The sequence below is a fragment of the Cherax quadricarinatus genome, chromosome 8 (genome assembly GCF_038502225.1).
Source record: "Cherax quadricarinatus isolate ZL_2023a chromosome 8, ASM3850222v1, whole genome shotgun sequence".
NCBI classification, from domain to species: Eukaryota; Metazoa; Arthropoda; class Malacostraca; order Decapoda; family Parastacidae; genus Cherax; species Cherax quadricarinatus.
In genome coordinates this window covers 4,024,726-4,283,687 of record NC_091299.1, presented here as the reverse complement: position 1 = coordinate 4,283,687, position 258,962 = coordinate 4,024,726, and the positions used below count along the sequence as shown (strand labels likewise).

Below are 258,962 nucleotides of genomic sequence, written 5' to 3'. Positions count from 1 at the left end.
AGCTTCTTGGGAGGGACTTGTAGGTATGTGATATTAAATGAACACATCTTCCATGGAGGGGTGAAATGCTCTTGTTGTCTACAGTGATACAGTTCATGCAGGTTATAAAACTTAATGCAATTGCACGTTTTCACAATCCATTTTGATCTGTATGTATTTACTTCGAGACAGTAAGATTCATTATGGCAGTGTCTGGTTCATTTCTCAACATTCTAATACCGAGTATATTGTTAATCTCAACAATCCTATCACTGATACTAGAAATACCAAGCTCCTTCCTCATATTAAGAGCCTTTGTAGATTTGGGACAGCCAAGAATAATTCTGAGAGCTTCATTTTGCATTAACTCCAAGGGTTGGAGAGAACTTTCTTTAGGTAATATCAACATGGGAGCAGCATAAACAATTAAGGACTTAACATAAGCTATGTACATCATTCTCAAGATTCTCACTTTAGCACCATAGTTGGGGTTGTAGCCAGCAACAGCTTTGAGAGCATTTAGCCTATCTTTGCATTTCTTATTTAGTTGTAGTACAGTGGATTTGTTAAAGGGTACATCTACACCAAGATATCTGTAAGTTTTAACGTAGCTAATGTGCTCACCCTGTAAATAGACGGGTGAGGGATGCCATTTGCTTGTTAATATCTTTGTTTTAGAGGAAGATATTGTGAGGCCTAGTCGATTACAAATTGCTTGAACTTCATTAAGAATGGTGCTCATCTTCTTATGCCCTGTTGTATGTATCATGATGTCATCAGCATAGATCTATAACCCACTATGATAACATGAACGTAGATATGTTTATGGAGCAACGTGCAATGTGAACAGACTGACTGATGTTGTAGTGGCCAGGCTTAGGCTTGGCTACAAGTACTTCTGGCAGTTTGGGAGACACACAGATGATGATCAAACTAAATGTAAATTATGTGATTAGGCTCTTGAACACTATGTGCTTAATTGTCCACTTATTGAGGAATACAGAGACATGTCAAGATATCTTACTACTGAAAATAAGATACCAGATATACTAAGCAAATTTCCTAAATTTCCTAAATTTGCTTGTAACAGATAAGTGAACTATAGATATGTAGATATAAATCCATATGTATTCATGTTAACTCCTTGGGGCCTAGCTCTTGGGCCTTTTGTGTATCCATATGCTCTCGCGCTACCGTCCACAGGATGGATATGGGGTGCACAATAAACTAGCCACTTCGGTGGCAAAATCTAAAAAATCTAATCTCTTCAGAAGCACTCTCTACATTTGTTCTAATACGAGACGGAAGGTTTACATGCCTGGATGTTTTGGACCTGTCATTTATGAGGTCATTTGCTTTTTCGAGAGGAAAGGGATGAAGTCACATTGAGAAGCATAATTAGTCACTAGTGGTGTTCCACAAGGATCAGTTTTGGGCCCATTGTTTTTCATAATTTACATTAATGACCTTGATGAAGGAATTGCAAGTGACATGAGCAAATTTGCTGATGATACAAAAATAGGCCGTATGATTCATTCTGAGGAGGATACCAATGAACTCCAGGAGGATTTAGACAAATTAATGTCTTGGCCTGAAAAATGGCAGATGAAGTTCAATGTGGACAAGTGTAATGAAAATAACCCTCAAAGCTATAAACTAGGCGAAGTAGAACTTGATCATAAAGAATGTGAAAAAGACTTGGGAGTCATGGTAAGCAGAAATCTAAAGCCAAGACAGCAGTGCCTAAGTGTGCGCAATAAGGGTAACAGATTACTAGGATTTAGTTCAAGAAGTATAAGTAACAGAAGTCCAAAAGATATTTTACAGCTCTATACATCACTAGTGAGGCTTCATTTGGATTATGCCGCTCAGTTTTGGTCTCCTTACTACAGGATGGATATAGACTCACTGGAGAACATACAGAGAGGAATGACTAAAATGATTTACTGTATAAGGAATCTAGGAAGATAGACTTAGACCCTTGAATCTCCACTCTCTGGAGAGACGTAGAATGAAGGCAGATATCATCGAATTGTACAAGTGGATGATGGGCATAAACAAAGGGGTTATTAGTAAAGTACTGAGGGTGTCGAACCAGGTAAGAACCAGAAATAATGGATTTAAGTTGAATGAATTTAGATTTAGAAAGGACATAGGTAAGTATGGCAGTGACCTCCATCGAAGACACTGTGAGACTCCAAGCGGACATCAACCAAATCTTCGAATGGGTCACTCAAAACAATATGAAGTTCAACGAAGAGAAATTTCAACTACTCAGATATGGAAAACTTGAAGAAATTAAAAATGTGTCAAGGGTATACCGCAAATTCTAAACGTACAATAGAGCGAAAAAGTAATGTGAAGGACCTTGGAGTGATAATGTCAAAGAATCTCGCCTTCAAAGACCACAACAATGTATCTACCTCACCTGCTAGGAAAATGATAGGATGGATAATGAGAACCTTCAAAACTAGGGACGCCAAGCCCATGATGATTCTCTTCAAATCGCTTGTGCTCTCTAGGCTGTAATATTGCTGTACACTAACGGTCCCCTTCAAGGCTGGCGACATTGCAGACCTGGAGAGTGTACAAAGAACTTTCACGGCACACATAAGTATGATAAGGCACCTAAACTACTGGGAAAGGTCGAAGGTCCTTGATCTGTATTCCTTCGAACGTAGGCGAGAGAGATACATGATAATATACACTTGGAAGGTCCTGGAGGGATTAGTACCAAACCTGCACACGAAAATCACTTTCTATGAAAGCAAAAGACTCGGCAGGACATGCAACATTCCCCTGATAAAAAGCAGGGGCGCCACGAGTACAGAGAGACAACACAATAAATGTCCGGGGCCCAAGACTGTTCAATTGCCTCCCAGCATACATAAGGGGGATTACCAATAGATCCCTGGCTGTCTTCAAGAAGGCACTGGACAGGCACCTAAAGTTAGTACCTGGCCAACCGGGCTGTGGTTTGTACGTCAGCTTGCATGTGGCCAGCAGTAACAGCCTGGTTGATCAGACCCTGATCCACCATGAGGCCTGGTCTCAGACGGGGCCGCGGGGGTGTTGACCCCCGAAACCCTCTCTAGGTAAACTCCAGGTAAGTACTGGTTTTCTAGCAGAGTTGTGGATTCGTGGAACAATCTTCTGAGTAGGGTGATTGAGGCTAGGACCATGGGCAGCTTTGAAATGAGATTGGACAAATATATGAGTGGGAGGGACTGGGTTTGATTGTTGTCATTGGGTACGGGGGTAAATTCTTGGGTAGCTTTGGGTAAGGGTGGTTTTGATAAGGACCTGCCTTGTATGGGCCACTAGGCCTTCTGCAGTGTTCCTCCATTCTTATGTTCTTGTGTGTATATATATATATATATATATATATATATATATATATATATATATATATATATATATATATATATTTATTTATTTTTTTTATTATCACACCGGCCGATTCCCACCAAGGCAGGGTGGCCCGAAAAAGAAAAACTTTCACCATCATTCACTCCATCACTGTCTTGCCAGAAGGGTGCTTTACACTACAGTTTTTAAACTGCAACATTAACACCCCTCCTTCAGAGTGCAGGCACTGTACTTCCCATCTCCAGGACTCAAGTCCGGCCTGCCGGTTTCCCTGAATCCCTTCATAAATGTTACTTTGCTCACACTCCAACAGCACGTCAAGTATTAAAAACCATTTGTCTCCATTCACTCCTATCAAACACGCTCACGCATGCCTGCTGGAAGTCCAAGCCCCTCGCACACAAAACCTCCTTTACCCCCTCCCTCCAACCCTTCCTAGGCCGACCCCTACCCCGCCTTCCTTCCACTACATATATATATATATATATATATATATATATATATATATATATGTATATATATATATATATATATATATATATATATATATATATATATATAAATATTTGATATTTCGATTATATTTCCCTGTCGTCATCATCAGTATGATCGAGTGTTAGGAGGTATCAGCAGTTGCTGGGAGGTGAGTGTCAGCAGTTGGGCGATGACTGTCAGCAGGAGTTGGGAAAAACTGTAGGCAGGAGTTGGGAGAAGATTATCAAATTCAAATTCAAACTTTATTCTCTATAAGTATTACAATGCTGAGTTTACAGAATTTGGTTATTGTGTGGTTTACATGTAGTAAAATAATAATTACAGAGTGTACCACTAGAACGCCTAGCATGGCTAGGCATTTCGGGCAGACTTATATTAAATCTTAGGTTTAAAATGTTACAGAATTATGAGATAAGTTGGTATTATGGCTAAGTGACTAAATACTAGTTGTGAGTTTAGCAATGTGAATGCTTTTGTTTTGGCACTATATATAGTTTCAGTATTGGAGTATCACAGGCCAACTTTTGACTTGTTAAGATTCATTATTTTGAGATTGAGATTGATATTTCTGTTTATGGTACAATGGATGAGTGAGTGTAAGTGTGAACCACCAGGTGGTTTTCGTATTATTAGTTGACAGGGTGTATCAGGGAGATAAGATGTTTTCTGATGGTGGTTTTGAAGGTGATGAATGTGTCTGCAGTTTTGGAATTTTCAGGTAGGGTAGGGGAGTAAGGAGACTGTCAGCAAGCTGAGGTAGGTGAAAGCACCTGCTAACTGGGACAGTCATTTTATTGGATTATACACTAACGCGGCCATAAAAGCGATCAGATATGGTACCTCCCAGCTACTGTAAGTCTTCAGCGGGGAGCTGGGAGGGTAGAGGGAGCAAGGAAGGCGCCCTTACCAAACACCAAACAATTACTGCTAGCAGAGGTAAGATTGTCTCATATCAAACTACAGTATACATACCAATATAAATATATATATATATATATATATATATATATATATATATATATATATATATAATGCATACATTCAGCCTGTATGAATGTATTCTCCATACAGATGAATGCAATGAACTATTTTGAATTTGAATGCTCCTTGTGTTTTTCGGATTCTGTGGACTTTCAAGTCTAATAAGTAATTTCGCTGTACACAAATCTGTTTTGGGGTAATACCCCAAAAAGGCCCATAGTCTATGAAACTGCTGTCCTTACGCCCTCAGTCGTTTAACGTATACCAATTTGTCCTCACACATAAGAACATAAGAACATAAGAACGAAGGAACACTGCAGAAGGCCTACTGGCCCATGCAAGGCAGGTCCAAGTCTCCTACCGGCTTAAGCCAATGCACCCAACCTAGTCAGGTCAGGTCACATTGACTTAAGGGAGGAACACGGCAACCGACCTGGTAGCACAAGCTATCAGGTCTAACTCACACCCACCCACATCTACTCATGTATTTATCCAACCTATTTTTAAAGCTACACAACGTTCTGGCCTCTATAACGGTATTTGGGAGTTTGTTCCACTCATCCACAACTCTATTACCAAACCAGTACTTTCCTATATCCTTCCTGAATCTGAATTTTTCCAACTTAAAACCATTGCTGCGAGTCCTGTCTAGGCTAGATATTTTCAGCACACTATTTACATCCCCTTTATTTATTCCTGTCTTCCATTTATACACCTCAATCATATCCCCCCTAATTCTACGTCTTTCTAGAGAGTGCAGTTTCAGGGCCCTTAGTCTATCCTCATAGGGAAGGTTTCTGATACATGGGATCAACTTTGTCATCCTCCTTTGTACATTTTCCAGAGAATTTATATCCATTCTGTAATACGGTGACCAAAACTGTGCAGCATAATCTAAATGAGGCCTAACCAAGGATGTATAGAGTTGAAGAACAACCTGAGGACTCCTATTATTTATGCTTCTTGATATGAAGCCAAGGATTCTATTAGCTTTATTGCGAACACTTATGCACTGTTGTCTTGGTTTCAGATTACTGCTAACCAGAACTCCTAAATCTTTTTCGCAATCCGTAATATTAAGATCTACATTATTTAGTTTATATGTGGCATGGTTATTGTCCTGTCCAACATTTAGAACTTTGCATTTGTCTATATTAAACTGCATCTGCCACTTCTCCGACCACTGCATCAGTCTATTCAAATCTTCCTGGAGTGCTCGAATGTCCTCGTCAGAATGAATTCGACGGCCTATTTTGGTGTCATCGGCAAACTTGCCGATGTCGCTCTTTATGCCCTCATCTATGTCGTTTATGTAGATTGTGAACAGCAGGGGGCCCAACACTGACCCCTGTGGAACACCGCTCGTGACGCTTCCCCACTCTGATTTCTCCCCATTTATGCAAACTCTCTGCTGCCTATTTGTCAACCATGCCTCTATCCAGGAAAAAATTTCTCCTCCTATTCCATGTGCTTTAATTTTCCTCAATAGTCTCTGATGTGGGACCCTGTCAAAAGCCTTACTGAAGTCCATATACACAATATCATATTCATTACAATGATCTACCTCCTCAAATACCTTAGTGAAAAAAGTTAATAAATTCGTAAGGCAGGAACGCCCCTTTGTAAAACCATGCTGAGATTCGTTGATTAATTTATGCTTTTCAAGGTGGCTACGAACTGCCTCGGCAATTATTGATTCCATAAATTTTCCCACTATGGAGGTTAGGCTTATTGGTCTATAGTTCGAAGCTAAGGACCTGTCACCTGTTTTGAAAATAGGTATCACATTTGCCATTTTCCACTTATCTGGCACCATGCCAGTTTGTAGTGATATGTTGAAAAGATTAGCCAAAGGTGTGCTAAGCTCCTCTTTACATTCCTTTAGAACCCTTGCATACAGTTCATCAGGGCCTGGGGATTTGTTAGGTTTTAATTTATCTATTTGCCTAAGGACCATGTCACTTGTGACCCTAATAGTGCACAGTTTATTATCGTCCTGTTCTACATAATTTATCATTACTGGAATATCGCTGGTATCCTCCTGTGTAAAAACTGAGAGGAAGTATGTGTTAAAAATTCTACACATTTCCTTATCACTGTCAGTGAGCTGACCCGAGGAACTTTTGAGTGGGCCTATCTTGTCCCTGATCTTACTTCTGTATACCTGAAAGAATCCTTTTGGGTTAGTCTTCGATTCTCTTGCAACTTTAACCTCATAATCTCTTTTTGCTTTTCTAATTCCCTTTTTTATTTCTCTCTTTAACTGAATATATCGATTTCTCAATTGCCCCTCTCCTCTTTTGATTTGCCTATATATGCCTCTCTTTTGACCAATCAGATATTTTAATCTATTGTTCATCCATTTAGGATCATTTTTGTTTGATCTGATTTCCCTATTTGGAACATAATTTGACTGAGCAGCTAGAACTATGCCCTGGAAAGCATCATATCGGCAACCATCACCACCTACCTGACCCTTAGTCAGGTCATTCCAGTTCAGCCCACCTAAGTAATTTTTCAGTCCTATGAAATCAGCCAAGCGAAAGTCAGGGACGGAGACTTGATTGCCATTATTAGGGGAATTCCATGATATATTAAAACTGAGTGATTTGTGATCACTTTCCCCAAGCTCATCATTAACCTCAAGATTATTAATTAGTGTTTCCCTACTGGCAAGAACCAAGTCAAGGAGGTTATTTCCCCTAGTTGGCTCTGTCACAAACTGTTTTAAAAAACAATCCTGGATCGTATCAAGAAAGTCACCTGACTCTAAATTTCCTGTCAAATTGCTCCAGTCAATCTGTCTATAGTTGAAATCTCCCATTAGCACAACATTTTCGTATGTAGATGCCTTACGAATTTCGTCCCATAGAAGTTTACTGCACTCCCTATCAAGATTTGGGGCCCTGTAAATCACACCCAAAATTAGTTTTTCTCGGCCCTCGAGAAGCTGTAACCAAACAGATTCAGTGGCTGACGCTTCTAATTTAATATCTTGTCTAACGCACTAATTTAAATTGTCTCTGACATACATCGCTACTCCACCACCTTTCCTGTTGACCCTGTCAGTGTGGAATAATTTATAGCCTTGTATGTGACATTCAGAGGGCATCTCTCTATCTTTCAGATTAAGCCAGGTCTCTGTTATAGCAATAATATCTATGTTTCCTGCACTTGCAATTAATCTTAGCTCATCTATCTTATTTCTTACACTCCTGCTATTAGTATAGTAAACCTTAAGGGAGCTAGTCCCTTGCTGCCCTCTGCTGTCCCCCTTTGTTTGCTGACCTGATCTATTGTCTTTATTTATAACTTCATGCTGAATGCCTTTTATACATTTACTGTTTCCAACCCAAGTGTTGCAACCTGCTTGTTTCCCACACACACCCATACCTCTATTTTCCATCAGTTTAAACACACACACACACACACACACACACACACACACACACACACACACACACACACACACACACACACACACATATATATATATATATATATATATATATATATATATATATATATATATATATATATATATATATATATATATATATATATATATATATATAAAGAATGGGGTCCACCTCTGGTGTAAATTGTGGGACCCATAGCCTCGGAGAAGTGGATACCTATTGTACCTACGAACAAGTGGTATTGATCAATAACAACACTGCGACTAGCCAAGGAGTCGAACCCATTCTGCTTTTATCCTGCCTCATGGTGGGCGAAAACTCACGACGCCTTAATCCACGGGACCACACAATCCTTTTAGAGTAGCGCATCCAGCGGAACTGAATGTTGTACTACCTACCCAATGACATACAGTGGTGTGGATGACTCTAGGCTAATTTCATTCTACTCCCTGTTTGGTTTACTGGTACAATGAGCAGTATTTTATTGAGGCAGGCCAAAGCAGCATGGGTTCGACTCCTTGACTAGTCGCAGTGTTGTTATTGATATATATATATATATATATATATATATATATATATATATATATATATATATATATATATATACATATATATATATATATATATATATATATATATATATATATATATATATATATATATATATATATATATATATATATATATATATTGGCAAACACCTACTTGCCATACTCCGTAGTGGAAGGGGGTGGAGCGGCCAGCCACAGAGAGACCCTTGCTATAACTTCATTCATCCCAATAGGGTCGGAGACCCTTGGAGCATGGGGCAAGTGTGCTCTAAAGTTCCTCAAAGAGCTTGGTGAAAAGCTCATTATAGAAACTAAGGACCACAGGGCAATCAGCTTCCTCTTTCAGAGGCTCAGTGTCGCGATCCAGAGAGGAAATGCCTACAGCATTCTGGGCACGCGGCCCACCGCCAGGGAGCTGGACGAAGTATTCGAGATGTAGCTCTGAGTTGTCATCTATGTTGTTTTACTGTCTATTGTATTTTTGTAAATGTTTTGTCAATGTATTTTGTCTTTAAATAAAAAATATATATTAAATATATGGGGTGGTAGGAGAAAATTCTCAAACAGCTTCAGGGAGAACCTTGAGTTTTCCCTGAAGCAAGTTTATTCTTTTCTCTGAGGACGAGGGGTCCCCAGGACAGTTCTAGAGGTGGTACCTCCCCATACATATATATATATATATATATATATATATATATATATATATATATATATATATATATATATATATATATATATATATATATATATTCTTTTACATAATAAGCCTATCCTAGCCAGCCTAACCAGAAGAAGTGTTAAAGACAACTAAATACTTCTTGTAGTTATAGACTAGCTAGTTAGGAGAGTTATAATGTGTTGTCATTGACCACCACCATTATAATCTGTGTAATCTGCAGAAAGGGTAACAGACGAAGTCATGCCTGAATTGTACACAATCTCTGTGTTAAATGGTCCCATGGATCGTGGATGAGCTTTAAACAGCGACCACATGTGATATAAAATCAGTGAAATATTTTTGGGTCTGCCCAAATGAGATACACCTGTATGAGGACATTATATCTATATTAAAAGACAAGAACACCAATAAAATGGGTGGGTTAGATGAGGCTGTCGTGGAAGACAGTGCTCCAGAGGGTGCTAGTGTTCTTGGAGGACGGTGCACCAAAAGGAGATAGTGGCCCTAGTGATGAAACAGGTAAAGACAACGTTATTCAGTTTACAGAGGTACAAAGTAGCAATACCGCAGGAGATGGAACAAAAGGGGATGATGCCTCAGGGAATGGTGTTGACACATTACCACAAAAAAAACTGGTGGAAGCACGGATGTCCATACAGGGGCGGTAAGTAGAAAGGAAACAGAAAAAATGTACCAGCAGCGAACGCAGCCATACAAAATCCTCGCAAACAGATTTCCAGTCTATGCAGATTCTATGTCTTGGGTATCTGCAGGCATGGTATATCTGGTAAAACATGTGGGACATGCGCCTTTGACCATCCCAAAAAATGCCATGCCGCACCCACATCAAAATCAAAATCAAAATCAAAATCAAATCAAAATATTTATTTCTTTGTAAAGCTTACAATGTGTGGTTAACGTGTTGTAAAATATTAATTACAAAGGCAGCCACTAGCATGCCTAGGCATTTCGGGCAGACTAATACTAATTCTTACTCTATATTGATATAGGTTATGGAGCAGTACAATTGAACATACATTATTAGATACATACATAATTAGATACATACCTAGCTAGGTACATACATAATTAGATTTATAATAGTGAGGTAATACATATCACAATATAATATTACGAATGGTAAGTTCAGTAATGGGATTGGATTTGTCTTGGCATGATACACTGTTTCTATTAAAGCTCATATAATCGAAGAGTTTCTTAGGCAAACTTAGGACTAACTTAAGATTTAATAGGCAATAGCTATAGAAGGAATTTTATGTCATTTGGGTGAGTGTAAGTGTAAATTCGGGGGGCTTGGAGATAATAAAAGTAAGATTATATTGTTTTGGATGTGTTCATTTTACAAAAAAGAAAATTAGGTGGTTTTCATTTGGTTCGCTAATGATGGAGTGTGTTAGGGAGTTAAGACGTTTTTTAATGGTAGTTTTGATAATGGTGGCTGAGCCTGCGGTTCTAGAGTTTTCAGGCAATGAGTTCCAGATTTTAGACCCTTTTATGTACATTGAATTTTTGTAGAGGTTTAGCCGGACACGGGGAATGTCATAGAGATTTTTGTGTCTGGTATTATGTCTGTGGGTCCTGTTGCAACTATCAAGAAAGTGTTTTAGTTCAGGATTAATATTAGAATTTATGGTTCTATAGATGTAGGCTGCACAGTAGTAGGTGTAGATGTTCTGTACAGTAAGTTCAGGTCTTTGAAGTGGGGGGGACGGTGTTGCCTAGTATAGGATTGTGAGAAAATTCTTACTGCGGCATTTTGTTGGGTTATTATTGACTTCAGGTGTGTTGTTGCTGTTGATTCCCAGGCACAAATAGCATGGGTGAGGTGGGGATAGATGAGTGAATGGTATAGTGTGAGTAGGGCTGATTGTGGTACATAGTAACGTATCTTAGAGAGGATCCCAACTCTTTTGGATACTTTTTTTTGTTAGATGTTGGATATGGGTGCTGATTTTCAGGTTGCTGTCAAGGTGTAGACCCAGGAATTTGCCCTCATTATGTTTAGCAATAAGAGTGTTGTAGATCTTAATGTTCAGTTGTGCATCACCTGTTTTGTTACCAAACATAATATAGAAGGTTTTGCCAGTGTTAAGTGAAAGTTTATTGGCAGTCATCCAGGTTGATATTTTTAGTAGCTCTTCGTTAACAATGGTATTTAGTGTGGCAAGATTTGAGAGGGAAATGACGTAAGTCGTGTCGTTAGGAAAGAGAATTGGTTTCAGGTGTTGTGATACGTTGGGAAGATCATTCATGTATAAGAAGAAGAGCAGGGGACCAAGCACACTTCCCTTAGGCACTCTAGTATCAAGTGGTCGTGTAGATGAGGTTGTCCTTAATGGTGATATTGATACCTGTTAGTAAGGTAGGATTTGAAATATGTAAGTGCATGGCCTCTTATACCATAATGGTCAAGTTTGTGGAGTAGGATGCCGTGGTCTACTGTATCAAAAGCTTTCCTTGGGTGAATAAAGAGTCCTAATAGATATTCATTATTTTCCAGTGTTGTATAAAGCAGGTCTAGCATTTTTACTATTCCATCGTTTGTGTTGTTTTTTCTGAAGCCAAACTGGCAGGGGTTGAGTATGTTTTGTGCTGTTATAAATGAATATAATCTCTTGTGCACGAGTTTCTCGAAGATTTTGGATAGCAATGGTAAGCTTGATATTGGCCTATAGTTGTTTACATCTGTGGGGTCACCACCTTTATATTGGTGTAACCCTTGCTGTTTTGAGTAGCGTCGGGAAAGTGCTAGTTTCTAGTGACTTGTTAAAAAGTAATGAAATAACATGCGAAAGGACATGAGCTGCTCGCTTGTACAATAATGTTAGGACTTGAGACAGATTCCCTGGTTTATTTTTAAATGACTTGATAATCTCAGTGACTTCAGTGGGCTCAGTAGGTGCAAGATAGAAGGAGGTTGAGAAATTCCCATCTAAGTAATCACTTGCTCGGGCGTTGGTACCTTGGATTTTACTGGCGAGATTTGATCCTATGGTTAATTGTATCAATAGGCTGCAGTTGTGTTTCATTCGGTTTAGTTAATACAATATCTCTAGTTTTTTTTTTTTTTTAGTTTGTGGGTGCCCAGAATCTGAGAGTGTTTTCCAGGTCTTGTTTATATATCCTCTTGTTTCGGTGAATCTGCTGGAATAGTATAATTGCTTGGCCTTTCTTATTAGTTTGGAGAGAATTGATACATAGTGCTTAATAATTTCTTTGTGTATTAAGCCCTGTCTATATTGCTTTTCATATCGATGTTTCTTATTAATGGTATGTTTCTTATCAATAGTATGCTGTTAGTTAGTCATGACAACAGGAGGGTGCAATTCCCCTTCCTGTAACTTATTTCACCCCGAAATGTGTCACTCCTCACTCCATGAAGGAAAATGCTACAAAGTATACTGCAAGGCACATCAATTAAAGGGGACAACAAGACACGTACCAGCCAGACTTTGGGAAACAAAAGAGGAGAGCCAATACTTCTCCAGAGAAAGCTTTTTGCCAAGAAGGAAAAAAGACTGGCAAGAAATGACAGAAATCTTACACCAACTGAAAACACTTCTGGAGCAGAGGCACAGTCATTGGCCTCCACTCCAGAACAACAGATATTAGAGCCAGAAAATAAAACCCCCCTGAATTCCATCAATACAACGACATTTGTCTTTGCAAACATACAGGGTCTAAAGCCATCAACAAACAACAAAATTCCTTACATCAAGGGACTGCTCACGGAGTCAAATGCAATGTTTGCAGCTTTCCCAGAGACCCACATAAAGGATCATTTTGACAATGAAATATGGATCCCAGGTTATAACTTATTCAGATGTGACAGACTAAACAGACAACAAGGAGGGAGGGGGTTTGGCTTGTACGTCACAGAGTCGCTCATTTGCTCCATTTGCTCAGAACTACTAAACACCTCAAATGATGTAGCTGAAGTTTTGGCGGTAAAGACTGGAAACCAAAACATTGTCATTGTGGTTACATACAAACCTCTGGATGCAACTTTCCAGCAATTCCAGGAACAGCTTTTGAAAATTGACCACTGCCTGGAAAATCTCCCAACTCCTGCCCCAAACATCTTGCTACAGGGAAATTTTAACTTGAGACACCTAAAATGTCTACGTTAGAAAGAGGCGCTGGTCACTGAAATTACAAATATCGAACTTAAGCTGAGGGAATCTTACAGGAGACATGAATCGCAAGAAGAACTAAAAGCCATAAAGGAAACTGAAAAAAAATACTTCTTCTCTTATGCCAAATCTAAGGGAAAAACAACATCCAGTACTGGGCCCCTGCTTAGGCAGGATGGGACATACACAGATGATAGCCAAGTAATGAGTGAGATGCTCAAGTCCAAATCTGACTCAGTGCTCAGCGAGCCACTGCCCAGACTAAGGGTCGACAATCCAAATGAATTCTTTATGAACGAGGCCCAAAATTTGGTCATCTCAAATATCTCGGACATTATCCTAACACCACAAGACTTTGATAAGGCAATAAATGACATGCCCATGCACTCTGCCCCAGGCCCAGACTCATGGAACGCCGTGTTCATCAAGAACTGCAAGAAGCCCCTGTCATATGCCTTCAGCATTGTATGGAGAGGGAGCATGGACACAGGGGTCATCCCACAGTCGCTAAAATCAACAGACATAGCCCCACTCCACAAAGGTGGCAGTAAAGCAATTACAAAGAACTACAGACCGATAGCACTATCATCCCATATCATAAAAATCTTAGAAAGGGTTCTAAGAAACAAGATCGCCAACATATTGTCGGTAATTCTACCAACATTATTACAATATTGCTACTACTGACTGCTGCTCTTGCTGCTGCTGCCGGTGAGAGCTCTTGATCCAAAGAATTGGACATGATTTCTCCTTCTCTGTATCAAACCTGAATGATTTCCATTCCCCAGGCGCTGTATTACCCCCATGGGTTTAGCTTTCCCCATGATTGTAATAATAATGGTATGTTATTGTTACTACTGCTGTTAATTCTTCTGCTACTGTTGCTCCTGTTATTGTCATTCTTTATATTGTGGGTTTTGCTACTGATAGTGCTGATGTTCCTGTTGCTGTGTGTATTATGTGGGTGTGTGTGTGCGTGAGTGTATTCTTGACCTTTAATGTGATCAGGTCGGACTAGGGCGAACCCGTATAAATGTCGAGGTCGGAGGAGGTGGGGTCGTCTTGGTGGGGGTAGTGTGGAGTAAGGAGAGAGTCGGCTGGGGATGGAGGTAACGGTGTGAAGGCTCACATGAGCAGACGTTAAAGTGACGGTTGGTTATAATAGTGTGGTAATGCATAGCGACAGTGATCCGCTGGAGTCATCTGTAAACGCACTGCAGACGCACAAACGCATTTCACGCAGTCCTTGACTGCAGCCCGCTCATCAACCTGGATGGAAATTGATGAGGAAGTATGGAGGAACAGTAGCCAACATAGTAATAAGATAATAGGAGAAGAAGGGGAGTGCAAGTGTGAGAGACCAAATTAACATCGCTATCGCAGAGAAATACCTGAAGCAGCCTCTCTCAACTTTACTCAGCAGCGGCTGAGCATCACTGCCACGGAAATAGCCAGATCCTACAGGAAACATAGTATCCTAAGGCTGTTCAAGATGGGTGTGACAGAAGGACAGAGCGGTGATTACGGCAACAGACTGGAAGTGAGAGCCTCCTCGCCTGCCCGACCTGAGTCACCCAACATTGTGGTTAAGATTCAAGAGGATCTCGCTGATCTAGAAAAAGAAGACGTGGAACAGATCCTCACCGACGAGGAGAAGCGTTTCCTGCTCTACGTGGAGCGGGGAGACGTCCCCTCCGTCAAGCAGTGAGTTACAACACATTATGTTCATTGGGGAAGCGCTGAACCCGGAAGGTCGTAGAGTGCTGGGGAAATGGGAGGCAACCAGGTTTGATCTGAAGAAGGGAAGGTTGACTGTAATTCCATAGGTCAAGAGTTTTTAACTATAACCAAGACACTTTCCTTCAAGCCGCATGACCACACAAACTAACCGAGACAGCAAGTACTAAGCACTCACATAACCTTTCCCAACATATGAAGAAATAAGAAAGGCAAACAGCATGGTTTAACATAGCAAACAATAAGTAAGCAACACAAACTAACCAACACAACAAACAACACAGTATTCAACACAACCTGGCCAATATAGCAAGCAGGAAAAATTAGCATAACATGCAACATATGACCAAGACAACAAACATCTTACCCACAGCTTCAAGCATAGGTATAATATTTTCCAAAACTTCCAAACTTCTCATATTCCCCAGTATCCTCTACGAACCCTTCCCTAAAAGTTGCTGTGGCGTGGCAGCTACTGTGCTGCACTGTAGTCACCTGACCTAGTGTTTGCCACAGCCATGTTGGTATGAGATTCATGTGTAAAACCCCACAACATCTGTGATCACAGTGGGGCTCGTGGTAACATTTCTAGTGTAATGAAATATTCCTAGTTGGAAATGTTCATTATTTAATACCTGCATTGTACATGCTGCCTTAATAAGAACTGGATCGCCATGGGTCGGAATCCCACTCGATCAGTGAGGCACACGACTGTTTTCTTAATTTATTCAGCTTAACGACCATCGACCTTTTTAGAGGTCATTAGACCAGGTGGTCAACAGGCTGGGAGTATTACATAAAAATATTATTCATCTTCATTTCGTATTTTTTTTCTATATTGTTAGGAAAGAACATACAGTTCAACAAGTGTGAAGTTAATTACAAGTATATAACTGAATGTGTGAAAGTAGTTTGCTAGGTTTAAAGCCTATCTACTGTTCAAGGGTCATTAAGGCTGCAGTTCACCTGTACACCACCAATCAACAACACTTGAATACATAAATTAGGGACTAAAGTAACCCGTCAGTATATGCGTTTATATTTACCTGGAGAGAGTTCCGGGGGTCAACGCCCCCGCGGCCCGGTCTGTGACCAGGCCTCATGGTGGATCAGAGCTTGATCAACCAGGCTGTTCCTGCTGGCTGCACGCAAACCAACGTGCGAGCCACAGCCCGGCTGGTCAGGAACCGACTTTAGGTGCTTGTCCAGTGCCAGCTTGAAGACTGCCAGGGGTCTGTTGGTAATCCCCCTTATGTGTGCTGGGAGGCAGTTGAACAGTCTCGGGCCCCTGACACTTATTGTATGGTCTCTTAACGTGCTAGTGACACCCCTGCTTTTCATTGAGGAGATGTTGCATCGTCTGCCAAGTCTTTTGCTTTCGTAGTGAGTGATTTTCGTGTGCAAGTTCGGTACTAGTCCCTCTAGGATTTTCCAGGTGTATATAATCATGTATCTCTCCCGCCTGCGTTCCAGGGAATACAGTTTTAGGAACCTCAAGCGCTCCCAGTAATGATAAGTGTACATCACTCAGTTTATATACCTTGTGCGTTCAGAAATTTTGTAATGAATAAAAAGATACTTTCTTTTACACGGGGTTGTATAGGTTAGGTTAAGGTTTCTAACTTTATTTACAATCTAACAGCTGTTTAAAAACCACAGTAGACCACGACATCCTACTCCACAAACTTGATCACTACGGTATAAGAGGCCATGCGCTTGCTTATTTCAAATCTTACATTACTAATAGGTATCAGTACGTCACCATTAAAGACACAGCATCAGCAACACGGCCACTTGATACTGGAGTTCCGCAGGGAAGTGTCCTTGGTCCCCTGCTCTTCCTCATATACATCAATGACCTTCCAAACGTATCCCAACACCTGAAACCCATTCTCTTTGCTGATGACACGACTTATGTCATCTCTCACCCTAATCTTGCCACCCTCAACACCATTGTGAATGAGGAGCTGATTAAAATATCGACTTGGATGACAGCCAATAAACTTACGCTTAACACTGACAAAACCTACTATATTATGTTTGGTAGCAGAGCAGGAGATGCACAAATTAACATTAAGATTGACAACACCCTAATTACCAGAAATAATGGGGGAAAATTCCTAGGCTTATACCTTGACAACAACCTGAATTTCAGCACCCATATCCAGCATATAGCCAAAAAAGTATCCAAAATGGTTGGGATCCTCTCCAAGATACGATACTACGTGCCGCAAAATGCCCTTCTCACACTATACCACTCACTTATTTATCCATACCTCACCTATGCTATTTGTGCTTGGGGATCAACTGCAGCAACACACCTAAAGCCAATAATAACCCAACAAAAAGCTGCAGTAAGAATAATCACTAAATCCCATCCCTGGCAACACCCCCCCCCCCCACTCTTCATAGATCTAAACTTACTCCCAGTTCAGTACATCCACACTTACTACTGTGCAATCTACATCTACAGGGCCTTAAACTCTAATATCAACCTTGACCTAAAACGCTTTCTTGATAGTTGTGACAGAACCCACAGGCATAACACCAGACACAAACATCTCTACGACATTCTCCGTGTCCGACTAAACCTTTACAAAAATTCAATGTATGTCAAAGGCCCTAAAATCTGGAATACCCTACCTGAGAACTCTAGAACTGCAGACACATTCATCACCTTCAAAACTACCATTAGAAAACATCTTATCTCCCTGATACACCCCGTCAACTAACTACACGAATACCACCTGGTGGTTCACACTTACACTCATTCACTCATTTGACCATAAACAGAAATATTAATCTCAGTCTTAAAATAATGAATCCTGTGATACTCCAATACTGAAACTATGTACTGTGCCAAAACAAAAGCATTCACATTGCTAAACTCACAAACTAGTATTTAGTCACTTAGCCATAATACCAACTTACCTCATAATTTGTAATATTTTACAATTAAGAATAAAACTAAGTATGCCCGAAATGCCTAGCCATGCTAAGCGTTCTAGTGGTACACTCTGTAATCACAATTTTACTACATGTAAACCAAACAATAACCAAATTTCTGTAAACTCAGCATTGTAATCCTTATAGAGAATAAACTTTGAAATTTGAAATTTGAAATTGAAATGCTATAAAACCTATCCAAACTTCACCACAAGTAAGACACACCAATATTGAAAGTTGAAGTAGATAAGTTATCCCACGGAAATCGTTATTCCAAATTTCTCAATAAAATTAGCTAGTTGGCATCTACATAGCCGAGTAACAATACAAAATTTTCATATTGACAGCTCTCTTCGTTACCCCAGTCAACAGACGGTAAGTGTTCTCTAAGCCCATCGTAATCTGCTAAGCGAAAATCTGGGACTGTTACTGAGTTATCCCTACTATCGTACTTCCATTCAATGCTAAATGTAATTGATTTGTGGTCGCTAGCACCCAGTTCCTCTGAAATTTCTAAATTATTAACAAGGGATTCACTGTTTGCCAGAACTAAGTCAAACAGGTTATTTCCCCTTGTAGGTTCTGTCACAAACTGCTTCAAAAAACAATCCTGAACTACTTCTAAGAAGTCGTATGATTCTAAATTCCCAGTCAAGAAATTCTAATCAATATGACTAAAGTTAAAGTCTCCTAGAATTACTACATTATCGTGCCTTGTGGCCTTAACAATTTCCTCCCATAGTAGTCTCCCCTGGTCCCTATCTAAGTTTGGGGGATGGTATATCACACCTAAAATCAATTTTTCATGCCCCTCTGAAAATTCTATCCAAACAGACTCTGTATGTGTTACTTCACACTTAATACCCGTTTTAATGCAACAGTTCAAGCGATCACGGACATACAATGCCACCCCACCCCCCTTCCCAATACTTCTATCTACTTGGAACAATTTAAAACCCTTTTAAAACTCTATTCTTGGTCAGAAAAGTGGCAGATGCAGTTCAATGTAGATAAATGCAAGGTTCTGAAGCTCGGGAGCGTCCATAACCCTAGCGCTTATAAGTTAAATAATGTAGAACTTAGCCATACAGATTGCGAAAAGGACTTGGGGGTTATGGTGAGCAGCAACCTTAAACCAAGACAGCAATGCCTAAGCGTACGTAATAAGGCAAATAGATAATTGGGATTTATATCAAGAAGTGTAAGCAACAGAAGTCCAGAGATCATACTGCAGCTTTATACATCATTAGTAAGGCCTCACCTGGATTATGCAGCTCAATTCTGGTCTTCATATTACAGAATGAATATAAATTCGTTAGAAAACATTCAGCGTAGGATGACTAAATTAATACATAGCATTAGAAATCTTCCCTATGAAGAAAGATTGAAGACTCTAAAATTACATTCACTTGTTAGAAGAAGAATGAGTGTAATAAAGTTGGTAGAATTACCGACAATATGTAAAGTAAAAGGACAAGTGCAACTAATGTGACATTTTATTGTGGCAACGTTTCGCTCTCCAGGAGCTTTGTCAAGCCATTACAAACAATACATGGACACAGAGGGTATATATAGGCTCAGAGTGAGGTGCAATACTAGTGGTAGTAGTAGTAGTAGCAGTAGTAGAAGCAATACAATATGTAGAACAATTAACTTACACAAGAGTAATATCCTTTATATCGTGCAAGTTAATTGTTCTACATATTGTATTATTTCTACTACTACTACTACTACTACTACTACTACTACTACTACTACTACTACTACTACTACCACTAGTATTGCACCTCACTCTGAGCCTATATATACCCTCTGTGTCCATGTACTGTTTATAACGGCTTGATAAAGCTCCTGGTAGCCTGACTTAAGAAATCGTAATGACACGATTGCAAATAAACCATACCCCCGGCCGGGATTGAGACTCTATGACCGCGGGTTCAATCCCGGCCGGGGGTATGGTCCTGGTAGCCTTTCCTCCCACTGATACGAGGTTCTCTGGATTTAATGGCAATCTATCTCCCTCTTTACATACCCTGTAAAAGTGTTTTTCCAGGGTGGCCGAGTGTTCGTCACTCCCTACCTGGTTCAGCTTCCCTGGCGGTTCATCGTGTATACTGGTACTTATTATCACTACTCCCCCAGCTATCATGGGGACAGCTTCTTCTCTATCTGGCGTGGCAGGGAATTCAGGTGGAATCCTGCCGCCTATGATGTATCCTACTGGGGATCTGTATAAACCAATTCCTTCCCTAAACGTCGGTCGTGTAGACAGGAAGTCGTCTATCTGATTGGCTTCCACCAGGATACCTACATTTCTGTGTCATTGGTAATTCCCTGGTCTGCCAGCTTCACGTCAAGGTCTTTCAATCGCTGCTGCAGCAAGACCTCTAGCTGTAATTGCCGTGGGTAACGTCTCTACCACCAAGGCTGTAATGTCTCTGCGATGTCCACCTAATTTGACTGTGACATCCATCACATCATAAGATTTGGGTGGGGCCTGACTTATATCCCCTCCCAACATCATACTAACTTTCCTTGTGGCCTTCAACTTTAATTTAGCCACCAACTTCTTTGTTATCAAGGATACTTGTGCTCCTGAGTCAAAGAATAATCGGGTTGTTTCGGACCTGTGCCCATTCACAACCTTTGCCATGACTGTAGGTAGGGCAGCACCTCCGTGATTCTCACTCGGATTAGAGACTTCACTCCCACTAATCACGCTGGCTACCATTTAAGAACATAAGAACATAAGAACGAAGGAACACTGCAGAAGGCCTACTGGCCCATGCGAGGCAGGTCCAAGTCTCCTACCGGCTTAAGCCAATGCACCCAACCTAGTCAGGTCAGGTCACATTGACTTAAGGGAGGAACACGGCAACCGACCTGGTAGCACAAGCTATCAGGTCCAACTCACACCCACCCACATCCACTCATGTATTTATCCAACCTATTTTTAAAGCTACACAACGTTGTGGCCTCTATAACTGTACTCGGGAGTTTGTTCCACTCATCCACAACTCTATTACCAAACCAGTACTTTCCTATATCCTTCCTGAATCTGAATTTTTCCAACTTAAAACCATTGCTGCGAGTTCTGTCTAGGCTAGATATTTTCAGCACACTATTTACATCCCCTTTATTTATTCCTGTCTTCCATTTATACACCTCAATCATATCCCCCTTAATTCTACGTCTTTCTAGAGAGTGCAGATTCAGGGCCCTTAGTCTATCCTCATAGGGAAGGTTTCTGATACATGGGATCAACTTTGTCATCCTCCTTTGTACATTTTCCAGAGAATTTATATCCATCCTGTAATACGGTGACCAAAACTGTGCAGCATAATCTAAATGAGGCCTAACCAAGGATGTATAGAGTTGAAGAACAACCTGAGGACTCCTATTATTTATGCTTCTTGATATGAAGCCAAGGATTCTATTAGCTTTATTGCGAACACTTATGCACTGTTGTCTTGGTTTCAGATTACTGCTAACCAGAACTCCTAAATCTTTTTCGCAATCCGTAATATTAAGATCTACATTATTTAGTTTATATGTGGCATGGTTATTGTCCTGTCTAACATTTAGAACTTTGCATTTGTCTATATTAAACTGCATCTGCCACTTCTCCGACCACTGCATCAGTCTATTCAAATCTTCCTGGAGTGCTCGAATGTCCTCGTCAGAATGAATTCGACGGCCTATTTTGGTGTCATCGGCAAACTTGCCGATGTCGCTCTTTATGCCCTCATCTATGTCGTTTATGTAGATTGTGAACAGCAGGGGGCCCAACACTGACCCCTGTGGAACACCGCTCGTAACGCTTCCCCACTCTGATTTCTCCCCATTTATGCAAACTCTCTGCTGCCTATTTGTCAACCATGCCTCTATCCAGGAAAAAATTTCTCCTCCTATTCCATGTGCCTTAATTTTCCTCAATAGTCTCTGATGTGGGACCCTGTCAAAAGCCTTACTGAAGTCCATATACACAATATCATATTCATTACCATGATCTACCTCCTCAAATACCTTAGTGAAAAAAGTTAAGATAAGATAAGATAAGATTTCGTTCGGATTTTTAACCCCGGAGGGTTAGCCACCCAGGATAACCCAAGAAAGTCAGTGCGTCATCAAGGACTGTCTAACTTATTTCCATTGGGGTCCTTAATCTTGTCCCCCAGGATGCGATCCACACCAGTCGACTAACACCAGGTACCTATTTGCTGCTAGGTGAACAGGACAATAGGTGTAAGGAAACGTGTCGAAATGTTTCCACCCGCCGGGAATCGAACCCGGGCCCTCCGTGTGTGAAGCGGGAGCTTTAGCCACCAGGGGCAGGAACGCCCCTTTGTAAAACCATGCTGAGATTCGTTGATTAATTTATGCTTTTCAAGGTGGCTACGAACTGCCTCGGCAATTATTGATTCCATAAATTTTCCCACTATGGAGGTTAGGCTTATTGGTCTATAGTTCGAAGCTAAGGACCTGTCACCTGTTTTGAAAATAGGTATCACATTTGCCATTTTCCACTTATCTGGCACCATGCCAGTTTGTAGTGATATGTTGAAAAGATTAGCCAAAGGTGTGCTAAGCTCCTCTTTACATTCCTTTAGAACCCTTGCATACAGTTCATCAGGGCCTGGGGATTTGTTAGGTTTTAATTTATCTATTTGCCTAAGGACCATGTCACTTGTGACCCTAATCGTGCACAGTTTATTATCGTCCTGTTCTACATAATTTATCATTACTGAAATATCGCTGGTATCCTCTTGTGTAAAAACTGAGAGGAAGTATGTGTTAAAAATTCTACACATTTCCTTATCACTGTCAGTGAGCTGACCCGAGGAACTTTTGAGTGGGCCTATCTTGTCCCTGATCTTACTTCTGTATACCTGAAAGAATCCTTTTGGGTTAGTCTTCGATTCTCTTGCAACTTTAACCTCATAATCTCTTTTTGCTTTTCTAATTCCCTTTTTTATTTCTCTCTTTAACTGAATATATCGATTTCTTAATTGCCCCTCTCCTCTTTTGATTTGCCTATATATGCCTCTCTTTTGACCAATCAGATATTTTAATCTATTGTTCATCCATTTAGGATCATTTTTGTTTGATCTGATTTCCCTATTTGGAACATAATTTGACTGAGCAGCTAGAACTATGCCCTGGAAAGCATCATATCGGCAACCATCACCACCTACCTGACCCTTAGTCAGGTCATTCCAGTTCAGCCCACCTAAGTAATTTTTCAGTCCTATGAAATCAGCCAAGCGAAAGTCAGGGACGGAGACTTGATTGCCATTATTAGGGGAATTCCATGATATATTAAAACTGAGTGATTTGTGATCACTTTCCCCAAGCTCATCATTAACCTCAAGATTATTAATTAGTGTTTCCCTACTGGCAAGAACCAAGTCAAGGAGGTTATTTCCCCTAGTAGGCTCTGTCACAAACTGTTTTAAAAAACAATCCTGGATCGTATCAAGAAAGTCACCTGACTCTAAATTTCCTGTCAAATTGCTCCAGTCAATCTGTCTATAGTTGAAATCTCCCATTAGCACAACATTTTCGTATGTAGATGCCTTACGAATTTCGTCCCATAGAAGTTTACTGCACTCCCTATCAAGATTTGGGGCCCTGTAAATCACACCCAAAATTAGTTTTTCTCGGCCCTCGAGAAGCTGTAACCAAACAGATTCAGTGGCTGATGCTTCTAATTTAATATCTTGTCTAACACAACAATTTAAACTGTCTCTGACATACATTGCTACTCCACCACCTTTCCTGTTGACCCTGTCAGTGTGGAATAATTTATAGCCTTGTATGTGACATTCAGAGGGCATCTCTCTATCTTTCAGATTTCAGGCTGAGACTCACGCAGAGATCTTTGAGTAACTGTCTGAGTTTTTATGTGGTGATGGTGGTGACTCTTCTCTCACACCTATACTCAAATGAGAAACGAGATCTCCCAACCCCTCAACAATTTGTTGTATCGTGAACCTATTCGTCCGATATTTTAAGTGTAACTCATGCACTGTAGTGCTAGCCAGTTTCCTCTGAATCACCTGGCTAAGGACCCATTCTGAATCATCCTCATCATGCAAATCTCTGAAACTATTTGTCAAGCTCATAATTTCAATACGGAATTCTCTAGGCTTTGACGGTCATGTCGGCAAGCCTCTAGATCCAACAACCGATAAAGTATGGCCACTTTTATCTCTTCAGTGTTGCCAAACATGTCTTCTAATTGGTCTTTGGCATGTTGGTAATTAGTGTCAGTAATCTGGTAGTGCCAGACCAAGTCTAAGGCTTGAGCTGTGACCGCAAATACTGCAATTTGACGGCATCTGACAAATCGTTCCTGTCATCTATCTGGGCTTTAAACTGATCCCAGATTATTATTATTATAATCAAGGGGGAAGCGCTAAACCCGGAGGATTATACAGCGCCTGGGGGGGGGGGAATGTGGAAGGCATTCAGGCTTAATTCGGGGAACTGGAGCACAGATCCAATTCCCTAAATCAAGAGCCCCTCACCAACATCAAGGAACCTTCCTTGAGGGGAACTGATCCCAGAAAGCAATGTACTCAGTTAGGGTTCCGTCAAATGTCGGTAAATTCAACTGGGTCAACCTGGGCAACATATTGACAGGTGTGTGGCTGTTTGTGGTACCTGCGGTGTTCGACACCACCCTTGGAATACTAGCCTTTAATGTACTTAACTTATCTTTGCACGTATTCATCTCCTGTTGACAATCTACATCATCCTTAGTGAATTCATCCTGAGCCTGCCGAAGACTATCCTGGGGTTCACCATCCTCAATAGCCTGTAGCTCATGCTGAGAATGCTTGTTCGTAGGCTTCCCATTTTTCCCCCAAACGCTTCAAGCAGTCTTGCAAATCATCGCAGTCTACTTTACTGCGTTGGCAAGTAGCCTTGCACCTGTTGCGCATTCTGTTCACATGCCCTTTGTATGCCGCCACTGATCGTTTTAATTTTGCTAACACTGAACCAGACTCTTCTGAACTCCCATCTGCCATTGTCGAGGTTTAATTAGGAGTGTGACACTAATTGTACTTTACTCAGTCCACACCACAGCACAAACGGCGTTAGGCAAGAATGAACGAGTCTCAAGGCTCCTCAACAAGCTTAACAACTCCCTTTATTATATTGACTCCACTCTGAATCGAAATGTACACTGTTAGCTCTCAAATCCCAATCAAAATGTGTATCGATGTGAAAGCTTAACCTAGCAATTTCCTGTACAATGTCAGCAAATAATTACAGGACTTAACCTAGTCTGTGGTACAAGTCACAAATCCCACATTAAAAAATGAATCAAAGACAATGAAAATCACAGAATAAAATGCAGTATACAAATTAAAATCACTTGGTCAGCACAAATAAATTCAACAGTTCAACTTGTGAAACAGTAAATAAAAAATGTGTGTAAACAGCTTGGCCTAACTGTGCCCAGCTTACTCAGTCTAGCATGGATGGTTGGATAAGGTAAATCCTAACCTAACTAGTGTGCTATAGCTTAAACCTGGCTTTAGAACTCCCTGTAAATAATAACTAGGTTAAATCTGTCCTAGCTACTATAACTGTTGTAAATATTGCACAAGCCTAGCCTAACTGTGGCTACCTTGCAAATCTACTGTAATTAACACACAAGTCTCCTACTCTGGTTTACTTGTAATCACTGTAAATAATTAAATTCACAAGCTTCTCTAGCCTACCTGGCCTGCCTGTAAATTACTGCAAATAATAACTTCTGTGTATAGTCAGCTTGGCCTAGCCTCTGTGTTAACTCTGGGCCTGGGTGCTAACTTAACCTAACTCTGTTAAACTGGTTCCTAACTGTGGCCTAGCTATGTTAATTTTAACCTAGCTATTCCACATCACGGTTCAAAGGACCACTTGTGAAAATTTGTCTGGACTGCCTCCAAGTGAGTCCCCTACCCTGGCAAGCTCTGTTGACACCGAGCTCTGAGGTCGGTACCTCAGCCTCACAAGTGGCTTATAGGACAGATTTTCATAAATGACTGATGTTGCAAGAAATCTTGCCTGCATGCACATTTAAAGGATTAACTTACTTGGTGATGTAGAATCTATTCTGGTCTTCAACCTCTCTAAGCTTAGCCCCTTTGGACTTCCCCCTCAGAAACCACATGCAACCGGGAGCCTTAGTTCCTGCAATATTCAATCGTTATTAGTGACCTGCCTGCCCCTCAGAAATTCCTATTTCCAAGGGGGGTGAATCCCCTAGAATAACTATGCAGAAAGTGACACTAGCTTCTAGGCTGACAAGAGACAAATTCACGTACTGGTCATGAACTGCCGGCTGCACAAAGGCCTACAGCTCAACTCACTCGCAACTTTCCCCAGACACTGGCCAGGATCCTAAGAAAAAGTGGAGGTCTTGTCTTACTGTATGGGCCTGACGGAGGAGGTCATCTACAGTACATCAAGGTGCCTCCACCAGATTTCCCCAGGTCTCATATGTGAAGACACGTGGGGGCGCCGCCTGCTGATCATGGCACGTGTTGTTCAGATGGTGTCTGGTCTTAGAAGAAAGCTCTGGCGTCTTCGAGACCCGCGCTTCGTCGTTCAAACTTGGGCTGCCAGTTCTCCCTAGCTAACTTAACCTAGTGTTTGCCTACATTTGGCCTATTACTACCTATGTTAAGGTCTTAGGTCTACATTATTATTATCTACAGTTGCCTCAATAACCCTAATATTAGTGTACTAACAGTATAAACTACCTACTTCTTCCCTGAAGAGTAAATCTATCAATTAAGAAATACCTTCCAACCACCTTCGTCAACCCGGGTGAGTGTGTTTGTGTTTTGGGTGGGTGTAAGGGCCCTCGAACGGTGTGTTTTTCCCCGATGGGACTTCTCGGACCGAATAAGTTCCAACAATGGGTATGAGGAGCATAATAATCCCTGTCTCTGTCCCTCTCACTCATTCTTTCTCTTTCCGAGCAGCATCATCAAGAAGGGGATGAGAGAAAACGAGAAGAAGGAAGGAAGCTTCAACATTAATTGTCTGGACCCACTGGGACGCTCGGCTCTCATTATCTCCATCGAGAACGAGAACATGGATATGATAGAAATGTTACTGAAGGAGAACATAGAGTCCAGAGTATGGAAACACCACATGAGTTATGCTATTTAAATATGTGACTATATATCTCTTCAATACTATGTGATTATATATCTTCAATACTATGACCATATCTCTCCAATACTATGATTATATCTCTCCAATACTATGACTGTAGATGAATGGTTCGAAGAACCGACACGTTGTTAAATTAGGCACATGTGCAACTCTTGGGTATCTTTATTGAGGAAACGTTTTGCCACACGGTGGCTTCATCAGTCCATACAAAGGATAAACCTGAAGAACAGAAGGAGAACGAGGTAATCAGTCCCTCAACCTTGAGTCGATGTGGTCAGTCCATCAATCTAGAATAGACTGATGGACTGACCACATCGACTCAAGGTTGAGGGATGATTACCTCATTCTCCTCCTGTTTTTCAAGTTTATCCTTTGTATGGACTGGTGAAGCCACTGTGTGGCGAAACGTTTCCTCAATAAAGATACCCAAGAGTTGCACATGTGTCTAATTTAACAATACTATGACTATATCTCTCCAATACTATGTGAGTATATATCTTCAATACTATGATTATATCTTCTTGCTATTGGTCGTGTGGTACAAAGTGTCTCTGACTGAGTGCCGGTCGTGTACCACCCTAACAGATTGAAGATTGAGACACTTATGCAACATATGGGAATCTTTGTTGAGGAAACGTTTCGCCACACAGTGGCTTCATCAGTCCAATACAAAGCAGAAAGGTGTAAGGAGAGGAGGAGTTTGAGGTAATCAGTCCCTCAGCCTGGAGTCGATGTGTTCAGTCCATCAGTCTTGTGTCTCAATCTTCAACTTGTCGGTTTTTTAAACCATTAATCATACCACCCTAACAGGACGCTCTGCTCTTCGCCATCTCCGAGGAGTACGTGGAGGGCGTGGAGGCTCTGTTGGTTCACGAGGAGAACATACACAAGCCAGGGGACCTGTATGTAAGTACATTTCACCTCTCTGGGTTTCTAGCTGCTAGACTTAACGTGACACAATAGCATTTTTTTTATATTTTATTTAAAACAATACAATACATTAAATAGATAAAAGAACACATTATCAGGTCTTACACAGAATTATAAATTTCATTAACAAAGCACACAGACATTTAACTTTGTGCTAACACAAACTGTCCCTCATCCCCAATGCATTTTATTTTATTTAAAAGTACATCACAGCACATAATAAATAACAAACAGGCTTTATCTGCCAACAAATGTAATAAACTTTCCATGGCCATATAATATCACATACAGATATAATTATACATCATGTAACAAAAATTATCTAATGAAAACACCAACAGTAACCAAAGTAAGGAGAGAATTGATACCGTACTAACGACAACAAAAGTAAAACAAGATATTCTCTACTATGACTGAACGTCATAAAGTACAAACTCAAAAGGGCACAGTATGTTACATACCGTAGCCCTGCAAACTAAAACCCCCCCTTCCCTAGACAGAACCCCCCCTTCCCTAACACATCTATAATGCATATCCAAAAGTATGAATCTTATGACACTTAAGAATATGAAGCATAAAACACAATGATACATCTGTTTCCTAAACTTGTAATGGTAAAGGATATAACTGCCTCACGGCTTACAAAACAAACTGCAAGTGCAATAAATACATTATGTAAATATAGAACAGTTTGATTTCTAACATTGGATTAGAAAGTATTTCCTATAGTCAAATTACATTAACAAGATCCACGACAAAACGTTGCTGTACAATATAATGGTAATACACCTACACACAAAGTATTGACGATGGTTTTATACTCAGACACAACACATTATACATTATTAAAGAACATGTCTAACTTGGTGTATATACAAATGGCAAGCACACTTGGGTAAGTATATAGACTGCATAATAACGTGTTAAAAAACCAACACACACAATAACACACACACAAGCACACTCATACACGTCAACGTAGACATAGGTATTAATGGATCGACGACGAAAACATCCAATTACATGCAATATCATATATTACATGTAATAGGAAAACACGTCTATACAAATACCAATGATTGGTATACAAGAATAAAAAGGGCATCACATTGGTGACATACATACAACATTGGAGACATATATACAACATTGGAGACATATATACAACATTAGAGACATACATACAATTAAACGCAGCTGACCAGCCCGTAAGATTACCCACTGAACAAACACAAATTATCTCAAATCCTTTAACTCTAACGCTCTGTATGCAGACGGGAAATCTTTCTCCCATCTCCCCTCATATACTAACTGATTTCTACACTTAGTTCTAAGAATTGTTCCCGCTAAAACCCGGATTCTGCTATGACCTTCAACATGTCTCATAGCCCATGACACATATATATAATCGGCTACGACATACGACACTGCACGTTGTACACAGATGTCGACCCCACCCACATCAAAACTCAACGCCCTAATTACAGACAAACCTCCCCCCCCCTACCATTCGTAAAACCCTGCTTAACCACGCACGTACTATACCTAAATTTTCACAGAAATACACAACGTGAAACGCTGATTCGTCCTCCCCGCACACTGAACAACTCCGGTCCTCCTCTACACGCCGATTAGACAACACCACCTTGGACGGCAGAATCCCGTGCAAAAATTTAAAAACCACTTCGCGTACTCGAGGAAGGAGATGTAACTGATGAACTCGCTTCCATATATCACACCACGCGTACATGGGGAACATTCCTTGAACTCTCACCTCAACTTTCACCATACCCACTCTTTCCAAAGTACTCAATTTAACACTCCGCACGTCTCGCATGCACAGTAACACACGTAGCATCGTATCGCACTTGATTACATCTGCCCGTCTCCACCACCTGCGCAGGTCACGATACATTTCTGTTAAACCACCATGCCTGCCACCCAGTCGGAGAAAACGACGTTTCACGTAACAAGCAATGACTCGGTCTCTTAAAGGAACAAGACCTAACCCTCCTTGACACATTGGTGTCTCTACCACCGCTCTTGTGAGCCAGTCGCACCCTGAACCCCACAGAAATCTATAAACTCTATTTAAAAGATGTTTGATATCCCCCTTTATTAGTGGATACAGCGCAGCAACGTGCCAAACTTTACTATAAAGAAGAACATTAATTACTATCGCTCGCTGGTGTAGGGTTAAATGTCGTGGCCTTAGACTATTTAAACGCCTCAAAACATTATTTACCACCTGAGAACACTTCGACAGTGAGAAGCGATCAAGCGACTTAGCTCGAGTGGTGACGTGTGCTTACCTAACACATCGACGATCTCGCCTCTCTCGAAATTACCCCGTGTTGAGTAGTGCTTTGAGTAGTGCTTGCTGGACCTTCGTCTTCCTCTCCACCATCAGGATTGGTGCGTCGGTGGTTGCCGACCGAAGGGCAGGAAGCCTCTTGCTGCCTGAATTCTCTTCGCCTGTTGACTGCACGCCATACAGCCAGTCTCGCCACCACTCAGGATATACAGTGCTCCATCAAGCTACAGTTCACCTCCTCAGTGTCCTGCGCCAGGCAAGTACGTGTGTCTACTTACACGTACTTGCCTAGCTGAGTACTCTCACTGTTTGGCCGATTGTCACCTCCAATTACATCTTTTCGTAATTAGACGATGCCTTCGTTGCCTTCCACCTCCCACCCCCCTTCCACTCTCCCCCAACCTCCCACACCTGCCTCTGCTTCTACTAAATCCAATTCCTTCTCGCTAAACCTCAAATTTTCTAATCCTGATGCCACTATCTGTCCGGAAAATTTATTATATCAGATCACTGGTGCACCTCAACTTAAAGTCTTCAAAACCAACTCAGGCTTCAAACTCCTTCTTGACAAACATTCCTACGAAGCGTACACCTCAAGCGATACCAGACAAAAACTTCTCAACGCAGGCTTCACCATTATTTGGACTCCTGAGCACCGTGCCAAAAGCACAGTCATTGCTAAACACGTAGACTACTCTCTCCTGACAGCCTATGACACAGACAAAGAAGACTTAATAAAAGATATCAGTACTAAGAACAAAGTCTCTGTTGACGATATTTACAGACCAGAAAACTCTACCATTCTCAAAATACGCTGTTCTACTCCTGCTGACGCCTCTACACTCTTCAGTCAAGGAATCTTTGCCAAGACCATCCGCATTCCTCCAAACGCTCTCTTCACTCAGAACTTCCACCCAATCACACAATGTCTTAAATGCTACAAATTCGGCCACGACAAAAACACATGCACATCTACACAAGTCTGCTCCAGATGTTCAGCAACTGGCCACTTCTGGAATACTTGCAACCTCCCCCTTAAATGTTCTAACTGTGGCGGGTCACACACTGCAGTTGCAAATTCCTGCCCTTCTAGAAAGCACATTCTCTCCTCCCTCAGAGCAAACCAACCTCCCTCCCTACCCAACCCCTTCCCTGCCCCTCCCTCCCCTTCCTTACCTCCCTCCCCTTCCACACCTCCCTCCCCTACCCCCAATGCCTGGGCCTCCCCACGCACTTGGTCTACCTCTTCTACTCTACACACATCAAACACCAACACACAGACTACAAGCACTTCTCCTTCTACACCCACACTAGACTACAAAACTAACTGTCAACTTGCCACTGCTGCCCACTCTGCGATGGTAATCTCACAAGCTTACCAATCAGACTACTCACATGTCCTTAACCTAATCTTGTCTGCTAACAATCTTCCCTCTTTAATTATCCCTCCTTCCTGCTTCTCTTCCAAGCCTCCTACAACCTCTCCCTCCTTCCTCTCTCCCACCCCCCCACTTCCTACTCCCACCAGCTCTCCTCCTCCACTACCTCTCTTCACTACTTCTACACCTCCCACCAACACCCCTACTGCTACTGCTACGACCACCCCTCCCCCCACTTCCTTACCCACTTCATCCCCTTCCAAAGCTTCCACTTCCTCACAGCTTACCAAAACTTCCACTTCCTCTGCATCCACCTTCGCCCACTCCACCACAACCAAAACCTCATCCAGGTCCAACTCCACCTCCTCCAGACAAAATCCACTCAAACCTAAACCTACCCCAACTTCTAACGGACAGACCAAAGAACATAAAAACAGATCCATCTCTTCCTCCCCCTCCAGGAAACGGGTCCGTAGCACCTACAAACACACATCCACTGATGGCACCACTATCACGGGCTTTAATCCAAACTCCTCCCCCGACATTAACTTTGCTAAGACGAAACCATTAAATCACGTTTAAGGCGATTCAGTTCAACGTACGTTCTTACTTTACAATTAGACACCTACTGGCCGAGCTCCTTGAAGCAGAGAGGCCAGATATTGTTTTGCTAAACAGTACCTGCCTCAAAGCCCCTCAATGTATCCGCCATTATGGTTATACTGCACTACAGTCCCCCTATGATCCCCACGATGGGGTTGCCATCCTTGTCAATTCCAACATAAAACATGAATTTCTCCCAATCCCTTTTATTCACCAACACTGTCTTGCGGTCAGAATACACACCCACCTTGGCCCCTTTATCTTTTTCACCACCTATGCTCGCCCAAACACTACTCTCAACATACACGACCTCTCCTTAGTCTTCAACTACACCAACACACCAACTTACCTACTAGCTGACATGAATGCCAAACACACTGCCTTTCATCACACCAGTAACAACCAACTTGGTCACCAATTACTCAACTTCACAAACCATAAACACCTAATTCATCTTGGCCCAGACTTCAATACCTTCTTCAACCACACGGGCCAAGGCAATCCAGACATCATTCTGGCAAACCGAGCCAGTTCTCTATTTCAACACTACATCTCACCTGGCCCTATTACAGGCTCTGATCACATCCCAGTCATCTTACACATCTCCTCCAACCCTATCCTCATTCCAACCACACCTTCATTCTCCTACAAGAACGCTGACTGGGATACTTTCAAACAACACATAGACAATATTAACCTCACCTATGACTACAACAACAAACCTATCTCTGACATCGATACTCAACTTGATCTCATCCAGGACACCATTACACAAGCAGCCAACATCGCAATACCAAAGAAAACTCACACCACTCGTTATTCCTTCAAACCGTCACTCAGAACAAGAAGACTAATTATCTGCTACCACAACCGCTTCCTCTACAACACACATAGATTTAATCAAGTCCGATTAGATCTCACTTACCTTAGAAACAACATTTTACACAGCCTAGACCAAGACCACAACAATCACTGGTCACGACTAATACAACAAGCGGACAGGCAGCGTGTTAAAAACACTAAAGCCTTCTGGAACTTTATCAAAAAAATCAGAGGCACTACTCCCACCAACAAATTCAAACACATCACCCACAACAACACACACATCTCAGACCCACAGGCTGCTACCAACATCTTCAAACACATCTGGGAGAACATCTTCCACGCTCACCCACCCCACCCTAACGTTATTCAACACATTCAGAACATAGAACACTGGAACACTGCACACACACAAGAAACAACACCAGACAGCCACATACATCTAGACACTCTTACCTCCTCCCAAGAACTCGACACTCCTTTCACCAACACAGACATTAAAACTCTCCTCAGACACCTTCCTCCAAAGGCTCCTGGTGCCTCTGGCCTAAACCATATTATCCTGAAACACCTTCCTGACTCTATCATTACTGCCTACACAAACCTCCTCAATGCCTCCCTTGCCTCTGGATACTTCCCTTCCCTCTTCAAAGCTGCTACTGCTATCCTCCTTCCTAAACCCAATAAAGACCACTCTGACCCTAGAAACTATCGCCCTATCAGCCTCCTCGAAACTTTAGGAAAGCTCTTTGAAAAACTCATTAATCATCGCCTTCGCAGATACCTGGAACATAATTCTCTACTTTCAGATGGCCAGTTTGGCTTCAGAACACACAGATCCACACAGGATGCCATTAACATCATTCTCAACTACATCCACATAAACACAAAACAAAGAAACAGGACAGCCCTGGTTGCAAAAGACGTTGAAAAAGCTTTTGACACTGTGTGGCACGAGGGGCTCAAATACAAACTCTGCACTAACTTCAACCTGCCTCTCAATACTCGTAAACTCCTCTGCAACTTCCTAGACGGCCGTACCATGAGAATCAAATTCCAAGGCTGTTACTCTGACTACTTCACACTAAATGCTGGAGTACCCCAGGGATCTGTCCTTTCCCCTACCCTCTACATTTTATACACTAACGACATTCCAACACCTATATACCACAACTCCATCACACTAGCCTATGCAGACGACATTACACAACTTATCACTCATGCCAATATAGATACACTCACACACAAAACACAAAATGAGGTTGACAGGATAGCCATCTGGGAACAAAAATGGAGGATCAAAACCAATGCAGCAAAATCCAGCATTACGTATTTTAACTACAGGAAACGTGATCCTCCATTACCTGTCGAACTCAGAACAGCTGACACCCGCACTTACTTCCCTATCACACAATCTGTCACTGTCCTTGGCGTTAATCTTGACTACCTTCTTCGTTTACACGGACACATTCACTCAAGGCATGCAATAGCTAGTAAGGCCCTTGCGGGCCTCTACAAGCTGAAACATGCCTCTCAACGCACCAAACTACACCTCTACAAATCCCTAATACGTCCTCTAATAACTTACTCTCCTCTAGCCCTCTCTCTTGCAGCAAAAACAAACTTACTTAAACTGCAGCGTGTCCAGAACAAGGCGCTGCGCTGGGTGCTTGATGTCAGATGGGAGGACTTCGCCACAAGCGAGTCTCTCCATGCCCAGTTAGACGTCCCTGCGCTGAATGTGTACTGGAAGAATCTCAGTGACAGACAGATAGACAAACTTGAGACACGACATGACTACTGGACCTCTCTCCTTGACGAAGACATTCGCAGACCCACAAACCAACACAACCTTTTCTACTCCTTGCATGATCCTGCTCCTAACCCTACTTACAAATAACCTTGGATCCGCTGACAGGTACCTTCTAAGACAGGTACCATTCTCTGACCCACGTTCGCCTTAGCTTTTTTGGGTTAAGACATGACTCAGTTCTGCACTCCTCTCTAGCTCTAAAGGTCGCAAGTCCCTTACTCCCAGCTCACCCCACCGGAGTCCCAACAGAAGAACCGGAATTTCTCTTTTCAATATCTGTCCCACGATCGCCTTTGCTGCTGGGTTAAGCCCTGGCTCTATTTCTACGACTAAGAACACTCCTCTCCAGCACTATTCTTCGTCTGTCCCGTCTTCCCCGCTCATCCCATTTGGGATCTTACCTGAACTTTCGTTCGTTCGTTATTTACCACCCTCCCCGAATTACATGCCCTCGTCTCATCAACCTCTCTCATATACTGTATACCACATATAGTAACACAGTCAATCACCGTCCACGTCTCTACACCTACCTCCTCTCTCGCCCAATCTCCCAACTTCATAATCTTTGATTTTTCTTTATTAACTCGCATTCCTGTTGCTCTACCAAATATATCTACAAATCTTCCTACACGGCTCAACTGCTCCCTCGTACGTACTAGGACAGTTGTATCATCTACATAACCAACTATGGCAGGTCGATCACTACTCGAACCCCACGACGAATCTACACCCCGCCCACAAACTGTCCAATAAAAAGGGTCCTGCATGCAAGCAAAGAGCATTTGAGACATAGGGCATCCCTGTCGAATGCCTCTATTCAATTTGACTAAGTCTCCTAACTTCCCATTAATTTGTACTCTAAACCCAGCACCATTATACAAAGAGCGAGCCCACATGATGATCTCATTACCAAACCCCTGCCATCTCATAAACTTCCACAGCACATCCCTTTCTACACTATCAAAAGCAGCTTGCCAGTCTAAAGCCAAAACACCACCCCCGCCCCTCGTTCCGCATTCCTCGACAAACTCCCTGATATGCCCATGACCATCATACATTGTCCTACCTGGCACGCCGAACTGACCCTTATGTATTACCTTGTCAAACACTTTCTTAATCCTATTCATTAAAATTTTTGCATATAATTTATAATCACTACACATTAGTGATATTGGTCGGTAATCCTTGAGTGATACGGGTACGTCACATTTTTTAACTAACACCAAAACCGCCGTACTCTGAGACATACCTAAACGACCACCCTCCTTCATCGCATTGAGTAAACGTACCAGAAAAGTCCGTATGACCTCCCAATGTTGAATATAAAATTCACATGGAATGCCATCAATACCTGGCGCCTTACCCTTGCACATTCCCTGCAAAGCCACCCACACCTCAGCTTCAGTTATAGGCCCACCCATGAGAAAGCGATCATTATCATTCAACTCACATCGTACATTCTGCCCCAATTCCCGTATTGCATCCACGCTTACTTCTTTATTTAGCATTTTGATATTAAACCATTTATCAACGTAATAGCTTATTCCTTCAGTTGTTGTTACAACCTGACCCTCACTATACCCTTCAACGCCATCCTGAACCACTAAACTCACGATTTCGGTCGCCTTCCTCCTTTGTGTCTGACTACGTAAGACACAAGCGGACGGCTTATCACCCCACACAGCCTCCTCAGCTCCACTCGAAATACGCGCCCCATCAAAAACCGTATTTTTCAGCTTCTGGATGTGATCTTTTAGATTGTCAATCTCGTCCACAGGGTAAATTCCAGATACCTCCCCTTGCGCATAACAGTGCTGTAAAGAACCCTCCAGGTACCTCAAAAATCCATACTCCAATCGAGAGGCCTCCTTACCCCGATGTACATAAAAATCCTTAATACGAGGCTTCATAACCTCGTCCCATTGTCGCACTAAATCACTACCTTCCAAGGAGTCTACTCCCATAGACGTCCATAAGTGCGTGAAGAGTGTCTTATCTTCATCACTTTGAAGTAAACGAGTATTTAACTTCCAATATCCTTTAAAACGAGTCGGGAGACCTCTCCAGTCGAGCTCTACGAGAACACCGCGATGGTCGGAGAAATACACATCTAACACACGCACTTTGGTTACAACTACGCGCCGAGACACATATACCCTGTCTAAGCGCGCAGCATAGTCCTTACGCACGAAGGTGTGCTCAATCCCTAAGTCACTGCTTCCACTTACATCCACCAACCCCAGCCCAGACAACAAATCACCCAAAATAATCGAACAATAACCCGCCCCCCTCGGTTCTACGTCTTTACGGCGCACCACACAGTTCCAGTCGCCACCAACTACTGTTATATCAGGCAGAGATCTCAAATAGTACACAAGAACGTCGTTAACAAAAGTATTTTTAATATTAACATCATGTTCAGCTGGCCCATATACTCCTACAAAACCCACCCGTTGAGTACCCCACTCACCTATGACGCGTACCACGCGACCCCCCCCCCCTTCCTCCCAATGTTTCATCACGAACGGGCTGGTCGCTTTTATTAACACAGCTACACCACCTTTCAAACGACTCGAGTGAGCCATATAAACATCATAACCATCTATCGCAAACGAACTTCCAACTTTATGGTTATGTTCTTGCACGAAACATACATCTACTGCAAAGCGATGCAACCACTCATGTACCTGCACTTGCCTTCTGTTATTTTTCATACCATTAACATTTATGGTTATACACCTAACTTTGCTAACGGTGGCTTTCCTCGAGGGACCACCACACCCCTTTTCCCTTTATGTTGACTAACGCCAAAGGCGCCACCGTTACCTTGTACATTCTTTGTTATATTACTCGCTGTCCTGGAAACACGCGACGCCCCACCCGTGACTTCCGACCACGTCTTCTTCCCCGAGCGCTGTCCAGGGGTCAAGACATCGTCGGAGTCGGGCGGGGTAGCCGCACGCTTCCTAGAAACAGCATCCTCAACTTTATCAGGACCTGTAATGTTCTCCTTGTGAACTTCTACTTCAACAGTATGAACTCTCGGACCTTCTACCTCACTCACGTTAATTAACTGATCGACGTCCTTTAACTGTGGTCTCTCCTCATCTGAACACTCCAACGCAGGCACACACGGCACGGAATCATACTCCTGCGAAGCTAAAAGGTCGCTCAATGTCGATACAATGTTAGCGTCCATGTCAGCATCCTCTCTTGCTTGAGGGCTCTCACGTCCACCATATTCTACCACATCGTGGTTGACCGTACCAGGTAGAGTCACGCAGGATGACTCCACGGGCATGGCCCGATCCACCTCATCACTCCACGATTTCAGGCGCGGTAAGTCCTCGATTACTTCATCTGCCAAATTCCGTCGAGGAGCCTCACCATCCGGACGATGACCACTTCCTGAGGGCGGCTGGCGCTTGACGCATTGTGCAGCAATGTGGTCCAATGCTCCGCAAAGGCGACAAGTTCGTCTCTGACCAGGATACGTAACGTACACCTGGGTACGGAACTCCTCTAGGTTTATGTACGAAGGTATTGGTTGGCGCAGGGACATTTTTAACGTAAACGACCCTTCCTGTAAACCAGCAAAGCGGCCATCAGACCACCGACACATAGTAACCTGGTGGATCGTCCCATAGTATTTGAAGGCGTCACGTATGTCAACTTCGTTAGCCTCAAAAGGCACGTTTCGCACACGTACCCATGTATAGTAATGTGAAACGTCGTGCAACTTAACTGTGACTGCTGGGGTTACTTGCTTGCTAACATCCTGATACTGGTTGACAATCTGCTCGTAGGTCTTGGTATCGCAAAACTTGACGAAGATCCGTGATAGTCCATTTAAGGCAACGCCACACAGGGATTCACGCTGGATGCCATATACATCGCAGATGATCATCGGCACCAACACATTAATCGATGAGCTGGGGATCGTGCCCTTTATAAGGTCAATACACACAGTATTAACTCTTCTTCGATAACCCGTCGCCATTGTTGTTGTCGTCTCGACCAATAGCATTAGTAGATTTCACGACCCATATTGTTACTCGTTTGATGAAAGTTATTTGAGCCATCTGGCCGTGTGGTGAGAGCACTGGTTTGTGTGTTTTATTGAAATTGAAATGTTTATTTCTCTGTAAAGGTTGGTAGATAAAACACATAGGCAACATTTAGGCAATTTTATTCCGAAACGTTTCGCCTACACGGTAGGCTTCTTCAGTCGAGTACAGAAAGTAGGCGGGCGCAGTAAATCACCCCCTGTAAAGATTACAAGGGGTGATTTACACATTATAAAACAACAATTACAAAGACGGTCACTAGCATGCCTAGCAAGTTAGGCATTTCGGGCAGACTAATAATAATTCTTACTCTGTATTACAAATTACAAATGATTAAATGGATTTACGTACAATAGTGAGGTAGTTCAGAACATTTATGAATATTTGAGAATGGTTTTGTCTTGGCATGATACACAGTTTCTGTTAAAGCTCTTATATTGGAGTATCTCAGGTAAATTTATGACTAGCTTAAGATTTATTAGGATGTGTGTGTGCAGGAATGGGTGGATTTCGTGTAGTTAGTTGATGGTGGGGTGTGTTAGGGAGATAAGATGTTTTGAAAATGGTGGCTGAGTCGGCAGTTCTTGAGTTTTCAGGCAGGGAGTTCCAGATTTTAGGCCCTTTTATGTACATTGAACGTTTACATAGATTTAACCGGACACGGGGAATGTCATAGAGATGTTTGTGTCTGGTGTTGTGCCTGTGGGTCCCGTCACAACTATCAAGAAAGCGTACCATACCCCGGCCGGGATTGAACCCGCGGTCAGAGTCTCAAAACTCCAGCCCGTTTTAGTTCAGGGTTAATGTAGGACTCACTTGCCATGGGCTCAAATCCCATCCGTTCCCTGATTTATTAATAAAGTTTTTAATTATTAATAATGTCCCTATGTTATTAATTATGAATTATAGCCCGCATATCTTCAAGTGTATTTTTATAATGTGTGAACTCACATGCTGCTGCTGCTGCTGTTGTGTAATAGCACTAGGCAAGTGAGTAACTAAAGTGCAATGAACACCTATCAGTGCTCAAAATAACCCACATGGAGCCGGAAACACAGAATATTAATTGATCTGTATATTTCGACCCTCTTCTGGGATTCTCTTCAGCAGATCCTCTTCCGCTGAAGAGGATCCCAGAAGAGGGTCGAGATATACAGATCAATTAGTCTTCTGAGTTTCTGTCTTCATGTGGGTTATTACTGAGCATTTGGCAAATATTTAATAAGCAAGTCTCCCCGGTGGTTATGCAGAGAATGACGACTTAAATTCCTCCTATGGGCCATTCTCTCCTCAAGATGCAATGTTCTAAATGACTCTGAAGGCTGTTACAATGTTCTGGAGCTAGAACGAACTTACATGTGAGAAATTTTCAACATTGGCCGCTAACGTGCACATAAATACTTATAAATATACACACGAAATAACAGATACGATGACCAATCTATAAATCTCAAATTCACTCATGAAAAGTGGATACTGGGCAGAACTAATCAACCCGGAAATTATTAATTCCTACACGTAGCGAATCTAGAACAAAAATATAGATAGAACTGGTGACAGACAGATATTGACACAATAACAGTGACAGATAATAAAACTGATGGTGAAGCTTGTAGTAGTCTTTTAGTGTGAGTCTGAGAGATGCAATACTTCATCCATCACACACTGACCTGACAGCCTCGTCAGTAAAAGGTGATGTAACTACAAGTACATAATGGGTCCAGTCCCTGGACTCATTATGTACCTCTGTAAACTTTTAACTACCGCCCACAGGATGGGTATGGGGTGCATAATAAATATATTAAATTAACCAACTCTCTCTTGCCTGCGTTCCAGGGAATACAGATCAAGGACCTTCAACCGTCCCCAGTAGTTTAGGTGCCTTATCGCACTTATGTGTGCCGTGAAAGTTCTTTGTACACTCTCCAGATCTGGAATGTCGCCAGCTTTGAAGGGGGAAGTTAGTGTACAACAGTATTCCAGCCTAGAGAACACAAGCGATTTGAAGAGAATCATCATGGGCTTGGCGTCCCTAGTTTTGAAGGTTCTCATTATCCATCCTATCATTTTCCTAGCGGATGAGGTAGATACATTGTTGTGGTCTTTGAAGGCGAGATCCTCTGACATTATCACTCCCAGGTCCTTCACATTACTTTTTCTCTCTATTGTATGGTTAGAATTTGTCGCATACCCCGATACATTTTTAATCTCCTCAAGTTTTCCATATCTGAGTAGTTGAAATTTCTCCTCGTTGAACTTCATATTGTTTTGAGTGGCCCATTCGAAGATTTGGTTGAAGTTCGTTTGAAGTCTCGCAGTGTCTTCGATGGAGGTCACTGCCATGGTAATCCGGGTGTCATATGCAAAGGAAGACACGGACCTATGACTTACATCTCTGTCTATGTCAGAAATGAGGATGAGGAATAGAATGGGTGCGAGTACTGTGCCTTGTGGAACAGAGCTTTTCACTGTGGCTGCCTCACACTTTACTCTGTTTATTATTACTCTTTGTGTTCTATTTGTCAGGAAGTTACGTGGTGTAAGATACATGATGTAGATACATGGTGTGAGATACATAGTGTAAGATACATAGTGTAAAATACATGGTGTAAGATACATAGTGTAAGATACATGATGTGAGATGCATGGTGTAAGATACATAGTGTAAGATACATAGTGTAAGATACATAGTGTAAGATACATAGTGTAAGATACATAGTGTAAGATACATAGTGTAAGATACATGGTGTAAGATACATGGTGTAAGATACATAGTGTAAGATACATAGTGTAAGATACATAGTGTAAGATACATAGTGTAAGATACATGGTGTAAGATACATAGTGTAAGATACATAGTGTAAGATACATAGTGTAAGATACATAGTGTAAGATACATAGTGTAAGATACATAGTGTAAGATACATAGTGTAAGATACATAGTGTAAGATACATAGTGTAAGACACATAGTGTAAGATACATAGTGTAAGATACATGGTGTAAGATACATAGTGTAAGATACATGGTGTAAGATACATAGTGTAAGATACATGGTGTAAGATACATAGTGTAAGATACATGGTGTAAGATACATAGTGTAAGATACATGGTGTAAGATACATGGTGTAAGATACATAGTGTAAGATACATGGTGTAAGATACATGGTGTAAGATACATAGTGTAAGATACATGGTGTAAGATACATAGTGTAAGATACATGGTGTAAGATACATGGTGTAAGATACATAGTGTAAGATACATGGTGTAAGATACATGGTGTAAGATACATAGTGTAAGATACATGGTGTAAGATACATAGTGTAAGATACATGGTGTAAGATACATAGTGTAAGATACATGGTGTAAGATACATAGTGTAAGATACATGGTGTAAGATACATGGTGTAAGATACATAGTGTAAGATACATGGTGTAAGATACATAGTGTAAGATACATGGTGTAAGATACATAGTGTAAGATACATAGTGTAAGATACATGGTGTAAGATACATAGTGTAAGATACATAGTGTAAGATACATGGTGTAAGATACATAGTGTAAGATACATGGTGTAAGATACATGGTGTAAGATACATAGTGTAAGATACATGGTGTAAGATACATAGTGTAAGATACATGGTGTAAGATACATAGTGTAAGATACATAGTGTAAGATACATGGTGTAAGATACATAGTGTAAGATACATAGTGTAAGATACATGGTGTAAGATACATAGTGTAAGATACATGGTGTAAGATACATGGTGTAAGATACATAGTGTAAGATACATGGTGTAAGATACATGGTGTAAGATACATAGTGTAAGATACATAGTGTAAGATACATGGTGTAAGATACATAGTGTAAGATACATAGTGTAAGATACATAGTGTAAGATACATGGTGTAAGATACATGGTGTAAGATACATGGTGTAAGATACATGGTGTAAGATACATGGCGTAAGATACATAGTGTAAGATACATAGTGTAAGATACATAGTGTAAGATACATGGTGTAAGATACATAGTGTAAGATACATGGTGTAAGATACATGGTGTAAGATACATAGTGTAAGATACATAGTGTAAGATACATGGTGTAAGATACATAGTGTAAGATACATGGTGTAAGATACATGGTGTAAGATACATGGTGTAAGATACATGGTGTAAGATACATGGTGTAAGATACATAGTGTAAGATACATAGTGTAAGATACATGGTGTAAGATACATAGTGTAAGATACATGGTGTAAGATACATGGTGTAAGATACATAGTGTAAGATACATGGTGTAAGATACATGGTGTAAGATACATGGTGTAAGATACATAGTGTAAGATACATGGTGTAAGATACATAGTGTAAGATACATGGTGTAAGATACATAGTGTAAGATACATGGTGTAAGATACATGGTGTAAGATACATAGTGTAAGATACATGGTGTAAGATACATGGTGTTGTAGTCACATAATCGGTGTTGCTAGACAAAGACAAATGTTACAATCATCAGTGTTACAAAGCCGCTGTCTCATTCCCTTCCCTTCTTATATTCCTCCAGTCTTGGGAGAAGACCAACTTTGAGAGGACAACCTTCACTCCTGACATCACTCCGTTGATCCTGGCCGCTCATAGGAACAATTACGAAATCCTGAAGCTGCTGCTGGATCGAGGTGCCACGCTTCCCATGCCCCACGACGTGAAGTGTGCCTGTGATGAGTGCCTCGTCTCTAGTGCCGATGATTCACTCAGGTTGGTCTTGTGGATGAATTGGTGACTGTAAGAGTATATTGGTTTTGAGTTAGAGGGTGAGTGACGAGTTTGCTGGAAACAATCTCTTTCCCTGAGCTCTGCCTCTCGACCTTCTGTGGAAAGAAAGTTTATCTATGGAGGCAGAAAAGGGAATGTATCAGAGTAAAGTGGTACCATCACTTTTACATTGGTACAAGACACGGGCGCTTAAAGTTGTAGAGAGGAGAAGCTAGAGGTAGTGGAGATGTCATGTTTGAGAACAGCATGTGGTATAAATATTATGCACAGAAATCGGAGCGTAGAAATTAGAAGCCGGAGTGAGGTTCAAAAAGGTATTATTCAGAGTGCTGAGGATGGGTTACTGAGGAGGGTTGGGAATTTAGAGAGAATGGAGAAAAAAATAGGATGACCAAGAGGATTTATAAATCTGGGATGGAAGGAAGGGTAGGGGTCCTTTAATGAAGGACTGAATAGACGGGTTAAATGAGGCTTTGATTACTAAGGACTCGAGTATTCAACAGGTGTGTGTGACCGTGTTACACAGGAGTGGAAACACGTGGTTCTTATGGCTTGACGTGCTGTTGGAGTGTGAGCTAGGTAACATTTATGAAGGTTGGGAATTAAGAGGGAAGTATAGAACCTGTACTCTGAAGGAGGGGTGGGGATGTGACACTTCGAAGAGTTATTTGAATTGTAATGTTTGGGCCCCTCAGGGAAGGTTCCTTGATGTTGGTGAGGGGCTCTTGATTTAGGGAATTGGATCTGTGCTCCAGTTCCCCGAATTAAGCCTGAATGCCTTCCACATCCCCCCCCCAGGCGCTGTATAATCCTATGGGTTTAGCGCTTCCCCTTGATTATAATAATAATGTAATGTTTGGGCACTTGTGGCAAAACAGTTATTGAATTAATGATATTTAGTGTATTTCTTCTTCTTCACGAGTCACCCTTCCTTGGTGGGAGACGGCCAGTGTGTTAAATGTGTGTATGTGTGTGTGTGTGTGTGTGTGTGTGTGTGTGTGTGTGTGTGTGTGCATAGCCTCCTCTATACCTTGTAGTACCACTTCAAATAGATAACAACACACACGTTTTCATGTTAATACCTACGTACGTACGTACCAGCATAGAGTCACAATCACCACACCGCCCACATAACTGCTAACATGGCAGTAGCAGTAGTCAATAAGCTGGTATGTGTCGTGTCTGTCTCGCTATCAGAGGAGAGAGAGGATCGAGCCTCCATCAGTCATCACACTGAACAACCCACACCAGCTTAAAATTTCCCATGATAAACCACTCAATAAGTTCTTCACCAGACACTCACACTCGAGGATCAACGCCTACAAGGCCCTGTCTTCCCCGTCCCTCATCTGTCTCTCAAGTAAGGACCCGTTGGTCACCGCCTTTACCCTGAGTGAGGACTTGGAGAACCTAGCCGGCTTGGAAAACGAGTTTATGGACGACTACACGGTACGTGTACTTCAACCTGCTATACGGTACTCGTATCTCAACTCCCCCATCACGGAACTTTGTCACGTTCAGAGTAACTCAGTCTGGCAATCACTATACAAGTTCAGGCCCATACATTCCATTTCTTCTAGGTTATTACATTGCAATATTTTGAGTTCTCAGCTCACACACACACACACACACACACACACACACATACACATACACACGCCTTGATATAAACATAAGTGTAATAAACAGTGATCAATGGCACGAACGAACTCACATGGATAACATAAAACATTCTGGCTCCGTTTGTGCCATAAACTTCAATATGTCGAATTAACATTCGTTTGTGTGGTGGTTACAGTCCCTGAGGCAGCAGGTAGAGGAGTTCTCCATGGCTCTGGTGGAGGAAACTAGAACCATCACCGAGCTGGAGATAATGCTCAACTACGACCCCGAGGGCGTGCCCTACCAGCATGGTGATTTCATGCATCTCGCCCGGCTCAAGGACGCAGTCAATAACAACCAGAAGTCGGTAGGTGAATATTGTTTGCTGCTGGTTTGTTGGAGAGATGGATGCTGTTATTGGTGATGCTGCATCGATTGTTGGTGAGTGTTCCGGCTGTTGGTGGGCAAATAATGTTGCTGGAGAGACAAATGTAGTTGTTGGAGATACAGATGAGACTGGCTGAGAGAGGGTTGTGATTGGAAAAACCACGAGTAAGAAGAGTTGCCACAAGGAATGATAAAAGTATCGTGACAGATTTTCGACACACTGCAATCGTAGGAAACGGCTTAAACACTAATCATTATTGTTGTATTTTTAAAATTAGTATTTTGAACAGTCTTTCCAATACTTCGAGGAAATGAGAACTCTTCATTGTGGAAAGATTGACTATGTCAAATATATTTTGAGGTGTGATCTTGTTTCTTCTGAGTCAGTTTGTGGCCCACTCTAACGTGCAGCAGCTGCTGGCTCGGGTGTGGTATGACGGCATGCCTGGCTTTAAGCGTCGCAGCCTCCTGCACCAGGTCATAGATGTTGCTAAGATAGGCTGCATCTTCCCCATCTACTGCATCGCATTCGTCTTGTGCCCTAACTCTTCCTATGGCACCGCCATGAAGAAACCTTTCATCAAATTCATCGTTCACTCTTCCTGCTACTGCTTCTTCCTCTGTGAGTTGTGTTCACTCTTTCAGCTACTGCTTCTTCCTCTGTGAGTTGTGTTCACTCTTCCTGCTACTGCTTCTTCCTCTGTGAGTTGTGTTCACTCTTCCTGCTACTGCTTCTTCCTCTGTGAGTTGTGTTCACTCTTCCTGCTACTGCTTCTTCCTCTGTGAGTTGTGTTCACTCTTCCTGCTACTGCTTCTTCCTCTGTGAGTTGTGTTCACTCTTTCTGCTACTGCTTCTTCCTCTGTGAATTGTGTTCACTCTTTCTGCTACTGCTTCTTCCTCTGTGAGTTGTGTTCACTCTTTCTGCTACTGCTTCTTCCTCTGTGAGTTGTGTTCACTCTTTCTGCTACTGCTTCTTCCTCTGTGAATTGTGTTCACTCTTCCTGCTACTGCTTCTTCCTCTGTGAGTTGTGTTCACTCTTTCTGCTACTGCTTCTTCCTCTGTGAATTGTGTTCACTCTTTCTGCTACTGCTTCTTCCTCTGTGAGTTGTGTTCACTCTTTCTGCTACTGCTTCTTCCTCTGTGAGTTGTGTTCACTCTTTCTGCTACTGCTTCTTCCTCTGTAAGTTGTGTTCACTCTTTCTACTACTGCTTCGTTCTATGTGGGCTAAGTCCATTCTTCTTGCTAGTGTTTCTTCCTATATGAGTTTGGTTCACTCTTCTTGTGTGAGTAGCTGTTTATTCTTCTTGCTGATGCCTCTTTCTGTTCTTTCATCTTGCTCACTTGTCTCTAATATTTCTCAACGAACCGGTTCCTTCTTGCTTGCCTGCAACCTCTCTTCATGAGCTGGTTCTTTCTCTGTGAGTATTCCTTTTTGTTTTACCTCTGTGAGTTCCTTATCCTTGTACCCTGCAGGTAACTCACATCGGAAGCTTCGTACCTTATGTGACTGAGTTCAGCCCATAGACGTTCAAGGAGTTTAAATAAATGTAGTCATTTACATTCTGTTAGCCTTTCTTATTCCTTCTCTATCTGTATTTCTGTCTGTCTATTTGTCTTTCTTTCTCACGCACACCAAAACTTCTATTCTTATCCCTTCTGTCTCTCATGTTTACATTTCGTCATCAACACCATGAGTGAACACATCCCCAACACCTCTCACGCATCCCTTGTCTCCTTACTCACTCCATCATCCCATACAAGTTATTTTCAATAAAAATCAAGTAACTGAAAATCTTCCTCCCTTGTCACCTCCAGTGCTGCTGGTGGTGGTGTCGCTGAGGGTTGAGACACAGGTGATTGAGCTCTTCGGGAGCCAGTGGATGCTGGAGCTACTTCGTCAGTATCAGAGGGAGGCGAGGGGAGGCTTTCCTTCTATGGTAGAGATACTCATCGTCATCTTCATCTTCGGATTCATTTGGGGTGAGATGAGGAGCCTGTGGGAGGACGGACTGGCCGAGTACCTCAAGGATCTCTGGAACATCGTCGACTACATCACCAATTTCTTCTACATGAACTGGATTTTTCTCAGGTGACTAGACAAGTCGAAGTCAGACTATGTAAGCTTTATCTAGAGATGATTTCTTTTTCTTTAGTATATATTATCTCCTTTTTCCTTTCACTTCTATTTCTAATTCTGTTTAACTATCATTATGGCAATAATAATAATAATAATAACAATAATAATAATACAATAATAATAATAATAATAACAATAATAATAATACAATAATAATAATAATTATTATTATTAACGTTCACGAAGAAGCACTAAATCCATAGAGTTTATGCAGCACTTGGGGAATGGAAAGCAGTTCGATTTGATCCTAGGGAGAGAGAGTAGCTCTAACTCCTTGGCTCGAGTCCTTCATCAGCATCATGCAAGAAAATTACTAGAAGATGTACTTTTGTTCACACGTCTATCGGTGTTAGGTCCGCCAGCCATCTTTCTTTATATTCCCCAAGAAAGATTAGCTCTTCCAACAATGTACCTTCATATATATGAGATGTAAACCATTTTGTGAGTTTATTATAGCTGTGTGAAGCGTCAAATCCTTGTGTGTTTACTTAGCACAAAGAGTGATGGAAGTTCAGTCCTCCTCCGAGTGATTCCAGGGAGCTGGAAGCACCCAATAAGTTGTCCGGTAGTCAGCTGACCTACAGTGGAAGGTCGTGCATCTCAGATGTCAATGATGACGATCTGACGTCTTTGATACTGCCTGGTTGATGTTGCAAATTGATGTGTTGTTATATGTATGCGTTGCATGGAATCGGCTCCTTTACCATCAAATCAAATCAAATCAAGTTTATTCTCTATAAAGATTACAATGCGGAGTTTACATATTTTAGGATATTGTGTGGTTTACATGTTATAAAATACTAGTTACAGAGGGGGCCACTATCACACCTTAGCATGGCTAGGCATTTCGGGCAGACTAAGATTAATTCATATCTCTAAATTATTACAGATTATGGAGCAAGTTGGTATTAAGGCTAAGTAACTACATTACAGTTTGTAAATTTAGCAATGTGAATGCTTTTGTTTTGGTACAATACATAGTTTCTATATTGGAGTATCACAGGGAAACTTGTGACTAGTTAGGAGTCATTAATTTAAGATTCGTATTTCTGTGTTTATAGTCAATTGGGTGAGTGAGTGAGTATAAGTGTGAACCACGAGGTGGTTTTTCATGTAGTTAGCTGACGGTGGAGTGTATCAGGGAGATAAGATGTTTTCTAATGGTAGTTTTGAAAATGATGAGTGTGTCTGCAGTTCTAGAGTTTTCAGGTAGGGTGTTCCAGATTTTAGGTCCTCTGAAGTACATTGAATTTTTGTAAAAGTTTAGTTGGACACGAGGAATGTCAAGAGATGTTTGTGTCTGGTGTTATGCCTGTGGAAGAAAACTTTTTAGGTCAGGGTTAATGTTGGAATTTTAGGTCCTCTAGATGTAGATTGCACAGTAGTAAGTGTGGATGTACTGAACAGCGAGTAAGTTTAGATCTATGAAGAGTGGGGGGAGGGGGGTGCTGCCTGGGATGGGATTGCATGATTATTCTTACTGCAGGCTTTTGTTGGGTTATTATTGGTTTTAGGTGTGTTGTTGCAGTTGATCCCCAAACATAAATAGCATAGGTGACGTATGGATAAATGAGTGAATAGTATAGTGTGAGAAGGGCAGATTGTGACATATAGTATCGTATCTTGGAGAGGATCACAACCGTTTTGGATAATTTTTTTGTTATGTGTTGGATATGGGTGCTGAAATTCAGGTTGTTGTCGAGGTATAGGCCTAGGAATTTGCCCTTATTATGTCTGGCAGTTAGAGTGTTGTTGATCTTAATGTTAAGTTGCGCAACCCCTACTCTGCTACCAAACATAATATAGTAGGTTTTGTCAGTGTTAAGTGTAAGTTTATTGGCTGTCATCCAAGTAGATATTTTGAGCAGCTCCTCGTTAACAATGGTGCTGAGGGAGGCAAGATTTGGGTGGGAGATGTAAGTCATGTCGTCAGCAAAGAGAATGGGTTTCAGGTGTTGTGATATGTTTGAAAGATCATTGATGTAAATGAGGAAGAGCAGGGGACCAAGGATACTTCCCTGCGGAACTCCAGTATCAAGTGGCCGTGTTGATGAGGCTGTGTCTTTTAATGGTGACATACTGATACCTATTAGTAAGGTAGGATTTGAAATATGCAAGCGCATGGCCTCTTATACCATAATGGTCAAGTTTGTGGAGTAGGATGCCGTGGTCTACTGTGTCAATAGCTTTTCTTAGGTCAATAAAAAGTCCTAGCGGATATTCCTTATTTTCCAATGTTGTGTAAAGCAGATCTAGCATTTTTACAATTGCATCATTAGTGCTTTTATTTTTTTCTGAAGCCAAATTGGCAGGGGTTGAATATGTTTTGTGCTGTTATAAATGAATATAGTCTCCTGTGCACGAGTTTCTCGAAGATTTTGGATAGCAATGGTAAGTTTGATATTGGTCTGTAGTTGTTTACATCTGTAGGGTCACCACCTTTATAATGGTGTGACCCTTGTTGTCTTGAGTACTGTCGGGAAAGTGCTAGTTTCTAGTGACTTGTTAAAAAGTAATGTAATAGCATGTGAAAGGACATGGGCCGCTCGTAATTTTCATTGCCATCTTATGTTATTTTTAGAAAAATGAAATAACAAAAATAATGGAATCTTTGAGAATATTAGCTAACATATTGGCCTACAGTTTTATTCTACCCATGGTGTGGGCGGTAGTCAAAAGATTACAGAGGCATATAATGGGTCCAGGGACTGAGCCCCAAGGTATAGATAGCCGAGCAAGTTACTGTTATTGATCAGTGTGCCTTTGGGTGTTTCAGGTTGACCGCTTTTTTCCTGACACAGCGGGCAGTGTCTCAGGGGCAAGACCCTTACTTCCCGAGAGAGATGTGGCCTGATTTCGACCCCATGCTCATTTCTGAGGGAATGTTCGGCGCTGGCAACATCCTAAGGTGTGTTTTAAAGGCAGTGATTTTGATGCTGGAAGTGAGATTAGTATCTAGGAGAAAAAGATACAATCATATAAGCCTGTTTGGTGTTAGAAGGTAGAAGGTACCATCATGTCAGCTTATTTAGTGTTAGAAGGTACCATCATAACAGCTTATTTAGTGTTAGACGGTACCATCATAACAGCTTATTTAGTGTTAGAAGGTACCATCATAACAGCTTATTTAGTGTTAGAAGGTACCATCATATGGTGCGAAAAGTTTTTGCTTCTGGATGAGGAAAACATCTTCAAGATTATTAACCCAAGCTAACCCAAGAAAACCAAAATGTATAGATTATTTATATCCGAGTTCTCCTTTAGGATGTGACTAAGAACGTGGCCCGGTGGCCTGGTGGCTAAAGCTCCCGCTTCACACACGGAGGGCCCGGGTTCGATTCCCGGCGGGTGGAAACATTTCGACACGTTTCCTTACACCTGTTGTCCTGTTCACCTAGCAGCAAATAGGTACCTGGGTGTTAGTCGACTGGTGTGGGTCGCATCCTGGGGGACAAGATTAAGGACCCCAATGGAAATAAGTTAGACAGTCCTCGATGACGCACTGACTTTCTTGGGTTATCCTGGGTGGCTAATCCTCCGGGGTTAAAAATCCGAACGAAATCTTATCTTATCTTAACGTCCAGTTAATTTTTAAGAGCCTATTTATTGCTGGGTAAATATGGCCGGCATATATAACGAGACTTGCTCATACGACTCGCCCAGGAATCGAACTCGGATTCATTCAGACGCGAGCCTAGCTCACTATCTCACTTCCTAGCTGCAACTCTCAAACTTTACCTACCCACCTCACATCCTTGCTTCACCTCACGTCACACCTTTCCTTACATTTACTCTGAAGTAACATGAATACCTCCCACGGAAGTAGAAGAACGATGAAATCTCACAAACTGACCGGGAGATGAGATACATCACCTTTTGTTTTGTCTCTACAGTTTCCTGAAGCTGGTACACATCTTCAGCGTCAACCATCACATGGGTCCTCTACAGATAGCTCTCGGCAGGATGGTCATAGACATTATCAAGTTCTTTTTCATCTACACCCTCGTTCTTTTCGCTTTTGGCTGCGGTGAGTAGTGTGTGTGTGTGTGTGTGTGTGTGTGTGTGTGTGTGTGTGTGTGTGTGTGTGTGTGTGTGTGTGTGTGTGTGTGTGTGTGTTTGTGTTCACCTATTTGTAGTTGCAGGGGTCGAGTCACAGTTCTTGCCCCCCGCCTGTGTGTGTGTGTACCTATTTGCTTGTATGCAGTTACGAATTTGAGCTTGTGGGGACACAAGCACTTGTATTTAAGGGACTCGAGTTCCACCTCCTGGGCCAGACAACACTAATCAACATATAAAGCTGGTCACGGTCTTATCATAAAGCTGGTCACGGTCTTATCATAAAGCTGGTCACGGTCTTATCATAAAGCTGGTCACGGTCTTATCATAAAGCTGGTCACGGTCTTATCATAAAGCTGGTCACGGTCTTATCATAAAGCTGGTCACGGTCTTATCATAAAGCTGGTCACGGTCTTATCATAAAGCTGGTCACGGTCTTATCATAAAGCTAGTCACGGTCTTATCATAAAGCTGGTCACGGTCTTATCATAAAGCTGGTCACGGTCTTATAAGCCGCTCCTCTCATGTCACGTGACATAAAAAGATAAAGCTGAAGTTTTATTTCTTTGTAAAGGTTATAATACGTAATTAAAATTTTGGTTTGTTAAGTACAAAGAAAGTCACTAACATGCCTGGGTATTTCTGGCAGACTGATCCTAGTACATAATAACTACTTAAATCTAGACAGGATAAGAGTGGTTAACTTGTATTAAAATCTTAATTTAATCTTAACACTAATGTGAGGTAGTCAAGGTGGAAGTTTATAAATAATAATGTTGTCGTTGCACATAATAAAAAAAATATTACAATTAATGGTCACAAACATTAATATTTCATGGATTGGCAGATGTTTCTTAAACTAGAGTTTATATATTATGATAACTGATTAGAAGTTTTGGTTGGTTTAGTTAGTATTGAGAGATGAGATGATTTTTAAGCGAAGTCCTAAATTTATAAGTAGTCAGAGGAGCCTTTAACAGTTCAGGAAGTGAATTCCAGATCTTCGGTCCCTTTATGTGCACTGTATTTTTGCAGAGTGTGAGACTAAGACGAGGGATGTTGAAGAGAGACTTATGTCTTGTATTGTGACTGTTGTAGCTGTCAGGGAGGAGTTTAAGTGGAAGGTTTATATTGGAGTTTAATGTTCTGTATATATAGTAGGCACAATAATATGAATTTATATCTCGTATATTTAGCAAGTTCAGGTTTATGAAAAGTGGTGGGGTGTGCTGTCTAGCACACCCCACGCAAGAGTTGCACATGTGTCTAATTTATCAACGTGTCGGTTCTCTGAACCATTCATCTACAATACTGTTCCTCCTCCCCAGGTCTGAACCAGCTGCTGTGGTACTACGCTGACATGGACATGCGCAAGTGTTACTCTCTGCCCGGTGGCGCCAGGAACCCCACCCAGGAGAACTCCTGTGCTATCTGGCGGAGGTTCTCAAAGTGAGTAAATAACATTAGGCTCCTTCAGGAAGCCTAGTGAAGGTTCCTCAGGCTCTCCTGCACAGATATAGTGAGAGGAGGGATAATGATTTAGACAGATTAATAAATCAAAACATTTCATGCGCTCACAAATTGGCCTGATACACATTAACATCTTTCTTAATCCTATCTCGCCATTTCCTACAGCCTGTTCGAAACTTCCCAGTCGCTGTTCTGGGCATCGTTCGGCCTGGTGGACCTCAGGGTGTTTGAATTGACGGGGATCAAATCGTACACCAGGTTCTGGAGTATGCTTATATTTGGATCCTACAATGTAATTAATGTTATTGTCTTACTCAACCTCCTCATCGCCATGATGTCCAACTCGTACGCCTTCATTTGTGTGAGTCGTGGATGTTGTTGTTGATGTTAGTAGTTGTATTAGTAGTGGTGGTGGTGATGGTGGTGGTAGTAGTAGTAGTGGTGGCGATGATGGTAGTAGTAGTAGTAGTAGTGGTGGTGATGGTAGCAGTAGTAATAGTAGTAGTGGTGGTGGTGGTGATGGTAGTAGTAGTAGTGGTGGTGGTGATGGTAGTAGTAGTAGTAGTGGTGGTGATGGTAGCAGTAGTAATAGTAGTAGTGGTGGTGGTGATGGTAGTAGTAGTAGTAGTAGTGGTGGTGATGGTAGCAGTAGTAATAGTAGTAGTGGTGGTGGTGGTGATGGTAGTAGTAGTAGTGGTGGTGGTGATGGTAGTAGTAGTAGTGGTGGTGGTGATGGTAGCAGTAGTAATAGTAGTAGTGGTGGTGGTGATGGTAGTAGTAGTAGTAGTAGTGGTGGTGATGGTAGTAGTAGTAGTAGTGGTGGCGTTGATGGTAGTAGTAGTAGTAGTAGTGGTGGTGATGGTAGCAGTAGTAATAGTAGTAGTGGTGGTGGTGATGGTAGTAGTAGTAGTAGTAGTGGTGGTGGTAGTAATAGTGGTAGTAGTAGTGGTGGTGGTGATAGTAGTAGGTAGTAGTGGTGATGGTAGTAGAAGTAGTAGTGGTGGTGGTGATGGTAGAAGTAGTAGTAGTAGTGGTGGTGATGGTAGAAGTAGTAGTAGTAGTGGTGGTGATGGTAGTAGTAATGGTGGTGATGATGGTAGTAGTAGTAGTAGTAGTAGTAGTAGTAGTAGTAGTGGTGGTGATGGTAGTAGTAATGGTGGTGATGATGGTAGTAGTAGTAGTAGTGGTGGTGATGATGGTAGTAGTAGTAATAGTGGTGGTGATGGTAGTAGTAGTAGTAGTAGTGGTGATGGTAGTAGTAGTAGAAGTAGTAGTAGTGGTGGTGATGGTAGTAGTAGTAGTAGTGGAGGTGATGGTAGTAGTAGTAGTAGTGGTGGTGATGGTAGGAGTAGTAGTAGTGGTGATGGTAGTAGTAGTAGAAGTAGTAGTAGTGGTGGTGATAGTAGTAGTAGTAGTGGTGGTGGTGATGGTGGTGGTAGTAGTAGTAGTAGTAGTAGTGGAGGTGATGGTAGTAGTAGTAGTAGTGGTGATGGTAGTAGTAGGAGTAGTAGTAGTGGTGGTGTTGATGGTAGTAGTAGTAGTAGTAGTGGTGGTGGTGATGGTAATAGTAATAGTGGTGGTGATGATGGTAGTAGTATTAGTGGTGGTGATGATGGTAGTAGTAGTGGTGGTGATGGTAGTAGTAGTAGTAGTAGTGGTGATAGTAGTAGTAGTAGTAGTAGTGGTGGTAGTGATGGCAGTAGTAGTAGTAGTGGTGATGGTAGTAATAGTAGTAGTAGTGGTGGTGATGGTAGTAGTAGTAGTAGTAGTGGTGGTGATGGTGGTAGTAGTAGTAGTAGTAGTCGTGGTGGTGATGGTGGTAGTAGTAGTAGTAGTAGTAGTGGTGGTGATGGTAGTAATAGTAGTAGTAGTAGTGGTGGTGATGGTAGTAGTAGTAGTAGTGGTGATGGTAGTAGTAGTACTAGTAGTGGTGGTGATGGTAGTAGTAGTGATGGTGGTAGTAGTAGTAGTAGTGGTGGTGATGGTGGTAGTAGTAGTGGTGATGGTAGTAGTAGTAGTGGTGATGGTAGTAGTAGTAGTGGTGGTGATGGTAGTAGTAGTAGTAGTGGTGGTGATAGTAGTAGTAGTAGTGGTGGTGGTGATGGTAGTAGTAGTAGTAGTGGTGGTGATGGTAGTAGTAGTAGTGGTGATGGTAGCAGCAGTAGTAGTAGTAGTGGTGGTGGTGATGGTAGTAGTAGTGGTGGTGATGATGGTAGTAGTAGTAGTAGTAGTGGTGATGGTGGTAGTAGTAGTAGTAGTAGTGGTGATAGTAGTAGTAGTAGTGGTGGTGATGGTAGTAGTAGTAGTGGTGGTGGTGATGGTATTTGTGGAAATTATCTTAATCTTCCGAAGCTATAGTGCCTAATAGGTGTTTAATGTGTCGATATGGGTCAAAAATGTACTTGAAAATGGACTAGAACCAACAGAGAAGCTTTGCGCCTGCGCTGATGGGCAGGGAGACGGGGCATCAGGGAGCGGGAGTGTTTGGAATGGAGTTACCTGGAGAGAGTTCTGGGGGTCAACGCCCCTGCGGCCCGGTCTGTGACCAGACCTCCTAGTGGATCAGAGCCTGATCAACCAGGCTGTTACTGCTGGCTACACGCTAACCAACGTACGAGCCACACCCCGGCTGGTCAGGAACCGACTTTAGGTGCTTGTCCAGTGCCAGCTTTGCTTTCGTAGTGAGTGATTTTCGTGTGCAAGTTCGGTACTAGTCCCTATAGGATTTTCCAGGTGTATATAATCATGTATCTCTCCCGCCTGCGTTCCATGGAATACAGGTTTAGGAACCTCAAGCGCTCCCAGTAATTGAGGTGTTTTATCTCCGTTATGTGCGCCGTGAAGGTTCTCTGTACATTTTCTAGGTCAGCAATTTCACCTGCCTTGAAAGGTGCTGTTAGTGTGCAGCAATATTCCAGCCTAGATAGAACAAGTGACCTGAAGAGTGTCATCATGGGCTTGGCCTCCCTAGTTTTGAAGGTTCTCATTATCCATCCTGTCATTTTTCTAACAGATGCGATTGATACAATGTTATGGTCCTTGAAGATGAGATCCTCCGACATGATCACTCCCAGGTTTTGACGTTGGTGTTTCGCTCTATTTTGTGGCCAGAATTTGCTTTGTATTCTGATGAAGATTTAATTTCCTCGTGTTTACCATATCTGAGTAATTCAAATTTCTCATCGTTGAACTTCATATTGTTTTCTGCAGCCCACTGAAAGATTTGGTTGATGTCTGCCTGGAGCCTTGCAGTGTCTGCAATGGAAGACACTGTCATGCAGATTCGGGTGTCATCTGCAAAGGAAGACACGGTGCTGTTGCTGACATCCTTGTCCATGTCAGATATGAGGATGGGATATGAGATGGGAGCGAGTACTGTGCCTTGTGGAACAGAGCTTTTCACCGTAGCTGCCTCGGACTTTACTCTGTTGGCTACTACTCTCTGTGTTCTTTTAGTGAGGAAATTATAGATCCAACGACCGACTTTTCCTGTTATTCCTTTAGCACGCATTTTGTGCGCTATTACGCCATGGTCACACTTGTCGAAGGCTTTTGCAAAGTCTGTATATAATACATCTGCATTCTTTTTGTCTTCTAGTGCATCTAGGACCTTGTCGTAGTGATCCAATAGTTGAGACAGACAGGAGCGACCTGTTCTAAACCCATGTTGCCCTGGGTTGTGTAACTGATGGGTTTCTAGATGGGTGGTGATCTTGCTTCTTAGGACCCTTTCAAAGATTTTTATGATATGGGATGTTAGTGCTATCGGTCTGTAGTTCTCTGCTGTTGCTTTACTGCCCCCTTTGTGGAGTGGGGCTATGTCTGTTGTTTTTAGTAACTGTGGGACGACCCCCGTGTCCATGCTCCCTCTCCATAGGATGGTAAAGGCTCGTGATAGGGGCTTCTTGCAGTTCTTGATGAACACAGAGTTCCATGAGTCTGGCCCTGGGGCAAAGTGCACGGGCATGTCATTTATCGCCTGTTCAAAGTCATTTGGCGTCAGGATAACATCGGATAGGCTTGTGTTAACCAAATTCTGTGGCTCTCCCATAAAAAATTCTTTTTGATCTTCGACTCTCAGTCTGGTTAGCGGCTTGCTAAAAACTGAGTCATATTGGGACTTGAGTAGCTCACTCATTTCCTTGCTGTCATCTGTGTAGGATCCATCTTGTTTAAGTAGGGGCCCAATACTGGACTGGGAAAGCATGGGACCACGAAATTGGCGTTCACGGCGGCCTAAGGATTAATATAGGCCTCACTTCATAATAGGAAGTGAGAAGAGTGAAGTGGTGAAGAGTGAGGGAACATGATTTACGGGACCACCGTAATAAAGTGGCAAAATTAGTGAATAATGGTAGGACAGGTGGTGACTGGCGCATCGCCATGGAGTGTGTCCCAGGGAAAAATACCCATGATTTAATCATCACTCATCGGTCTCAGATCTTAATGGAGTGGCCTCCAATGTGTATAATAATTATGAGACATTAAACTGTATGGTGGGCTAAGAAGTAATCAGTGATAATAACACCAAGTTAAGAGAATATGTGAAGTGAAATGAGTCGCCGTTCTCAGTGAGCATCTGTTTACCTCGTGTTCCTGTCCCGAGGACAGTGAAGTTTTTATGGAGTCACGACTTTTAAACCGGGACAAACCAACGGATACCTCGTCCTGTTGGAATAAGAACCGTGTCGGTGTAGCAGGACATCGAAATGAGATGGTGAATGGAGGAAATAAGGAGCATTAGTCACCCACAGTTAAGTAACCCTTCTAGTTACAACAGACTGATACTGGCCAGTTAGGTATGTTGTAATTGGATAGGTTGTGGGTGATCCAGCTATATCAAGTGACTACCAGAGAATATCTGGTAAGTGGTGGAATTATATACAAGTGTTTTTCCTTGATGGATATATCCATGTGTAACCTACCCCCCTCCCCTTCATTCAGTTAAACTAATATAATCTATACAGTCCACAATTAATTAGTAGCGCCGTACTTGTGGGTGCTACCCAATTTATACTGGTCTCGGATAGATATGGATAAGATTATGAGGTCGAAGGGACCACCTGCAGTGACCAGGGGTGGCTAAGTTTTCTCACATGTCTACACGGGTGACTACGGTAAACAATATGGTTGTTGTCTCCCAATGAGATTACTCGTATGCATGTAATGTTGAGGTGCATACAGGTAACCCCCTATAAAATTTTCCATAGTATTAGTAGTAGTAGTAGTAGTAGTGGTGGTGATGGTAGTAGTAGTTGTAGCAGTAGTTTGGTTGAAGCAATAGTTGTAAAAATGACAATAACAGTGAAAGTAGCAGAAAGGGTAGTAATAATAGCCATAGTATAAATAATTATGGTGGTAGACATAGTGAGGGTAAGAAAGGTATCTATGGTAATAATTATAGCAGTTGGAAAAACAATGGAATAAAGATAATAAAAGTAAGTGTACATGTGACGAGTAGGTCTTGCAGACTTTGACTCAAAAACGAAAAGAGCCGAGTTCGATTCACAGGCGGTGTAAGACACACGGACAAATGTTCACTTACTTCTCCCTGTTCACCTTGCAGTAAACAGAAACTCGGGAGTTAGTTGATTGTAAATAGGTTTACTTTAGTGTTTTAGGAATATCCCGGGTGAGTAACAATCCGAGGTACCTACACATGTTTTCTTTAGCCCATCCAGCCCAAAATTCGAACTAAGGACCTTACAGTTGTGAGCCCATTGCACTAATAAATAAAGATATACAAGGCCAGGTACATACATCAGCCTCCACAGCTTCACTCTCACCTTCCGTTTCAGGCCAAGTGCGATACAGAGTGGAAGTTCGCGAGGTCCAGACTGTGGATGAGTTACTTCGAGGAGGGCAGAGAGCTGCCCTCACCTTTCAACCTGGTGCCAAATTTCGGTGCCCTGGTGGCCATGAGCAAGAAGGTACCCAGAGCCTCCTTCAAGCACCGCCAGGACACACTCAGGGAGTCCCAGTATCAGGTGAGAGAATATATATATATATATATATATATATATATATATATATATATATATATATATATATATATATATATATATATATATATATATATATATATATATGTGTGTGTGTGTGTGTGTGTGTGTGTGTGTGTGTAGCGGACCAACTGCAGTGTTCCTCTTCTTATGAGTCTGGTATTGTCCCGCGTCAGGTGTTTGTTGTGGGAGTTGACTGTGAGGTGTGGTCCTCGCCCTTTAATTGCCTTCCTATGATGTATTACTTTCATAGTTCCTTGACAATGTGAGTAGTCACGAAAGCGCTTGGAATTTCACTACTCTTTCACAGTGGTTGTTTTGTATATATATATATATATATATATATATATATATATATATATATATATATATATATATATATATATATATATATATATATATAATGTATATATATTGAGAGGGGGTTACCTGGAGTTTACCTGGAGAGGTTTTCGGAGGTCAACACCTGGCGGATCAGGGTCTGATCAACCAGGCTGTTACTGCTGGCCGCACGCAAACTGACGTACGAATCACATCCCGGTTGGTCAGGTACCGACTTTAGGTGCTTGTCCAGTGCCTGCTTGAAGACAGCCAGGGGTCTATTGGTAATCCCCCTTATGTATGCTGGGAGGCAGTTGAACAGTCTTGGGCCCCTGACACTTATAGTGTTGTCTCTCAATGTACTCGTGGTGCCCCTGCTTTTCATTGGAGGAATGTTGCATCTCCTGCCGAGTCTTTTGTTTTCATAGGGAGTGATTTTCGTGTGCAAGTTTGGTACTAACCACTCCTGGATTTTCCAAGTGTATAATGTCATGTATCTCTCTCGCCTGTGTTCGAGGGAATACAGATCAAGGGCCTTCAACCGTTCCCAGTAATTTAGGTGACTTATCGTACTTTTGTGTGCCTTGAAAGTTCTTTGTACACTCTCCAGGTCAGCAATGTCACCAGCCTTGAAGAGGGCAGTTAATGTAGAGCAGTATTCCAGCCAAGAGAGAACATGCAATTTGAAGAGAATCATCATGGGCTTGGTGTCCCTAGTTTTGAAGGTTCTCGTTATCAGTCCTATCATTTTCCTAACGGATGTGCTAGATATATTGTTGTTGTCTTTGCAGGCGAGATTCTCTGACATTATCACTCCCAGGTCCTTAACATTACTTTTCGCTCTGTTGTATGGTTAGAATTTGTTGTATACCCTGATTCAATTTTAATTTCCTCAAGGGGTAAAGGAGGTTTTGTGGGCGGAGGGCTTGGACTTCCAGCAAGCGTGCGTGAGCGTGTTAGATAGGAGTGAATGGACACGAAAGGTTTTTGGGACCTTACGAGCTGCTGGAGTGTGAGCAGGGTAATAGTTTGTGAAGGGATTCAGGGAAACCTGTTAGCCGGACTTGAGTCCTGGAAATGAGAAGTACAATGACTGCACTTTAAAGGAGGGGTTTGGGATATTGGCAGTTTGGAGGGATATCTAAACTGTCGTATCTGAGCGCCTTTGCAAAGACAGTGATTATGTATGGTGAAAGTTCTTTTTCTTCTTTTTGGGTTTTCCTTGTAGGGTCACCCTGCCTCAGTGGGATACTAAAGGAGGCACACTAGGGGTGATGAGGCTGTGTTCATGAGTCCGTTGATGTTCATTTCAGGGTGTGATGAGGAACCTGGTACGACGCTACGTAACAAAGGAACAGAGGCTGACGGACGATCGCTCCATCAACGAGGACGACATCAATGAGGTGAAGCAGGACATCAACTCCTTCAAGTACGAGATTGTCAACATTCTTAAGATTAACAACTGGGATACTGGCACTGCTCATCACAAGACTGAGAGTGAGTGCTAATGGTCAGCTAGGCTCTGATCAGGCTCTGATCCACCAGGAGGCCTGGTCACAGACCGGGCCGCGGGGGCGTTGACCCCCGGAACTCTCTCCAGGTAAACTCCAGGTAGGCCTGTTGCAGTGTTGCGGCGCTGGATCCTGTGTTCCTGTGTAATGTTGTGCACACTGTTGTGGTGAATACCACTAACTCTCTCTGGAGTTTACCTGGAGAGAGTTCCGGGGGTCAACGCCCCCGCGGCCCGGTCTGTGACCAGGCCTCATGGTGGATCAAGGCCTGATCAACCAGGCTGTTACTGCTGGCTGCACGCAATCCAACGTACAAACCACAGCCCAGGCTGGTCAGGTACCGACTTTAGGTGCTTGTCCAGTGCCTGCTTGAAGACAGCCAGGGGTCTATTGGTAATCCCCCTTATGTATGCTGGGAGGCAGTTGAACAGTCTTGGGCCCCTGACATTTATTGTGTTGTCTCTTAACGTGCTAGTGGCACCCCTGCTTTTCATTGGAGGGGATGTTGCATCGTCTGCCGAGTCTTTTGCTTTTCTCTCTCTCTCTCTCTCTCTCTCTCTCTCTCTCTCTCTCTCTCTCTCTCTCTCTCTCTCTCTCTCTCTCTCTCTCTCTCTCTCTTTCTCTTTCTCTCTCTCTTTTTTTACACAGGGTTTGACAGGTTAAGGATCCCTAGCTTTATTGACAAGCCATTTACAGGTTAAGGATTCTTAACTTTATTGGCAAGCTAAGAGCTGTTACCTACATCAGCTCATTTGAAAGCATTTTTATTGTTATGAGACATACAAGTAGGGAACAGAATGAAGTTGGAGCCATCTGTGGGCCAGCATTTTCATTTGATCAACTGACTTTATCTCGTTGACATCATTATGCTGTACGAATGTGTTCCATACTCGAGTCATCCTGGGTATATATGATCTCAGATGGAGTGATGTTTTGGAGAAGGGTACAACCAGAGTGAAGTTGCTGCTTTCTGCCCGTCTTGTGGCATAAAAGCTTGTTTCACGCTGTCCTCGAAGTGGATCCAAGTGTGGTACTTTGACAATATTGGCCTTGTACATAACAGTAAGGCCACCCACATCCCTCCTGTGTTGAAGGCTCTGCTGAAATGACAGATCTATCCAGGATGGGTCCAGGCGAGAGATGAGACGTCTTGCTCTGTTCTCCACTCTGTCAAGCAGTCGCAGATGAGAGGGGGGGCAGGCAAACCAAGAAAGTGGAGCATACTCAAGGTGTGAGCGTACTTGTGCCTCGTACAGAATCTTGCAACCCCTACTGTCAAGCAGATGCGAGATACGGCGAAGTGCTGTGAGCTTCCTGGCTGCCGTGTTTGCAAGATTTACAACATGGTTCTTCATGGTTAGTTTAGAGAACCATGTTGTAAATCTTGCAAGCAAGGCAGCCAGGAAGCTTACAGCACGTCGCCGTATCTCGCATCTGCTTGACAGTAGGAGTTGCAAGCTCCTGTACGAGGCACAAGTACGCTCACACTTTGAGTATGCTCCACTTTCTTGGTTTGCCTGCCCCCCCTCTCATCTGCGACTCTCTCTCTTTAATGTTTTAATGTGTGTATTAGTGTGTGTATTTAGTGTCCTTCATTGTATATTTCAGAATATATATATATATATATATATATATATATATATATATATATATATATATATATATATATATATATATATATATATATATATATATATATATATATATATATATATATATATATATATTTATATATATGAGTACTTCAGTGGGCATATTAGTGCTTCCCTGAATATTCGGTACTTCACTGCATATATTAAGGATACAGTGTTCATATTGAATATATTAGTGTTTTAGTGTATATATCGATGCATCATAGTGTATATTAATTCTTCATTGTGAATATTGCTGCTGCGGTGCATATATTATCGTCTACAATAAGTCGTAACGCATATAATACCAAATACAACAGTTGCTGTGCTTCATAATGGCAGTAAGATCCCATGCTGTGCCCACAGCTGCCCTGGGCAAGAAGCAGCAGACCAGGGAACGCCGGCTACTCAAGGGTTTCAACATTGGTCTGGTGGAGGGACTGGACGCTACTCTCCTGGCGGGTGTGGAGAAGTCCCTGAACGCCCTCACCAGTCTTCATCTCAAGGTGAGGACGGCGCAAGGGTGAGGGAGGGTGCCAGGGTGTGGGAGAGTGTGAGAGTGAAGGAGGGTGCCAGGGTGTGGGAGAGTGTGAGAGTGAAGGAGGGTGCCAGGGTGTGGGAGAGTGTGAGAGTGAAGGAGGGTGCCAGGGTGTGGGAGAGTGTGAGAGTGAAGGAGGGTGCCAGGGTGTGGGAGAGTGTGAGAGTGAAGGAGGGTGCCAGGGTGTGGGAGAGTGTGAGAGTGAAGGAGGGTGCCAGGGTGTGTGATAGTGTGAGAGTGAAGGAGGGTGCCAGGGTGTGTGATAGTGTGAGAGTGAAGGAGGGTGCCAGGGTGTGGGAGAGTGTGAGAGTGAAGGAGGGTGCCAGGGTGTGGGAGAGTGTGAGAGTGAAGGAGGGTGCCAGAGAGATAATGAAGGTAACTGGCACTAATATCACAGAATATACAAATTTTAACACTGAGGCTACATTATATGTACACCTTTCACACTGACGGGAAAATAAATGATAGAACCATTGTTATTACTGAAGCAGCAACAACACTGCGCCTGTGCAAGAAAGGTATAAAATGCCGACAATATGTAAGTTAAGACACATGTGCAACATCTGGATATCTTTAATGTAGACGTTTCGCCATCCAGTGGCTTTATCAATACAGATTCTAGGACATAATAGGAAGACAGTAAAACTATATACAGAAGATGAGGTAATCAGTCCCTCGGCCTTGGAGTTAGTGTTCACAGCATCGTGGTGGAGGAGAATCTGGAGCAAAGACAAGAAGACTGGCGGCTATATAGGCGTCAGTGGAAAGGGACGGGCAGCAGACGAGGGCAGTCACTGGTAGGCGGGATTCCCCAGTGGAAGTAGGTCCTTCCCAAAGAGATGGGTTAGTTGCAGCAGCCGGTCTTCTTGTCTTTGCTCCAGATTCTCCTCCACCACGATGCTGTGAACACTAACTCCAAGGCCGAGGGACTGATTACCTCATCTTTTGTATATAGTTTTACTGTCTTCCTATTATGTCCTAGAATCTGTATTGATAAAGCCACTGGATGGCGAAACGTCTACAATAAAGATATCCAGATGTTGCACATGTGTCTTAACCAACACTGCGCCTCGTGACACAGCACCTCACTAGGCTTGTTAATAATGTTTGTACATACAGAGCTAAATTAGCCAGATAGAGATAATTGCATAAATTCTGTGCTTGTTTATTTATTATGTCGTGTTCGTGTTAACAGTGAAGATGTAACAAGACAGTTGCAGGAAAGTTGTCACAAACCATACCACGGGCGGGCATAGAACCCGCGATCAGTCTCAAAACTCTAGACCGTCATGGGTTCTATCCCCGCCCGTGGTATGGTTTGTTTGCAAGCGTGTCATTACGATTTCGTGAGTCAAGTTGTCACAAACCTTTTCTCTGCACCTGTGTCTTTTATTATTTTTTTTTAAGATTCCGGTTGTCTCCCACTAAAGTAGGAGACCAAAGGAGAAAACCAAATTCATCATTCCTCATTCCCTGGCTGTCTTTCCACAAATGCAGAGGAATCACAGTTTCATTAATCCACTGTAACATAGCCTGTCCATCATGTCTTCACAGTATACTCACTACTTCCCATCCCTGTAACTCAGGTCCGACTAGCTATTTGCTTTGAATCCATCCATTAATACTTCCTCTCTCATACTCCAACAACAGGTCATTTACAACAAAACGTTTCTCTACATTGTCATCTAAAACCTCTCAAACTTGTCTGCTGGATATGCACGTTTTTAACTCTTAAAATATACACCTCCTTCCATCCACCCAACACCTTACATCCACCCAACACCTTCCATCCACCCAACACCTTCCATCCGCCCAACACCTTCCATCCGCCCAACACCTTCCATCCGCCCAACACCTTCCATCCACCCAACACCTTCCATCCGCTCAACACCTTCCATCCGCCCAACACCTTCCATACTCACAACTCCTTCAATCCTCCCAACACCTTCCATCCTCCCAACACCTTCCATCCACCCAACACCTTCCATCCGCCCAACACCTTCCATCCGCCCAACACCTTCCATCCGCCCAACACCTTCCATCCGCCCAACACCTTCCATCCGCCCAACACCTTCCATCCACCCAACACCTTCCATCCGCCCAACACCTTCCATCCGCCCAACATCTTCCATCCACCCAACACCTTCCATCCGCCCAACACCTTCCATCCGCCCAACACCTTCCATCCGCCCAACACCTTCCATCCGCCCACCACCTTCCATCCACCCAACACCTTACATCCGCCCAACACCTTCCATCCTCCCAACACCTTCCATCCGCCCAACACCTTCCATCCGCCCAACACCTTCCATCCGCCCAACACCTTACATCTGCCCAACACCTTCCATCCGCCCAACACCTTCCATCCGCCCAACACCTTCCATCCGCCCAACACCTTCCATCCGCCCAACACCTTCCATCCGCCCAACACCTTCCATCCGCCCAACACCTTCCATCCGCCCAACACCTTCCATCCGCCCAACACCTTCCATCCGCCCAACACCTTACATCCGCCCAACACCTTCCATCCGCCCAACACCTTCCATCCGCCCAACACCTTCCATCCGCCCAACACCTTCCATCCGCCCAACACCTTCCATCCGCCCAACACCTTCCATCCGCCCAACACCTTACATCTGCCCAACACCTTCCATCCGCCCAACACCTTCCATCCGCCCAACACCTTCCATCCGCCCAACACCTTCCATCCGCCCAACACCTTCCATCCGCCCAACACCTTCCATCCGCCCAACACCTTCCATCCGCCCAACACCTTCCATCCGCCCAACACCTTCCATCCGCCCAACACCTTCCATCCGCCCAACACCTTCCATCCGCCCAACACCTTCCATCCGCCCAACACCTTCCATCCGCCCAACACCTTCCATCCGCCCAACACCTTCCATCCGCCCAACACCTTCCATCCGCCCAACACCTTCCATCCGCCCAACACCTTCCATCCGCCCAACACCTTCCATCCGCCCAACACCTTACATCCACCCAACACCTTACATCCGCCCAACACCTTACATCCACCCAACACCTTCCATCCACCCAACACCTTCCATCCGCCCAACACCTTCCATCAGCCCAACACCTTCCATCCGCCCAACACCTTACATCCGCCCAACACCTTACATCCGCCCAACACCTTACATCCGCCCAACACCTTCCATCCACCCAACACCTTCCATCCGCCCAACACCTTACATCCACCCAACACCTTACATCCGCCCAACACCTTACATCCACCCAACACCTTCCATCCGCGCAACACCTTCCATCCGCCCAACATCTTCCATCCACCCAACACCTTCCATCCGCCCAACACCTTCCATCCGCCCAACACCTTCCATCCGCCCAACACCTTCCATCCGCCCAACACCTTCCATCCGCCCAACACCTTACATCTGCCCAACACCTTCCATCCGCCCAACACCTTCCATCCGCCCAACACCTTCCATCCGCCCAACACCTTCCATCCGCCCAACACCTTCCATCCGCCCAACACCTTCCATCCGCCCAACACCTTCCATCCGCCCAACACCTTCCATCCGCCCAACACCTTACATCCGCCCAACACCTTCCATCCACCCAACACCTTACATCCGCCCAACACCTTCCATCCGCCCAACACCTTCCATCCGCCCAACACCTTCCATCCGCCCAACACCTTCCATCCGCCCAACACCTTCCATCCGCCCAACACCTTCCATCCGCCCAACACCTTCCATCCGCCCAACACCTTCCATCCGCCCAACACCTTCCATCCGCCCAACACCTTCCATCCGCCCAACACCTTCCATCCGCCCAACACCTTCCATCCGCCCAATACCTTCCATCCGCCCAACACCTTACATCCGCCCAACACCTTACATCCGCCCAACACCTTACATCCGCCCAACACCTTCCATCCACCCAACACCTTACATCCACCCAACACCTTCCATCCGCCCAACACCTTACATCCGCCCAACACCTTACATCCGCCCAACACCTTCCATCCACCCAACACCTTCCATCCGCCCAACACCTTACATCCACCCAACACCTTCCATCCGCCCAACACCTTACATCCGCCCAACACCTTACATCCGCCCAACACCCTACATCCACCCAACACCTTCCATCCACCCAACACCTTCCATCCGCCCAACACCTTCCATCCGCCCAACACCTTCCATCCGCCCAACACCTTACATCCGCCCAACACCTTACATCCGCCCAACACCTTACATCCGCCCAACACCTTACATCCGCCCAACACCTTCCATCCACCCAACACCTTCCATCCGCGCAACACCTTCCATCCGCCCAACATCTTCCATCCACCCAACACCTTCCATCCGCCCAACACCTTCCATCCGCCCAACACCTTCCATCCGCCCAACACCTTCCATCCGCCCAACACCTTACATCTGCCCAACACCTTCCATCCACCCAACACCTTACATCCGCCCAACACCTTCCATCCGCCCAACACCTTCCATCCGCCCAACACCTTCCATCCGCCCAACACCTTCCATCCGCCCAACACCTTACATCTGCCCAATACCTTCCATCCACCCAACACCTTCCATCCGCCCAACACCTTCCATCCGCCCAACACCTTACATCTGCCCAACACCTTCCATCCACCCAACACCTTCCATCCGCCCAACACCTTCCATCCGCCCAACACCTTACATCTGCCCAACACCTTCCATCCACCCAACACCTTCCATCCGCCCAACACCTTCCATCCGCCCAACACCTTCTATCCGCCCAACACCTTCCATCCGCCCAACACCTTCCATCCACCCAACACCTTACATCCGCCCAACACCTTCCATCCGCCCAACACCTTCCATCCGCCCAACACCTTCCATCCGCCCAACACCTTACATCCACCCAACACCTTACATCCACCCAACACCTTCCATCCGCCCAACACCTTCCATCCGCCCAACACCTTACATCCACCCAACACCTTACATCCACCCAACACCTTACATCCACCCAACACCTTCCATCCACCCAACACCTTCCATCCGCCCAACACCTTCCATCCGCCCAACACCTTCCATCCGCCCAACACCTTCCATCCGCCCAACACCTTCCATCCGCCCAACACCTTCCATCCACCCAACACCTTCCATCCGCCCAACACCTTCCATCCGCCCAACACCTTCCATCCGCCCAACACCTTCCATCCACCCAACACCTTCCATCCGCCCAACACCTTCCATCCGCCCAACACCTTACATCTGCCCAACACCTTCCATCCACCCAACACCTTCCATCCGCCCAACACCTTCCATCCGCCCAACACCTTCTATCCGCCCAACACCTTCCATCCGCCCAACACCTTCCATCCACCCAACACCTTCCATCCGCCCAACACCTTCCATCCGCCCAACACCTTCCATCCGCCCAACACCTTCCATCCGCCCAACACCTTCCATCCGCCCAACACCTTCCATCCGCCCAACACCTTCCATCCGCCCAACACCTTCCATCCGCCCAACACCTTACATCCACCCAACACCTTCCATCCGCCCAACACCTTCCATCCACCCAACACCTTACATCCACCCAACACCTTCCATCCGCCCAACACCTTACATCCACCCAACACCTTACATCCACCCAACACCTTACATCCACCCAACACCTTACATCTGCCAACACCTTCCATCCACCAACACCTTCCATCCGCCCACCACCTTCCATCCACCAACACCTTTCATCCGCCCAACACCTTACATCCGCCTAACACCTTCCATCCACCCAACACCTTCCATCCGCCCAACACCTTCCATCCGCCTAACACCTTTCATCCGCCCAACACCTTACATCCGCCTAACACCTTCCATCCACCCAACACCTTCCATCCGCCTAACACCTTCCATCCGCCTCACACCTTCCATCCGCCTAACACCTTCCATCCGCCTAACACCTTCCATCCGCCTAACACCTTCCATCCGCCCAACACCTTCCATCCGCCTAACACCTTCCATCCGCCTAACACCTTCCATCTGCCTAACACCTTCCATCTGCCTAACACCTTCCATCTGCCTAACACCTTCCATCCGCCTAACACCTTCCATCTGCCTAACACCTTCCATCCGCCTAACACCTTCCATCTGCCTAACACCTTCCATCTGCCTAACACCTTCCATCTGCCTAACACCTTCCATCCGCCTAACACCTTCCATCTGCCTAACACCTTCCATCCGCCCAACACCTTCCATCCGCCCAACACCTTCCATCCGCCTAACACCTTCCATCCGCCTAACACCTCCCATCCGCCTAACACCTTCCATCCGCCCAACACCTTCCATCCGCCTAACACCTTCCATCCGCCTAACACCTTCCATCCGCCCAACACCTTCCATCCGCCCAACACCTTCCATCCGCCTAACACCTTCCATCCGCCTAACACCTTCCATCCGCCTAACACCTTCCATCCGCCTAACACCTTCCATCCGCCCAACACCTTCCATCCGCCGAACACCTTCCATCCGCCCAACACCTTCCATCCGCCTAACACCTTCCATCCGCCTAACACCTTCCATCCGCCTAACACCTTCCATCCGCCTAACACCTTCCATCCGCCTAACACCTTCCATCCGCCTAACACCTCCCATCCGCCTAACACCTTCCATCCGCCTAACACCTTCCATCCGCCTAACACCTTCCATCCGCCCAACACCTTCCATCCGCCTAACACCTTCCATCTGCCTAACACCTTCCATCCGCCTAACACCTCCCATTCGCCTAACACCTTCCATCCGCCCAACACCTTCCATCCGCCTAACACCTTCCATCCGCCCAACACCTTTCATCCGCCCAACACCTTCCATCCACCCAACACCTTCCATCCGCCTAACACCTTCCATCCGCCTAACACCTTCCATCCGCCCAACACCTTTCATCCGCCCAACACCTTCCATCCACCCAACACCTTCCATTCGCCTACCACCTTCCATCCACCCAACATCTTCCATCCGCCCTACACCTTCCATCCATCCAACACCTTCCATCCGCCTAACACCTTCCATCCACCCAACACCTTCCATCCGCCCAACACCTTCCATCCACCCAACACCTTCCATCCACCCAACACCTTCCATCCGCCCAACACCTTCCATCCACCCAACACCTTCCATCCACCCAACACCTTCCATCCACCCAACACCTTCCATCCGCCTAACACCTTCCATCCGCCTAACACCTTCCATCCACCCAACACCTTCCATCCACCCAACACCTTCCATCCTCCCAACACCTTCCATCCGCCCAACACCTTCCATCTGCCTAACACCTTCCATCCGCCCAACACCTTCCATCCACCCAACACCTTCCATCCGCCCAACACCTTCCATCCGCCTAACACCTTCCATCCGCCCAAGACCTTCCATCCGCCCAACACCTTCCATCCATCCAACACCTTCCATCCACCCAACTCCTTCCATCCACCCAACACCTTCCATCCATCCAACACCTTCCATCCACCCATCACCTTGCATCCACCCAACACCTTCCATCCATCCAACACCTTCCATCCACCCATCACCTTGCATCCACCCAACACCTTGCATCCGCCCAACACCTTCCATCCATCCAACACCTTCCATCCACCCAACTCCTTCCATCCACCCAACTCCTTCCATCCGCCCAACACCTTCCATCCACCCAACACCTTGCATCCACCCAACACCTTTCATCCACCCAACACCTTCCATCCACCCAACTCCTTCCATCCACCCAACTCCTTCCATCCACCCAACACCTTCCATCCACCCATCACCTTGCATCCGCCCAACACCTTCCATCCATCCAACACCTTCCATCCACCCAACTCCTTCCATCCACCCAACTCCTTCCATCCGCCCAACACCTTCCATCCACCCAACACCTTCCATCCACCCAACACCTTGCATCCACCCAACACCTTTCATCCACCCAACACCTTCCATCCACCCAACACCTTCCATCCACCCAACACCTTTCATCCACCCAACACCTTTCATCCACCCAACACCTTCCATCCACCCAACACCTTCCATCCACCCAACACCTTCCATCCACCCAACACCTTCCATCCACCCAACACCTTCCATCCACCCAACTCCTTCCATCCACCCAACACCTTTCATCCACCCAACACCTTTCATCCACCCAACACCTTACATCCGCCCAACACCTTCCATCCGCCCAACACCTTCCATCCGCCCAACACCTTCCATCCGCCCAACACCTTCCATCCGCCCTACACCTTCCATCCGCCCAACACCTTCCATCCGCCCTACACCTTCCATCCGCCCAACACCTTCCATCCGCCCAACACCTTCCATTCGCCCAACACCTTCCATCCGCCCAACACCTTTCATCCACCCAACACCTTCCATCCGCCCAACACCTTCCATCCGCCCTACACCTTCCATCCGCCCAACACCTTCCATCCGCCCAACACCTTCCATCCGCCCAACACCTTCCATCCGCCCTACACCTTCCATCCGCCCAACACCTTACATCCGCCCAACACCTTCCATCCGCCCAACACCTTCCATCCACCCAACACCTTCCATCCGCCCAACACCTTCCATCCGCCCAACACCTTCCATCCGCCCAACACCTTCCATCCGCCCAACACCTTCCATCCGCCCAACACCTTCCATCCGCCCAACACCTTCCATCCGCCCAACACCTTCCATCCGCCCAACACCTTCCATCCGCCCTACACCTTCCATCCGCCCAACACCTTACATCCGCCCAACTCCTACCATCCGCCCAACACCTTACATCCGCCCAACACCTTACATCCGCCCAACACCTTACATCCGCCCAACACCTTCCATCCGCCCAACACCTTCCATCCGCCCAACACCTTCCATCCGCCCAACACCTTCCATCCGCCCAACACCTTCCATCCGCCCTACACCTTCCATCCGCCCAACACCTTACATCCGCCCAACACCTTCCATCCACCCAACACCTTCCATCCGCCTAACACCTTCCATCCGCCCAACACCTTCCATCCGCCCAACACCTTCCATCCACCCAACACCTTCCATCCGCCCAACACCTTCCATCCGCCCAACACCTTACATCTGCCCAACACCTTCCATCCACCCAACACCTTCCATCCGCCCAACACCTTCCATCCGCCCAACACCTTCTATCCGCCCAACACCTTCCATCCGCCCATCACCTTCCATCCACCCAACACCTTCCATCCGCCCAACACCTTCCATCCGCCCAACACCTTCCATCCGCCCAACACCTTCCATCCGCCCAACACCTTCCATCCGCCCAACACCTTCCATCCGCCCAACACCTTCCATCCGCCCAACACCTTCCATCCGCCCAACACCTTACATCCACCCAACACCTTCCATCCGCCCAACACCTTCCATCCACCCAACACCTTACATCCACCCAACACCTTCCATCCGCCCAACACCTTACATCCACCCAACACCTTACATCCACCCAACACCTTACATCCACCCAACACCTTACATCTGCCAACACCTTCCATCCACCAACACCTTCCATCCGCCCACCACCTTCCATCCACCAACACCTTTCATCCGCCCAACACCTTACATCCGCCTAACACCTTCCATCCACCCAACACCTTCCATCCGCCCAACACCTTCCATCCGCCTAACACCTTTCATCCGCCCAACACCTTACATCCGCCTAACACCTTCCATCCACCCAACACCTTCCATCCGCCTAACACCTTCCATCCGCCTCACACCTTCCATCCGCCTAACACCTTCCATCCGCCTAACACCTTCCATCCGCCTAACACCTTCCATCCGCCCAACACCTTCCATCCGCCTAACACCTTCCATCCGCCTAACACCTTCCATCTGCCTAACACCTTCCATCTGCCTAACACCTTCCATCTGCCTAACACCTTCCATCCGCCTAACACCTTCCATCAGCCTAACACCTTCCATCCGCCGAACACCTTCCATCAGCCTAACACCGTCCATCTGCCTAACACCTTCCATCTGCCTAACACCTTCCATCCGCCTAACACCTTCCATCTGCCTAACACCTTCCATCCGCCCAACACCTTCCATCCGCCCAACACCTTCCATCCGCCTAACACCTTCCATCCGCCTAACACCTACCATCCGCCTAACACCTTCCATCCGCCCAACACCTTCCATCCGCCTAACACCTTCCATCCGCCTAACACCTTCCATCCGCCCAACACCTTCCATCCGCCCAACACCTTCCATCCGCCTAACACCTTCCATCCGCCTAACACCTTCCATCCGCCTAACACCTTCCATCCGCCTAACACCTTCCATCCGCCCAACACCTTCCATCCGCCTAACACCTTCCATCCGCCCAACACCTTCCATCCGCCTAACACCTTCCATCCGCCTAACACCTTCCATCCGCCTAACACCTTCCATCCGCCTAACACCTTCCATCCGCCTAACACCTTCCATCCGCCTAACACCTCCCATCCGCCTAACACCTTCCATCCGCCTAACACCTTCCATCCGCCTAACACCTTCCATCCGCCCAACACCTTCCATCCGCCCAACACCTTCCATCTGCCTAACACCTTCCATCCGCCTAACACCTCCCATTCGCCTAACACCTTCCATCCGCCCAACACCTTCCATCCGCCTAACACCTTCCATCCGCCCAACACCTTTCATCCGCCCAACACCTTCCATCCACCCAACACCTTCCATCCGCCTAACACCTTCCATCCGCCTAACACCTTCCATCCGCCCAACACCTTTCATCCGCCCAACACCTTCCATCCACCCAACACCTTCCATTCGCCTACCACCTTCCATCCACCCAACATCTTCCATCCGCCCTACACCTTCCATCCATCCAACACCTTCCATCCGCCTAACACCTTCCATCCACCCAACACCTTCCATCCGCCCAACACCTTCCATCCACCCAACACCTTCCATCCACCCAACACCTTCCATCCGCCCAACACCTTCCATCCACCCAACACCTTCCATCCACCCAACACCTTCCATCCACCCAACACCTTCCATCCGCCTAACACCTTCCATCCGCCTAACACCTTCCATCCACCCAACACCTTCCATCCACCCAACACCTTCCATCCTCCCAACACCTTCCATCCGCCCAACACCTTCCATCTGCCTAACACCTTCCATCCGCCCAACACCTTCCATCCACCCAACACCTTCCATCCGCCCAACACCTTCCATCCGCCTAACACCTTCCATCCGCCCAAGACCTTCCATCCGCCCAACACCTTCCATCCATCCAACACCTTCCATCCACCCAACTCCTTCCATCCACCCAACACCTTCCATCCATCCAACACCTTCCATCCACCCATCACCTTGCATCCACCCAACACCTTGCATCCGCCCAACACCTTCCATCCATCCAACACCTTCCATCCACCCAACTCCTTCCATCCACCCAACTCCTTCCATCCGCCCAACACCTTCCATCCACCCAACACCTTGCATCCACCCAACACCTTTCATCCACCCAACACCTTCCATCCACCCAACTCCTTCCATCCACCCAACTCCTTCCATCCACCCAACACCTTCCATCCACCCATCACCTTGCATCCGCCCAACACCTTCCATCCATCCAACACCTTCCATCCACCCAACTCCTTCCATCCACCCAACTCCTTCCATCCGCCCAACACCTTCCATCCACCCAACACCTTCCATCCACCCAACACCTTGCATCCACCCAACACCTTTCATCCACCCAACACCTTCCATCCACCCAACACCTTCCATCCACCCAACACCTTTCATCCACCCAACACCTTTCATCCACCCAACACCTTCCATCCACCCAACACCTTCCATCCACCCAACACCTTCCATCCACCCAACACCTTCCATCCACCCAACACCTTCCATCCACCCAACACCTTCCATCCACCCAACTCCTTCCATCCACCCAACACCTTTCATCCACCCAACACCTTTCATCCACCCAACACCTTACATCCACCCAACACCTTTCATCCACCCAGCACCTTACATCCACCCAACACCTTACATCCGCCCAACACCTTCCATCCGCCCAACACCTTCCATCCGCCCAACACCTTCCATCCGCCCAACACCTTCCATCCGCCCTACACCTTCCATCCGCCCAACACCTTCCATCCGCCCTACACCTTCCATCCGCCCAACACCTTCCATCCGCCCAACACCTTCCATTCGCCCAACACCTTACATCCGCCCAACACCTTCCATCCACCCAACACCTTCCATCCACCCAACACCTTCCATCCGCCCTACACCTTCCATCCACCCAACACCTTCCATCCGCCCAACACCTTCCATCCGCCCAACACCTTCCATCCGCCCAACACCTTCCATCCGCCCTACACCTTCCATCCGCCCAACACCTTACATCCGCCCAACACCTTCCATCCGCCCAACACCTTCCATCCACCCAACACCTTCCATCCGCCCAACACCTTCCATCCGCCCAACACCTTCCATCCGCCCAACACCTTCCATCCGCCCAACACCTTCCATCCGCCCAACACCTTCCATCCGCCCAACACCTTCCATCCGCCCAACACCTTCCATCCGCCCAACACCTTCCATCCGCCCTACACCTTCCATCCGCCCAACACCTTACATCCGCCCAACACCTTCCATCCGCCCAACACCTTACATCCGCCCAACACCTTACATCCGCCCAACACCTTACATCCGCCCAACACCTTCCATCCGCCCAACACCTTCCATCCGCCCAACACCTTCCATCCGCCCAACACCTTACATCCGCCCAACACCTTACATCCGCCCAACACCTTACATCCGCCCAACACCTTCCATCCGCCCAACACCTTCCATCCGCCCTACACCTTCCATCCGCCCAACACCTTACATCCGCCCAACACCTTCCATCCGCCCAAGACCTTACATCCGCCCAACACCTTACATCCGCCCAACACCTTCCATCCGCCCAACACCTTCCATCCGCCCAACACCTTCCATCCGCCCAACACCTTCCATCCGCCCAACACCTCTTTTGCAAACCCTTCCAAAGACCCCCACAAACTTTTGCCACTCCTCTGCCGAATCTCTCAAAAGCATTGTCATAGACAAAACACAACTGTGCCGTCTCCCCTTTTATATACCTTCCATTACCTTGTTATCCTGCATCTGTGGTTATCACTGCCAACACTGTAGTTATCACTGCCAACACTGTAGTTATCACTGCCTTTACAGCTCCAGTATAAATGTGTCAAATGAATGACATTATTGATCCCTAAGACTGTTTTTTTAATGGAAAGTATTGCCCTTTACTCCTTACTCTAAATTGAGCATCATTCTCCCCATAAAAAACGCTTTACTGTTTTATTATTTTTTATTATTTATAATATATGCTTGTAAATCTTCGAACATTTGAGGCTTTTTTTTATCCTAATGATTCACATTGTTGTATTCTGACTTACAAGGTTAATATATGAATTTGTAGCCTATTGTAGGATGGTTGTGATGATATATCTCTGGGTTCTAGTACTTGATCTTCTCACAGGGCAAGAAGAAGAAGGATTGGAACCAGATGGTTCGCAAGAGTGTCAAGAACCGCGACCACATCGGATCCACCACCACAAGCATCCAGCGGCAGAATCTTAGGGAGTTCACTCGCCAGGGCAGCAGCAAGAAGTGGAAGTCGGTGAGTCTTTTGATTTTTTAAGATAAGTAGGTACGTCCTCCTACAGGTTTACTGGTGAATAGTCTTTCTCCCACAAGGTTCACCAATAAGACATTGAAAGTGACTGGTGTTCCTCCCACAGGTTCAGTTCTACCAGAAGCGTGGGGTCTTCATGGGGGGCGAAATCAATAAAGTCATGCTGAATGAAGTATCCAAGTGCCGCAAGGCTCAGGTAAGTCCCAGTGACTATTTTGACTAAAGGCACTCTACTGTCTCCATCAACTGAGTGTGTCTCAGGTACTCCATTAACCTAGATAGTGACACTCTTTTAACTGGAATCAAGGTATTGCCATCAACCTAGCTCCCTCAATTGACTGCCAATGACTCCATCAGCTAAGGGATGCCAATAACATCAATTAATTTTGGATTTGGCATATTTTTTGAAAGATTAGGATAAGTTCTTTGGTAATAACTTAGATAATAAATTCAGTTCCAATGCTTACATTCAGCTCTAATAAAAAAATTATCCAAAACTGTTGGTATGCTCTGCAAAATTCACTATTATGTTCCCCGTCCTATAATAATAACACTGTCTCTCACTCATTTACCCATACTTCCCTTTGGAATTTGTGCTTGTCCACCTCAATAAAATCGTCAGACAACAACAGAAGTTATGAGTACCTAAACTACTGGGAAGGGTTGAAGTCCCTTGACCTGTACTCCTTGGAACGCAGGCGAGAAAGATATATCGTAATATATACTTGGAAAATCCTAGAGGGACTGGTCCCAAATCTGCACACGGAAATTGCACCCTACGGAAGCAAGAGGCTCGGCAGGCAGTGCAACATCCCTCCAATGAAAAGGAGAGGCGCCACGAGTATACTTAAGAGACAACACAGTAAGTATCAGGGCCTCCCAGCATACACAAGGGGGATTACCAGTAGACCCCTGACTGTCTTCAAGAAGGTGCTGGACAGACACCTAAAGTCAGTACCTGACCAGCCGGGATGTGGTTCATACGTCGGTTTGCCTGCTGTCAGAAGTAACAGCCTGGTTGATCAGGCCCTGATCCACCAGGAGGCCTGGTCATGGAGCGGGCTGCGGGGGCGTTGACCCCACCGAAACACCGTCCAGGCATCAGAATAATCACAAACTTAAATTACAGGCGACACATTATGTTTTTATTGGAATCCCTGAGGGTAGTTTATGCTGGTGAGAGGCTCTTGATCCGAGGAACTGGACCTATGCTTCTTTCTTAAATCGAACCTAAATGTCTTTCATTTCCCGAGACACTGAATAATCCCTGAATATAATAATAATAATAATAATAATAATAATAATAATAATAATAATAATAATAATAAATAAATGCTATAGATACACAATATTGTTGACTGTGTGTTTTGCAACAACTTGACCGTAAGTAAGTTTATTCAGGTATACACAAATACAGTTACATAGATCATCATACATAGCAGCATGTGTGTGTAGACAACCTGGGATAACACAAAAAACGTCAGTGACTTATTTCCATTGGGGTCCTTTCATTACATTATTATTATACAATAAGGTTGATAATATCTTATTATTATACTATAAAGGAGATATACTAGGAATAAGGTAAACCGAGTTATTTATATTTACATGTTTGTTAGCTAAAAATATGAAAAATCATTCCCCTTCCTTTCTGTAGCTACATTCATCAGACACCTTTTGGCAGTCTTCTTGAACTGGTTCATGCTATGACTGACTTTGACATGTGCAGGCAGTCTGTTCCATTCCTTTATTGTTGTGTTTGACGCCTGGCCACTGACTGTGGGTACTACAAAGTTGTGTTCGCTCCCCCTAGTACTATGATTGTTCCGGTTCCCAACCTTGACAAAATTGGCAGCAAGATATTCTGGACACTCTTTGTGAGCAATTTTATAAACATGATTTAGCTTCAGTTATTTTACTGTCTTCAACATTCAGCATATCCAACTGCTGTAATTCATCCTGGCCTACATGTTCTCTTGGTCCCAGGTCCAAGATGAATCTTACCATTTTGTTCTGGGTGATTTGCAGTCTATCTTTCAGTTATTTTGTCAAGGCAGAGTACCATGAAGAGCAAGCGTAATCCATATGACACTGTATAAGGGCTAGACATAGGGTCCTGCGAGCCTCAGTAGGTAGACACTGTGCTTGTCTGTAGAGGAATTTCAGTCTGGCATTCGCTTTCTTTACCACACTGTTCCCTATTAATTCTCCTGACATGTATGGGTCAAAGGGGATTCCCAGATATTTTACTGAGTAAACTGAAGTGATGGGCTCCCCATTACACTGGACATTAAAATTATTTACCCTCCTGGAAATAAGTCACTCTGACTTTCTTGGGTTATCCCAGGTTCTCTACACTTATAATAATAATATAATAATATCTTTATTTAGTACAAGTACATGTATATGGTATACAGTCCTAGCTGACAACAATGACATACTACTACACAGAAAGTCCCTTGTTATGCTCCGCATGTCGGGCAAATTTGGTCAGTGTCCCAGGATGCGACCCACACCAGTCCACTAACACCCAGGTACCCATTTTACTGATGGGGAACATAGACAACAGGTGGAAAGAAACACGCCCAATGTTTCTACTCTGATAATCTACTCTGATAATCTATGTAACTGTATTTGTGTATACCTGAATAAACTTACTTACTCTGTGTGTGTGCGTGTGTACTCACCTAGTTGTGGTTGAGGGGGTCGATTCACAGCTCCTGCTCTGGCGCGCGAGCGCGCGTGTGTGTGTGTGCGTGTGTGTGTGTGTGTGTGTGTGTGTGTGTGTGTGTGTGTGTGTGTTAGTTACCATTTTGTCCTAAGCACATGTCAATTAGACACTTGGCCTGTTGTATATAAGAGTGTGTGTGTGTGTGTGTGTGTGTGTGTGTGTGTGTGTGTGTGTGTGTGTGTGTGTGTGTGTGTGTGTGTGTGTGTGTGTGTGTGTGTGTTAGTTACCATTTTGTCCTAGGCACGTCGATTAGACACTTGGCCTGTTGTATATAAGAGTGAGTGAGTGTGAGTGAGTGTGAGTGAGTGTGAGTGAGTGTGAGTGAGTGTGAGTGTGAGTGAGTGTGTGTGTGTGTGTGTGTGTGTGTGTGTGTGTGTGTGTGTGTGTGTGTGTGTGTGTGTGTGTGTGTGTGTGTGTGTGTGTGTACGTACGTACTCGCCTAGTTGAGGTTGCAGGGGTCGTTAGTTAGTTAGTTAGTTACCATTTTGTCCTAGGCACATGTCAATTAGACACTTGGCCTGTTGTATATAAGAGTGAGTGAGTGAGTGAGTGTGTGTGTGTGTGTGTGTGTGTGTGTACTCACCTATTTTTGTACTCACCTATTTGTGGTTGCAGGGGTCGAGTCCTAGCTCCTGGCCCCGCCTCTTCACCGGTTGCTACTAGGCCCTCTCTCTCCCCGCTCCATGAGCTTTATCAAACCTCGTCTTAAAACTGTGTATGGTTCCTGCCTCCACTACGTCATTTTCTAGGCTATTCCACTGCCTTACAACTCTATGACTGAAGAAATACTTCCTACTATCTCTCTGACTCATTTGTGTCTTCAACTTCCAATTGTGGCCTCTTGTTTCTGTGTCCCCTCCCTGGAACATCCTGTCCTTGTCCACCTTGTCTATTCCACGCAGTATTTTATATGTCGTTATCATGTCTCCCCTGACCCTCCTGTCCTCCAGTGTCGTCAGGCCGATTTCCCTTAATCTTTCTTCATAGGACATTCCCCTTAGCTCTGGAACTAACCTTGTTGCAAACCTTTGTACTTTCTCTAGTTTCTTGACGTGCTTTATCAAGTGCGGGTTCCAAACAGGTGCTGCATACTCCAGTATGGGCCTGACATACACGGTGTACAGTGTCTTGAATGATTCCTTACTAAGGTGTCGGAATGCTGTTCTCAGGTTTGCCAGGCGCCCATATGCTGCAGCAGTTATCTGATTGATGTGTGCTTCCGGAGACATGCTCGGTGTTATACTCACCCCAAGATCTTTCTCCTTGAGTGAGGTTTGCAGTCTTTGGCCACCTAGCCTATACTCTGTCTGTGGTCTTCTGTGCCCTTCCCCTATCTTCATGACTTTGCATTTGGCAGGATTAAATTCGAGAAGCCATTTGCTGGACCAGGTGTCCAGTCTGTCCAGGTCTCTTTGAAGTCCTGCCTGGTCCTCATCAGATTTAATTCTCCTCATTAACTTCACATCATCTGCAAACAGGGACACTTCTGAGTCTAACCCTTCCGTCATGTCGTTCACATATACCAAAAATAGCACTGGTCCTAGGACCGACCCCTGTGGGACCCCGCTCGTCACAGGTGCCCACTGTGATACATCATTACGTACCATGACTCGTTGTTGCCTCCCTGTCAGGTATTCTCTGATCCATTGCAGTGCTCTTCCTGCCTCCACTACGTCATTTTCTAGGCTATTCCACTGCCTTACAACTCTATGACTGAAGAAATACTTCCTACTATCTCTCTGACTCATTTGTGTCTTCAACTTCCAATTGTGACCTCTTGTTTCTGTGTCCCCTCCCTGGAACAACCTGTCTTTGTCCACCTTGTCTATTCCTCGTAGTATTTTATATGTCGTTATCATGTCTCCCCTGACCCTCCTGTCCTCCAGTGTTGCCAGGCCAATTTCCTTTAACCTTTCTTCGTAGGACAATCCCCTTAGCTCTGGGACTAGTCTTGTTGCAAACCTTTGCACTTTCTCTAATTTCTTGACGTGCTTGACCAGATGTGGATTCCAAACTGGTGCTGCATACTCCAATATGGGCCTAACGTATATGGTGTACAGAGTCTTGAACGATTCCTTACTGAGGTATCGGAACACTATCCTTAGGCTATCCTTAGGTGTGTGTGTGTGTACAAGCTGGGAAGATATCCTAAACAACACGGATCCGAACCTTTGAGTAGAAAAAAATAACTCTGTGGCTCTTGAGGTCTACTCAAGACACATTCCATCGAGAAAAAGAAAGAGAAGATGTAAACTAGAAAGAGAGAGACGCTCCCTATTCAGATGAAGGCAAAGAATCAGAGCTACTGAGAGGAGCCAATATATCTGAAATATGAAGGGAGGCACTGGTCAGTGAAATAGAAAATATTGAACTTAAGCTTAAGAAATCTTACAGAAGACAAAATGCTCAGGAAGAACTAAAAGCCATAAAGGAAACTGAAAAAAAAAATTATGCCAAATCTAAGGGTAAAACAACATCCAGTATTGGGCTCCTGCTTAGTCGAGATGTGACATACTCAGATGACAGCTAAAAAAATGAGTGATATACTAAAGTCCCAATACGACTCAGTGTTCAGCGAGCCGCTGCCCAGACTAAGGGTCTGGGCAGATGACCCAAAATTTGTTCATCTCAAAAATCTCTGATAATATGCTAATACCACAAGCCTTTGAAAAGGCAATAAATGACATGCCCATGCACTCTGCCCCAGGCCCAGACTCATGGAACTCCGTGTTTATCAAGAACTGCAAGAAGTCCCTGTCACGTGCCTTCAGCATTCATTGGAGAGGGAGCACGGACACTAGGATTTAGATTTAGATTTTGCCACCGAAGTGGCTAGTTTATTGTGCACCCCATATCCATCCTGTGGACGGTGGCGCAAGAGCATAGAGATACATGATAATATACACTTTGAAAAACCTAAAGGGATTAGTAACAAACTTGCTCACTAAAATCACTCCCTACGAAAGCAAAAGACTCGGCAGGAGATGCAACATTCCCCCAATGAAAAGCACGGGCGCCACGAGTGCCTTGAGAGACAACATGGTAAGTGTCCGGGGCCCAAGACTGTTCAACTGCCTCCCAGCATACATAAGGGGGATTACCAATAGACCCCTGGCTGTCTTCAAGAGGACACTGGACAGGCACCTAAAGTCAGTACCTGACCAACCGAGCTGTGGTTCGTACGTCAGTTTGCGTGCGGCCAGCAGTAACAGCCTGGTTGATCAGACCCTGATCCACCACGAGACCTGGTCTCAGACCGAGCCGCGGGGGCGTTGACCCCCGAAACCCTCTCCAGGTAAACTCAGGTATAATTGGTACGACATATATATATGAACATAAAAAAGAAGGAACACTGCAGCAGGCCTACTGGCCCACGCGAGGCAGGTCCAAGTCACCTCCCGGCTTAAATCAATGACCCACCTAGCCAGGTCACGTCACATCCACTTAAGGAAGGAGCACGGCATAAAATCTATTAGCACAAGCTAGTCAGGTCCAACTCACCCACTCATGTATTTATCCAACCTATTTTTAAAACTACACTGCGTCATAGCTTCTACGACGGTACTCAAGAGTTTGTTCCATTCATCCACAACTCTATTACCAAACCAGTGCTTTCCTTTATCCTTCCTGAATTTGATTTTTTTCCAGCTTAAAACCAATGCACATGCATCCTTTATTTTTGTAATTTCTTACTGATATTCTTTTTTCCATTCCTCAGCTTGTTCCAAGGTACGGTCGAGGATGGCGGGCCTTGCAAAGCATTCAAGCAGATGGTAATCTGTCCAGAGACGGTCTTGAATCGAAAATTCGGAAAGTTTCTCTCTCCAGAGACACTTCTTCCATTGACACCTCTTCCTCGTGTCCCTCATTCAGCAGGCAGCCTCCTACACCTCCCCTCGATCGAGAAATTCCCGGGTCTCCCTCTGACACCAGTAAGCCTCAGACAGCTCCCTCTGACATCAGTAAGCTTCAGACGCCTTCCTCTGACGCCAGTACGCCCCAGACGGCTCCCTCTGACGCCAGTAAGCATCAGAAGCCTCCCTCTGGCGACAGTAAGCCTCAGACGCCTCCATCTGATGCCAGTAAGCCTCAGACGCCTCCCTTCCAAACAAGTAAACATCCCGAGGAAAACCAAAAACTAAGTGAAGCGCCGAAGAAATCGGTTCCCAATGGCTCGCTGGAAAAGCCTGCCAAGCCAAAGCCATACCAGGAAACAAAGTCATCCGCAGCAAGAACGTCTGAATTAGCGAAGACATCAGCACCAGAGGCAATGAAGCCAGCCGCAACGGAGCCATCAGAGCTTCCGCAGCCACTTGTGCCAAAGCCATCAGAGGCCCCGAAGCCAGCTGCAACAGAACAATCAAAGGTCTCTAAGCCAGCTGCACCAAAGCTACCAGAGGCCCTAAAGCCACCTGCAACAGAACAATCGGATGTCTCTAAGCCAGCTGCACCAAAGTCATCAGAAGTCCCAAAGTCGCAGACAGCTAAGCCCTCGCCACCAGCCAAGGAGGTGACCGGGGTGTCGCTGGTCAGCAAGCAGAAAAAAACTGGGTGGCTGTAATACCCCACACACTCACACATGCACGTCCACTGTGTGTGAGATACCACCCACTCTATGTTGACACACCAGCTTCTTGAAGTGTTACCATCCTTAGGAGTTAGTTAGTTTAATATCTTTATTATGCACCCCATACCCATCCTGTGGGCGGTAGTCAGAAGATTACAAAGGTACATAATGGGTCCAGGGACTGTACCCCAAAGTTATGATAGCTGAACTAGTTACAAAGGTAATGAACTCCAGGTAGATCTGGTCACAATCATGGCAAGTTACAGAGGTAATGAATCAGCTTCACTCCTATATATGGTTACAGTCATGAATAAATTACAAAGTAATGAACCACATACGTCCACACCTGGTCACAGTTGTAATGAGTTATAAATACAAATATTAAGTGGGTCATACACCCACACGAGCGCGCGCGCGCACATACATCCTTAGGAGCAGTGACGCTGAATCAACAGCAGCAGCAACAATAAACAACAACAACAAAAAACAAACAACAGCAAAGCAAAAACTGCAAACAACAACAAATAAACAATGCCAAGCAACAAATAATATGTTAGTAGAGTAGGTAAAGATAATTTACAACAGGTAAAACCCGGCTTGTTAAAACACAGATTAGTAAAACGTTTTATCACCTGAAGATTGGATCACCTCCCCAATAAAAACAGTTAGCTAAAGTTAAGTCAATTAAAACAAAATCACACACACACACACACACACACACACACACACACACACACACATATATATATATATATATATATATATATATATATATATATATATATATATATATATATATATAATATATAATATATATATATTGGGAGGGGGTTACCTGGAGAGGGTTTGGGGGTCAACGCCCCCACGGTCCGGTCTGAGACCAGGCCTCATGGTGGATCAGGGTCTGATCAACCAGGTTGTTACTGCTGGCCGCACGCACGCTGACGTACGAACCACAGCCCGGTTGGTCAGGTAGTGACTTCAGGCACCTATCTAGTGCCTTCTTGAAGACAACCAGGGGTCTATTGGTAATCCCTCTTATACAGTAGACCATCGATTAAGACGGTAGTTAGGTTCCTGAAAATGCAGTGTTAGACGAATCAGTGTTAAAGGAACTGAGGAACGTATGGGAAAAATAGAGTAACGTTTCTTAGACCCTCAAAAAAGCCAGGCAACTTTTTTTTTTTTTTTTTTTGTCTCCAAATCTTACAAAAATAAAAATGATAATGCAAATGTTGCTAAAAATGCAACAGAAATATTATTTCTTACCTTAAATTGTGATTTCTGATGTTTGTCGATGATTGTGAAGGAGGAAGTGGAGAGGCATGCTGAGGCCCATCTGGGCTGAGGTGGATGGTAGTCCAGTCAGTAAGTCAATCCAGCCAAGTGAGTCAGTAGGTCAGTCATTCAAGTCAGTACAGTCATTTAATTCAATAGGTCACTCATTCAAGTCAGTCAAGTCATCCAGTAAATCAGTTAAGTCAGTCAGTCAAGTTAGTAAGCCAACAGTCAGTAAATCAGTCAAGTGATAAGCAGTCAATACATCAGTCAAGTTATTCAGTAAATTGGTAAGTCAATCAGTAAAGTCATTCAGTAAATCAGTCAAGTTGGTCAGTCAAGTCAGTAAGTCAGTCAAGTTAGTAGGCCAGTCAGTCAAGTCAGTAAGCCAGTCAAGTCAGTAAGCTAGTCAAGTCAGTAAATCAGTCAAGTCACTAGGTTAGTCAGTCAAGTAAGTCATTCAACAAATAAGTCAAGTCATTCAGTAAATCAGCTAAATCATTCAGTAAATCAGTCAAGTCATTCAGTAAATCAGTATACCTGGAGAGGGTTCCGGGGGTCAACGCCCCCGCAGCCCAGTCTGTGACCAGGCCTCATGGTGGATCAGGGCCTGATCAACCAAGCTGTTATTGTTGGATGCATGCAACCTGATGTACGAACCACAGCGCGGCTGGTCAGGTACTGACTTTAGGTACCCGTTCAGTGTCTGCTTGAAGACAGCCAGGGGTCTATTGGTAATCCCCCCTTATGTATGCTGCGAGGCAGTTGAACAGTCTTGAGCCCCTGACACTTATTGTGTTGTCTCTTATCATGCTAGTGGCACCCCTGCTTTTCATTGGGGGGATGTTCCATCGTCTGCCGAGTCTTTTGCTTTCATAGGGAGTGATTTTCGTGTTCAAGTTTGGTACTAATCCCTCTAGGGGTCAGACCATTCAGTAAGTTAGTCAAGTCATTTAGGAAAGTGGCAAATAATGCTATAGCAGAGATAACCCCAGAAATAATCTCTGCAAGAAATTCACCTTAAGCCAGCAAATAGTGAAGCCAACAAGACTGGAAAATACACTTGACCTTATCTTCACTAATAATGATGATCTGGTAAGTAATATAACAGTATCAAAGACAATACACTCGGATCACAATATAATCGAAGTACAGATATATATGCGCAGGGCTCCTGACCAGCAAAATGAGATCAGTAATGAGGGTGTCTTCACCAAATTCAACTTCAGTAACAGAAACATCCAGTGGAATCAAATTAACCATATCTTAAATGAAACAAGCTGGGAAGGTATCCTAAACAACACTGATCTGAACCTTTGCCTAGAAAGAATTAACCTTGAGGCACTTGAGGTATGCTCAAGGCATATTTCCCTAAGAAAAACGAAGAGACGATGTAAACTACAGGCGAGGGCGAAGAATCACAGAGCTACTCAAAGGGGCCAGTATATCTCGTATACAGAAGAAGGCACTGGCCAGAGAAACAGAAGATATCGAGCTTAAAGCAATAAATGAAATTGAAAAAAAAAACAAAATATTTCTTTTTTATAGACAAGAGCATTTCACCCCTCCATGGAAGATGTGTTCATTTAATATCACATACCTGCAAGTCCCTCCCAAGAAGCTCATTGCTAGTAATCCCTTCCTTAATTAAATCACTTGTTAAAGCAACTGCTCAAGAAGAAATTTCTCGCCTAACTGGTAGTAATAAGTTATCACAAGTTATATACACTGATGGATCTAAACAGGAGTCTTCTGGCAGGGCTGCATCTGCTCTTGTTGCCACCTCCCTAGTTAAGAACGTATATTAAATTCGCCGGTATTCTCCCGGCCCGGGCCTTTTCCAAGTGGTGGCCCGGCCTTGGCTCCCTCTTTAGGGAGTGTCTGAGACCTAAGTCTCCCATGGGAGGAGGCACAAGTACCTCCTCATCATAAGAACGATAATAAATTTGTTGAGTTAGGCATAAGAATTAACAACTGGGCGTCCACACTGCAAACTGAATGGTCTGCAATCCTAATGGCGCTAAAGCAGCAGCAACAGCCTGGTTGATCAGGCGCTGATCCACCAGGAGGCCTGGTCACAGACCGGGCCGCGGGGGCGTTGACCCCCGAAACACTCTCCAGGTAAACTCCAGGTATGACACCGAGCTTGACTCTATCATCATTACTGATTCTATGTCATCACTGAATGCTCTTAACTTATATAATGACTCCAACGACATGCTCATTGGATAAGCCAGATATAGATACTCAAAAATCAAGGACATAGGAATTAATGTACAGTTGTTATGGATCCCATCACACATTGTATTACTCCTTCATGATAAAGTTGATATGTTAGCCAAGAAGAGTACCCAGAAGGAGAATGTAGAATACAACTTTGGTATATCTGTGTTTAGCATTAGGAATAATATTAGGATAGAAGTAAATAATGAAAATGATTGTTATAGGAATGCAGTTAGGAGCCTGAGTAGATCTATAACCCACTATGAACGTAGATAAGTATGTTTATGGAGCAACGTGCAATGTGAACAGACTGACTGATGTTGTAGTGGCCAGGCTTAGGCTTGGTTACAAGTACTGACTGATGTAGTGGCCAGGCTTAGGCTTGGTTACAAGTACTGACTGATGTAGTGGCCAGGCTTAGGCTTGGTTACAAGTACTTCTGGCAGTTTGGGAGACACACACATGATGATCAAACTAAATGTAAATTATGTGGTCAGGCATATGGTTACTGTCTTGAACACTATGTGCTTAATTGTCCACTTATCGAAGAATACAGAGACAGACAGTATAATAACCTATGTGACATATCAAGATATCTTATTAATGAAAATAAGATACCAGATATACTAAGCAAATTTCCTAAATTTGCTTGTAACAAATAAGTGAACTGTAGCTATGTAGATTTAAATCCATATGTATTCCTGTTAACCCTTTGGGACCTAGTTCCTAGGCCTTTTGTGTATCCATATGCTCTTGCGCTACCGTCTACAGGACGGGCTGAAACGAGATGGGACTTACATACCTGGAGTTTACCTGGAGAGAGTTCCGGGGGTCAACGCCCCCGCGGCCCGGTCTGTGACCAGGCCTCCTGGTGGATCAGAGCCTGATCAACCAAGCTGTAACTGCTGGCTGCACGCAAACCAATAAATCTCAAATTCACTCATGAAAAGTGGATACTGGGCAGAACTAATCAACCCGGAAATTATTAATTTCTACACGTAGCGAATCTAGAACGAAAATATAGATAGAACTGGTGACAGACAGATATTGACACAATAACAGTGACAGATAATAAAACTGATGGTGAAGCTTATAGTAGTCTTTTAGTGTGAGTCTGAGAGATGCAATACTTCATCCATCACACACTGACCTGACAGCCTCGTCAGTAAAAGGTGATGTAACTACAAGTACATAATGGGTCCAGTCCCTGGACCCATTGTGTACCTGGAGTTTACCTGGAGAGAGTTCCGGGGGTCAACGGCCCCGCGGCCCGGTCTGTGACCAGGCCTCCTGGTGGATCAGAGCCTGATCAACCAGGCTGTTACTGCTGGCTGCACGCAAACCAACGTATGACAACCCACTGGCTCGTTCTTGTGGCTGTAAATAATCTCTCCCGATGACAGGAAATCAGGTTTTGTACCGCTGCAATGATGAGGGGTTACGGCCTGATTCTTCATACATATGCACAGGCAAGTAAATACAACAGGGGACGTCTCCAGGACGTTAGTCCGTCTCCTTCAATTCTACTCGTTGATTGGCAGGTGACCCTCTCTGTCATCCAAGCTGGAAAGATAGGCAGGTTACCCACTACTTGAGAAATCACTCTCCATGATAAGTACAATACCTAAAAGACATGGTGATCATTACAACAGTCAACCTAGAGCAAGACTGAAAGGACTAAGTTTATTATTGGTCAAAAGTGAAGCTTTCAACCAATAAATCCACTAGAATACAAGGCAGGCATGTACTTACAGTAGTGCTGGGAGCTGTGAGTCTAGTGATTACTGTTTGGACCGGAGCCCCACACGTCACCTTTCAGGGGGGGAAGGAGGGGAAGGGATAGTGGGAGCTAGACTGACCCTACCTTAACAAGCAGCCGGCAATCAAACTATCACTTTAGGGGTGGGGGAAAAAAGGTGGGAATAGCAGGAGCTAGACTTACCTTACCTTAACAAGTAGCCGGCAAGCAAACTATCACTTTTGGGGATGGGGAAAAAGGGGGGGGGAATAGCGGGAGCTGGATTTACCCTACCTTAACAAGTAGCTGGCAATGAAACTATTGTTACTATATACCCCATCTCTACTTCTATCTATTGAACTTTTGGATATCACCACTTAAGAGCTCTACAATGAGAGCTGTGTGCCACTGTTTTTGTTTGGGTATGTGGTGTTGCCATACCTTGCGGTGATAGTGACATTTACTTTTCTGGTAGGATGGCAACTGTTGGGCTTTTACTGTCCAGGGCGCTGTTACTCCATTCACCTTTTCCAGCCCCCATGACTGATTTCTTTCTTCATGGAATTGAAGAAGAAAGATAAATATAATTATGGCAGCCTGTACCTGGAGTTTACCCCTAATGCCTGCCATTTTCACTCTTCGCTCTTTTACTCATAAACAATAATATTTATTTCTCTTTTCCAGTCACCTAGTACACTTAGTATCTGCTTTAGCAATCACCACTGAATTACTAGTAAATTTTCTTCTTAAAAAACCCTCTTCACTGCTCACTTTTCCCTTAACTTCACAAACCTCTTTCAGTTAACAGGTGCCCTGGTGGCTAAAGCTCCTGCTTCACACACGGAGGGCCCGGGTTCGATTCCCGGCGGGTGCAAACATTTCGACACGTTTCCTTACACCTATTGTCCTGTTCACCTAGCAGCAAATAGGTACCTGGGTGTTAGTCGACTGGTGTGGGTTGCATCCTGGGGGACAAGATTAAGGACCCCAATGGAAATAAGTTAGACAGTCCTCGATGACGCACTGACTTTCTTGGGTTATCCTGGGTGGCTAGCCCTCCGGGGTTAAAAATCCAAACGAAATCTTATCTTACACACTCCCCTTCCCACCTCACTTCACAGTCCGGCTTCACCTGTTAACTTCTAACTCCTTTCCATTCTAATAGACCAGAAAGGTTTAATCAATGGTTTTATCCTTCCAAATCCCCCCAATTCCATTTATCGAGGGTTGTGTCATGTTGTTGACTCCTGACCTGGTCTGCTGACTCGGCCATTTTTAAAACACTGAGGGAAGTAAACGCCACCTACAACCTGAAAGGTCTGCCCCTCTAGCACCCAGCCTGTTACTTGGTTTTTGCAACAAGTAGTCAGTATCCTGGTCCAATTATCCATTAGAATTTAATAGTAAGATTCAATAGTGCTTCAGAATTACAACTGGTAGGCTACTAACTATAGAAATTAAAATTTAAGAAGTTCATTGATAAAGATAAAGTTGTCTAGGTGGACAATATCAAAGTAAATCAAAGTAATCAATTTAATGTAATATAGGATACAAGTTCCTACTCTTCTCTCATGTACAGTAGTATTGTGCTGAAGGCACATATCATATCTTTATGGCTTTTAAGTACTGTCTGGTACATTGTCAGCATTTAAGAACATAATACTAATGTATACAAGTTAGTATGTGTGTATGTGTGTAAGTACTCTAAGTAGTTCGCTATGTCTCAAGATTCAGCTAGACTTAACCAGTGACTGACTAAAAGTCCTCACATAAACTAACTTCTTGACCAACCTGACAATCGGAACAGCTTGCTTGAACAGTAAAACGACTGATTCGCCGAACAGCAATATAACGAGCAGCAGCAACACAATTAGGAACAAGGAGATAACATAACAACCCTAAGTAGGGACCATCTGCAGATCCTCCACAAAAGTCACAAAACTCCCATACTACTGAATCCAAGTTCAGCATAAGAAAATCCCTGACTGTGACAATGCACAGATACCAGTACAAATTAGGTCAGAAGCTACAGCTCAGGACCTGAGTTTCTCAGTGTCAGTGTGACACACAACCTCAGTAAAACGTCTAGGCTTTGCTCTGCTAACAGAGTTACACAGAACTAACAACAAGAGAGAGCGACAGAGATGATCCAACAAGGGTCAGCAAGGGAGAGCTGGAGAGGGAGGTGTTGTTGGAATCATCGTCAGAGAGAGAGCTCCCCAGAGGCAAGGCAGTCCTATCACCCAGGTGAGGTGTGATCACCCCACCCTGATCACGTGACTCTCTGTGGACTGTTGCTGCCCAGCAACTACAGAGAAGCCAGCAGCAAAACAAGCGAGGCAGTAGTTACAGTAGTTAGACAATGTGGCAGCTACTTAATACTCTCGAGCAATGAGCACTGATAGTGTATAAATGTTACATCCTACCTAATAATATAACTAAATCAAATAATTATATAAAGCAATATATTTACGATTTAGCTAATATCGCAAATATCAACAATATAAAATTATATGAACAGGTAATATATATTATATACATTGTGACCCATTCAGGGGTCGCAATATAGCTGAACTATTCACAAAGGTAATGAACTCCAGGTAGATCTAGTCACAATCATGGCAAGTTACAAAGGTAATGAACTCCATGTAGATCTAGTCACAATCATGGCAAGTTACAAAAGTAATAAATCATCTACACTCCTATACATGGTTACAGTCATGAACAAATTACAAAGTAATGAGCCACTGACACGTCCACACCTGGTCACAATTGTAATGAGTTATAAATACAAATATTAAGTGGGTCATACACCCACACGAGCGCGCGCGCACACACATGACGGAAGGGTTAGACTCAGAAGTGTCCCTGTTTGCAGATGATGTGAAGTTAATGAGGAGAATTAAATCTGATGAGGACCAGGCAGGACTTCAAAGAGACCTGGACAGACTGGACACCTGGTCCAGCAAATGGCTTCTCGAATTTAATCCTGCCAAATGCAAAGTCATGAAGATAGGGGAAGGGCGCAGAAGACCACAGACAGAGTATAGGCTAGGTGGCCAAAGACTGCAAACCTCACTCAAGGAGAAAGATCTTGGGGTGAGTATAACACCGAGCATGTCTCCGGAAGCACACATCAATCAGATAACTGCTGCAGCATATGGGCGCCTGGCAAACCTGAGAACAGCATTCCGATACCTTAGTAAGGAATCATTCAAGACACTGTACACCGTGTATGTCAGGCCCATACTGGAGTATGAAGCACCTGTTTGGAACCCGCACTTGATAAAGCACGTCAAGAAACTAGAGAAAGTACAAAGGTTTGCGACGAGGTTAGTTCCAGAGCTAAGGGGAATGTCCTATGAAGAAAGATTAAGGGAAATCGGCCTGACGACACTGGAGGACAGGAGGGTCAGGGGAGACATGATAACGACATATAAAATACTGCGTGGAATAGACAAGGTGGACAAAGACAGGATGTTCCAGGGAGGGGACACAGAAACAAGAGGCCACAATTGGAAGTTGAAGACACAAATGAGTCAGAGAGATAGTAGGAAGTATTTCTTCAGTCATAGAGTTGTAAGGCCGTGGAATAGCCTAGAAAATGACGTAGTGGAGGCAGGAACCATACACAGTTTTAAGACGAGGTTTGATAAAGCTCATGGAGCGGGGAGAGAGAGGGCCTAGTAGCAACCGGTGAAGAGGCGGGGCCAGGAGCTAAGACTCGACCCCTGCAACCACAAATAGGTGAGTACAAATAGGTGAGTACGCCTGAGGGCGCACGCACAGACAGACACATGCATAGAAGTGTACAAACATATACACACACAGGCACGAACACACACACACACACACACACACACACACACACACACACACACACATACACACACACACACACGCACACACACACACACACACACACACACACACACACACACACACACACACACACACACACACACACGCAAAGTCATGAAGATTGGGGAAGGGCAAAGAAGACCGCAGACACAATATAGTTTAGATGGCCAAAGACTGCAAACCTCACTAAAGGAAAAAGATCTGGGGGTGAGTATAACACCGAGCATATCTCCTGAGGCGCACATCAATCAGATAACTGCTGCAGCATACGGGCGCCTGGCAAACCTACGGATAGCGTTCCGATACCTCAGTAAGGATTCGTTTAAGACTCTGTACATCATCTACGTCAGGCCCATACTGGAGTATGCAGCACCAGTTTGGAATCCACACCTAGTCAAGCACGTCAAGAAATTAGAGAAAGTGCAAAGGTTTGCAACAAGACTAGTCCCAGAGCTACGGGGATTGTCCTATGAAGAAAGGTTGAGGGAAATCGGCCTGACGACACTGGAGGCCAGGAGGGTCAGGGGAGACATGATAACGACATATAAAATACTGCGCGGAATAGACGAGGTGGACAAAGACGGGATGTTCCAGAGATGGGACACAGACACAAGAGGTCACAATTGGAAGTTGAAGACTCAGATGAATCAAAGGGATGTTAGGAAGTATTTCTTCAGTCATAGAGTAGTCAGGCCATGGAATAGCCTAGAAAGTGATGTGGTGGAGGCAGGAACCATACATAGTTTTAAGGCGAGGTATGATAGAGCTCATGGGGCAGGGAGAGAGAGGACCTAGTAGCAATCAGCGAAGAGGCGGGGCCAGGAGCTGTGACTCGACCCCTGCAACCACAAATAGGTGAGTACAAATAGGTGAGTACACACACACACACACACACACACACACAAATGCAGCCACAGAGTAGTCAGTAAGTGGAATAGTTTGGGAAGCGATGTAGTGGAGGCATGATCCATACATAGCTTTAAGCAGAGGTATGATAAAGTTCACGGCTCAGGGAGAGTGACCTAGTAGCGATCAGTGAAGAGGCGGGGCCAGGAGCTCGGACTCGACCCCAGCAACCTCAACTAGGTGAGTACAACTAGGTGAGTACACACACACACACACACACACACACACACAAGATTGGGGAAGGGCAAAGAAGACTGCAGACAGAGTACAGTCTAGGGGGCCAGAGACTACAAACCTCGCTTAAGGAAAAAGATCTTGGGGTGAGTATAACACCAGGCACATCTCCTGAAGTGCATATCAACCAAATAACTGCTGCAGCATATGGGCGCCTAGCAAACCTCAGAACAGCATTCCAACATTTTAATAATGAATCATTCAGGACCCTGTACACCGTGTACGTTACGCCCATATTGGAGTATGCGGCAGTATGTGGAGTATGTGGAGTCAGAGTGCACATGCTGTGGATTCCATCTCACATTGGTCTTCAGATGCATGATAGAACTGATAAATTGGCTAAGCTGTATGCTTTCAAAGAGGGGGTAGATTACAATCTTCAAATGAACTTTATTGACTTAAGACTTAGGGAGATTGACACAAGTCAGTCCATCTATCATCATTCCATCATGCAGGAGGAGCCACATGTCTATGGTGCATCCAACAAGATAAGCAGACTCTTGGATGTCACTACTGCCCGGCTCCGGCTGGGTTACAAGTATCTATGGCAGGTTAAATCACCACCACCAGATGTAGACCAAACGAAATGTAAACTTTGCCAGATGGACTATTGTCACACCTTGCGTCATTATGTACTGGAGTGTGATCAAATTAATGAATTTAGAAACAACTCACTCAGAAGTGTTCAAGAAATGGCTAAGTATTTTATCCACAGTGGTATATTACAGACCATTCTGGAGAAATACCCTGACTTTGCTAGCTGTAAATAATGCATTACCATGTGTGTGTGTGTGTGTGTGTGTGTGTGTGTGTGTGTGTGTGTGTGTGTGTGTGTGTGTGTGTGTGTGTGTGTGTGTGTGTGTGTGTGTGTGTGTGTGTGTGTGTGTGTGTGTGTGTGTGTGTGTGTGTGTGTGTGGGTGGGTGGGTGGGTGTGTGTGTGTGTGTGGGTGGGTGTGTGTGTGGGAGTGTGTGTGGGTGTGTGTGTGGGTGTGTGTGAGGGTGTGTGTGAGGGTGTGTGTGAGGGTGTGGGTGTGTGAGTGTGGGTGTGTGTGTGATTGTGACCAGGTGTGGACGTATCAGTGGTTCATTACTTTGTAATTTGTTCATGACTGTAACCATGTATAGGAGTGAGGCTGATTCATTACCTTTGTAAGTTGCCATGATTGTGATCAGATCTACCTGGAGTTCATTACCTTTGTAACTAGTTCAACTATCATAACTTTGGGGTCCAGTCACTGGACCCATTATATACCTTTGTAATCTTTTGACTACCGCCCACAGGATGGGTATGGGCTGCATAATAAAGATATTAAACTAAACTGTGTGTGTGTGTGTGTACTCACCTATTTGTACTCACCTATTTGTGGTTGCAGGGGTCGAGTCTTAGCTCCTGGCCCCGCCTCTTCACCGGTTGCTACTGGGCCCTCTCTCTCCCCGCTCCATGAGCTTTATCAAACCTCGTCTTAAAACTGTGTATGGTTCCTGCCTCCACTACGTCATTTTCTAGGCTATTCCACTGCCTGACAACTCTATGACTGAAGAAATACTTCCTAATATCTCTCTGACTCATTTGTGTCTTCAACTTCCAATTGTGGCCTCTTGTTTCTGTGTCCCCTCCCTGGAACATCCTGTCTTTGTCCACCTTGTCTATTCCACGCAGTATTTTATATGTCGTTATCATGTCTCCCCTGACCCTCCTGTCCTCCAGTGTCGTCAGGCCGATTTCCCTTAATCTTTCTTCATAGGACATTCCCCTTAGCTCTGGAACTAACCTTGTCGCAAACCTTTGTACTTTCTCTAGTTTCTTGACGTGCTTTATCAAGTGCGGGTTCCAAACAGGTGCTGCATACTCCAGTATGGGCCTGACATACACGGTGTACAGTGTCTTGAACGATTCCTTACTAAGGTATCGGAATGCTGTTCTCAGGTTTGCCAGGCGCCCATATGCTGCAGCAGTTATCTGATTGATGTGTGCTTCCGGAGACATGCTCGGTGTTATACTCACCCCAAGATCTTTCTCCTTAAGTGAGGTTTGCAGTCTTTGGCCACCTAGCCTATACTCTGTCTGTGGTCTTCTGTGGTTCAAGAAGCCATTTGCTGGACCAGGTGTCCAGTCTGTCCAGGTCTCTTTGAAGTCCTGCCTGGTCCTCATCAGGTTTAATTCTCCTCATTAACTTCACATCATCTGCAAACAGGGACACTTCTGAGTCTAACCCTTCCATCATGTCGTTCACATATACCAAAAATAGCACTGGTCCTAGGACCGACCCCTGTGGGACCCCGCTCGTCACAGGTGCCCACTGTGATACATCATTACGTACCATGACTCGTTGTTGCCTCCCTGTCAGGTATTCTCTGATCCATTGCAGTGCCCTTCCTGTTATATGCGCCTGATGCTCTAGCTTCTGCACTAATCTCTTGTGAGGAACTGTGTCAAAGGCCTTCTTGCAGTCCAAGAAGATGTGTGTGTACTCACCTATTTGTGGTTGCGTGTGTGTGTGTGTGTGTGTGTGTGTGTGTGTGTGTGTGTGTGTGTGTGTGTGTGTGTGTGTGTGTGTGTGTGTGTGTGTGTGAGTGTGAGTGTGTGTGTGTGTGTGTGTGTGTGTGTGTGTGTGTGTGTGTGTGTGTGTGTGTGTGTGTGTGTGTGTGTGTGTGTGTGTGTGTGCGTGCATGTGTGTGTGTGTGTGTACTCACCTATTTGTTTGTACTCACCTATTTGTGGTTGCAGGGGTCGAGTCATAGCTCCTGGCCCCGCCTCTTCATTGATTGCTACTAGGTCCTCTCTCTCCCTGCTCCATGAGCTTTTTATCTGTGTGTGTGTGTGTGTGTGTGTGTGTGTGTGTGTGTGTGTGTGTATACTTCATGACTGTAACCCTGATTCATTACCTTTGTAACTTGTGTGTGTGTGTGTGTGTGTGTGTGTGTGTGTGTGTGTGTGTGTGTGTGTGTGTGTGTGTGTGTGTGTGTGTGTGTGTGTATGTGACAATCAATATTTGCACCAATAACTCATTACAGTTGTGACCGGGTGTGGAAGTGTGAATTGCTCACTACACTATAATTTGTTCATGATTGTAGCCATGTATAAACGTAAGTAACCATTCTTAAGTAGGTTGTGTAGCGGGCTAGCTGCGGGATTTTCAAGGATAGCTCCTGGTCAAAGAGGCTGACCAGGTCCCTACTTAACAGAACTCAGTGTGAATGCTTTGAGAAGATACCAGAGCAGCGAACGGACATCCCAGTGCATCGTTTGAGTGTAAATAGTTGAAGTGTTGTGCAGTTTTAGAGGGTTTGGTGTTGTTGAGTCAGGACCAGTCAGCGCCTCCCCCCCCTCTCCGCTGGGGGGGAGGGGGAGGGCGTGTGACTCATTCACAACGCCTCACCCCTGCCCGTCTTTCCCGCCTCACCCACCCAACTACCAGCGCCACCCTATCTGTAGAGAGTACTTCTCCCCTAACCCACGATGTCAGCGATGGCACTGCAGGGAGTGCCGGGATCACAAGAACTTCTACTACAGGGACAGCATCGTGGAGTTCGACCGCGAGGCAGCTGTCAGGTGTGCCACAGGCAGTGTGTACTCAGTTCCTCAAGCTTCAACATCCGTGCACACGAGGGCCTGGGATCTTCAATCAACTTGGCGTCCACTAGGACACTGACATGTCCCTAGGGCAGCTCTCCATCGGGCTGCTAACGGAGTCACTGGCTTCTTGGACCTCTTGGGGAGGGTCGATGGTGCTCGTGCAAGCAGCAGATACCTGGGCAACTTGCTGCTGTTTGCAATGGCCGTCTGCCGAGGAGAGACAGGCACCTAGCAACATCTGTTGTTGGGCAATGGATGAATTCCCTACTATGTTTGTTAACTGCTCATTACTCTGTAATTTGTCTATTATTGTAATCATGTGATAACGTGTTTATCATTCATTACCTTTGAAACTTGTCATGATTGTGACCAGCTCTACCTGGAGCTCATTACCTTTGTAAATTCTCATGATTAATGTGTTTATGATTCATTACCTTTGCAATTATTCATGAGTGTGACCAGCTCTACCTGGAGCTCATTACCTTTGTAACTTGGTCATGATTATGACCAGATCTAGTTCATTACCTTTGTAACTTGCTCAGCTATCAAAACTTTGGAGTCCAGTCCCTTGACCAATTATGTACCTCTGTAATCTTTTGACTACCGCCCACAGGATGGGTATGGGGTGCATAATAAACATATTAAACTAACTAAAATTAAAGAATTCATTACCTTTGTAACTTGTGAGCTCATTACCTTTGTACCTAGTTCAGCTATCAAAACTTTGGGGGCCCAGTCCCTGGACCCATTACATACCTCTGTAATCTGTAAATACCTTTATAACTTGTCATGATTGTGACCAGACCTACCTGGAGTTCATTACCTTTGTAAATTGTGAGTTCATTACCTTTGTAAATTGTGAGTTCATTACCTCTGTAACTTGCTCAGCTATCAAAACTTTGGAGTCCAGTCCCTGGACCAATTATGTACCTCTGTAATCCTTTGACTACCGCCCACAGGATGGGTATGGGGTGCATAATAAACATATTAAACTAAAAAAAACACGAAACATCTAAGGTGGCAAATTGCTTTAATTCCTACTACACATCTGTTGCATCAACACTAGTAAGTAAATTACCAGCTGCATCAAATACCTTTAACACAGACTCTGATAAGTTTCAAACATACTATACCAATAGAGGGGTAAACCCAAACAGTTGTCAACTAGTAAGTGTATCTCATGACTTCATTCAAAAAGAACTAAGCAGGTTAAACCCAACTAAGAGCACAGGCCCTGATAACATCCCGTCTAAGTTCCTAAAAGATGGTGCTTCTGAACTGTCAATCCCTATTGCTCACATAATAAATCTATCAATCACCACTAATACCGTACCGGAGGGGTTCAAGGAGGCCAGAGTTACTCCTATCTTCAAGAAAAATAGTAGGTCTGATGTAAGCAACTATAGGCCTGTTAGTATACTCAGTATAATATCTAAAATTCTGGAGAGGGCGGTGTATTTTTATATTACTAGTTTATACCTAGTTGTACTTTAGTTCATTCCAGCACAACACATAGACAACATCAACTTCATTATGTGTAGTAGTGACTATACCCTACATGACCAAAATACTCTAGCTATATACTTGTCCAAACTTCCTACCACTACAGATATCAGTACTAGAACTCAACACACAACTCAGGATATAAATAACCATAATTTAAACCTAGAAGATGATTGATCACGTTGACCCTGATCTAAACCTCCATAATCTGACACCCAATCAAAACCTATTGGAAAGTAACTGCCTTTATTACACAGCATCACAAGCCACCACTATCCTAAACAATGCTAAAAGTCTATCAGTACTTAACTACAACATCAGGTCCTTAAGCAAACACTATGATGACCTCCTAGCACTCCTTGAATCACTAAAGACACCCTTCTCCTGCATTATTCTTACTGAGACCTGGCTTAAGCAGGACACAATAGATATCTACCCTCTACCAGGATACACAGCAATTCACAACTGCAGACCAAACCAAGTTGGGGGTGGTATTGCAATCTATTACTCTAACCAATTATCTTGTCTTAGCACCACTTGCTTTAGTGATGAATATGGGGAATACATTTTTGCTAATTTTACTGTAAAAAACCTTAAGACGCCTATAACAATCGGTGCCATTTACCGGATACCTCACACAAACATCCCAAATTTCAGTGAGAAATTAAAGTCACTAATAACAAACAGACAAATGAATAAGCACCACCTTCTCTTAGCTGGAGACTTCAACATCAACCTTGGCTTACTAGATGATCAGCCTGTAACTGATTTCATCAACAATATGAACAACACACTTCTCATACCAACAATAACTAAACCAACCAGGCTCACTGAGACAAGTGCAACCATAATAGACCACATATGGACCAATATACTAGCCCCCCTTAAATCAGGGATAATCACAGATAGCACTACAGACCACTACCCTACCTTCCTCCTGACAAACATTAGTAAACCACCACTTGAATACAACAAAGTCTCATTTAGACTCCATGACGAGGCCTCAGTAAGGAAGTTCACAGCTGACCTAGAGACTGTTGATTGGCCTACAGAATTCTCCAAGGCCAATGGTATTGATGACTGGACAGACATTTTTCTTAACAAATTACTTAGACTATACAACAAACATTGTCCTATAAAAACAAAACAGATCACAAACAAACGGCTTGGTTGCCCATGGCTAACCAGCACCATTCTGAAATCCATTGACAAGAAACACCAATATGAAAAGCAATATAGACAGGGCTTAATACACAAAGATACTCTTAAACACTATTCATCAGCTCTCACCAAAGTAATAAAAAAAGCCAAACAACTATACTACTCCAGTAGATTCACAGACACTAGAGGAGATATAAAAAAGACCTGGAAAACACTCTCTCAGATTCTAGGGACCCACAAACTGAGAAAAACCAAGAATATTGTCCTAACTAAACCTAATGAAACACCACTACATCCCACTGACACAGCTAACAAGATAAACGACTTCTTCTCAAACATAGGATCTAATCTCGCCAGTAAAATCCCACATACCAATGCCCATGCCGGGGACTACCTAGATGGGAATTTCCCTAATTCCTTCTATCTTGCACCAACTGAGCCCACGGAAGTCATTGAGATCATAAAGTCACTTAAAAATAACTCGGGGAATCTGTCTCATGTCCCATCATTACTGTACAAGCGAGCGGCCCATGTCCTTTCGCATGCTATTTCATTACTTTTTAACAAGTCACTAGAGACTAGCACCTTCCCGAAACTACTCAAGATGGCAAGGGTTACACCAATACATAAAGGTGGTGACCCTACAGACTAAACAACTATAGGCCAATATCTAACTTACCATTGCTATCCAAAATCTTTGAGAAACTCGTGCACAGGAGACTGTATTCATTTATAACGGCTCAAAACATACTCAACCCCTGCCAGTTTGGATTCAGGAAAAATAAAAGCACTAATGATGCAATCATAAAAATGCGAGATCTGCTTTACACAGCATTGGAAAATAAGGAATATCTACTAGGAATTTTTATTGACCTAAGAAAAGCTTTTGACACAGTAGACCACGACATCCTACTCCACAAACTTGATCACTACGGTATAAGAGGCCATGCGCTTGGTTATTTCAAATCTTACATTACTAATAGGTATCAGTACGTCACCATTAAAGACACAGCATCAGCAACACGGCCACTTGATACTGGAGTTCCGCAGGGAAGTGTCCTTAGTCCCCTGCTCTTCCTCATATACATCAATGACCTTCCAAACGTATCCCAACACCTGAAACCCATTCTCTTTGCTGATGACACGACTTATGTCATCTCTCACCCTAATCTTGCCACCCTCAACACCATTGTGAATGAGGAGCTGATTAAAATATCGACTTGGATGACAGCCAATAAACTTACGCTTAATTAACACTGACAAAACCTACTATATTATGTTTGGTAGCAGAGCAGGAGATGCACAAATTAACATTAAGATTGACAACACTCTAATTACCAGAAATAATGGGGGAAAATTCCTAGGCTTATACCTTGACAACAACCTGAATTTCAGCACCCATATCCAGCATATAGCCAAAAAAGTATCCAAAACGGTTGGGATCCTCTCCAAGATACGATACTACGTGCCGCAAAATGCCCTTCTCACACTATACCACTCACTTATTTATCCATACCTCACCTATGCTATTTGTGCTTGGGGATCAACTGCAGCAACACACCTAAAGCCAATAATAACCCAACAAAAAGCTGCAGTAAGAATAATCACTAAATCCCATCCCTGGCAACACACCCACCCACTCTTCATAGATCTAAACTTACTCCCAGTTCAGTACATCCACACTTACTACTGTGCAATCTATATCTACAGGGCCTTAAACTCTAATATCAACCTTGACCTAAAATGCTTTCTTGATAGTTGTGACAGAACCCACAGGCATAACACCAGACACAAACATCTCTACGACATTCCCCGTGTCCGACTAAACCTTTACAAAAATTCAATGTATGTCAAAGGCCCTAAAATCTGGAATACCCTACCTGAGAACTCTAGAACTGCAGACACATTCATCACCTTCAAAACTACCATTAGAAAACATCTTATCTCCCTGATACACCCCGTCAACTAACTACACGAATACCACCTGGTGGTTCACACTTACACTCACTCACTCATTTGACCATAAACAGAAATATTAATCTCAGTCTTAAAATAATGAATCCTGTGATACTCCAATACTGAAACTATATACTGTGCCAAAACAAAATCATTCACATTGCTAAACTCACAAACTAGTATTTAGTCACTTAGCCATAATACCAACTTACCTCATAATTTGTAATATTTTACAATTAAGAATAAAACTAAGTATGCCCGAAATGCCTAGCCATGCTAAGCGTTCTAGTGGTACACTCTGTAATCACAATTTTACTACCAAACAATAACCAAATTTCTGTAAACTCAGCATTGTAATCCTTATAGAGAATAAACTTTGAAGTAGTTAAGTACCTTAATGACAACAGCATTCTCCATAGCTATCAATCGGGCTTTAGAAGATCCTACTCAACCGACACCTCCCTTATTAATCTGATGGATTACCTGAGAACTGAAATGTCAAAGGGGAACCTCATAGGTATGTAACCTTAGACCTGCAAAAGGCCTTCGATACTGTCAACCACAATATAATATGTAAGAAACTTCAAGCTATCGGTATAGGTTCTGTAGACTGGTTTAAGTCCTACCTTAGCAACAGGAGACAAATAGTCAAAATCAACAAAACGGAATCAGAACCCCTGCCGATAACATGTGGAGTTCCCCAAGGTAGTATTCTGGGTCCCTTATTATTCTTATGTTATGTCAATGATATGCCTATCAGTGTCAAGTGCAAACTCCTACTGTATGCAGATGACAGTGCTCTGTTAGTGACAGGTAAAGACCCACAAGATATTGTTAATGCTTTAACACTGGAACTGGAGTCCTGCAGCAAATGGTTAGTAGACAACAAACTATCATTACACCTAGGGAAAACTGAAGCCATTCTCTTTGGCACGAAACATAAACTGAGAAGAGTAAATAATTTTAATGTTCAGTGTAATGGGGAGCCCATCACTTTGGTTTCATCAGTAAAATATCTGGGAATCCCCTTTGATCCATGCATGTCAGGAGAATTGATAGGGAACAGTGTAGTAAAGAAAGCGAATGCCAGACTGAAGTTCCTGTATAGACAAGCACAGTGTCTACCTACTGAGGCTCGCAGGACCCTATGTCTAGCCCTTATACAATGCCATATGGATTACGCTTGCTCTTCATGGTACTCTGCCTTGACAAAAAAACTGAAAGATAGACTGCAAATCACCCAGAACAAAATCGTAAGATTCAGATGGCCCGGTGGCCTGGTGGCTAAAGCTCCCGCTTCATACACGGAGGGCCCGGGTTCGATTCCCGGCGGGTGGAAACATTTCGACACGTTTCCTTACACCTGTTGTCCTGTTCACCTAGCAGCAAATAGGTACCTGGGTGTTAGTCGACTGGTGTGGGTCGCATCCTGGGGGACAAGATTAAGGACCCCAATGGAAATAAGTTAGACAGTCCTCGATGACGCACTGACTTTCTTGGGTTATCCTGGGTGGCTAACCCTCCGGGGTTAAAAATCCGAACGAAATCTTATCTTATCTTATCTTATCATCCTGGGGCTGGGACCAAGAGAACATGTAGGCCAGGATGAATTACAGCAGTTAGATGTGCTGAATGTTGAAGACAGAGTAAAACAACTGAAGCTAAATCATGTTTATAAAATTGCTCACAAACAGTGTCCAGAATATCTTGCTATCAATTTTGTTAAGGTTGGGAGCCAAAGCAATCATAGTACTAGGGGGAGAGAACACAACTTTGTAGTAGCCACAGTCAGTGGCCAGGCATCAAACACCTAATATTGTACAGCAATAAAGAAATGGAACAGACTACCCGCACATGTCAAAGCCAGTCATAGCATGAACCAGTTCAAGAAGAGTGCCAAAAGGTGTCTGATGAATGTAGCTACAGAAAGGGAGGGGAATGATTTTCTATTTTTTAGCTAACATACGTGTAAATTTTACCTTATTCCTAGTAATGACCCTCGTATTGTAGATAGTCTTAATGACCCTCGTGTAGTAGATAGTCTTTTTAGTATGACAATAAGATGTTATCTTCATTGTAGAATAATAAGAAAATATTATAACCTTTATATTACAATAATAAGGTAAAAGGACCCCAATGGAAATAAGTCACTCTGTCTGACTTTTTTGGGTTATCCTAGGTTATCTACACATATGCTGCTATGTATGATAATTCTATGTAACTGTATTTGTGTATACCTGAATAAACTTACTTAAGCCAGTTTTGTCTCTCCAGGATGCGACCCACACCAGTCGACTAACACCCAGGTACCTATTTTACTGATAAGAGAACAGGAGCAGCAGGTGTCTTTTGGAAACACATTCTAATGTTTTTCCAGCCGTACTGGATTGCTAGCCGAGTTCGCTAGCAATCGAGCTACGGGACACTCCAATAAACGAAAAATTGGAGGAAGAAGAAAAAGAAACACGCCCAACTACTGCAAGGTTTCCCTTCGGAGTCGCGTCCTGGGAGGAGGACCCATGGTCGTCCAATGATTTTGTTAGTTCATATTAGGTTAATAACTCTCCATGGTCAATAATCCATCGCGGTTAATGACACTCCGGGGTTATTAACCTGAAGAATGTTTCCTTCCTCCTCAAATATTCGAGACACTTTGATAATGGTAATTTCCACCATACCGGCGCCTCCACTTGCCAGACGCAAGATTATTACAGTTTTTTTCATACCTGGGATAATTTAAGTGCAATAATTTCTTCATAATCGCGTAGTTAATGATATTGTACATGTAACAGCAGCAAGAATTATCGCATTTTAGGTATATATGTCTATATATTAGTCAACAAGAGGAATCCTTAATCAGGGATAATACACGCTATCGGATTCCCATATAATAAATTTTGTGGCATGAATTAGATTGATTTTCATTTGTAATAATATAAAAAATAAAGTTTCAGAGCTGGATTCTGTAAATACATGCAATGTTTTATATTCGAGTTTATACGACAACTTGTTAGTGGCGTCGGCGTCACGGCGGTGGTGTAAACATTGAAGACGTCCAGGGGGCCAAGTAATATATGACTTATTTTAGTAATTAATAAATAGATTAGCGCTCTCGAATGTGCTGTATGGTCACAAAGTTTATGTGGAGGGATTCCGGTAGTTAAAAGGCGCCATGGAAAGGTTTGGAGTAGGGGAAATGTGAAAAAGGTTTGGCGCTGGGGGTGTTCTTGGCGTTGTTGTGGAGGAGCTCTGCCTGTGGCCAGTCTCTTAAATTTAAAACCACTTGTATAGTATCGTCCATGTGTATGATACCAGTTGTATAGTAACTGGCGGCTCATACTGAGTTGACCAGGTTACTCTGGCAGCTTGGCTGGGTTAGAGAGTAGCATCTGTGCCACCAAGTGTTAAATGTCTTCTCAACTGTCTGATAAGCTGGTTGTGGGTTTCCGCAGGTGGCCACGATGTGCCACTTGTGGCCTCTTGCAACTGGCCACCCCTCTATGGAGGTTCCTTGAAGCTGGTGAGGGGCTCTTGATCTAGGGAATTGGATCTGTGCTTCGGTTCCCTGAATTGACCCTGAATCCCTTCCATCCCCCCTACTTGCGTTGTATTAATCTACGGGTTTAGCGCTTCCCAAGATTATAATAACTGTAACTGGCCACACTTGTGATGTGCCACTTCTGGCCTCTTGCAACTGGCCACACTTGTGATGTGCCACTTTGGCTTCTTGTAGCTGACCACACTTTGTGATGCTTCACTTGTAGCCTCTTGCAGCTGGCCACACTTGTGATGCTCCACTTGAAGCCTATTACAGCTGGCCACACTTGTGATGCTCCACTTGAAGCCTATTACAGCTGGCCACACTTGTGATGCTCCACTTGAAGCCTATTACAGCTGGCCACACTTGTGATGTGCCATTTGTGGCCTCTTGTAGCTGGCCACATTTGTGATACTCCACTTGTAGCCTCTTACAGCTGGCTACACTTGTGATGTGCCATTTGTGGCCTCTTGTAGCTGGCCACATTTGTGATACTCCACTTGTAGCCTCTTGTAGCTGGCCACACTTGTGATGTGCCACTTATGGCCTCTTGTAGCTGGCCACACTTGTGATGCTCTACTTGTAGCTGGCCACACTTGATATGCACCATTTGTGACCTCTTTCAGCTGGCCATAATGTTGGTCCACTTGTGGCCTGCAACTGGTCACACTGCATGTGTTGATCCATTTGTGGCTTGCTACTGGCCAGTGTTGATCCATCTGTACCTTCCTGATATTCTACCTGTGTCTTCTTGCAGTTGGATGAATAAGACGCATGTGCAACTCTTGGGTATCTTTATTGCGGAGACTTTTCACAAATCAGTGACTCTTTTTCTGTATTCATTAGAAAGATTTATGGTATCCAGCAAAGTCAGATTTCAAATCACTGATGTCAGAAAGTTATCCAGGCAGCAGGTTTGGTGATGTTCAAATATAACCGCAGGTTATTCAGTAACATAATTTAGGTTCAGGCTAAATTAAATATTGCTTGCCAATAATTTTGCTAAATTTATATACAGCCTCTCCTCACTTAACGACGGAGTTCCGTTCCTGAGACCATGTTGTTAAACGAATTCATCGCTAAGTGAGGAGCATACTATAATGGTGGCGAGTTTGTGTCAGTCATCTTTGATGATTTTGCTTTAATGTCACTTTTGCACCATTTATAACATTTCTGGTATATTTTTAAATTCTTATACAGTAGTGTACTGTATATTGAAATAAACAGAATAGAGGAAATCAGCTCTAATATACATTACAGTGTTACCCCGAGTTTCGTACAGCTCCCAACTCAAACATTTATGTAAGTGTATTGTAAATGCTTTTGTAAGTGTAAGAAAGGCATATAAAAGGTTGAGACCACACCTCACCATCACACCCACAACAAAGCAACACTTGACATGCGACAACACCCGACTCATAAGAAAGGAACACTGCAGCAGGCCTGCTGGCCCCAACTAGTCAGGTCCTTCACGACATACCACTAACAAAATATTTGCCCAACCCAAGTACTCTACCCAAGAATTAAGATTTATTGTTTGTCCAATGTATTATTAACCCTTTGAGGGTTTCGGACGTACTAGTACGGCTTACGACCCAGGGTTTTTGACGTACTAGTACGCCTAAATTCTAGCGCCCTCAAATCTAGTGGGAGAAAGCTGGTAGGCCTTCATATGAAAGAATGGGTCTATGTGGTCAGTGTGCACAGTCTAAAAAAAATCCTGCAGCACACAGTGCATAATGAGAAAAAAAACCTTTGACCATTTTTTTGGAATAAAACAGCGACTTTGCACTGTATTTTCGTATGGTATTTATTGTTGTATTCTAGTTTTCTTGGTCTCATTTTATAGAATGGAAGACATATTACAGAAATTGAGATGATTTTGACTGGTTTTACAATGAAAGGTACCTTGAAATTGAGCTCAAAGTAGCAGAAATGTTCGATTTTTACCAAATTTCAAAAGTAAACAAATCGTGCCAAGCGTGCAATACACGTCAACTGGTGAGTCTAATATTCTTTCACAAGTGCACCAATAATATTTATACCATTTTTTACACTAATGCAGTAGTCTGCATAACAGTAAATCTTATATTTTTGTGAGAATAAAAATTCAAAGTGGAAAGCAAAAGAATATGAAGGGCCTTGAGACGTGACTAATGACCAGAGGAAATGCCATTTTAGTGCCAGGAATGTCTTTCTTGTTTATTCTGGACCCTATTCGGAAATTGGCATCTTTTGAAATTTGTGTGAAATTGGCAAAATTGCTAAATTCTGACCACTGTACTGGATAGTTGAATTTCATAAATGGGTGGTTTCTTGCACCCATTCGATAGAAAAAACGGAGTTCTAGCGAAATATTCATGTTTTTTGTCAACTAGTACAGCGGAATTGGCCGAAAATGGGGCTCAAAGTGGGCAAAATCGCCGGTGCGTAAACATCGCCGAGACAACTAACTTTGCGAGAGCATAATTCCGTAAGTTTTCCATCAAATTTCAAACTTTTGGTGTCCTTATGATCGGGAAAAGATTCTCTATCTTTTCATAAGAGAAAATAATTTTTTTTTTTTTTAAATTTGGCCGACCCTGAGAACGAGTTTCGGAGAGGGCCTGTCGACCCTCAAAGGGTTAAATTCTTCCCAAATTTTATTAATTATAAATGAATCTAATTTATATAAACCAAAGGAAATATTCATATTATTTTCAAAACTGCTTTTTATGAAAGATGACTCAATTTTCTTCTTGACCATGGACTTGCTTGATACAACTTTCTCGACTTTTTGAAAATCAGTTAGATGGTTAAAATCTCTCACATGAATAAATAGAGCATTAGAATCTTGTCCAGTTCTAATGCTATATTTATGCTGTTTTAATCTAAGTTCAAGACTTTCACCAGTTTGGCTGTAATAGACTTTATCGCAAATTTTACAGGGAATCTTATAGATACAGTGGACCCCCGGTTAACGATTTTAATCCGTGCAAGAGGGCTCATCGTTATGCGAAATAATCGTTATGCGAATCAATTTTCCCCATAAGAAATAATGGAAATAAAATTAATCCGTGCAAGACGCCCAAAAGTATGAAAAAAAATTTTTTTTACCACATGAAATGTTAATTTTAATACACACAAACTGAAAAAGGCATGCACAATTAAATGACACTTACTTTTATTGAAGATCTGGTGATGATTGATGGGATGGGAGGAGGGGAGAGAGTGTGTTAGTGTTTAGAAGGGGAATCCCCTTCCATTAGGACTTGAGGTAGTAAGTCCTTTTCTGGGGTTACTTCCCTTCTTCTTTTAATGCCACTAGGGCCAGCTTCAGAGTCACTGGACTTCTTTCGCACAAGATATCTGTCCATAGTGGCCTGTACCTCTCGTTCCTTTATGACTTGCCTAAAGTGTTTCACAACATTGTCAGTGTAATAATCACCAGCACGGCTTGCAATAGCTGTGTGAGGGTGATTTTCATCCATGAAGGTTTGCACTTCAAGCCACTTTGCACAGATTTCCTTAATCTTTGAAGTAGGCAACTTCTTCAATTTCTCTCTCCCCTCCTCCGAAGCAATTTCCTCAGGTGTGGCCTCTTGCTGTTGAAGTTGATCTAGCAGCTCATCAGTGGTTAGTTCTTCATTGTCCTCCTCCACCAACTCTTCCACATCCTCCCCACTAACCTCCAACCCCAAGGACTTTCCCAATGCCACAATGGATTCCTCAACTGGCACAGGATTCTCAGGGTTAGCCTCAAACCCTTCAAAATCCCTTTTGTCTACACATTCTGGCCACAGTTTCTTCCAAGCAGAGTTCAAGGTCCTCTTTGTCACTTCCTCCCAAGCCTTACCTATAAGGTTTACACAATTGAGGATATTAAAGTGATCTCTCCAAAACTCTCTTAGAGTCAGTTGAGTTTCTGAGGTCATTACAAAGCACCTTTCAAACAGAGCTTTTGTGTACAGTTTCTTGAAGTTGGAAATAACCTGCTGGTCCATGGGCTGCAGGAGAGGAGTGGTATTAGGAGGCAAAAACTTCACCTTAATGAAGCTCATGTCCCCATAAAGTCGCTCTGACACGTCTGTAGGATGACCAGGGGCATTGTCTAACACCAGGAGGCACTTAAGTTCTAATTTCTTTTCAGTTAGGTAATTTTTCACATTGGGGGCAAATGCATGGTGTAACCAGTTATAGAAAAATTCCCTAGTGACCCATGCCTTACTGTTTGCCCTCCACAGCACACACAAATTATCCTTGAGGACATTCTTTTGCCTGAACGCTCTGGGAGTTTCAGAGTGATACACTAATAAAGGCTTCACTTTGCAATCACCAGTAGCATTGGCACACATCAACAAAGTAAGCCTGTCTTTCATAGGCTTATGTCCTGGGAGTGCCTTTTCCTCCTGAGTAATGTAGGTCCTGCTTGGCATTTTCTTCCAGAACAGGCCTGTTTCATCACAATTAAACACTTGTTCAGGTTTCAGTCCTTCAGTTTCTATGTACTCCTTGAATTCCTGCACATATTTTTCAGCCGCTTTGTGGTCCGAACTGGCAGCCTCACCATGCCTTATCACACTATGGATGCCACTACGCTTCTTAAATCTCTCAAACCAACCTTTGCTGGCCTTAAATTCACTCACATCATCACTAGTTGCAGGCATTTTTTTAATTAAATCGTCATGCAACTTCCTAGCCTTTTCACATATGATCGCTTGAGAGACGCTATCTCCTGCTATCTGTTTTTCATTTATCCACACCAATAAGAGTCTCTCAACATCTTCCATCAATTGCGATCTTTGTTTCGAAAACACAGTTGAACCTTTGGCAAGAACAGCTTCCTTGATTGTCTTTCTGGTGCCCACAATAGTAGCGATGGTTGATTGGGGTTTCTTGTACAGCTTGACTAGGTCGGCTATACGCACTCCACTTTCATACTTATCAATTATCTCTTTCTTCATCTCTATAGTAATTCTTACCCTTTGAGGTGTAGGGTTGGCACTAGAAGCTTTCTTGGGGCCCATGGTCACTTATTTTCCAGAAACAGCACCGAAAATACTGTAATAATACGAAATATTCCGAGTGTATGCTTGGATGTTACCGCGGAGGCTGGCTGGTAAACAATGGGACGGAGCGGCACATGTGAGGCTGGCTGAGGGCACATTGGACGCGTCTCGGACGAAAATCGGTATGCGGGTTTTTAATCGGTATGCGGGGCAAAAATTTTGCGATAAAAGTAATCGTTATGCGGAAAAATCGCTATGCGATGCCATCGTTATGCGGGGGTCCACTGTACATCCGTCAGCATTTTGGGGGGAATTCTTTATTAAAAGTTTTTTTTTACTGTATCAAAATTTTTAAATACATGTATACAGTGGACCCTTGGTTATCAGCCATAATATGTTCCAGCTCAGCCTAAAACTGAAATGGCCAAAAACGAAATAATATTTCCCATGAGAATTAATGTAAATACAATTAATCCGTTCCCAACAAAAATATTAACAAAAAATAACTTTTTTAACAATTAAAATCAGTATTATATACCTTTATTGAAGACTAATGCTGGCTTCTGGAATGCCAGCTACACTTCCTGCATGTCTGCTACACTCCCTGTATGACTGTTACACTCCTTGCATGCCTGCTACACTTCTTGTATGTCTGCTACACTACCTGCATGCCTGCTACACTTCCTGCATGCTTGCTACACTCCCTGCATGTCTGCTACACTCCCTGCATGTCTGCTGCACTCCCTGCAGGCCTGCTGCACTTCCTGCATGTCTGCTACACTTCCTGCATGCCTGCTACACTTCCTGCATGCCTGCTACACTTCCTGCATGCCTGCTACACTTCCTGCATGTCTGCTACAGTCGCTGCATGCCTGCTACACTTCCTGCATGTCTGCTACAGTCGCTGCATGCCTGCTACACTTCCTGCATGTCTGCTACAGTTGCTGCATGCCTGCTACACTTCCTGCATGCCTGCTACACTTCCTGCATGTCTGCTACAGTCGCTGCATGCCTGCTACACTTCCTGCATGTCTGCTACAGTCGCTGCATGCCTGCTACACTTCCTGCATGCCCGCTACACTCCCTGCATGTCTGCTACACTGCCTGCATGTCTGCTACACTACCTGCGTGCCTGCTACACTTCCTGCATGCTTGCTACACTCCCTGCATGTCTGCTACACTCCCTGCATGTCTGCTACACTCCCTGCAGGCCTGCTGCACTTCCTGCATACCTGCTACACTTCCTGCTACACTTCCTGCTACACTTCCTGCATGCCTGCTACACTTCCTGCATGCCTGCTACACTCCCTGCATGCCTGCTACACTCCCTGTATGTCTGCTACACTCCCTGCATGCCTGCTATACTTCCTGCATTCCATGGTGTTTCTCACTTTCTTTACCACAGGAAATTTACTAGGAACTTTCTTTGGAACCATGGTTACTTATTTCACAGTTGCACTGCAAAAAACCCACTAAAAGCAATGGAAAACAAGCAAAATGTTTGGATGTATGAGTAGAAGCTTCCTCACACACTGAGAGAGACAGCCAAACTGATGTGCAAGTGACCCCAGCCGGTGGACAGGCGTGTCTGAAACAGCCGATCACCGGGAACCGAAAAGCCGGCTGATCACTGAGTTGGCCAATAACAGGAACAACCGATAACCGAGGGTCCACCATATATATTTATTTATTACACACAACTTGTATATACCTAGTATGTATGTGTGTATACGTACAATAAATGATGAATTATGCAATTAATTTTGATTTTTTCTTTTTTTTTGCAGGTCACGTTTACCAAGTTGCACAAGAGTTTAATAGATGTTACGAAAATGAGTTCCCAAGAATTGCAAGGCAAAGGTACACGTCAGTGAGCAACACTAGGCTACCTCACCTTTTTTTTGCAGCTTCGTGCCATCGTTGAAATAAGCTGTCAATCTCGTAAAAAAAATCACCCTTGCCCACAGAATCATTCAAAGTTATTTCCTGATGCTGCTTTGTGTAAGTGCCACATTGCAGGCGTGTGTTTATCATGCATGCTGTGGGGCATCAGCTTCGGATATTAGTGGCACGCAGCAATTAACTAAAAATGCTATAATAACACTTATTTTTATTTGTTTGTTTATACTGTACACATGTTTATGATTTTGCTTAATAAGCTTTACTGCTTTCGTTGCACTGAAGTGGTCTTGTAGTGTGTGGTAATAGTTTTAGTGCTGTATAGTACATGTATATACAGTACTCTTTTTTTTTTTTTTTTTTTTTTTTTTTTTTTTTTTTTTTTTTTTTTTTTTTTTTTTTTTTTTTTTTTATATGGGATATTTATTTTTCCTTTCATTGTAATATATTAATGCTCCGTTAATGCACATTAGGTGATGTTTTATCTGATTTGTTGTAATATAGTATGGCATGCAGAGTTATGTTTCGGTAAAAAACAATGCGAATAGTATTTTAATCATATTGTATAGTGCTTTGCATTAAACTTTAACTTAGTAAAGTACATATTAGGTATGTGTTTATATTTTTATGATAAACCATTAGTTTTCTGAGATTCATACAGTGTATTTAACATTTTGGTTTGTTTATGGAGTGTGTGTTTTGGATTTTTAACATCTTTGGTTAAGCAGTGAATATAAATCTTAAGCTAAATTGTAGTACAGTATTAACGTGTTTTTGGATTTGATTCCTACTTCATTTTGCCATGGAAATTTGTGATAGTTATCATCATTAAAGACTTGAATTTTAGCCGGCTGTAACACAGGTTGCTATAAAGTACCTCATGAATATGATAATACAGTGCATTTTATATTTTTTCTTTTTATAAAGTGTAACTTTCTGAAAATAATAAGTAGGCTTTCTGAAGTATACACCTTTTCCTACCACACTAGCAGTCTTTTTTTTTTTTAACCTTATTCATAATACATTATGTATGTTAAGCAGCCTTAGTGACATCGCTCAGTATTTTTTTATATTCTTTCTAAATCTGAATTTGTTCTAGATGTTTTTTGGTTAGATATGATCTAATGAGCTGTTGGAGTGTGAGCAGGGTAATATTTTGTTAAGGGATTCAGGGAAACCAGTTACCTGGACTTGAGTCCTGGAGGTGGGAAGTACAATGCCTGCACTTTAAAGGAGGGGTTTGGGATATTGGCTGTTTGGAGTGACATCTGAACTGTCATATCTGGTTGCCTCTGCAAAGACAGTGATTTTGTGTGAATGATGGCAAAAGTGTTGAATGATGGTGAAAGTGTTTCTTTTTTGGGTCACCCTGCCTCAGTGGGAGACAGCCAATGTGTTAAAGAAATAAAAAAGAATGATGAGGAGAGTAATAGAATATATGTGGGAAATAAAGTAGGTGGAATGTTTAATGTGAAAAAAATGCATATAAGTGCATGAAAAAATAGAAAAGGTACCAGAATACAACTATACCAACTTTTGCAAGGGTGTGAAGCATGTTTTTTTAATGTTGCAGTGAGGAGACTGGAGGCAGTGAACATGTCTATGTTGAAGATCAATGTGTGGTATGAGTATTAGGCAGAGAATAGTGAGTGAATGAATTGAAAGATGAGGTATGAATTAATTCAAGGCATGGTGGATGGTTGTTGAGAAAAGATGAGTAATATAGATTGACTAAAGGGTGTATTAATAAGGCATGAATGAAAATTGGTGTAGGGGGACACCCCAAAAAGGATTAGGAAGAGGGTATGAAGTTTTTGAGATCTTAGGCATATAAGATATGGAATATGAGCATAATAGCTTAATGATAAGATATGGAATATGAGCATAATAGCTTAATGTACCACATTTTTATAAATATACTCTATTGCATTAATACTGAATAGTAATACTAAATATATAACAAATGTTAATTGGGAAACTCATGGAGTCTTAGGAAATTATAATTCATTGTTTATGGGTGCTGTGTGCTCACTTGCCTCACCACTTAAGAGCAAAAATTCAAAACTAAAATTTTGAAAATCTCTAAATTTGGATTTTTTTTTTTTCAGAATAACATAGATATTTACTATTTCTGTTTGGAATTTTCTGTCCTTTGGACACCTGATTATGCATTAGGTCAGTTAGGAGAGAAATCATTTATGTAATATAAAATTTAGATTTTACCTATTTTTCGTATGCTATCCTGTCTTACATATTGTATTAACAAAATACAGTTATACTCTATATTTCAAATAACTGTGTACCCACATATAATAGAATGTATTAATAAGAGGCAGTTGCATTTTTCATCCTTATATGTTTAGTTCATGTAAATTTTAATAACTAGTTTTACCTAAGAGCATCTTAATGCCTAATATCCTCCTGCAAATTTGACACCTGGTTTGATTAGAAGTGTTAGCACCTTACTTTACATGATATTCTCTCAAAGGACAGAAAATCTAAGCATTTTATTTTTTTACTAACGTTTGCACCATGATTGTAAGTGCCTGTGGATATGAATTTTTCATACTGGTGTTAGTTTGTTTTTGTTAGCAGTTGCTTTGAAAATGTTGATTAAAATGCTGCCCACTGAAATGGTTTTAGAGCTTTTGAAGATGGAAACATTCATGAGCATACTATACAACTAAACATTTGTAATGGCTTCTGCTGCCTTGTCTTTTTTCCACTTTTTCTGCTGTGCATCAGAGTACAGTACTGCCTTAGCTTGACTTGAGTAGTAAAGGTGCATGTCATATTAGAGCAGTAGTGTATTTCCATTAAAACATTAAAGACGTGATATTCCTTCAAATAATTTAATTTCAATTAATTGTATATGTTGTTAGTAGATTCATGCTACACTGATTATTATATATTCATGAATTAAAATGTAGTTTTGGGGGGTTCTCCCTCTGTAACTAGGCCTAAGCCCAAATTTTACATGATGCTGGACAAGTGCCACCCAACAACTCTCTGCCAGATAGCATCCATGTTCAGGGGCTTCATGCTTACATTAGTCTTCCTCTTAAACCTTTTTAGTCTTGTTTGGTCCAGAGGGGTTATAACTTCGGCAAAAAACAGCTCAAAGTACCTGCCTCTTTTTGGTCCACTGAAGAAGCCTGTCCACAGGCAAAATATCACAGTAATGTTCCTCTCTGCAATTGTCTTATTCCAATGTATGATATAGTTAGATGTCCTGGCTTTCTAATTGTTGAATTACCAGGCCGTCAGGCTGGTGTTAAAACCTCATCTGAGTCTGATGCTGTTGCTGCTCGTTTCTGGGTGCATGTCCTTCACCATACACATCTCAGTCGATGCATCCCACTGCACATCTACATCTGCCACCAGGTCTCTCATCACATCCTTAGAGACTACTTGTCTTAGTTGGCTCAAGCTTCTTAAAACTTTACCCCAGATTTCTTGGAAAGCTGTAGGATAAAAGCAATGCCTGTGGCTTTTATTCTGTTTACTTTCATGACCCTCTCAATCCTCTTATATTCAGAATACAGTAATCACAGATATCAGTAAGATTAGTTGACTTAATTGTCAACTCATTTATTGTAGCCCTTTAATCTCTGTTCATACTCTTAAAATCCTCTCCTCCCTTTTGACATCTGCTTTATATGATACTTTTCCCTTCCTCTTTAGGATGTTCTGACAATTCAGGCTTGTTCCTCTGCCCTTCCATACCCAAAGGTGTGCATGTCTGCTATGAACTCTTTTTGCCTAGAACACTTTCAGTCACATTTCTGTGCCACTGCACTGTACACCAATCGTTCCAAATCCCCAGGTGAATTAAGGTATGCAGGTTATTTTTTTTTATGGTAATTCAAGGTCACTTACTGGAGTTAGCCAGCATTTTCACAGCAGTTATGTGTAATACTTGCCACTATCATACATACTGCATCATTGTTTCAGAATCCTAAAGTACATTAGAAGCTATCTAGAAATTTGACTCCCTATATCTCATTGTACATCACATATTTTACAGTAATGGTTATGTTGTATTTCTATCAAGCGCTTTTTTTGTGTGTGTGTGTTTGGACATGCTGATGTTCAGGGCAACAAACATGTGGACTTAACTTCTCAGTCTGCTCTTCATGACCTTTCAGTTTCCTGCCAGGAGGAGAGGGGGGGGGGGCACAGCTTTTGTTTTAACCACAGTATTTTCCAGTGCTTTCTCAGCATCTGAAGTTGCTGGTAACATCGTTGGTCTGAGTTAGAGCAAAACAGATTGTTTTCTGTCATACTCCAGCTGGGTTCCTGACTATTTTTCCATCATTGTTGTGTGTGGCAAACTACACTTGCACATTTACAAATCAGACATTCGTGACTCTCACAGATACTATGTGGAGAGAGACCCATTATCTTGCTGCAAGGACTGCCAGGCCAAGCTCAATTCACCATGTCTTAATAGATTGTCCTACTTGTGAGCGTGTTTCTCAAGGGAGGTGTCTTTATGCCAGTAACAGACTCTTGATACAAGGAATTGTACATATTCTCCCTTGGATTGAAACTGATTGCTTCTCATTTTCTCATTCTCTGTATGACTCCTAGTTTAGCTTTCCTCTTATATATGTAATATAATGATATAAGAGAGCACACAGAATTCACTTTCACCATCTGCAGCACCTTGACACTAATTGATCTCGCTTAAAGTCCCGCCTTCAACACAGACTTACCCTGACTTTTAAACACAAATATACTTAATACATCAACCTTGAGATAAATTTAATACCTGCATTATTCCCCAGCTTCTCGAACTGTGACCCCTTACACACCACATTGCAGTGGTGTATGATTCATATGGGTTTAGTGCTTATTTTTCAGTATAACAACAATTATACTGGAATGTATTTTTTGTATTCTTGAAATAATTTATTATGGAATTATGTATATGTACATGTATTTAAAAGCAGGTTTTTGTAGAGAGTACATAAACATATAAGAATACAAAAAATAATCAGGCTGAAATAAATAGCCAGGAAGACAAATTTATTGACAGTTCATGTGTGATTTTATTGTATTGTACATATTCCTAATTTTTCAGACTTTGAGTCAGTATTTTGGAAGTTAGAAATTTGGAAATTTGTATTTCTGTTTTTAAATACTTTTCCTGCTTTACCTAATCAGGAATATAGGAAGATTGTAGACACTAATTTCTGAAATACTGTAATTAAATTATAAATAATACCAATGCACAGTGGGGAATAGAGAATTATCTATATACACAGGAAGTGACTGATAAAAATTGGAGTATAAAGATTACAGTACATTACAAGGTTCTGATGAATGTCTCTTTGTAATATGATCCTATAAATTATTCTTGAGTTGTAGAACTAGGAGTATACACAGGAAATTTTGAAGACTGGAAGAGCATAGCTGAGAAGGTAGGTTAGGAGTGCTACCATTCCTTTGGACGAATAATATGTTAATTTGCTTATTGGATGTGCATCCAGCATGTAGGTAAAGAGGTGAGCATAAGCATTAAATATATATAAACAAGTACAATGATACACATCAGTATTGATAATTAATTTTATTATTTTAATTTTTTTTTCCAAAAATGTTTAGATATCACACCGTACTTCCCTGTTATCCAATTGTTGTTCCCAGGATCATGCACTCTTGTAATTGTTTTCCCAAACTTTAAGTGAAAAACTGCCAATTCTTACTCATTTATTGGTTTCCCTTATCTGCAGTACTCTTCCCTTATCTTGGTGAGGCTTTAATTTTCTTATAGCAGCATCTTAATTCCTTAATATGCCATCCATTTAACTTGCTCGTTTTCTTATCACCCAAATATCTGGAAGTAATCAGTAAACGTTTTCAAGAACGTTTAGCTTTCCATTGCTTGTAGGCATAGAGAGGAGCAGTGAATGTCATGCTTGAGGGAAGTGCATGTGTTGCCATGCTTTGAATGTGGGAAATGTGTTCATAATATAATAGACTGAAAATTCTTAATCAGTTTATAAAAGGGTTGAATCCATATTTTGCAGAAATATTTAGAGTTTTTCTTGAACTGCTAGGAAATGGGATACTCAGTAATATTGAAACTCATGAAGCTACTGTTAACATCTGCATATTTAGGTGAGAGTTTGGCTGGGGCATCCAGACGGATTGCTACCCTGTCTTCTTCTCAGATTAGACTGGTTGCACCATTGGATCTTCACTGCATCTTGGGAAAAGCTGCTCCCTTGGTGATCAACTGAGATTGGGTGGAGACGGCTCTACCTCTTTTTAACTCTAAGGAATATAGCTAAAATCTCAGTAAGTACAGTATCTTAATTGTTTGGGCATGAGGTAGTTTACATCAGCTTTTCAATACTTTCAGTGCATAGGGTTTACCATTGGAGTGCAGTATTTATCAGAATTAAATAGAGAAGGCTAGACTTCTTTATTTTATGGGTTAGGTCATCATACTATCGTCTTCTTTATCATTTTGTAATGAAATCGTGGATCTTAAATTTTTATTATGGAGTCCTACAACTTATTAGCCCAAACATTTATTAAAGTCACAAACTAAAAATGAGAAGCATACTGGATGAAACCATTCATACATGTTTCTGACTGCCTAACTCTACACTAATAGTTTCTCCAAGTTCTTGAAAGGTCCTAATAAACTTAGTATGTAAACTCTGGAAAACAAAAATTTTATGTAAGAATAATAATTCATTGTTACATACTTTAGGTTATAGTGTGGTGATAGTGTATTCAGATTAGTTAATACAGTAGCTGTTTTCATGTGTGTGCAGTGTAGTCTTGAGCAGGTTGTGTTTAGTAAATCAGCAGAATTATTAGCAAATCCCCCAAAAAATGTTAGTGTGTAAATTTTCTGAAACTGAGCTTGTAGCTAGTAAATATTGTATGGGATTAGCATTAGACAGAACTAAATTAGGTATCTAATTATGTAGTTACATCTGATTTAAAAGATGTTTCAATAACAATGATAGTGGTGGTGGTATATTACACTGGCAGTGATAACTTGATTGGATTACAGGAATATATGCAGTCTAGAAAATCTACACGTGGTAGTTGAACACATGACCAAATAATTGGACAAACTTCACAAAAAAATGAACTACAGTATTACATTCTGTGATGGGACTCTTTTCAAGGGAGGATCTCTGGTTGCAATGAAGGGCTCTTGATCTAATGAAATGGACCTTTTGTGTTTTCCTTGGATTGAATCTAAATAACCCCCACTCCTTCCCTCCTTTTTCCTTTTGGCCTCATTGTGTGGGGACATTTTACCTCCTAGACAGAGGGAAAAGGAATTGTTGTCCATCTCATTCCACTGAAGACCTTGACAGTGATGTTGTTTGCTGTGGGAATTGGATTATCTAGGGAGGTGCTGGGCCACCCTCCCGAGTGACCTCGGGTATCCTTGAATGATGGAGGTAATCCTGGAGGCTGCCTGTTAGTTCCAAGTGGCAACCAAAAGAATATGACTCTTGGTGTATTGCTGGCTGCCTGTCTCTCAAGTTAGCTGAGCCTAGCTTAGTTGATTTGAGTAGTGCATCCTGGAATGCTGGTTTACTGGCATGAATGGTAGGGTAGGGAGCAGTTTCCCTGTAGCACCAGCATTACTGGCTGTGCTGAGAGAACTCATCAGTGTTGCCCTCTCCAACCTCCTCTTTTTTTTTACAAAATAAGTAAATGAAAAACGAGAAACATGAATAGTCATATTTATACCTTATCTTCTTCCAGGCCATTTGTTGCAGCATAGTTACCTCCCATGCCATGGACCTCCCTACAAACCTGGTATTGCTATTGGGCAGTTCCTCATTGCTTACTCTGGTACCGGCATTAATGCTGATCCTTTTGATACCTCTAACCTTCACTCTACTTTGACTGTGCTCCTGGCTTCTTCCATGACAGTGCATCAATTTTTGGATTGTTTGCATGTCACAGGACAGGCTAGCTCTAAGTCATTGTCCAGACAGCCTCAACTTGTACTTGATGATCCTGACACTGGAAACCTCTTCTGCTACAGGCTGTATTCCAGTGAAAGTCTTGGAACATTCAGTTGAACATTCTTTTCTTTTCAGAAAAGTTGACAACCTCTACTGATTACCTTTTTTTAATATAATATCTTTATTTCTACAAGTACATGTACAAGGTATACAGGCCTAGCTGACATCAATGACATACTACTATATAGAAAGCTGCTTGTTATGCTTAGCATTTCGGGCAAATTAGGTCAGTTTTGTCCCAGGATGCGACCCACACCAATCGACTAACACCCAGGTACCCATTTTATATTGATGGGTGAACAGGGACAGCAGGTGTCTTATGGAAACACGTCCCTAATGTTTTCCAGCCATACCAGAGATTCAAACTCCGGACCTCAATGTGTGAGCTGAGTGCACTAGTGATCTAGCTAGCAAAGTCCTCATGAGACATGTTGGCCCAAATGTGCCCTTTTGTGCCCTCAGGAGTGGGATGCGTATTATCGCTGAAGGATGCTCGACATGCTGACAATCTTTCCCATGTCAGCTCTATTGACAACACCCTTGTCACAGTACACAAACATTCCTTCCCTTTTTTTAACTGTTGTACTGTCATCACTCCACACACTATAGTCCAACAAGACTACCTGTCAGTTACTTCATTCCATGACTCCTTTCCCTACAGACCTATTGCTTTTACTAGTGCAATTTGTAGTTGGTTCATTAATAAACATTTAGTATGATACTTGGAAACCCAAAATTCTCTCTACGCTCTCAATTTGGTTTTCTTAACCCTTTGACTGTTTCGGTCGTATATATACGTCTTAAGAGGTACAGTGTTTGACGTATATATACTCATAAATTCTAATGCTTCAAATCAAGCAGGAGAAAGTTGGTAGGCCCACATGTGAGAGAATGGGTCTGTGTGGTCAGTGTGCACCATATAAAAAAATCCTGGAGCACGCAGTATATAATGAGAAAAAAACTCCGACCGTTTTTTTAATTAAAATTCCAACTTTGTGGTCTATTTTCATATAGTATTTATGGTTGTATTCTCATTTTTTAGTCTCATTTGATAGAATGGGAAACATAGAAATAGAGGTGATTTTGATTGATTTTACTATAAAAAGGACCTGGAAATGGAGCTTAAATTAGAGGAAATGTTTTATTTTTGCCGATGTTCAAAAGTAAACAAATGATGTCATTGTCCAATAAATGTCCAACTAGCCATTCTAATATGCAGTCATGAATGGGTTGATGTTATTTAAACAGTTATTACAGTATTGCAGTAGTCTGCATAATAGTAAATCTTCTATTTTTTGTTTGAATAAAAATTCAAAATAGAAAGCAAGAGTAATATCAGAGGGGCCTGGAGACGTGACTGATGAACGAAGAAAATGTTATTTTAGAGCCAGGAATGTTTGCATTGTTCATTCTGGACCTTATTTTGAAATTGTCATATTTTTTAATTTTTTGTGAAATTGGCCAAATTGCAAATTTCTGACCACGTTATTGGGTAGCTGAAATCGGTAAATGGGGAGTTTCTTGTACTCAATCGATAGGAAAAATGTAGTTCTAAAGAAATAGCTATGACTTTGGTAGACTGGAACAATGGAATTTGCCGAAAATAGGGCTCAAATTGGGCGAAATCGCCGAATAGTAAATATCACTGAGGTCGCTAACTTCGTGAGAGCATAATTCCATCAGTTTTCCATCAAATTTTGTTTTTTTTTGGTGTCATTACAGTCGGGAAAAGATTATCATTTCATAAGAAAAAACAATTTTTTTTTTTTTAAATTTTGCGACACGAGGAGACACCTCAGGATTGGGGGTTGCGACAGTCAAGGGGTTAAGGGTCGTTCTACCATTGACCCCTTAATCCACTTAGATACATACGTTCGCAGTGCCTACACTAATAATATTGTAGGTTATAGCAGTTTTTTTTTTTTTTTTTTTTTTTTATCTTGTAAAAGTTTGACACTGTGATGTTACATTGTCTCAGCCCAAGCTCATTCCTTAGGCCTTTAAGGCAATTTACCACTTTTCCTTAAAAGATTACTTATTGGAGAGACACTTCCATGTGCAGGTATGTAAATAATAGCTTTTTCCCTGTCCAGGTTGTAGGTGTACCTCTGTGTTCTTAGTACTACCTTCTGCTTCTTGTGCCTTCCACTGTTTGATAGTGTTAACAGTTTTTCTATAGCTTATGCAAGTGCTGACTGTTGTCGCCTTGTAGTAGCCTCTCTACAATTTTTATTGATTGTGTCTTCAATTGGGCCACTACTTAGTGGTTAAAAATTTTTGTAGCTAAAATGTGCCAGATAATTTTCACAAGATACCTTATTATCCCTCATACTGCTCTATACCTGTAAGGCTCCTGTATCCTTGAACAGAATGCAGTTAAATTTCTCTGCCTTCTGTTGGTTCGCTTAGTGTCTTGGAAGCCTCTCGTAACTGTCCTGAGGGCCACTGGTCATAACTGCCTGAACATCTTTAAAACTAGCCCATCTTTTTTGGGGAACTGATTGATGAACTTTTCTTCATCTTTATTCACCCCTAATCTTATCTAAACTCTTTATACATTTGATTCCATTTATCATCAAGGGTTATGTTTATGTGTCGGGCTTTTAGATCTTCCTCAGTGACTCACAAAATCGTAATAACACGATTGCAAACAAACCATACCCCGGCCGGGATTGAACCCGCGGTCAGAGAGTCTCAAAACTCTAGCCCGTCGCGTTAGCCACTAGACCAGCTGGTCTAGTGGCTGGTCTAGTGGCTAACACGACGGGCTGGAGTTTTGAGACTCTCTGACCGCGGGTTCAATCCCGGCCGGGGTATGGTTTATCTTCCTCAGTCAATAACCTATATATAGAGGCAGCTGTCCCATCTTTACAAAAGTAAAGCAATGCCCATTGTCTCTGTTTTTTTTGCTTCCATGACTTCTATGATTCTTCCACATATAGAGTGCTAAATGATATCACTAGAACTAATTTGCAAATGATATTACTAGGACTAATTTGTTTAATTGTTGCCCTTATTTATTACACCCCTTTTCTCTTCATATTCATTTTCTCATGGCTTCCCTTAATTTACCTCCTTATGCTCACCCTAAATTTTACTTCACCCTTACTCCTCAGGAAGGTTTGGCAAGTCATGTTTACTCTTCCTCACTTCCATGAGCAAAAGCTTACTTGCCTCCTACTTTAAGTTCACTTTTTCTTGATCAGTTCTAAGCTCACTCTTATGCTATTGCACTGATGGTTCTAAGTTCTCTGATGGTGTCAGGTATACAGCTATTTTTCCTGACTGAATCATTAGTGGTCATTTATTAGAACTGGCTAATATTTACACAACATGAGTTATGTATATGTAGTTCTCACTTCTATCAACCACATTGTGACTGTGTCTGTCTTGTCATTTGTAGTTGTTTCGTACTCTCAAAGTGCATTATAGGCTCCAGAAATTCAACTCCCCTCATTCCATTATCCTTCACATATAGCTTAGGCTATGTTGCATTTCTAGCAAGCACAAAGAAGTCGTAATTTGCTGGGTCCCTCGACATATTGATATTCAGGGCAATGAATTCTGGCCATCTTCCCACTGTTGTCAGGTTTGGAAGACCACACACTCACATTAATGTATTGGACATGGGACTCACTCATGGGTGTCACATGGAGAAACAACCAGAACCATTCTTGGAGGGCTGTCAGGTCACATTATCCTGCCAACATTGATTAATAGATTGTCCTGCCTATCAGAGTGCATGCAGGATATGCTTCCAGTGTTTAAATCACTCAACACATTCACTCTCACTGGCCTCTTTGCTGAAAGTCCCATCTTTGATACATATTCTCTCTGACTTTTTAACTGAAACTAGCCTGTTGTACCAATTTTGATTTCAGTTTTGCTGGCATTAACCCCCACCCCTACTTGCTCCTACCTTTACAAACCCCTACATCTTGCTCATTTTTGACCTTTGTACATTTCTACTTTCGTACATTCCTCCCTGAAGAGCCGTGTTATCCTTATGGTTCTAGAACTTAATTTGATTATTATTATAATACGTGGTAGTGATAATAATAATGTGGGAGAATAGTATAGTACAGTGGACCCTCGACCAGCGATGTCATCGATTAACGATAAATCTGACTAGCGATACATTTTATCGCAAAAATTTTGCCTTGATTAGCGCTAAAAAACTCGACCAACACTATTCGTTCCGTCTGAGACGCGTCCACTTCTGGCCAGTGTTTACAAGCCAGCCAGCCACCGCGATCGCTTCCAAGCATACAATCGGAACATTTCATATTATCACAGCCTTTTTAGTGATTGCACCTGCAAAATAAGTCACCATGGGCCCCAAGAAAGCTTCTAGTGCCAACCCTACAGCAAAAAGGGTGAGAATTACTATGGATATGAAGAAAGAGATCATTGCTAAGTATGAAAGTGGAGTGCGTGTCTCCGAGCTGGCCAGGCTGTACACAAAACCCCAATCAACCATCGCTACTATTGTGGCCAAGAAAACGGCAGTCAAGGAAGCTGTTCTTGCCAAAGGTGCATCTATGTTTTTGAAACTGAGATCGCAAGTGATAGAAGATGTTGAGAGACTGTTATTGGTGTGGATAAACGAGAAACAGATAAGTCACTCTGTCTGACTTTTTTGGGTTATCCTAGGTTTTCTGCACATATGCTGCTATGTATGATAATTCTATGTAACTGTATTTGTGTATACCTGAATAAACTTACTTACTTACTTACTTAGCAGGAGACAGCATCTCTCAAGCGATCATTTGTGAAAAGGCTAGAAAGTTGCATGACGATTTAATTAAAAAAATGCCAGCAACTAGTGATGTGAGTGAATTTAAGGCCAGCAAAGGTTGGTTTGAGAGATTTAAGAAGCGTAGTGGCATTCATAGTGTGATAAGGCATGGTGAGGCTGCCAGTTCAGACCACAAAGCGGCTGAAAAATATGTGCAGGACTTCAAGGAGTACATAGACAGTGAAGGACTGAAACTTGAACAAGTGTTTAATTGTGACGAAACAGGCCTGTTTTGGAAGAAAATGCCAAGCAGGACGTACATTACTCAGGAGGAAAAGGCACTCCCAGGACATAAGCCTATGAAAGACAGGCTTACTCTGTTGATGTATGCCAATGCTAGTGGTGATTGCAAAGTGAAGCCTTTATTGGTGTATCACTCTGAAACTCCCAGAGTGTTCAGGAAAAACAATGTTGTCAAGGCTAATTTGTGTGTGCTGTGGAGGGCAAACAGTAAGGCATGGGTCACTAGGGACTTTTCTATGACTGGTTACACCATGCATTTGCCCCCAATGTGAAAAATTACCTATTTGAAAAGAAATTAGACCTTAAGTGCCTCCTGGTATTAGTGCTCCTGGTCATCCTTCAGACTTGGCAGAGCGACTTTCTAGGGACATGAGCTTCATTAAGGTGAAGTTTTTGCCTCCTAATACCACTCCTCTTCTAAACACTAAGAAGATCAATGCTCTCCCTTCCTCCCATCCCATCAGTCATCACCAGATCTTCAATAAAGGTAAGTGTCGTGTAACTGTGCATGTAATCTTCAGTTTGTGTGTATTAAAATTAATATTTCATGTGGTAAAATTTTTTTTTTCAATGCTTTTGGGTGTCTTGCACGGATTAATTTGATTTCCATTATTTCTTATGGGGAAAATTAACTTGACTAACAATGAGCTCTCAGGAACGGATTAATATCGTTGGTTGAGGGTCCACTCTATCTGTATTCTAAAGGAGGGGTTTCGGATATTTGCTGTTTAGAGCGACATCTGAATTGTCGTATCTGCATGCCTCAAGCAAGACAGTGATAGTATGAATGATGGTGAAAGTGTTTCTTTTTTGGGTCACCCTACCTTTGCAGGAGATGGCCAACATGTTAAAAAAAAAAAAAAGTGGGTCCTAGGAAAAAAAAAAAAGATATTGATATGTGACTGAGTGGATTGAATGGAAAGCTTAAGAAAATGAATGCACCCTCATGTAATGCGTGTTGTATGCAATGACAAAGTTGCACAGAATTATATTAAATCCATATAAGTTAGGTTGATGGGGTAGTTATTTACATAGTTGGACCTCCGATGGTTGTCTTTTGCAGTGGGGCATGGGTTGTATCTGTGACGTGGTAAACAATGTTGACATCAGTTGAACATTCGTTGCTGCGTTGGTTGTTGGCAGGGGTTAGACAAGCTGCACCACCAACATAGAACTTCATTAAGGGACATTGGCTCCAACCATTTTCCTAAATTTGTTTTACCTGAATTGTAGGAGAGTTTGTGGACTTCCTTTGTGACGACTTGTGTATTTTTTCAGATGGGCTTTTTGGTTGAAAATTATTTAGTGTGTGTGGTTTACATGGATACTATTCGTATTACTGTATTTCTTATCCAAAGAGGGCAATAACTGATAATGACACAAATGTTGACAGGATGAAGTTGGAGCTGTCTGTGGGCCAGCATTTTCATTTGATCAACTGACTTTATCTCATTGACATCATAATGCTGTATGGATGTGTTTCAGACTCGAGTCATCTTGGGGATAAATGATCTCAGATGAAGTGATGTTCTGGAGGAGGGTACAGCAAGAGTGAAGTTGCTGCTTTCTGCCCATCTTGTGGTATAGAAGCTTGCTTCTTACTGTCCTCGAAGTGGATCCAAGTGTGGTACTTTGACAGTTTTGACCTAGTACATAACAGTAAGGCCACCCACATCCCTCCTGTGTTGAAGGTTCTGCTGAAGTGACAGATCTATCCAGGATGGGTCCAGGCGAGAGATGAGACATCTTGCTCTGTTCTCTACTCTGTCAAGCAGTCACAGATGAGAGGGGGGCAGGCAAACCAAGAAAGTGGAACATACTAAAGGTGTGAGCATACTTGTGCCTCATACAGAATCTTGCAACCCCTACTGTCAAACAGATGCGAGATATGGAGAAGTGCTGTAAGCTTCCTGGTTGCCCTGTTTGCAAGATTTACAACGTGGTTCTTCATGGAGTCATATTTCACCCCAAGGATATCAACTTCTTCCCCAGGTACCAATACACTCCCATTCATACTTACTACTGCACCGGCATTACCATCATGGTGCCTAGAGACCATCATTTGTGTTTTCTCAGGTGCAAATGTTACTTGTCATCTGTTTCCCCAAGCTGATATAGCTCTTAGCTGGTGATTGATGTAGCTTAGAGCAGCTGGCATTTCTTCTCTTGTTCTCTTGGATAAGGGAATGTCAGTGTACAGTCGTCTACATATACATGGGATTCTGGGATGAGATGAAGGTCATTGAAGTAGACATTCCATAACAATGGTCCCAGCACGCTTCCTTGTGGAACACTTGCCACAATAGGATGTCTTGCTGATTCTGTTCCATTGAGAACTACCCTTAAAGATCTACCATGAAGGTAATCACTGAGGAGACATAGTGTAGAGCCTACAATTCTCAGTGCTTGCAGTTTTGCTAAGAGGCCCTGGTGCCACACCCGGTTGAAAGCACCAGCAATGTCCAGTGCTACCACACAGCTGACTTTGGATTCATCCAATGACTAGTGCCACTTAGTGGAGAGGTTTAACAACAGATCAGCAGCAGAGTAACCTTTCCTGAGTTTTTCAACCATTTTTAATCCTATCATGTATAGACTGTATATACATACAGTGGCACCCCGGTTTTCATCCTTAATCCATTCCTGAAGGTCGATCAAAATCTGAAATGGACGAAAACTGAAGTAATATTTCCCATAAGAAAATGTAAATCCAGTTAATCCATTCCAGACACCCAAAAATATTAACACAAAATACATTTTATAGAGAATAACTATAATTTACATACAGAAAACAATGATCAATAAATATAAAGCACTAATTTTAATGGATAAATGAATATTTAAATCACTATTACATACCTTTATTGAAGACTCTTGTTGGCATATGGAAGGGGAATCCCCCTCCATAAGGACTTCAGGTATCAAAGCCCTCTCTGGGGTTACTTCCCTTCTTTGTCTTTTACTGGCACTAGGGCCAGCTTGAGAGTCACTGCACCCCTGTCACATAAAAATCTGTCCAGAGAGGCCTGTTTCTGGTTTCTCTAAGATGCCTAAACTGGGACAAGACATTGTCATTGAACGTGTTGCAGACATTGCGTGCAACAGTTTTGTTAGGATGATAATTCTCCGCAAAACTTTGCAACTTGCTCCACTTTGCACACATATCCTTAATCACTGAAGAAGGCACATTCTCCCCACTCTCTTCCTCCTCCTCCTCTGAAGCAATTTTCTCAACTGCGATCTGTTGCTGTTCCAGTTGAAGGTCTTGCAGCTCTTCAGTGGTTAACTCTTCCCTCTGGTCCTCCACCAACTCTTCCACATCCTGGCCACTCACGTCCAACCCCATGGACTTCCCCAAAGACACAATAGATTCTACAGCAGGTGTAGGGTCGTCAGGGCCAGCTTCAAACCCTTCAAAATCCTTCTCTTGGACACATTCTGGCCACAATTTTCTCCAAGCAGAGTTCATCTTCCTGGAAGTTGCTTCCTGCCAAGTCTTATCTGTAAGGCTTATGCAATTGAGGATATTGAAGTGATTCCTCCAGAACTCTCTTAGGGTCACTTCAGTGTCCGAGGTCACTGCAAAGCACTTTTGAAACATTGCTTTGGTGTAGAGTTTTTTGAAGTTTGAAATGACCTGCTGGTCCATGGGCTGGATGGGAAGAGTAGTATTAGGGGGCAAGAACTTCACTGTGATAAAACTAAATTCCTCAAACAATTGGTCTTCCAAGTATGGAGGATGAGCAGGAGTATTGTCCATTACCAGGAGACACTTGAGTGGCAATTTCTTTTCCAGGAGGTATTTCTTCACACTCGGGCCAAACACTTCATTGACCCTCTCAATGAAAATTAGACTCGTGACCCATGCCTTATTGTTAGCCTTCCACAGCACACACAATTTACTCTGCATGACACTGTTTTTCTTGAACACTAGGGGATTTTCAGAGTGATACACCAGTAAAGGCTGCACTTTGAAATCCCCACTAGTGTTACCACAGAACAAAAGAGTTAGCCTATCCTTCATAGGTTTGTGTCCTGGCAGTGCCTTTTCCTCCTGCGTGATGTAGGCCCTCTTTGGCATTTTCTTTCAAAAGAGGCCTGTTTCATCACAATTGAACACTTGTTGGGGGAGGAATCCTTCAGCCTCTACGTACTTCTTGAATTCATCAACGAATTCTCCGGCTACACGTTTGTCTGAATTTGCAGCCTCACCATGCCTTACCACACTGTGTATGCCACTTCGTTTCTTGAATCTGTTGAACCAGCCTTTGCTGGTCTTAAATTCACTAACAGCAGCACTTGTTCCAGGCATTTTCTTTATGAGATCCTCATGCAACTGCCTTGCCTTTTTGCAAATTATCCCCTCCACAACACTATCTCCTGCTGACTGTTTTTTTTTTGATCTACACCAACAACAACTTCTCCACATCTTTGATTGTTTGTGATCTCTGTTTCCTTAGCATATTTACCCCTTTCACAACATCACCTTCCTTGATTTTTACTTTCTTCGCCAGGATGGAACTGATTGTTGATTTGGCCTTCCCATACATTCTGGCGAGCTCGGCCACACGTACACCACTTTTGTATATTGATACAAGCTCTTTCTTGAATACTATCGTGTTTCTCACCTTCTTTACCAAAGGGCTGGCGCTCTGAAGTTTCTTTGGCCCCATGGTGGCTTATTTCGCAGTCGCACTCAATAAATAAGCATCATAAACAATGGATAAACATGTGGAGTATTGTTCACTCAGCAAGTAACAAGTCAGGTGGTGGTGTACAATTTGAAATTTGAATTTTACAGTATTCGAACTTGACAAAAACCAGAATTTTACTCTATTAATTGAGAATCCTGAAGCATCTTGACTAGGTTTAATTCCTTGATTCAGAGTGGGAGAAAAGATGGTCAAATGAAGTTTATGATATGTTTGTTAGTACAGTTGTTCAAGTCTGAAAGATTGCAGAAATTCTTCTTAAACATCAGGAGGAGAAAGTACATATTATATAATGTATAGATTATCGAATTTGAAAAGAATTGAATTTTTTTTTTTTTGTAAGACAACGATAAATGCTTTGGTGTCAATACAAGTATGTACCTCACAAGAAAATGATGTGAGCTCTTATGTGTTATTCAAATAATGTATGTAAGAGAAAGTATTGTCTTTTGTAACATTTCAACTGCAAGGAAAAGGAACATTAAATCAGTATTGTAGGGTGGTGGATTTGAATTTGTGCATTGCATTGTATACTGTACCTCGCACATCACTATTTTATTAAAAGCTGTGAGTTGACATTGTATACTGTACCTCACATGTCAGTATTTTATTAAAGGCCTTGTGTTCACATTATGTAATTAGGAGTTGAATATGATAATTTGGTAGATACTGTATATGACAGACATAGCTTGATTAGCAGATATACTATAGATAAATTGCTATGTAGAGAGAAATTTAAATACAGTATAGGTATTTTGTTTTTATATCTCGAGAGTTACTAGTTATATGGAGGGAGTGTTGAGCCAAGAAAATTACGATGGACTTAGTTTATAGCACAGAGAAAGAGAGTGAAGTTATGGTAGAAATGTAGAAATTTAGATTTTTACAACTAAGTCACAATTTTGAGGGAAAATTTTGGACCACACTTTGGAGTGTCCTGGTCTGTTACTACATCAAGCCCAGGATGGACAAAATTGTCATCTAAAGTTTACTCCATAAATTGTGAGTTACTTGTGAGTGGTTCCAGCCATAATTGAAATTTTGCTTGAGGAGTCGTAATATAAATTAAATTATTCATGTTAAGCATTATGGGAAGATAGAGCATGCATTGTCTTGCTTTGTATGTTATGTGAGATTGCTTTCTTTGCTCAGCCATGTACCCTGCTTGGATCAACTCTGCTTTTATAGTCTTAAACTTGTTTTTTAGGTTTGATCTTCATTGTATTGTATGAATTTAGTTCTACCTCTTTCAAAAAGAAAGTCATTTTTATCTTGTTCTTGATCAGTCATTTAAAGAGTATGCCTTGGGACAGAGAAACACTTGTGTGTTGTATGAAAATTTATATTTACTCAAAAATTAGGTAAGTTTAGTATCAGTAATAATTATAACTTGTTCTTTAATCATTTTGTTTTCAGGTCCATCCTTGGGAAACCTTGGAAGAACTGGAGGTAGTAATCAGAAAGGAAACAATCCTCGCAGATATAGAGGCAAAAAAGGAAGGGGAAAAGACAGGTGAGGTCTTGATAAGTTATTAGAAGTAATACTCTGTCAGTTCAACTTTATTAACACCTCCCAAAAACATCCACATTTTCAGCACAGATTCACATCCTCCAGTATGGAACACCCATATCCTCCAGCCCTCTTTGAATATACACCCACAGCCTTCAAAACTCCTTGAATACACACCCAGGAGAAAGAGGCAGCAAGAAATTTATATGGCAGTGAAAGACCAAGGTAGTACCATAAATGATATGTTGGCTCTTGTGATGTTGCTGGCGACTCATTGTCAACATCAGTGTCCCAAGACTTTTCAACATAATAGTATCAGATATCAGAAATACTACTGGAATAAAAATACAAGTTTTCAAGTAGCTGAGCAGCTTCCTACTTCCTACTTCTGGGTTATAGTGGTTGTGTGGGCCTGACCTCAAACTGGGCTGTAGTAGTAGAAGTGCCCGTGAAACCAGTCACAGGTAAAGCTGTTTTATTTTTCCCTCAAACTTCAGTTGGGCTTCTGGCTGTCCTCCTCTCATTGCTGTTGGTTGTGAGAAATATTACTCTTACTCCTGCATGTTAGTCACACCAAACTCAAATTTTTCAATTTGCTTTATAATGTTCTTCAGGTAAATGGTTTCATGTAATTATTTATTTTTTATTATCACACTGGCCGATTCCCACCAAGGCAGGGTGGCCCAAAAAAGAAAAACTTTCACCATCATTCACTCCATCACTGTCTTGCCAGAAGGGTGCTTTACACTACAGTTTTTAAACTGCAACATTAACACCCCTCCTTCAGAGTGCAGGCACTGTACTTCCCATCTCCAGGACTCAAGTCCGACCTGCTGGTTTCCCTGAACCCCTTCATAAATGTTACTTTGCTCACACTCCAACAGCACGTCAAGTATTAAAAACCATTTGTCTCCATTCACTCCTATCAAACACGCTCACGCATGCCTGCTGGAAGTCCAAGCCCCTCGCACACAAAACCTCCTTTACCCCCTCCCTCCAACCTTTCCTAGGCCGACCCCTACCCTGCCTTCCTTCCACTACAGACTGATACACTCTTGAAGTCATTCTGTTTCACTCCATTCTCTCTACATGTCAGAACCACCTCAACAACCCTTCCTCAGCCCTCTGGACAACAGTTTTGGTAATCCCACACCTCCTCCTAACTTCCAAACTACGAATTCTCTGCATTATATTCACACCACACATTGCCCTCAGACATGACATCTCCACTGCCTCCAGCCTTCTCGCTGCAACATTCATCACCCATGCTTCACACCCATATAAGAGCGTTGGTAAAACTATACTCTCATACATTCCCCTCTTTGCCTCCAAGGACAAAGTTCTTTGTCTCCACAGACTCCTAAGTGCACCGCTCACCATTTTCCCCTCATCAATTCTATGATTCACCTCATCTTTCATAGACCCATCCGCTGATACGTCCACTCCCAAATATCTGAATACATTCACCTCCTCCATACTCTCTCCCTCCAATCTGATATCCAATCTTTCATCACCTAATCTTTTTGTTATCCTCATAACCTTACTCTTTCCTGTATTCACTTTTAATTTTCTTCTTTTGCACACCCTACCAAATTCATCCACCAATCTCTGCAACTTCTCTTCAGAATCTCCCAAGAGCACAGTGTCATCAGCAAAGAGCAACTGTGACAACTCCCACTTTATGTGTGATTCTTTATCTTTTAACTCCACGCCTCTTGCCAAGACCCTCGCATTTACTTCTCTTACAACCCCATCTATAAATATATTAAACAACCACGGTGACATCACACATCCTTGTCTAAGGCCTACTTTTACTGGGAAATAATTTCCCTCTTTCCTACATACTCTAACTTGAGCCTCACTATCCTCGTAAAAACTCTTCACTGCTTTCAGTAACCTACCTCCTACACCATACACCTGCAACATCTGCCACATTGCCCCCCAATCCACCCTGTCATACGCCTTTTCCAAATCCATAAATGCCACAAAGGCCTCTTTAGCCTTATCTAAATACTGTTCACTTATATGTTTCACTGTAAACACCTGGTCCACACACCCCCTACCTTTCCTAAAGCCTCCTTGTTCATCTGCTTTCCTATTCTCCGTTTTACTCTTAATTCTTTCAATAATAACTCTACCATACACTTTACCAGGTATACTCAACAGACTTATCCCCCTATAATTTTTGCACTCTCTTCTGTCCCCTTTGCCTTTATACAAAGGAACTATGCATGCTCTCTGCCAATCCCTAGGTACCTTACCTTCTTCCATGCTTTTATTAAATAATTGCACCAACCACTCCAAAACTATATCCCCACCTGCTTTTAACATTTCTATCTTTATCCCATCAATCCCGGCTGCCTTACCCCCTTTCATTTTACCTACTGCCTCACGAACTTCCCCCACACTCACAACTGGCTCTTCCTCTCTCCTACAAGATGTTATTCCTCCTTGCCCTATACACGAAATCACATGTAATATAATTTTATTTTCCTAAGTTCTTGAATTGTAGTGTAGGCACACCTCTGGCAAGACAGTGAGAGAGTGAGTGATGTTGAAAGTGTTTCTTGTTTTTTGGGGTACCTGCCATGGTGGGAAACAGCTGATGTGTTAATAAAAAAAATTAATAAAGTTGTACTGATTAAATATAAATGTCAAGGTACAGTATTTTTTTTTTTTTGACCAGATTATACAGTTTAAATTTTCCAGATTCTCATATATGTTGAGTAAAGGTTTTCTTTTTGTTTTAATACAGATGGATAAAGAAAAAAGCATTGCTGCATAAAGGAGGCTCTAGAAGTGGAGAGAAGAAATTGGGGAAGGACAAAAAACAAGGATTGAAAGTTACAAAAGTCAAAAAGAAATCTCAACAGGAAACTAAACTTCAGAAGGAGCAGAAAGTCTTTAATGATAATTTATTAAATGAGAAACAGTTTTTAAAAGATAAAGACAATACTCTACATGAAAATGTAGAAGGTAGCAAAATTAAGGACTCAAATAGTCTAAAGGAAGTCTCAGATATTTCTTCAAAAGAAGTTGTTAGTAAGGTAGATATAATGGAGTCTGTGCTTCAGAATGGAGATGAGAAAAATAAGTTATTAGAAGTAATGTCCCGTCACTTCAACTCAGCTAGCATTCCCGAGGGATCTGTGCCTCTGGATATAAAGAAAAATCCTCGGGTCTCCAGACTCACTCGAAAACGTAAGAGTGAAGTATTGGATGCTGTTGAGAAAACACCGGACATACCAGTTATCCAACAGACATCAACCCTGTCCTCACCTGTGGCCACTGTACCTCTTTCTACTAGTTCTCTAAAGAAAGTAAGGAAGGAATGTGTTGAGACTACTCCTTTGTCACGTACTACACCAAATACCACACCAAATGTTACTCCAAATACTATACCTAATGCCACTCCATCATCAGGAAGAAAGAGAAGGAGTGTGCAGGAGAAAAAGTCAGGTTGTGAAAAGGATTCTGGTGAAGAAGCTACGAGTGAAGCTGTAGAAATAGATTCCAAGACAGAAGAATCATCCAGTAATGAGAAAGGGATTCAGAGGTCACGAAGCACAAAAAGAGGTAAAGGAAAAGGCAAGTCTTTGGCAGAAGATGGTGAGGGGAATGATTCAGGAACCGAATCGCCCATTACTCCCACCAAAGGCCGAGGCAGAGCTCGTTCAAGCTCAGAGGAAGATTCACTAACCCTTGCAGAATTAGCTGCAGCCTATGGTTCCAGTCGGGGCCGTGGAAAAGGTAGAGGCATTGCTGAGAATGAGGTATCCATTTCTGTTGGGCGTGGGAAAGGAAAAGGAAAGGGTGCTATTAAAGATGATTTTGGCACGGATATCAAGGGACGTGGAAAACAGAAAGTTGAGGGGGAGAAAATGGATGATTCATTAAGTGTTACTCCCTCTCCAGGTTCGGGTCGAATTCGTGGGAAAGGAAAAATTGCAAATGAAGAGGGTGGTAATTCTGCTCCTAGTAGCTCACCAAGCATCATTTTTGGAAAAAGAAGCAGAGGAAAGGTTGAGGTAGATAAAGAAGGAACTTTAGAAATTGAAGCAGCTGGTCGACAGAGGCGAAGTATGACACCAATAACAGGAGATACAACACCACAGTCTGAACCAAAGCGATCTCAACGTCTCTCATTGTCTCGGGATAGTAGTCATGATTCTTCTATTCCCAATAAAAAGGGAAAACAGAAGACAACTTCAGAAATGTTGAAAAGGCAAGAAAATGTAATAATAACTAAAACCTCCACAATTAAAGGGAAAAAGGATGATGACTCACTCTTCACAAAGACAGGCAAGAAAAAGAAGAAGCATTTCAAAGGACTGAGCTACTCATTTAGCACAAAGAAAAAGAAAGGAAAGTGCAAGATAGGCCAAGGAAAATCAAGTTTTGACAATTCTCAAGAGACAGACTCAGTAGTATCTGAGGAAATTGACATAGAATCAGTAGATTCTTCATCACAAGATGTCCCTTCGGAGCAGCTTTCTTATCAAGAACAAGATGGAATGGATGATGGTTTTTCAGAAGCTGCAGACAATGAAGACATTGAAATGGACAATTTGGAAACTCAAGATGTAGATGTAGAGGGTGATGATGAGAATATGGAATATTCAAATCTTGGAGACTTAACAAAGCCTGTTAAAGACAAAACTAATATTGATGAAACAGATGCAGCAGACACCATCCCTGCAAAAGAAGAGCTGAGTAACAGAGACAAATTAAGTGGAGAAAAAAATGATATTGATGTAAGCGAAAGTGAAGCAGATGCAACTGTACAAAATGAGTATCATAAGCATATTAATAAAAGTTCTGATAGATATGAAGATACAGATGACAAGGCACTTGTAAAACATACTCCAGTTGACAAAGCAACAGTGCTTGCAATTTGTAAGAACTCTAACAAGCAGACAAGTGACACTGAAGAAGATATTGCTTCTAAAGATGCAGCTTTGAGTAAACTTGCAACCAACAAAACAATTTGTAATACATTCAGTGAAGATGATGCTAATGTAGACTCATTTGAAAGAGCTTCAGATAGTAAAGCATTGGCTTCATCTGAAATATCAGGCAAAGTCTTAAATAGCAAAACTGAAGTTGTAAATGTGACTGTAGAAGCTTCACAGTCTGTCAGCTCTGTTCATACAGAATTAGCTGGAGAAACTATACAAGAAATTAAAGATAAAGCAACAGAGAAAGATCTTTTATGCAGTTCCCAACTTTTTTCATGTGTGCTTAGTGATACTGCAAATTCTAGCTTAGAAATTGAAAAATCAGTCACTTCCCAACTTTCTAACAACAAAAATGATACTACTGATTTAGGGTTAGAGCTAGAAAAGTCAGCAATTTCAGAGTGTTCTAATATGCCTAGTGATAATGTTGATCCTGGTTTAGAATTAGTACAGTCGGCTACTATTTTGCTTAATGAAATTTCTGATTCACGTTCAGAATTAGAACAATTGGCCATTTCCCAGGTTTCTTCTAATGTTCTTAGTAATACTGCTGATTCAGTTTTAGAACTGGAAAATTCAGCTACTCCTGGAACCGAGGATGTGCTTCCTGAAGAAGGTGCTACATTAGTAGTTGAAGAGAAGGGATGTGAAAAAAAGTCTGAACAGCAATCTTTCAGTGATTACCAATTAACATCAGCAAAAAGTGTGAGTTCAGTAGATGATGAAGTAGAAAGTGCCACCAATCCACCTAGTCATAATGTGACATCTGAAATGGGAGTTAATTCATCTCAAGAGGACATAGGCAAAACTAATCTTTTAAAACATAACAAAGAACCAGTTTCCTCAAACGATCAAAGCCTTCATCACGTAGGGAAAAGGCGTTATAGTGTTAGCAAGCGAAAATTAGACGAAATTGGGGTGGAGGGTCATAATTCAGACTCCAGCGATTCTCTAGGTGAAGCCCGTCCAGCAGGAGAAGGCGTGAGGAAAAGCAAGAGGTTAAGTCGTAATGGCTCTCCCCATCCTCTTGCAGTTTCAGCTCCAAGATCTCCTGAGGGGGCAGGGACTGGCCAAAACCAGCTTAAGCCCATCGGTACACAGTCTGCTTATGTTGTAAGTAGTTTTCTATTGTACATATATTCATTGTCGTAAATAAAAGGCTTGTTAATAACCATAGTGTTTTTACATTGCCACTGTAGGTAATCTCTTGATAAGGTGATGTATGTAAACATACAGATTTGTGCATGTTTAAAACTGACCTTTCATGTGTGTGATGGACAGGTTATCACCTGTGTGCATTGTGCTAGATTATGCATTAATTTATGATTTTTTTATGGAGTCTAATGTATTTCAGGGCAAGTAGAAAATAGCATATATGTACTGTAGGCAGTGTTCTTCCTGGTGTTCAGGTATTTTATAATCTTTGGTCTATATTGTGCTAATGTAATTAGGTTGTTTTGTAGTTTACAGCTTTTCTAATGAATTTCTTAAAGCCATTATTGTATGTAACCAGGTTAGTTTTGTATGTTAAAGTTGCATGTTGCTTGCTAATTCAAGGCATTCCAAATTCTGAGTAACTTGGAGTCCATAGTTTTGTTGATGTTCTTCATCTTGTGTGGGCTTCACATAAAATATGAATGAATGAAAAATATTCTCTGTTGATCAGAGTTGTAATTGTTCACATAGAAATGGAAATAATTCTTTAGTATCTGTCTTCATACAAATTATGTGGTGTTATACCCAAATAATCACTCATAGGAGAGAGGAGCTTATGACGACATTTCAGTCCATCTTGGACCATTTACAAAGAGTGACTTTGTAAATGATCCAAGTTGGATTGAAACATCGTCGTAAGTCCTGTCTTCTATGTGCGGGTTATTTACGTATTGCTCCACTCGCGGTATTGTACCTTTTTGTTCTTTTTGTGGTGGTATACAGGCATACCTCGGTGTACATTGCAATCACCATCATGCATTCAATTTTCATATTTTTTTTTTTTTTTTTTATTATCACACCGGCCGATTCCCACCAAGGCAGGGTGGCCCGAAAAAGAAAAACTTTCACCATCATTCACTCCATCACTGTCTTGCCAGAAGGGTGCTTTACACTACAGTTTTTAAACTGCAACATTAACACCCCTCCTTCAGAGTGCAGGCACTGTACTTCCCATCTCCAGGACTCAAGTCCGGCATGCCGGTTTCCCTGAATCCCTTCATAAATGTTACTTTGCTCACACTCCAACAGCACGTCAAGTATTAAAAACCATTTGTCTCCATTCACTCCTATCAAACACGCTCACGCATGCCTGCTGGAAGTCCAAGCCCCTCGCACACAAAACCTCCTTTACCCCCTCCCTCCAACCCTTCCTAGGCCGACCCCTACCCCGCCTTCCTTCCACTACAGACTGATACACTCTTGAAGTCATTCTGTTTCGCTCCATTCTCTCTACATGTCCGAACCACCTCAACAACCCTTCCTCAGCCCTCTGGACAACAGTTTTGGTAATCCCGCACCTCCTCCTAACTTCCAAACTACGAATTCTCTGCATTATATTCACACCACACATTGCCCTCAGACATGACATCTCCACTGCCTCCAGCCTTCTCCTCGCTGCAAATTTTCATATCTGTGCTATAATTCAATAACCATGTGCACACCCCAGCATGGTATTAACGGTTTTATTGCTACAAATTTAGATTACAAAAATCCTGAATAAAATTTTTTTTAAACTATTTTTCATAATCTCTAATGTATAGAGACTCATCCATGCATTAGTTGGGCAGCCTTGGCCTAGTTAATGCCACATGTAGTACTGTAGTTGTTTTTTTCAACTTTAATTATTTTAAATGCTGGACTGTACAAGTAAATATATACAGCGATCATTAAATTAACAAATATTCTTTTATCTAAACTTATGCTCAGCCATATCCCTTGCCAGTTTGTATGTAAAACTGGTCAACTGTCCGGGTTCTGGTCAAAACAGGGCCAAAATTGTTGGAGTAAAAATAACCATTAACTGACTCCTTAGGCAAATGTGACAGTGAAGCATGAGTACTATTTATATATTCCACTTAGCTTCATTTTGGCAGTGAGAATTTACAGTCACACGAAAAATTACAGTACCATTTACATTATTCATTTTCTTAAATATCAACTAAAACAGGACATTATACTGTAGTGTTCTTTAATAAATGATAACTGATAGTTGTTAGAACAAACACAGAAGAATTTTTTACCAAAGTAGTGGGAAATAGATTGAAAATCCAGAGGCTGAGTGAGAGAAACTGAAGCTGAATTACAGCTTGAGCATGGTTTATAATCAGGATGTTAATCCTGTAAACTCTGGTGTTAAATTTATTCCTTTTATAACTATGTACTAGAAAGCTCAATTTGTGGTGTTCTGTCTTCATTATTTTATCATAAATTTTAAAGTTCCAATGGTTGCAGCACTTGCTTCCTCTGTCAACCATTCATTTGTTCTACCACAGTATGTGCAGACAATTTTCTAGTGTTTTTTGAATGCTCTTCTTCCTTAGTTTAAAGTTATTGCCTCTTATTCTGTCAGTTGATTGGGTTATGAAGTCTCTTCAGCTCTTTCTTATCGTTTTATAATCTTGTTTGCTGTTTTCATGTCCTCTTATCTTCTGATCAGCCAGAAATATCATATTTAATGCCTTAAGTTTTTCTTTGTTCAGTAATTTGTGTTGTTTTTGCTCCAGGAGCCATTTATAGCTTTTAGGGCCTTTGTCTACCACAGTTTTTTTTTTTTTAAGGTGAAGATACCACACTACTGGTCTATGCTATAATTTTGGTCTAACATATGTCGTGAACAACTTTTTCAGCATGTCCCTATCTTCATATCTAAATGGCATTTTAAAGAGTGACCATGTTTCCTTGCAGTTTTTCACTTTCATTACATTATGGAATTTCCTGGTGACAATCTTACATCACTGGTGATTTCTCGGTTCCTATTTTGGAACCTAGTGTATTCAGTGATGGGAGTCTGACATCTGTGGGGTCATTAAATTTATCCTTGGTATTCATTACACATATTTGTTATGTTCATTTTGGTGTGAAATTTCATTTTATGGAGAAATGTTTATCAACATTTACAAGAATTGGGATACAGTATATATTATATCAAAGTTCACCGTAGTGGTACTGACTTGTATTGTTATGAACGATGGTTTTTAAATGTTGCAGTAAAGAGATTGAAGGCCACAAAAACATCTTAGTGTGAGAAGCATGTGGGCTAATATACAGTGAAAGGAGAAGGAAGAAATTTGAAGGTAATACGGCAGTAATGAAAGCATTATTGAAAGAGAGGATACAAGATAGGTTGATTAAGAAGGTTTGAAATTCTGAGGTTGATAGAATGAGGTATAGGACATGTTGGAGGATGGGTTGGGAAAGTATGCTTGGAGGCAGAAACCCAAATATTCAGCAGGTACATGTGACTGTTTAAGATTGAAGTAAATAAGTGCAAGTGTTCTTTGAGGTGTGATATATTATTGAAGTGTAAGCATAGTAATGTCTACATGAATTATTTCAAACCAGTTAGCTAAATTTGAATTTTGGATGTGGGGGCTGTTCAGGCCTGTCATCTGCCCATCATAATTCCTCAGACAAGTTTCAAGGTGGCTGGACTTGTGCAAACATGGTCAAGCACTGAGGTATGCATCAATTATCTGATTTCTGCATGAAAAGGGCACAATGCTAGCTGAAATTCATTTCCATATTGTGGCAGTGTGCAATCAGTGTCACATCAAAACAACAGATTTTGTAAAGGAGTAATGCCTGCACTAGCAGTAGGACATACATTCAAAATGAGCAGTGACCCAGGTGTGAAAACACATCCTCATGGATGTTAGTCCTTGGGATCCATTGACTTTTATTTCTTATGACTTTTTGAGGACCACCTGGTTGGTAGGTGATTTAACACTAACGGCAACGAGAAGTGAAACATTACCTTTTCTGCATTAGTATTATAATAGAAATGCATTAATAGACCTGAAGGCCTATGTAAAAACTAGTGTTTTAGGTTATAGGCATAGCTACCTTGTATAGGAAAAAATGTATTTATATGGTAGTGTTTATTTTCAGGTTTACCTAAAGGCCTCATATTTAAAAAAGTCTGCATTGCATACTGTACTTGCATATGCTAAATGATTGCAACTATATTTACCAGTAATATACTGTTACATACCTAAAGATAGTGCATCATTCACAACTACTGTATTGCTATTTCGAAATATGCTTCTCATGTTCTTATACACTTAGAGTAGTATTTCAGAATTTTGTTTCTCCTATACATTAGTGATATTTTTCTTCTCTCTTGGGCCTTTTTTTTTTCGCTTCAAGGGAGGTTCCTTGATCCCAATGAATGAATCTTGATCTAAAGAATTGGAGCTACTGTTCCTGTCCTTGGATTGCCTCCCATTTCCCAAGGATATGTTTGACACAAGAGTTAGTGAAATCTGCCCCCCCCCCTCCCCTTTCATGAAACAAATGTACAGTAATAAAATATAGCCTTTTCCTATATTAATAGTACTTTCCTATTACTTTATATTTTGCCAGCGTTGCTCACAGGTGAAGTGTGAAATGTTTTCGTTCAGTCCAAGATCACCATACACCTTATCAACTTTGTTCAGTGGTAGGATGAGACAAGGTGCAGATCTAAACAGATGTTTATCAAGTATTGGCTTGATAAAACTCTGTTTAGAGAGAAACATATTGTATGAATAAAGATTTGCTCTGCACGTGGTTTCTTTCTGCCGTACTTGTCAGCAAGTTGCCTCTCAAATATTGCTCAAATTCAACTGTTTATTGTGCATTCATATTTTATAGCTTATTTAACATTGTTTAGTTATCCAATATTTACCTTCGCATTTGAAAATTTACTGCCAATATAATGTATGTAACATGAAAAGTACTGTACTACCTTCTGTTAAAGAGAAAGAAAAAGAAAACGTAATCGTGGGTTTTAAAATGTCAGCGTAAGTGCATTCTTCATTTATTATGTGACTTTTACATGCATTTGTGGTGAGGATTTGTCATATCCATGAATACTACATATGCTTTTATTCTTTTTTGTCATTGACTTGTCTTTTCAACTAGTGTTCTTGACCCTCAGACCCCGGTATCACCGGAAGAGCGCCAACGCTATATCCTGTCTCCACCACTGACCTTGACCCAGAGCTGTCACCAGCAGGGAATTGTACATTCTGTATGTTTGTTTTTAAATCAGTTTCATTTATTTTCTTTATTTTAGAAGACAAGCACCATTTAATTAACTCTAATCAAATTCACTTTTGTTGTACAGTATCTTAGTTTTCTTAATTTTGTATTCATCCTTTTTATTTGTCTGAATACATGTGAGTATTTGCTCAGCTTTAAACTTTTTTTTTATTGTCTTATATTTTTATACATAAATACAAATCCATATTTAAATGGAGGCAAGGTACCTGGTGTAATGATGTCCAGTCATGATTACAGATTTAATTCTGTTGATATCAACACAGTATTGCATTTGCTTCATTTAGAGATTTTGACTGTATATGTCTCTAAGGATAACCTCACTGTTATTTAATTTTTGAAAGTTAAGACACATGTGCAACATCTGGATATCTTTATTGTAGACGTTTCGCCATCCAGTGGCTTTATCAATACAGATTCTAGGACATAATAGGGAGACAGTAGAACTATATACAAAAGATGAGGTAATCAGTCCCTCTTGAAATTCATGTCCACATTTTGAACCGGTAAGATTACAAACTTGATGATTCGCTAATCAACTTCAGTATAACCCCTAGATTCGCGTGTTTCAATTTTATGTCAAACATTTTTACTGAAGGGTCTCCTGCAAGAAGGTTAGATTATTCACAATTTATTTTTTGCTGTACCCTTCATTTTTTCTGACTTAGTTCATGATCCTTAAATTAAAAATAGAACCTAGGATTTCATTAAAAATATACTCACTAGATATCAGCATTAATGAGACTAAAGCAGTGTTTAAAGGGAAATGACATATAAAATGAACTCATGTCTGAAATTTAAGTGATATTATGGGTAAAGTATAGCAGTATTCATGGCTTCTGAATTAGGAATCAAAGCACTGCAAATCTGAGGCTTTAAATCAACATTTATATGGTTTGTCCTTGTATCCTTAAATATGATAATTGGTGATTGCTTGCCATCAGCACAGCTAGCCTGCTCGCCTTTGCTTACACTTGACATATTATTATGATATTTTTATTAATTTTTATTATCCCATTCAAGAAACACACAAAGTTGAGGAAATGAGAGAGCCTGAAAGCTCTTATGTTCCTTGTTATTATATAGAACATTTGTTTACTAAACAACAATGCTTGCTAAAAACCTGTATCATTTGCCGTCACTCTTTTCCTCATTCATCTTGTCTAGGAAATGCAGTGAATTTTCTTTTAACCCTTTGACTGTCGCGGCTGTATATATACGTTTACGAGGTACCGTGTTTGACGTATATATACTCATAAATTCTAGCGGCTTCAAATCAGGCAGGAGAAAGCTGGTAGGCCCACATGTGAGAGAATGGGTCTGTGTGGTCAGTGTGCACCATATAAAAAAATCCTGGAGCACACAGTGCATAATGAGAAAAAAAAAACTCCGACCGTTTTTTTTAATTAAAATGCCAACTTTGTGGTCTATTTTCGTATAGTATTTGTGGTTGTTAACTTGTTTTCTTGGTCTCAATTGATAGAATGGAAACTATATTATAGAAATAGAGGTGATTTTGATTAATTTTACCATAAAAAGAACCTGGAAATGGAGCACAAAGTACGGGAAATGTTTGATTTTTGCCGATGTTCAAAAGTAAACAAATGATGTCATTGTCCAATAAATGTCCAAATAGCCATTCTAATACGCAGTCATGAATGGGTTGATGTAATTTTTACAATTATTACAGTATTGCAGTAGTCTGCATAACAGTAAATCTTCTATTTTTTGTTTGAGTAAAATTTCAAAATAAAAAGCAAGAGTAATATCACAGGGGCCTGGAGACATGACTGATGAACAAAGAAAATGTTATTTTAGAGCCAGGAATGTCTGCATTGTTCATTCTGGTCCTTATTTTGAAATTGTCATATTTTTTAATTTTCGTGAAATTGGCCAAATTGCAAATTTCTGACCATGTTATTGGGTAGTTGAAATCGGTAAATGGGCAGTTTCTTGTACTCAAGCGATGGAAAAAAATGGAGTTCTGAAGAAATAGCTATGAGTTTGGTTAACTGGAATAATGGAATTAGCCGAAAATAGGGCTCAAAGTGGGCGAAATCGCCGATTTGTAAATATCGCTGAGGTCGCTAACTTCGCGAGAGCGTAATTCCGTCAGTTTTCCATCAAATTTCGTTTTTTTGGTGTCTTTACAATCGGGAAAAGATTCTCTATCATTTCGTAAGAAAAAGTAATTTTTTTTTTTTTTTTTTTTTTTTTTTTTTTTTTTTTTTTTTTTTTTTTTTTTTTTTTTTTTTTTTTTTTTTTTTTGCGACACCAGGAGGCACCTCAGGATTGGGGGTTGCGACAGTCAAAGGGTTAAATATAACATTCATATGTAATTTAGGTTCTCATTGTATTATGCCTAAGCCTTGCTAATGACAGAAAAAATATTTACTCCTTGCCTTAAATTTCATTTTTGTACTCTGATGCCACCTCTTGAAAAGTAAAAAAAAAAAAAAAAGAAATTGAATAATTTCCTTTCTTTAGCTTGCTATGATAAAGCAGTTCAGTGCTTTGTTATTTGGCATTCAGTAAAATGTAGTAAGATTGATAGTGATTGTCTTATTAATCACTAGTAGAAAAGTGATTGTGAATATCACAGTTCTTACTAGTCGGAAAGAAGCATATAGAGAGATTGAATAGAAGAGGGGAGAATAGTCACTATCAGAACACCATAAATTAAGAAAATGTAGTTTTTCACCAGATAACACTTTATTGTAATCAATTGTAGCCAAGGAAGAAATCCACCAATGACAGAAATGATCCTTTTCTCCACAAAGAAGCATCACAAGTAATTTAAAAGCTGTCTTTAATTTTCTTTTAGTTTGTTTTACCCCCTCAGATGGGAAGTCACACGTATTATTTGAATGCATTTGTACATGTTTAGACATGAATGTGCAGTTAGGCTCGTAAATATGCACATTTACATGACCATAGCCATATAAGCACTGCACACTCCCCACTTTCCTCCAATACCTATATACATATACACTTATATCATTCATCCTAACTAATGGGGTATTCTGCTGTCCTTCTTTGAGACAGCATAAAGTACTGCAAATGTTTATCCCTCCTTCATTTGTGGCTTTATAGCAGTAAAAATCAAAATGTTGAAATTATGTGCATATGATTTTGGCAGATAATTGTTATGGTACGGTATTTGCATACCGACCGTAACAGGACTATACTTTGTACATAAAGTAGTATATTTATTTTATGCTTATTATTGAACTTGCTAATGCAGTGGACCCTCCCTTTTCATGATTAATCCATTCCAGAGAGTCTGACGAAATGTGAAATTGACGAAAACTGAAACCATTTTCCCCATAAAATATTGTAAATCCAATTAACTTGTTTCAGACACCCAAAAGTATAAACAAAAAATACATTTTATAGAGAATAACCATATTCCATGGCTTACTTATCTATCACAATTCACTTAATATGACATATATATATGTTCACTACCCCAGTGCTCCGAATATTTTGAAAGAGCACATTTTTCTAAGTGTTATAGGATAAAAAAAAGAATTAGGGCCAGTACTTACAGAGATATGAGGCCGAGAAGTTGGCACTGGATGCTCACGTGACAGCAACATGGAGTCCTGCCACTTGCAGAAGTGTTGCCGATATATCTTTTTTTCTATTTTCACTTTTTTTTTTTTTTTTTTTTTTTTTTTTTTAACAAGTCGGCCATCTCCCACCAAGGCAGGGTGACCCAAAAAGAAGGAAAATCCCCAAAAAGAAAATACTTTCATCATCATTCAACACTTTCACCTCACTCACACATAATCACTGTTTTTGCAGAGGTGCTCAGAACACAACAGTTTAGAAGCATATACGTATAAAGATACACAAAATATCCCTCCAAACTGCCAGTATCCCAAACCCCTCCTTTAGAGTGCAGGCATTGTACTTCCCATTTCCAGGACTCAAGTCCGGCTATATAAAAATAACCGGTTTCCCTGAATCCCTTCACTAAATATTACCCTGCTCACACTCAACAGATCGTCAGGTCCCAAATACCATTCACTCCTGTCGAACACTCCTGTCGAGTCCAAGCCCCTCGCCCACAAAACCTCCCTTACCCCTTCCTTCCAACCTTTTCGAGGACGACCCTTACCCCGCCTTCCTTCCCCTACAGATTTATACGCTCTCCATGTCATTCTACTTTGATCCATTCTCTCTAAATGACCAAACCACCTCAACAACCCCTCTTCAGCCCTCTGACTAATACTTTTATTAACTCCACACCTTCTCCCAATTTCCACACTCCGAATTTTCTGCATAATATTTACACCACACATTGCCCTTAGATAGGACATCTCCACTGCCTCCAACCGCCTCCTCGCTGCTGCATTCACAACCCAAGCTTCACACCCATGTAAGAGTGTTGGTACTACTATACTTTCGTACATTTCCTTCTTTGCCTCCATAGATAACGTTTTTTGTCTCCACATATACCTCAACGTACCACTCACCTTTTTTCCCTCATCAATTCTATGATTAACCTCATCCTTCATAAATCCATCCGCCAACATGTCAACTCCCAAGTATCTGAAAACATTCACTTCTTCCATACTCCTCCTCCCCAATTTGATATCCAATTTTTCTTTATCTAAATCATTTGATACCCTCATCACCTTACTCTTTTCTATGTTCACTTTCAACTTTCTACCTTTACACTCACTCCCAAACTCATCCACTAACCTTTGCTATTTTTCTTTAGAATCTCCCATAAGCACAGTATCATCAGCAAAAAGTAACTGTGTCAATTCCCATTTTGAATTTGATTCCCTATAATTTAATCCCACCCCTCTCCCGAACACCCTAGCATTTACTTCTTTTACAACCCCATCTATAAATATATTAAACAGCCATGGTGACATTACACATCCCTGTCTAAGACCTACTTTTACCAGGAAGTATTCTCCCTCTCTTCTACACACCCTAACCTGAGCCTCACTATCCTCATAAAAGCTCTTTACAGCATTTAGTAACTTACCACCTATTCCATATACTTGCAACATCTGCCACATTGCTCCTCTATCCACTCTATCATATGCCTTTTCTAAATCCGTAAATGCAATAAAAACTTCCCTACCTTTATCTAAATACTGTTCACATATATGCTTCAATGTAAACACTTGATCTACACATCCCCTACCCACTCTGAAACCTCCTTGCTCATCCGCAATCCTACATTCTGTCTTACCTCTTAATTCTTTCAATTATAACCCTACTGTACACTTTTCCTGGTATACTCGGTAAACTTATTCCTCTATAATTTCTACAATCTCTCTTGTCTCCCTTCCCTTTATATAAAGGGACTATACATGCTCTCTGCCAATCTCTAGGCACCTTCCCCTCTTTCATACATTTATTAAACAAAAATACCAACCACTCCAACACTATATCCCCCCCTGCTTTTAACATTTCTGTCATGATCCCGTCAGTTCCAGCTGCTTTACCCCCTTTCATTCTCCGTAATGCCTCACGTACCTCCCCCACACTTACATTCTGCTCTTCTACACTCCTAAAAGATGGTATACCTCCCTGGCCAGTGCATGAAATTACAGCTTCCCTTTCTTCGTCGACATTTAAAAGTTCCTCAAAATATTCTTGCCATCTACCCAAAACCTCCATCTCCCCATCTACTAACTCCCCTACTCTATTTTTAATTGACAAATTCATTCGTTCTCTAGGCTTTCTTAACTTGTTTAACTCCAAAATTTTTTCTTATTTTCCTTAAAATTTCTTGACAGTGCCTCTCCTACTCTATCATTTTCTCTCCTTTTGCACTCTCTCACCACTCTCTTCACCTTTCTTTTACTCTCCATATACTCTGCTCTTCTTATAACACTTCTGCTTTGTAAGAACCTCTCATAAGCTAACTTTTTCTCTTTTATCACACCCTTTACTTCATCATTCCACCAATCACTCCTCTTTCTTCCTGCACCCACCCTCGTATAACCACGAACTTCTGCCCCACATTCTAATACTGCATTTTTAAAACTATTCCAACCCTCTTCAACCCCCCTACTACTCATCTTTGCACTAGCCCACCTTTCTGCCAATAGTTGCTTATATCTCACCCGAACTTCCTCCTCCCTTAGTTTATACACTTTCACCTCCCTCTTGCTTGTTATTGCCATTTTCCTTTTTTCCCATCTACCTCTTACTCTAACCGTAGCTACAACTAAATAATGATCCGATATATCAGTTGCCTCTCTATAAACGTGTACATCCTGGAGCCTACCCATCAACCTTTTTGTCCACCAATACATAATCTAACAAACTACTTTCATTATGTGCTATATCATACCTTGTATATTTATTTATCCTCTTCTTCATAAAATATGTATTATTACCAAACCTCTTTCTATACATAGCTCAATTAAAAGGCTCCCCATTTTCATTTACCCCTGGCACCCCAAATTTACCTACTATCGTCTCCACCACATTTATGCCCACTTTAGCATTGAAATCGCCAACCACCATTTCTCTCACACTTGGTTCAAAACTCCCCATGCATTCACTCAACATTTCCCAAAATCTCTCTCTCTCCTCTACGCTTCTCTCTTCTCCAGGTGCATATACACTCACTATAACCCACTTTTCACATCCAACCTTTATTTTACTCCACATAATCCTTGAATTAATACATTTATAGTCCCTCTTTTCCTGCCATAATTTTTATGTTCTGATAATTACAATTTATAGTAATTCTTGTCATTTTATAACCAATCTTTGTTCTGACACTAGTATTACGTACTGAAATTGTACTCACATTGTCACAAACACATTGACAGGTGGACATTTACACCTGCCTTGGTCATTTACTATTGTCTTGGAATATATGCAAAGTATTTATAGATCCCAGCAATGTTTTGGATATGTGGAAGTATATAATAATGAGGAGGAGGAGGAAGAAGAAGAGAAGGAGAAAGAGAAGGAGGAGGAGGAGGAGGAGACGAAGGAGAAGGAGAAGGAGGAGGAGGAGACGAAGGAGAAGGAGAAGGAGGAGGAGGAGGAGGAGAAGAAGAATACGTATATAATAATAATATGTAATAATAAGTTCCCTTGAAGCATGAAAAACAAAGTCCACCCCTGACAGTGACATGATAAGATAACATCTGATAAGAGCTGACATTTGATGAGCATTCTGGAGGGTGCAGTGATAACACTTGTTAAGAAAAGATTAGAGGTGACATTTGATGAGCATTGGCCCTTGCTTTGTTTACACTGGTACACAAACATGTCTGTCTATTTGTCTGTCTGTCACGTTCCCTGTCTATCTGCCCATCTGTCTAGCTCTCTGTCTCAGAGTCACAAGACTGGGTCATCACCTTTACTCTTATCTTCAAGAAGAGTATAGCACTTTGTCTGGATTTTTTGGGTTATCCTAGGTAATTTACACTATGTATACTTGTATTTATGTGTACCTGTGAGACAGAGATTGCCAGACAGATAGAAAGAGACAGAGACAGAGATACACTTGCTCTTCATGGTACTCTGCCTTGACAAAAAAATGAAAGATAAGACTGCAAATCACCCAGAACAAAATCGTAAGATTCATCCTGGGGCTGGAACCAAGAGAGCATGTAGGCCAGAATGAATTACAGCAGTTGGATATGCTGAATGTTGAAGACAGAGTAAAACAACTGAAGCTCAATCATGTTTATAAAATTGCTCACAAACAGTGTACAGAATATCTTGCTGTCAATTTTGTCAAGGCTGGGAACCCTAGCAATCATACTACTAGGGGGAGAGAGCACAACTTTGTAGTACCCACAGTCATTGGCCAGGCTTCAAACACCTTTTATTGTACAGCAATAAAGGAATGGAACAGACTGCCCGCACTTGTTCAAGAAGAGTGCCAAAAGGTGTCTGATGAATGTAGCTACAGAAAGGGAGGGGAATGATTTTCTATTTTTTAGCTAGCATACGTGTAAATTTTACCTTATTCCTAGTAATGACCCTCGTATTGTAGTCTTAATGACTCTCGTGTAGTAGATAGTCTTTTTAGTATGATAATAAGATGTTATCTTCATTATAGAATAATAAGAAAATATTATAACCTGCCTCGGTGGGAGACGGCCGACTTGTTGAAAAAAAAAAAATTATAATAATAAGGTAAAAGGACCCCAATGGAAGTAAGTCACTCTGTCTGACTTTTTTGGGTTATCCCAGGTTCTCTACACTTATGCTGCTATGTATGATAATTCTATGTAACTGTATTTGTGTATACATGAATAAACTTTCTTACTTGCTTACTATAGACAGAGGCAAACAAAGATAGAGACAGACAGAGATAGAGACAGAGAGACAGACAGAGATAGACATAGATACAGACAGACAAACGGAGATAGAGCCAGGCCGCCAGCAGCCGGCCACCCAGCCTGCCAGAATTGTTTCTCTTTACTTAGGGCATAGGTTATAAGACATTCTGAAAGGGTGTTGCACAAATGTTGCACATGGGTTCTTATCGAGATTTTTTTTATTTTTCATTGACCACTTATGGCCACATCCACCTCAGAGCCACTAAACTCAGGGTCAAAATCACTTTCCTCTTAAAATGGAAGAGTTAATACTACATGAAATCAGTGAATCCCAGGTGTTTGCTGTGCTGTTTGCTCTAGCTGGGGCTCATTTGAACTGGTGCTCCCACAAGGTACTAAATGGTCCCAGATTTTTTAATACCGTGCACACTGAGTGTTAGGACCCATTCTTTGCTGACAAGGCATCTCAGGCCAATCGTGCCAAATTTGAAGGCAGGAAAAATAAAACGTATATACACATATATGTTTGGGGCACTAGAGGTAAAAACGTATATAGTATACGTTTGGACCATTTACGGGTTAATGACATAGAAACATGATATATACTCTAGAATGAATAAGATATGTCATTACGTATGTGAGGAGTAAGTGGTGGTGGTGGTGTTGGGTTTATAAGGGCCACAGAGAGCATAAGCCGTACATATTAGTGGTAGTGGAGGCGGCAGCAGAAGCCACCAACACTATTCACACAAACAGTGTATGTAATTTATAAATGAGAAGTTTTTACACTTTAATTTATAAATAAGAAATACAGTGGTACCCCGAGTTTCGAACCGCTCCCAACTCGAACAGTTATGTAAGTGTATTATTGTAAGTGCTTTTGTGTGTGTGTTTTTGGGGGTCTAAAATGGACTAACCTAATTTACATTATTTCCTATGGGAACAAATTCATCCAGTATTGGCACTTGAACAGCCTTCTGGAATGAAGAAAGAGATGCTGGCATTGGTTTAGGGTGGTGGAAGATAGGCAAGGCGGCGTATGTTTGTCAGTGGCCCTATATACCTCCAATAACATTGGAGGAGTTAGTTTCGTTGCATCCTTTTTCTATCGCTTAATCGCTTAACTTACTTGGTACATTGTTAATGCTACACTTTATCGCTGGCTAGCGCTATAGCCTTTATCGACTCCTGCTGCTTTAGTATCGTACATATCGTAGAATCACTGAAGCAGGCACATTCTCCCCTCTCTCTTCCTCCTCCACTTTGGTACTTTGCTACGAGTTTTTCTTGAATTCTATCCTGTTTCTCACCTTCTTTATCAACGGACTAGCACTAGCAGCTTTCTTTGGCCCATAGTAGCTTATTTAGCAGTCACACAGAATAAACAAGTGCAAAAAACAATGAATTATTATGAAATGTTTCCTATGACCTCGCAGGATAATGTTCACTCACCGAGAAACAAAGCGGCACTGCCTCAGAATGCGTGTGTGGGAGGCTTTGTGTGAGCGTGGCACTCGAACAGGTACCATACCGTGAAAAGGGAGGGTCCACTGTATGTAGCTGTGATGGGAATACTCCAAAGAAACTTTAAGGCAAAGGGTTTTAAAATAGTAATTACGTACCTGCTTGTTAAATTTAGCATGATAAATGTGTATGTACCTGGAGAAGAGAGGAGTGTAGAGGAGAGAGAGATTTTGGGAGAGGTTAAGTGAATGTGTAGAAACTTTTGAACCAAATAAAAGACTAATTGTGGTAGGGGACCTAAATGCTGAAGTAAGAGAAACATTTAAAGAGGGTGTGGTAGGTAAGTTTGGGGTGCCAAGTGTAAATGATGGGCAGGCCCTTTGATTGAACTTTGTATAGAAAGGGATTTAGTTATAGGTAATACATATTTTAAGAAAAAGAGGATAAATAAGTATACAAGACATGACATGACTTGTTTGTTGGACTATGTATGGGTAGATAAAAGACTGTTTGGTAGACTTCAAGTTGTACATATTTATAGAGGGGCCACAGATATATCAGATCACTTTTTAGCTGTAGCTACAGTGAGAGTAAAAGGCAGATGGGATACAAGGAAAATGGAAGCAGCAGGTAAGAGAGAGGTGAAAGTTTATAAACTAGAGGAGGAGGCAGTTAGGGTAAGATTTAAACAGCTGTTGGAGGATAGATGGGCTAGTGTAAGTATAGGCAATGGGGTTGAAGATGTATGGGGTAGGTTTGAGAATATAGTATTAGAGTGTTCAGCATAAGTTTGTGGTTACGGGAAAGTGAGTGCAGGAGGGAAGAAGAGTTGATTGGTGGAATGATGATGTAAGAGAGAAAAAGTTAGCATATGAGAGGATTTTACAAAGAAGTGATGCAAGGAGGGAGGAGTATATGGAGAGGAAAAGAGAGGTTAAGAGAGTGGTGAAGCAGTATAAAAACAGAGCTAATGAGAGAGTGAGTGAGATGTTATCAACAAATTTTGCTGAAAATAAGAAAAAGTTTTGGAGTGAGATTAATAAGCTGAGGAAGCCTAGGGAATGAATGGATTTGATAGTTAAAAATAGGAGAGGAGAGTTATTAAATGGAGAGTTAGAGGTATCGGGAAAATAGAGAGAATATATTGATTAATTGTTCAATGTTGATGAAGATAGGGAAGTTGTCATTTCGTTTATAGGGCAGTGAGGAGGAACGAGTTGTGAGTGTGGGGGAAGTTCGTGAGTCAGTGGGTAGAATGAAAGGGGGTAAGGCAGCTGGGATTGATGGGATAAAGATAGAAATGTTAAAAGCAGGAGGGGATATAGTTTTGGAGAGGTTAGTGTTGTTATTTAATAAATGTATGGAAGAGGGTAAGGTGCCTAGGGATTGGCAGAGAGCATGCATAGTTCCTTTGTATAAAGGCAAATGGGACAAAAGAGAGTGCAAAAGTTATATGGGAATAAGTCTGTTGTGTATACCTGGTAAAGTGTATAGTAGAGGTATTACTGAAAGAATTAAGAGTAAGATGGAGAGTAGGATAGCAGATGAACAAAGAGGTTTTATGAGAGGTAGGGGGTGCGTAGACCAGGTGTTTACAGTGAAACATATAGGTGAAGAGTATGTAGATAAGGGTAAAGAGGTTTTTATGCCATTTATGGATTTAGAAAAGGCATATGACAGAGTGGATTGGGGGCAGTGTGGCAGATGTTGCAAGTGTATGGAATAGGAGGTAGGTTATTGAAAGCAGTGAAAAGGTTTTATGAGGATAGCAAGGCTTAGGTTAGAGTATGCAGGGGGGAGGGAGATTATTTCCCAATAGAAGTAGGCCTTAGACAAGGATGTGTGATGTCACCATGGTTGTTCAATATATTTGTAGATGGAGTTGTAAGAGAAGTGAATGCTTGGGTGTTGGCAAGAGGTGTGGTGTTAAAAGATAAAGAATCTCACACAAAGTGGGAGTTGTCACAGTTGCTCTTTGCTGATGACACTGCTTTTGGGAGGTTCTGAAGAGAAGTTGCAAAGGTTGGTGAATGAGTTTGGTAGGGTATGTAAAAGAAGAAAATTAAAAGTGTGAGGTGAATGTATTCAGATATTTAGGAGTGGATGTGTCAGCAGATGGGCCTATGAAAGATGTGGTGAATCATAGAATTGATGAGGGGAAAAAAAGGTGAGTGGTGCACTGAGGAGTCTGTGGAGACAAAGAACTCTGTCCATGGAAGCAAAGAGGGGAATGTATGTGAGTATAGTTATACCAACGCTCTCCTATGGTGTGAAACATTGGTGAATGTTGCATTGGAAATATCATGTCTGAGGGCAATGTGGTGTGATATAATGCAGAGAATTTGTCGTTTGGAAATTAGGAGAAGGTGCAGGATTACCAAAACTATTATCCAGAGGGCTGAGGAGTTGTTGAGGTGGTTCGAACATGTAGAGAGGATGGAACAAGATAGAATGACTTTGAGTGTGTGTAAATCTGTAGTGGAAGGAAGGCAGGGTAGAGATTGGCCTAGGAAAGGTTGGAGGGAAGGGTAAAGGAAGTTTTGTGTGTGAGGGGCTTGGACTTCCAGCAAGCATATGCGAGCGTGTTAGATAGGAGCGAATGGAGACAAATGAACTTGACATGCTGTTGTAGTGCAAGCAGGGTAATATTTATGAAGGGATTCAGGGAAACTGGCAGGCCAGACTTGAGTCCTGGAGATGAGAAGTACAGTGCTTGCATTCTGAAGGAGGGATGTTAGTGTTTCAGTTTTATAACTGTAGTGTAAGTGTGCCTCTGGCAAGACAGTGATGGAGTCAATGATGGTGAAAGTTTTTCTTTTTTGGGCCACCCTGCCTTGGTAGGTAACAGCTGATGTGTTAATAAAAAAAAAATCCCTCCTGGAAAAAGAAAAAAATCCACTCAACAAAACCAAGCAGATTTTTCTTTTGTTACGTAAGGTTCCTATCAGATGTTTTCTAAGTGGCAGAGGTGGTCCAAGGGGGGATGGCACTTGCTGTCAAAAAACATAGTTGATACACATCTCATTCAGAGCTTGAAATGGCCAGCAGTTCTGGTGACATCTGTTGATATTTCTCCAGCTGCTTAATGCAGTGATTGGCAGTGCAGAAAAGCACAGCTCACTACATCTTTTTCAGCTCTCTATGTTCTTGTCATTATATGAAAATATACTGGTCACTTTCACACTACCACTACTTTTTGCCATTCAGAGCATAAATGGGTCTTATTTTGCTTCCATTGCAATTTCAGCAGTGTAATTTGTAGATATGTACACCCTTGATTTACAGGAAAAAAGAAAGATTATTGTCTTAATTTATCTACAAAAGGTAATGAGAACAAAAATGTAAAATTTGATGTTAAACTTAGAATTACTCAGGTGCAAAGTTGGAGGACAGGGAGCATTTTATGCTTTGTGACCAAGCCACCTTAACAGCAGCACTACTCTATTTTGATTTGTTTCTTGTTTTGCATCCAGCGACAGACTTCATTCTTTCCATAGATTCCTCGGCACACTTGCACATTTTTTTTTTTTAACCTGAAATATGCAGTGGAACCTCCACTTGCGAGTGCATTCATGTGCGAGTTTTTCCAAATACAAACAGTTGCTCTGTCGATTTTTTGCTTCCATACGAGAGCGAAATTTCCATGAGTGAGCGGGCCTCAAGGAAGGTCCCTTGAGGTGAGGAGCTCTTCCTCTTGATCTAGGGAATTGGATCTCATCTGTTTGTTGGACTATCATATTAAAACTTGGGTAATATATGTTGGAAAGATGCTTCTTAACGTACACCAAAAATGAAAGAAATTGGACCATAAATAATGGAGTTCACTTTTCAGCCATTAGCCACTCCTTAGCAGTATTTTCATATGGTTTTTATGGTTGTATTCTTGTTTTTTTGGTCTCATTGATAGAATGGAAGATATATTACAGAAATAGATATGATTTTAATTGGTTTCACAATGAAAAGTACTTGAAATTGAGCTCAAAGTAGCAGAAATGTTCGATTCTTCGGCGATGTTCAAGTATGCAGTCATGAATGGGTTGACATTATTTATACAATTATTACAATAATGCAGTAGTCTACATAACAGTAAATCTTCTATTTTTTGTGTGAATAAAAATTACAAATTATTTATGTGGTAATAATAATAATACATATAATGATAATAGTATAGTAATAATAATAATAATACATATAATAATACATGTATAATAATAATGTAACATGTAATAATAATTATAATAATAGATGGCTTCAAAAGGTCGTCACTAGATGGCAGTGATTACCACAACAATGCGGGAGCAGTTGTGGCTGCCTCCACCTGTCATATATTGACATATTTTATTTGTTCTAGAGTATATATTGGGTTTCTATGTTATTTATATTGTTTATTATGTACAGTAATTAGTTGAATTGTGATAGATAAATAAGCCGTAGAGTTGACATTAGCGAAATTATTCAAGGAGTATCTTGTCCTAAGTACGATAAGGCACCTGAACTACTGGGAACGGTGGAAGGTCCATATGGATCTGTATTCCCTTGAATGCAGGCGAGAGAGATACATGATAATACAGTGGACCCCTGGTTCGCGATATTAATCCGTTCCTGAGAGCTCATCGTAAACCAAAATTATCGGAAAGCGAATCAATTTTCCCCATAAGAAATAATGGAAATCAAATTAATCCATGCAAGACACCCAAAAGTATGAAAAAAAAACTTTTACCACATGAAATATTAAGTTTAATGCAATAAAGTAATTACAATAACAATAGAATAATTGACACTTACCTTTAATGAAGATCTGGTGATGATTGATGGGATGGGAGGAGGGAAGAGTGTTGAACCTATTGTTTAGAAGGGGAATCCCCCTCCATTAGGACTTGAGGTAGTAAGTCCTTTTCCAGGGTTACTTCCCTTCTTCTTTTAATGCCACTAGGACCTGCTTGGGAGTCACTGGACTTCTGTCGCACAACATATCTGTCCAAAGAGGCCTGTACCTCTCGTTCCTTTATGACTTTCCTAAAGTGGTTCAAAACAATGTCAGTGTAATAGTCACCAGCACGGCTTGCAATAGCTGTGTTAGGGTGATTTTCATCCATAAAGGTTTGCAGTTCAACCCACTGTGCACACATTTCCTTAATTTTTTAAGTAGGCACAATGGATTCTACAACTGGCATAGGCTTCTCAGGGTTAGCCCCAAACCCTTCAAAATCTTTCTTAATTTCCATACTAATTCTCACCCTTTTTACCACAGGGTTGGCAGTAGATGCTTTCTTGGGGCCCATGGTGACTTATTTTGCAGAAACAAGCACCAAAAACAGTGATAATATGGATAATGTGGAATGTACCGAATGTATCCTTAGATGCGCGCACACTGGCTGGCTTGTAAACACTGGCACACACGGGGCAGTTCAGGCCATACGTGGACACATCTCGTACGAATCGTATCGCATACCGGGTTTTGTAACGGGAACTGAGGCATATTTTTTGCGATATAATGCATCGGATACCGGATTTATTGGATACCAATAGCATCGCGAACCGGGGGTCCACTGTATACACTTGGAAGATCCTGGAGAGATTGGTACCAAACCTGCACATGAAAATCACTCCCTTTGAAAGCAAAAGACTCGGCAGGAGATGCAACATTCCCCCGCTGAAAAGCAGGGGCACTACGGGTACACTGACAGCAACACAATAAATGTCCTGGGCCCAAGACTGTTCAGTTGCCTCTCAGCATACATAAGGGGGATTACCAGAAGACCCCTGGCTGTCTTCAAGAAGGCACTGGACAGGCACCTAAAGCCAGTACCTAACCAACCAGGCTGTGGTTCGTATATCAACTTGCGTGCGGCCAGCAGTAACAGCCTGGTTGATCAGACCCTGATCCACCATGAGGCCTGGTCTCAGACTGGGCCACAGGGGCATTGACCCCCCCAAACCCTCTGCAGGTAAAGTCCAGGTAAACTCCTGTCTCCAGACAAACTCTCGTCTGTGTCCAACGCTGCCGATACTACTACACGAATGATATATTTTATTCATTCTAGAGCATATATCAGGTTTCTATGTTATTTATATTGTTTATTATGTCATTAGATGAAATTTGATAGATAAATAAGCCATAGAATTGATATTAGGGAAATGATTTAAGTATTTTTTTGTGCCTGGAATCCCTCGGGAACAGATCAATTCCATACCCCCGGCCGGGATTGAACCCGCGGTCATAGAGTCTCAAAACTCCAGCCCGTCGCGTTAGCCACTAGACCAGCTAGCCACAATAAGATTCATCCAACTAGGTATATTTCTACACCATAGGAAGGTTAGCACAGGCACCTCTGTGACCACAAATGCAAGTTTTTACAGACAAATCTCCAGCTAGCGTGGCCGTGACGAACTCTAGCTCAAGTCCCTTCACTGCCGTCAACATGACTTAAGAAATCGTAATGACACGATTGCAAACAAACCATACCCCCGGCCGGGATTGAACCCGCGGTCATAGAGTCTCAAAACTCCAGCCCGTCGCGTTAGCCACTAGACCAGCTAGCCACAATAAGATTCATCCAACTAGGTATATTTCTACACCATAGGAAGGTTAGCACAGGCACCTCTGTGACCACAAATGCAAGTTTTTACAGACGAATCTCCAGCTAGCGTGGCCGTGACGAACTCTAGCTCAAGTCCCTTCACTGCCGTCAACATGACTTAAGAAATCATAATGACACGATTGCAAACAAACCATACCCGCGGTCATAGAGTCTCAAAACTCCAGCCCGTCGCGTTAGCCACTAGACCAGCTAGCCACAATAAGATTCATCCAACTAGGTATATTTCTACACCATAGGAAGGTTAGCACAGGCACCTCTGTGACCACAAATGCAAGTTTTTACAGACAAATCTCCAGCTAGCGTGGCCGTGACGAACTCTAGCTCAAGTCCCTTCACTGCCGTCAACATGACTTAAGAAATCATAATGACACGATTGCAAACAAACCATACCCGCGGTCATAGAGTCTCAAAACTCCAGCCCGTCGCGTTAGCCACTAGACCAGCTAGCCACAATAAGATTCATCCAACTAGGTATATTTCTACACCATAGGAAGGTTAGCACAGGCACCTCTGTGACCACAAATGCAAGTTTTTACAGACGAATCTCCAGCTAGCGTGGCCGTGACGAACTCTAGCTCAAGTCCCTTCACTGCCGTCAACATGACTTAAGAAATCGTAATGACACGATTGCAAACAAACCATACCCGCGGCCGGGATTGAACCCGCGGTCATAGAGTCTCAAAACTCCAGCCCGTCACGTTAGCCACTCGACCAGCTAGCCACAATAAGATTCATCCAACTAGGTATATTTCTACACCATAGGAAGGTTAGCACAGGCACCTCTGTGACCACAAATGCAAGTTTTTACAGACGAATCTCCAGCTAGCGTGGCCGTGACGAACTCTAGCTCAAGTCCCTTCACTGCCGTCAACATGACTTAAGAAATCGTAATGACACGATTGCAATCGTGTCATTACGATTTCTTAAGTCAGATCAATTCCATGTCAGTTAATTTAAATGAGGAAAATTGACTCTGCAGATGAGTAAATCCAGATGCAAGCAAGGTCATGGAATGGATTAAACTCATCAGTAGAGGTTCCATTATATATCCATCTGCCATTGCATCTATACTCACATATGTAAATATACACACTTCCTGCACAGACCTCTCCAGTCTTTCATTTTTTGTATACTTATTTTCCTAACCTTGCTTTTTCTGTATTCACTTCAAATTTCCTTCCCTTACTCACCCTTTGAATCTCCTCTACCAATAAATATGCTATATTAAAATCTTGACTGAAAATCTTATTCTAAATGATGGTGATTGAGAAACAATGCGAAACAATACTTCCTGTATTTGCCATTCATTTAGCACAGTTAACTGGCATGAGATCTCTGATGAAACATAAATTGTTCTTTCAAAATACCTGTACTCTGTGCCAAAGAAACGGGCTCTGTAATTGTCACTTAATTATCTCTACAATGCATAGCTGCTATTATTACACTGATTCAGTGACATGGTGTTGAAGAGCAGGGAATATGAACCTACAAAAATAAATTCCATCTTTTGCTCTATTTTACAGTAGACATCAATTTAACAGATATGGTTTTAACAGATTTTGGATTTACCAGACAAAATCTGGAAGCAACAGACAAAATTGGATAAATACAGAATTGTCTGTTAATCTTACAATCTCCTGGGAAAATTCTTTTTAGATTTAATGGACTTTGTCTGCTAAATCAGAATTGTCCATTATTTTTACGGATGGTTCTAGGTTTAGTGGACAAAGTCCAATGAATCTAGAATTATTTGTTATTGCTGCAATATGTTGGGTAAATTATTTTTGGATTTAATGGACTCAGACTGTTAAATCCGAAATAAATTGTTACTGTTGCAATCATGGGAAAATATCTTCATAATTCAGATATAACAAATAACTGGCTTTAGTGGACACCCCCTCTCCCTATTAGTCCATTAAATTAAGGATTCACTATACAGCAGGTTTTTTTTTAGTGTGAGTTTGAATAATGCACATTTCACTTCAATGTGTAATTCATTAATAATGCTAGTTTTTCCCCAAACTCTTCAAAACATGTGCAAAAAATTACATATAATTTGAATGGTGCAAATTCAAATAGTGCGACCACTTCATGGGATTTATTATTCGCACTAGTCGAGACCTAGCTGTATATTTAGTATTTTTTAAGTTTTGACTCGTGTATTATTACATATCAGCCTCCTACATTGTTTTTTCAAATTCATAAGTATTGCAGGATGAGAGCTGGTGTGTTTGTTTGATGCTAAATATTGCCTTAAAAGTCTCTGCTGCTGAAAATACTAAGCTTGGAAGAGATTTTAAAATACAGTGGACCCCCGGGGGTCCACTGTAATGGGATTTTATTCGGCTTTCATATTTTTTTTTTTGGGTGGGGGGTGGGGGGGCACTGAATTGTTGTAGCTTGTTGCTTGCATGAGACTCTGCTTCACTTTGCTTGCTTAGAATAACATCATCGTAGTCATAGGCCACTAGAAACTAAAGTTATAAGACATTACAGGAAGATCATGATATTGATGAATGCTGTACTGTTAGGGTTCTCAGATCACCAGAAACTTGAGTTATCAAACTGTGTATAAAGACCAGCTCATGGTTCAGTCATGAGTTATTCAAAATTTTTCCATGAACACTGCGGTTAATTGATCAGTATCAGTTATATAAAACTATTTATACTGTACTTAAAAATATTACTGTATTCTTCATAATTATGAAATGTTTTACAAAATAATTTGACTACTGTAGTTTCAATAATAGAGCAATAACTAGTGCTTGATTTTTTCTCTTGTATTTATTGTTATTGTCTAACAATGCATCCATGTTTCAGCATTCTGATTTTGGCTGACATATCTTAAGCTTATTGTCTGCATTTTTATTTGAAGTTGCTTCAGTTATTTTGTGATACCATAATAGTTTTATAATGACTTACTAGTTCATTTCCATAGTAGCATGAAGAGGATAAGAGAATGTGATGGAGTTGATTGATAGAATTGGAAATTATTTAAATGTTACTAGAGACTCATAATTTTAATGATGTAGGTTTGGGACAAATAACATAGTTGAATTGTGTAGGAAAAAAGAAAAACAGGGTTTGGCCGCATTCTATTAAACATCCGTGTCTTTCCCAAGGACATGACACACAGTTCAGCCTCTCTAATTTGTGAAGAGGTAAGTAAGGTAAGTTGTTTATGTTGTTGCTGTTCCTAAACATAATTCAGATGCAAAGCATGAGAAGCTCCTCAATATTTTAATTTGTTATTTGGGTTAAATAATTCATATATTTTGTGTCTCATAATTACAGATGAATAAAGTTTCAGTTGTAATTTTTTTCATCCTCCATTGTAGGCTACACCAAGCCTGACTAATGTGCTGTGTAAGTGTCGTGTCAGAGAGAATCCCACTGCTGTTGGGATTACTGGGGACGTGTACTGCCAGGCAATTGACTCTTTTGACGGACGCATGATTGGCTGTTGCAATGTTGCTGCAACTCACAAGTAAGACATCATAAATACTGTACATTGAATTTTTAATGCATAATTTTTTTCCATCTTTTTAGAGTGCACTACTGTTTGTGCTTCATTGTCATGAAGCCATAGTGTTTACATTAATTTCTAAAATATTTGAGAATGCCTCCTAACTAATTTCACTAATGTGTCTAATGTGTGTTGGTACAATATAGAATAAATTGCAAGCAGTTGTTATGTACAGTGGACCCTCCCTTTTCATCATTAATCCGTTCCGAAGAGTCTGACAAATGTGAAATTGATGAAAACTGAAACCATTTTCCCCATAAGAAATAATGTAAATCCAATTAATCTGCTCCGGACTCTCCAAAATATTAACAAAAAATAATTTTTTTAGAGATTAAATATAGATTTACATACAGAAAAGAATGACAGATATATTATAAAGCACTAATAACATTTATTAATGAACATTTAGCATCACACTTACCTTTACTGAAGACTTGTTGGTGTATGGAAGACAGGGAAGAGGGGAGAGGGAGGACTGATTAGTGTTTGGGAGGGGAATCCTCTTCCATAAAGACTTCAGGTATCAAGTCCTTATCCTGGGTTACTTCCCTTCTTTGATTTTTAATGGCACTAGGACCAGCTTAAGAGTCGCTGGACCCCTGCCGCACAAAAAAACTGTCCAGAGAGCTCTTGCAGTTCTACCCTCTACCACAATCACTACCACCCTCTACCATCATCACTACCACCCTCTACCACCATCACAACCACTACCACCCTCTACCACCATCACTAACCACCATTGCAACTGCTACCATCCTCCAACACCACAACTGCTACCACTCCCTACCACCATCACTACCACCCTCTACCACCATCACAACCACTACCACTCTACTACCATCACTACCACCCTCTACCACCACCACTTTTGTATTTTTCTACAGTAATTTTCTTTACTTCTATCGTGTTTCTCACCTTCTTTACCAAAGGACTGGCACTAGCAGCTTTCTTTGGGCCCATGTGGCTTATTTAGCATTCACACAGAATAAACAACTGCAAAAACAATGAATTATTACAAAATGTTTCCTATTACCTCACAGGATAATGTTCACTCAACAAGAAACAAAGTGACACTGCCTCAAGATGTGCGTGTGGAAGGTTATGTGTGCACGGGCATACTCAGACATGTTTCATACCACCGACGAGAGTGGAGGAAAGTAACGAAAACTGAGCCAATATTTTTATGAAAAAAGTCGGCGATAACTGAAATTCGCGAAAACAGAGCCCAGTGAAAAGGGAGGATCCACTGTATATATTTCATTGATCATGAGTCACATTTTGGTTTAAAGTTATATTTTTCTTTAAATATCTCCTCCAAGAATTCAGAAATCAGAAGACATATGTATCATGTTTTTTTTATCTTTTCTTTCAACAAACTGGCTGTATCCTACCGAGGCAGGGTGGCCAAAAACGAAAAACGAAAGTTTCTCTTTTTAAATTTAGTAACTTATGCAAGAGAAGGGGTTACTAGCCCCTTGCCCCCGGCATTTTAGTCGCCTCTTACAACACGCACGACTTACAGAGGAAGAATTCTGTTCCATTTCCCCATGGAAATAAGAGGAAATAAACAAGAACAAGAACTAGAGAGAAAATAGCAGAAAACCCAGAGGGGTGTGTGTATATACTATATGCTTTTACATGTATGTGTAGTGTGACCTAAGTGTAAGTAGAAGTAGCAAGACGTACCTGTAATCTTGCATGTTTATGAGACAAAAAAGACACCAGCAATCCTACCATCATGTAAAACAATTACAGGTTTCCGTTTTACACTCACTTGGCAGGACGGTAGTACCTCCCTGGGCGGTTGCTGTCTACCAACCTACTACCTACAATGTTTTTTATATGTTGTTAAATTACATTCTGTAAACATTTACTTTTTTAAAAATTAAAAGTGAGTGTAATTATATACAGAATATGGAGCACATAGCACACACAGAATATATGGAAAAATTATTAAATTAATTGAAATTAAATTTCAAATTTTTATTTCTTATGAGCCATAGAACAGTAGTAGGAAAGGAGAAGAGGTAGAGAGTGGAGGAGAAAAAAAAGTCAGGTTAAATCATGTGTGTTCTGAAGTTTGGAGCATTTAACAATGTAATGGGAAAGGAAGGTGTCTACAGAGACAAAGCCAGGACTAAAATTCGTATAAGGAAAGTTGTGTATAAGGGATGATTCAACAAGTCAGTACAGCTTGAGCAGTTCATTATAGTCTAAATTTAAATTACCGTAAAGATGTGTCATTTAAAACAAAATATTTATGACTTGTTAAAAACCCAAGTATAAAATCTTATTGAAGACAGTAATCATCATTTGTATTACTGGATATAAATCTTTTACTGGCCATGATCATCAGTCAAAATGTTTTTGCACTGTATTATTTATATTTTATAAGAAAGAGCAACATTCTCTCCATCTTCCTTCCCTACCTGTCTCTGACTATCAGTGCATTAAAAACATTGATTTTACGGAATTGTTACTGCATACTGATAAATAAAAATAATTGTGTGAAGTCACGTGAATGAATATCTTTCCATAAGGTTCAGTTGAGTAAATGTCAGCCTTTATATTGCTATGAAACCTTTGTTTCTATTCTTAATGCATTCATTATTACATAATCTATGTTATCTGAAACATATACCACGGGCGGGGATAGAACCCGTGATCAGAGAGTCTCAAAGCTGAAACTTATCTTAAATTTGAAATTACTGTAGTTACCACATTCTTATCTTTTAGTTTGACTGGGTTTGGATAATAGTGGAACTTTTTAAAGAAAAAACATGATTAAATTCTAAAAGTAATATTGGTACTGTGCAGATACTTGCGAGTGAGTGGAAAAATTCCCTTTATGCTGCTCTGCGAGATTCACAGACAGCGTTTGAGGCGACACAATTGCTGCCCTTGCTGTGGCCTTTTCTGCACTCAGGTTAGTTATGTCATTTTATAGTATAAATTAAGTGAAGCATTTCAGATTATTGAGATAGGAGCATATTCTACCTTATTGCAATAATTGTCTATGTTGGTTATGGCATTAATGACAGTAAACCTGGTTGTGAGAGTACTGGCCTAAGTTTATTGTAATTTCTTATTTGACTTTGTGGTGGTGGTAGTGAGGCAAGCTTCAGCTGTTGATCCTTCTCACCTTAACTTTTGACCAACAGCCGTGCTAGATTCTTGTTATATCATATGTAAAGTAGTAAGGGAATAATTGTGAAATGCAGCAGGACTATGTGCACAATACAGAACTGTTTCACAAAATTATAACCAACTTCAGACAAATCACAGAACAGGTGGGGCTTGAACCTTTGGCAGGTGAGTCCTAAAACTCACAGGTCAATGCATTAGCCACTGGGCCAGCTGGCTCTAGTAAGATTCATCCAACTAGGTATATTTCTATATGCCATAAGAAGGTGGTCACAGTGGGGCCCATGCTATCCTCTCTCTGATATATAGAAATATACCCAGTTGGATCAGTCTTATTAGAGCCAGTTGACCCAGTGGTTAACACACTGGCCTCTGAGTGTTAGGACTCACCTGGCATGGGTTAAAGCCCCACCTGTTCTGTAATTTATTTACAGAATTACTATGAAAATGATTAATTGGTTTTATTAAAAAAAAAACATACAATTTGTAGGGGTTGATGACAGAATGAATGAATGCTATCTATACATAGCCACTTCTGTTTTCATGTAAAATATATGATTAATAAGTAAAATCTTTTATGATGCTCTTAGATAATTTTGACATTTGGAGAGAATGACTTAAGAATACTTTACTGGTGCGAATGGTAGTGTGGTAAATGCTCTCATAACACGGGAGTATTATTCCTGATAATCTGTACCTTATGAAAAATAGCTCAGTGGGAAATGACAATCATATGTGAAAATAAGATTATGTTCTTGACACCTTCAAATTTGTCAATCAGTTTTTTAACTTTTCTCTAAGGTAAGAATTACTGTATAATGTAGGTTACATTCTGTTAGTCATTACTTTAAGCAAGGTTGTATTGTAAGTGGGTTTATGGTATAGAAATACCTTCCCATTATAAGGTAAGACAAGGGCATACATGTGTGATATGCAAGTTATGTGAGCATAATTGTATTGATTACGTATTTGTGGGATATTCTTGCTTTGTAGATTGGAGATCATGTAAGATGTGATCTTGATTGGCTCTTTCATGGAAATGGAGAGAGATTTATTTATGCAGTGATTCAATTTAGCAAGCAAATAATGTATAATTTGAAGATTTGATCTTGAATATAGAGGTTTCTTAGTGACTAATTTAACCATACAATAGGGTGTGTTTTATGAATGCTCTTGGGACAAGTCTGGCCTGTATCACTACTACCACAAGCTGTGTGGTCTGATGTTGGCCGGGGCAACGCTCTGCCCACATTGTGGCTCAGAAGGACCACCTAGGGAGGTGCAGTTGGATCTGAAGCTCAACAGGAAACCTGTTGTCTACTTAAAGCAGCATCAAGAAAGGAAGGAGTAAGTATTGTTTTATGCAACAAAGCACACTTGTTGTGCTTTGTGGCATACATGTCAGTCATCCAATGAAGTAAAACAGTATGATTTATTTCCTTGTTTCAATGAGTATTATACCTTTAAGCAATTGTAATATCATAGGTTTTTGGTGTAAATGTGTTGTATAGTAGTCTAGAAGTCACACAGGTATCAGGAATGCAGAATTATTATATAACCCAGATTATACCTTGAACTTTTTTTTTATATACACACTGGCTGTCTCCTACTGAGGCAGGGTGACCTGGAAAAAAAAAGAAACAAAAATTTTTCTGCTTTTTACATTTAGTAATTTATACAGGAGAGAAGGGGTTACTAGCCCCATGCTCCCGGCATTCTAGTTGCCTCTTAGGACACACGGCTTACGGAGGAAGGGTTCTTCTCCACTTCCCCATAAGTATAATTGACCTAGGATAATCCAGTATAGTTAAATACTGTGATTTATTTTCATATTTTGAGGAGCACTACACTTTAAAACGTAGTAGTAAAAAAATAGAATACAAAACACTTATATATACATACAACCTCTCCTCACTTAACGATGGAGTTCTGTTCCTAATATTACATAGGTAAACGAATTCATCGCTAAGGAGCATACTATAATGGTTGTGTGTTTGTGTCATCCATGTTTGATATTGTTTTAATGTCACCTTTGCACCATTTATAACATTTTTAGTATATTTTTAAATGCTTGTACAGTAGTGTACTGTATATTGCAATAAACAGAATAAGAGGAAATCAGCTCTGATATATATTATTTAGTTCTGCATGCTGGTCAGAGAGTCTGTCATAAGTCCGAGTTGTTGGTAAACAAGTATGTCTCAAGTGAGGAGAGGCTGTACTATGGAGCAATGTTGGGCTAAACATTTCTCTCTGTTTAAATTCTAAAACATCTTTAAACACATCTAATGTCATAAAAAAAAGTGGTGTATGTAGTGCTAAACATTTAAAGCAATTAATAACACTGAAAAACAATCATAATTTGGTGCCAAATTGTAAAACATAAATATTACTGGCACATGTCTGCCACTGTTCCTGACGAGTGATAATTTTTTTTACCAATTTCAGCATGCCATAAAATCATAAGTTTTTATCAGATTCCACTCATTTCAGTCTTTCATTCTGTAAGAAAAAATTAAAATCTCTCACACAGGAATTTTTTTTCTGGGTATGTCATAGTTTAGGGGTTAAATGTTTATAATACAGAAAAAGAAAGGCCACATATCCTATCAGTGTATATATAAAACATTTCGTGGGTCACTATTGCACTCTTACAGAGTCTTGTATGTATATGACACTATAGGCATAAATTATACAGAAGAAAAAGGAGGCCACAATATTCCTTTGCCATTTGACTTATCCTTTGAACTGTCTTGTTTATATAAAATGTTGTATTGTGTCTACAAATAATTATTTGTAACTTGTATTGACAGAGCATCAGCCCGTATGACCTGGTCAAAGAGAATATCTCCTGAGACAGTGGTTCCTACAGAATCTATGCCAGAAAATGAACCAACTCTTGAACTTTGTAATGGACGAATGATCTCTTCGCACAGATTTCCTCTTGAGCTTGGACGAGAAAAGCTTCAGGAGGCCATCAAGTCTATTCATGGTGGCAAAAATATTAGTGCCAAGTAAGTTCTTTGGTTATTGTCATAAACTTTGTGAAGGTAAATGTAATGTCTTAGTCATATATAAGAAATATGACTGAAGTTACAAATAAGTATTAGAATGTGGGGCAGAAGTTTGTGGTTATAGGAGGGTGGGGGCAGGAGGAAAGAGGAGTGATTGGTGGAATGATGAAGTAAAGGGTGTGATAAAAGAGAAAAAGGTAGCTTATGAGAGGTTTTTACAAAGCAGAAGTGTTATAAGAAGAGCAGAGTATATGGAGAGTAAAAGAAAGGTAAAGAGAGTGGTGAGAGAGTGCAAAAGGAGAGCAGATGATAGAGTGGGAGAGGCACTGTCAAGAAATTTTAATGAAAATAAGAAAAAATTTTGGAGTGAGTTAAACAAGTTAAGAAAGCCTAGGGAAAATATGGATTTGTCAGTTAAAAACAGAGTAGGTGAGTTAGTAGATGGGGAGATGGAGGTATTGTGTAGATGGCGAGAATATTTTGAGGAACTTTTAAATGTTAAGGAAGAAACAGAGGCAGTAATTTCATGCACTGGTCAGGGAGGTATACCATCTTTTAGGAGTGAAGAAGAGCAGAATGTAAGTGTGGGGGGGGAGGTACGTGAGGCATTACGTAAAATGAAAGGGGGTAAAGCAGCTGGAACTGATGGGATCATGACAGAAATGTTAAAAGCAGGGGGGGATATAGTGTTGGAGTGGTTGGTACTTTTGTTTAATAAATGTATGAAAGAGGGGAAGGTACCTAGGGATTGGCAGAGAGCATGTATAGTCCCTTTATATAAAAGGAAAGGGGACAAAAGAGACTGTAAAAATTATAGAGGAATAAGCTTACTGAGTATACCAGGAAAAGTGTACGGTAGGGTTATAATTGAAAGAATTAGAGGTAAGACAGAATGTAGGATTGCGGATGAGCAAGGAGGTTTTAGAGTGGGTAGGGGATGTGTAGATCAGGTGTTTACATTGAAGCATATATGTGAACAGTATTTAGATAAAGATAGGGAAGTTTTTATTGCATTTATGGATTTAGAAAAGGCATATGATAGAGTGGATAGAGGAGCAATGTGGCAGATGTTGCAAGTATATGGAATAGGTGGTAAGTTATTAAATGCTGTAAAGAGTTTTTATGAGGATAGTGAGGCTCAGGTTAGGGTGTATAGAAGAGAGGGAGACTACTTCCCGGTAAAAGTAGGTCTTAGACAGGGATGTGTAATGTCACCATGGTTGTTTAATATATTTATAGATGGGGTTGTAAAGGAAGTAAATGCTAGGGTGTTTGGGAGAGGGGTGGGATTAAATTATGGGGAATCAAATTCAAAATGGGAATTGACACAGTTACTTTTTGCTGATGATACTGTGCTTATGGGAGATTCTAAAGAAAAATTGCAAAGGTTAGTGGATGAGTTTGGGAATGTGTGTAAAGGTAGAAAGTTGAAAGTGAACATAGAAAAGAGTAAGGTGATGAGGGTGTCAAATGATTTGGATAAAGAAAAATTGGATATCAAATTGGGGAGGAGGAGTATGGAAGAAGTGAATGTTTTCAGATACTTGGGAGTTGACGTGTCGGCGGATGGATTTATGAAGGATGAGGTTAATCATAGAATTGATGAGGGAAAAAAGGTGAGTGGTGCGTTGAGGTATATGTGGAGTCAAAAAACGTTATCTATGGAGGCAAAGAAGGGTATGTATGAAAGTATAGTAGTACCAACACTCTTATATGGGTGTGAAACTTGGGTGGTAAATGCAGCAGCGAGGAGACGGTTGGAGGCAGTGGAGATGTCCTGTTTAAGGGCAATGTGTGGTGTAAATATTATGCAGAAAATTCGGAGTGTGGAAATTAGGAGAAGGTGTGGAGTTAATAAAAGTATTAGTCAGAGGGCAGAGGAGGGGTTGTTGAGGTGGTTTGGTCATTTAGAGAGAATGGATCAAAGTAGAATGACATGGAAAGCATATAAATCTATAGGGGAAGGAAGGCGGGGTAGGGGTCGTCCTCGAAAGGGTTGGAGAGAGGGGGTAAAGGAGGTTTTGTGGGTAAGGGGCTTGGACTTCCAGCAAGCGTGCGTGAGCGTGTTAGATAGGAGTGAATGGAGACGAATGGTACTTGGGACCTGACGATCTGTTGGAGTGTGAGCAGGGTAATATTTAGTGAAGGGATTCAGGGAAACCGGTTATTTTCATATAGTCGGACTTGAGTCCTGGAAATGGGAAGTACAATGCCTGCACTTTAAAGGAGGGGTTTGGGATATTGGCAGTTTGGAGGGATATGTTGTGTATCTTTATATGTGTATGCTTCTAGACTGTTGTATTCTGAGCACCTCTGCAAAAACAGTGATAATGTGCGAGTGTGGTGAAAGTGTTGAATGATGATGAAAGTATTTTCTTTTTGGGGATTTTCTTTCTTTTTTGGGTCACCCTGCCTCGGTGGGAGACGGCCGACTTGTTGAAAAAAAAAAAAAAAAATGACTGAAATGTGTAAAAAGAAATTTAGGATTTACTTATAGCTACTTGTGTGTTTTTTGTACTCATTTTGGACTGAGACCAGGCTTCCTCATGACTGCCAAATCAGTCAGATTATTACTTCTTATTACCCTGCCTGCCTGCATGAACATCACCAGGTTGATCTGTCACACCCTGTAAAAAGCTGCCAAGCTCTTTCATAAAGACTTCTACTTTTGTGGTTAAGACTCATGAGTAAATACTTAGGATATTTTATTATGGAAATGTTTCAGTCCTGGGATTTTGTTCACTCTCTACACACCACATTAATTTAGTTAAGGAATGGTACATGTAATGTAAGCCAGAGTTTACTGAGATCAGGTAAGGTGAACAGTTGAGATCACCCAGTGAAGTCATTGGGTAGTTTCAAAACATAGTCAGATATCTGAGTAGGACCTGCCTTGCAATGGCCACTAGACTCACTTCAGTGCTCCTTCTTTCATCTGTTGTACAAAGGAGTACTGCAGTAGGTCTGCTGGCCAATGCTAGGCAGACCCTTTGCAAATACTTGACTAATATATTTAAAAGCTACCCAGTGGCTCCACTTGGTGATCTCACAGTTATTTGGCTCACCTGACTTTGCTAAACTCCAGCTTACCTCACATTTACCATTCCTGTGTTAACCTATATTTTCTCAGGAGTCATATATGGAGTGAACAAGGTCCCAGGGCTGAAATATTTCCATATTAAATTGTCTGAAGTGTTTGCTAATGTGTTTTTAACCATAACTTGTCAGTGTTGTATACCATGTTTTCACTACAATTCATTTGTTCCAGCAATATTTTTCCATCTGTTAGTGCTGTAAATGTTTGAAGCATTGATGTCGGATGTTTCTGCAGGCACAGAATGTTCATTGGGTTTATCTTTCATGTTATATCTCTTTCTTCAATAAAGTTTTCCTGTGTATGTCTAAATTAATTAGGTGAAGGCAGTATTAGTAGTTCAGATGTTTTACTGGCTTTGAGCAGTAAAAGATCTCTGTTTACTTTCTACTTGGATATCTTGCCTGCCTTACAAGGTGAGATGAGAAAAGAGAACAAAAAGGAACATTACTGTGACTGGAACAATACACAAATAACCTGCACATAGATAGAAGCTTATGATGATGTTTTGGTCTGACTTGGACCATAACTTGTAAATAATCCAAGTCTGAAATGTCATCACAAGCTTCTCTCTCCTATGTGTGAGTTGTTTGTGTAGTGATGAGAACATACAGTGTTCTTAACAGATAGTACTAGTGCCTTGAAATTTGTCATTAGAGTATCATCACTGATTTTGAATCTTCGTATAATAGTCCATATTATTTTGTATTCAAGCTATGTGTACTTTTTCTCTCTCTTTAAGCATGAATAGTTGGTAAATATCAAAGTTATGATGCTAGGCAATTGAAAGAAGAGGACATAGGTGGTGTAACCTCATTGACTTCATACTGCCTTAATATTTTACGTATACCTAATTCTTTCCACACTGAGCTAGTTGCCTTCAGTCTCAGTATTTTATATTCAGTGAACTGTATGTGACACTACCCATAAAGAGTTGTAAATTTCTTTTTGGTCTGAATTCAACTAGTCACTGAAAATATATATTTTTCAATAATTAATTATAAACTTAAATCAATGATTAAGTTTTTACTCTATGCTGTTCTCAGGCCTTCACCTAAAGGAATGTATTCATCATGCAAACAGAATGATTTAGAAAAATTGTTGCATGTTTTAGGTAAGTACTTTCTGCTGTTGTTTGCCTATTGTCTTTGCCTTGTTTTTGTCTGTAATCCATATACATGCTACTGTACAGAAAATATAAACTCCTGTTTTTTTAACACTGATTTTTTTAGTAAAAGGGAGCAAGGGGCTAGTAACCCCTTCTCCTGTATAAATTACTAAATTTAAAAAGAAAAACTTTAATTCTTCTTTTTAGGTCACCCTGCCTCGGTGGGATATGGCCGGTTTGTTAATAAAATAAAATAGTAAAAGTAATTTTTTGTGTATGTAAATCATATTTATTTTTCAGTGCACGGTGTGAATCCCAATGTTAAAGTAAAGGAATATGGAAATCAAACAGGAATGCACGTTGCAGCAGCCTATGGTAGTCTTGAGGCAATGCATGTGCTAGTCCTTGCAGGTGCTACTGTAGATATGACTGATACTCAGCTTATGACTCCACTGATGATCGCCATCACCAAAGACCAGAACAGTGTGGTGCATTATTTAATACAAGCAGGAGCATCACTAATGGCCAAGGTGAATTACTAGAATAAATGGAAGCGAGAGAAAAGAAATCTTGCGCTTCATTAATGTAATGAAATTACTTCTCTTTCCTGCAGTATAGTACTCTGCCAACCTGATGTTTCATCTCATATAGTGACTGCTTGTTTTCTGTTGTTTAAATTTTCCCCTATCCATATATTTTATTTTTCTTTTACTCCAGCTTGCTTCTCAGATTTGCTGAGTAGCCTTCTATATGGCACTGCATGAAAAGCCTTCTTAGTCATTGAATATGCAGCCTAGCCATCCCTCTTTTTACTGACTTACCTCTGTTTAATCCATCATGTCTCTACAAGGTTAGTAAGACATCACCTTTCATGTCTGAATCTATGCAAGGTAACCTCAGAAGTTCTCCTGTTTGTTGCATGTATTCACACATTAAAAGAACTTGAATGAAGCTTCAGAGATTTGAATAAGGGTGATGAGATGGCAGATTACAAATTTCATGGACCAGCACAACCAGCATAACCTGAACCAGCATGGTTTTAGAGCAGCATGATCATGCCTGTCACAGCTACTGAACCATTATGACAGAATTATGGAGGCGTTGGAAGACGACCAAAACACAGATGTGATTTACACAAATTTTGCAAAGGTGTTTGACAAATGCAATCATGGAGTGATAGTGCACAAAATGAGGGCCATGGGCATTACAGGGAAGGTAGGCAGATGAATTTTTGGGTTCCTAACAAACAGAACATAAAAAGTAGTAGTAAACAGAGCAAGATCCAGCATCAGCAAGGTAAAAAGCTCAGTGCCTAAAGGCACTGTCGTGGCACCTCTGCTGTTTCTCATCTTCATAGCAGACATAGATAAAAACACCCACCACATTTTTGTATCATCATTTGCAGGTGATACTAAAATAAGCATGAAAGTCACTATGGTAGAGGACACTGAAAAATTACAGGAAGATTTAAGCAGGGTTTTCCAGTGGGCAGTGGAGAACATGATCTTCAGTGGTGATAAGTTCCAGCTGCTTAGGCATGGAAAGAATGAGTAACTCAAAAGGAACGATGCCTACAAAACTTAAGAGGGCCACCAAATAGAACAAAAGGAACACATAAAAGATTTGGGAATAATTATGTAAGCCGACCTTTCTTTTAAAGACCATAGCAAGACAAAGATCATGACAGCCAGGAAGATGACAGGGTGGGTATTGAGAACTTTCAAAACAAGGAAATAATGCCAATGGTGACACTTCAAATCACTAGTGCTCCCTCATTTAGAATATTGCTCAATGCTGACAGCCCCTTTCAAAGCAGGAGAAATATCAGAGCTGGAACAAATACAGAGATCGTTTATGGCTCACATTGAGCCAGTAAAGCACCTAAATTACTGGGAGCACCTTCAAGTCTTGAACATGTACTTATCGGAACAGAGGAGAGAGAGAGAGAGAGAAAATGATAATGTATACTTGGAAAGTACTTGAGGGCCTGGTCCCAAATCTGCACACTGGCATAACATACTTGAGTGAGATATGGGAGGAAGTGGAAAATAAACCCAGTGAGGAGCAGGGGTGCAATGGAGACAGTAAGGGAACACTGCATCAACATCCGGGGTCCCAGACTATTCAGCATCTTACCAGACAATATCAGAAACATGGCTGGAATAAATGTAGAAGCCTTCAAGAGGAAACTGGACAAGTCTCTTTACCAGGTGCCAGATCAACCAGACTGTAGTGGCTATGTGGGGCAGCAGGCCTCCAGCAGCAACAGCCTGGTTGACCAGGCAAGCACCAGATGAGCCTGAATGTGAAGATCATATGGTAAAAATGGGCTACATTCCAGTACTCTCTAAATTTCCAAAAAAATTATAAAAATCTACTACTGTACATCAGAAATAACAGTTTATCTTTTTTTTTTTTTAACAAGTCGGCCATCTCCCACCGAGGCAGGGTGACCCAAAAAAGAAAGAAAATCCCCAAAAAGAAAATACTTTCATCATCATTCAACACTTTCACCTCACACATAATCACTGCTTTTGCAGAGGTGCTCAGAACACAACAGTTTAGAAGCATATACATATAAAGATACACAACATCTCCCTCCAAACTGCTAATATCCCAAAACCCCTCCTTTAGAGTGCAGGCATTGTACTTCCCATTTCCAGGACCCAAGTCCAGCTATATAAAAATAACCGGTTTCCCTGAATCCCTTCACTAAATATTACCCTGCTCACACTCCAACAGATCGTCAGGTCCCAAATACTATTCGTCTCCATTCACTCCTATCGAACACGCTCGTGCACGCCTGCTGGAAGTCCAAGCCCCTCGCCCACAAAATCTCCCTCACCCCTTCCTTCCAACCTTTTCGAGGACGACCCCTACCCCGCCTTCCTTCTCCTACAGATTTAAATGCTCTCCATGTCATTCTACTTTGATCCATTCTCTCTAAATGACCAAACCACCTCAACAACCCCTCTTCAGCCCTCTGACTAATACTTTTATTAACTCCACACCTCCTAATTTCCACGCTCCGAATTTTCTGCATAATATTTACACCACAGCTGGTAAAAATTGACCACTGTCTGGAAAATCTGCCAGCTCCTGCACCCAACATCTTGCTCCTGGGGGATTTCAACTTAAGGCATCTAAAATGGAGGAATATAGCAAATAATATTGTTGCAGTAATAACACCAGGAGGCAGCTCTGACGAAAACTCACACTCACACGAGCTTTTAAATCTCTGCTCGAAATTCAATTTAAACCAGCAAATAATAGAGCCTACTAGACTGGAGAATACACTAGACCTCATCTTCATTAACAATCATGATCTGATACGAAATGTCACCACATCAAAAACAATATACAGTGGACCCCCGCATAGCGATCTTAATCCGTGCAAGAGGGCTGGCTGTTATGCGAAATGTTCGGTATGCGAATGAATTTTCCCCATAAGAAATAATGGAAATCAAATTAATCCGTGCAAGACACCCAAAAGTATGAAAAAAAAAATTTTTTACCACATGAAATGTTAATTTTAATACACACAAACTAAAAAAGGCATGCACAATTACATGACACTTACTTTTATTGAAGATCTGGTGATGATTGATGGGATGGGAGGAGGGGAGAGAGAGTGTTAGTGTTTAGAAGGGGAATCCCCTTCCATTAAGACTTGAGGTGTCGAGTCCTTTTCTGGGGTTACTTCCCTTCTTCTTTTAATGCCACTAGGACCAGCTTCAGAGTCACTGGACTTCTTTCGCACAACATATCTGTCCATAGTGGCCTGTACCTCTCGTTCCTTTATGATTTGTCTAAAGTGGTTCACAACATTGTCATTGTAACAGTCACCAGCACGGCTTGCAATAGCTGTGTGAGGGTGATTTTCATCAAAAAAGGTTTGCACTTCAAGCCATTTTGCACACATTTCCTTAATCTTTGAAGTAGGCAATTCCTTCAATTTCTCTCTCCCCTCCTTTGAACCAGTTTCCCCAGGTCTGGCCTCTTGCTCTTGAAGTTGATCTATCAGCTCATCAGTGGTTAGTTCTTCATTGTCCTCCTCCACCAACTCTTCCACATCCTCCCCACTAACCTCCAACCCCAAGGACTTCCCCAATGCCACAATTGATTCCTCAACTGGTATACTCCTCTCAGGGTTAGCCTCAAACCCTTCAAAATCCCTTTTGTCTACACATTCTGGCCACAGTTTCTTCCAAGCAGAGTTCAAGGTCTTCTTAGTCACTCCCTCCCAAGCCTTACCTATAAGGTTTATACAATTGAGGATATTAAAGTGATCTCTCCAAAACTCTCTTAGAGTCAGTTGAGTTTCTGAGGTCACTACAAAGCACCTTTCAAACAGAGCTTTTGTGTACAGTTTTTTGAAGTTTGCAATAACCTGCTGGTCCATGGGCTGCAGGAGAGGAGTGGTATTAGGAGGCAAAAACTTCACCTTAATGAAGCTCATGTCCCCATAAAGTCGCTCTGCCACGTCTGTAGGATGACCAGGGGCATTGTCTAACACCAGGAGGCACTTAAGTTCTAATTTCTTTTCAGTTAGGTAATCTTTGACATTGGGGGCAAATGCATGGTGTAACCAGTTATAGAAAAAGTCCCTAGTGACCCATGCCTTACTGTTTGATCTCCACAGCACACACAAATTATCCTTGAGGACATTCTTTTGCCTGAACACTCTGGGAGTTTCAGAGTGATACACTAATAAAGGCTTAACTTTGCAATCACCACTAGCATTGGAACACATCAACAAAGTAAGCCTGTCTTTCATAGGCTTATGTCCTGGGAGTGCCTTTTCTTCCTGAGTAATGTAGGTCCTGCTTGGCATTTTCTTCCAAAACAGGCCTGTTTCATCACAATTAAACACTTGTTCAGGTTTCAGTCCTTCAGTTTCTATGTACTCCTTGAATTCCTGCACATATTTTTCAGCCGCTTTGTGGTCCGAACTGGCAGCCTCACCATGCCGTATCACACTATGTATGCCACTACGCTTCTTAAATCTCTCAAACCAACCTTTGCTGGCCTTAAATTCACTCACATCATCACTAGTTGCAGGCCTTTTTTTAATTAAATCCTCATGCAACTTCCTAGCCTTTTCGCTTATGATAGCTTGAGAAACGCTATCTCCTGCTAGCTGTTTTTCATTTATCCACACCAATAAGAGTCTCTCAACATCTTCCATCACTTGCGATCTCTGTTTCGAAAACACAGTTAAACCTTTGGCAAGAACAGCTTCCTTGATTGCCTTTCTGTTGCCCACAATAGTAGAGATGGTTGATTTGGGTTTCTTGTACAACCTGACCAGGTCGGTGATACGCACTCCACTTTCATACTTATCAATGATCTCTTTCTTCATCTCTATTGGAATTCTAACCCTTATTGCTGTAGGGTTGGAACTAGAAGCTTTCTTGGGGCCCATGGTCACTTATTTTCCAGAAACAGCACCGAAAATACTGTAATAATACGAAATATTCCGATTGTATGCTTGAATGTTACCGCGGAGGCTGGCTGGTAAACAATGCCACCGGCGGAACATATGAGGCTGGCTCAGGCCGCACATTGGACGCGTCTCGGACGAAGGGCGCTGAGCGGGTTTTTGGGCGGTATGCGAGGCAAAATTTTAGCGATCAAAGCGTCCGGTATGCGGATTGTCCGTTATGCAAGGCGTCCGGTATGCGGGGGTCCACTGTACTCAGATCACAACATAATTGAGGTTCAGACATGTATGCGCAGAGCCCCAGACCGACATAATGAGATTAGTCACGAGGGAGCATTCACCAAATTCAACTTCAATAACAAAAACATAAAGTGGGACCAAGTAAACCAAGTCCTAACCGATATAAGCTGGGAAGATATAATAAGCAACACAGACCCCAACTTATGCCTAGAACAGATTAACTCGGTGGCACTCGATGTATGCACAAGGCTTATTCCTTTAAGAAAAAGGAGTAGATGTAAAATAGAAAGAGACAGGCGCTCCCTTTACAGGCGACGGAAAAGAATAACAGAGCGGCTAAAAGAGGTCAATATATCTGAAATGCGTAGGGAGACACTGGTCAGAGAAATAGCAAGCATCGAACTTAAGCTAAAGGAATCTTATAGGAGTCAGGAATCGCGGGAAGAACTAAACGCCATAAATGAAATCGAAAGAAACCCAAAGTATTTCTTCTCCTATGCCAAATCAAAGTCGAGAACAACGTCCAGTATTGGGCCCCTACTTAAACAAGATGGGTCCTACACAGATGACATCTAGGAAATGAGTGAGCTACTCAAGTCCCAATATGACTCAGTTTTTAGCAAGCCGCTAACCAGACTGAGAGTCGAAGATCAAAATGAATTTTTTATGAGAGAGCCACAAAATTTGGTTAACACAAGCCTATCTGATGTTATCCTGATGCCAAATGACTTCAAACAGGCGATAAATGACATGCCCATGCACTCCGCCCCAGGGCCAGACTCATGGAACTCCGTGTTCATCAAGAACTGCAAGAAGCCCCTATCACGAGCTTTTACCATCCTATGGAGAGGGAGCATGGACACGGGGGTCGTCCCACAGTTACTAAAAACAACAGACATAGTCCCACTCCACAAAGGGGGCAGTAAAGCAATAGCAAAGAACTACAGACCGATAGCACTAACATCCCGTATCATAAAAATCTTTGAAAGGGTCCTAAGAAGCAAGATCACCACCCATCTAGAAACCCATAAATTACACAACCCAGGGCAACATGGGTTTAGAACAGGTCGCTCCTGTCTGTCTCAACTATTGGATCACTACGACAAGGTCCTAGATGCACTAGAAGACAATAAGAATGCAGATGTAATGTATACAGACTTTGCAAAAGCCTTCGACAAGTGTGACCATGGCGTAATAGCGCACAAAATGGGTGCTAAAGGAATAACAGGAAAAGTCGGTCGATGGATCTATAATTTCCTCACTAACAGAACACAGAGAGTAGTAGTCAACAGAGTAAAGTCCGGGGCAGCTACAGTGAAAAGCTCTGTTCCACAAAGCACAGTACTCGCTCCCATCTTGTTCCTCATCCTCATATCTGACATAGACAAGGATGTCAGCCACAGCACCGTGTCTTCCTTTGCAGATGACACCTGAATCTGCATGACAGTGTCTTCCATTGCAGACACTGCAAGGCTCCAGGCGGACATCAACCAAATCTTTCAGTGGGCTGCAGAAAACAATTTGAAGTTCAACGATGAGAAATTTCAATTACTCAGATATGGTAAACACGAGGAAATTAAATCTTCATCAGAGTACAAAACAAATTCTGGCCACAAAATAGAGCGAAACATCAACGTCAAAGACCTGGGAGTGATCATGTCGGAGGATCTCACCTTCAAGGACCATAACATTGTATCAATCGCATCTGCTAGAAAAATGACAGGATGGATAATGAGAACCTTCAAAACTAGGGATGCCAAGCCCATGATGACACTCTTCAGGTCACTTGTTTTATCTAGGCTGGAATATTGCTGCACACTAACAGCACCTTTCAAGGCAGGTGAAATTGCTGACCTAGAAAATGTACAGAGAACCTTCACGGCACGCATAACGGAGATAAAACACCTAAATTACTGGGAGCGCTTGAGGTTCCTGAACCTGTATTCCCTGGAACGCAGGCGGGAGAGATACATGATTATATACACCTGGAAAATCCTAGAGGGACTAGTACCGAACTTGCACACGAAAATCACTCACTACGAAAGCAAAAGACTTGGCAGACAATGCAACATCCCCCCAATGAAAAGCAGGGGTATCACTAGCACGTTAAGAGACCATACAATAAGTGTCAGAGGCCCGAGACTGTTCAACTGCCTCCCAGCATACATAAGGGGGATTACCAACAGACCCCTGGCAGTCTTCAAGCTGGCACTGGACAAGCACCTAAAGTCGGTTCCTGACCAGCTGGGCTGTGGCTCGTACGTTGGTTTGAGTGCAGCCAGCAGTAACAGCCTGGTTGATCAGGCTCTGATCCACCAGGAGGCCTGGTCACAGACCGGGCCGCGGGGGCGTTGACACCCGGAACTCTCTCCAGGTAAACACATTGCCCTTAGACAGGACATCTCCACTGCCTCCAACCCCCTCCTCGCTGCTGCATTCACAACCCAAGCTTCACACTTACATAAGAGTGTTGGTACTGCTATACTTTCATACATTCCCTTCTTTGCCTCCATAGATAACATTTTTTGAGTCCACATATACCTCAACGCACCACTCGCGTTTTTTCCTTCATCAATTCTATGATTAACTTCATCTTTCATAAATCCATCCGCCTACACGTCAACTCCCAAGTATCTGAAAACATTCACTTCTTCCTTACTCCTCCTTCCCAATTTGATATCCCATTTTCTTTATCTAAATCATTTGATACCCTCATCACCTTAACTTTTCTATGTTCACTTTCAACTTTCTACCTTTACACACACTCCCAAACTAATCCACTTACTTTTGCAATTTTTCTTTAGAATCTCCCATAAGCACAGTATCATCAGCAAAAAGTAACTGTGTCAATTCCCATTTTGTATTTGATTCCCCATAATTTAATCCCACCCCTCTCCCGAACACCCTAGCATTTACTTCTTTTACGACCCCATCTATAAATATATTAAACAACCATGATGACATTACACATCCCTGTCTAAGACCTACTTTTACTGGGAAGTAGTCTCCCCCTCTTTTACACACCCTAACCTGAGCCTCACTTTTTTTTTTTTTTTTTTTCAACAAGTCGGTCGTCTCCCACCGAGGCAGGGTGACCCAAAAAAGAAAGAAAATCCCCAAAAAGAAAATACTTTCATCATCATTCAACACTTTCACCACACTCACACATTATCACTGCTTTTGCAGAGGTGCTCAGAATACAACAGTTTAGAAGCATATACGTATAAAGATACACAACATATCCCTCCAAACTATCCTCATAAAAACTCTTTACAGCATTTAGTAACTTACCACCTATTCCATATACTTGCAACATCTGCCACATTGCTCCCCTATCCACTCTATCATATGCCTTTTCTAAATCCATAAATGCAATAAAAACTTCCCTACCTTTATCTAAATACTGTTCACATATATGCTTCAATGTAAGCACTTGATCTACACATCCCCTACCCACTCTGAAACCTCCTTGCTCATCCGCAATCCTACATTCTGTCTTACCTCTAATTCTTTCAATTATGACCCTACCGTACACTTTTCCTGGTATACTCAGTAAACTTATTCCTCTATAATTTTTACAATCTCTTTTGTCCCCTTTCCCTTTATATAAAGGGACTATACATGCTCTCCGCCAATCCCTAGGTACCTTCCCCTCTTTCATACATTTATTAAACAAAAGTACCAACCACTCCAACACTATATCCCCCTGCTTTTAACATTTCTGTCATGATCCCATCAGTTCCAGCTGCTTTACCCCCTTTCATTCTATGTAATGCCTCACGTACCTCCCCCACACTTACATTCTGCTCTTCTTCACTCCTAAAAGATGGTATACCTCCCTGACCAGTGCATGAAATTACTGCCTCTCTTTCTTCCTTAACATTTAAAAGTTCCTCAAAATATTCTCGCCATCTACCTAGTACCTCCATCTCCCCATCTACTAACTCCCCTACTCTGTTTTTAACTGACAGATCCATACATTCCTTAGGCTTTCTTAACTTGTTTAACTCAATCCAAAATTTTTTCTTATTTTTATTAAAATTTCTTGACAATGCCTCTCCCACTCTATCATCTGCTCTCCTTTTGCACTCTGTCACCACTCTCTTCACCTTTCTTTTACTCTCCATATACTCTGCTCTTCTTATAACACTTCTGCTTTGTAAAAACCTCTCATAAGCTAACTTTTTCTCTTTTACCACACCCTTTACTTCATCATTCCACCAATCACTCCTCTTTCCTCCTGCCCCCACCCTCCTATAACCACAAACTTCTGCCCCACATTCTAATACTGCATTTTTAAAACTCATCCAACCCTCTTCAACCCCCCCCCCACTACTCATCTTTGCACTAGCCCACCTTTCTGCCAACAGTCGCTTATATCTCACCCGAACCTCCTCCTCCCTTAGTTTATACACTTTCACTTCCCTCCTACTTGTTGTTGCCACCTTCCTCTTGTCCCATCTTCCTCTTACTCTAACTGTAGCTACAACTAAATAATGATCCGATATACACAAATAACCCGCACATAAAAGAGAGAAGCTTACGACGACGTTTCGGTCCGACTTGGACCATTGACAAAGTCACACTAACAGAGGTGGAGCAGGACGGCTATATATAGGCAGGAAGAGGTGGTAGTAGTAGTAGTAGTAGTAGTAGTAGTAGTAGTACAAGAATTGTATATAATACACAACTTTCCTTGTATGAACCTTAGCCCTGGCTTCGTCTCTGTAGATGACTTCCTCTCCCACTACATTGTAAAATGCTCCAAACTTCAGAACACCCGTGACTTAACCTGAATCCTCACTTTTTCTTTTTCTTTTTCTTCTTCCTCTTCCCCTTTCCTCTCTCCTTTTCTCCTCTGGGTTGTCTTTCTCTCTCCTGTCTCGTGTTTCTGTTCCTTCTTCATTTATTTTATTTCACCACTTCCCCTTTCACGCACCTCTGTGCGCTTGCTCTCCCTCTGTGGGTATCTAGCTCTCTTGCAGTGCTCCCCTTCCTTTGTATTTGACTGGCTCGTCTTCCTTATTTCCCACTTCCTCCGCTACCACTACTACTACCTCTTCTTCTTCTACTACAACTACTGTTGAAATTAAGACACATGTGCGGCGTCTGGTTGTCTTTGTTGTGGACGTTTCGCCATCCAGTGGCTGGCTGGATGGTGAAACGTCTACGATGGGGATGCCCGGGCGTTGTGCATGTGTCTTAATTTCATCCTGTCAGTATTATATACAATTCTTGTACTACTACTACTACCACCTCTTCCTGCCTATATATAGCCGTCCTGCTCCACCTCTGTTAGTTTGACTTTGTCAATGGTCCAAGTCGGACCGAAACGCCGTCGTAAGCTTCTCTCTTTTATGTGCGGGTTATTTGTGTATTGTTCCATTCACGGTATTGTGCCTTTTTGTTATTTATTGATCCGATATATCAGTTGCCCCTCTATAAACATGTACATCCTGGAGCCTACCCATCAACCTTTTATCCACCAATACATAATCTAACAAACTACTTTCATTACGTGCTACATCATACCTTGTATATTTATTTATCCTCTTTTTCATAAAGTATGTATTAATTATTACCAAATGTCTTTCTAGAAACACATAGCTCAATTAAAGACTCCCCATTTACATTTACCCCTGGCACCCCAAATTTACCTACTACTCCCTCCACAACATTTTTACCCACTTTAGCACTGAAATCCCCAACCACCATTACTCTCATACTTGATTCAAAACTCCCCACACATTCACTCAACATTTCCCAAAATCTCTCTCTCTCCTCTACACTTCTCTCTTCTCCAGGTGCATACACGCTTATTATAACCCACTTTTCACATCCAATCTTTATTTTACGCCACATAATCCTTGAATTAATACATTTATAGTCCCTCTTTTCCTGCCATAGCTTATCCTTCAACATTATTGCTACTCCTTCTTTAGCTCTAACTCTATTTGAAACCCCTGACCTAATCCTATTTATTCCTCTCCATTGAAACTCTCCCACCCCCTTCAGCTTTGTTTCACTTAAAGCCAGGACATCCAGCTTCTTCTCATTCATAACATCCACAATCATCTCTTTCTTATCATTTGCACAACATCCATGCACCTTCAGACTTCCCACTTTGACAATTTTCTTCTTCTTATTCTTTTTAGTAATCTTTACAGGAAAAGGGGTTACTAGCCCATTGTTCCCAGCATTTTAGTTGACTTTTACAACACGCATGGCTTACGGAGGAAAGATTCTTATTCCACATCCCCATGGATATAAAAGGAAAAGAAATAAGACCAAGAACTATTAAGATAAAATCGAAGAAAACTCAGATGAGTGTGTATAAATAAACGTGTACATGTATGTGTAGTGTGACCTAAGTGTAAGTAGAAGTAGCAAGACAGCTGTAATCTTGCATATTTATGAGACACAAAAAACACCAGCAATCCTACCATCATGTAAAACAATTACAGGCTTTTGTTTTACATTCACTTGGCAGGACGGTACTACCTCCCTGGTTGGTTGCTGTCTACCAACCTATATATATATATATATATATGCAATAAGATCACAGTAAACAGGTGATTTCAGAATATGCAAAACAACCACTCTGAAAGAATAGAGAAATTCCAAGTGCTTTCGTGACTACTCACATTATCAAGGAACTATGAAAGTAAAGCATCCAAGGAAGCTATATAAGGGGTCTGGCCAGCACCTCACTATCAGATCCCACAACGGTTAAACACCTGACGCGCGCCGACCCAACTTGGATAGGTCCTTTGCACAACTCACCCCACAAACTATTCTACCCAAGAAAATTTAAAAATTATTTGTCCAGTGTATTATTAAATTCTTCCCAAATTCTATTAATTATAAATGGATCTAATTTATATAAACCAAAGGAAATATTCATATTATTGTCAAAACTGCTTTTTATGAAACAAGATTCAATTATATTCCTGTCGACCATGGACTTGCTTGATACTACTTTCTCAACTTTTTGAAAATCAATTGAATGGTTAAAATCTCTTACATGAATAAATAGAGCATTGGAATCTTGTCCAGTTCTAATGCTATATTTATGTTGTTTTAATCTTAGTTCGAGATTTTTACCAGTTTGACCGTAATAAACTTTATCGCAAATTTTACAAGGAATCTTATAGACACATCCATCAGCATTTTGGGGGGAATTCTTTATCAAAAGTTTTTTTTACTGTATCAAGATTTTTGAATACAACTTTAATATTAAAAGTCTTAAGAAGAGAAGGCATATCAACCAAGTTTTCATGGTAAGGGAGAACCAACATATTTTTAGTTGAATAAGGCTGGTTGTCCCTTTTTGGATTGTAAAAAGTATTTCTAGCAACTTTAAAAGATTTATCAATTACATTTCTTGGGTATTTTAAATCATTACCTATTTCATAAATTTTGGATATTTCCTCATCTATGAACTCAGGACTACAAATTCGTAAAGCTCTCAGAAACATTGATGAGAAAACAGACAGTTTGACTCTATCTTGATGCGAGGAATAATAGTGGACATGGGAACAGTTATTTGTAGGTTTTCTGTAAATTTTAAATTTGAATTCATTATTACCCTTAATAATTAAAACATCTAGAAAAGGCAATGAGTTATTTTCTTCAAACTCAACAGTAAAGTTTATAGAATGGGCTAAGCTATTTAATTTTCCTAGGAAATGGTGTATATCTACATTTTTGGGCATAAGACACAAAATATCATCAACATATCTGAACCATTTAGCTCTATTAGGGAGGATTGTGTTAAGCAACCTTGTTTCAAAAAATTCCAGAGGAGTGGTATTCGGGGGCAAGAACTTTACTGTGATGAACCCAAACTCCTCGAAAATTAGGTCATCCAAGTTTGGAGGATGAGCAGGTGCATTGTCCATTACTAGCAGGCACTTGAGATCCAATTTCTTTTCCAGGAGATACTCCTTCACACTAGGGCCAAACACTTCATTGAACCACTCGACGAAAATTTCCCTCGTGACCCATGCCTTACTATTGGATTTCCAAAACACACACAATTTACTCTTCATAACATTGTTTTTCCTGAACACTCTGGGATTTTCAGAATGGTACATTAGTAATGGCTTCACTTTGAAATCCCCACTAGCATTAGCACAGAACATTAGCGTCAGCCTGTCTTTCATAGGCTTGTGTCCTGGCATTGCCTTTTCCTCTTGTGTAATGAAGGTCCTCTTTGGCATTTTCTTCCAAAAGAGGCCTGTTTCGTCACAATTGAACACTTGTTCAGGTTTCAGTCCTTCAGCCTCTATGTACTCCTGGAATTCATGCACATATTTTTCAGCCGCCTTGTGGTCCGAACTGGCAGCCTCACCATGCCTTACCACACTGTGTATGCCAGTACGGTTCTTAAATCTCTCAAACTAGCCTTTGCTGGCCTTAAATTCACTCACTTCACCACTATTTGCAGGCAATTTCTTTACCAAATCTTCATGCAACTGCCTAGCCTTTTCACAAATAAACGAAGTCATAAGAGTATCTCCTGCTAATTGTTTCTCATTTATCCACACCAATAATAACTTCTCAACCTCTTCCAGTACTCGTGATCTCATTTTTGTCAGCATAGTTACTCCCTTTGCAACAACAGCATCCTTTATTTCATTTTTCTTGGCCACTATGGAACATAAGGTTGTGTAGGGTTTCTTATACATCCTGGACAGTTCCGCCACACTTGTACCACTTTCATATTGTTCAATGATGGTTTTCTTAAATTCAGTCGTATTTCTCACCTTCTTTACAACAGGCTTGGCACTAGGAGCTTTCTTTGGAGCCATGGTAGCTTATTTAGTACTTGCAAGCACTAAAATAAATGGAATATTATGAAATATTTTGCTGGAGCACGTGAGGGGACCTTCGCCAATGCCAGACTGGCTGCCGCCCTGGCTCACGCCATGGGTACGCGTCCCGGACGAACTACGACTCGCGAGTCAACCTATGAAAAGCGAGTCCATGTTTATACGAAAATACCTCTATGATTGGCGAATTTTACGATTACCGGGAACTACGAAAAGCGGAGGACCACTGTATATATATATATATATATAGAAAGGTGGGCTGGTGCAAAGATGAGTAGTGGGGGGGTTGAAGAGGGTTGGAATAGTTTTAAAAATGCAGTATTAGAATGTGGGGCAGAAGTTTGTGGTTATAGGAGGGTGGGGGCAGGAGGAAAGAGGAGTGATTGGTGGAATGATGAAGTAAAGAGTGTGATAAAAGAGAAAAAGTTAGCTTATGAGAGGTTTTTACAAAGCAGAAGTGTTATAAGAAGAGTAGAGTATATGGAGAGTAAAAGAAAGGTGAAGAGAGTGGTGAGAGAGTGTAAAAGGAGAGCAGATGATAGAGTGGGAGAGGGTTTGTCAAGAAATTTTAATGAAAATAAGAAAAAAATTTTGGAGTGAGTTAAACAAGTTAAGAAAGCCTAGGGAACATATGGATTTGTCAGTTAAAAACAGTGTAGGGGAGTTAGTAGATGGGGAGATGGAGGTATTAGGTAGATGGCGAGAATATTTTGAGGAACTTTTAAATGTTGAGGAAGAAAGGGAGGCGGTAATTTCATGCACTGGCCAGGGAGGTATACCATCTTTTAGGAGTGAAGAAGAGCAGAATGTAAGTGTGGGGGAGGTACGTGAGGCATTACATGGATTGAATGGAGGTAAAGCAGCTGGAACTGATGGGATCATGACAGAAATGTTAAAAGCAGGGGGGGATATAGTGTTGGAGTGGTTGGTACTTTTGTTTAATAAATGTATGAAATTGGGGAAGGTACCTAAGGATTGGCAGAGAGCATGTATAGTCCCTTTATGTAAAGGGAAAGGGGACAAAAGAGATTGTAAAAATTATAGAGGAATAAGTTTACTGAGTATACCAGGAAAAGTATACGGTAGGGTTATAATTGAAAGAATTAGAGGTAAGACAGAATGTAGGATTGCGGATGAGCAAGGACGTTTCAGAGTGGGTAGGGGATGTGTAGATCAAGTGTTTACATTGAAGCATATATGTGAACAGTATTTAGATAAGGGTAGGGAAGTTTTTATTGCATTTATGGATTTAGAAAAGGCATATTATAGGGGAGCAATATGGTAGATGTTGCAAGTATATGGAATAGGTGGTAAGTTATTAATTGCGTGGAGTTAAAAGATAAAGAATCACACACAAAGTGGGAGTTGTCACAGCTGCTCTTTGCTGATGACAGCTCTTGGGAGATGAAGAGAAGTTGCAGAGATTGGTGGATGAATTTGGTAGGGTGTGCAAAAGAAGAAAATTAAAGGTGAATACAGGAAAGAGTAAGGTTATGAGGTAGATTAGGTGATGAAAGATTGAATATCAGATTGGAAGAGAGTTGGAGGAGGTGAACGTATTCAGATATTTGGGAGTGGACGTGTCAGCGGATGGGTCTATGAAAGATGAGGTGAATCATAGAATTGATGAGGGAAAAAGAGTGAGTGGTGCTTAGGAGTATGTGGAGACAAAGAACTTTGTCCTTGGAGGCAAAGAGGGGAATGTATGAGAGTATAGTTTTACCAACGCTCTTATATGGGTGTGAAGCGTGGGTGATGAATGTTGCAGCGAGGAGAAGGCTGGAGGCAGTGGAGATGTCATTTGAGGGCAATGTGTGGTGTGAATATAATGAAGAATTCGTAGTTTGGAAGTTAGGAGGAGGTGCGGGATTACCAAAACTGTTGCTGAGGAAGGGTTGTTGAGGTGGTTCGGACATGTAGAGAGAATGGAGCGAAACAGAATGATCAAGAGTGTATCAGTCTGTAGTGGAAGGAAGGCGGGGTATAGGTTTTGTGTGCGAGGGGCTTGGACTTCCAGCAGGCATGCGTGAGCGTGGATAGGAGTGAATGGAGACAAATGGTTTTTAATACTTGACGTGCTGTTGGAGTGTGAGCAAAGTAACATTTATGAAGGGATCAGGGAAACCGGCAGGCCGGACTTGAGTTCTGGAGATGGGAAGTGGCAGATGTTGCAAGTATATGGAATAGGTGGTAAGTTATTAATTGCTGTAAAGAGTTTTTATGAGGATAGTGAGGCTCAGGTTAGGGTGTGTAGAAGAGAGGGAGACTATTTCCCAGTAAAAGTAGGTCTTAGACAGGGATGTGTAATGTCACCATGGTTGTTTAATATATTTATCGATGGGGTTGTAAAAGAAGTAAATGCTAGGGTGTTCGGGAGAGGGGTGGGATTAAATTATGGGGAATCAAATACAAAATGGGAATTGACACAGTTACTTTTTGCTGATGATACTGTGCTTATGGGAGATTCTAAAGAAAAATTGCAAAAGTAAGTGGATTAGTTTGGGAGTGTGTGTAAAGGTAGAAAGTTGAAAGTGAACATAGAAAAGAGTAAGGTGATGAGGGTATCAAATGATTTAGATAAAGAAAAATTGGATATCAAATTGGGAAGGAGGAGTATGGAAGAAGTGAATGTTTTCAGATACTTGGGAGTTGACGTGTCGGCGGATGGATTTATGAAGGATGAGGTTAATCATAGAATTGATGAGGGAAAAAAGGTGAGTGGTGCATTGAGGTATAGGTGGAGTCAAAAAACGTTGTCTATGGAGGCAAAGAAGGGAATGTATGATAGTATAGTAGTACCAACACTCTTATATGGGTGTGAAGCTTGGGTTGTGAATGCAGCAGCGAGGAGACGGTTGGAGGCAGTGGAGATGTCCTGTCTAAGGGCAATGTGTGGTGTAAATATTATGCAGAAAATTCGGAGTGTGGAAATTAGGAGAAGGTGTGGAGTTAATAAAAGTATTAGTGAGAGGGCTGAATAGGGGTTGTTGAGGTGGTTTGGTCATTTAGAGAGAATGGATCAAAGTAGAATGACATGGAGAGCATTTAAATCGGTAGGAGAAGGAAGACGGGGTAGGGGTCGTCCTCGAAAAGGTTGGAAGGAAGGGGTAAGGGAGGTTTTATGGGCAAGGGGCTTGGACTTCCAGCAGGCGTGCATGAGCGTGTTCGATAGGAGTGAATGGAGACGAATGGTATTTGGGACCTGACGATCTGTTGGAGTGTGAGCAGGGTAATATTTAGTGAAGGGATTCAGGGAAACCGGTTATTTTTATATAGCCGGACTTGAGTCCTGGAAATGGGAAGTACAATGCCTGCACTCTAAAGGAGGGGTTTTGGGATATTAGCAGTTTGGAGGGATATGTTGTGTATCTTTGTATGTATATGCTTCTAAACTGTTGTGTTCTGAGCACCTCTGCAAAAACAGTGATTATGTGTGAGTGAGGTGAAAGTGTTGAATGATGATGAAAGTATTTTCTTTCTTTTTTGAGTCACCCTGCCTTGGTGGGAGACGGCTGACTTGTTAAAAAAAATATATATATATATATATGTATATATATATGCTTGTACAAGTATGTGTAGTGTGACCTAAGTGTAAGAAGAAGTAGCAAGATGTACTTGAAATCTTGCATGTTTATGAGACAGAAAAAAAGACACCAGCAATCCTACCATCATGTATAGTTTTTTTTACAAGTCGGTCGTCTCCCACTGAGGCAGGGTAACCCAAAAAGAAAGAAAATTCCCAAAAAGAAAATACTTTCGTCATTCAACTCTTTCACCTCACTCACACATAATCACTGTTTTTGCAGAGGTGCTCAGAACACAGCAGCTTAGAAGCATATACATATAAAGAGCACATATCCAGTTCCCTAGATCAAGAGCCCCTCACCAGCGTCAAGGAACCTTGACGCTGGTGAGGGGGCTTCAGTTCCCTAAATTATTATCAATAATAATAGTTATAATAATAGTAATAATTATTACAATAACGATAGGGCTTCAGTTCCCTAAATTAATAATAATAATACATTATTATAACGAGAGCTTCAGAATGAAGCGAACTCAGTGCACTGTTTACCTAGCTGTGGGAGCAGTTCTTTCCTGCTTTGCTTACATTTTTACAGTCATTTGGCCAAATTTCACCTTTCTAACCATGGGTCCTAAGAAGTTGTGTGTAAAGGACAGTGCTGATAAGAAAAAGAGGATGATTTCCATGGAATTAAAGCATGAAATCATAGATAAACAAGAGAGGTGTCCAGGTTTTGGGTTGAGGGGTAAGTGGGGGGGGGGAGCTGGCTCGTAACTCAAAGCAAAAAATCGACCAATCAATGGCATGTATCTCAAAAAACTTGTATGTTGGGACACTCGTAAGTCAAGGTTCCACTGTATATGTCTTTTTATCAAAGAAGGTTCCTTAATGCTAGTAAGGGACTCTTGATCTAAAGAATTGGACATCCCCTCCTTTTTAAGAACATAAGAAAGAAGGAACACTGCAGCAGGCATACTGGCCCATACGAGGCAGGTCCAGGTCTCCTACCGCCTCAGCCAGTGCCCCAACCTAGTCAGGTCAGGTCACATTCACTTAAGGAAGGAGCACAGCAACTGGCCTAGTAGCACAAGCTAATCGGGTCCAACTCACACCCACCCACACCCATTCATGTATTTATCTAACCTATTTTTAAAATTACACAACGTTTTAGCCTCTATAACTGTACTTTGGAGTTTGTTCCACTCATCCACAACTCTATTACCAAACCAGTGCTTTCCTATATCCTTCCTGAATCTGAATTTTTCCAACTTAAAACCATTGCTACGAGTCCTGTCTAGGATAGATATTTTCAGCATGTTATTTACATCCCCTTTATTTATTCCTGTCTTCCATTTATACACCTCAATCATATCCCCCCTAATTCTACGCCTTTCTAGAAAGTGCAGATTCAGGGCCCTCAGTCTATCCTCATAGGGAAGATTTCTGATACATGGGATCAACTTTGTCATCCTCCTTTGTATGTTTTCCAGAGCATTTACATCCATTCTGTAATATAGTGAGCAAAACTGTGCAGCATAATCTAAATGAGGTCTAACCAAGGATATATAGAGATGAAGAACAACCTGAGGACTCCTATTATTTATGCTTCTTGATATGAAGCCAAGGATTCTGTTAGCTTTATTGCGAACACTTATGCACTGTTGTCTTTGTTTCAGATTACTGCTAACCAGAACTCCTAAATCTTTTTCGCAATCCGTAATATTAAGATCTACATTATTTAGTTTGTATGTGGCATGGTTGTTTTCCTGTCCAACATTTAGAACTTTGCATTTGTCTATATTAAACTGCATCTGCCACTTCTCTGACCACTGCATCAGTCTATTCAAATTTTCCTGGAATGCTCTAATGTCCTCATCAGAACGAATTCGACGGCCTATTTTGGTGTCATCGGCAAACTTGCTTATGTCGCTCTTTATGCCCTCATCAATGTCGTTTATGTAGATTGTGAACAACAGGGGGCCCAACACTGACCCCTGTGGAACACCGCTCTTGACGCTTCCCCACTCTCATTTCTCCCCATTTATGCAAACCCTCTGCTGCCTATTTGTCAACCATGCCTCTATCCAGGAAAAAATTTCTCCTCCTATTCCATGTGCTTTAAGTTTCCTCAATAGTCTCTGATGTGGGACCCTGTCAAAAGCCTTACTGAAGTCCATATACACAATATCATATTCATTACCATGATCTACCTCCTCAAATTATTATTATTATCACACTGGCCGATTCCCACCAAGGCAGGGTGGCCCGAAAAAGAAAAACTTTCACCATCATTCACTCCATCACTGTCTTGCCAGAAGGGTGCTTTACACTACAGTTTTTAAACTGCAACATTAACACCCCTCCTTCAGAGTGCAGGCACTGTACTTCCCATCTCCAGGACTCAAGTCCGGCCTGCCGGTTTCCCTGAACCCCTTCATAAATGTTACTTTGCTCACACTCCAACAGCACGTCAAGTATTAAAAACCATTTGTCTCCATTCACTCCTATCAAACACGCTCATGCATACCTGCTGGAAGTCCAAGCCCCTCGCACACAAAACCTCCTTTACCCCCTCTCTCCAACCTTTCCTAGGCCGACCCCTACCCCGCCTTCCTTCCGCTACAGACTGATACACTCTTGAAGTCATTCTGTTTCGCTCCATTCTCTCTACATGTCCGAACCACCTCAACAACCCTTTCTCAGCCCTCTGGACAACAGTTTTGGTAATCCCGCACCTCCTCCTAACTTCCAAACTACGAATTCTCTGCATTATATTCACACCACACATTGCTCTCAGACATGACATCTCCACTGCCTCCAGCCTTCTCCTCGCTGCAACATTCATCACCCATGCTTCACACCCATATAAGAGCGTTGGTAAAACTATACTCTCATACATTCCCCTCTTTGCCTCCAAGGACAAAGTTCTTTGTCTCCACAGACTCCTAAGTGCACCACTCACTCTTTTTCCCTCATCAATTCTATGATTCACCTCATCTTTCATAGACCCATCCGCTGACACGTCCACTCCCAAATATCTGAATACATTCACCTCCTCCATACTCTCTCCCTCCAATCTGATATTCAATCTTTCATCACCTAATCTTTTTGTTATCCTCATAACCTTACTCTTTCCTGTATTCACCTTTAATTTTCTTCTTTTGCACACCCTACCAAATTCATCCACCAATCTCTGCAACTTCTCTTCAGAATCTCCCAAGAGCACAGTGTCATCAGCAAAGAGCAGCTGTGACAACTCCCACTTTGTGTGTGATTCTTTATCTTTTAACTCCATGCCTCTTGTCACGACCCTCGCATTTACTTCTCTTACAACCCCATCTATAAATATATTAAACAACCACGGTGACATCACACATCCTTGTCTAAGGCCTACTTTTACTGGGAAATAATTTCCCTCTTTCCTACATACTCTAACTTGAGCCTCACTATCCTCGTAAAAACTCTTCACTGCTTTCAGTAACCTACCTCCTACACCATACACTTGCAACATCTGCCACATTGCCCCCCTATCCACCCTGTCATACGCCTTTTCCAAATCCATAAATGCCACAAAGACCTCTTTAGCCTTATCTAAATACTGTTCACTTATATGTTTCACTGTAAACACCTGGTCCACACACCCCCTACCTTTCCTAAAGCCTCCTTGTTCATCTGCTATCCTATTCTCCGTCTTACTCTTAATTCTTTCAATAATAACTCTACCATACACTTTACCATGTATACTCAGCAGACTTATCCCCCTATAATTTTTGCACTCTCTTTTATCCCCTTTGCCTTTATACAAAGGAACTATGCATGCTCTCTGCCAATCCCTAGGTACCTTACCCTCTTCCATACATTTATTAAATAATTGCACCAACCACTCCAAAACTATATCCCCACCTGCTTTTAACATTTCTATCTTTATCCCATCAATCCCAGCTGCCTTACCCCCTTTCATTTTACCTACTGCCTCACGAACTTCCCCCACACTCACAACTGGCTCTTCCTCACTCCTACAAGATGTTATTCCTCCTTGCCCTATACACGAAATCACAGCTTCCCTATCTTCATCAACATTTAACAATTCCTCAAAATATTCCCTCCATCTTCCCAATACCTCTAACTCTCCATTTAATAACTCTCCTCTCCTATTTTTAACTGACAAATCCATTTGTTCTCTAGGCTTTCTTAACTTGTTAATCTCACTCCAAAACTTAGTGAAAAAAGTTAATAAATTCGTAAGGCAGGAACGCCCCTTTGTAAAACCATGCTGAGATTCGTTGATTAATTTGTGCTTTTCAAGGTGGCTATGAACTGCCTCGGCAATTATTGATTCCATAAATTTTCCCACTATGGAGGTTAGGCTTATTGGTCTATAGTTCGAAGCTAAGGACCCGTCACCTGCTTTGAAAATAGGTATCACATTTGCTATTTTCCACTTATCTGGCACCATGCCAGTCTGTAGTGATATATTGAAAAGCTTAGCCAGAGGTATGCTAAGCTCCTCTTTACATTCCTTTAGAACCCTTGCATACAGTTCATCAGGGCCTGGGGATTTGTTAGGTTTTAATTTATCAATTTACCTAAGGACCATGTCACTTGTGACCCTAATCGTGCATAGTTTATTAACATCCTGTTCTACATAATTTATTATTTCTGGAATATCGCGAGTATCTTCCTGTGTAAAAACTGAGAGGAAATGTGTGTTAAAAATTCTACACATTTCCTTATCACTATCCGTGAGCTGACTCGAGTAACTTTTGAGTGGGCCTATCTTGTCCCTGATCTTACTTCTGTAGTACCTGAAAGAATCCTTTTGTGTTAGTCTCTTGCCTCAAATCTAAATGCCTCCCATTTTTGTTTGTACTATTTGATCTCTATGAGTTTAATCCATCCTCATTAGTATAATAAATACCGTAGTATATGATTTGAATAGATCTTGGTACATTTTACCAGTTCTTAAAGAGCATACCTTCTATTATAAGCTCTTCATTAACTCTCCTCTGGTACTCATTCCACATAGATATTCTAAACACAACACTCTTTCCTTAGTTATTATATTTTGTTTTTTGCCTTTGAGTGTGTTTTTCAGTTAACAGACATTACAGATTATTAGCACCTAATAATCTCATCCTGAGTTCTTCAAACATTCATTGCTCATATCCAAGCATTCTGGTTTAAAAAAAGTATGTTTTAGACTTGGCATCTTTCTCGAACTTTCTTGTTTTCTTTCAAAGTATCTTGTTACCTACGTAAAACATTCATTCTTCTTTTTCGGGTCATGCTGCCTTAGTGAGAGACGTCCAGTATGTTAAAAAACGTAGGATGTTTTTCAGATATTTTTCTAAAAGGTTCTTAACCCTTAAATGGTCCAAACGTATATATACGTTTTTTCAACATCTGAAAGTATGTAAAAAAATGTAGATCTTTTTTGTTTTACATTTGAAAACGTGTAAAAACACTTTCATCTACTTTTTTTTTGTTATGTTTGAAAATATGTAAAAAAAGTAGATCTACTGTTGGAGCATTACGAATTTGAACGTCGATCTGTTTGGACCGTTTAAGGGTTAATTATATTTCACAAAAAAAGAAAATGTCTTAATTGTTTTAAACTTATATTAACCTGTTAGCATTGTAGTAGAAAAGTGCACAGTGAAGAGATGAATAAACTTGAACACACAGTACTGTATTAAAAATAATGTGTATTTTATCAGACTCAAGATGGGATGACATGCCTTCATCTGGCAGCAAAATGTGGAAACTTGATAGCTTGTCAACATATTTTGGACTCTGGAAGATTAACAAGACATGCTGTCAATATGCAGGATGAGGGCGGCTGGACCCCACTTGTGTGGGCCTCAGAAAATAGATTTATCAGTGTTGTCAAGTAAGTTTTACCAAAGTGGTGTAATGCTGAAGTGAAAATGCACATCATATTGGGTTCCCATATAAGCTATTTGGTGCATTGAGGTATCTGTGAAGACAAAATGTTATTCATGGAGGCAGAGAAGGGAATGTACAAGAGTACATGTATAGTGATACCAACACACTTATATGAGTGTGAAGCATGGGTTGTAATGCTGCAGCAAGGAGGAGGTTGGAGGCAGAGGAGATGTCATGTCTACGTGCAATGTGTAGTGTAAATATGCAGAGAATACGTAGTGTGGAAATTAGGAGGACATGTGGAGTTACTAAAAGTATTATTCAGAGGGCTGAAGAGGGGTTGTTGAGGTGGTTTGGTCATTTAGAAAGGATGGAGCAAAATAAATTGACATGCAGTGTGTATAAATCTGTAGTGGAGGGGAGGAGGGGTAGGGGTTGTCCTAGGAAAGGACAGAGAGAGGAGGTAAATGAAGTTTTGTGTGTAAGGGGCTTGGACATGCAAGCAAGCATGTGTGAGTGTTAGACAGGAGTGAATGAAGACGAATGGTTTTTTGGGACCTGACGAGCTGTTGGGGTGTGAGCAGGGTAATAGTATTTAGTGAAGGGATTAAAGGAAACTGGATAGCTGGATTTGAGTCCTGGAGGTGGGAAGTACAATGCCTGCACTTTAAAGTAGGGGTCTAGGATATTGGCTGTTTGGAGTGACATCTAAACTGTCGTATCTGGACAGCTCTGCAAAGACAGTGATTATGTTTGAATGATGGTGAAAGTGTTTTTTTTTGGGGGGGGGTCACCCTGCCTCTGTGGGAGATGGCCAACGTGTTGGAAAAAAAAGTTCCTTTACATGCTCTAGTTACACTGGTGTTTCATTTTTCAGGTTTTTGCTTGATCGTGGAGGAAACCCACAACTTTGTGATGTAGAACAGAACACGGCTCTACATTGGGCTGCCTTTTCTGGCTCCACCCACATCTGTTCAATGGTTTTAGATCGAGGTTGTTCACTTCGTTCCATGAATGCTCATGGAGATACACCTTTGTAAGTATTAAACCTATGGAGTTTGTATTTATTATAATAAGTCTTGAGGATGCCATAATAATAATAATAATAATAATAATAATAATACTCAATACCTAGGTAGTAGGTTGGTAGACAGCAACCGCCCAGGGAGGTACTACCGTCCTGCCAAGTGAGTGTAAAACGAAAGCCTGTAATTGTTTTACATGATGGTAGGATTGCTGGTGTCCTTTTTTCTGTCTCATGAACATGCAAGATTTCAGGTACGTCTTGCTACTTCTACTTACACTTAGGTCACACTACACATACATGTACAAGCATATATATACACACCCCTCTGGGTTTTCTTCTATTTTCTTTCTAGTTCTTATTCTTGTTTATTTCCCCTTATCTCCATGGGGAAGTGGAACAGAATTCTTCCTCCGTAAGCCATGTGTGTTGTAAGAGGCGACTAAAATGCCGGGAGCAAGGGGCTAGTAACCTCTTCTCCTGTATATATTACTAAATGTAAAAGGAGAAACTTTCGTTTTTCCTTTTGGGCCACCCCGCCTCGGTGGGATACAGCCGGTGTCTTGAAAGAAAGATTATTATTTTTTATTATCACACTGGCCAATTCCCACCGAAAAAGAAAAACTTTCACCATCATTCACTCCATCACTGTCTTGCCAGAAGGGTGCTTTACACTACAGTTTTTAAACTGCATCATTAACACCCCTCCTTCAGAGTGCAGGCACTGTACTTCCCATCTCCAGGACTCAAGTCCGGCCTGCCGGTTTCCCTGAATCCCTTCATAAATGTTACTTTGCTCACACTCCAACAGCACGTCAAGTATTAAAAACCATTTGTCTCCATTCACTCCTATCAAACACGCTCACGCATGCCTGCTGGAAGTCCAAGCCCCTCGCACACAAAACCTCCTTTACCCCCTCCCTCCAACCCTTCCTAGGCCGACCCCTACCCCGCCTTCCTTCCACTACAAACTGATACACTCTTGAAGTCATTCTGTTTCGCTCCATTCTCTCTACATGTCCGAACCACCTCAACAACCCTTCCTCAGCCCTCTGGACAACAGTTTTGGTAATCCCGCTCCTCCTCCTAACTTCCAAACTACGAATTCTCTGCATTATATTCACACCACACATTGCCCTCAGACATGACATCTCCACTGCTTCCAGCCTTCTCCTCGCTGCAACATTCATCACCCACGCTTCACACCCATATAAGAGCGTTGGTAAAACTATACTCTCATACATTCCCCTCTTTGCCTCCAAGGACAAAGTTCTTTGTCTCCACAGACTCCTAAGTGCACCACTCACTCTTTTTCCCTCATCAATTCTATGATTCACCTCATCTTTCATAGACCCATCCGCTGACACGTCCACTCCCAAATATCTGAATACGTTCACCTCCTCCATACTCTCTCCCTCCAATCTGATATTCAATCTTTCATCACCTAATCTTTTTGTTATCCTCATAACCTTACTCTTTCCTGTATTCACCTTTAATTTTCTTCTTTTGCACACCCTACCAAATTCATCCACCAGTCTCTGCAGCTTCTCTTCAGAATCTCCCAAGAGCACAGTGTCATCAGCAAAGAGCAGCTGTGACAACTCCCACTTTGTGTGTGATTCTTTATCTTTTAACTCCACGCCTCTTGCCAAGACCCTCGCATTTACTTCTCTTACAACCCCATCTATAAATATATTAAACAACCACGGTGACATCACACATCCTTGTCTAAGGCCTACTTTTACTGGGAAAAAATTTCCCTCTTTCCTACATACTCTAACTTGAGCCTCACTATCCTCGTAAAAACTCTTCACTGCTTTCAGTAACCTACCTCCTACACCATACACTTGCAACATCTGCCACATTGCCCCCCTATCCACCCTGTCATACGCCTTTTCCAAATCCATAAATGCCACAAAGACCTCTTTAGCCTTATCTAAATACTGTTCACTTATATGTTTCACTGTAAACACCTGGTCCACACACCCCCTACCTTTCCTAAAGCCTCCTTGTTCATCTGCTATCCTATTCTCCGTCTTACTCTTAATTCTTTCAATTATAACTCTACCATACACTTTACCAGGTACACTCAACAGACTTATCCCCCTATAATTTTTGCACTCTCTTTTATCCCCTTTGCCTTTATACAAAGGAACTATGCATGCTCTCTGCCAATCCCTTGGTACCTTACCCTCTTCCATACATTTATTAAATAATTGCACCAACCACTCCAAAACTATATCCCCACCTGCTTTTAACATTTCTATCTTTATCCCATCAATCCCGGCTGCCTTACCCCCTTTCATTTTACCTACTGCCTCACGAACTTCCCCCACACTCACAACTGGCTCTTCCTCACTCCTACAAGATGTTATTCCTCCTTGCCCTATACACGAAATCACAGCTTCCCTATCTTCATCAACATTTAACAATTCCTCAAAATATTCCCTCCATCTTCCCAATACCTCTAACTCTCCATTTAATAACTCTCCTCTCCTATTTTTAACTGACAAATCCATTTGTTCTCTAGGCTTTCTTAACTTGTTAATCTCACTCCAAAACTTTTTCTTATTTTCAACAAAATTTGTTGATAACATCTCACCCACTCTCTCATTTGCTCTCTTTTTACATTGCTTCACCACCTCTCTCTTTTTCTCCATATACTCTTCCCTCCTTGCATCACTTCTACTTTGTAAAAACTTCTCATATGCTAACTTTTTCTCCCTTACTACTCTCTTTACATCATCATTCCACCAATCGCTCCTCTTCCCTCCTGCACCCACTTTCCTGTAACCACAAACTTCTGCTGAACACTCTAACACTACATTTTTAAACCTACCCCATACCTCTTCGACCCCATTGCCTATGCTCTCATTAGCCCATCTATCCTCCAATAGCTGTTTATATCTTACCCTAACTGCCTCCTCTTTTAGTTTATAAACCTTCACCTCTCTCTTCCCTGATGCTTCTATTCTCCTTGTATCCCATCTACCTTTTACTCTCAGTGTAGCTACAACTAGAAAGTGATCTGATATATCTGTGGCCCCTCTATAAACATGTACATCCTGAAGTCTACTCAACAGTCTTTTATCTACCAATACATAATCCAACAAACTACTGTCATTTCGCCCTACATCATATCGTGTATACTTATTTATCCTCTTTTTCTTAAAATATGTATTACCTATAACTAAACCCCTTTCTATACAAAGTTCAATCAAAGGGCTCCCATTATCATTTACACCTGGCACCCCAAACTTACCTACCACACCCTCTCTAAAAGTTTCTCCTACTTTAGCATTCAGGTCCCCTACCACAATTACTCTCTCACTTGGTTCAAAGGCTCCTATACATTCACTTAACATCTCCCAAAATCTCTCTCTCTCCTCTGCATTCCTCTCTTCTCCAGGTGCATACACGCTTATTATGACCCACTTCTCGCATCCAACCTTTACTTTAATCCACATAATTCTTGAATTTACACATTCATATTCTCTTTTCTCCTTCCATAACTGATCATTTAACATTACTGCTACCCCTTCCTTTGCTCTAACTCTCTCAGATACTCCAGATTTAATCCCATTTATTTCCCCCCACTGAAACTCTCCTACCCCCTTCAGCTTTGTTTCGCTTAGAGCCAGGACATCCAACTTCTTTTCATTCATAACATCAGCAATCATCTGTTTCTTGTCATCCGCACTACATCCACGAAATACTCAATAATCACTGAGGTGGATTAAATGTCGTATATTACGTTAATATAAACATTTTCATTAATCCATCTGATATTTTTTCAGAATTATATAATAAACACGCTACATAACATATAAACATGATAAATACACTCCACAGTAGAATAAATTAACATAAATATGAGATGTTACATGTAGCTGAACATGTATCAACCAAAACAGACGCGTTTGTCTGCTTGTTTATATTCTCCATGTCTCTCTTCTCTCTCACTTACTCGTTCTCTCTCTCATTTATTCGTTTTACCTTGTTTACCCACCTCTCACCTTACATTAAGACTATAAATGTTTTAAGGGAAATAATGTCTGAGCTCAGATGTGTGTGTAGACCACAGTATGGTCTGAGCCCATACCACTGGTAACACCCTTGTGTTACATATCACCACGTTGTGACCGATTGACAACTGACATTAGTCAGTCCAGGCGTCAGTTTATGAGCATCTGAGCCCTCGTGTACAGAAAGCTCTTATGCTTTCCGTTTGTAGATGCCATGCCTGAGTCGTACCTGCTACAACTCCCCTTTGAAACTCATTTCACTCCACCTCCTGACTGTCAGAGTGTAGATGTGTAGAAAACCAATCTAAGGATGCTAAGACTAATCTCTGCTATGACTCCAACTGTTGAGAGGATGACATTGTCAAGCCGCAGTAGCCCTGTCGGCAGGCGACTGTCTGACTCAAGTCACAGCTTCAGTGAACAGCCTGCACAAAGTATGATGTCACTGATACGTCCACACTTGATCACAATTGTAATGAGTTATAAATACAAATATTAAGTGGGTTACACACCCACACAAGTGCGCATGCACACACATACACACACGAGGGCGCACGCACAGACACATGCACACTAGCATACACACACACACACACACACACACACACACACACACACACACACACACACACACACACACACACACACACACACACACACACACACACACACACACACACACACACACACACACACACACACATACATACATACATTAATGCTTTATTTACAGCTAGCAAAGTCAGGGTTTTTCTCCAGAATGGTCTGTAATATACCACTGTGGATAAAATACTTTGCCATTTCTTGAACATTTATGAGTGAGTCATCTCTAAATTCATTAATTGTTTAGCACACCCTCAATTTTTTCTTTCCTTCCCTGTAGGCAGTTTTTTTTTTTTTTTTTTGTCCATGCCCACATGTATATATGTGTTTTTACTCTGTTATGTGCCCTGTTCCTGAGAGAGAGAGAGAGAGAGAGAGAGAGACAGTTTTTTTTTTTTTCAGTCAATCATGGTCGAGGACAGCCATGGCTGATAAAAAAATAATAAGAACCATTCAAATGTGAATGTTTTTCACTGGTGTTATGAGAACAGGCTGCAGTATAAGAAATCTTCTATTAAATATTATTAATGTAAAATAGAGAAGATTGTAGGTAGTATCTTTTTATAGTCATGTCCTAACAATAATTTAACAGCATAGAATGAGTACTTTCTAAAAAAAAATTCCAAATAACCCAGACTGGCCTCTTCAACACACTTCTTGGTGGAAAATGGCACATGTTTTAAAATAGAAAAAAAAATCACTTCTTTTACTCCATGTAGGCACTACTCATCCTTGTCTAGGCTCCACACTCTCTGGAAACCTTTCCCTTTCCTACAACTTATCATCAATCTCATACATTTGCAAAACTTGTTGTATCACCTGCCAAATCCACCCTACCTGGAGAGGGTTTCGGGGATCAACGCCCCTGCGGCCTGGTCTGTGACCAGGTGGATCGGTCTGATCAACCAGCCTGTTTATCATACATTTTCAAACTCAAAAATGCAGCAGGCAGATCTTTTTCCTTATCTGAGTATTTCTTACTAATATTCTTCAATGTAAAAACATGTTCCATACAAACTTGTGGAATCCACAGTCCTTCCATGATTATACTTTTTTCTCTTTTAAGTCATTAGCAAAGAAATCTGATGTACACTTTACTGGGTTTATTTAAATTAACTTAATCCTTTGTAGTTCTTAACCCTTTCAAGGGTTTCGGCCGTACTAGTATGGCTTACGCACCAGGGTTTTTGACGTACTAGTACGCCTAAATTCTAGCGCCCTCAAATCTAGTGAGAGAAAGCTGGTAGGCCTACATATGAAAGAATGGGTCTATGTGGTCAGTGTGTGTGGTATAACAAAAATCCTGCAGCACACAGTGCGTAATGAGAAAAAAAAACTTTGACCTTGTTTTTGGATTAAAACAGGGACTTTGCACTGTATTTTCGTATGGTATTTATTGTTGTACATGTATTCTAGTTTTCCTGTTCTCATTTTATAGAATGGAAGACTTATTACAGAAATTGAGATGATTTTGACTGGTTTTACAAAGAAAAGTACCTTGAAATTGAGCTCAAAGTAGCAGAAATGTTTGATTTTTACCAAAGTTCAAAAGTAAACAAATCATGCTATACGTCCAATACACGTCAACTGGTGAGTCTAATATTCTTTCACAAATGCGCTGATATTATTTATACCATTTCTACACTAATGCAGTAGTCTGCATAAAAGTAAATCTTCTATTTTTTTTGTGAGAATAAAAATTCAAAATGGAAAGCAAAAGAATGTAAGAGGGACATGGGGACATGACTAATGAACAGAGGAAATGTTATTTTAGTGCCAGGAATGTCTTTGTTTATTCTGGACCCTATTGTTTATTCTGGACCCTATTCGGAAATTGGCATCTTTTGAAATTTGTGTGAAATTGGCAAAATTGCTAAATTCTGACCACTGTATTGGATAGTTGAAATCAGTAAATGGGTGGTTTCTTGTACTCATTCGATAGAAAAAATGGAGTTCTAGCGAAATAGTTATGATTTTTGTTGACAAGTACACTGGAATTGGCTGAAAATAGGACTCAAAGTGGGCAAAATTGCCAATGCGTAAACATCGTCGAGACCGCTAACTTCGCGAGAGCATAATTCCGTAAGTTTTTCATCAAATTTCATACTTTTGGTGTCATTATGATCGGGAAAAGATTCTCTATCTTTTCATAAGAATTTTTTTTTTTTTTTTTTTTTTTTTTTTTTTTTTTTTTTTTTTTTTTTTTTTGAAATTTGGGGGACCCTGAGAACAAGTCTCTGAGAGGGCCTGTCGACCCTGAAAGGGTTAAACTCCGTCTTGTCCTCTTTTGGCTTCATAGAAAAGGAACCATATGTGCTCTTTTTTAGTGCTTTAGGTACATCACTTCTTTCATGCAAACATAATATACAACAGTTAGGTATCTTTATTTTGAAACGTTTCGCCTACACAGTAGGCTTCTTCAGTCGAGTACAGAAAAGTTGATAGAAGCAGAAGAGACTTGAAGACGATGTAATCAGTCCATCACCCTTAAAGTTTTGAGGTGGTCAGTCCCTCAGTCTGGAGAAGAGCATTGTTCCATAGTCTGAAACAATATGGATTGAAGTGACAGGATGGAGCCTTATATAGCGCCAGGAGGTGAGACGTAGGTCACTAGTAGAAGTAAGAATGCAGATGTTGGGTGGTCAGGTCCCTCTCAAATCCAGCCATTCTCACTAGTAGAGGTTGTCGAAGTTGATTGCAGGTCTGTACCAAGATACCCTTGTGTTGAGAGGGACCAGACCACCCAACATCTGCGTTCTTACTTCTACTAGTGACCTACGTCTCACCTCCTGGCGCTATATAAGGCTCCATCCTGTCACTTCAACTCCATATTGTTTCAGACTATGGAACAATGCTCTTCTCCAGACTGAGGGACTGACCACCTCAAAACTTTAAGGGTGATGGACTGATTACGTCGTCTTCAAGTCTCTTCTGCTTCTATCAACTTTTCTGTACTCGACTGAAGAAGCCTACTGTGTAGGCGAAACGTTTCGAAATAAAGATACCTAACTGTTGCATATGTGTCTTACCTAACAACCTGTCGGTATTTTATACCATTTTAATGTTCAATCTGTCAGACACTGCAACACAAGGGTATCTTGGTACAGACCTGCAATCAACTTCGACAACCTCTACTAGTGAGAATGGCTGGATTTGAGAGGGACCTGACCACCCAACATCTGCGTTCTTACTTCTACTAGTGACCTACGTCTCACCTCCTGGCACTATATAAGGCTCCATCCTGTCACTTCAACTCCATATTGTTTCAGACTATGGAACAATGCTCTTCTCCAGACTGAGGGACTGACCACCTCAAAACTTTAAGGGTGATGGACTGATTACATCGTCTTCAAGTCTCTTCTGCTTCTATCAACTTTTCTGTACTCGACTGAAGAAGCCTACTGTGTAGGCGAAACATTTCGAAATAAAGATACCTAACTGTTGCATATGTGTCTTACCTAACAACCTGTCGGTATTTTATACCATTTTAATGTTCAATCTGTCAGACACTGCAACACAAGGGTATCTTGGTACAGACCTGCAATCAACTTCGACAACCTCTACTAGTGAGAACGGCTGGATTTGAGAGGGACCTGACCACCCAACATCTGCGTTCTTACTTCTACTAGTGACCTACGTCTCACCTCCTGGCGCTATATAAGGCTCCATCCTGTCACTTCAACTCCATATTGTTTCAGACTATAGAACAATGCTCTTCTCCAGACTGAGGGACTGACCACCTCAAAACTTTAAGGGTGATGGACTGATTACATTGTCTTCAAGTCTCTTCTGCTTCTATCAACTTTTCTATACTCGACTGAAGAAGCCTACTGTGTAGGCGAAACGTTTCGAAATAAAGATACCTAACTGTTGCATATGTGTCTTACCTAACAACCTGTCGGTATTTTATACCATTTTAATGTTCAATCTGTCAGACACTGCAACACAAGGGTATCTTGGTACAGACCTGCAATCAACTTCGACAACCTCTACTAGTGAGAACGGCTGGATTTGAGAGGGACCTGACCACCCAACATCTGCGTTCTTACTTCTACTAGTGACCTACGTCTCACCTCCTGGCGCTATATAAGGCTCCATCCTGTCACTTCAACTCCATATTGTTTCAGACTATGGAACAATGCTCTTCTCCAGACTGAGGGACTGACCACCTCAAAACTTTAAGGGTGATGGACTGATTACATTGTCTTCAAGTCTCTTCTGCTTCTATCAACTTTTCTGTACTCTGAAGAAGCCTACTGTGTAGGCGAAACGTTTCGAAATAAAGATACCTAACTGTTGCATGTGTGTCTTACCTAACAACCTGTCGGTATTTTATACCATTTTAATTTTCAAACATAATATAATTGTACCAACTATTGCAACACTATTCCCATCTGCTCTCAGCATTTTGGTCTTTGCCTCAAGTATGTCTTGATATTTTTCCATTTTCAGGTTTCTTGGATATATGATATGGATTTTCAGCAAAGATGTGTATAAAAATATCTCTCTTAATTAAACTTTGTCCTTGTTTGTTATCTGTTTTTGTGGCCCATTTATTCACATTCAGTTTTCTTTTTCCATCAGTCACTTTCTTCATGTTCACTTTCAGCTTGACTCTTTCTTATAGGTAGCATTCTTCTGAAAATCAAGCATGAAATTTCTGTCTCTGATTTCATTGTTTACATTCAGCATTGTGTGAAGTTAGAATATCTACTTCTCCCAAATATATCTTTCATTGCATTTAGCATTTCACCATTTTCATTTAAAGCAGATAAGTTTGTTGTTTCTGTGGTTTCATTTTATTGTTTATCTCTTAAGACTATTTCTTATTTGTACATTAAAGTACTGTATAAGCTAATTTGCAATGTGAAGCAATTGCAAATTGTCTATAGTGTGTGTGTTTGAAATCTACAGGCACATTGCCGCTAGGCAAAACCATATAGACGCGGTGGTACTCCTTCTGGCACGAGGTGCCCGACTCGATGTCTTGAACACCAAAGGCCAGACTCCTATAGACTGTGCCTTGCCTGACTCGGATGTGTACTTACAACTTAGCTTAAATAACAATCTGATTGAAATGATGCATCAAAACAACATACGTACTGAAAAGATCTTAAGCAGGTGAGTCTGTAGAGTTACCATTTAATGTCTTTGATTACAGTTTTTTGCTGGTTCTTGGGTTAGGAAAAATTTCATTTTAATTTAGGTAACTGTTATTAATAAGGATTTCCTCAAGAAATGTATAGCAAGGAAAAAGATGATGATGCAAGGATCAGTATAAAAATAATGACTTATCACATGCATGATAATGTATAATTTCATTTGCAAACAGTGATATAGCTGCAGGAAAGGAAGAAGTTCCAATTCCCTGTGTCAATGGAATAGATGATGAGAATCTACCCAAAGATTACTTGTACATTGCTGAGAACTGTGAGGCATCCAATGTTATCATAGATCGTACAATTACATCACTAAAGGTACAGTATTATATATTTTTTCCTGTTATGAATTTTCAGTAAAATGTACAGCATTTCATGATTATGTAATATAAGAAATGAACCTTTATGTTGGCAAAATACAGAAGATAAGATGTGCATTTCCCCTTTTTGGGGGGATCACTCAACCTGAGGGTGAGAGAACCATTGTATTAAAAATAAGTACAATATTGTATATTTTGGCTTATCACTGAGACCCTCATCGAAATAGATATGCATTGCTCATCTTCTGTTATATTATCTCAAGTGTGTTCATCCTTGGCATTGACTAGTTTTATTGCAATTTTGCTAGGATATGTAAATTAATTTAAAATATTTAAGTCTTTTGTGTCACATTGCATCCATTTATTTTGTATTACATATTAGTTATTAAAATATAGATTAATTTCTGACCTCTGCTAACAGTGGTGTGAGTGTGAGGATGTATGTAATGCTGATCATTGTGGTTGTGGTCAACTCAACTTCCAGTGCTGGTATGATCCTGATGGTCGCCTCTTACCAGAGTTCAATTATGCAGGTATTTACTGTATTTTGTATTTGTATTTCTGTTATGTCTATTTAAAGTCTCTGCATTTACATTTTCCTTGACTGATTTTTAAATTAATTGTTAGTGAAATTGAGCTAATAATGCCTGACACTTAATCCTGGCATTTTCTTTGAAGAGAATATTTTTACCTTTACCAATAATGGCTTATTGATAACTTGTATTAATTATACTGTATATTGAAAATTTGTTTCCAAATTATATTTCATTGCCCTTTTTTACATGTACAGATCCTCCAATGATTTTTGAATGCAATCGAGCCTGCCGCTGCAACAAACTGTCATGTAACAATCGTGTGGTGCAGCATGGTATATCTGCTCATATGCAGTTGTTCAAAACAGCAGAGAAAGGCTGGGGTGTGCGTGCTTTGAAGACTATTCAAAAGGTGAGACAATGATAAAGCTGACAAAATATGCATGTTGATGACGTATTCTAACAAAAACAATTTCTTGACTGCAACTCAGTCCATTTGAGTTGGATGTGTTTAAATGCTTATTCTTTTTAGTAATCTTTACAGGAAAAGGGGTTACTAGCCCATTGTTCCCGGCATTTTAGTTGACTTTTACAACACGCATGGCTTACGGAGGAAAGATTCTTATTCCACTTCCCCATGGATATAAAAGGAAAATTAATAAGACCAAGAACTATTAAGATAAAATCAAAGAAAACTCAGATGAGTGTGTATAAATAAATGTGTACATGTACGTATGTGTAGTGTGACCTAAGTGTAAGTAGAAGTAGCAAGACATGCCTGTAATCTTGCATATTTATGAGACAGACAAAAGACATCAGCAATCCTACCATCATGTAAAACAATCATAGGCTTCGTTTTACACTCGCTTGGCAGGACGGTAGTACCTCCCTGGGTGGTTGCTGTCTACCAACCTACTACTATATTGGCAGTTTGGAGGGATATGTTGTGTATCTTTATATGTGTATGCTTCTAGACTGTTGTATTCTGAGCACCTCTGCAAAAACAGTGATAATGTGCGAGTGTGGTGAAAGTGTTGAATGATGATGAAAGTATTTTCTTTTTGGGGATTTTCTTTCTTTTTTGGGTCACCCTGCCTCGGTGGGAGACGGCCGACTTGTTGAAAAAAAAAAAAAAAAAAGTGTTTAAATGCAAAGGGAGACTACACTGTATTGAGTTCAATCAAATCTACTTCATAAGAAACGAAGGAAGTGGAGATAGCAATTGTATAATTGAAGAAATGGGTAATTCAGATTATGAGTATTTTTTTTTTTTATTTATTTTTTACGTATTGTGCACTGCAACAGGAAAGAAAGTTCTTGCAGGACCTTTATGATAGTTTTCAGCTGAAATAACATTTTTAAAGTCAATGAAAAATAATTTTACTGTAATATTTAATGAAGAATTTTTCATTTTTTTTTTTTTTCAACAAGTCAGCCGTCTCCCACCGAGGCAGGGTGACCCAAAAAAGAAAGAAAATCCCCAGAAAGAAAATATTTTCATCATCATTCAACACTTTCACCACACTCACACATTATCACTGTTTTTGCAGAGGTGCTCAGAATACAACAGTTTAGAAGCATACACATATGAAGATACACAACATATCCCTCCAAACTGCCAATATCCGAAACCCCTCCTTTAAAGTGCAGGCATTGTACTTCCCATTTCCAGGACTCAAGTCCGACTATATGAAAATAACCGGTTTCCCTGAATCCCTTCACTAAATATTACCCTGCTCACACTCCAACAGATCGTCAGGTCCCAAGTACCATTCGTCTCCATTCACTCCTATCTAACACGCTCACGCACGCTTGCTGGAAGTCCAAGCATCTTGCCCACAAAACCTCCTTTACCCCCTCTCTCCAACCCTTTCGAGGACGACCCCTACCTCGCCTTCCTTCCCCTATAGATTTATATGCTTTCCATGTCATTCTACTTTGATCCATTCTCTCTAAATGACCAAACCACCTCAACAACCCCTCTTCTGCCCTCTGACTAATGCTTTTATTAACTCCACACCTTCTCCTAATTTCCACACTCCGAATTTTCTGCATAATATTTACACCACACATTGCCCTTAGACAGGACATCTCCACTGCCTCCAACCGTCTCCCCGCTGCTGCATTTACCACCCAAGCTTCACATCCATATAAGAGTGTTGGTACTACTATACTTTCATACATTCCCTTCTTTGCCTCCATAGATAACGTTTTTTGACTCCACATATACCTCAACGCACCACTCACCTTTTTTCCCTCATCAATTCTATGATTAACCTCATCCTTCATAAATCCATCCGCCGACACGTCAACTCCCAAGTATCTGAAAACATTCACTTCTTCCATACTCCTCCTCCCCCATTTGATATCCAATTTTTCTTTATCTAAATCATTTGATACCCTCATCACCTTACTCTTTTCTATGTTCACTTTCAACTTTCTACCTTTACACACATTCTCAAACTCATCCACTAACCTTTGCAATTTTTCTTTAGAATCTCCCATAAGCACAGTATCATCAGCAAAAAGTAACTGTGTCAATTCCCATTTTGAATTTGATTCCCCATAATTTAATCCCACCCCTCTCCCGAACACCCTAGCATTTACTTCTTTTACAACCCCATCTATAAATATATTAAACAACCATGGTGACATTACACATCCCTGTCTAAGACCTACTTTTACCGGGAAGTATTCTCCCTCTCTTCTACACACCCTAACCTGAGCCTCACTATCCTCATAAAAGCTCTTTACAGCATTTAGTAACTTACCACCTATTCCATATACTTGCAACATCTGCCACATTGCTCCTCTATCCACTCTATCATATGCCTTTTCTAAATCCATAAATGCAATAAAAACTTCCCTACCTTTATCTAAATACTGTTCACATATATGCTTCAATGTAAACACTTGATCTACACATCCCCTACCCACTCTGAAACCTCCTTGCTCATCCGCAATCCTACATTCTGTCTTACCTCTAATTCTTTCAATTATAACCCTACCGTATACTTTTCCTGGTATACTCAGTAAACTTATTCCTCTATAATTTTTACAGTCTCTTTTGTCCCCTTTCCCTTTATATAAAGGGACTATACATGCTCTCCGCCAATCCCTAGGTACCTTCCCCTCTTTCATACATTTATTAACCCTTTGAGGGTTTTCGTCGTACTAGTACATCTTACGCGTAGGGGTTTTTGACGTACTAGTACGCATAAATTCTAGCGGCCTCAAATCTCGCGCGAAAAGGCTGATAGGCCTAGGTGTGAGAGAATGGGTCTGCGTGGTCAGTGTGCGCGGTAGAAAAAAAATCTGGGACCCAGTGGTGCATTGTGGGAATGCCCTCTTAGTAAACAATGTCCACCATGCCTCGCGGTAAGAAGCTCCTCACTCCTCGGCGAATTGGGACACTTTTGTTCCCCAGTGACAGTTCTAATAGTGATGGAAGTGCCAGTGAAGATGAGTTTCGTGGTTTTAGTGAGGTTTTGACCGAAACTAATGACCATAATATCGGTAATAGTGAAGAAAACCCAGACGACCCTCAGCCTTCCACCTCTGGTGCTGGGCCCTCGTGTTCACGTTCAGTTGTTCCAGAACCCAAGAGGAAACTTCTATTTTCCCAAATCCCAGATTCAGATGAGAGCATGGGTGATGATAGTGATAGTGAATATGAACTACAAGCTCTTCAAACTAGTTCCAGTAGTGATAGTGAAGTGCAATATTCCCCAGTGAAGCGTCAGTATATACGACGATATATGCGCTCTGGAAGTGTGCCATATGTTATACCAAGGGGAAGGAGTGTATCTCGGAGTACATCCCGTGGCTGTACAACAGGAACAGACAGTGAAAATGACGAAGATACTGTTGCAATTGGGATGGAAAATGTGCGTGGTGGTAGTGGTGCCGGCGGTGAGGCACCAGCAGTGGGCCATGCTGCCACCCACGCTGCCAGCCACGCCGCTGCCTCAGCTGATCTAGAACAAAGGCCACCATCCCCCACTCCCCCACCACACCAGCCTCCACAACCACAACCTCCACAACCACAACCTCCACAACCACAACCTCCACAACCACAACCACCTGTCATTGTCCAGTACCCACCAGCAGACAGCACCTGGGATTGGCAGGAAGCTGTCAATTTTGTTCCAAATCCCCACCAGTTTGATGGCAGCCAAAGTGGAATACGGCCATCTTGTGCACTTGGGAACAATGCCACTGAACTGGAATGTTTCGAGTTATTCTTTGACGAACCACTGATGAAAAGTATTGTCATGGAAAGCAACACATACTACGAGTACACCATGGCAAACACAATACTTTCACCAAAATCACGTCTACACCAATGGAAGGAGGCAACTGTGGCTGAGATGTATCTTTTCTTTGCCACAATAATGCTTATGCCACATGTGTATAAGCACAAAGTGAAATCATACTGGTCAACAGACCCCCTGATTGCAACACCAGGTTTCAGTGATATAATGCCAGTGAATCGATTTGTGCTAATGTTACGTATGCTTCACTTCTCAGATAAAACCAGGCCTGACAGAACTGACAGGTTATATAAGTTTAGGAATGTGTTTGTGTATCTGAAACAGAAATTCAGTACTCATTTTTATCCCTTCAGGAAGCTTGTAATTGACAAGTCTTTGATTCTGTTCAAAGGAAGACTCTCTTTCAAGCAGTACATACCAAGCAAGAGGAAACGCTTTGGTATAAAGTTGTTTGTGCTTTGTGATTGTTACAGTGGTCTGGTATTGGATATTATTGTGTACACTGGAAGTTATACATTGCAAAATACCAGGAAGTTATTGGGCATCTCAGGTGATGTGGTTCGAACAATGATAGAACCATACCTTGGTAAGGGGCATATATTATATACAGATAACTGGTACACAAGCCCCTCACTCAGTGATTTTTTGCGAGTGAACATGACAGATGTGTGTGGCACAGTGCGTGCAAATCGAAAACATATGCCCAGGTTTGATGCTGGCACTCGCAGAGGTGAGGTGCAGACGTTTGCTGCCAATGACATCATGGCATTTCGGTGGCATGACAAACGAGATGTCACACTGTTGTCATCAATTCACCCTAATGAAATGGCAGACAGTGGCAGGCAGCATAGAGAGAGAAATGAACCCATTCTAAAACCTGCAGCTGTGATTGATTACACCTTCAACATGCGTTCAGTGGACAAATGTGACATGCAGATTGGGTTTGCTGATTGTGTTCGCAAGAGTTATAAGTGGTACATCAAACTGTTTTTCCATCTTCTGGACATTTCCATGCTCAATGCTTATAATATGTATAAGATGAGCACCAGAAACAAACCACAGTACGGCGAATTCTGTTTGTCTGTCATCAGACAAATAGTATTCAAGTACCAAGGAAATGCACCTGCAATTGACCGCCCACCAAATTATCAACAACTACCTGCTCGTCTGAAGCATGGTGATCACTTCCTGGTAAAACTGCCTGCTACTGCTTTGAAGAAAAAGGCTCAGAAGAGGTGTTACGTCTGTTCACATACAAAAAAACGCCCACGACAACGCAGACACACTCGTTTTATGTGTGAGGAGTGCAAAACTCCACTGTGCATGACACCATGTTTCAAAGAGTTCCACAGGCTGCAGAACTTCTAGAAACATGTCCTGTGACTGTATATGTGTATATAAAATATAGAAAAATAGTAATAAACAACATTTCATATTGTTTGTTTGTGTAAATATTTTCTGTAAACAAAATAATGACAACAGTGTTTACGCCCTTATTGTGTAGTATTGAAAAAGAAATAACTTACAAAATACTGATCATGTTGGCCTCAGAGGCCATAAAAGTTACTCAGAAAAAGAAAAATTGAAAATAGTACATAAAAAAGTAAATAGAAAAATACCGGGTGACGGCAGTCGGCGATGTTACCATATGTTGTTCAATTTTGGCAAATTTCACACCTCCATATCTCGGTAAGTATTGACGTTAAAATTTTTTTGTTTAGCCTATAATGTTTAGAAAAAAATACTCTATTTTTTCATAAGAAAAAATAATTTTTTTTTTTTTTTGAAATTTGGCCGACCCTGAGAACGAGTTTCGGAGAGGGCCTGTCGACCCTCAAAGGGTTAAACAAAAGTACCAACCACTCCAACACTATATCCCCCCCTGCTTTTAACATTTCTGTCATGATCCCATCAGTTCCAGCTGCTTTACCCCCTTTCATTCTACGTAATGCCTCACGTACCTCCGCCACACTTACAGTCTGCTCTTCTTCACTCCTAAAAGATGGTATACCTCCCTGGCCAGTGCATGAAATTACCGCCTCCCTTTCTTCCTTAACATTTAAAAGTTCCTCAAAATATTCTCGCCATCTACCTAATACCTCCCTCTCCCCATCTACTAACTCCCCTACTCTGTTTTTAACTGACAAATCCATACTTTCCCTAGGCTTTCTTAACTTGTTTAACTCACTCCAAAATTTTTTCTTATTTTCATTAAAATTTCTTGACAGTGCCTCTCCCACTCTTTCATCTGCTCTCCTTTTGCACTCTCTCACCACTCTCTTCACCTTTCTTTTACTCTCCATATACTCTGCTCTTCTTATAACACTTCTGCTTTGTAAAAACCTCTCGTAAGCTACCTTTTTCTCTTTTATCACACCCTTTACTTCATCATTCCACCAATCACTCCTCTTTCCTCCTGCCCCCACCCTCCTATAACCACAAACTTCTGCCCCACATTCTAATACTGCATTTTTAAAACTATTCCAACCCTCTTCAACCCCCCCACTACTCATCTTTGCACTAGCCCACCTTTCTGCCAATAGTCGCTTATATCTCGCCCGAACTTCCTCCTCCCTTAGTTTATACACTTTCACCTCCCTCTTACTTGTTGTTGCCACCTTCCTCTTTTTCCCATCTACCTCTTACTCTAACTGTAGCTACAACTAAATATTTTTTATTTTTTTATTATCACACTGGCCGATTCCCACCAAGGCAGGGTGGCCCGAAAAAGAAAAACTTTCACCATCATTCACTCCATCACTGTCTTGCCAGAAGGGTGCTTTACACTACAGTTTGTAAACTGCAACATTAACACCCCTCCTTCAGAGTGCAGGCACTGTACTTCCCATCTCCAGGACTCAAGTCCGGCCTGCCGGTTTCCCTGAATCCCTTCATAAATGTTACTTTGCTCACACTCCAACAGCACGTCAAGTATTAAAAACCATTTGTCTCCATTCACTCCTATCAAACACGCTCACGCATGCCTGCTGGAAGTCCAAGCCCCTCGCACACAAAACCTCCTTTACCCCCTCCCTCCAACCCTTCCTAGGCCGACCCCTACCCCGCCTTCCTTCCACTACAGACTGATACACTCTTGAAGTCATTCTGTTTCGCTCCATTCTCTCTACATGTCCGAACCACCTCAACAACCCTTCCTCAGCCCTCTGGACAACAGTTTTGGTAATCCCGCACCTCCTCCTAACTTCCAAACTACGAATTCTCTGCATTATATTCACACCACACATTGCCCTCAGACATGACATCTCCACTGCCTCCAGCCTTCTCCTCGCTGCAACATTCATCACCCACGCTTCACACCCATATAAGAGCGTTGGTAAAACTATACTCTCATACATTCCCCTTTTTGCCTCCAAGGACAACTAAATAATGATCCGATATATCAGTTGCCCCTCTATAAACATGTACATCCTGGAGCCTACCCATCAACCTTTTATCCACCAATACATAATCTAACAAACTACTTTCATTACGTGCTACATCATACCTTGTATATTTATTTATCCTCTTTTTCATAAAATATGTATTACTTATTACCAAATTTCTTTCTACACATAGCTCAATTAAAGGCTCCCCATTTACATTTACCCCTGGCACCCCAAAATTACCTACTACTCCCTCCATAACATTTTTACCCACTTTAGCATTGAAATCCCCAACCACCATTACTCTCACACTTGATTCAAAACTCCCCACGCATTCACTCAACATTTCCCAGAATCTCTCTCTCTCTCTTGTTATTATTATAATCATAATAAAAAAGAAGCACTAAACCCACAAGGTTCATGAATTACTATATATAGAGTGAAGGCATATGAAAGGAATATTTATCTACAGTTATCCCCCCCCCGTGTTTGACTAGAGAAAACGTAATTCTTCTGACACTCCTTCAGAGCCGCTTTGTAAACAAATCTCATATTTATGTAAATTTTTATTCTGTGGGTGTATGTATAATGTTTATATGCTATGTAACGTGTTTCTTATATAATTTTGAGGAAAATGTCATAGATGGATTAATGAAAATGTCTATATTAACGTAAAATAAGACATTTAATGTGCCCACGAGAGATTATTATCCGTAGTATTTCTGTGGCGTCATGAGTAGAGAGACTCTTAGTGATTTTAATGTATACCTACACACTAGCACAGTGTGTAAGTATATTTAGGTACAGGTACACTTAAGCATAATTATCAGAGTATATATATAAAATACGCAATAATTTTAAAACGCTTGAAATTTTGAAAAGTTTCCAGACATAATAGATGTGTTCATGGAGAATGTGAACAAACCAGGTGGGGCGCACCATATTTGAAAGACCGCTTGCCGTATAACCAATTTTGGTCAGAATTTGAAATCGCCGTATTAGCGGAATGCTGTAAGGCGAAACACCGTAAAGCGGGGCCCTACTGTGTTTCCTTCTTTGCCTCCATGGATAAGTTTTGTTTTTTTATCTTCAGATACCTCAGAGACGAGTGTGGATCATCTTTCAATGCACCGGCCTTATCCCCCTACCCTGGCGTACTGGCCAGGTAGCAGCGACATCCAAAATTCTACCCATAAATATAAATAATTCAGTTTTGCTAAGAGTCTCCAGGGTCCACTTGTAATTTGTCATGCTTCATTTACACACAATTCTTGCTTCTCAGGCCCCATTTATCATGCTGGATATAAGGCCCCTTTCACCACCGCTTGCTTGGTTTATTATACTAGTTATGACTGACATTGGCTGGGTGTCAGGTAGTATGTTGCTCCTTATCATTCATATTTACTTATCACAACCCTTTAACTCACTCCACGTTGGATACTGGAACATACATGATTTTCAAGGAGGGTTCCCTCGTCAGAAATGTTCCCTTAAACAATCTTTCCCAACAAACCTACACAGACTTAAATCTCAAATATCTTAGTATCAATTATTGATGGTTTAGCCTATTTGCCATTTTTTCATTATAAGTCATGGAATGTTATATAAATATTTTAATATTGTATCTTGACATTTTGTTCCTGAATAATTCCTGTTACATGTGGAGCATTGTGATTTGGAAAAATACATCAAAGTATTATACTGTACTAGTATTCTTTCTGAGTGTAACTTACTTTGTTTGTTACAGGGTTCTTATGTATGTGAATATGTTGGAGAGATCATCACTGACTTGGAGGCTGACCAGAGACAAGATGACTCTTATTTATTTGATCTTGATAATAAGGTAGATTGTGTAAGCTTACTTTAATACTTTTATGCCTCACATCCTGTATACTAGTTATTCCATGTAAATTTACAGTGTTTTGAAGCATGAAAAACTTCATTTTGTGGAGGATTGGCTTTTAACATATGTAGATCCTTGGCTTTTAGTATTACATGTATGTACCTCCCTTAATTGCTTAAATGACATTCTTAATTTATAATGGTAATCACCTGAATGCCCTTCCCAAGTGTTTCCCTTTTATTAGTTTGCTGCTTCCTTGTTTGATCTTTTCTCTTCCTGTGATTAACCTAGTTATGAAATATTTTAGTATTTGATGATATTATTATTATTTTTTTTTTTTTTTTTTTTTTTTTTTTTTTTTTTTTTTTTTTTTTTTTATTTTTTTTTTTTTATTATCACACCGGCCGATTCCCACCAAGGCAGGGTGGCCCGAAAAAGAAAAACTTTCACCATCATTCACTCCATCACTGTCTTGCCAGAAGGGTGCTTTACACTACAGTTTGTAAACTGCAACATTAACACCCCTCCTTCAGAGTGCAGGCACTGTACTTCCCATCTCCAGGACTCAAGTCCGGCCTGCCGGTTTCCCTGAATCCCTTCATAAATGTTACTTTGCTCACACTCCAACAGCACGTCAAGTATTAAAAACCATTTGTCTCCATTCACTCCTATCAAACACGCTCACGCATGCCTGCTGGAAGTCCAAGCCCCTCGCACACAAAACCTCCTTTACCCCCTCCCTCCAACCCTTCCTAGGCCGACCCCTACCCCGCCTTCCTTCCACTACAGACTGATACACTCTTGAAGTCATTCTGTTTCGCTCCATTCTCTCTACATGTCCGAACCACCTCAACAACCCTTCCTCAGCCCTCTGGACAACAGTTTTGGTAATCCCGCACCTCCTCCTAACTTCCAAACTACGAATTCTCTGCATTATATTCACACCACACATTGCCCTCAGACATGACATCTCCACTGCCTCCAGCCTTCTCCTCGCTGCAACATTCATCACCCACGCTTCACACCCATATAAGAGCGTTGGTAAAACTATACTCTCATACATTCCCCTCTTTGCCTCCAAGGACAAAGTTCTTTGTCTCCACAGACTCCTAAGTGCACCACTCACTCTTTTTCCCTCATCAATTCTATGATTCACCTCATCTTTCATAGACCCATCCGCTGACACGTCCACTCCCAAATATCTGAATACGTTCACCTCCTCCATACTCTCTCCCTCCAATCTGATATTCAATATTTCATCACCTAATCTTTTTGTTATCCTCATAACCTTACTCTTTCCTGTATTCACCTTTAATTTTCTTCTTTTGCACACCCTACCAAATTCATCCACCAATCTCTGCAACTTCTCTTCAGAATCTCCCAAGAGCACAGTGTCATCGGCAAAGAGCAGCTGTGACAACTCCCACTTTGTGTGTGATTCTTTATCTTTTAACTCCACGCCTCTTGCCAAGACCCTCGCATTTACTTCTCTTACAACCCCATCTATAAATATATTAAACAACCACGGTGACATCACACATCCTTGTCTAAGGCCTACTTTTACTGGGAAAAAATTTCCCTCTTTCCTACATACTCTAACTTGAGCCTCACTATCCTCGTAAAAACTCTTCACTGCTTTCAGTAACCTACCTCCTACACCATACACTTGCAACATCTGCCACATGCCCCCCTATCCACCCTGTCATACGCCTTTTCCAAATCCATAAATGCCACAAAGACCTCTTTAGCCTTATCTAAATACTGTTCACTTATATGTTTCACTGTAAACACCTGGTCCACACACCCCCTACCTTTCCTAAAGCCTCCTTGTTCATCTGCTATCCTATTCTCCGTCTTACTCTTAATTCTTTCAATTATAACTCTACCATACACTTTACCAGGTACACTCAACAGACTTTTTTTTTTTTTTTTTTTTTTTTTTTTTTTTTCAACAAGTCGGCCATCTCCCACCGAGGCAGGGTGACCCAAAAAAGAAAGAAAACAATTTTCTTCTTCTTATTCTTTTTAGTAATCTTTACAGGAAAAGGGGTTACTAGCCCATTGTTCCCGGCATTTTAGTTGACTTTTACAACACGCATGGCTTACGGAGGAAAGATTCTTATTCCACTTCCCCATGGATAACTCAACAGACTTATCCCCCTATAATTTTTGCACTCTCTTTTATCCCCTTTGCCTTTATACAAAGGAACTATGCATGCTCTCTGCCAATCCCTAGGTACCTTACCCTCTTCCATACATTTATTAAATAATTGCACCAACCACTCCAAAACTATATCCCCACCTGCTTTTAACATTTCTATCTTTATCCCATCAATCCCGGCTGCCTTACCCCCTTTCATTTTACCTACTGCCTCACGAACTTCCCCCACACTCACAACTGGCTCTTCCTCACTCCTACAAGATGTTATTCCTCCTTGCCCTATACACGAAATCACAGCTTCCCTATCTTCATCAACATTTAACAATTCCTCAAAATATTCCTTCCATCTTCCCAATACCTCTACCTCTCCATTTAATAACTCTCCTCTCCTATTTTTAACTGACAAATCCATTTGTTAAAAAAAATCATTGTCCTTAGACATGCACAGCTGTCATATACAACAAATAACTGGAAGATATTGCTTAGAGACTAAATTACAATTGAAAATTACATAAGATTTTATGTTTCAGGATAGTGAAACATTCTGCATCGATGCTCGAGGGTATGGTAATATTGCTCGTTTCATTAATCATCTCTGTGAGGCCAATCTTACACCAGTAAAAGTTTTTATCGACCATCAAGATTTAACTTTCCCAAGAATTGCATTCTTTGCAAATCGGGATATTGAAGCTGATGAAGAACTTGGGTAAGTGATAATGTTGCTTTTATGTACTTACTGCTTAAACATAATCAGATTTGCTGTACTCACTCTTTAAGTGGACCCAATTTTAATCATTTCACTTTCTTATTGTGTAAGGAGTACTGAGGACCAAAACAGTTTGCGTTTTTCCAATACTTCTAACATAATTTTTTTTTTACTTTTGTAATTGGTGAGATTCTCATTTCACTACACTTTCTTAGGTTTTGTTTTATTTTGGATATTAAAACATTTTTTGAGCTTGAGCTGTATAAAAGAACACTAATTGCTGCATTAAAATATTCTTCTATGCTACTTTTGGAAAATGTGTGGGTGCACACCTGTCATTAGTAAAATAAACTTGTCTCACCTGAACTGTATTTGCATCTTCCAAGAAAGGCAGTCTCTTTGCAGAATACTGCTGTACCACTAAGATGTTTCCACTTCTTGAGATGTTTAGGCAAGTGGTTATCTCTGAGGAAATGCCTGAAAAGGACACCTGACTGTAGTTTCCTTTAAATCTTATAGTTTTCATTCCATAGTCATGTATTTTGATTCTTATAAAATTGCTACAGTATTAATGACTTCGCTGATAACACCTATCCTCTTACCAGCTTCTAATGGATTTGAGACTAATTTTACTGTAAAGTTATTGGAGACGTAATACTGCAGCATTTAAAAATGGAAACTGGACACTAACCTAATCCCTCTTGCTTTCAGTATTGAAGACATTTCAATATTTACCCCTTTTTCTGTAATACATTACACCATTTTTTTTTTTAACTAGAGGAAATGCAATTAAGGAATCGGGAGGTATTATTTAGAGATCAAAAAGAAGGTAGAGACCATGTATACATGAAGTGATACATAAATTTTACTTTAACTGTTTATAGGAAAATCTGCAAATCCCTACTTCAGTTTTATTTTGAAACATCTGTCAAGTTGATCAAAGTCAGTTGATCAAATGAAAATGCTGGCCCACAGATGGCTCCAACTTCATCCTGTTCCCTACTTGTATGTCTCATAACAATAAAAATGCTTTCAAATGAGCTGATGTAGGTAACAGCTCTTAGCTTGCCAATAAAGTTAGGAATCCTTAACCTGTAAATAGCTGTCAATAAAGCTAGGGATCCTTAACCTTGTCAAACCCTGTGTAAAAAAAAAAAAAAAAAAAAATAGCTGATGCAATTGTCTTTTTTATTTTTCCACATCAGCCATCTCCTACCAAGATAAGTGACACTAGGGAACATTTACCATCACTCATTCACTTGCTGTCTTGCCAGAAGTGCACAGACTTCGGAATTCAAATGACCCACAGAACTGCAACATCACGCCTCCTTCAGAGTTCAGGCATTGTATTTCTCACCTTCAGGACTTGAGCCCAGCTAACTGGTTTTCCAGAACCCTTTCATAAATGTTACCTTGCTCATACACCAACAACATGTCAAGCCATAAAAAACTGTCTCCATTCACTCTGATTTAGCATGCTCACACAAGCTTACTGAATGCTCAGGTCCCTAGCACTCACAACCTCCTTTACCCTTCCCTTCCTTCTCCCTTCCTGGAATGGCCCTATTCCTCCTCTTTATTTTTCCAACCCATATATACACTTTCTTGGCCACTCTATTATGCTCCATTCTCTGTAAATGCCCAAACCATCTCAACAGTCTATCCTTAGCCTTTTGAATCATATCTCTGGTAACCCCACACCATCTTCTAATATCCACAGTCTGAATTCTCTTTATAATATTCACATTACACATTGGTCTCAAATAAATCATACCTCTTGTTACCCCACAACATCTTATAATGTCTACCATCTGAATTCTCTGCAATCTGAAAACTGCAGCATATTCCCACCCTTTCTGCAGTGCCTGCATTGAAGGAGGGGTGGGAGATATGTTTTTGAACTGTAGTATTGGCATGCCTCTGGCAAGACAGTGATGGAGTGAGTGATGATGAAAGTGTTTCTTTCGTTTTGGGTCACCCTGTCTTGGTGGGAAATGGCTAATGTGTTAAAAAAAAAAATATTCACAATACACAATGCTCTTAAAGATGATATCTCCACTGCCTCTAGCCTCCTCTTTGCTGCAAAGTTTAAAGCACATGTTTCATACTAATGCAGAAGTGTTGGTACCACTGTACTCTGGTACATTTCCCTTTTTTCCTCCATAGGTAAACTTATCTCTTCACAGATGTATCAACATGCCACCTACCTTTGTCATCCCTAGTCACCGTGATGTCACAGTGATGTCACCGTGGTTGTTTAATATATTTATAGATGGGGTTGTAAGAGAAGTAAATGCGAGGGTCTTGGCAAGAGGCGTGGAGTTAAAAGATAAAGAATCACACACAAAGTGGGAGTTGTCACAGCTGCTCTTTGCTGATGACACTGTGCTCTTGGGAGATTCTGAAGAGAAGTTGCAGAGATTGGTGGATGAATTTGGTAGGGTGTGCAAAAGAAGAAAATTAAATGTGTGGTGTGAATATAATGCAGAGAATTCGTAGTTTGGAAGTTAGGAGGAGGTGCGGGATTACCAAAACTGTTGTCCAGAGGGCTGAGGAAGGGTTGTTGAGGTGGTTCGGACATGTAGAGAGAATGGAGCGAAACAGAATGACTTCAAGAGTGTATCAGTCTGTAGTGGAAGGAAGGCGGGGTAGGGGTCGGCCTAGGAAAGGTTGGAGAGAGGGGGTAAAGGAGGTTTTGTGTGCGAGGGGCTTGGACTTCCAGCAGGCATGCATGAGCGTGTTTGATAGGAGTGAATGGAGACAAATGGTTTTTAATACTTGACGTGCTGTTGGAGTGTGAGCAAAGTAACATTTATGAAGGGATTCAGGGAAACCGGCAGGCCGGACTTGAGTCCTGGAGATGGGAAGTACAGTGCCTGCACTCTGAAGGAGGGGTGTTAATGTTGCAGTTTAAAAACTGTAGTGTAAAGCACCCTTCTGGCAAGACAGTGATGGAGTGAATGATGGTGAAAGTATCAACATGCCACCTACCTTTGTCATCCCTAGTCTATGGTTCCTCATGCCTTTTGTGGACCCATATGCCAACATCTCCACTCCCAAATGTATTCACTTCCTCCAAAGTACTTCCTGCCAACCTAGGTACAGATGGCCCTGCTTTACAGCAGTTCACTAATGCAGTGGTTTTCAGTTATACCCATTCTTCATTTATTCAGACTTCCAACAATAAATATATTCACCATTTACTATAAGCTAAGGTTGAAAATATTTTAGATAGTACTAGGTAGAATTGATAAGGGAAAAAAAGTGAGTGGTGTACTGAGGAGTCTGTGGAGACAAAGAACTTTGTCCATGGAAGCAAAGAGGGGAATGTATGAGAGTATAGTTATACCAATGCTCTTATATGGGTGTGAAGCATGGGTGATGAATGTTGCAACAAGGAGAAGGCCTGAGGGCAATGTGTGGTGTGAATATAACGCAGAGAATTCGTAGTTTTGGAATTAGAAGGAGGTGCGGGATTACCAAAACTATTATCCAGAAGGCTGAAGAGGGGTTGTTGAGGTGGTTCGGACTTGTAGAGAGGATGGAACAAAATAGAATGACTTTGAGAGTGTATAAATCTGTAATGGAGGGAAGGCAAGGTAGGGGTTGGCCTAGGAAAGGTTGGAGGGAGGGGGTAAAGGTTTTGTGTGTGAGGGGCTTGAACTTTCAGCAATCATTCGTGAGCGTGTTAGATAGGAACGAATGGAGACGTATGGTTTTTCGGACTTGATGCACTGTTGGAGTGTGAGCAAGGTAACATTTTTGAAGGTATTCAGGGAAACTGGCAGACAGGACTTGAGTCCTGGAGATGGGAAGTACAGTGCCTGCACTCTGAAGGAAGGGTGTTAATGCTGCAGTTTTATAACTGTAGTGTAAGTGCACCTCTGGCTAGACAGTGATGGAGTGAATGATGATGAAAGTTTTTTTTTCGGGCCACCCCCACTACATTGGTGGGAAATGGCCAGTGTGTTAAAAAAATATATAAAAAAGTAATGTGTGTGCTGTATATGCATTTTTTAGGCCTAGCTCTATTGCTCACTTAATATATGATAGTGTAAACATGTTAACAGGTTTTAATATGCATTTAAAAGTGAAAAAAGCTGTGTTTCACTTTACAGTGATTTTTCACTTTACAGCAGTAGCCCGGAACTTAACCTACTGTACAAGTGGGCCTTCCTGTATTTAATCTTTCATTGCTTTCAATGCTTAGACTTTTTGGTACTCTCGTAATCTTGCTCGTTTCTGTTTTCACTTTTAATTTGCTTATATATTTTTATAACACGCTGGCCGTCTCCCACCGAGGCAGGGTGACCCACAAAAAAAACTTCATCATTCACACTAGCACTGTCTGGCCAGAGGCATGCAGATATGACAGTTCAAAGGTCCCTCCCAACAGCAAATATCTAAAACCCCTTCCTTTAGAATGCAGGCACTGTACTTCTTGCCTCCAGGACTTAAATTCCCAAATTCACTGACCAGCTTTTGCAACTTCTGTTCTGAATCACCCAAAAGAACTGTCATTGGAAAGTAGTCTTTCCCCAACACCCAAGCATTCACTTCTTTTGCAGTCCATCCTATAAATATTTTAAACACCCATGGTGACATCACAGATTCCTGTCTGAAGCTTACTTTTACTGGAAAATCATACCCTTCTTTATACAATTAAATAAATCTAGTACTAAATTTGCTAATGAATAATTAACAAGTTTAAACCATTGCTAGGACAGTATATTTGAACCAGTTCAGTGTCAGAGTTCATTTATACCAGATTCACTATTTTGTCATCCTCATCCTGGGTGCTAATAAGTTCATACGCAATGAAACAAATTTGAATCAAGCTTTTATTTTTTAAATAAAAAATGAATGTTTCTGTTTTTAAACTTAGTGATATATACAAGAGAAGGGGTTACTAGCCCATTGCTCTCAGCATCTTAGTCACCTCATAAAATGTGCACAAGACACCTATTACACTAGGGCCCCACTTATAAGGCAGGTTAGGTTCCAGGCTACTGCCGGAAAGCAGACATTGCTGGAAAGCAGAATGCCATTTTTTTCCCACTTATAAATGCATATAAATGCCAGGTAACAAGTTTACACTAACACATGTTACGTTAGCAACAGAACTAGGCATTAAAAACAATAAAAAGTAAAATACACACACACAGTACACCCATTACTTACCTTAAAATATTTGTAGTCTTAATGTAGGGTGAGAGGTGAGTTTAATTTGTATGAAGTCAGGCTTGGGAGGTATCTTAGCCAGCCAGGTCAGCCCTCCCAACCCACACGTAATATACTACATTTAATTAAAGCTTCCCAGAGCGATAAAATACATATGCAGAACATTCATTAATTACCTTAAAATATTTGTAGTCTTAATGTAGGGTGAGAGGTGAGTTTTATTTGTAGGAAGTCAGGTTTGGGAAGTATGGTAGCCAGCCAGGGCAGCCCTCCCTATCCCACCCACACGTAATATAGTACTATGATATTTTATTAAAGCTCCCCAGAGCGATAAAATACATATACAGTACATTCATTAATTTCCTTAAATTTTTTGTAGTCTTAATGTAGGGTGAGAGGTGAGTTTTATTTTAAGAAATCAGGTTTGGGAAGTATGGATAGTCTGCAGGGGCAGCCCTCCCCACCCCACCCACACATAATGTAAACAAACCAGACGAACACGTCTGGTTTTCATCACTTTACATTGTGTACAAGTTGTCTCCACCTTGATACAGTAGAATAAAGAGAAACACTCCCATTCTCATGTGACACCATATTTAGAAGAAATGACACCCTGAGTGAAGGCATATGAAAGGAATAATTTTCTAGTTACCCCCAGTAATATTATAGTGTACACATTTTCTCTGATGTTGGACTACAAGTCGCCTGGCTACCACAAGTCCTACAAGTCACCTGGCTGCCACATCTCATCTTTATGTTAATTTATTCTGCTGTGGGGTGTATTTAGATGGATTAAGCAAAATGTCTATATGAATGTTTTATATGATATTTAATGCTCCTTAGAGTGATTATTATTATTATTATCCTTATTAATATAGCATCTTCAAGACTAATAAGACACACTTAGTGATTTTAATGTGTACCTGCATGCCAGCACAGTGTGTAAATTTACTTAGGTACAGGTACTCATAAGTATAAGTATCAATTACATATAATAATAATGTAGGCATGTAGTCCACCTGGCTTACATACCTACACCTACCTATTATTACCACCGACATACCATGTTCACTGAGTTTAATCGTTTATAACAACTAGCTTTAGATGCCGTCATAAACATAGGGAGAAGTAATGAATAATTCATGCCAAGAATTGTAAACAAAAGCGTTATTTATTAAGGGGAGTGACGTAATGTTTTCCCTCTGCCCGGCTACCACACCTCCATAGTATATAAACAAAATGTTTATATGCTATGCAATAAGTTTCTTATATACTTTTGAAGAAAATATCATAGATGGACTAATGAAAATGTCCATATTAACATAAAATAAGACATTTAATGAGCACAAGAGTGATTATTATTAGTACGTATTGTGTAATGTTTTCCCTCCACCCGGCAACCACACCTCCATAGCATATAGACAGCATGTTTATATGCTATGTAACATATTATATAATTTCGAAGAAAATATCATAGATGAATTAATGAAAATGTCTATAACGATGTAAAATAAGATATTTAATGTTCCCAAGAGTGATTATTATCAGTATTACGTAATCTTTTCTCTCTACCCTGCAACCACACCTCCATAGCATATAAGCAGCATGTTTATATGCTATGTAATGTGTTCCTTGTATTATTTTGAAGAAAATATCATAGGTGGATTAATGAAAATGTCTATATTGACATAAAATTAGACATTAGCCCTTTGACTGTTTTGGTCGTATAAATACGTCTTACGAGTCACCGTTTTTGACATATATATACTCATAAATTCTAGCGGCTTCAAATCAAACAGGAGAAAGTTGGTAGGCCCACATGTGAGAGAATGGGTCGGTGTGGTCAGTGTGCACCATATAAAAAAATCCTGCAGCACCCAGTGCATAATGAGAAAAAAAAAACTCCGACCTTTTTTTTTTTTTTAATTAAAACGCTGACTTTGTGGCCTGTTTTCTTATAGTATTTATGGTTGTATTCTCATTTTCTTGGTCTCATTTGATAGAATGGGGAACATATTATAGAAATAGAGGTGATTTTGATTGTTTTTACTATGAAAAGAACCTTGAAATGGAGCTCAAAGTACGGGAAATGTTTGATTTTAGCCGATGTTCAGAAGTAAACAAATGATGTCATTGTCCAATAAATGTCCAAATAGCCATTCTAATACGCAGTCATGAATGGGTTGATGTATTTTTTACAATTATTACAGTATTGCAGTAGTCTGCATAACAGTAAATCTTCTATTTTTTGTTTGAATAAAATTTCAAAATAAAAAGCAAGAGTAATATCAGAGGGGCCTGGAGATGTGACTAATGAACAAAGAAAATGTTATTTTAGAGCCAGAAATGTTTGCATTGTTCATTCTGGACCTTATTTTGATATTGTCAGATTTTTTTAATTTTCGTGAAATTGGCCAAATTTCAAATTTCTGACCATGTTATTGGGTAGTTGAAATCAGTAAATGGGCAGTTTCTTGTACTCAAACGATAGAAAAAAATGTAGTTCTAAAGAAATAGCTTTGAGCTTGGTCGACTGGAACAATGGAATTAGCCGAAAATAAGGCTCAAAGTGGGCAAAATCGCCGAGGTTGCTAACTTCACGAGAGCATAATTCCATCAGTTTTCCATAAAATTTCATTCTTTTCATGTCATTACAATCGGGAAAGGATTCTCTATCATTTCATAAGATTTTTTTTTTTTTTTTTTTTTTTTTTTTTTTTTTTTTTTTTTTTTTTTTTTTTTTTTTTTTTTTTTTTTTTTTTTTTTTTGCGACACCAGGAGACACCTCAGGATTTGGGGTTGTGGCAGTCAAGGGGTTAATGTGCCCAAAGGTGATTATTATTACATAATAGAGAGATGTGCTCATGGAGAATGTAAACGAACCGAGAGGCACGCGCCGCATTTGAAAGACCGCTTGCCGTATAGAAAGTTTTGGTTAGGCTGAAAAATATGTGCAGGAATTCAAGGAGTACATAGAAACTGAAGGACTGAAACCTGAACAAGTGTTTAATTGTGATGAAACAGGCCTGTTCTGGAAGAAAATGCCAAGCAGGACCTACATTACTCAGGAGGAAAAGGCACTCCCAGGACATAAGCCTATGAAAGACAGGCTTACTTTGTTGATGTGTGCCAATGCTACTGGTGATTGCAAAGTGAAGCCTTTATTAGTGTATCACTCTGAAACTCCCAGAGCGTTCAGGCAAAAGAATGTCCTCAAGGATAATTTGTGTGTGCTGTGGAGGGCAAACAGTAAGGCATGGGTCACTAGGGAATTTTTCTATAACTGGTTACACCATGCATTTGCCCCCAATGTGAAAAATTACCTAACTGAAAAGAAATTAGAACTTAAGTGCCTCCTGGTGTTAGACAATGCCCCTGGTCATCCTACAGACGTGGCAGAGCGACTTTATGGGGACATGAGCTTCATTAAGGTGAAGTTTTTGCCTCCTAATACCACTCCTCTCCTGCAGCCCATGGACCAGCAGGTTATTTCCAACTTCAAGAAACTGTACACAAAAGCTCTGTTTGAAAGGTGCTTTGTAATGACCTCAGAAACTCAACTGACTCTAAGAGAGTTTTGGAGAGATCACTTTAATATCCTCAATTGTGTAAACCTTATAGGTAAGGCTTGGGAGGAAGTGACTAAGAGGACCTTGAACTCTGCTTGGAAGAAACTGTGGCCAGAATGTGTAGACAAAAGGGATTTTGAAGGGTTTGAGGCTAACCCTGAGAATCCTGTGCCAGTTGAGGAATCCATTGTGGCATTGGGAAAGTCCTTGGGGTTGGAGGTTAGTGGGGAGGATGTGGAAGAGTTGGTGGAGGAGGACAATGAAGAACTAACCACTGATGAGCTGATAGATCAACTTCAAGAGCAAGAGGCCAGACCTGGGGAAACTGGTTCAGAGGAGGGGACAGAGAAATTGAAGAAGTTGCCTACTTAATTTGAGATCGCCGTAGTAGAGGAACGCCGTAAGGCCAAACGCCGAAAAGCGGGGACCTACTATATGTAGATTTGAACAGTTAAAACAATCCTGCAAATCCTGTTAGTTATAGTTTCTTCTTAATTACAGGTTTGACTATGGGGAGAAGTTCTGGATTATCAAATACAAGCATTTCACCTGCACTTGTTCGTCTGATAAATGTAAATATTCAAGCACCACTATTCACACAACCCTGGAAAACTACAACAAGAGAATACGAGAACTGCATGAAGTGACGTAAAAATATGGCTACACAAGTATAAATATTTTAACTATATTCACAAATGTCTCACTTTCCACTGAAAAATGAGACTGCTGTTGTAAGGAATGTTGTTTAGGGTATTTAACTAAAATAGAGCAATGTGTAAAGGAGACAAGTTGAGTCAAGGATTAAGATTTTGTGGTGTTATATATTTTGAAAGTATAATTTGTTGCATGCCAGTCATATGCTGAAAGAGTTGCTCATCAAAGTTCAGTTTATTGTCATGTTCAGTTTCCATAGTGTGCAGTAGCACCAAGTGGAAACAAAATGTAAATAAACCCTATACAGTAGAAAATCACATTTATAGCAGTTACTCTACAATTTTTTTAGTCTACAGAAAAGAGCACAAGTGTACATATCCACCTGGTATAGTGAAAGGAATGGTAGATTGTAGTATTTTGTGACTTATATGCCCAGGGGTGGGTCACTTTTAAAGTACAGTTTTGGATAATCTTCCCTAGTACATGTGAGGTCAGAGGTCAAAAGTGGTATACTCTGGTATAAATCTTTTGCTTTTTTATTAAAATTAGGCTCTTTAATGGCTGTTGCTCTTAAAACTCTTGTTTTCTCCTAATCTTTGTTTCTTAACAGTGTTTATCACTTTGTCCTAATCCATGGCATGAGAATGTTGGATAAACAGACATTGGTGACAGTGGTGGTTTTCCATGTATGCATGTTTACCTCTGGAAGTCTTGGGTTAAGAGGGAGGATGATTAAGTCTTCACCAATCATTGAGATAACCCACACAGGCACAGGTTTTGTGTTTCTTGCAAATGTAATATCTGTTTTTTTTTTTTTTTTTTTTTTTTTTTTTTTTTTTTTTTTTTTTGGGGGGGGGGGGGGAGAAACTAAAGGTGGCAGTAGTGGATTTAGTGACTTTGCAGATAATATTAAAATTATTTTTGGCATTTTGGTATACTTTCCAATATACCAAAATGTTTTCTGATTTTTCTCTTTCAACATTATATCTCATGCTCTTTCTATAGTCAGTCAGTTAATTTTGGAGAATTTTTACTTGGTAAAATTTTAATTAAACTTATCTTCTAGAAGCTAGGAACTTCCAATCTTAAGTGTTCTAACAAAATCCCTATTGATTACAGCTCTTTTGTCATAGTGTCACAATCATAATAGTGCATCAGGCTCATTTAATGTCAGTTTCTTGTATACTTTAAAGGCAAGTTTGCCATTATCCTTGACAAGTGTCAAAACAAAGTTGGTTGTTAGACTTCTTCTCTAGCATGGACCAGATACTTGGTGGACTCAACAGTGTTAAATCTAGTCTTTCTTTGAAACCATCATGGTTAAAATATCTTATGAAATTATTAGACTGTCATCAACATGCTGTAGTAAGGGCATTTGTAACACTAAGCTCTTAGCCATACCAGAATTTTGTTTACATAGCTGGTTTCTGTATATGAAGAATTTCTTTTGTATGCAGAGTAAACTAGTTTTATGAAGTTGTCACAAGGTAAGCTTAAGGATCCTGTTAGTTTTTTCCTAGGCCCCATCCATCACTTGCCTACCGGGTATTGTTGTGCTCTCAGTTTTCTGTAGACTCTAGAAAACTTGTATTGTAAACCATTGTAAAGAGTGTTTTGTATAATGTTTTGGTTTGATATTTTAAAATGAATATCTTTACACTTTTTTGAAAATAATAGATGTTCATCTGTTTTTTTTATTGCACTTGTAATGTTATCTCACCTTTACTGAACATCTTAATGTGCTAACTTTAGTTTCCCTCTTTACTGTTGAGTAGTGTTTTCAGAGATCCTTAGATACACTCACATTTGCAATTTTGTTTCTCTGGAAATTATGAAATATGAATTCAAACAAAATAATTTCTGAAAAAGAGAGACTACAGTTTGATGGTTTAACAACCTCATTCCCAAAACAAATTCTGCTATATTTCATACATATCTTGCATGTTCATGAGACAGAAAAAAGGACACCAGCAATCCTACCATCATGTAAAACAATTACAGGCTTTCGTTTTACACTCATTTGGCAGGACGGTAGTACCTCCCTGTAAGTACATACTTTGTTTAAATGTTTGTGATAACAAGTGACTTCTCACAGAGTAATATAAGTGCCTAACTTATATTGCTATAGTCTATTTTATAGCATGATGACTGAGGGATTCCTTATTTAATTAGGATGGTAAGTGAGTTTTTACTTGTTGCTTACATTTTACTGTCTACCTAGCAGGTATTTTTTTTTATTAATATTTTCTGACTTTGTTTGACAGTCTTACCTATAGCCTAGTCATCAACGGTAAGACAAATCTTCATTTACAAAATAATAATAGATGTGTATTTTTTTTTCTCATGTCGACCGTCTCCCTCCAAGGTTGGGTGACCCAAAAAAGAAAGAAACACTTTTGCCATCCTTCACACATAATCACTGTCTTTGCGGAGGTGCCCAGATATGACAGTTTTAGATATCACTCCAATCAGCCAATATCCCAAACCCCTCATTTAAAGTACAGGCATTGTACTTCTCACCTCCAGGACTCAAGTCTGGCTAATCAGTTTCCCTGAATCCTTTCACAAAATATTACCCTGCTCACACTCCAACAGCTCGTCAGGTTCCAAAAACCATTCGTCTCCAATCATTCCTATCTAACACTCCTACACATGCCTACTGCATGTCCAGGCCCCTTATACACAAAACCTCTTACCCCCTCCCTCCATCCTTTCCTAGGACGATTCCTACCTCTCCTCCCCTCCACTACAGATTTATTCACCCACTATATCATTCTGTTTTGTTCTATCCTCTCTAAATGAACTAACCTCCTCAATAAAACTTCTTCAACCCTCTGAAGAATACTTTTTTTATAACTCCACACCTCCTCCTAATTTCTACACTACAAATTATCTGCATAATATTTACACCACTCTTTGCCCTTTGACAAAACCTCCACAACCTCCAGCTTCCTCCTCGCTGCAACATTCACAACCCATGCTTCACACCCATATAAGAGTGATGGTACCACTATTTTCTCATACATTCCCTTCTTTGCCTCTATGGATAATATTTTTTGTCTCCACAGACACCTCAATGCATCACTAACCTTTTTTACTTCATCATTTCTATGGTTAACCTCGTCCTTCATAAACCCATCTGCTAGCATATCTACTCCCATCCCAAATATCTGAACACATTCACTTCTTCCGTACTCCCTCTATCCAATGTAATATCCAATTTTCCTTTACCTAAATCGTTTGATACCCTCATCACTTTACTCTTATCTATGTTCACTTTCAACTTTCTACCTTTACACACCCTCCCAAACTCGTCCACTAACCTTTGCAACTTCTCTTTAGAATCTCCCAAAAGTACAGTATTATCACCGAAAAGTAACTTTGTTAACTCTCATTTTGTATTGACTGCCAATAATTTAATCCCACCCCTCTCCCCAGTACCCTAGCATTTACTTCTTTTATAACTCTATTTATAAATATATTAAATAACCATGGTGACATTACACATTCCTGTCTAAGGCCTACTTTTACTGGGAAGTAATCTCCGTCTCTCCTACACACCCTAGCCTGAGCCTTGCTATCTTCATAAAAACTCTTTACAGCATTTAGTAACTTACTACCTATTCCATACACTGCAACATCTGCCACATTGCTCTCCTATCCACTCTAACATATAATTTTTTAAAATCCATAAATGCAGTGAAAACTTCCCTACCTTTATCTAAATACTGTTCACAAATATGCTTCAATGGAAACACCTGATCTATACATACCTTACCCATTCTAAAGCCTCCTTGCTTATCTGCAATCCTGCTCTCTGTCTTACTTCTAATTCTTTCAATAATAACCCTACCATACTCTTTACCTGGTATACTCAGTAAACTTATTCCCCTACTATTTTTTCAATCTCTTTTGTCCCCCTTCCCTTTATATAAAGGAATTATACACACACTGCCAATCCCTAGGTACCTTCCCCTCTTCAATACATTTATTAAGCAAAAATACCAACCATTCCAACACTATATCTTCCCTGCTTTTTAACATTTCTGCCATGATCCTATCAGTTCCAGCTGCTTTACCCCTTTTCATTCTATGTAATGCCTCACACACCTCCCCCACACTCACATCCTGCTCTTCACTCCAAAAAGATGTTATACCTCTCTGGCCAGTGCATGAAATTACTGCCTCCCTTTTGTTCATTGACATTTGAAAGTTCCTCAAAATATTCTTGCCATCTACCCTATACCTCTAGCTGATGTTAATTTAGCCGACCAAATCATCTGGAGGAACTTCAGTAGACAACATTTCTTTCCCCCTCCCTTCTGTTGGAGTGATTCCCTAGGAAGAAAAGTCCAGAGAATCAAGCTTAAGGGAAGTTTATCGACATATTCTACCTACATTACTATGTTGTACCAGCACCCTAGCATTCGTCAATACTCAAGTTGTCTTCTAAGTGTAAATATTGTAGACATAGTCTTGATAAGAGTTGATTTTTCATATATGATTCATTGAAGATTGTCATGAGATTGCAGCATTAAAGTGCCAGAAGTTCCTGTTATTACTTGCACTTAACAATAAGTGAGCATGTTTGCTTTTATCATTCCCTGTCATACTTACTGTATTATATAGTGTTAGTCTTGTATTTAATAATATAGCCTACAAAATATAATATATTCTGTATCAAGAATTTAGATTGAGTATAGGAATGATTGTAGATTTAGGTTGAGTATAGGAAAGATTGTGATAGTCCTGGATTGTTATACGCTTTCTTTTAATTTCATTACTTATTACAGGCTTTTTTTTTTTTTACACCATGTGAGTACCCATGTAAAATTTTCTCATGATAATTTAATTGCTTTATAAAGTTTAAGTATTTATTCACTTTTAACTGGTGTGTAGAGTTATGAACTGTGCAATATTGAACCTCCTGGAGAGATGTTGAAAATTCATGATGAGAGAGTATTTATGAGCAAATGAGCATTTTGTTCCATAAAGTCCATATTCATTGAAATTTTTAATTACAGTAATTATTTTTATATCTACGAAAACATTAACTACAAAGAAAATTGAATTTAGTCATCCTTTTGAGCTATGATGTAATGTATTGACGTTTCAGTAAATAGTATTTAATCCAAACCTAGGGATTACTGCTCCATTAAATTGGGGCTACTTGATTAATTATGTATTGTAATCACTGGAAAAACTGTATCAAATACAGTACTAAACTTTTTGCAGATTTTTCCCTTATTTGTGACTATACAAATCTGTTCTGTTTTGCAGTGTTCATTAACCCTTAAACTATCCAAACGTAGATCTACGTTCACTCGCGTGGCACTCTGAATATTTTGAAAAATAAAAAAAATCGTTTGTTTTTCTTAAATGAAGAGCACATTTTTCTACATGTTATAGAATTAAAAAAAAATTTTGGGGTCAGTACTTACCGAGATATAAGACCATGAAGTTGGCTCTGGATGCTCACCTGACGGCAACATCGACTCCTGCCGCTTGCAGAAGTGTTGCCGATATGCCTTTTTTCTCATTTTTATTTTAATTTATATATATTTTTATGTTCTGATAATTACAATTTATAATAGTTCTTGTGATTTCATAGCCAATCTTTGTTCTGACACTAATATTAGGAACTGAAATAGCACTCAAATAGTCAAAAACACATTGACAGGTGAACATTTACACTTGCCTGGGTTATTTACTATTGTCTAGAAATATATACAAAATATTTATAGGTCCCAGCAATGTTTTAGATATCCTGGCATATACCTTGAAGCATGGTGTTATGAAAGGCATCCCTATACTGGTGACAGCCCAATGACATTTGATAAATGCCCACTGCTCCAGCTAACCCTGCTGTATTTATCACTGTTACACATGAGCATGTCTCATCTCTCTTTCAATCTGTCTATCTGTCTGTCTGTGTGTTTATCTATCTGTATCTGCCTGTCTATCTGTATCTGCCTGTCTATCTGTCTCTGCCTGTCTATCTGTATCTGCCTGTCTATCTGTCTCTGCCTATCTGTATCTGCCTGTCTATCTATCTGTCTCTGTCTGTCTGCCTGGAGTATACGTATATCACACTCCTTGAAGAATGGTGTTATGACAACTGTTATCAGCTCAGTGACATATGATAAATAGGCACTGGGGGGGGACCCTGGCTTTATTTGTTTTCACTAATACAAACATGTTTGTCCATACACAAATAACCCGCACATAGAAGAGAGGAGCTTACGATGATGTTTTGGTCCGACTTGGACCATTTACAAAGTCACACTAACGAGGAGAGCAGGATGGGTATATGTAGGCAGCAGGTGGTAGTGGTAGTAGTGGAGGTGGAAGGAAGTAGTAGTGGGGAGGTAGTAAGAGTAGGGGGGGGCCAATCAAATACATGTGTACTAAGAAAGAGGAGCACTGCAAGGGAGCTGGTGCCCACAGAGGATAAGAGCAAGAACACGGAGGGGGGGGGAGGCAAATAAATAAGTAAATAAAGAAGGAACAAATACACAGGGCAGAAGAAAGACAACCTAAAGGAGAAAAAGAAAAAAGGAAAGGGAAAGAGGGAGAAGAGGAAAAAAGGAGGAATCAAGTTAGGTCACGAGTGTTCTGAAGTTTGGAGCATTTTACAGTGTAATGGGAGAGGAAGGGATCTACAGAGACGAAGCCGGGACTAAGATTCATACAAGGAAAGTTGTATGAATCTTAGTCCCGGCTTCGTGACTTTGTATATGGTCCAAGTCGGACCGAAACATCATCGTAAGCTTATAGATAGAGTTAAAGACAGACAGAGATATAGATAGACAGATATAGACAGAGATATAGATAGAGATGTAGACAGAGATATAGACAGAGACAGCCAGAGACAGTCAAAGCAAGACAGCCAGACGGCCAGCCTGCCGAATACATAAGAACGTGAGAAAGAAGGAACACTGCAGCAGGCCTACTGGCTCATGCAAGGCAGGTCCATGTCACCCTTTCCCCCCCGAGTTAGACCAACAACCCACCTAGTCATGGCACATCCATTGAAGGAAGGAGCATGACATCACAGTAGCACAAGCTAGTCAGGTCCAACTTACACCCACCCACACTCATTCATGTATTTATCTAACCTATTTTTACTTTCCTCTTAAAATGGGAGTGTTAATGCGACATGGTGTCAGTGAATCCCTGGTGTTTGCCACGCTATTTGCTCTAGCTGGCACTCAGTTGAACTGGCGCTCCCACAAGGTACTAAGTACTCCCAGATTTTTTAATACTGTGCACACTTTGAGTGCAAAGACCCATTCTTTCATGTCTAGGCGACTCAAGCGAGCCAAATTTGTGCCAAATTTGAAGGAATGAAAAATAAAACGTTGATCTATGTTTGGACAGTTTAAGGGTTAAAAGACTGTACTTACTTTGGGCAAGTAAAAAAAAAAAAACTTTCTATGCTGCAGTAGGGCCTGTGTTCCTGTTATAATACACTTGCTTCTCTCATTCACATGCAGTACAGCCTTAAGTGCTACAAGTATTACTTTCTACTCAGTAACCATTTGTTACTCTACCTAACTTTATCCTTATTTTTAGCTTGATGAGAAATGTGACAAATTATTTATCAATATGCTTTACATACCTTAAATCTGGCATTCCTCCTAAGTTTTATAATAAATTTTATTCATTTCTTGAGATCAGCATCATAAAAAAAATATTACAATACATTAATTTGTATGAAACTGTGTACATCATCATATTACAGATCTGAAGCCAATACAGTGGACCCCCGGTTAACGATATTTTTTCACTCCAGAAGTATGTTCAGGTGCCAGTACTGACCGAATTTATTCCCATAAGGAATATTGTGAAGTAGATTAGTCCATTTCAGACCCCCAAACATACACGTACAAACGCACTTACATAATTGGCCGCATTCGGAGGTAATCGTTATGCAGGGGTCCACTGTATTGGTATACGGTCAGCTCCCAAAATTCACAGGGTTCCTAATTTGCAGAATTCCATTATCCAACATTATTACTTATTTGAAATCTGTGAATCAGTTCGATTATTTTGTGAACTTTTTCGTGGGGTCTTGCTGCACACCTTCTAAATTGATAAAATATAGGTCTCCCTTTCTTTATGATGATTTGGTTTACATCTTCACTTTATTCAAATTCATTATGCTGCATCATATTTCTATTTGTAATTCCATATATAGGATTTACTATTGCTTTGTGTGATTGCCACAGTTCACAAAACACATAGAAGATTCTTATCAGTGGTAGATACAAAAATGATAATAATAATGCTTCAAAACAAGTCTCCTAGCTTTTCCCTCTTCCAACCAGATAACCACCATTAAGCTTTCCTTCAGTATAAAAATTCTGGCACTGCCCCTGATTCTTTTATTTTTTTTTTTATTATCACACTGGCCGATTCCCACCAAGGCAGGGTGGCCCGAAAAAGAAAAACTTTCACCATCATTCGCTCCATCACTGTCTTGCCAGAAGGGTGCTTTACACTACAGTTTTTAAACTGCAACATTAACACCCCTCCTTCAGAGTGCAGGCACTGTACTTCCCATCTCCAGGACTCAAGTCCGGCCTGCCGGTTTCCCTGAATCCCTTCATAAATGTTACTTTGCTCACACTCCAACAGCACGTCAAGTATTAAAAACTATTTGTCTCCATTCACTCCTATCAAACACGCTCACGCATGCCTGCTGGAAGTCCAAGCCCCTCGCACACAAAACCTCCTTTACCCCCTCCCTCCAACCCTTCCTAGGCCGACCCCTACCCCGCCTTCCTTCCACTACAGACTGATACACTCTTGAAGTCATTCTGTTTCGCTCCATTCTCTCTACATGTCCGAACCACCTCAACAACCCTTCCTCAGCCCTCTGGACAACAGTTTTGGTAATCCCGCACCTCCTCCTAACTTCCAAACTACGAATTCTCTGCATTATATTCACACCACACATTGCCCTCAGACATGACATCTCCACTGCCTCCAGCCTTCTCCTCGCTGCAACATTCATCACCCACGCTTCACACCCATATAAGAGCGTTGGTAAAACTATACTCTCATACATTCCCCTCTTTGCCTCCAAGGACAAAGTTCTTTGTCTCCACAGACTCCTAAGTGCACCACTCTTTTTCCCTCATCAATTCTATGATTCACCTCATCTTTCATAGACCCATCCGCTGACACGTCCACTCCCAAATATCTGAATACGTTCACCTCCTCCATACTCTCTCCCTCCAATCTGATATTCAATCTTTCATCACCTAATCTTTTTGTTATCCTCATAACCTTACTCTTTCCTGTATTCACCTTTAATTTTCTTCTTTTGCACACCCTACCAAATTCATCCACCAATCTCTGCAGCTTCTCTTCAGAATCTCCCAAGAGCACAGTGTCATCAGCAAAGAGCAGCTGTGACAACTCCCACTTTGTGTGTGATTCTTTATCTTTCAACTCCACGCCTCTTGCCAAGACCCTCGCATTTAATTCTCTTACAACCCCATCTATAAATATATTAAACAACCACGGTGACATCACACATCCTTGTCTAAGGCCTACTTTTACTGGGAAAAAATTTCCCTCTTATCATGTTTAATTGTTTAAGGTTTGACTAAGCTAGTGGAGATGCCATGGGCTAGACACCTGAATAGGATTTTATTCAAAATGTGTAGAATGGCTTTACCATGCCCAAATCTCTCTCTCTTATGACTTTCAATATTAACCAGATTAAAGTGATATTTAAAGAGAGAGTCTCACAAACTCACAATGAGCCCAAATCTGATTTCTGTTTTATTATGCAGGCATAACCTTGTATTTGTGAATTCTAGATTTGTGGGGGATCTAGAAACAATCCCCAATGAATTTGGGGGAGCAGATTGTACAAAATTAGCATCCTCACACTTCATCAAAAGGTGCCATACCCTACTGAAGTAAAGAATTAAGGAAAACTTGCATTTAGGTAAACAAACAAAAATCTGAACTAGCCAATGAAATAAGCAGTATTTTAAGATTGAAGAATCTTCCCTATTGTGAAGATGTGTTACCTTTTTTTTATTTTTTCAATGCCCATACTGGTATATGTGGTTTTAGCCCTGCTTCCACATGTCATGTGTTTAGATTGGAAAAAAAAAAAATTTATTATTGGGATGAAGGATTATATGGCTCACTGAAAATTACCAATGACTCAAAGAGGATTACAGTAGTTTGTAGTGGGATGGAACTATATAAAAAACTTTCAGTGCTAGGAAACTACAATAGAAGGCAACAGTGAAGGTGACATACAAGAGTTCTCGAAGTGGCTGAACAACACTTGACACTATCACAGAGAGAGAATTATTTACTAGAAAAATGCTCAAACAGTGGGTTTATTAGGCAGAGTTCTAATTTGCATTTTTTTTTTTTTTTTTTTTTTTTTTTTTTTTTGTTTTGTTTATCAACAAGTCGGCAGTCTCCAACCGAGGCACGGTGTAATTTGCAAATAAGTCTTATAATACATTACTGGGGTTCAGTATCCAGCTAGCACTTGTGAGTTTATGCAGGGGTGCAAGTAAATAAACACGAGGAAAGTTTGTAGAAGGGGATTCACTTGGTGAGACCCATGAGGTGGTCTAGCAGAACTCAATATTTAACGATTTCTTACTACTTGTAAACAGCTCATCTGGCAAAGTAACAAATGGTTATTTAGTATATGTTAACCTCTATTATGTGAGAGGGACACAGTGTATTCTGAAGGGAGTCATTGGACTCCACAAAGCATAGAAAAATACCTATGCAATATTGTTGAACACCTCAGAAGAATCACATAGAAAGGTATGGTATTTATTTGTTATTCAATGAGAATCATATTTATTAAAAAAAAAGCTCAAACTTGAGTAATTGAGATGTTTATATTTTGTTAACTTTAACCCTTTCACTCTTGGTCCCATAATATTATGGCTTGCAAGCCAATGTGGGTCCTGTAAATCTACGCCAAAATTCTAGCAGTTTCCAGTCTTGTGGGAGAAAGCTGGTAGGCCTACATATGAGAGCATGGGTGTGAGTGGTCAGTGTGCACAGTATAGAAAAAATCCTGCAGCATGCAGTGCATAATGAGAAAAAAAAAACTGTTTTTTGTTTAAAACCGAATTTGCAGTGTATTTTCATTTGGTATTTATGATTGTATTCTCATTTTCTTAGTCTCATTTGATAGAATGGAAGATATATTACAGAAATAGAGATGATTTTGAATGGTTTATGAACTAAAAGTACCTAGAAATTGAGCTCAAAATAGTGGAAATGTTCAATTTTTGCCGATGTTAAGAGTAAACAAATCACGTCACACATCCAATGCACATCAGCTGGTGGGTCTAATATGCTTTCACAAATGCTCTGATATTATTTATACCACTTTTGCAATGCTGTATTAGTCTACATAACAGTAAATCTTCTGTTTTTTGTGTGAATAAAAATTTAAAATGGAAAGCAAGTGTAATATAAGAGGGGCCTGGAGATGTGACTAATGAACAGAGAAAATGTTATTTTAGTGCTAGTAATGTTTGTATTGTTAATTCTGGACCCTATTTTGAACTTGGCCTTTTTTGAATTGGGCAAATTACCAATTTCTGATCACGTTATTGGGTAGTTGAAATCAGTAAGTGGGCGGTTTCTTGTACTCAGTCAGTAGAATAAAAGGAGTTCTAGCGAAAAAAAAAAAAATTCTTTTGAAATGATAGAGAATCTTTACCTGATGGTAATGAAACCAAAAGTATGAAATTTGATGGAAAACTCATGAAATTACGCTCCCACGAATTTAGCGGTCTCAGCAATATTTAAGTATCGGTAATTTTGCCCTATTTTCTCCCAATTCCATTGTTCCAGTCAGTCAAACTCATAGCTATGAGTTTGATTGACTGGAACAATGGAATTGGGAGAAAATAGGGCGAAATTGCCGATTCATAAATATCGCTGAGACCGATAACTTCGTGAGAGCGTAATTTCATAAGTTTTCCATCAAATTTCATACTTTTGTTTTCATTACCATCAGGAAAAGATTCTCTATCATTTCACAAGAAAAAAACAAAATTTTTTTTAATTTCTTCGACAGTGAGAGCAAGTTTGTGAGCATGGGTCGCAGCAGTGAAAGGATTAATATGCTCATGTCTTTTAATACTGTATTTTGACATTACTGTGCTAGTGATAATTGTAAATTATTAAAATGCTAGTATGGTAAATTGTAATTTTTTCCATAAATGACCATATCTAATTCATCAGAATTACTTAAATACCTTTAATAAAGGTAAGGATGTTATAAACAATGTACACTTTCACCTTCCAAACTTCTTCGTGGATTTTAAGAAGCATGTGCCTTGAAAATAATTTATAATTATTTTTAGAACTTTGATTTACTCGACAATGTCTCTGTTTATAGATAGCTATTGGGTGACCATGCCTATCAAATTTTATTCTGAACTGTTGGAGTGTGAGCAGGGTAATATTTAGTGAAGGGATTCAGGGAAACCGGTTATTTTCATATAGTCGGACTTGAGTCCTGGAAATGGGAAGTACAATGCCTGCACTTTAAAGGAGGGGTTTGGGATATTGGCAGTTTGGAGGGATATGTTGTGTATCTTTATATGTGTATGCTTCTAGACTGTTGTATTCTGAGCACCTCTGCAAAAACAGTGATAATGTGCGAGTGTGGTGAAAGTGTTGAATGATGATGAAAGTATTTTCTTTTTGGGGATTTTCTTTCTTTTTTGGGTCACCCTGCCTCGGTGGGAGACGGCCGACTTGTTGAAAAAAAAAAAAAATTATTGATTTGGTGCCATGAACATTTAGGTTTGAAATAAACAATTTCTATTGCACAACAATTAATTTTAACTGGGAAAATATCCAAAATATATTACTGTAAAAGTTGAGAAAACAGTGTACAATAAGTCAAATGACGTAAGCCAGGAGCAGGAGAGGGTTAAGGGGAGGATGTTAAAATATGTAGATGCCATCATGTCCAAATTGAAGATTTTGAACTTTGATTTAGTACTGTACATACTATTTATTCTCTCTATATAATGAAAGCAACCTCCCAGTTTACATATTTATGATTCTTCACGTGTTAGAAAACTTACAAAATTTTATATCAGCTACATCATGAGTTTATTTTTTGAAACCACAGTTATACAATTCCCTATATTATTGAGGTGTAATGAAGTACAACTTTGTTACAAGTCAGGATTATGTTTTCTAGGTTCTTGTACATTGTTGTGATACAAACTTAATAGTTTAGTCTGTAGCTTTCATTTTTAATGTTAGCTTTATAGTATAATAACTAGCATTAGCTCTTGTTTCATCTTTCTGCATAAAACATATTTGATAACCAGGTCATTTGAATTGTACTGTGAGTGCATGAAGAATATCCCAAGACTACACTAAACTCACTATCATTCATTTGCTAGCTGTTTTGCCAATAGTGTTTAGACATAATTCAAATGACCCACCAAATTTTAACATCCTCCATTCATCTGTTAGAGTGCAGGAACTATCTCTTACCTTCAGACTTAACCCTTTGACTGTTTCTGCCGTATATATGCTCAATAATTCTGGCGGCTTCAAATCAAGCAGGAGAAAGCTGGTAGGCCCACATGTAAGAGAATGGGTCTGTGTGGTCAGTGTGCACTGTATAAAAAAAAAAACTTGCAGCACGAAGTGCATAAAGAGGAAGAAAAAAACTCCACCCATGTTTTTGGATTAAAATGCCAAATTTGAGGTGTATTTTCATATAGTATTTATGGTTGTATTCTCGTTTTCTTGGTCTCATTTGATAGAATGGAAAACATACCACAGAAATAGAGATGATTTTGATTAGTTTCATGATGAAAATAACCTTGAAATTGAGCTCAAAGTAGCAGAAATGTTCGATTTTCACCAATGTTCAAGAGTAAACAAATCACACCACACATCCAATACACATCATCCGAGGAGTCTAATATTCTTTCACTAGTGCACTGATATTATTTACACCATTTTTACAATAATGCAGTGGTCTGCATAACAGTAAACCTATTTTTTGTGTGAATAAGAAATCAAAATAGAACGAGTAATATAAGAGGGTACGTTATTTTAGTGCCAAGAATATCCGCATTGTTTATTCTGGATCCTATTTTGAAATTGGCATCTTTTTTAATTTGCATAAAATTGGCCAGGTTGCCAATTTCTGACAACTTTATTGGGTAGTTGAAATTGGTAAATGGGAGGTTTCTTGTACTCAATTGATAGAAAAAATGGAGTTCTAAAGAAATAGCTATGAGTTTGGTCAACTGGAACAATGGAATTAGCTGAAAATAGTGCTCAAACTCGGCGAAATCGCTGATGCGTATATATCGCAAAGATTGCTAACTCCAAGGGAGCATAATTCCGTAGGTTTTTGATCGAATTTCATGTTTTTGGCGTCATTAGCGATGGAAAAAGATTCTCTATCATTTCATAAGAATTTTTTTTTTTTTCAAAAATGGGCTTGTGACAGTCAAAGGGTTAATTCAAGCTAACTGGTTTTCCTGAATTCCTTAATAAATTTTGCTTTGCTCCAATTCTAACAGCACTTCAAATATCAAAAACCCTTGTTTCTACTCACATGTAAATGTTGATGTGCAATCCCCTATCTCTCCTTCCATCCACCCTAGAATTTTACATGGTCAAAGTACTGTACTCTTATCCACTCTTTGTAAATACAGTAATACCTTTATAATACAGCAGTAATGCCTCCCAGAATCTCACGTTTGTCCTCCACTGGCCTCACATTGTACATTTCTTCAAAATGGCAATCATTTAACCATTTTAATTCCTTTTTCTCTTTCCATAATTATATATTACTGTTACGAGCTGCTTTTTTTTTTTTTTTATTATTATTATGAAACTGGCTTATAACATTGACTTGACAAAGTCTCATCCAAACATATCTGATACTTTACATGCATATTTCCTGCAATTTGGCCCTGTATAATCTCTTCTGATTTATAACTTTCTTGTGAATATAATAATGCCCACTATTGCTTTCTCAGATATGCATGTATTGATTCCATCATCTTCATGTTAAAACTCTTCTTGCTCTCTTTTTAACTTTGTTGCAGAGTGCATAGGACATCCATTTTCCTATTAGTCATAACATTAACAATTATACTTGTAATTTATTCTTAAAATTTTTACACACTTCAATTGTGGGTCCCTGCTGTGCTGTATGATCCTTGTAGGTTTAGCACCTTCATTTTCATTATAATCATTTGTGGGTATAGTGATGAATATACAGTATATTATTTTTCCTGAAGAGTTTTAGCTATACAGGAAGGCCCCGCTTTACGGCGTTTCACTTTACGGCGTTCCGCTAATACGGACATTTCAAATTATGACCAAAACTCGCTATACGGCTCCCCCCACCTGACTTTCTAATACGGTCACCGTGCCCCACCCTGTTTGTTTACATTCTCCATGAGCTCAGTAAGCACTAAGTCTCTCCATTTTGTCTGGAAACTCCAAAATTTCAAATGTTTTTAAAAGTTATTTCATAATTTATATATACTCTGATAATTATACTTATGTATACCTGTACCTAAATAAACTTACACACTGCTTTCATGTAGGTACACATTAAAATCACTAAGAGTCTCTCTACTCTTGATGCAATAATAATAATAATAATAATAATAATAGTAATAATAGTAATAATAATAGTAATAATAATAATCTCTTGGGCGCATTAATGTCGCATATTACGTTAATATAGACATTTCCCTTAATCTATCTATGATATTTTTTTCAAAATTATATAAGAAACACATTATGTAACACACAAACATGATACATGCACCCACAGTATAAAATTTTTTAATGCTTAGTTCTATTGCTAATTTAATATATGTCAGTGTAAATACGTTATCTAGCATTTATATGCATTTACAAGGAAAATAAAAGGGTGTTCCACTTTACGGCGGTAGCCTGGAACCTAACCCGCCGTATAAGTGGGGCCTTCCTGTATGTGTAACAGTGTTTTACACTTTTTTTTTTTTGTCAATGACATTTAAAAAATTTAGCTTTTATGATTGGAATATATATATATGCTAAGGCATCTAACTGTATTAGTGTACAATATAAGAATTCTAGCAAAATTGATCTGTTAAGTAATTGGTTAAAATACAGCCTCTCCTCACTTAATGACCGAGTTCTGTTCCTAAGACCACATTGGTAAACAAATTCGTTGCTAAGTGAGGAATGTACTAGAATGGTAGTGTGTGTGTCAACCATCTTTGATATTGTGTTGATGTCACCTTTGCACCATTAATAACATTTCTGGTATATTTTTAAATGTTTATACAGTAGTGTACCGTATATTGTAATACACAGAATAGAGGAAATCAGCTCTTAATATACATTATTTATAGGTATGCATATTGTTCAGAGCTTGTCTGAGTTGTTAGTAAACAAGTACATTGCTAAGTGAGGAGAGGCTGTACTGTACTGAATAGCATTATTTTTTTTTTTAACCTCATTCCCCACCGAGGCAGGGTGACCCAAAAATGAAGAAACGCTTGCTCCATTACTATCTTGCCAAAGGCATACTGATACTAGAGTTCAAAAACTGCAACATATCCACCCCTCCTTCACAGCATAGGCACTATACTTCTCGCCTCCAGGACTCAAGCCTAGCTAACAGGTTTCCCTCGACTCCTTCATAAATGTTACTTTGCTCGCACTCCAACAGCACATCAAGCCATAAAAATCCATTTGCCTCCACTCCTAGCATGCTCATACACACTGATAAAAGCTTCTTTTCTCTAGATGTTCAGCGTGTTATAAAAAAAATAATGTATGCAGGACAAGGAGATCAGTAAACAGTTTTGTGCTTTTATTAATTAAAATGCAGTACAAGTTCAAGGAGGTTATAATTACAGTATATATGAAAATATAGCTCATTTCCAATGGCTCAGAGGTACTGTATAATCAAAAATATCTATTTTTACACTGAGACATTAACTAGTTCCAATTTACAGTCATTACCATTTACATCAAGTGATCAAAAAGTAGCTGCTTCTAAATGACTGCTACTTATATTTCTGGCCCCATTATCTTACAGCACTGAATGATGCCTGTGGGTTTAACACTATGATTATAATTCTGTATGACATTTACCAAGATCAAGTTACCAACTACTGGAGCTTGTTTCTTGAAGCCACAATTAAAATTTTCACAGTGCATGCTGGAATCTGAATTCAAGGCACTTGGAGGCAGGAACTAAAATGGCAAGGAGAGTAGATTAATATCTCCATAATCATTGAAAGAACTATTTTGTATTAGTGAAATTTTCTCCAGATAAAAATGTATACTAAACTTAAAAACAGACCTATGAAAAGGTAATTTAACAAAATGCAAGACTTGGTAGAAGTAATTTAACCCTTAAACTGTCCAAATGTTGATCTACGTTCACGTGTGTAGCACTCCAAACGTAGATCTACGTTCAATTTTACATGCTTTATGTAAAAAAAAAAAAAATGTAGCTCTATGCCTGTGAACGTAGATCTACATTTGGACAGTTTAAAGTGCACTAAATAGTAATTTTAAGATAAATGTTTTTTATACTAATAAATATTTAACGTACAAGTGATACACTGTACAGTAAGTATATGTATAAGGATGTGCATTTTGACTCATTCAAATATACATAGTACCTGAAAATGTTTTTACCATACCTTTACTATAAGTGCATATTTCATATACAGCAACTGCATATATCTATATATGCAAGTCTCATAAATGCAGCAGACATCACTGTCTTTCAAGGATACTTTTGTTTGTGTACACCCACTGTTTCTTCATTTTAAGACATTACTCAGCAGGAACAATATTAATTGAATTTGTGTGTCTGTTGTTCATGTTGTAACCATAACCCTTCATTGCTAGGACATATGGATGCATAGTTTCTGGCATACACTTTGGATCTTCCATCACACTCCGCTGAAATGAAGAAACTTGTTATAAATGTGTTATGCACAAAAATAAAGAAAACTATTTCTTAAAAAGCATTTTTTTTCCTGCTCCAATTCCTCCCTCTCCATTTCCTTCCCTTTCAAGGGAAGGGGATGTTGAAGCTGGTGGAGGGCTCTACCCAAGAAATTGGAGTTACCTTCCCACTTTCCTCTGATCAAACATTACCTCCCACTCCCCAGGCTCTTATCACTGTAGTACAGTGGTACCCTGAGTTTTGAACTGCTCCCAACTCGACCAATTATGTAAGTGTATTTTTGGGGTCTGAAACTGACTAATCTCATTTACGTTATTCCTCATGGGAACAAATTCGTTCGGTAATGGCACTCGAACAGCCTTCTGGAACGAAGAAAGTTTGAAACTCTGGGTACCACTGTATTTCCTTTTGAGTATAATAATTTTTTAACACCAACCATCTTCCACTCATTCAATCACTATCTTGACAAGCATGCTGACATTACATTTTAGATGGCCCTTTAAACAGCAAAATCTCCACCCCCTCCTTCAGAATGCAGGCACTGTCCTACCCACCTCCAGAACTCAAGTCTGATAAACCAGTTTTTTTTAATCCCTTGTGTGTTACCTTGCTCTCACACTAGCAGCACATCCATTAAAAACCATCTCTCTCTTATAACTAAAACTGAGGAAAACCAAAACAGGCAATCTCTCAGACAGGTAGTGATCAGGAACAAGGTTACACATGAAAGTTAAAGAGAGAGAACTGAGTCACAGTACTGTTAGGATATATTTATCTTCAGCCTCATGGAGGGAGAATCCATGAACAGTTTTAAGGACAGGTATGTGAGGGGGGGGGGGGCCCAGCGCTGAATGGCTCCTAGTTTAGCTTTTTGTGAATATTGGTGAAACTGGAAGCAAAGTGCCAAGAATCAACCCCCACCATGAGAACTATCAGAACATACACGCTACATATATTAGCTATACTTGAGTTCAAGGCAGTATATGTGGGCCAGATGTTTCAAATCGATGAATTACAGTTTCATTATCTCTACCCTTCTGGAAAGATTGCTTAAGAATAATATAATGATTATAGCTATAAAGTACTGTTAATGGTTTTGTCTTGTGTAATTTATTTACTAAGACAACTTATACAGGAATTTCCCTTCATTAAAACACTAATAATGAAAACTATTAAACAGATACCTACACCATAGAGCATGGATGACCACTTGGGCTTACAAGTGAGTCCTGCACCACAGGGGCAAGAGTACGTGTATACCCGTGAGCCATAGTAGTTCCTCAGGCGGGTCCCTGGAGCACAGTACTCGCCTGTAGAGAGAGATTATTAATGCAAACATTCTTTTCAAAATAAAAGGATCCAGGGTTGGAAATCTCAGCAATAAGTAATTTTAAATTCTCTTGGAGAATTTATGTACAGTACTGTACTATTTATAGTAAGCTTCTTAGTTTTGGAACAGCTCATAAAAAGTGGTAACACTAAAGTTTAATCCATATTAGGTAAACAATACAATTTCTTAAGTGTGAAACAAAATGAAGGAAATTAATATAAGATTTTAAATAAAGTGCTTAACAAATTTGTTAATAAAATAGCCTCATAATGGCAACCACCCTGTTAAGGGAATTTGTGTTGCTTGAGAATTTCCAATTATACTCTGATGCTACAACTGTGTGCCAGTAAAGGAAATTTAATCCAAAGATTTGAATTGCCCTCCCTTTCCTTAGGTCAAATCTGATTGCTTCCCACTCCTAGGTTTTATATGACCTCTGGGTTTAGCACTCCCCTACAACTTTATGAATTAATGACAGATTGTGCTCCCATGAAAAGTACTGCTGAATAGACCAGTGGCTCTGAATCCTGATAATGGGAAAAATAGTTTTTTCCCAATGTCTGATCCAAGGAAGGCTCCTGAATTTTTTTTTTCACTGTATAACCCTTGTGGTTTAGTGCTTCTTTTTTATAATAATAAGAACTGAATTATTTTCAGATGAATTAATATGCACTTGCTGTTGTCATCATTGCTACCATGTCCACCTCATCACTTGTAGTAGACAAGACACTAATAGTCCACTGCAGCTTTGATTCCTCCCATTCCCTTGTCTTTCATATTCTGTGCAAGTTGTATTACATATTCTTTAGACATAAATAACAAAAAAAAAAAGGCACAATACCATGACCGGAACGATACACAAATAACCCGCTGGGTCCTGGCTAGTCTGTTGTTTAGAGCATTACTATTATTAACAGAGGGAAGCACTAAAACCACAGAGGTTATACAGCACATAGGGAATAAAAGTCAATAAGGTTCTATCCAAGGCTGACCCTTATGGGTTTAGCACTTAGTTATGATTATAATAATTATCCAAAGCTAGAATAGATCCAGTTCCTTGGATCAAGAGCTCTGTACTGGCCTCGAGGCACATTGGGATTTTCAGGACAATGAACTTAAAAATTATCAAAAGCAGTTTAATATACAATCAGACATGTTTGTCTGTCTGTCTCCTCTCATCTTCGGTGCTTATTTGAACTGTTTTTTCATGACTTCATACCAGACTCATCTATGGCCATCTTGATGGGCACCCTACTTTGCAAGCATATACCAAGTTATCTTAACCATCTACTAAATTTTGATAGATTTTTTTTTTAATCTCAAAGTACATTGTGTCTATCCTCTCCTTTTTATGTCCTCATGAGTACAGCTAGTTAGTGCCTGTCTCACAATTAGTAGACAAAAGTTTGAACCTCTGCCATTCCTTAAGCTGACCCATGTTGCCCTTAATGTGACTCATCAGGAAACATTTTGACAAAATACTTTACTACCACTTCACTTGACATGCTGTTGGAGTATCTGCAAGGTATACAGCAGTCATGAAGGAAGGTGGCAAGTACAGAGACTGTACTCTGAAGAATGGGTATTTATGTTGCAGTTTGGAGGTTCATTTAAACTGCAATAACAAGAGCACTTCTGGCAGACAGGCACTGAATGAATGGTGAATGTGTATATTGGTAGAAGATGGCCAGTTTGTTAGTGTTTATAATATTTAAGTATTTTTTAAATAAGAAAAGTACATTGAAAATGTAAATTACAGATTTGTCTGAGAGGTTAATATTGGCCTATGGGTCATCAGTTACTTATGAATCAAAGAGTTGACACAGGCCTATGCAGGGGCAGGGGCAGTGCCAAGGGGCAATGCTGAAGGTCTGAAGCTCCCAAATAAAAATAATGTTGATAAGTCCCTTAATCCCCCCCTCTTCCAACGACACTGCCACCCCCTAAGCCCTCCTATATAAAATTTATGAAGCTGCCCCTGGGAGGCCTACTGGTTATCAATAACTTACCAATCTGTCTGAGAGACTGACATACACCTATGGGCCGTCGGTGCCTATGTCCGGTCATGAGGCAGCACCCGCTGGTGCAGTCAATGTTGTCGCTGCAAGGATCACCCAAAGACGGCAGGAACATGAGACCCTGATGACAAATATATGTTAATAAGTGTCTATGTGAACAGCAAAATACCCTGGTATAATAAACAAGTTCTCGAGTAATTCACAAGGACTTGTACAATGCACCACTTCTAATTATCCAGCAGTGAATGATATAATCTCACTGTCCAGCAGTGACTAGTAAGGTCTCTTACTATTCTGACCCTTACAGAACTAATGAGTGGATCCTGCAATAATGTAGACAAAAAATTAGAATGGGACAATGATTATACAGTGGACCCCCGCATAACGATGGCATCACATAGCGATTTTTCCGCATACCGATTACTTTTATCGCAAAATTTTTGCCGCGCATACCGATTAAAAACCCGCTTACCGATTTTCGTCCGAGACGCGTCCAATGTGCCCTCAGCCAGCCTCACATGTGCCGGCCGTCCCATTGTTTACCAGCCAGCCTCCGCGGTAACATCCAAGCATACACTCGGAATATTTCGTATTATTACAGTGTTTTCGGTGCTGTTTCTGGAAAATAAGTGACCATGGGCCCCAAGAAAGCTTCTAGTGCCAACCCTGTGGTAAAAAGGGTGAGAATTAGTATGGAAATTAAGAAAGATTTTGAAGGGTTTGGGGCTAACCCTGAGAAGCCTATGCCAGTTGTGGAATCCATTGTGCCTACTTCAAAGATTAAGGAAATGTGTGCACAGTGGGTTGAACTGCAAACCTTTATAGATGAAAATCACCCTGACACAGCTGTTGCAAGCCGTGCTGGTGACTATTTCAATGACAATGTTGTGGCCCATTTTAGACAAATCGTAAAGGAACGGGAGGTACAGAGCTCTATGGACAGATTTGTTGTGCGACAGAGGTCCAGTGACTCTCAAGCTGGTCCTAGTGGCATTAAAAGAAGAAGGGAAGTAACCCCGGAAAAGGACTTGCTACCTCAAGTCGTAATGGAAGGGGATTCCCCTTCTAAACAGTAAGAAGATAATGCTCTCCCCTCCTCCCATCCCATCAATCATCACCAGATCTTCAATAAAAGTAAGTGTCATGTAATTGTGCATGCCTTTTTCAGTTTGTGTGTATTAAAATTAACATTTCATGTGGTAAAAAAAAATTTTTTTCATACTTTTGGGCGTCTTGCACGGATTAATTTTATTTCCATTATTTCTTATGGGGAAAATTCATTCGCATAACGATTATTTCGCATAACGATGAGCCCTCTTGCACGGATTAAAATCGTTAACCGGGGGTCCACTGTATGATTCAAATAAAAATAATAAAGTTTAAATTAAAAGAAATTCTGAATGCCCCTACCGCTCAGATCAAGTCTGCAGAAATAAGGCACTGCTGATTTATTGGGGCTCGAGATTACGTATGGGGAAAATTATAATGAGAACCAGTCACAAGTGGGTTTTTAGAGCTAGTTTCGGCAACCATCTACATGTTCTCCATAAACACAAAATTAGGCTCTCAAATTCAAAAAGGACACCTGGGAGAAGTTAATGGTCAGAAAAGTGGCAGCTGTGAACAAATGCAAGGTTTTGATAACTGGAATAGAAAATAAATATGGAATATACACACAAACATTATTATTATACTGAGGAAGCACTAGACGTCATGATGTTAATACAGTGCCTGGGGAAGGAGATATAATCAAATTTGATTCAAACCCTTCACAGCATAGAGGGACCCATACCTGGAGTATACCTGGAGAGGGTTTCAGGGATGAGGATGAGGAATATAATGGGAGCAAGTACTGTGCCTATGGAACAGAGCTTTTTGCTGTGGCTGCCTGGGGCTTTACTCTGTTTACTATTACTCTTTGTGTTCTATTTGTCAGGAATTTATAGATCCATCTACCAACTTTTCCTGTTATTCCTTTATCATGCATTTTGTGTGCTATTACACCTTGATCACACTCGTCGAAAGGTTTTGCAAAGTCTGTGTATACATCTGTATTTTGTTTATTCTCTACAGCATCCAGAACCTTGTCATAGTGGTCCAGTAGCTGGGACAGGCAGGAGCGACTTGCTCTAAACCCGTGTTGCCCTGGGTTGTGTAACTGATGGGTATCTAGGTGGTTGGCCATCTTGCTTCTTAGAACCCTCTCAAAGATTTTTATGATATGTAATGTTAGTGCTATCAGTCTGTAGTTCTCTGCAACTGCTTTACTGCCACCTTTGTGGAGTGGGGCTATGTCTGTCTTTTTAGTGTGTGTGGGATGACCCCTGTGTCCTTGCTCCCTCTCCATAAAATGCTGAAGGCATGCGATAGGAGCTTCTTGCAATTCTTGATGAACACGGAGTTCCAGGGGGTCTGGGCCTAGAGCAGAGTGCATGGGCATGTCATTTACTGCCTCTTCAAAGTCTCGTGAGAGACTAAGTGACAATTTCTGTTGGAGTGAGCAAAATAACCTTGTGCTCGATCTATGGCAGAGCAAGAACCTGTCTGCTCATTTCCCTGGATACTAACATAGCCCGGGTACCACCAGAACTCAATATCCTTTTTATTGCAAGTTGAGACAGTTTAACCACTCCTGGATCTTTTGAACTACAGGATGGATGGAAGCATACTGGGCCAGAGCAGAGTACACTGGGAATCTGAATAGACAGTGAACCGAGATTCAACTGCCCAAGCTGTATGAGAGTACGAGGATGCATGGAGCTCCGCAGTGAATTCTGTTTGGTAATTGTGCACAATAAGTCCTAGTGTTCACCGCCCTCGCTTACTAAGCCAACCAATGCACATTCATAATACTTATATATAAGCAATGCTAATTTTCGAAGAAATAGTTAAAATTTCCATCTTTACAAACCACTCGCAAAGCACATAAAATTTTAAGTAATACTGCAATGCCTCGGAAAGGCATTGGATTCGCCTGACCTTCCTCATATTATAACAAATTTCCAGAAAAAAATTGAGCATCTTGAACAGATCCTGACAAGTTTAATAAATATATGTAATCAGGATGATGCTCTTGAGCATGGTGATGATGTCAAAAGTGCAGCAATCTCCGTTCAGCTTCCAGCAATTTGTGAGAAAGAAGCCCATGACTCTTGCCTTCAAGACTTGCCTTTTAACTGGCTGCCAAGATGCCGAAAAATGCTTAAAAATAAGGGTCCTGAAGATAAAGACGTACAAACTATGCTATTTGCTCTTAAGTGTCTGCACACATAAGGGGGATTACCAACAGACCCCTGGCAGTCTTCAAGCTGGCACTGGACAAGCACCTAAAGTCAGTTCCTGATCAGCCGGGCTGTGGCTCGTACGTTGGTTTGCGTGCAGCCAGCAGCAACAGCCTGGTTGATCAGGCGCTGATCCACCAGGAGGCCTGGTCACAGACCGGGCCGCGGGGGCGTTGACCCCCGAAACTCTCTCCAGGTGAACTCCAGGTAAACACTGTAGTCAAAGCATAATAGTTTTACCATCTTATGAGCAAGAGATTGTAATAACTCACTACAATGGATACATTACAAATCTTTTCATGGAACATTGCTTCCATCAGGAAGCGGTTGCCTGACTTACATCATATTAGTGCAACCAAGAATATTGATGTCATCTGTTTGCAGTAATGTAGATTGAAAGATGGAGCACCTCCATCAAACTTGCCTGGATATGCAGCTTATAACCTAAGGTCAACCAACTGTTGTGTGATGTATGTCAGAAAGAACTTGCCACATTCACTCCTTTCCTTGCAGAGTCGAGTTAACATGCAGTATCATGGTGTCAAAGTATATGCAGGCGATTTTTCCATAAACATTTTTAATCTATGCCCCAGCGAACCAGCTTCGACCTGATGCTTTACCAGATCGCATCAATAGTGAACCTACCATCATTCTTGGAGATTTTAATGCCAGACATAAGAATATTGGTGGGTCTATAACAAACACCAATGGAACTAAACTAGTGAGATTGCTAAATGAGCATGATAATGTTCGAATTGTGGGCACTACTGAGCCTACTCACATATATGGTGGCATACTAGATCTGTGTCTTGGATTTAATACATCATATACGATGCATGACTCTGTCATAGTTGATGATCTTCTATCTGTTCACTTCCCAAGACTAACAACTGTCAATCTTGATCACATCTCCAGCAATCAAGGAGCTAAATACAGAAGGAGGAAACTTATTCTCAAACCAGAACACAGAGACAACTTTATTAACCACTTGGATCAATGGTTAAGAATTACGAGCCCATTGGCACACAAAAATTTAATGATGATTTAATTACCACTATTGAGAGTGTTCTCACAGATCAAGTGGGCAGGAATAGGAAACAAAGACCCTCCACTATAAATAACAATAAAAACCAATGTAAATACTATAATGATCCACAGCTACGCAATCTAACGCATGCAGCTAGGAGGATTGGTAAAGCATACCGTGAATGTAGAACTCCAGACCTGCTCAAAACGTTCCAAGCTGCACTAACAAATGCAAGGAATAGAAAGGAAGAACTTAGGCAACAGGAATGGGAACAGTTTGTTAGTGGATTAAATAGGTCCACCCCTTTGAGTTTGGCTTGGAAAGGTATAAATAAAATAACCAGGAAGACTGGCAATGTTGCTCATCCCTTTCCCCTTGAAAAAGCAAATGACCTCATAAATGACTGGTCCAAAACATCCAGGCATGAAAGCCTTCCATCTCATATTAGAAAAAAATTAAGAGAGTACTTCTGAAGAAATGTTGAAACTGATTAATTTTATGAGCCAAAATATTGATGAGAGTGATTGCCTCTTTACCGAGTATGAATTAGATAATGCATTAACTAAAGGTCGATCAACTGCTCCTGGAGAGGATGGTATAACCTATGATATTCTCAGAACTCTAAGGCACGTGCCTGATAACCCTTTGTTGGCACTGTATAATCTCAGTTACATTGAAGGCGTTCTTCCTACTTCTTGGACCAATAGTCTCATTGTGCCTATCCCTAAGCCCCAACAGCCTGATACATTTAGGCCGATCTCCTTAACTAGTTGTCTTTGTAAAACTTTTGAAAGAATGATGCTTAACAGACTGTACTACAGAATCAGACACCAACTTTCCCCCTACCTCTATGGGTTCATGAAAGGTAAAAGTGTGCAGAACTGTATTTCCACCTTTCTCACTGCACACACCTCTACTAGTTTTACCACTTTTCTTGATCTAAAATCTGCATTTAATATTGCGAACAGAACCGTTATACTACATGAACTAGCCAAAATGAATATTGGTGGTAGCTTACTCTGCTGGATAATAGGATACCTGTCAAATAGAGTATCCTCTGCCCTTTACCAAGGCTTCAGAAGTGATTCTAAAGAAATGTCTTTAGGTACACCGCAGGGAGGAGTTCTTAGTCCCATGCTATTTAATATTCTAATTAATGCTCTCCTAAATGCTCTACCTGCCTCACCTAAACATATAGCTACAAGCTATGCTGATGATATCATTATCCATACAACAGGGCATAAGAAGATGAATACCATTCTTAATGAAGTTCAAGCAATTTGTAATCGACTAGGCCTCATAATATCTTCCTCTAAAACAAAGATATTAACAAGCAAACGACATCCCCCACCCATCTATTTGCAGGGTGAAATCATTAGCTACGTTAAAACTTACAGATATCTTGGTGTAGATGTACCCTTTAACAAATCCACTATACCACAACTAAACAAGAAATGCAAAGCTAGGCTAAATGCTCTCAAAGCTGTTGCTGGCTACAATCCCAACTATGGTGCTAATG

At 41.0% G+C, this 258,962-nt stretch overlaps 3 protein-coding genes across 10 annotated transcripts; 2 read left to right on the top strand and 1 right to left on the bottom strand.

Annotated features, from left to right (window-relative positions):
• Positions 1-4,732: 4,732 nt before the first annotated feature.
• On the top strand, positions 4,733-87,789 carry LOC128685362 (transient receptor potential protein-like). 3 transcript variants are annotated; one of them, XM_053771855.2, is made up of 18 exons: positions 4,733-4,779; positions 27,295-27,451; positions 28,301-28,396; positions 43,991-44,181; positions 45,495-45,648; positions 45,998-46,168; positions 46,576-46,810; positions 48,007-48,280; positions 51,105-51,236; positions 52,222-52,355; positions 53,713-53,833; positions 54,020-54,215; positions 59,653-59,841; positions 61,491-61,674; positions 63,686-63,825; positions 77,400-77,540; positions 77,662-77,751; positions 84,005-87,789. In XM_053771855.2, the coding sequence occupies exons 2-18, from the start codon at positions 27,311-27,313 to the stop codon at positions 84,845-84,847; spliced, it is 3,432 nt and encodes a 1,143-aa protein (XP_053627830.2). In that variant the 5' UTR covers positions 4,733-4,779; positions 27,295-27,310; the 3' UTR covers positions 84,848-87,789. The 3 variants fall into 3 exon arrangements, with proteins under 3 accessions (XP_053627830.2, XP_053627829.2, XP_053627828.2); XM_053771854.2 differs by lacking the exon at positions 4,733-4,779 and adding an exon at positions 14,704-15,331 and having other exon boundaries at positions 46,600-46,810; XM_053771853.2 differs by lacking the exon at positions 4,733-4,779 and adding an exon at positions 14,704-15,331.
• Positions 87,790-106,302: 18,513 nt separating this feature from the next.
• On the top strand, positions 106,303-233,727 carry G9a (histone-lysine N-methyltransferase G9a). Of its 6 annotated transcripts, none has more exons than XM_070082779.1 (21): positions 106,303-106,357; positions 113,604-113,676; positions 132,897-132,993; positions 135,746-139,061; positions 144,082-144,174; positions 163,674-163,712; positions 163,890-164,038; positions 166,895-167,003; positions 168,375-168,568; positions 170,035-170,235; positions 174,376-174,443; positions 174,738-174,967; positions 198,195-198,367; positions 199,241-199,399; positions 208,930-209,136; positions 209,348-209,492; positions 209,916-210,027; positions 210,285-210,439; positions 219,432-219,527; positions 222,219-222,394; positions 231,646-233,727. In XM_070082779.1, exons 2-21 carry the CDS (start codon positions 113,649-113,651, stop codon positions 231,794-231,796), a joined length of 5,898 nt encoding a protein of 1,965 aa, XP_069938880.1. In that variant the 5' UTR covers positions 106,303-106,357; positions 113,604-113,648; the 3' UTR covers positions 231,797-233,727. The 6 variants fall into 6 exon arrangements, with proteins under 6 accessions (XP_069938880.1, XP_069938877.1, XP_069938881.1 ...); XM_070082776.1 differs by having other exon boundaries at positions 163,674-163,721; XM_070082778.1 differs by lacking the exon at positions 106,303-106,357 and adding an exon at positions 106,581-106,810 and having other exon boundaries at positions 163,674-163,721.
• A 14,934-nt stretch (positions 233,728-248,661) lies between these two features.
• On the bottom strand, positions 248,662-253,466 carry LOC128685361 (uncharacterized). The gene is made up of 3 exons (XM_070082775.1): positions 253,127-253,466; positions 250,976-251,097; positions 248,662-249,780 (listed from the first exon to the last, which is right to left on the bottom strand). The coding sequence occupies exons 1-3, from the start codon at positions 253,248-253,250 to the stop codon at positions 249,652-249,654; spliced, it is 375 nt and encodes a 124-aa protein (XP_069938876.1). The 5' UTR covers positions 253,251-253,466; the 3' UTR covers positions 248,662-249,651.
• Between the last annotated feature and the right edge of the window lie 5,496 nt (positions 253,467-258,962).

Bases quoted from the DNA above. Each gene is read 5' to 3' on its own strand.
- LOC128685362 (XM_053771853.2), top strand. From the start codon at position 15,120: ATGGGTGTGACAGAAGGACAGAGCGGTGATTACGGCAACAGACTGGAA. The intron at 15,332-27,294 runs GTGAGTTACAAC...CTTTCCGAGCAG, and splicing joins GACGTCCCCTCCGTCAAGCA to CATCATCAAGAAGGGGATGA. The intron at 48,281-51,104 runs GTGACTAGACAA...TGGGTGTTTCAG, and splicing joins ATGAACTGGATTTTTCTCAG to GTTGACCGCTTTTTTCCTGA.
- G9a (XM_070082776.1), top strand. From the start codon at position 113,649: ATGAGTTCCCAAGAATTGCAAGGCAAAG. The intron at 113,677-132,896 runs GTACACGTCAGT...TTTTGTTTTCAG, and splicing joins CCAAGAATTGCAAGGCAAAG to GTCCATCCTTGGGAAACCTT. The intron at 199,400-208,929 runs GTAAGTATTAAA...TGAAATCTACAG, and splicing joins GCTCATGGAGATACACCTTT to GCACATTGCCGCTAGGCAAA.
- LOC128685361 (XM_070082775.1), bottom strand. From the start codon at position 253,250: ATGTTCCTGCCGTCTTTGGGTGATCCTTGCAGCGACAACATTGACTGC. The intron at 251,098-253,126 runs GTAAGTTATTGA...CTCTCTCTACAG, and splicing joins TCAGTCTCTCAGACAGATTG to GCGAGTACTGTGCTCCAGGG. The intron at 249,781-250,975 runs GTAGGTATCTGT...TCTTCATTTCAG, and splicing joins GGTCATCCATGCTCTATGGT to CGGAGTGTGATGGAAGATCC.